Source organism: Oryctolagus cuniculus, chromosome 4, assembly GCF_964237555.1.
Source record: "Oryctolagus cuniculus chromosome 4, mOryCun1.1, whole genome shotgun sequence".
Classification (NCBI taxonomy): domain Eukaryota; kingdom Metazoa; phylum Chordata; class Mammalia; order Lagomorpha; family Leporidae; genus Oryctolagus; species Oryctolagus cuniculus.
Window position 1 is genome coordinate 84,932,886 of NC_091435.1, and position 284,220 is coordinate 85,217,105.

Below are 284,220 nucleotides of genomic sequence, written 5' to 3' on the forward strand. Positions count from 1 at the left end.
ATCTTTTCTGCTGCTGCCATTTGCCCCGAACACCAGCATCTTATATGGGCGCAGTTCAAGTTCTAGCTTCTCCACTTCTGATCCAGCTGCCTGCTAATGTGCCCAGGAAAGCAAAGGAAGATGGCTCAAGTACTTGGGCCCCTGCCACCATGTGGAAGACCCGGACGGAGTTCCTGGCTCCTGGTTTCCACCTGGCCCTTGTGGCTATTTGGGGAGTGAATCAGTGGATAGAAGATCTCTCTCTCTTTACCCCTGTTCCTCTCTTTCTTATTTTTTAAAGATTTACTTTATTTATTTATAACTCAGAATTACAGAGAGAGGAGAGAGAGATCCTCCATTTGCTGGTTCATCCCCCCAGTTGGCCACAACAGCTGGGGGGGCCAGGCAGAAGTCAGAAGCCAGGATCTTCTTCCTGGCCTCCCAAATGGGTCCAGGGGCCCAAGGACTTGGACCATCTTCCACTGCTTTCCCAGGCCACAGCAGAGAGCTGGATTGGAGAAGGAGTAGCTAGGACTAGAACTGGCGCCCATATGGGATGTGGGCACCACAGGTGTAGGCTTAGCCTACTATGCCACAGCACCCGCCCCGTGGCTCAACTTCTGATTCCATGGCCCAAATAGTTGGGTCCCTGCCACCCTTGTGGGAGGCCTGGATTGGGTTCCCAACATCTGGCTCCAGCTTTGGCCTGGCCCTGGCTGTTGCGGGCATCTAAGGAGTGAACCAGTGGATGGGAGTGTTCTGTGTCTCTTAAATAAATAAAATAAATTTTAAAAAATTTAAAAAGGCTTTTGGTGGAAACAGGACAATTAGGAAAGGACCTCGTTTTTTTTTTTTGGGTGAGACCGTTCCTGGAGACAGCTGGATCTGAGATTCTTTGCACAAGAATTCCAGAAACGAGACAGTGGCAGTAAGCGTGCTGGTCAAGTTTAATGAAGATAATGGACGTGCAGATCAGGCGGACATCTCAGGAATGAACTGAGGGCTCCCTGCCTTTGGCCTGGCCCAGCCCTCGCCATCGTGGCCGTCTGGGGGTAAACTGGTGGATGGACGATCTCTGTCTCTCCCTCTCTCTATATAACTCTGACTCAAATAAATAAGTAACTCTGAAAACAAACAAAAACAGCTGACAGCCCAGCCTGCTGTAGACCGGAGTGTTTATAGCTATGGGTATGGCTATATGGTTTCTCCTCCCTCTTCCTCTTCTGGGGTAGTGGTGGGTGGAGGGCTTGCTGGGCGTGGAATTCCTGGAATTCCTCCCAGGTCTTTCTCTGCAAGGTGTTATTGGATCTACCTGTCACCCTTTCCCCTGCACAGGGCAAGCTGCCTCCAGGGGAGGGACCCACTTAGCAAGGTCGCCCACCCTGGGCCAGACTTCAGAGGTGCGAATCCTGGTCTGCTTCTGAGGCAACTTCTACCCTTCTGCCTTCATTCAAATGCCCAAAAGTTCCACTTTTGCTCTTTAGCCCCTTTCACACAGAGGCTGGTGTCGACCTTGCTACCTGTCAAGACCACACTTCCGAACAGTGGGTGCAGGCTCAGAGGGCCCAGAAGGCCCTGAGCTCTGTAGCCAGCTGGGCTACCAGCTGCCCGTGTCACCTTGGCAAAATCCTTCTTCCTGTTCTGGGCCTCGGTTTCCCATCAGTCAGATGAAGCTTTTATATCCAAGATCTCTAATTCTCTCCCAACCAGAGTTCGTCCAGCTGCACCTGGCGCACCGATGGCTCCCACGAGGGAGGCAGGTGCTGGCAGCTGGGATCTCGGCAGTAGTTTGAAGACTCAGGGGTGGGTGAGGGGAGGAGGCAGCAGGATAAGAGGAAACCTCCCTTGCTCTGCCTCTAAGCTCCCTTAAAAGCGGTCCCTCGGGCCCTGCCAGAGCCCTCCGTCAGAGGAAGTCAAGAGCAATGGGATTTAGCTTAGCCGCAGTCTCTTCCACTTGGTTGGTTCCTGACTCAGGCTTTGTTTTTCTGCCAGATTAGAGAAGAAAGGGAAGGTTGTTTTGAAAAGTTCACTCTCCTTAGCGCTGGCATCAGAGTTACAACAGCAGTGAAACCGGAACCGTGGCGGAGGCGGCTGCCCAGCAGCGCTCGTGTTTACCCGTGGGTGCACGGGGTTGGGGTGGGGAGCACCACCTGCCCAGGTGTGTGGCCTGGACCTGGCCTCAGGTAGGGGCACAGCACCTCCCACTCAGGACAGCCTGTCAGAGAACAGACAGGCACTCTTCTGAGAAAAGCTGCGTTTTCAAATAAAACAGAACGACAAACCATAATGGACAGGTTGAATGCATTCCAATGAATCCTGATGCACACAAATACATGGGGAGACAGGTTTTTTTTAAAATATATTTATGTATTTGAAAGGCAGAGTTACAGAGAGGCAGAGGCAGAGAGAGAGGTCTTCCATCCCCTGGTTCACTCCCCAAATGGCCGCAACAGCTGGAGCTGAGCCAATCTGAAGCCAGGAGATTCTAACTGGTCTCCCATGTGGGTGCAGGGGCCCAAGGACTTGGGCCTCTTTCACTGATTTCCCAGGCCATAGCAGAGAGCTGGATCAGAAGTGGAGCAACCAGGACTCGGACTGGTACCCATATGGGATGCCTGCACTGTAGGCGGCAGTTTTACCCACTACACCACAGCACTGGCCCCCTTCTTTTTTCTTTTTTTTCCAAATAAAATACCGGTTACACCATGTAATGGAATAGCACCACAGAGGGAGGGTGTCCATTTGCCCTGGTTGTTAGCCAGCATCTGTGCCTCTACCATTCCCTTCAGGTTGCAAAAACACTTAGGAATTTAAAAATCAATTGTAACATAGAGTGATTGATAGACATTTTATGGTTTTTTTTTTTTAAATATTTATTTATTTATTTGAATGTCAGAGTTACACACAGAGAGAAGAAGAGGCAGAGAGAGAGAGGTCTTCCATCCACTGGTTTACTCCCCAATTGGCCGCAACGGCGGAGCTGTGCCAATCCGAAGCCAGGAGCCAGGAGCTTCTTCCGGGTCTCCCACGAGGATGCAGGGGCCCTAGGACTTGGGCCATCTTCTATTGCTTTCCCAGGCCACAGCAGAGAGCTGGATTGGAAGTGGAGCAGCTGGGTCTCGAACTGGTGTCCATATGGGATGCTGGTGCTGCAGGCGGCAGCTTTACCCACTACACCACAGCGCCGGCCCCTGATAGGTATTTTAAAAGTCTTTATTGGCTCTCAGATTTTCTTTATTTTAGATATTTATTTACTTATTTGTTTGTTTTCATTTTATTTGAAAGCATAGAGTATAAGGACAGAGAGAGACAGAGATCTTCCAACTGCTGGCTCACTCCCCAAATGACCGCAACAATCAAGACTAGGCCAGGCAGAAGCCAGAAGCCTGGAACACTATCTGGGTCTCCCATGTGGGTAGCAGGGGCCCAAGCACTTGGGCCGTCTTCCGCTGTTTTCCCAGGAGCATTCTCAGGGAGCTGGATGGACAGTCAGGCGGTAGAGACGTGAGCCAGCGCTCATATGCAATGTGGGCATCGCAGGAGGCAGCTTAAGCCACTTTCCACAACGCTGGTCCCCTGGGCTTCTCTGGAAGAGCCTGCCCTGGTGCCTCCGCGGGTGAACTGGTGGCCCAGGAGCTCGAATGTTCCAAGCAAGTCGGGACGGCCGAGGCAAAACCCAAAAGAGAAGATGGTCCAGAGGTGAGTAGAGACAGAAGTGTGTTCCTGGCTCCCTGGACGCGGAGTGGACCGCAGAAGACTGGCAGTGACTGAGACCCCATCTCAAGGTGCAGCCCCCCGTGCAGGGGGCATCGGAGGAAGCCGAGGCGCCAGGGTGTCTGATTTCCCGAAGGACTGCAGCCATGTGCAAGGGCGCCCGGGGCACAGCGCCACTCACGCTCTCAGTCACTCCCACACCTACCAAAGCCTCACGCACAGGATCCTGGCACAGAGAGCAGAAGGTGGCCACGGCGGCGGGTGTCAGCATGGGGGACAATGAGGACGAGTGGACAGCAGGGGATGGGCAGAACCAGGAGACGCATCTGCACCTCGTGAGTGAGTTATTCATGCAAACATCTGAGCACCATCTTCTAGGTGTCAGAAAGAGTTTTAGGCATGAGGGAGAGAGTGGTGGACCAAATGCCCTTATAGATATATAGAGGGAAAACAGACAATAAGGAATCTGTTTTTAATATGGCAGATGGCAGTTAACGCTTTGAGAAAAACAAATTGGGACGAGGGGTGAGTAGTGCCAGAAGGAGGGGAGCGCAGCTCTGGGTGCTCAGCTGGGCCTCCGTGAGATGTGGTCCTGGTCAAAGAGCTGGAAAAGGTGAGGTCACACCACGGTGTGGAGGCAAGGGGTACGGCAAGTGGAAAGGCCCCTGGCCGGGAAGGAGCCTGGTGCGTTAGGAAGAGCAAGGCAGCCAGCGTGGCTGGGGCTGAGCAGGGCATGGGGATGGGGAGAGGCGGTTGGAAGCTACAGTCCCCTGAGTGGGCCACTGGCGTCTCTGAGTGAGATGTCAGGGAGAGGTCGTAGGAGGCCATGTCCAGGGGCGGCCAAGTGTCTCTGTCAATGCCTGCTCAAGGACACTGGGGAAGTGACTCAGCCTAATCAAGCTGACCGGGAGCAATCTGAGTAAAACCTAAACAGGGTTCTCATTCTCCTGGAAGGAATGGACAAATCCTGCCCTTAAAAGGCAATGGCTTTGAAGTCTAGAGTGTGAACCCTCAGGGCACGGCGCCTGGGGAAGGCACCTACCTCCCTAAACCCAAAAGCAATGGAAGAAATCTCAGAGAAAGATCAACAGACTTGACAGTGCGCAAATGAGATATTTCTTTTATTTACTTATTATTTTTTAAAAGATTTATTTTAGGGGCTTGTGCAGTGGCGTAGCGGGTAAAGCCCATATGGGCTCCAGTTCAAGTCCTGGCTCTTCCACTTCTGATCCAGCTCTCTGCTATGGCCCAGGAAAGCAGTGGAAGATGGCCCAAGTCCTTGAGCCCCTGCACCTGTGTGGGAGACCTGGAAGAGGCTCTTGACTCCTGGCTTCAGATCAGCCCAGCTCCCCCTGTTGCGACCATTTGGGGACTAAACCAGTGGACAGAAGACTTCTCTCTCTCTCTCTGCCTCTGCCTCTCTGTAGCAATAGAGAATGGAAGAGATTGAGAGAGATCCTTCATCTCTCCATTGCTTTCCCAGACCCATCCTCCACTGCTTTCCCAGACAGATTAGCAAGGATCTGGATTGGAAGTGGAGCAGCTGGGACTTGAACTGGTGCCTTTATGGAATGACAGCATTGTAGGTGGCAGCTTAACCCATTATGTCACAGTGCCACCCCCATTATTTATTTATTTATTTGAAAGAGCTAGAGAGAGAGAGGGAGAGACAGATAGAGAGAGCTTCCAACTGCCAGTTCACCCTCAAGATAGCCACAATGGCCAGAGCTGGGCCAGGCCAAAGCTAGGAGCCAGGTACCCTATTTGGGCCTACCACATGGGTGGCAGTGACCCAAACACTTAGGCTATCTTCGGCTGCTTTCCCAGGCCACCAACAGGGAGCTGGATCAGAAGCAGAGCAGCCGGGACAAAAACCAGCACCAATATGGGATGCCAACATCACAGTCTGTGGCCCTACCCATTAATATCACAGAGCCAGCCCCACAAATGAGATATTATTTCTGCAAATTCAAAGAGTTAAACATGAGATTAAAAGGCAAACAACAGACTGGGCAGAGTATTTTCAGCAAGGCTAAATTTGAAAGTTCACATCTAAACAATGTATGTAAGTCAGTCAGAAAAACACAACACTCTCACAGGATAGGTAATTCACAAGAGGAAGTACAAATAACCAACAAATATTTACTAAAAATGCTTAAATGTATTGACATTTATATAAATGAATATTAAATGAGATGCTGTTTCTGCCTTTAAATTTGCAAAGTGTCTTCTGAGATGAGAAGACTCATGTAATCTCGAGCATGGTAGGAGGTAAGAGTGTCACCTGGGAAATCTTTCTAGAAAGCACACAGTACTGAAGCCATTCCTTTCTCCTTGATCCCTGGATATCCAGCCTGCAGAACTCTGGGAAACCCTTGTCTCCACCGTGGGGTCTGTGGTGCTTTGTCGTGGCTACCCTAGCAAAGCAACACTTTCCCAAGGCCTTCTCTGTGCACCTGCGTTCGTCACATCAGTTACAGATGTGTGCCTCCCAGAGTTGGTATCCTCAAACCCAGTCCAGTGCCTGACTCTTGAAAGGTGAAATTCAATAGATGCAGAATGAACTCATTTAATATGGAAATTTAATTGATTAACTCATTTAATAAGGAAAATGATACACAATGTAAGTGACAATGAGAAATGAGATAAGCAAATTCTGGCATAGCCATATGACTAAAATGACACACAATCATTTTCAATAATGTAAAAGAAATGTTAACGGATTTGTTTTTAAAAGATTTATTTTATTTATTTGAAAGGCAGAGTTACAGAGAGAGAGAGAGGTCTTCCATCCTCTGGTTCACTCCCTAGATGGCCACAATGGCCAGCGCTGGGTCAGGCCTAAGTCAGAAACCAGAAACTTCTTCCAAGTCTCCTACGTGGGTGCAATGGCATAAGGACCTGGGCCATCTGTGGCTGCCTTAACAGGCACATTAGCAGGGAGCTGGATTGGAAATGGAGCAGCTGGGACGCGAACCAGTGCCCATGTGGGATGCCAGCATTGCAGGTTGTGGCTTAACCCATTACGCCACAATGCCAGCCCCTGATGTTATCTAAGTGGGAGAAAAAGTAGAGTAACAGGCTCTATCTTCAGGATGAGCCCAGCTTTATTGAAATAAATCCAAAGCATCCGAAAGGAACCATGCAGAAGGTTTCCAGGGGCCTCTCTCGGACAGCGGGTTAAGGATGCCTGTCTTCCCTCTGGCTTGCTATTTCTGAAACGTACGCTTCTGGGGTCTCTTCCCGAAAGCCTTCCTTTCTGTGCCCAGGGAGTCTGCACACAATCAGTGCTTCCCTCCTGGCTGGGTTTCTCTTTCTGTGTTCCAGATTCCTGTTTCCTTGTTTTTCTGTTTTACTGGACCATAAACTCCTTGGAAGAGGAGCAGTGTTTTTATACCATTGTTCCTTCAATGGCGCCTTCTAAAACAATCATTCGTTCAATAATTCTTCAATGAGTGCTGGAAATAATAAGAAAGAAACCTGCTTTTGAAAAGAAAACTTGAAAGAAAGAAAGAGAGAGAGAGAGAGAGAAAGGAAGGAAGGAAGAAAAGGAAACTGTTGTGAAAGCTCGTTTCCTTGTGTTTGTGACCACCCAGCAAAGAATGAAGGGCAATACTGATTCAGATAATAGCCTGGCACTGAACAAGAGACAGGATTGGCCCACAGGGAAGAGAAGGACTTTGTGATCTGGATAAAGTTTCTGAAAGGCCCAGGGTGCAGTATGCTAAGAGTGGGGGAATGCAACCTGACCGCATGCTGTCAGAGCTTTTCAAGATCTCTTGCCAGTGGGTCCACCGGCTCCTGGACAGCTCCGGGCTGTGGCAAGACACCACCCGCACCCTGACAGTGAAAGGTCGCCAGCAAAGCACAGTCTAGTGGCTGTACGCTGCCGCTTGTCCTTTTGCAAGCTCAGCCTCCTCCATGTCTGGGAGAATCAAGCAATGAATACTCACACCCGCACTGAGAGATGAACCTGGACCGGCTCCGGCATTGTAGATCAAGGCCGTCTTTCCCAGCTGAAAAGCTGCAGGGTGCCTGTGAGACCCCCGCAGAGGCCCCCACCACGGACCCACACTCTGGGTTCTCCCTAGCTCCACTCCTGCACTCAGAACAAGATGGAACCCACTGGGCCTGAAGTGAGGGGAGGCGCTTAGCACACAGCTGCCAGCTTTAGCTTGTGCGTGAATATTCCTCCCCGTCAGGTGCTAGCTGGTGTCTGGTTTGCTTGGCTCCGAAAGCTTGGTTTTCAGGCTTTAAAGAAATCCCGACAGACCTGGATGGACGCTTCTTAACGATGGCTGTGATGTAGTAAATCAACACCCTATTAGGGAGTCGTTCAAGTAGTAACTATTTAGGAACTTATTACAAGAGAATTGCAGCACAAAGCCCTCAGGCAGGAAGGGATGCTGCTAATCTGTTTTAACAGAACAGCCCTGGCTGATACTTGGCAAAACAGGGCTGAGCTACTGGTCATATGCCCATTCACACATCTCAACAAACCGAAAGGTTAAGCACTGGCATCTAGGGTAACTTGTCCCCGTCCTTGCACTTTCCTCTTTCATTCTTTTGCCTTTTTGTCATCTCCTTTAACGAAACCTGAATTGAAATGCTATCCTGATTTGCAGAGAGAGAATATTCGCTCATGCACCAATATTGAGTGCCTTCTCTGTGCCAGCACTGCTCCAGGCACTGGGGCTGTGCTAGTGAATAAACTAAGAATCTCTGTCCTTACAGGGCTTAGATTCCAATGGGGGAACTGGGTGATAAACAAAAAGGCATAATAAGATCGCAAGGCTGGTGCTGTGGCATTGCAGTGCCGGCATCCCATATGGGCACCAGTTCGAGTCCCGGCTGCTCCACTTCTGATCCAGCTCTCTGCTATGGCCTGGGAAAGCAGTAGAAGGTGGCCCAAGTCCTTGGGCCCCTGCACCTGCATGGGAGACCCAGAAGAGGCTCCTGACTCCTGGCTTCGGATTGGCCCAGCTCCCGCCATTGTGGCCAATTGGAGAGTGAACCAGTGGATGGAAGAACTCTCTCTCTCTCTCTCTCTCTCTCTCTCTCTCTCTCTCTGTGCCTCTCCTTCTCTCTGTGTGTAACACTGACTTTCAAATAAATAAATCTTAAAAAAAAAAAAAGAAGGTCACATAGGGTAGTAGAAGGGGAGGAGTGACATGGAAACAGTAAGCCATCGGACTGAGGTTGCTGGGGTGGGTGTGGTGGTGGGGACGGTTGTGGTACCAAACAGGGTGGCCAGGGCACCTCCTGAGGAGCTGGGGAGGCCTGAGCAGACTTGAAGAAGGTGGGGCATTTAGCTAGCAAGTGTTGGAGGAAGGGCCCTGCAAGAAGAGTAACCAGCCAGAGCAAAGGCCCTGAGGTGGCAGGTGCTTGCTGTGTCAGAACCCTGAGCAGACAGCGTGGGCAGTGAGGAATGAGCCCAGGAGGACAGCGGGAGGGGGTGTAGAGGGGGCAGCAGGTAGGCAAAGCAGATCGGACAGCCTGAGCCAAGATGCTCATTGGCTTTCTGGTTTACGTAGAAACCGGAAGAGGGCGAGGAAGGGAACAAAGTGGGTTCCTCAAGGATGCAGAAGGGAGACCTGGGGACCGGCAGCCCTGGACTCTGCTGCGTCTTCAGCCCCTGGGCGCCTCACCTTGCACAAGGCCTCTCCCAGAGTTGCTCTCCAGGGCTGAACTAGACCGTTCCCACAGCCCCTTCCAGATGTCAGATCCTGTGATTGCAGGCAGCTACCCAAAGCAGGGGACTCAACGGCCTGCGGTTCAAACATCTCTTGCGTCTGCAGCCACCTGACCGAAACGCTCCACAACAGCTTCCCGGAGCCAGGGGACCTCAGAAATCAACTCCGACAAAAGCCGCAGCACTGCTCCGCACACAAGCGTGGCACCCTATCCGCACATGGCTGCTGCCAGCGGTTGTGGGGGCTCACAGAATCCTGGAAGCCCAACCACGGATGCCTCGCCCACACCCCCAGGTGGTCCATGGCCTGCTCCTTCAGAATCCTTGCATTCAAAGGGGCTTGTTAATTTCCCCTCAACCTTTTTATGAAAAAGTTTTAGAAATTCAAAGGCCAGTACAACAAATTCTTGTGTATCTTACACGTCAAATTGCTTAAATGTTAGAGGACAGTGGTGGTATAGCAGGTAAAGCCACTACCTGTGACACCAACATCCCACATGGGCACCAGTTTGAGTCCTGACTGCTCCACTTCTGACCCAGCTCCTTGCTAAAGCGCCTGGAAAATCAGTGCAAGATGATCCAAATGCTTGGGCCTCTGCCACCCACATGGGAGACCCAGAAGAAGCTCCTCACGTCTAGCTTCAGCCTGTCCCAGCCCTAACTGCTGAGGCCATCTGGGGAGTGAACCAGTGGATGAAAGATCTCTCTCTGTCTCTTCATCTCTCTAACTCTAACTTTCAAATAAATATATCTTTAAAAAGAAATAAATAAAAATAAATGTTAACATTACACTATATTTAACTCATGTATTCTCTTTATTTTGTTGTTGACTCCTTTGAAAGTTAGTGATATCATGACACTTTATCCCCAAATACTCTCAACATGTATCTTTTTTTTGTTTATTAAAGATTTATTTATTTATTTGGAAGTCATAGAGAGAGAGAGAAAGAAAGAGAGAGAGAGAGAGAGGAGAGGATACACATACCGAGAAAGAGAGAGAGAGAGAGACCTTCCATCATCTGCTGGTTCTCTCCCCAGATGGCCACAACGATGAGGGTTGGACCAGGCCAAAGCCAGGAGCCAGGAGCTTCTTTTGGGTCTCCCACATGGGAGAGGGGCACAAGGATTGGGCTACCCTCTGCTGCTTTCCCAGGCACATTAGCTGGGAGCTGGATCAGAAGTTGAGCAGCCGGCATTCAAACTTGTGCCCTTATGGGATGCCAGCACTGCAGACAGTGGCTTAACCCACTGTGCCACAGCGCCAGCCCCCAGCGTGTATCTCTTAAGAATAAGAACAGTTTCCTGTTACACAAGTATGGCCACACCATTGTCATATCTTATTTAAAATTTTTTTTTTATTTTTTTTTTGACAGGCAGAATTAGACAGTGAGAGAGAGAGAAAGTTCTTCCTTTTTTTCGTTGGTTCACCCCCAAAATGGCTGCCATGGCCAGCACGCTATGCTGATCTGAAGCCAGGAGCCAGGTGCTTCCTCCTGGTCTCCCTTGTGGGTGCAGGGCCCAAGCACTTGGGCCATCCTCCACTGCCTTCCCGGGCCACAGCAGAGAGCTAGACTGGAAGAGGAGCAATCGGGGCAGAATCTGGCGCCCGGACCAGGACTAGAACCCGGTGTGCCGGTGCTGCAGGCGGAGGATTAGCCTATTGAACCACGGTGCCAGCCAATGTCATATCTTTTTTTTTTTTTTTTTTAAGATTTATTTATTTGTTTGAAAGGTAGAGTTACAGGGAGAGAGATCTTCCATCTGCTGGTTCACTCCCCAGATGGCCGCAATGGCCAGGGCTGAGCCAGGCCAAAACCAGGAGCCAGGTGCTTAATCTGGGTCTCCCACATGGGTGCAGGGGCCCAAGCATTTGGACCATCTTCTGCTGCTTTCCCAGGTACATTAGCAGAGAGCTGGATCAGAAGTCAAGCAGCCGGGACTTGAACGGGTGCCCATTTGGAGTGCTGGTGCCGCAGTCCAAGGCTTTAATCCACTGAACCACAGGGCCAGCCCCCATTATCAAATCTAAGAAAACCCAAACTGATTCTGTTACTGAAAGTTTGCCTTCCTTCCTTCCTTCCTTCCTTCCTTCCTTCCTTCCTTCCTTCCTTCCTTCCTTCCTTCCTTCCAATTTATTCGAAAGACAGGGTTACAGAGAGAGAGAGGAGAGATCGGGCTCTTCTATGCTGGTTCACTCCCCAGTGGCTGCAGTGATCGGGGCTTGGCCAGACTGAAGCCGGGGGACAGGATTCTCCTCTGGGTCTCCCACATGGGTGCAGGGGTCCAAGCACTTGGCCCGTCTTTTGCTGCATTTCCCAGGCCATTAGCAGGGGCCAGGACTCAAACTGGAATCCATATGGGATGTCAGCTTTGCAGGCTGTGGCTTAACCTGCTGAGCCACAGAGCCAGCCCGTGGTTCGGGTTTTTAAGGAGTTCGGGAGAGGAAGCTGTACTTAAGAAGGCCTGACTAAACATCTGTCAGGAATTACAGGTAGGGGTCAGGAGAGAACAGCCAGTTGCCAAAACTGGTTGCAGATCTGATAACAGATTTGTTTTTTAAAATAAATCTGGATGTCAGTGGAGTTTCTTGAGAAACACCCTGAAGAACTGATGTCTTGACATTAACATGGGTAGAACAAAACAGACTGTTCTGCATGGGTGAGTGGCTACAAAACATTATTTAGCTGGAATCTGAAAGCGTCAATGCATTGTGTTGAGAGAGTCTAGTGTTTCATTAACCATAATGAGGTTTACACACCCAAAAGCCTGCGATTAGTAAGGTTTATTGTGTCTTTAGTTTCCCACACCCCATTACATCTGTTACAATTCCATAATCTTATATCCAATCACATTCTAATTCTCTTCATTCCAAGAATTCCATTTACATAGTATCAGGATTCAACATTATATTTGATTGTTATATTGTGCTGATCTATTTTATTCTAAAATAATCTCTCTGTGGATTTAATTTTTATCCTGCATTTTTGTTTATTGACTTTCTGGAAGAGTTCAGACCAGTTGTCCTATAGAATAACCCCACTTCTGGATTTGATTGTCCCCTACCAGTATCCTTTAACTCAATTTTCTCTTTTATTTGACAGGCAAAGTTAGACAGAGAGAGACAGAGAGAAAGGTCTTCCTTTTTTCCATTAGTTCACCCCCGAAATGGCCGCAATGGCCGGCGCTGCACCAATCCGAAGCCAGGAGCCAGGTGCTTCCTCCTGGTCTCCCATGTGGGTGCAGGGGCAAGCTCTTGGGCCATCCTCCACTGCCCTCGCGGGCCACAGCAGAGAGCTGGACTGGAAGAGGAGCAACCGGGACTAGAACCCGGTGCCCATATGGGATGCCAGCGTCACAGGTGGAGGATTAACCAAGTGAGCCACCGCGCCGGCCCCAACTCAATTTTCAATTTGTGAGTTTTAATTAAGGTTCAATCTAATCTGGAGAGGTAATCCTTTTCCTGGAAATTGGCTGGATTGAGCACCACTGTAGATTTTTGGTGCCTTAGAAGACTGTCTCCAACTGTGTGGTACTCCATCCTGAGGGAGAGACGTAGTTGTACAGAATGGGTGGGGGAGAGATTTGGAGACAGAGATAGAGAAGGAGAAAGAGAGAGATTTTTCCCTGGCCTGTGGGGGGACAATACTGATTTTGGAGTTTAGTCCTAAAATTGATCATTTTAACTCCACAGCTTTGTTTCCTCATCTAAAAATAGGAATAACAATTTGCTTTTTACTGGATTGCTGAGCTCCAATGAGCTAATATATCAGAAAATGCTCTGTCTGTAAATTAAGATGAAAGCAGGGCTGGCGCTGTGGCGCAGCAGTTTAAAGCCCTGGCCTGCAGTGCCGGTGTCCCATGTGGGCACTGGTTCGAGTCCCAGCTGTTCCACTTCCCACTTAGCTCCCTGCTAATGCACCTGGGAAAGCAGTGGACAAGGGCCCAAGTCCTTGGACTCGTGCATCCATGTGGGAGACTGGAAGAACCTCCTGGCTTCTGGCTGCTGGCTCCTGGCTTCCAATAGGCCCAGCTCTGGTTGTTGTGGCCTTTTGAGGAGTGAAGCAGGGGATGGAAGACATCTCTCTTTGTCTCTACCTTTCTCTGTAACTCATTCAAATAAATAAAATAAATCTTAAATAAAATAAAAAGATGAAAGCGGACCTGCTTTGCAGACTGACACTCAGTATAGTCCCACCCTGATACCTCTCAGGTGAGCAAAATGTGACTCTTACTACCTACCTGTCATCTATTAGAACCAATTCTTGCTACTTCTCCAGAGTTACTGGACACGTTGATCAATTGTATGATGGTGATTTAATGCAGTGTTTCTCAGCTCAGGGCAGTTTTGCCCTCCAGTGGCATTCGGCAAAGACTGAATACGTGTTTGATGGTCACAGTCATGGAGTACCTGCTGGTGTCCAGTGTTTAGAAGCCAGAGATGCTGCTAAACAGCCTACAATGCCCAGCATAACCCGTGCTCCCCCAAGAAATAACAGTCTAGCTCAAATTCTCAGTAGTGCTGTGTAGAGAAACTTAATTTAATGGGAGGCACAGTGACATACTGGGTCTTAGGTCAGAATCCCAGCCCAAGATAGAAAACAAACAGAAATACTGGGACTTGAGATGATTTAACCCAAAGTTCCATGCAATAAAATTGCAAATTAGGGATAGAAGTAGAAAAACAGAAGTAAAAAAATAGAGATACAGATATTCAGTCAACATAATTGGAATGGTTCACCTGAGCTTCCTTTAAGGTTAGAAAGAAATTATAGTTAATTGCATAGTTTGATTATCAGAAAAGATAATTTGTAAGGGACATTTTTCCCTAAAATAAATTATTTTTTTACTTTTATTTATTTATTTATTTTTTTTATTTTTGACAGGCAGAGTTAGACAGTGAGAGAGAGAGAGAGACAGAGAGAAAGGTCTTCCTTTTTACGTTAGTTCACCCCCCAAATGGCCGCCACGGCCAGCGCACTGTGCCAATCTGAAGCCAGGAGCCACGTGCTTCCTCCTGGTCTCCCATGCAGGTGCAGGGCCCAAGCACTTAGGCCATAGCAGAGAGCTGGCCTGGAAGAGGGGCAACTGGGACAGAATCCGGCACCCGGACCGGGACTAGAACCGAGGGTGCCGGCACCGCAGGCAGAGGATTAGCCTATTGAGCTATGGCACTGGCCCCCTAAAATAAACAGAATTTTCATAAAATATTTTATAATGCAGGAAATGATATGATGACGCAGGAATAATGTTTTTAATATTTATAAAATACTGAGTTCCATATGGCTGTTTATTATAGAAATTTTGTTAAAAAGCTATGAGGAAAATATTAAGATAAAATGCTGTAGGGGGCCGGCGCCGCAGCTCACTAGGCTAATCCTCCGCCTTGCAGCGCCGGTACACCGGGTTCTAGTCCCGGTCGGGGCGCCGGATTCTGTCCCGGTTGCCCCTCTTCCAGGCCAGCTCTCTGCTGTGGCCCGGGAGTGCAGTGGAGGATGGCCCAAGTGCTTGGGCCCTGCACCCCATGGGAGACCAGGAGAAGCACCTGGCTCCTGCCTTTGGATCATCACGGTGCGCCGGCTGCAGTGCGCCGGCCGTAATGGCCACTTGGGGGGTGAACCAAGGGCAAAGGAAGACCTTTCTCTCTGTCTCTCTCTCTCACTGTCCACTCTGCCTGTCAAAACAAACAAACAAACAAACAAAACAAAGCAAAACAAAACAAAACAAAACAAAACAAAAAAACGCTGTAGGGGCCGGCGCTGTGGTGCAGCCGGTTAACACCCTGACCTGAAGCGCCAGCATCTCATATGCGCACAGGTTCAAGACCTGGCTGCTCTACTTCCAATCCAGCTCTCTGCTATCACCTGGAAAAGCAGTGGAAGATAGCTCAAGTCCATGGGCCCCTGCACCCACGTGGGAGACCCAGAAGAAGCTCCTGACTCCTGGCTTCAGATTGGTGCAGCTCCAGCCATTGGGGCCAGTTGGGGAGTGAACCATCAGATGGAAAACCTCTCTCACTTTCTCTCTCTCTCTCTGCCTCTCCTCTCTCTGTATAACTCTTTCAAATACACAAAATATTTAAAAATAAATAAATAAATAAACTGCTGTTAATTGCTGGCATTGTGGCACAGCTGTTTAAGCTGGTGCCTATGATGTCAACATCCCATATGAGTCCTGGTTCGAGTCTTGGCTGATGTTTCTGATCCAACTCCCTACTACTGCACCTGGGTAATCAGCAGAAGATATACCGATGTGGGAGACCTGGATGGAGTTCTAGGCTCCTGGGTTTAGCCTAATCTAGCCCCACTTGTTGAGGCCATTTGGGGAGTGAACCAGTGGATGAAAGATATTTCTCTTTCTCTCTCCTTTTCCTTTCCCTCTCTCTTCTTTCTCTCCCTCCCACTCCTTCTCTCTATAACTCTGCCTTTCAAATAAAAAACAAATAACATTTTTATAAAAATGCTGTTAAGGCCGGTGCTGTGGCATAGTAAAGCTGACGCCTGCAATGCCAGCATCCCATATGGGGACCAGTTCGAGACCTGGCTGCTCCACTTCCTGTCCAGCTCTCTGCTAATGGCCTAGGAAAACAGTAGAAGATAGCTCAAGTCCTTGGGCCCCTGCATCCACGTGGGAGACCCAGAAGAAGCTCCTGGCTCCTGGATTCGAATAGGCCCAGCTCCGGCTGTTTGAGGCCAATTGGGGAGTGAACCAGTGGATGGAAAATCTCCCCCCCCCGCCCCCCCGTCTGTAGCTCTGCCTTTCAAATAAAGTAAAGGATCAGAGCTGAGCTGATCCAAAGCCAGGAGCCAGGAGCTACTTCTGGGTCTCCCACGTGGGTGCAGGGGCCCAGGCACTTGGGCCATCTTCTACTGCTTTCCCAGGCCATAGCAGAGAGATGGATCGGAAATGGAGCAGCCAGGTCTCGAACCAGGGCCCATATGGGATGCCAGCGCTGCAGGAGGGGCCTTTACCCATTGTGCCACTTCCAATCCAGCTCTTTGCTAATGTGCCTAGGAAGACAATAAAAGCTGGTTCTAGTATCTGGGGTCTTGCTACCCATGTGGGATACCCAGATGGATTTCCAGGTTCCTGGCTTCAGCCCGGCCCACTGCTGTTCATTGCAGCTATTTGGGGAGTGAACAAGCAAGTGTAAGATTTCACTTTCTCCTGTCTCTCCCTCTCTCTGTAACTTTGCTTTTCAGATAAATAACCTTAAAAATTGTTTACAGTCCATGACTTTTGATGGCTTGATTTATAATATTTATTTTATTTATTTGAAAGGTAGAGAGACAGAGACAGAGAGATCTTCTGTCCTCTGGCTCACTCCCCAAAGACCTGAAACCAGGAGCGTGGAACTCAATCCAGGCCTCCCACATGGATGGCAGGAATCCAGGTACTTGGGCTGTAACCTGTTGCCTCCCAAGGTACACATTAGTGAGAAGAGCTGCATCTGGAACCTGGGCACTCCAATATGGGAGCGGGCTTCTCAAGCAGGGTTTTAATTGCTGCATCAAACACCTACCCCTGCCTTATGATTTTTGGACTTTATAATGGTTTGAAAGTTATATGCATTCACTAAAAAGCCACAGTTCCAAGTCAGCCACGTGATCCTGAGGGAAAGCAGGAACACACTGCAGTGTGCAGGGGTAGTCCATGTACTTCTGACTTGCAATATTTTCAACACGGAGTGAGTGCTGGGAAGTAAGTTAATCCCATTGTAAGTGGAAGAGCATCTATATTTAAACATAAAACTAAGGTCATGAGTTTATTTTAGGGTACCCTAAAGAAATCACATTAGCTTCAGTTATAAAAGGAACCTGCATCCTCCACTGCTTTCCTAGGCCATAGCAGAGAACTGGATCGGAAGTAGAGCAGCCAGGACTCGAACTGGCGCCCATATGAGACGCTGGCATTGCAGGTAGTGGCTTTACCAGCTAGGCCACAGCACCGGCCATTCACTTACATTGTCTTTACAGGTGAAACGCACTAGTGTATTTCTTAAGTGTAATGACTGGGCCAGCGCTGTGGCGTAGCAGGTAAAGTCGCCGCCTGCAGTGCTGGCATCCCATATGGGTGCCGGTTCGAGTCCTGGCTGCTCAACTTCCAATCCAGCTCTCTGCTATGGCCTGGGAAAGCAGTAGAAGATGGCCCAAGTCCTTGGGCCCCTGCACCCGTGTGGGAGACCAGAAGAAGCTCCTGGCTCCTGGCTTCGGATTGGCACAGTTCTGCCGTTGCAACTCTTTCAAATAAATAAATAAATCTTAAAAAAAAGAAGTGTAGTGACGACGGGCAATGTGGAAAGAGCCAGTCATGGCTGGTGCTCACCTCGCAGCCTTGCTGCTTTGCACTGTGTGGCCACTGCTGCCGTGGAATTCACAGAACTATCAGCTGTTCGGACTCTGCTTCCTGGAGTGCGTTAGGTCACAGGTAGGGCCATGGGGGAGGCGTGTTTTGGATTAACTCACTTTTGCAATGTTTATGAAAGAAATTTTTTGTTAAAGGGGCTTCCACGCGGGAGCTGGAAATCTGTATTGCTTTAAGTTACCAATTCTGGCGGGGTATCTTCATTTTGAGGAAAAAAAGAAAAAGTAAGAGTAAATGGGGGCTCTTGAAAATCCCATGGGGACTGGTGGTGTAGTATAGCAGGTTAAGCCTCTGCCTGTGGCACCTGCATCTCCCCACTGGGAGACACCAGGCCGCCCCACTTCCGATCCGGCTCCCTGCTAGTGCATCTGGGAAAGCAGCAGAGGATGGTCCAAGAAGACCTGGAAGAAGCATCTAGCTCCTGGCTTTGGTCTAGTACAGCTCCGGTCGTTGCGGCCATTTGGGGAATGAACCAATGGATGGAAGATTTCTCTCCCTAACTCTGCATTTCAAATAAATATAAATATTTTAAAAAAATTTTAAAAAGGAAATCACTATAAGGAAGCAGCTGTGTTCAGCAAACAGAAGCTAACAGCCTTCGGGAGATCCTAAGATAGCAGCTGGTGGTTTAGAGCACCCGGAAAACCTGCCCACCTGACGCAGGGGAGCACTCAGGCAGCGATTTGACGTAAGACTCTCCCCCTGGTGCCAGCAGCTCAAAGGGAACTCAGTGGGCCACCCGTCGCTGGGTCTGCTCTGCCTTTGCTCCAGGAGCCCGAATTGGCAGCTCTGAAAATAGGTCACAAGTGCCTGGCCAGCCCCCGCGAGGCTCACAGGAAGTAGCTGTAAAGGTCAGGGGAGGTGTTTAATGACTAGGAGTGACAGGCTTTGAGCAGCCTCTCTGCTTGGCATCTGAAACCAGCGCTTGGAGGAGCTGCCTTGGACAGTGACAGGTGTGGCGCTCCAAGCCTAACGCCCCATCCCATGCTCTGCTGCTGGGCACAAAGCCCCTCTCTGCGTCTGCGTTGGGGAATCATCTTGCAGGGCTCAAAGGGTGAGCAGAAGGAATTTCTAGAGCATGAACTTAGAAACTCCATGCAGTATTTCCAAGAAGAGAGTCAAGGTTGGGATGAACAACCTCTGAGTTAATCCCAGCTCTGAAATACTGGGATCCTATGAGGTCAGAGCCTATGAGGTCAGGTGCCTTTGAATCCAAATCTTGTGGATCACTGGTTAAAGTTTACCCCGTGTGCTTGTGAATGCTAGGTGGCTGACACAATTGCTTTGACACAATTGTTAGAGTGCAGTCAGTCTTGCCTGATTTTCACATCTCACCGGCCCAGCAACACAATGTCTGAAACAGCTTCACAGGGGGAACTATCAGGCTCCGACTAACAACCCGTGTCTCCCCTATAACCAGGCGGGATGCCCCAGAGCTGGGCCAGCACTGTCTAAAGGGCAGGAGAGGGCACATTTTGGGCTTTGATGCCCATATGGTCTTTGTCGCAGCTACTCAGCTCTGCTGTAGGAACACAGATGGGACCATGGATAGTATGTACATGAATGAGCTGGTCTGGGTTCTAGTAAAACTCTATTTAGAAAAACAGGCAGCCAGCTTTGGCTGGGCACCCTACTGGGTAAAAATATGGGTTCTGGAGTCAAGTTCAATTCCCTGCCAGTTATGTGACCTTGGAGAACTTAGTCATCTTCCCATGTTTTGGTGTCTTCATCCTAAATTAAAAATTGTGCCTATCCCCATGCCCCCCCATATTGTTATAAATGAGTTCTATTTGTAAAGTACTTAAACAATGCTCAGCTGATAGGAAGCGTTCGATAAGCCTTTGTTGGCTATTCAAACACCCTGTGAAGTGGGAAATATGATTGCCATTAAAATTGTTTCAAAGAAAGAAACACTTGGCCAATAAAAAGGCTAAGACCTGAACTCAAGTTTCCCCAACGCTGCTACAACTGCTTTTCTTACCATACTTTCTTATGTTGAATCATAACATCTCAACAAGGGGAAATCCCCTGTTACAGCCTGGAGTCCACCTTGGCCCCCTGGAACCATCATTTTGAAGCACATTATAAGTATAAAGTTAATTGAAAATAGATCTTAGTAAAAATAAGAATGGGAATAGGAGGGGGGGAAAGAGGGGTGGGAGTGTGGGTGGGAGGGCCAGTATGGTGGGAAGAATCACTATGATCCTAAAGTTGTACTTACGAAATGCATGGAGTTTGTATTCCTTAAATAAAAGGTTTTGGCGCGGGGGGACACAATTTATCTGCTCTCCCTGTGCATAGAGGAGTTACTATAAGCAGCAGTGTGTTGAAGCAGGTTTGCCTCTGCTCACTAGAACTGCTTGCTAAATTTTCAGGAATTCTGTGACCCAGTTATTAAACGGTTAGGTGTTTGAAACTGGCGGTGGTGGGAGTATTTACACCGTGAAACTGGCAGGTGCTACCAATGAAGGCTTTGATCATTTGGAGGGCCAGGTAAGCAACACAGCACTGGCCATCTGCCAGCACTGAGTGACCCTCCAGTGGGAGCCCTGTCTCTAAACAGCCGGCCGGTAAATAACATGCAGTGGCATGTGACTCACCATATCCAGGGGTGGCGGGGCCGCTAAAGAATGCCAGGCTCATGACTTCTGTCTCATGACAGAGGCCAAAAAAAAAAAAAAAAAAAAAAGATTGCATGTTTTGCTTAGCAACAGACACGAGTCAGTGGTGGCCCTAGCCTTTGATTTCTAGACATCTGATTCATAGCTCTGTTCCCTGTTCCTGTTCCAGTACACACACAGAAAAACATGCACACACATACACACACAGTTATGTTGTTCAAGCTAAATAGGGGCAGAATGGCTTCACAGGCACTAAAAAGAAAGAACATCCCAATCAAGGTAGCTTTAATGACATTTTTCTCAGAAAAGGCAATGAGTGCTATGGAGTTCTTTTCTTTTCTTTTCTTTTCTTTTCTTTTCTTTTCTTTTCTTTTCTTTTCTTTTCTTTTCTTTTCTTTTCTTTTCTTTTCTTTTTTCTTTTCTCTCTTCCTTTCCTTTCCTTTCCTTTCCTTTCCTTTCCTTTCCTTTCCTTTCCTTTCCTTTCCTTTCCTTTCCTTTCCTTTCTTTTCTCTCTCCTTCCTTCCTTCCTTCCTTCCTTCCTTCCTTCCTTCCTCCCTCCCTCCCTCCCTCCCTCCCTCCCTCCCTTCTTTCCTTCCTTAGATTTATTTATTTGAAGGACAGAGTTACAGAGACAGTGGAGAGACACATAGAAAAAAATCTTTCATCTGCTGCTTCACTCTCCAAATGGCCACCACAGCCGGGCTTGAGCCAGGCCAGAAGCCAGAAGCCTGGAACTCCAACTGGGTCTCCCACTTGGGTGGCAGGGGCCTAAGCACTTGGGCCAATTTCTGCTGCTTTCCTGGATGTATTAGCAGGGAGCTGGAGCAGAAGAGGAGCAGCCAGGACTGGAATTGGTGCCCATATGGGACGCCGGCACTGCAGGTGGCGGTGAATGGGCCATACCACAGCGTCAACCCTGTTTGCTTTCTTCTCTCTTGGTTGTGGTTCTCCTCCTTCTCTTCTTCTTTATTTAAATTTCTTTTGCAATTTTTAAAAGATTTATTTTATGTATGTGAGAGGCAGAGCTACAAACAGAGAGAGGGAGAGAGAGAGAGAGGTCCCCATCCTCTGGTTCATTCCCTAAATGGTCACAATGGCCAGGGCTGGGCGAGGCTGAAGCCAGGAGCCAGAAGTTTCTTCTGAATCTCCCACGTGGGTGCAGGGGACCATCATCCACTGCTTTCCCAGGCCATCTTCCGGGAGCTGGGCAGCTGGGACTTGAACCAGTGCCCATATGGGATGCCAGTGCCTCAGGGAGAGGCTTAACTTACTATGCCACAGCGCGCCCCCCCCCTTTTTTTTTTGCCATTTCTTAAGGTGACATCTTCCTGATCTAAACACTTGTCCTCCAACCTTTTGCAGAAGCAGCAGAGGGAAAACAAAAGAGGTCTGGATCAGTGAGAGGGACTCTTGGACAAACAGCTTCTTGTAAGGTTGTGAGCCTCGGTTTTCTTCTCCATGTAATGGTATCATAATTGTTCCATTGCTATTCTGACACAGTGACTGTGAAAATCAACGACAACCTGTTCCTTGGTCGGCATACCTATGACTGAGCACACTGCATGCCTAGTCCTCCATCAGGGACTGAGGATCCAGCGCTGGGCGAGTTAGAACCTTTGTCCAGAGGAAGTCAGAGCCTGGGTGCCTCACAGGCAAGCTGAAGAGTTCGGATGCTACGGGATGGATCAGTATGTCTTCATTTGGTCAAAATGTCAAGAGCTTGGCTCTGGAGCCAAGTTGCCTGGGCTTTAATCCCGGGTTAAATTACTTGACATACCTTTTCCTGTTCTGTAAAACAGGATTTTAAGCTTTCTTTAGTTTCATCTATAAAAAGAGATGATAGGATCTACTTCCTAGGAGTGTGATAAAGATTATATAAATGATGCATTAAAATATATGAATAGGGACTGCACTGTTGCATAGCAGGTAAAACCACCACCTGCAGTGCCAGCATCCCATATGGGCACTGGTTCGAGTCCCAGCTGCTCCACTTCCGGTCCAGCTCTCTGCTGTGGCCTGGGAAGGGAGTAGAAGATGGCTTAAGTGCTTGTGCCTCTGCACCCACGTAGGAGACATGGAAGGAGCTCCTGGATCCTGGCTCCTGGCTTCGGATTGGCACAGCTCCAGCATTGTGGCCATTTGGGGAGTGAGCCAGCGGTTGGAAGACATCTCTCTCTCTCTCTGCCTCTGCCTCTCTCTAACTCTGCCTTTCAAATAAATAAAATAAATCTTTTTTTTAAAGGAAAATACATGAATAACACATGGACTAGTGGAAGGCACAAAGACTAAACAGGTATGTATTCTAGGCTATAAAGTCAGTGATAAAGCCATGAAAGGGAGAGGGATTTTTAAAAAAAATTATTTATTTATGTATTTATTTGAAAGTCAGAGGAGAGAGGGAGAGAAGGAGAGAGGGAGAGACCTGCTGGTTCAGTCCCTAAATGGCCACAACAGCTAAAGCTCGGCAAGGCCGAAGCCAGCTGCCTGGAACTCCATCCAGGGCTCCCACATGGGTGGCAGGGACCCAGGCATCTTCCGCTACTTTCCCAGGCCATTACCAGGGACCTGGATTGGAAGTGGTGCTCTGAATTGGGTGCTGGCATTGCAGGCAGTGGCTTAATCTGCTGTGCCACAGTGCAGCCCTGGAAGAGAGATTCTTAAAGTGGCCTGGGATTCAGGGAAGTCACTTGAAGGAGATGAGCCTGGCGATGGTCAATTCAGTCATCGTTCATTCATTGACTCATTCATTCTGCAGACAATAAACATTTGCATGTCTGCCGTATTCTGTGCTTGATCTCGCGTTGGGTGGTGATAAACCAACTGATTCAGGACCAAGAGAAGGCTTGGGGATGGGGATGCTTCGTGTGCCCCTTCCCTGTAATGCTTAATGCCTTCCTGCATTACAAAACTAGACAAGTTCAATATCACATAAACTGTCATCCAAACACAACCTTGGGGCCAACCCCCACTTTCTCTTCTGAAATGATTGTCACTTGTAAACCCCTTCTAGTAAACTTATGGAGCCACAACTCGTCCTTATCCTCACAGAACTTACAGTGGGAGAGACAGGTGTTAAACAAATTTGTTCATAAAACTCATAGGTAATTAAATTTATGACAGTGGTTACTAAAAAATATGGAGGGCATGAGAACATACAGGGAAAGAGTGAGTGACCAGGGGATATTTAAGACAAGAATACTGCTTGTGAGCTAGCCAGGCAAGTAAAAAAAAGGAAGAGAAAGAATGGATTGTGCAAAGACCCTGGGGCAGGAAAGAGCTCTGTGTGTTTGAGGAACTGAAAGAGGGCCTAGGGTAGTTGGAATCAAGTGGGGGTAGGGAGAGGAAGATGAGGGTGGAGGAGAGCCAGAGAAAGGAGAGTGCTGGGTAGGCCACATCCTAAACTGGGTCCTGTAGGCCAAGGACATTCACATTTTATTCGAAGTGAAACAGGAAGCAATGCAAGCTTTCAGCAGGCACTGTGCCCGAGTCGCACACAGGAATACTCAGGCTGTTCTGTGGGAGGTGGTGGGAGCAAGGGGGAAAGTGGAGCAAGCAGCTGGGGACTAACACAGTGACCCCAGGGGAGAGGTAGGGGTGGCTTGGATTCTTTGAGTGGCAGTGAAGACGGAGCGATGTGGCAGGATTTGAGATGGATTTGGGATTGGACTGGAGAGGTGATGAAGGAGGTGATGAGGGAGGTGCCAACAAAGCCTCCCAGGCTGCAGGCTGGAGCAGGTGGGTGGAGGAGAGTGTCTTTACTAAGGTCAGGAAGCCTGGGAGAGGAGCTAGTTTGGGGAAGAAGGGCAAGAGTTGTTTTGGCTGAGTGAGTTTACGAGTGTCGGGGAAGCACCACGTGAGCGTGGTGGGGAAGGGCGGCCCTGGAGCTCTGGAGAAGGGCTGGACTTCGAGTGCACAGCTGACAGCTGGGAGTGAACACGCGGGTGATAGCTGCAGCCATGACGGAGATCCCTTGTGCGTCAGAGCGCTGGTCCTGTTTCTGGGGCCCAGCCACCTTTGAGAGTCTGAGAAAAACTCCACTTCTCTCTTTAATAGTATTTCCATTCAAGTTTAAGGACTCTATAGACCCTCTGGAGCCCAGCCACAACTCCTGTAAGGTTGGTAGGTGCCAAATCAAAACAAAACTTCAGGGCCAGCACTGTGGTGCAGCAGGCATCCCTTAAGGGTGCTGATTCGAGTCCCAGCTGCTCCTCTTCTGATCCAGCTCTCTGCTATGGCCTGGGAAAGCAGTGGAAGATGGCCCAAATCCTTAGGCCCCTGCACTCATGTGAGAGGCTTAGAAGAAGTTGCTGGCTCCTGACTTCGGACTGGCCCAGCTCTGGTCGTTGCGGCTATTTGGGGAGTGAACCAGCAAATGGAAGACCTCTCTCTCTGTCTCTCCCTTTCTCTGAAACTCTGCCTCTCAAATAAATAAATAAATATTTGAAAAACAAAACCTCAAGTAGCAAGAGAAATAGATCCTGGATTGAGCTGTGGGGACCAGCACACACAGGAAGCTCCCACAAGAGGTGGAGAGAAATTCCAAGAGAGGACCTATCACCAAAGCTAAGAGAAACCCATTTCAAAAACGGGAGATACTTGTTCTGTATCTTATGCAGACACGTCCGGCAGTGACACTGGAATCGGCGACAGGAATGAGCTGTAGAGGCCCAGCACGGGGCTTGCGGCGGATCAGACACTGGGTGTAGTTGTGGGGTGGTGAGAAGGAGAGGGTGCTCCCTCTTGATGCTGCATCTTCTCAGGGAAGCAGGAGGTAAGGTGACAGGGGGGAGGGCAGGGAACGAACGGGGATTTGAGGGTAGAGGAGATGCAAGAAGACTGGCCAAAGCGAAAGCGGAGCTTGCTGGGAGCATTGTCAACTCCTGCGTTTGTGATCATGGGTTGCATCTGCAAGCGTGCGGAGGGGCAGAGGAGGGAAGGTGGGGAAGGGACCAGTGTGCACAGGATCCAGCAGGGTTCCTCATGGCCTGAGACTCTGCAAGCCTTCCAGGACTTCTCAAGACTTGCTCTCCCTCCCCCCACTTCTCTTCTTTCCTGGCTCCTCTCTCAGCATCCCCTTCCCAGTCATTGTCTACATTACCATCTCTCCATACCCCAAACATCTGTAGCAGAGGACTCATGGAAATACTCAGCTGTTCTCTTTCTTTTGAGTTTCCTCACCCAGCTGTGTGCTGCCATACTCTGGGGATTTTTTTTTTAAGATTTTTTTTTTTTTAATTATTTGAAAGTCAGTTACACAGAGAAAGAAGGAGAGGCGGAGAGAGAGAGAGAGAGAGAGAGAGAGAGAGAGAGATCTTCCTTCTGCTGGTTCACTCCCCAAATGGCCACAACAGCCAGAGCTGCGCCAATCTGAAGCCTAGAGCCAGGAGTTTCTTCCGGGTCTCCCACGAAGGTACAGGTAAGGACTTGGGCCATCTTCTACTGCTTTCCCAAGCCACAGCAGAGAGCTGGATTGGAAGTGGAGCAGCTGGGTCTCGAACCGGCGTCCAGATGGGATGCCGGCACTGCAGGTGGCAGCTTTACCCGCTACCCCACAGTGCTGGCCCCTGGGGGTTTGGTCTGAAGTCTGGGTTCTTTGTGACCTTTTTAAAAGCCGGAGTGCACTGACAGGGTCATGAAGCGTCCTTTGGAGGTACACCCTGCATCCAGAAGCCCAGGGGGACTGCTAGGAGTTTAAGCAGGTGTGCTTTGCTAGTTCCCCCTGGAGGCCTAGTGGAGATGAGTTAAGATCATTGAAGGCTGCTGTAGCAGTTCAGGCTAGAAAGGCAGGATGCTGGTGGGAACAAAGGTAGGGATTTGGGGGCGTATTAAGGAGGCAGAATAGACAGAATTTGGTGATTGGGTAAGGCAGAGGGCTGAATCAAGAATGACTCACTGATTCCTAACTGTGTAACTCTGATGACTGTAGACATGGTGGTGCCAACAGCTGTGGGAGGGGCAGCTGGGAGGGCAGCAGAGTTCTGTTTTAGGCATGGTGAGTCCGGGGTGTCCCTGCGGTATACAGACAGCTGCCAGGCAGGCAGTTGGATGTTCGGTTCTAAATTTTGTGGAACAGCTCTGGGCTGGACATTGCTGATTTGAGAAATGAAACCATAAAGGTGGGGGAGTGAGAAAAGCTGTGGTCTTAGCTTGGGATCCTGCATTTAGAGTGTGGATTCACAATGGGTGCCACCTGAGGAGGCAGAGCTGCATAGGCACGGAGATGTGGTAATTAGGAGAGTGCACTCTTCTGGAAACCAAGGTAGCAGAGAGCTATCCAAGACACCAAGCGTAGCAGAGATCCGGGGAGATAAGGCCCAGGAATGCCAGGTTGGGGGAATGAAGGTCACGGGTGATCCTTGCTGGAGCTGGGTGAAGAAGGCTGAATGGAAGTGGGGGTGGTGGCTGCTGGGGGAGTCAGTCTGCCAGGTGCTGGGAAGTGAGGCAGCGGAGGGAGCCAGGGCTACCTCTGTGGCACAGGTCTGCCTTAGAGGGAGCAGAGCAGTTGGGCCTGGTTGGGGAGGGCACGTCGAGGGGAGAGGTGCCTCGGTAGCTACGTATTTACCAGTAGGAGAGAAACTTGAGCCTGTTTAAAGGCTGCGGGGTGGGGTGGGGAAACAGCCAGGAGTCAAATGAACCACAGAGGGTGGGGGTGGGGAGGAGGTTCGCAGAGGCCAACCACACGTTGATCCCTGTGGCGTTTGCCCAACACTTCCACGCCCCGTATCGCATTTACTCATTTCCACACTTCGGGGGCAGGTTGGGGAGAAGCAGGTGTGGGTCTGCTGCTCCGTCCAAGCCACGTGGCCTGAGGAACCGGCACGAAGCTGTCCAGCCCCTGCGTCTCCCGCTGGGGCCTCATCAGAACCCACTGTGCCCGGGCTTGGGTTAGCAGCCCCCAGGAGTGTCCCCAAGTGCGGCAGACCGGGGCTGATACGGGCTACGCCCTCCTAACGCGCCCGTGGGCAGCAAGGTGGGAAAACAATAAGAGATGGCTGTGCTCCGGGGGCGGGACAGCCGACAGCAGGTGGCCCAGCTCGCTCGCCGTTCCCCGCGCGTCGCCCGGGGCACGCCGCCGAAACCAAACCCGCGATTTGGATATCCGGCGGGGCCTGACCGAGATAAGCCTTCCGCGTTGGGCGGCATCCGAAGTGCTTGCACGGCTGCTGGGAGGCGGCGGGTGGTCGCGCGGGGCCGTCTCTGCCCGGTGCCCTGCCCGGGCCGCGCACAACAGCTGTCAGATGCGAATTACAGGCTCGGTTTTTGTTTTTATATTTTTTGGGGGGGGAGGGTAAAGGAATGAAAGAGCTCCATATTGGTATCTGGGATTTGGTTTCCCCCACCATTCTAGCACATGCTTCCTTCGTGACCCTGACCCTAGGCGCACCTAGGTTAGTCATTGAGCCTCAGTTTCCCTTTTCGTAAAACGGGAATTTGGATTATGATCTTGTCTTCACACAGAGAGGCAAATTGCATCTCCTCCCATTAGCAAATCCCTGTCCGACATTCATCTGCCTCAGAGCGCTGTCCCCCGCGGGTCCTTTCCGTCCCGGCCAACGGGGGTCTGAAGGCGGGAAGGTGGGCGGGGCCTACCCATCGCCCCGCCCCTCCCCTGACGTCCCCTCCGCGCCCCTCCGGCCTCGGCGCTGGGATGAGGCAATCACGTGACCTCACATCCGGCGCGGGAGTCCCGAGCTCTCCTCGCGCGCGCTCCCCTGCCTGCCCGCCGGCTCTCCCCGCAGCGTGCTCCGGACGCTGCCGCCTAGGGGAGGGGGGTTCGCTCCGTCGCTGGCGGCGGGAGGCCGTTTCGAGTACAGACCGCCCCCCTCCCCAGCGCCTCCGCTCGCCGTCCTCCCTTGTTCTGCTCTGCCCGGCTGCACGCCGCCGCCGCGGGCGCCGAGGAGAGCGCGGACGCCCCTGCGCCCGGCCCGGGCCCCGCCGCGGCGCCTCCCTCCGCTCACCCCGAGCCGCAGCGCGCGGCGGCGGCGGCGCCTCGAGCTCGAGCGACCCGAGGCCGCCAGCGCCTGCCGAGGGCGATGGGGCTGGGCTGAGGCGAGGCGGCGGCTGCGGCGGCGGCGACAGCGGCGGCCCGGCCCCCCGCGGCCCCTTGGTTGCTCCGCCGGGAGGCCGCCGAGGAGACGGCGCGGCGGCGCGGCGGGTGAGTGGCTCCGGCGAGCGGGCCGTGGGGCGGGTGGGTGGCGGTGATGAGGAGGTTGAAGGAGGCGAAGACCAGGTGAGTTTTCGGTCAGCGGCCTTGGGCCGGAAGGGGGCATCACTTCCCGGCGTGGGGGCGCGCTGGGACCGCAGAGGGTCTGGGGCAGGTGCCGGGGCGAGTAGGAGCCCCACGCCAAGGGCGTGAAGGCCTGGCGCGGAGGCGCTGCGGGCGGGGGCGGGAGGGTGGTCGGCGCCCCTGGAGCGAGTCCCGGGGGCCCGGGGGTCGCAGGTGGGCTGGCCAGCGCCAGGTGGGTTTGCGCGGGTGCTGGAGGAAGGAATCCCAGCTGGTGTTCAGCCGCGGAGTTGACAGCCACGTGCCAGACTCCGCATTTTACAGATGAACTAAGTGAGGCCGGGAGAGAGAAGTCACTTCGGGACTTGCCCTGGGGGGGCCTCTGGCGCGGTCTCTGGCAGCACGAGGAGAACCCGGGGCCTCTCCTCTGGTCCTCTCGTGCTGCTCTCGATGGCCTGTCTCTCCATTCCCTTTGCAAAGTCAGATTGGGGTGGAAGTGTGACCCGTGGGGTGGGGGGAAGGCAGTAACTCAGCTCGGGGCTTCCCGATTTGGAAAGCTTTTGTGACAGGTGCCTATTGCTTCCTCTTCCCGTAGATCTGACAGAAACATCCTAGAATCTTGGTGTCTGGACACACGAGGTATGAATCACTCACATAATTAACTGCTTTTAATCGTCAGTGTCTTAAAGCTATATTTAGTGGTTATATTAGTGCAAAATGAATGGGTATGGAGTCGTAAACCCAGTAACAGAAACCAGGGTTCTTCTGCACATGATTCTGAACTGAGTGGGTATGTAATGGCTATTTTAGATCTGTGAGGCAGGAAGTTAGCATTTTACAAAATCTCAGAGATGCAGGGACTCAGTGGATCATTGCAAAGTGAACACAGCCTCTAGACTTGGTTACCACAATGAAGGCGTTCTGATTTCTTTTTGAAGGAGGAGTGCCTGGTTAAAAGTATTCCACCTTTAGTTCAAACGCCTCTTTCCCAAGGCATATGCATCAGTTTTGTTTTACTGGAATATTTGTGGCAGTTTTCTCTAGAGGGTTATTTGGCTGAATAGGTTACTAGTTGTCAGGATATGGGTGGGCGTCTCATCGTGGTCTAGCAGCCCCTTTGTAAGGCAGGGCAGTTCCTGGAAGTCGTTGAAACTAGTGAAACTGCTAATGACTATTGCCCAAGGTAACTTGCTGCTGGCTGTGTTCTTGCGCAGTCCACCCTGCGATCAGGCTGAGAGTATAATAGTCCCGTGAGATTTTTGAATATTGTTAGTACAGCAGTGACTGTGTTTGGTCGGATTAATTGGGTAGGAAAAGTGACCCTTTGGTTGTTTAATCTGTAAGTAGTACAGGTAATAATGAAATAAAAAATATTAAGTAGTGGTTTCTTTTGAATGCCAAGCAGACAAGCTTCAAGTTGATGTAGTGTTCAGATTGTGTTACAGGAGGGCTGGTTTCTTTGTTAAAGTCACCCAGAGCTTTATATTGGGGAGCTTCTGGTAATTACAACTTTAATTTACAACTAGTTGGAGATAAATATGATAAATTCCTACATAGGTAGCAAACTGGTTTCTTAGTAATCAGAAGAAAACTCTGAATGTCTGAATAGTATCTTATGGTAAGTTTTCTACTTTCAGTTATCACAGGTAAATATTTGTTGATTTAATCATCTCTTGGTTGTTATTTGGGCAACATCAGTTTCCTCTGTGTGTCTTATTTCTTTGAAAATAATTAACTGGGTCTATTGTTTGTTTTATTTTTATTCATGTATTTGAAAGGCAGAGATGCCAGAGAGAGATGTCGCATCCACTGATTCACTCCCCAAATGCCCGCAACAGTCAGGTTTGGGTCAGGGTAAAGCTGGGAGTTGAGAATCCCATCAGGATCATCCATATGGATGGCAAAAACCTGGGCAACCTGCTGCCTTCTGGGGTACTCATTCCAGCCAAAAACTGAAATTGGTATACAGCTGGGACTTGAGTATGGGTTGTGGGTGTCCCAAGCAGTGTCTTAACTGCTGTGCCATAAGGCTGCCGTTTATGTCATATTTCAGGTATGGATTCTTGTGCGGAAGAGTATGTATTGACAGTGACAGCATGTAGTTGTGGCAAGAGCATGGGACTTGGGCATCACACTTGAGTTTGACTTCTAATTTTCTTAGCTGTTTTGATTTGACCCATGCTGACAATTAATACATTTTTTTTTTAAGATTTATTTATTTGAAAGAGTTACACAGAGGGAGGAGAAGCAGAGAGAGAGAGGTCTTCCATCCAATGGTTCACTCCCCAAATGGCCTCAAACAGCCAGAGCTGGGCCTATCCGAAGCCAGGAGCCAGGAACTTCTTCCCCATCTCCCATGTGGGTGCGGGGGTCCAAGGACTTGGGCCATCTTCTACTGCTTTCCCAGGCCATAGCAGAGAGCTGGACAGAAAGTGGAGCAGCTGGGTCTCGAACTGGCACCCAGGTGCCTGTATGGGATGCTGGCGCTTCAGGCCAGGGCATTAACCCACTGCGCCACAGTGCTGGTCCCAACAATTAATACAGTTTTGAGTGAGCTTACTGTACATACAGTATATATGGTTCTATACTGTATATAATTAAACACTTGACATGAATTATCCCACTTGACCCCCATTTTCCAGATGAGGAAACAGGTTCAGAGATGTTAAGTTGCCTGGTCATGTACAGGTAGCCTCATGAACCTAAAACTAGAAACTCCAAGACAGGAACCTAGAAACCTCAGACAGGAACTTGGAGCTAGGTAGGATTCGTGCTGTCTTCAGAGTCTGCAATCCATTGATCGGCTTTGAGAATTTCCTGAGAACGTAGTTAAGCAACGGTGCACTCTTTTGACATAATAAATAGTTCCTTTCTCCTTTCCAATTCATATGCTAAATCAAGATGTACTTGTATAGTTTGGTGGTTTTTCTGACCACTGTGAATATGATGTTTTAATATGCTTTATTAAGATAAATAGTTGGGGCCATTGCTGTGGTGGAGCAGGTAAAGCTGCAGCCTGCAGTGCCAGCATCCTGTATGGGTGCCCATTCAAGTCCTGGCTGCTTCCCTTCCGATCCAGCTCTGCCGTGGCCTGGGAAAGCAGTGGAAGATGGCCCAGGTCCTTGGGCCCCTGCTCCTGCATGGGAGACCGGGAAGAAGCTTCTGGCCCCGGATCACCACAGCTCTGGCTGTTGCAGCCAATTGGGGGAGTGAACCAGCGGATGGAAGACCTCTTCTTCTGCCTTTCCTTCTCTCTGTAACTCTGACTTTAAATAAATAAATAAATAAATAAATCTTTACCAAAAAAAAAAAAAAAAGATAGTGATCTTAGAGGAGATGTGACCTAGAACATATTACTGTAGGTATACTGTTAGAAAAAGAGTTGCAGATTGGTGCCTCCTCACACGGGGCACCAAGATGTTAGGAAAAGAGGCGCAGAATAGAGAGGAGGCAGTGTACAATTTACAGCCAGACCCAATTCAGAGAAAATAAATCCATAGAGGTGGGTGACCAACTGCCCATGTGCACACTGATGGAACACATGGCAGAGGGCCCGGGGTCCGGGCCTTTTTATATTTTAGGAGAGCTGGGGCTGGGGTAGAGGGTAGCAGGCAGAGGGGAATTCCTGGAACTGGTCTTTCAGGTGACTGGGGGGTGTGGGGTATGAGGACAATAGGGTGCTAGACCTAATTGAGATTCAAGGGCAAGGAACACATTCCAAAGTTTATCTCCTTTGGGCAATGAGGGAGAATGGCTGAGGCTTATGTCCTTGTTCCATCATGTACCACCTACTCAGTGGTCAGATTCAGAAGCGATAGCTGGTAATCTGGAAGTTCATTTTCTTTTTTAAAGGTTTATTTATTTGAAAGGGAGAGTTGCAGAGAGAGGGAGAAACCATTCATTGGTTCACTCCACAAATGGCTGCAACATGTGGGGTTGGGCCAGACCAAAACCAGGAACTTCGTCACGGTCAGGGGTGGCATGCGCCCAAGCACGTGGGGCATCTACTGCTGCTTTCCTAGATGCATTAACTGGGAGCTGGATCAGCAGTGGAGCAGCGGGGACTTGAACCGGCACTCATGGGATTCACAGGCAGCTTAACTTGCCTTGCTACAGTGCCAACCCTGAAACTTTTTTTTTTTTTTTTTAAGATTTATTTATTCGAAAGAGTTATAGAGAGTGAGAGGTCTTCCATCCACTGGTTCACCCCCAGATGGCCACAACAGCTGGAGCTGAGCCGATCCGAAGTCAGGAGCTTCTTCCCGGTCTCCCACTCAGTTGCAGGGGACCAAGGACTTGGGCCGTCTTCTGCTGCCTTCCCTGGCTATAGCAGAGGGCTGGATCTGAAGAGAAGCACTGGGACTAGAAGCAGTGCCCATATGGAATGCTGGCGCTTCAGGCCCGGCCTTTAACCCGTTGCGCCACAGTGCCGGCCCTGGAACTTTGTTTTTATTCTGTATTTTTTCTATGTAGGCTGGGTGATGGTGAATGACTTTGTGAATGACAACACAGTGACTGTAATTTCTAGTATCTTAGAAGACAGAAGTAGAATTTCAAAATGATCTGATAACTTTTTTTTTTTTTTTTAGTTTATTTATTTATTTGAAAGGTAGAGTCACAGAAGGAGAGAGAGCATGCGAGCAAGTGTGAGCGAGCGCACACTTTTATCTATTGGTTCACTCCCCAGATGGCTGCAACAGCTGGGGCTGGGCCAGGCTGGAGCCAGGATCCAGGAGCTTTATCCAGGTCTCCCGCATGGGTGCAGGGGCCCAATCAACTTGAGCCAGTTTACACTGCTTTCCCAGACATGTTTGCAGGGAGGTGGATCGAAAGTGGAGCAGCTTAGACTCCATCTGTAGCCCGTATGGGATTCTGGCATTGCGATGCTAGCAGCTTTAGCCCGTTGCACCATGACACCAGCCTGATAACGTGTTTTTATAAAAGTGAGTTATGTTTGCTGGTATACCTGCTGACCTAAACTAACTATACAAGTGCTAAATGAGAGACCTTATATGTGAATGGACTATAAATTGAATAGAAGCTTCTCTCATCATAACACTCTTAAAACAATTCATAGAGGTATGCTAAAAGAAGATAATCTCGTTAAGGTGACATATCGATGCAAAGGAATGTATTCTGTATATAGGAGTACCTCTTTATTTGAGGTTTTACTTTCCATAATACCCATTGCTCACTATAAGCTGTGGTCCAAAAATATTAAATGGAAAATTCCAGAAGAAAGCTTTAAATTACAAGTTGAGTAGAAATCCTCACTCGTTGCTCTGTCCCTCTCAGAGCATGTGAATCATGAATCATCCCTTTGTTTAGTATACCCAGACTGTATATGCTACCCTCCCGTTAGTCATTTGGTAGCCCTTTTGGTTAGCAGGTTAGCAATGATATAACTCAGTGCTTGTGTTCAGGTAACTCTTATTTTACTAAATAATGGCCTCAAAGTGCAAGAGTGATGATGCTGGCCATTGAGCTATGCCAAAGTGAAAATGTGAGGTGTTTCTTTTAAGTCTGCCAAGGGCCAATAAATAAGATGCTTATCCTGTCATTCGAAGGCCATATACACTTACCAACTTAAAAACCTGCTGCTGCAATTGCCTTTGAAGGCAGACCAGATGATTTCCTGGACATTCCATGCACCTGTTTTAAGTGAAAATACAGTAATATACTTTGAGATAGTGAGAGAGACCACATCCAGATAACTTTTATTAATGTATGTTGTTATACTTATCCTATTTTTATAGAAAGTTATTGTGTATAACTAATATGTTAAAGTTTTTCATTATATATGCAGCTATAGGAAAAAAAATTTATCTATTGTTTGTTTTTTTTTTTTAAAGAGTTATTTTTTTGTTTGAACAGCAGTTACAGAGAGAGAGAGAAAGGTGTCTTCCATCTGCTCACTCAATCCCCAGATGGCCACAACCGCCAGACCTGTGCCAATCAGGAGCCAGGAGCTGCTTCTGGGTCTCCCATGTGGGTGCAGGGGCCCAAGGATTTGGGCCTTCTTCTACTGTTTCCCCAGGACATAACAAAGAGCTGGATCTGAAGTAGAGCAGCTGGTACTGGAATTGGCACCCAAATGGGATGCTGGCACTGCAGGCGCCGGCTTTATCCGCTGCACTACAGCACCAGCCCCATGGTATGGTTTTTGACTTTCAATCATCCTTGAAGGTCCTGGAACATAACCGGCTTTGGATGAGGGGGACTCCTGTATGCCTTATGTCATCTGATTAAATTTGGATGATGAGATTTAACCTTGGGTTTTAGAGCTTTGTGTGAAATGAAGCTAACCAGTTTATGGAGAGAGTAAATCTGTAGTCATAAAAACTATTCTGATCAGGGCCGGCGCCATGGCTCAGTTTGTTAATCCTCTGCCTGCCATGCTGGCATCCCATGTGGGCGCCAGTTCTAGTCCCGGTTGCTCCTCTCCCAGTCCAGCTCTCTGCTGTGGCCCGGGAGGGCAGTGGAGGATGGCCCAAGTTCTTGGGCCCCTGCACCCACATGGGAGACCAGAATGAAGCTCCTGGCTTCGGATCAGCGTAGTTCTGGCCGTAGCAGCCATTTGGGAGGTGAACCAATGGAAGGAAGACCTTTCTCTCTGTCTGTCTCTCTCTAACTCTGTCAAATAAAAAAAAAAAAAAAAAAACTATTCTGATAGGTTTACCTACCCTAATTCAGTTAGCATGGAAGGAGCAAGAAATAATTGTTAAATTCTCACATGAGTTTTGTTGCTCTTCATTTTTTGAGACTAGAGATTCAGAATTGGGCACATACTCTTAAGATTTAGGTTAGGGGCTTGCTTTGTGGCGCATTGGGTTAAACATCCTCCTGCAATGCTGGCATCCCATATGGGTGCACTGCTTCAAGTCCCAGCTGCTCCACTTCTGATCCAGCTCCCTGCCAATGTGCCTGGGAAAGCAGCAGAGAATGGCTCAAGTGTTTGGACCCCTGTACCCACATGGGAGACCCAGATGAAGCTCCTGGCTTTTGCCTGGCCCAGTCCTGGTCATTGTGGTCATCTGGAGAAGTGAACCACCAGAAGAAAAAATTCTCTCTCTTTTTCCCTTTGTAACTCAGCCTTTCAAATAAATAAAAGATTTACGTTAAAAATAAGTTCTAAGTTTCTAATAAACAGTTATAAAAGTAATGAATTAAAATAAAAACATTTGTATTTGTAAGGTTAAGAAAAGAACTAAGGTGAAATGGAATGAATAATTGCAGTTGGAAAAAAATGATCACTGTTAGAATAGTTTCAGATGATTTTATGGTAATCAGTGAGAAGGGAACGAAGGCTGAGGAAAGTTGGTGGGGATTGCTGAAGAATTTCCATAGAACAGTTCCCAGAGAGCTTCCCCGGCACCAGATCTGTTAACATCTCAGACCTATAGGCTCATAGGGAGGCCTTTCCTGGAATCTAGAGTTGGCAGTGCCTTAACTCAAATAGCAAACTATAAGATTGCCAAATTAATCTGTTAACCGAAGTAGAATTTTGTCTCTTTTGTCCATACTTTAATTCCTTTGAATTTTGCTTTTTAGTGATCAGCTGATGCTCAGAGGCTTGTTAGGTAAGAAATTCAGTCTCCAGAAAAGTGAATTAACTGTTCAAAGAATTTCCTGATTATTCAGTGTAGGATTTGCTGATGTCTGTAGAAAATACTTTCTTACACAGTAACTGTTGTTGAATGGGTATGGTAAGGCAGTTCTTTATCAATGAAAGCAAGTAAATTGACAATTTAGTTTTTCTTATTTTCTTCACTATTTAGTTTTCTTTTCTGAAATTGGAAAATAATAATGCCAAGAGGTCATATTAGACTAGTCTGTTTTTTTTATTCTTTTATTTTCTTTATTTGTGAAGGACAGAGTGGTCCCATCTGCAGGCTCACTCCCCAAATGCCTGCAACTAGAGTTGAGGACTCAGTCCGGGTCTCCTGTGTGGGTGACAGAGACCTAAGCTGGCACCTACTGTTTCCTAGGTGCACATTATTAGCAGGAAGTCCAATTCATGAGCAGAGCCAAGACTTGAGCCCAGGCACTCCAGGATGTGATGCAGGTGTCTCAAACAGCTTGTTAACCCCTTTTCCGGATTCTCCCCACCACCTCTGCCACCCCCTTTCTTGTTGGAGAGGAAACCGATGTTTGGAGGGTAAGTGACAGCGTTAGTAAAGCATCTGGGTTGGGACCTGTTAGCTTTTTCTTAGTTGAGTAGTGTTTCATCCTAGCCTTTATTTTGTGTTCTGTGGTGATGGCACATCTGAAGCCTCAAAGTTTTTTCCTTCTGAGAACCAACTTGTAAGGGTGCCTTTGATTGCTTGATAGGTTTCATAAAACAAATTTTCACAGAATTGTTCCCACATACACGTTGAGGGTGGCCCCTCCCTCCCTTCCTTCCTTCCTTCCCCTCTCTCTGTTTCTCTTTCTTTTTCTCTCTCTTTTTGATTTTTTAAAAAAGATTTATTTATTTGAAAGAGTTACAGAGAGAGGGGGAGAGATAAAGAGCAAGAGAGCGAATGGTAGATCGAGATCTTCCATCCTCAGGTTCACTCCGGGATGGCTGCTGGTGGCAATGATGAGGGCTGTGCCAGGGTGAAGCTGGGAGCCAAGAACTTCTTCCACGTCTCCCATATGGGTGCAGGAGTCCAAGTACTTGGGCCATATTCTGCTGCTTTCCCAGGCCCATTATCAGGGAGCTGGGTTGGAAGTGGAACAGCCAGGACTTGAATTTGTACTCATATGGGATTCCTGCATTGCAGATTGAGGCCTAACCCACTATGTGATGACACTGGCCCCTTTGTTTTTTTAAGAATTAATGTTTTCGAAATAAAAAACAAACAAAAAAAAGAAATTATGGTGGCTGAAGATTGAGCAGTCTTATTCCCTGGGGTTGGGCAGAGTGTATTAGAGTAAAATGTATGCTTCCCAACCAAAGACAAGTGATTTTGAATTACAGCTATATCACTTCCTAGCTCTGTAGTTTGGGTTTGAAACACTTATTTGAAAGCCTAGCATAACCTAGCAAAGTCTTGGTTAAAATATTTTATGGCTTTTTTTTTATATAAAAATGTACTTCTTTTGTTACCAACACTGTCTTAGAGTTTTAGTTGAATAGTGTTGAGATAATTCATGGTTGTTTGCTATTAAATTTTTGGTGAGGGTAGAATAAGCTGCTTAGTTTAGTCAGATTCAAGAGCGTCTTAATCATTTTTTCCCCTGCAGCCCTTGTCATCTCTCGTGTAGACCATGGTGAATGACCCTTCCTCGTGTTTCCTTGAAAGTTGTAGCAGGTACCAATTACTGTATTTCAAGAGTTGTGATTTTTCTGGGCAGTCAGGAAAGAGGCATTTAGGGCCTCTTGGTTATGCTGGCCTATCTGGCAGTACTGTTTTAGTTCCTGTATGTGCCAAACACAGGGTCAGATGATGGGTGCATGTTGACGAACAACCTGAAAAGTGAACACAGTGCTATGTTCCAGAAGGCACCATTTGGGTGATGTTCTTTGAGAATGGGGCCCTTTGGCTTTGGGTCTTATTCAGCTGAAAAAAGTTCAGAATCTCTGACACCTACAAGATAATCCATGTTCTTTTTCCTGTCTAATGAGGCCTTTCGTTAGAATTGATCCTGTTTCATTGTTTCTTAGCTGCGTTTCTAGCCATTCTTCAGAGGCTGCTCTGCGCTTCAGCCAGTTTAAGTTCACTTGGGGTTCCTGGCATTTTCTAGGATTTCCCCCCCAGTACTTCTGCATAAGCTAAACCTTGAATTACATTCTTAAATTTTTTTCCCTAACATTTCCCTTCTTACTGCTTATTGGCTTTACATCAGATCTTAGATCAAGGGATGGGTTTTCTCTGAAGTTTTTTCTGATTTTAGACCCTCTCCTCTTTTTTTAAAAAAAATTTCTGCCCTCAAGGAGCCAAGGCTATTGGTTTGACAGGTAAGTAAACATACACCAACCAAAATGGTGAGCACTTGGGAGCAGGGAGAAGAATAAGTAAGGCTAATCCTCCGGGTTCTAGTCTCAGTCGGGGCGCTGAATTCTGTCCCGGTTGCTCCTCTTCCAGTCCAGCTCTCTGCTGTGACCCGGGAGTGCAGTGGAGGATGGCCCAAGTCTTTGGGCCCTGCACCCACATGGGAGACCAGGAGAAGCACCTGGCTCCTGGCTTCGGATCAGCGCGGTGCGCCGGCTGCAGTGGCCATTGGGGGATGAACCAATGGAAAAAAGGAAGACCTTTCTCTCTGTCTCTCTCTCTCACTGTCCACTCTGCCTGTCAAAAAAAAAATCTAAAAAAAAATAAAGATTTATTTATTTTTTACTTGAGAGTCAGAGTTACACATAGAGAGAGAGAGAGAGATCTTCCATCCGATGGTTCACTCCCCAATTGGCCACAACGGCCAGAACTGTGCCGATCCGAGCCAGGAGCCAGGAGCTTCTTCTGGGTCTCCCATGCGGGTGCAGGGGCCCAAGGACTTGGGCCGTGCTTCACTGCTTTCCCAGGCCATAGCAGAGAGCTGGATTGGAAGTGGAGCAGCCGGAACTAGAACCGGCGCACATATGGGATGCCAGCCCTTCAGGCCAGGGTGTTAGCTCGTTGTGCCACAGCGCTGGCCCTGAGGGTAGAAATTTAATATTTGTAATCATCAGTAGTTAACCCAATAGGTGACACAGATAACGTTCTAACGACTTTTTAAAAATGAAATCTGATGTGATAGTAAACCATAGTGACTTTTTTTTTAATTTGAGAGCTAGAGTTACAGACAGAGAAAGGGAGAGAGAGAGAAAGGTCTTCCATCCTCTGGTTCACTCCCCAAATGGCCACCTCAGCCAGAACTGGGCTGATCCAAAGCCAGGAGGCAGGATCCTCTTCCAGGTCTCCCACGCAGGTTCAGGGGCCCAAGGACTTGGGCCATTTTCTGCGGCTTTCCCAGGCCATAGCAGAGAGCTGGGTCAGAAGAGGAACAGCCAGGTCTCAAACTGGCACCTTTATAGGATGCTGGTGCTGCAGGCAGAGGCTTAGCCTACAATGTCCCACTGTAGTGACTCTTGGTAGAATGCTAATTAAATATTTGTGTAGATTTATTTTGAAACATTAGGATAGTTGGCCAACATTGCTTTTTCAGTTAATTTGCCTTTTTGCTATTCAAGTAACGGTTTTTGGTTAGATTTCAAGGGGCTACCCGGCTAGAATAAAAACCATAATTGGTCTACAAATAAAGCAGATAAATAGCTCTATTCAACCCAAGAAGAACGGATGATCTGTAGGCTTCTCAGAGAACCAACTCACTCTTTCTGGCAGTGGGGCCCAGGGCAGCTACTGTGCAGGAGCAGATGAAGTGAAGTGGGAGTAGTTGAGGGAAGTTCAGTCAGGCATAGGCTCCCAGACCAGACATGGCCATCCTTTCTGAGTGGTAGAGCTTTAGTGCCCACTGCCCATGTCCTTGCCATACTTCTTTTTAAAATTTGTTACTTAGCGGTTCATCTTGGGTTTGTCAGCATTTACATATTAACTTTTGAACAAAATGAGTCTTGATTAAGAGGAAGAGTATATAGTTAATCAGAACTTAGTGCTATGGTAGGGGTTGTATAGGATAAGGGACTATTAAGGTGCCTGGGAAGAAGGTATTGGGGAAGATAGGAAAGAGGCCTAAGGATGAGGTGTAGGAGCATGCCAAAGACAAAACTTGCTTTACTGGAAGACTTTGCCAAGAAAAGAGGGAGGATTCTATCACTTCCTTATCGGGGTGTTGCCCTGTCTCATTCATCCAGCTGCACTAGTGGATGCTGGCCTAGTCCCCAACCTTAAAGGGAATGTCAGGAGCCAGTGCTGTGTAGCCAGTAAAGCTGTAGCCTGTGACACCAGCATCCCATGTGGTGCCAGTTCTGGGTCATAGCTGCTCCACTTCTAATCCAACTCCCTGCTAATGCGCCTGGGAAAGCAGCAGAAGATGGTCCAAGTACTTGAGCCCTTGCAACCCACTTGGGAGACCGGAAGCTTCTGGCTTTGGTCTGGTCCAGCCCTAGCTGTTGCAGCCATTTGGGGATTGACCCAGCTGATGGAAGATCTTTCTGTTTCTCCGTCCCCCACCCCCAACTCTTTCAAAGAAATAAATCTTGAAAACAAGGAATGTTCAGTATCCTTGGACAAGTGCTAGGACACATGCGGAGGTGCAACAGAGATGGAAAGAGTCCTGTCCTAGGCGATGTGGAAAGGATGGTTGAAGAAAGCTTAGCAGCTTGTGCTGGCTCTGGAAGGCAGAGTGGGAGCTCTTTGGGTAGACTGAATTAGGGAGGGGCATCCTGGCAGAAGGAATAATGTGTATAAAGGAATGGAGTAAGGAAAGAGTAGGGCTTCTTGAGGAACCACAAGGTGTTTTATGTGACTGATGTCAGGTTTTTGAGGGGTGAATGATAACCATTGATGAATGGCAGATCCGGCAGGATCTTAACATGTCTTGTAATTGCTTTTGACTGTCCTTGGAGCCTAGTTGGGTCTCCCTTCTGCCCGGTTCTGCATGGCAGGGAAATACATAATATTGTGTATTTTGAGACTTCAAAATCTAGCTAGTGAGAGGCTTGTCTAGTTTTGTTTAACCTAATATTTCTTCAGGTTATATGAGCAGGGAATGTTGTGTTAAAAACTTTAAAAATTTTACCTAGTACTTTTTGCCAGTTTGGGAAAAGCTGTTGCAGATAGTGGAAAGCTGTTGGAATTTTAAGCAGAGATAGAGAAATGTTCCTACCTGACTTGCATAAAGGCATGAATAAGGGGCATTAAGGGTTAGGACCTGAGTTCTGGCGATGCCAGTGGAGGTAGGGCATGTTAAGTGGATTTGAGAAGGGTAGAAATGATAAGATTTGGTGTCCAGTTGGATATAGGAGATGTGCAATAGGAAGGGAGATAGGATAACCTTCAAATTTCCAAGGCTTTTTAGGCAAATCACACTCTTAAAAACAGGGAAGTAGGAGGGAGGCTGGATTTTTTGGGAGTAGGGGGAAAAATAAAATGAACGGACTGACTTTTAGCTATCTGCAAACCCGTATAGTTGGTAGTTGCATTTGTGGGTCTGGAGTGCCTGGGAGACACTGGTGCTGAAAATAGTGATTAGTTGTTGCCACTGTGGATGGTCCTCTAGTGCCACTCTGTGCTGGTGAGATCTTTCCAGAGAAAAGCCTGGGGCATTTTCATAATTAAGCGGCTGAAGGAAGTGGGGGCTTTATAACCTAGCTTCCTGCCTGGTAACCAAGGCTGGAGTAATGTGACCTGCAGTTCAGCAGAAATGTGTGAGACAGAAAGGGCCATTTGAGAGCCTCACTCTTTCCTTTGTGAAAATAATCATTTCAAGATAGTTGGAGCAACAGCTGCTTTTCAAGTGACTTTTTAGGAAATAGCCTCCTGGATGATGATATGGTCTGCATATCATTCATTAATATGTTCATTTGGCTTTTTAAAAATTATTTTTCATTTACTTGAAAGGGAGAGTGAGAGAGAGATCTTGCATCCACTGGTTCACTTCCCAAATGCTCACAACAGACAGGGCTGGGCCAGGCCAAGGCTAGGAGGATCCAGCTGCATCCAGGTCTTTTATGTGAGTGAGAGGCCCAAACACTTAAACTATTATCTGCTACCTCCCAGGCATATTAGCAGGAAAATGGATGGAAATGGAGGAGCTGGGACTTGAACTGGCACTCCAGTATGATTCGGATGCGAGCCTATCAAGCAGTGGCTTAACCTCTGTGCCACAGCACCCACCCTGCATGGCTTTTTTGATGTAAAATCACCCCCATGCTTGAATTTCTATGGGAACTGAAAAATGCTAATCTTGGTTAAGTTAGGATTATTGTTTCCTATTTTTAAAGGACAACATATGAAAATTGGTAAGTGGATAATTTCTATAAAAGTTTTTTTTAACCATCTGATTTTTTTTCATGTTTATGTGATATCAATATGAAGAGAAGAGATTCAATGTGATTCTTAGATACAATTTCACCACCTCCTTCCCACCTCCCTCTTGTAAAAGTGTTCTTTAAATTAACTGTACCAGTACAGGTGTTGGTCACTATTATTGCAGTTAGTATGGTTCCACCATTTCTTTTCTAATTCCTGGATAATGGATGACCACAAGAAGTTAGTGTAACATTTCTATGAGGCATCATCAGTGGTAATTTATATTGCTCTAGTTTTGAAATGTTTCCAAATGTCAATTAAAAATTTTTTTTGAAAGGCAGTCTTAGAGCAAGAGCATGTGCTTCTATTTGCTGGTTCACTTTCCACTTGGCCACCATGGCTGTGTCTGAGCTAGGCTGAAGCCATGAGCCTGGAACTCCATGTAGGTCTTCCACATGGGTGGCAGGGACCCAAGCACTTGGGTCATCTTCCACTACCTTCCCAGGCTCATTAGCAGAGAGCTGGATCAGAAAAGGAGCAACTGGACACGAACCAGCACTCATGGGATGCCAGCATTGCAGGCAATTAGCTTAACCTGATGCACCAAATGCTGGCCTCTCAAATGTCAGTGTTAACTACTTTGCGTTGCCTTTCTGTACTGAGTTAGCATGGGTAGGTTTCAGGTTGGAAGAGGAGTAAAACAACAAAAGACAAATCTATGAGACTTAACAAAAAACTTGATGCAAGTGCCAGTTTTGGCTGCAAATTTGCAGGGTTGTACTTTCTGCACAGAATAATTTCCTAGTGATTTGGTGCTGCTTTGTATTTGGATCTTCAAATCATAATGTCTGAGTCAAATATGAAGCATACTGTTGTATAGATCTTGAGTAAAGCTGATTTTGCTTTCTTGCAAACATAGTACAGTAATCCTGAAGTGAATCTTGCTGTGGTAATGGAAAAAAATATTTTTAAGTTGGTTTTTAATAAGACAAGTAACCATTTCAGGGTTTATGTCCTCTGGCAAGTTTTCTTTTTTCCTTTTCTTCTAACCTCCCACTCCTCTCTTCTCATCCTGGACCTTCGCGCTGCTGCTGTTTGGTACCTTCTGTGTACACTAACTTTTGGTTGTAATGTGCAACCACAGTGTAATCTTTATGAATAATCAATGCACGTGACTCACCTGAGATGACTGTAGCATCAACAGGGTACCAGCTTTGAGCCTCCTGGGCAGTGGCAGGCACTGCTGGTGGCAGTGCTAAGGTTTCAACTATTATATTGTGATTTCAGCTTTGGTAAATGTGAAAATTACCAGCTTGATAGCTAATGTTTAGGTTTCAAAGACCATCTTTAAAAATTGTTCATTGAAACCTCAAGCAGGTGGGCCAGCGCCGCGGCTCACTAGGCTAATCCTCCGCCTAGCGGCGCCAGCACACCGGGTTCTAGTCCTGGTCGGGGCGCCGGATTCTGTTCCGGTTGCCCCTCTTCCAGGCCAGCTCTCTGCTGTGGCCCGGGAGTGCAGTGGAGGATGGCCCAAGTGCTTGGGCCCTGCACCACATGGGAGACCAGGAGAAGCACCTGGTTCCCGGCTTCGGATCAGCGCGGTGCGCTGGCCGCAGCGCGCCGGCCGCGGCGGCCATTGGAGGGTGAACCAATGGCAAAGGAAGACCTTTTTCTCTGTCTCTCTCTCTCACTGTCTAACTCTGCCTGTCCAAAAAATAAAATAATAATAATAATAAAAAAGATTAAAAATAAATAAATAAAAAGAAATGTCAAGCAGGTTATAAGGATTTTGATTAATATTATTAGTTTAAAAGATACAGTCACTAATTGCATTAAAATGGTACAAAAGACATTTACATGCTATTCAGAAAAAAATCCTTAACTCTGAACTTAAAAATATAGGTTTTTGTTTTGTTTTAAAGATTTATTTATTTATTTATTTATTTGAGAGAGAGGGAGGGAGGGAGGGAGGGAGGGAGGTCTTCCATCCAATGGTTCACTCTCCAATTGGCCGCAATGGCCAGAGCTGCGCTGATCTGGAGCCAGGAGCTTCTTCCAGGTCTTCCCACATGGGTGCAGGGGCCCAAGGACTCGGGCCATCCCAGGCAATAGCAGAGGGCAGGATCGGAAGTGGAGCAGCCGGGTCTTGAGCTGGTGCCCGTATGGGATGCCCGCGCTGCAGGCCAGGGCGTTAACCTGCTGCACCACAGCACCGGCCCCCAAAAATACAGGTTTTAGTTTGGGGGAATGAGGCTTTCTTACAAATTTGTTTTTTTTACATCAGATGTTAACTGGAGGGGCTGGTGCTATGGCATAGCCGGTAGACATGCCATCTGTAGTGTGTGCACCTGATATGGGTGCCAGTTCGAGTCCCAGCTGCTCCTCTTTCAATCTGACTCCCTGGTAATGTGCCTGGCAAAGCAGTAGAAGATGGCCCAAATGCCTAGGGTCCTTGTAACCATGTGGGAGACCTGGAGCAAGCTCCTGGCTCCTGGCTTTGGATAGGACCGGCTCTGGCCGTTGTGGCCATTTGGGGAGTGAACCTGTGGATGGAAGACCTCTCTGCCTCTCCCTCTTTGTCTGTAACTCTGCCTTTCAAATAAATAAATGTATTGTGAAAAAAAGGATGTTACTGTTTTGTCAATCCCTACTGTATTAAATACTCATGCCCAGTTTCCTTTTTGCTATTTTAAAATGTTTTTATTCCATCTAAATGTGTTTTGTCTAAGTACCCATGCTCACCTCCAAAGGAAAAAAAAATGGAAGATGTTCATTTCTTAAGTCCAACAACGTGGAGAAATTTGACAGAGCTGTTAGTGGTGACCTTTGACCATCTTAAGATGATATTAAGTTTGCTCTATATCTTATACCTTTTTTGTTCTTTTTAAAAATACTGTCTTTTTTGGTTGTTAAAATAGGTAGTATCTTTCTTTCTTGTCTTTATATATTATATGGAACTATTCTTGCTGTCAACATAGATTTATCTCATTCTCTTTAATTCCATAAGTTATTTATGTGGTTTTCTATTGATATTCAGATGCAATACCGAATTTTTTTCCTGCTATCAATACTGTAGCTGTATACATGTTTTGTACATACATACTTACAAATAGATAAACTGTGGATTTTTTTTGTAATCTTTTTTTTTTTTAAACTTAGAAGTTATTTGGTAGAAAGGGTTCTCCCAATAGAAGGAAGACCTTTCTCTCTCTCTCTCTCTCTCTGTCTATAACTCTACCTGTCAAATTAAAAAAAAAAAAAAGAAAAAGAAAGGGTTCTCATCTATTGGTTCATTCCCTAAATGCCCAAGATAGTCAGGGCTGGGTCAAGGCTAAAGCCAGGAGCTAGGAACTCAATGCAGGTTTTCCAAGGGGGAGACAGGAACCCAAGTACTTACTGGAGCCATCACTCCTGCCTCCCTGGGTATGCATTAGCAGGAAGTTGGAGTTAGGAGCTCAAGGCAGGTATAGAACTCAGGTATTCTGATGCGGCATGCAGGTGTCCTAACTGCGAGGCCAAATACTCACCTCTTGTGGATTCTTGAAGTTGGGATTGTTGGATCAAACTATATGTAGGTTTTTAAAATTTAGATACTATCAGTTGATTTTTTTTCAAAAGATATTTTAGAATCACTCTTAGCAGCAATATATTAAGGTGCTCCTTGTTGGTGTGTACCAGTTTAATGGGCAAGGAAATGTTTTTTTCTTAATTTTATTCTTGAAATATACCGTTTTGTTAACTGCTAGGTTCATGTGCTCTTTAACTGCATTGTCCTTGCCTCCCTTGTTCCCTAACATTGTAAGATCCTTGAATGGGAGTTTCAGACAATTGGGAATTTGGAGTAATCTATATAAAGGGAACAGTAATATACCTGCCTTCCCCTTCCATGTTAGCATTTGTTTTGAGTTCACTGCATATTTTAGTTTTCTACTAAGACACATGATACAAGGCTGTTTTAAAAAGATAGCTTTTGAGGTAGACAGTGTGGTATAGTGGGTTAAGCCATTGCTTGGGAGCCCTTGTCCCGTATCAAAGTGCCTGAGATCAAGTCCATTCTCTGCTTCAGATCCAGATTCCTGTTTATACATTTCCTTGAGAGACAGCAGGTGATTGGTCAGGTTCTTGGGTTTCTACCACCCACCCTCATGGGAAACCTGGATCAAGTTTCTGGCTTCTGGCTTTGACCTAGCCCAATACTTCCCAAATACCTAACTAGGTATTCCAGCAGATGGAGAATCTATCACTGTGCCTTTCAAAGAAATAAGAACAAATAAACAAAAAGGGCAACTTTTTTCTATATCAGTATGTCCAGTGTTACTAAAAATCTTATATATAATTTTTCATCTTTAATCATTCTTGGATTACTTCGTGTAACTGCAGCTGCTGCATTTATAAGGCCTATTTAAATTGTTAGTCTTTTCCCTTACCGGTGTTGGAACGTCACCTGGTGGTGAGAGAGTGCAGCAGCAAGCTGTATTACAAAGGCAATGTTGGGTAGGTCACTTCGATGGTTGAAGTCTGTTGGAGGAATTATTCCATCTGTTTCATAGTGGAGAGGAAGTTGAGACTGAGATAGCTGAAGCAACTTGCATAATAGTTCATGTTGAAATAATTGTCATTTAAGGAAAAGATAAAGCTGAACCTTCAGTTCTGTGCTTTCTTTGTTTCGAGGGTGGAGGAGAGGAAAGTTGTGTATCCTACTGTACTTAATCAGGTAGTGAACCTGGCATATATGATTACTTAAAACGTCTAGATATGAGTTTGATAAAATAATTTAAAACTTGTTACTGCTTAGGCTGTTTTATGGGCTGATACCTTTCAACTGGGCCAAAATGTGGGGAGTGGGGGGAGGGGCTATAAATAAATCTAACCAACTGTAGGTGGGCAGAAGTGTACTTATTTAAAGAGCTTTCAAAATGACTACTTTTTCTTGCCTGGGGCAAAATAATTTAAGAGAGAGATCCAGTCAAATAGTCTGATAAAAGACCATGAAGTATTTTCAAAGTAACTTCAAGTTCAGACCCAAGGCTGGCCATGCATTGTAAAATGAGGAGTTTGTAACACTTTTGAAACTATTTTTTAAGCTTGAATATGGAGTTTTGAAAAATAACATACGGGAGAAAGATTTAAGGGGAAGTATAAAAGCTTTAAGATCAAAATAACTTGGATATTTGAAACAGCAAATCTCCATTCACAGAAGTAAATGTTCCAAGGGTGGGGAACTTCTGGCCCCAAAGGCTGTGGAAGGCCTGCAGCATCTTTGGGTCTGGCCTTGGCAAAGCAATTGCAGGTGGAACCTGAAATTCAATAAATCTAAAACAGGCTAGTTTTTAAGTTGATAATTGTGTATGGCCTGCAAATGATGTTATAAATATCCAAATGGCCCTTGGTAGAAAATAAAGTTCCCCGACCATAAGTGATACAAAATTTGGAGCATTTAGTGTTGTGGTTAAGGCACCTGCATCCCATATCAGAGTTCCTGGGATTGATTCCCAGCTCTGGCTCTTGAGGCAACCTTCCCACCAATATAGAGGCAACATGGTAATGGTGCAAATATAATTAGGTTCCTGCTACCCATGTGAGAGACCTGGATTGAGTTTCTGGCAGCTAGCTTGGGCCCTGGCCCAGCCATGGTCATTCTGAGTGTTTGGGGAGTGAGCTAATAGATAGGATCTCTCTTTCTGTTTCTCAAATAGATAACAATTAAGACATGCAAACTTCTATCATGCAGTATATACATGATAGTTATACATTTAAGTTTTTGAAAGATTTATTCATTTTAAACTCAGAGTTAACAGAGAGGAAGAGAGAGAGCAAGATCTTCCATCTGCTGTTTCCCTCCCCAAATGGCTGCAGTGGCTGGGGCTGGGCCAGGCTGAAGCCAGAAGCCTGGAGTTTTTTCTGGGTCTCCCCATGGGTGGCAGGGGCCCAAGCACTTGGGCCATCTAAAAGTGCTTTCCCAGGCTATTAGCAGGGATTTGTTGTCCAAATGTAGTCCCCCACTTTTTTTTTTTTTTAAACTAAGTACTGTACAGTTAGACAAAGAACCCCTTTTGTCTAATGATAAGTCTTACCGCTTAGATTGTCTCAGAATAAAAGGTTGATCTCCTTTTTTAAATGATACATAAAATAAAAGTGACAAAAATTATGCAAGAATGGCATAATATCCTTGTTCTTCGTATTAGTTCTAATACAGGTAATTGTATCATCTTTTCTAATTATAACTTATTTTGTTATAGCTACTACATTGTTTTGTAACATACAAAAAAGTATAATTGTACAAAGACTCCACTTTACAAATGTAAATACAGTCTTGGTTTGGTGTATATTGGATACAATGGTCTTCCTTAAGCCTAAACACAGAAACAAAAGCATGTATTATAAGAGAAAGTCCAAGATGGGAAGTGATAAAATGGGTATTGAGTAGAGCTTTGTTAAAATTTAGCTGGTATCCTCAGAAAATTTCCATGTATTCATTAAATTATATTATGTCATTCTTATTGTTAGGAGTGGACTTGAAGTTTTAAGTTTTGCCCTTGTAAAGAGGTGTCACAATTTGATTATTGTACTTGGAAAATGCAGATTTATTTTAATTATTTTAATATAAATAGTTGTATAGGTGTTAAAATGAGGTTATTCAATAAGCAGAGTTTGGAATTTGTATTTGGAAATATTTTTATTTCAGTTGTAAATGTAGACCTGTTTGATGGCTGGTTATCTTGGTTGCTCAGATGCTGATTTGAAAATAAAATAAAATACTGAGAATGCCAGCTACACTGATTATATTTTAGGATCTTTAAAGCACCCTTTGCTTGTATGGTCCTTCTAGATGGGTTTATCAAACCCTTAGTATTGATGGATATGATTAATTTTCAGAAAAAAAGTCTAGAACTACAAAAGAAAGTGGGGTGGGGTGGTTCCTTTTCACTCAGCAATGGAAGGTGTCCCCAGAGTCTTTGTGCATTGTTTTAATTTTTAAAACTCTAAGGTAGAAGCTGGCACTGTGGCGCAGTGGGTTAAGCCACTGTCTGCATATCAGCGCTGGTTTGAGTCCTGGCTGCTCCACTTCCTATCCAGCTCTCTGCTAATGTGCCTGGGAAAGCAGTGGAGAATGGCCCAAATCCCTGGACTCCTTTCTGCATCTGTGTGGGAGACCTGGATGAAGCTCCAGGCTCCTGCCTTTAGCCTGGCCATTGCTGCCATTTGGGGAATGAACCAGGAGATGGAAAGATCTCTCTCTCTCCTCTGTAACTCTGCCTTGCAAATAAATATATCTTAAGAAAAAAAAAACTTCAAAATATATGTGTGTTATACTTTTTTTTTTTTTTTTTTTGGGACAGGCAGAGTTAGACAGTGAGAGAGAGAGAAAAGCCTTCCGTTAGTTAACCCCCCAGATGGCTGCTACGGCCGGCGTGCTGTGCTAATCCGAAGCCAGGAGCCAGGTGCTTCCTGCTAGTCTCCCATGCAGGAGCAGGGCCCAGGCACTTGGGCCATCCTCCACTGCCTTCCCGGGCCACAGCAGAGAGCTGGACTGGAAGAGGAGCAACCAGGACAGAATCTGGTGCTCCATCCTAGACTAGAACCCTGGGTGCTGGTGCTGCAGGAGGGAGATTAGCCTAGTGAGCTGTGGTGCCTGTCTATGCATTTATTTTTAAAAACCATTAGAAAATTCAATTACTTAAATTTCTTTTTATTTAGTTCTGTTAATTTTTGAATAATACATTTTAAATTTTGGTTTACTTGTCCTGCTGAAGATGGCAAATATTGACTGAAGTAAAAAATTAAAATATAATTCTCAGGGCCGACACTGTGGCATGGTGGGTAAAGCTGCTGCCTGCAGTGGCGGCATCCCATATGGATGCCAGTTTGTATCCTGGCTGCTGCACTTCTGATCCAGCTCTCTGCAGTGGCCTGGGAAAGCAGTGAAAGATGGCTCAAGTCCTTGGGCTCCTGCACCTGCATGGGAGACCTGGAGGAAGCTCCTGGAGGAGCTTCCTGGCTTTGGATAGGCACAGCTCCAACCATTTTGGCCATCTAGAGAGTGAAGCAGAGGATGGAAGACCTCTCTCTCTTTCTCTCTCCCTCTCTCTCTGCCCCTCTGTGACTCTGCCTTTCAAATAAATAAATAAATCTTCAAAAAATATATATTACTCAAAATTGCTTTGCTCGAAGTTTTACTTGAGTTATAGATCACTCTGTAACTCACCCAGTGAAACTACCTACCTTTGGAATTCCAAGCATGTACTTTAAGCCATGCACACTTAGTTTGTTATAGCTCATGAGAAACTGGGTTTGAAGCAAAGATGGTTAAGAAACTTGGGGGGTTTTTCTATGCTTGTTAGAGCCAGTTTATTTTATTTTGGGAAATAGCCTATGCTAAACATTATAATTAGTAATTATATAATGTGGGAAAAAGGATATTTCAAAAATTAGCCTTAATTTAGTGAAATTTATTCCTGATGGCTTCACATTGTTCTGTATTTGCTTTTTCTCACTTAAACAGCAAGTCAAGTTCATTATAAATTAAAGGAAGGGTTTGGTTAGCACAATAGCCTATAAGCTCCTTGCTAGTTAGATAACATCATGTCCTCTGGAAATAGAACTTCAGGGAGCTAGCTGGATTTGATTTATTCAAATAATAGGAGTTCTGCAGTGATATTCAGATGGTAGAAGGATCTTCCTTCTGAAAATCCGTTTAAAATTGATGCATTTAAAAATCCTAAATTTTGATGTCTTAATCATTTTGAAAGTTCAGACAGACCAAGACAAAAATCTTTGGCATAAAATTCTCATTTGCCTGGATTTTTATGCTTAGTTTTATTTGTTATTATTAAGAGCCAGCTTTTGAAAGCCCTGGTAATATCAGCAGTTGGGAAGAATGATGATATATTGCTACTGGTAAGACCATTTTTTAAAATTTATTTTCTGTGATGTAGAATTTGATAAAAAATCACATGTACTGCTGCAGACCACCAAAGTTAAACTTCTGTAAGTTCAGTATATTTTAAGTTTGTTATTTATGCTTCAAATGTAAATATTTGATTGAGTAGCATTTAATATGTATCTTTATAAGCAGTATATTTAAAAATATATAGTTTTTTATCCTTATGAGTCATCAAAATAATGAAAGGCTTTCTATTTATGTACATGTTTTAAAATTTAAATGCATTTATAATATGTATATATTTTAATCTAAGATCTGTTGGGTTGTTTCATTGTAGTTTTCTAAAAGCTTATGTGAAGTGTAGATTCTTAGTAATTTCCTGTGAGGTATATCTGTTTTAAGAGAATAGTAGAGCAACTTGTAACTTAAATTATTTTTAGTGTTTTAACTTTAGTAAACTTTGGTAAGACATTCTTTGCTTTAAAGTAACTAAATTCTTGAGAACACTTGCAGAAATCATGACATGATCAATAATTATATTTAGAACAGTATGAAAATAGATTGTAAAAATAAATAGTGAATTAAGCTATAATACCTCATTTTAGAATAACTAATTGGAGTACTTGCTATGGTCAGTTTTTAATTGTGGAAGATGAGAATATAGTTAACACTGCAATAAGGTGAACTTGTTTAAAAAATTTTTGGGGAAAAGATGAACAATTTCAAGTACATGAGCTTAATTATGGAACATTGACCTTTAAGGGGAATATCTTTTTTAAAATTATGATACACCTGGTATTTATCTACTAATAGTCTACTTTGTAACACTAGAATTTACAGAAGTGGGAAACATATCCCTATTAGGCAGTGAGTAGAAGATGAGTGTAGAATAAAATTCAGAAACAACAAAAGTTAGGTGAATTACAAGTTTATGGATAATGCTTGGTGCAGAGTAAGTAGATGGAGTCCATGGATTTGGGACTCTTAGAGCAGAATTCTCAAGATTTGGGACCCTTTGTGCCAGGATGAATGTCTTCTCAAAATTTTTTCTTCTTTCTAAAATTTTCAGATAGGTGGTTTTTTTTTTTTTAAAAACCCTTTCTATTATGGACAATTTTTACATGTTAAGAATAGAAATACTAGTGTGATGGGCTTTTGTGTATTTATTCACTCAACTTTTAGTTCAGCTAGTTAACAGTTGTTACTCATAGCCATCCCCTGAACAATGAAGATGGATTTTTAAATAAATTATTTATTTTGAAGCAGAGAGAGGCAGACAGACATATCTCTCACGTGCTGGTTCACTCCTGAATGTAACTGTAAGGACTGGTCCAGGCTTAATCCAGAAGCCGGGTCTCTCACATGGGTAGCAAGGACCCAGCCACTGAGCCATCACCTGTCTCCTGGGATGTATATTTGCATGAAGGTGGAAATCAGAAGCGGAGTTGAGGCTCTTCATATGGGATGCAGGCTTTCCAAGCACTGTGTTAACTTCTTGGTCAAACACCCACTCCAAAGATGAATTTTTTAATCTAAAATTTTTTATTTGAAAGTAACTTCAAACCTATTGAAGTTGAAATTTTATTGATCTCAAAGAACTAGCTCTTGGTTTCATTGTTTTTTCCCTGTTGTCTGTCTGTCTGTCTTTCTGTCTTTCTTTGTCTTTCTGTCTTTCTGTCTGTCTGTCTGTCTGTCTGTCTTTCTGTCTTTCTTCATTTGATTTCTTCTCTGATATTCCTTTTAGTGGTTACTGTGTTTCCCTTTAGTTGTTCACTCCTGGAGTAATTTTCTGTGCTTTTTCTACTTTAAGGTGGAAGCTGGGGTCATGGCCTTTATTTTCTTCAGGTGTTTGAAGTTGTTGCTTTAAATTGTCTTCTAAATACTGTTAGACTGGCATCCCACCAGTTTTGATGTTCTTTAGATTTTCATTTTTATTAAGTTCAGAATATTTTGCATCTCTAATTTTGACTGCATAACCCATGGGTTTTTTTTGAAGAGGTATGTATTAATTTTTTCTAATATTTGGAAATTTTCTTCTTATCTGTACTGATCTCTAATTCCATTATGTTAAGAACATATGTTGTGTGACTTGAATCCTTTAGTTCTTTTTTTTTTCTTTCTTTCTTTTCTGTGTGTGTGTGTGTGTGTGTGTGTGTCCCAGACTGGAGTCTTTTTTTGGTCAGTATTTGATAAATATTAGTTAGGTTCACTTGATTGGTAGTGTTGCGCAGATTTCCGGTGTCCGTTCTTTGTAATCTGCTTGTCTGTCAGTTGTTGAGAAAGGAGTATTGACATGAATTCTTAAGTAATTCTGAATTTCTATTTCCTTTTACGTTGTTGCCTCATATACTTGGAAGGTTTAATTGCATAGTTTTATTTTTAATATAAAGGTTTATTTATTTGAAAGGCAGTTAAAGGCAGAGAGAGAGAGAGAGGTCTTCCATCTGCTGGTTCACTCCCCAAATGGCTGCAATGGATGGAGCTGTGCTGATCTGAAGCCAGGAACCTAGAGCTTCTTCTGGGTCTCCTACGAGGGTGCAGGGGCCCATGGACTTGGGCCATCTTCCATTGCTTTCCCAGGCCATAGCAGAGTTGGATTGGAAGTGGAGCAGCCAGGACTCGAACTGGCACAGCAGACCGGGCTTTAACCTGCTGGGCTACAGCGTCGGCCCCCTGCATACAGGTTTAGGATTGTTACTTTATGAATTGACCCTTCTGTCGTTGTGAAATGGCTTATAGTTGCTCCAGCTTTATTTATTTATTTCTAAAGATTTATTTATTTATTTGAAAGGCAGAGCTAGAAGGGGAGAGAGAGATCCTTCATTCTCTGATTAACTCCCTAAGTGGCTGCCAGCGGCCGGAGCTGGTCCAATCCAAAGCTAAGAACCAGGAGCTGCTTCTGGGTCTCCCATATGGGTGCAGAGGCCCAAGTACTTGGGCAGTCTTCCACTGCTTTCCCAGGATGCGTTAACAGGAAGCTGGATTGGAAGCAGAAGAGCTAGGACTGGAACTAATACTCTGATCCAGGATGTGGCCATCCCAAGCAGTGACTTTAACCTCCTGTGCCTCATTGCCAGTCCCTAGTTTATGCTTCTTAAAATGTCAATCACAATTTGGCAGTTGCTGGCTTTTTTTGCTTTGTTTAGGTCATTTATAGTTAATGTGATGATTGACATTGTCAGGTTTAAATCAGCTGTTTTACTGTTTGTTTTCTGTTCGTCTCATCTGCCTCATCTCTTCTTTATTTGCCTTTTTCTTATTTTACCTGTTAGGTCAGTTGTGTGTTTTTTTTTATGGTCCCATTTGATCACTTTTTTTTCTTTTTAGCAATGAGTCTTTGATTTTAGAGTTAATAGTTTTTAACTTTCTGTCTTGAATTACTATTCAGCTGCCTTGTTGTAGCATTAAAACCTTGTAACAGAAAAGGGGGTAGTTTTTAAAAAGACAGTTTGTAAAAAATGGAATTAAAAATTTTTGTTTACAGAAGTTTGAAATCTGCACATAGTTTTTTGTGCATTCTTGAAGATCTCTTTATGCTTGCATTTTCCTCTGTTCTCTGTGCTGTTGTTGTGATGTATATTAATCAACAGTTAATTGATTTCTAGTGTTTTGTATTGCTTTGTAGAGATCCATATTTCCATTGGCTGTCATTTTTTTCCCTCCTGAAGAACTTCTTTAACACTTTCTTGATGTGTAAGCCTGCTGATGATGAGTTTTTCAGCTTTACTGCCTGAAAAAGTCTCCTTTCACCTTCAATTCTGAAAAATATTGTTGTGGGTATAGAATTCCTTCAATAGTTTTTTTTTTTTCCCTGCTTAGTTCAAAGATACTGTCCACTGTCTTTTCATGTGCATTGTCTGGCAAGCACTCTTTTTATCTATGTTCCTTTGTCACTACCTTAAAGTTTTGCTTTTTTTTTTTCCTTTTAAATCACCTTCCTTGAGCATGCTCTGGGAGAGTTTGTTAAATTTTTGTTTGTTTGGTACTATTACCAGAGATGAGCTGCTAGGGGATTCTTGTCTTCATGCAATAAAGAGTTCAGACTTGAGTCAGTAGTGGTGAGTGAGATAGCAAAGTTTAATGAAGGGAGAAAGGCCAGGCAGAAGGGCTGGGTGCTGTCTGCGTTTAGACTGAAGTTTTTATGGACATGAGTGTGGGTCCCCTGCTTGTTCTCCCTCTTCTGGGAAGTTGTCGGTAGGGGATTTCTGAATGTAGACTTCCCAAAAATCCTCTCAGGATCTTTTTTTTTTTTTTTTTAAGATTTATTTATTTATTTGAAAGTCCGAGTTACACAGGAAGAGAAGGAGAAGCAGGAAGAGAGAGGTCTTCATCCGCTGGTTCACTCCCCAACTGGCCACAACTGCGCCGATCAGAAGCCTGGAGCCTCCTCCAGATCTTCCCACATGAGTGCAGGGGCCCAAAAACCTGGGCCATCTTTTACTGCTTTCCCAGACCGTAGCAGAGAGCTGGATCAGAAGTGGAGCAGCTGGGATTCAAACCAGCGGCCATTTGGGATGCCGGCACTGCAGGCAGCAGTGCCACTTGCTCCGCCACAAGGATGGCCCCCTCAGGATCTTATTAATAAGCACAATGTTACCAGACCTAGTAGTCTAGTTGGTGCAGGGCAGGGGGAGTGCCCTTGATCTGCCCCCAGGGAGAGGGCTGAACTCCATCTAGCAGGGTTCTAGAACAAGAGCAATCACTTTAATTGCTGGTATGCTTTCTGGCCTTGTTGCCTTGTTTTCTTTAAAAATTCTCATTTTCTTTTCCCCTGTCTTACACACACAGGCTAATATCTGTCCAGCTTCCTTAACAATGCTAGTTGAACTTCTTAAATCTGTGGACTTACAGTTCCCATCTAAAGTGGAGAGTTCAGACAGTTATTCCATAACACCCCACCCTCCCCCACACCCTGTATATTAGAATTTTTAATGTTCCACAGCTGTTGGTGGTGGTGGGCGTGTTCCCTTCCATCTTTCTTTTCTTTTTTTAAAGGTTTATTAATTTATTTGAAAGAGTTACAGCAACCGGGGGGGGGGGGGGGGTACTGTCCATCTGCTAGTTCACTCCCCAAGTGGCTGAAACAGCCAAGTCTGGGCCTGGCTGAAGTCTGGAACCAGGAGCTTCATCAAGGTCTCCATGTAAGTGGGTGGCAGGGACCCAAACACATGTCCATCTTCTGCTGTTTTCCCAGGTCATTAATGGGGAGCTGGATTGGTGGTAGAGCAGCCAGAACATGAACTGGTGGCACCCATGTGGGATGCTGGCATTGCAGGTGGCATCTTTATCTGCCATGTCACAACATTGGTCTCCTAAGTTCATTGATATTTCTTTGACAGTATCTTATCTGCTGTTAATTCTATTTGGTTTGGTTTTTTTCTTTTAAGTCAATTTGGTTCTTTGCTGTCTTTCTTGTCTCCACTTGTGTTTTATCTTCTTGCTTTTGGAGCACAGGAAATACAATAGCTGTTTTATTTATTGTAAAAATTAATTTGAGAAGTAGACAGGACAGACACCTCCCAAATGCTGGTACACATTTCAGATGCTTTGGAACTCAGGATTCAACTAGAACTAACACTGCTGCCTCTCAGGGTATGTGCTAGCAGGAAGCTGGCATTGGGAGTGGAGCAGAACTTGAACCCAGGCATTCTGATAGGAAATGCAGACATCTCATGTAGCATCAAACTGCTGCACCAAATGATCTGTGTGTTAGTTCTGGGTCTTTTTTTTTTTTTTTTTTTTTGAGTCTGTGAATTAATTTATTTTAAAGGCAGGAAGGCATGCATATGGAGATCTGAATTCATTGATTCCTTCCCCAAAAGCCCCCACAGCTGGGGCTGGTTCAGGACAAAGCCAGGACCCAGGGTGTCAGTCAGTCCAGATCTCCCATGTTGGGGGGAGGGATTCAGCTACTTGAGCCATTACTTACTGCCTCAAAGAGTGTGTGCTACCAGGAAGCTTGAATCTGGAGTGGAGCCAGGACCTGAACCCAAGCACTCTAAAATGAGCTGTGGGTTTCCAAGTAACCTCTTTACCACTGGGTCAAAGGCCTTCCCTCGAGTCCTTTTCTTTTGATTGAACTTGTGGGTTATATTTTCTTATTTGCATGTCTGTTCAGTTTTAATCGGATGTCAGATATTGTGACTTACTGGGTACTGGATATTTTGTATTATAGCAGATATTCTGAATTGTTTTGCTAAGCGGTTAAGTTACTTGGGAAAATTTTTATTCTTTTGGGTGTTATTTTTCCTTGTTGGATACAGCTAGAGAAGTTTTTGTTTGGGGTAATTTTACCCCCAAAAGGCTACTGAATATCCCCCTCATTCCTTATGTTGAATAAGGCTTTTCCCCGTGGTTGTCGAGAACAGACGCTATTCCTGTGTAAGTTCTGGAGGTTTCTAGGTCTTATTCCTTTTGGGTGGTTCTTTCCTGGCCTCTGGCAGTTTCCTTGAACTCCAGTGCTAATGGGTACCCAGCTGAAGGCTTGAAGTGGGGAGGGGACCATCTTACAGATCTCTGCTGTTTCTCAGTACAGAGCTCTGGTGATCTGGCCTGCAAGCCTTGCTGCTCAGTGCATTCCCAGATTCCCAGCTTTGTCTCTCCAACGCAGGGAAATGGCTGGACTGGCCCTGGGTTCCCTGTCCTCTCCTTTTTCTGGCCTGTAAACTGTGTTGGGTAAGTAACCTGGGACAGTTAGAGAGCTCCCCTCGTTTGTGTCCCATCATTGCATGATGTACAGTTCCTTGAAACTGTTAGCTGTTTTGTCAGTTTATTCATTGCTTTAGGCAGGAGGACAAATCTGGTTCCTCTTACCCCATCTGTATGGAAAGCAAGTGTTGCTTCATATAGGAATTTGAAATAGTTCCTCCCCCAAGGAAACATGTTTTAGGTGGTGGTAATGCAAAACGAAGGTCAGAGTTAGTTATCAACAATGATATGACATGAATGAATGAGTCTTTGCCGATGAACCTGAGATTCATTCCAGAGCCTAAGGAAGAATCACAGACTAAAGATAATCAAACTGGTACTTTCAGTGAGGAAGTGTCAGGGTAGGGGGCTTTTGCCTTACCTCTTGAAGGTGTGCTTATGTAGGATTGGACTGTACCTTAGAAACTCGGACAGTGACAGGAGACCTTTTCTGTTGAGAAAAAGCTTGGGCTTGTTCTCTTTACAGCTACAAGTTTAGTCATTGAGATTCCCTGTTCCTAAAAGTCACATTGACTTGATGCATCTTCATAATGGTAAAATGACCTGAGATAGTATGAGCTAGGGCATAATACTGCCCTAGATCAAAAAGAAATTTTGTTCTGTTGCCTGGAGAGTTATGTGGTGATCCAGTTTGTTGTGGACAGTTTGGACTAGATAGTTTTGAGCCTTCTCCTTTTCACAATGGCACTGAGTCAGGTATTTTTATAGGTAGTTTTGTTGACATAATGTTGAGAGGTTTCAGCAGTCTTATGCATGAGATTAATTTAAAATTTGCATTTGTTTTTTATTTGACTAGTTTATATCGTGTGAAAAATAGGTACTGCTGTCTTAGCCCAAATTCTCCATCAGGTTAGTTACTCCATGAATGTTGTCGATTTCCCACCAAGCATCAAATCTGCTGTGGGCTGGATAGATGATCAGAAGTGTGTAATCTGAAATGAGGAGGTTGCAGGCCCATTGTTCTGCAGGGCTCAGCCACATCTAAAGCAGTTGCTCTCAAACGTTTTGGGCTCAGACTCTTAGGCTCTTGAAAATTACTGTAAACACTGAAGAGCTTTTGTTTGTGTGACCTGTTGAATCATTCTAAATAACATTTCCAAAAAACACAAAAACTTAAAAAGAAACCTGGCATTATCTTTCATTTTACAGATCTCTGTAATGTATAGATTAATGTCTGATTAGAAGTACAAGAAAAAAAGATTGTGGTGGACTCTGAATTTTCTCCCTAGACAAACTTCAAGGGTAGTAGGAACTGTCCCAAGTTTTCTTAGTGGAATTGGGATCAGAATGGGAGAGTCTGTCTGTTAAGTGCTCAGTAGGGAGTATGTCTGCCATAGAGGTTGACTCTTGGCCAGGGATTGCTGTTCCTGAAAGAGGTGCTCAGTAAATATTTGATGCAAAATTAATCATCTTTGAGAGGCTTTTGGGTTGTTCTCGCTACTGGTATTTTACCTCTTTCCTACACTTCAAGGAGTAAATTAGTTGTGGGAAGTACTTTCAGCTGAAGAACTCGCTGCTTCCTTGACTCTGGGGAATGGAAAAGGAAGTTTCTGAAGTCATTTCTCTCATAATTTACATTATTCTCTGTCAAGACTGAAGCTAAATATAGATTAATTGAAATATGCCAAGGTTTGTGGTACTAAGTTATATGAATTCAAGAACTGGCGTAACTTTGAAAATGTTATTCACAGCAGCTAGCACTGTAATGAATGCTTAAGTATCAGTTGAATTTAGCTGCATGGATCAAAAAAAAATCTCCCATCAGCAAGTGTTTACCCCTGTTTGGGAAGAATTCAAATTGAATCAAAATATTTAAAAAGGACAATTTGATGGTATAATGAACGGTTAATATCATGAAGCTATGAGGCATAGTAAGATGTAAACTAAATCACTAATATTTGTTCCTTTTTTGCCCCTAGTTGTCACTTGATTTGAAGCGCAAGACTTTTCCAACCATTATAGATATGGACAAAGAAGAAAGGAAGACTATCAATCAGGGTCAAGAAGATGAAATGGTAACCAGCTTTCATAATTTACTTGTGAAATACGAAGAATTTATCTCTGCAGTTTATTCTAGGCAGTAAAAGAAATACAATAAATCAACACCACCACCTCCACCAACTAAATAAGTATACTCTTTTCTTCATCCTGCTTTTGAATTGGGATTATGTAATATCTATTTGTTGACTTTAGTATAATTAACTCTTTTCTCACTTGTAAATTGTTAAGACTTGAGAAAAAAGTATTTTTGCATTTGGTCATTTAAGACATTACCTTAACTAATGCTTAAATATAATCTCAAAGATTTGGAGGGGGCATACATACATAGATATGTCAGGTAAAATATAAGATATCCTGTTAAATATGAGTTTCAGATAAACAAGGAAAATGTTTTTAGTGTATGTTCCAAATGTTACATGGACAAGCAAAAGAATGATTGTTTATTTGAAATTTAAATTTAAGCAGCTTCCTGCATTTTTGCTTGCTAAATCTGACAAACTTTGTTGGGTGGGGGAGGGGGATACAATTGAAACATTTGAGGGGCTGGTACCTGGTGGGTAAAGCGGCTGCCTGCAGTTCTGGCATCCCATATGGCCACTGGCTTGAGTTCTGGCAGCGGTACTTCCAATCCAGTTCTCTGCTATGGCCTGGGAAAGCAGTAGAAGATGGCCCAAGTGCTTGGGACCCTGCATGCACATGGGAGACCTGGAAGAAGCTCCTGGCTTCAGATCGGCTCAGCTCTGTCTGTTGAGGCCATTTGGGGAATGAACCAGCAGATGGAAGACTCCCTCCCTCCCTCCTTCCCTCCTTCCCTCCTTCCCTCTCTCTGTAAGTCCACCTTTCAAATAAATAAATAAATTTTTAAAAATAATTATTAAAAAAAGAAACAAAACATTTTTAAATACTTTGGGTCAGAGATCAAACTGATCAGTCATAGTGGTATTAGAACAGTGAGCAAGCCCTTGGCAGAAATAAAGTTAAAAATCGGGGCCGGCGCCGCGGCTCAATAGGCTAATCCTCCACCTAGCGGCGCTGGCACACCGGGTTCTAGTCCCGGTCGGGGTGCCGGATTCTGTCCCGGTTGCCCCTCTTCCAGGCCAGCTCTCTGCTATGGCCCGGGAGTGCAGTGGAGGATGGCCCAAGTGCTTGGGCCCTGCACCCCATGGGAGGCCAGGATAAGTACCTGGCTCCTGCCTTCGGATCAGCGTGGTACGCTGGCCGCGGTGGCCATTGGAGGGTGAACCAACGGCAAAAGGAAGACCTTTCTCTGTGTGTCTCTCTCTCACTGTCCACTCTGCCTGTCAAAAAAATAAAAAGAAAAGAAAAAAAGAAAGTTAAAAATCTATCTCATCCAAATTCAGTGTGATATTCTGGATTATATCTTGGAATAGAAATAACATACTAGTGGAAAAACAGATGAAATTCCAAGACTGAGTTTATTTAATAAAAATGCACCAGTGTTAATATTTTGATTTTTGACAAATATACCGAGAAGGTATTAACACTGGGGGAAATCGGAAAACAGGTATAAAGGAATTCTGATACTTTTGCAAATTTTCTAGAAATATAAAATTATTCAAAAATAAAGTTATTTTTAAAATGACGTACCTTTTAAGGTAAAGTCCGAAAGAATGAAAAAGGCATGTGAAAATTATAAAAATTCTGGGAGGGAACGGGCATTTGACATAAGTGCTTAAGATGCTGCTTGGGACACCCATATCCTATATCGCAGTGCCTATATCCAGGCTCTGCTCTGGAGTCTAGCATCCTGCTAATGCATACCTTGAGCGGCAGCAGATGATGTCTTAAGTAGTTGGATTCCTGCCATCCACTTAGACCCAGATTGAGTTCCTGGCTCCTGGCTTTGGTCTGGCCAAGCCTTGGCTGTTGCAGGCATTTGGGGAGTAAACCAAAAAGAATGGGAGATCTCTTGTCTCTGTCTTTTTTGCTGTCTCTGCCTAACAAAATGAAAATAAATTTAAAAACTTATTTTTAGTTCTAGGAAAATATACTAAATATGAATATACTATGTCGGTGGAAAACAATTTATTAAACATAATATCAAATCTAAAGCCATAAAGTATAATGTCAACAAATTTAAATTGTCAGAAACAAAATTTAAATGTAATTTATTGATTGAGAAAATACAGTTTATATGAGAAGACTATAAAAGCCATTTGGAAAATAAGACTTTAGAGTTTATCTAAAGCCTTTTTTGACAGTTAATCATGTGCTCACTGTGTCTTTGCAGGAAGTTTATGGTTATAATTTGAGTCGTTGGAAGCTTGCTGTGGTTTCTTTAGGAGTGATTTGCACTGGTGGGTTTCTCCTTCTGCTTCTCTATTGGATGCCCGAGTGGCGGGTGAAAGCAACCTGTATTCGAGCTGCAGTTAAAGACTGTGAAGTGGTGCTGCTGAGGACTACTGTGAGTCCACATGTGTACTTGTCACTGATTGCTGAAGGAGTGATGTCTGTGTGTATGCAGTGTTCAGTACACAGCGCCAGTGCATAATGAAGAATGCTGATTCCAGGATTTCTGAATTGTGTTTGAAGTATTATTACAGGGATTAGGGTTTAAAGAAATCTCCAAGATGAGCTTATCCATCCCCTTTATTTTATAGCTATTGATGCCTTGAAAGATTTGATGTTTGTTACCAAACTGGAGCATTAGCACTGTTTTTCAGCTCTCGTTCACTAGACCAGCTGTCTGCAGTGTGAAGCTGCTGCACCTCAGGCATTAAAAAATAAAACAAAAACCCTAACTGAAGGCATTTTAAAAGAGGTTTTAATACCTAGTGTGAGTATATAAATTAATAAATTAAGAAATCACTCATATTTTATGGAATAGTAATGTTTGTATCAGTGAAGTTTTTGTATCATATTTTAGTTTATGCATCTTCATGCGGTGGTTGAACATGGAATGAGTGAGAAATGATGCTTTCTCAGAGATAAATAATATGTAAAGGATGGAAATTCAGTAAAAAAGTAGGCGGTTGTACAATGTATGTAACTATCTCCCTTTCTCCCTTTCTTTTTCCTAAGGATGAATTCCAAATCTGGTTTTGTGCAAAAATTCGCTTTCTTTCCCTGGAAACACTCCCATTTTCAGGCCCAAAATCGATAGCTAATAAGGTTTCAAATGGCCATGCCGTTCATTTAACTGAGAATCTGGCTGAAGAGAGCAGGCAGGAGATGAATAAACATTCACAGACTCCGTCACAACAGGTATCACGACTTAGTGTCAGGTTTCCTTAAAAGCTGGAATCGCAGTTTGTGTTATCATGTGTGGCCTGTAACTGCGTTTTTGCCGTTATTAGTGCTTGAAATAAATGTCAGCATTTAAAGTACCTATCACTGTTTATAATAACAGATTACAGCACAACAGCTGATGATGCTTTTTGACGTAACATTTATGTATATTCTGCAGATTCGTTATTTCACCCACCATAGTGTAAAATATTTCTGGAATGATGCCATTCACAATTTTGATTTCTTGAAGTAAGTATCTTTCTTGGCTTGGATTATATTATGAATATCCTGATAAAAACGATATCTGTAGAAAAGAATCCATTCTAGTATTACATAAAAGTGAAGACGTTTTGTTGCATAACTTTTATTCATTAACAACTCCCTTGTGTTATTTGAACACTCATTAACCATTTTGAAAAATGGCAAAATTTATGTAATAATTAGAAGCTTGGTATGTTAGTAGCTTTGGGATGAAAGCACACCTACTGGGTCTGACTTTTCATTGTCACCTCACAGTAAATTTTGAGTGTACCTCATAGCCTGTATGTTAACTTAGGATAGTTAGCCCTTGGTGTGCTTGCAGAGTCTTGTAGTTGTACTTGAGGAATGAGGTAACAGACAGAAACTTAATTTTAATGTGTGGACAAAGAATGGGACATGGTCAAATGTGTCAAGACTTTGAGTCGGAGAAATTGGAGTAATTCTGTAATTCATTTTTTATGGAGAGTTCTAGTTAAATTAATTAAGTTCCTATTTTTTTATTGTCTGTATTCGAGTGCTTATTATAAACATATATCCTTGCTTCAGAGTGCCAAAGGAATTCTTGACTTGAGCAGTAAAAACAAGAATCATGTTAACATTAAATACTCATGCGTGGATTTTTCCTTAGATGAACTAAAGAATTGGAGTACTCTGGAAGGGTCCAGGGCATTTCCTCATGACTTGTTCTAAAGGACATTTCTGATTGAGAACCATTGCCTTGAACAAAGCTACCAGCGAGCTGCCATTTTGTTAAAATAGAAAAGAACATTTTAACTTAGTGCTGGTCCCTGCTATCTTCTGGAGATGTCGTCAACCTCAGTGGGAAGAAATGTCAAACGTATTTGCTGTGTGGCCTTTGCCAGCCATAGGAACATATAAACATCCCAGTGATGGTAGTGCATTATGGAGCTTAGATTTCCTATCTGAAAAAAGTGGGAAAATATTGGAATTATGTATAAGATTCTCTTTGCTTTAGACCGCAGGGGTAAGGAACCTTTTTACTGCCAAGGGTCATTTGGATATTTGTATCAACATTCATGGGCCATACAAAATTATCAACTTAAAACTTAGTTGCTATAGATGTATTGAGTTTCAAGTCCCGCCTGCGGTTACCTTGGTAGGACCAGACGAAATGATTTCTCAGGCTCGTGGACCAGACGTTCCCCACCCTTGCTTTAGAGTTTATGGCTGATACTTCAGTTAGAAAAAGCACAGTTGAGACATTTTTCTGGAAAACTAAATATGTTGGTTCAGGATCAGTTAGTGTTTACAGATTTGGTATACTGTCTGTGATTCATAAATCCTGTACTGTACTGTACTGTACTAGTCTAGGGGTGAGTTAGCTTAGGGAAGGCTTTAGGCTGGTGCATTTGTGGAGATGGAGGAAAACGAGTAAGATTTTTTAGTTTGAAGATATAGACAAAAGTACATTTTTCATCTTTAGTTTGGAATTGTATAGTTGGTTCTGCTATACTTTAACTTCTGTTAGCTATTACAGTTTGGCACAGTCTTAAGCTATAGTGATATTATTATAGAAATTCAAGTATTTAGAGTCATCTTGTCATGTGGTAAATACATTGGATAACTTAAAAGTTGTCATATTTGAGACCTTTCATTGTTTATATTTGGAATTTGAGATTTTTAAATTTTCATTTGTTATCTAAATTTTTGTTAAGAGATCCTGAAAATTTGTAAGGAAGTCACACTTTTAAAACCTGGAATTTAGAAAAAAAAATGAGGCGTTAAGAAATTTGGATATTTTAAACTTTGTTTAAAGTAAAAACTTTGGATTTATTTAGGGGACTGGATGAAGGTGTTTCTTGTACGTCAATTTATGAAAAGCATAGTGCAGGACTGACAAAGGGGATGCATGCCTACAGGTAATTTTTATCCAACTACAGTCAGATCTATTCTGAAAATCCCTGAATTCAGTAGTATATATGTAGTCTACCCGTTAACACATAGTTGTACATATTAAGAGATATTTAAGTATATTAGATATAGTAGTTGAACACATTTGATATTTGAATAAGACTGTCTCAGTGTAGGAATCATAAAAATGTTAAAACTGATATTTTAAAGTTGCTATTCCTGAAGTTATACCATATGCCATTAATTCCAAGGTACATGTTTTCTTACATTTCAACATCTATGAAATTGGGCTGTATCATATAGTTTGTAGTGTCATCCTTTACTTGACAGATTTTGTATTTTTCTTGATTATATGTGAAGTAATGGTACATCTTAACAATTGATAACATTTAGATTTTCTGAAATGTATTATTGGGAATTGTAAGCATGAACTCATTCGCCACAATGGAAATTTGTCAACTGGTAGATAAAATCCTTTTCACAAAGTTATTCTTTATTAAAGCATAAAAATAGGCCAGTGTATTGCTTATTTTAAAAACAAATGGCCATTTTCAAATTAGAAATTTTCTTCTATAGCATGTTCTTTCAAAAGGTTATAGCATAAAACAGGTTTACTCGTTCAAGACTTAACACTTCATAAAATGAAAGAATTACTGTATCCTATAGAAAAGTACTTTTATGACATAAGGAATTAAGTGGAAGGATTTAAGCAACTTCTTGAGTGTTTTTCTAAAATTCTTATGTACAATGTTTTGATTATACATTTGATTACATTTGATTAGTATCATCTTACTAGAAAAATTATACAGGGCTCCTCAGATTTAGTCTGTTGTGAAAATTAATTGTAATTCAAAATTGTGAAGACCTCTTCTGATAAGGGGAGAAGAGAGCCTTTGACTCACATGGTCAGTACAGACTGGTGGAAAGATAGTTATTACATGTGAGGATGTGAGACAGAACAATACACCACAGTGTAATTGCTCGTTTCTGACTCCTTTGATTTAAATGCTGTAGGTAGACTATTTAAATTGTAGAAGACAAGTTTTTAGAAATACTAACTGAAAAACATGCTCTAGTTTGAACCTTACCTAATGTGAAGCTTTTCCTAAATTAAACTAATACAGAAAAATATTATACCATTATTTTATTTTCCTGTTACAGAAAATTGCTTTATGGAGTAAATGAAATTACTGTGAAAGTGCCTTCTGTTTTTAAGCTTCTAATAAAAGAGGTGAGGCTATCGTATATAACTCAGTGTTTGTGATTGAGAGTTGTCAGTTGGGAAGCAGTCATTTTAAGTAATAAGATACTCCTGGTTTTTGTTTCCTAGCTTGTCTGGCTTGTTTCACTTGAAAGAAGAGGTAAAGGTAGAGAAAGAATTTTGGGCATAGATTATCTTCTGATTTTTGTCTAAATATACTCTTATCTGTTGATTTTTTTAATTCAAAAAGTTGTACATCTGAATCTTCTCCTATCTCAACAGAGAAAGAAAGATATCTCTTCTATCCATGGTTCACTCTGTAAATGGCTGCAACAGCCAGGTCTGGGCCAGGCAGGAGCCAGGAGCCAGGAGCTCCATCCTGGTCTCCCGTATGGATGGCAGACACCACTATCTTGTGCCTTCCCAGGTGCATTATGGGGAAGCTGGCTCACAAGCAGAGTAGCTGGGACTGGGACTATAACTAGCACTCCAGTCTGGGATGTCGGCACTGCAGTGAGCGGCTGAATCTGCTGTGCCATAACACTGGCTCCTGAATTTTTCCCTATCTTACAAATGCGTATACCTGTCCTTTTTTTTTTTCTTTTTAAATGATTTATCATGTTTTATTTGACACACAGAGTTTGTGGGTCATCTTTGAAATCTAGGCATTGTACCAAAAGTTTAGAATACAAAACATGAGATTTATTGACCTAAAGGAGTTTGCACTGTAGGCTGAGAAGAAATATTAGTAGTTACACCATAGCGACTGTTCAGTTGTAAAAAGTGTACACAGTGTTGTGAGTGTAAAGGATTATGGGCTTGTAAAGGAGGGGAATAAGTGACTTTGCGTAGCAGACGTAAGCTCACCAATCTGCATTCAAGTTTTTGGCTAAAGATCAGTTGTAAATGAGATTGTTTCCAATCTGTTCCTGAGAGTAGCCACGTAATGTTGCTTAGAAACATAGCATAGTAAAATGATTAGAAATGGGAGAGCCTGATTTGTAATGTGGTCCCATTAGTAACTAGCTTTGATCTTTAAAAAACCTTTCTTTTTGCTACCCATTTATCTATTAAAACTGGAATAAGTCCTTTAGCAGTACATCATTTTTTTTTTTTTTCAAGATTTATTTTTATTATTTGAAAGGCAGAGTTAGAGAAGGAGAGAGATCCTCCATCTACTGGTTCACTCCCCAAATGGCTGCAACAGCTGGGGCTGGGCAAGGCTGGAGCCAGGAGCCAGGAGCTTCTTTGAATTCTCCCACGTGGGTGCAGGGGCCCAAGCACTTGGGCCAATCATCTGCTGCTTTTCCCAGGCCATTAGCAGGGAGCTGGATTGGAAGTGGAGCAGCCAGGATTCGAACTGGCATCTATATAGGATGCCAACATCACTGATGGAGGCTTAACCTACTGTGCCACAATGCCAGCCCCTGTCCTTTGGTTTTGAGGTATAATGGGACCAAATATTTAAAGTGTTTTGAGGGCCGGCACCACGGCTCAACAGGCTAATCCTCCGCCTGCGGCGCCGGCACACTGGGTTCTAGTCCTGGTTGGGGTGCCGGATTCTGTCCCGGTTGCCCCTCTTCCAGGCCAGCTCTCTGCTGTGGCCAGGGAGTGCAGTGGAGGATGGCCCAAGTGCTTGGGCCTTGCACCCGCATGGGAGATAGGAGAAGCACCTGGCTCCTGGCTTTGGATCAGCGTGGTGCGGCGGCCATTGGAGGGTGAACCAACGGCCAAGGAAGACCTTTCTCTCTCTAACTGTCCACTCTGCCTGTCAAAAAATAAATAAATAAATAAATAAAGTATTTTGAGAAGTATAGAAGCCATCAGTTTTATGACATTAAGGTTGTTAATTAAATCGAAAAAATACCATGAAATTTGTGAAAACAAAGTCCATCAGGACTCTTACACTTTTCTTCATTCATGTTTAATTATTTCCTTACAGAAAGCAAAGTAGTCTAACCCATTATCTAGTCTGTGTCTTCTCTCTGACACCAGTAAACTTTAACATACAAGTAAATTTGTGTTTTAAGTTCATAATAAATATTTGTTCCATTTGATTTAAGAGTTTTTTTTTATTAGTCCACAACACAGGAATTATTGGAGGTAAATCTACTTTATTACTAAAGAATGCAGAACAGCTAAATTCATGCACAGTGATATATGCGTACTTACAGACACCTTAGCTTTTCCTGCTGAATCTGTACTTGTGTTAGGTTTGAATCTAAATGGGTATAAATAATTTAAGCTTATGTAAGCTAAATAGTTTAATGGTAAACCAGAATAAGCTAATAATCTACTCTGTTCTTCAGGGTAGTACATGCTATCCTTGGGTAATAGGAAACTTACCTTCTAAGTTACTTGGAAACTTATCTTAAAACTTATCTTAGAAACTCAGTTACTAAGAAACGTACCTTGTGGGTTACTTCTCATATGAAAGATGCATGGTCATAACTGTTTGATTCAATTTGATTTAAAAAATTTTGTTTTTTAGGTTCTTAACCCATTTTACATTTTCCAACTATTCAGTGTTATACTGTGGAGCACTGATGAATACTATTACTATGCTCTAGCCATTGTGATTATGTCCATAGTCTCAATTGTAAGCTCACTATATTCCATTAGAAAGGTAAGTCCAAATTTATTACAGGTTTCATAGCTTGTGTTTTGTAATAACATAAGGTGTTTAGAATAATGCTTGGTAGGATGTAAGTAGTCCACGGAGTTATTATTTGGATGCGTGAGCATAGACTCCCACTGTCTTTTCCTGTTGGGGTTGGGGATGGCAGGTGGGGTTTAGACCGCCTCACTATGTAGAGGCCACACAGGTGTGCAGTTGCTTGCCACACACTGCATACTGCATGTCTCCATGATCTCTGAATCTCTAGCTCTTAAATGTTTTATAAAGGCAGAGTAGTAACCTTGTATTAACTTACCCAATTTTCACCATCTAAAAAGTACTTGCTTTTTCACTGTCTTGAGGAGCGGTTTCACCGGCTAGTTTTCAATTTCTGTTTCCTCTTTCAGCAATATGTGATGTTGCACGACATGGTGGCAGCTCATAGTACTGTGAGAGTTTCGGTTTGTAGAGTAAATGAAGGTAAGTACTTGGGGTGACTGTTGGAAAAATAAACCAACAAAGGTACCTATTAGGCACTCAAGTGTGAAGTAACCCAGGATGTTATACACTCATATTTTTGAGAACTAAAAATACATGCTTGGATTCCTGAGTTTTTATCAGATTCTTTCAAATATATAAAGTTGTGTTTTTCTACAGGTATGCTAGGCTCTCGTGACTCAGTCTTGTTGCAAGGACAGGTGAGACAATAACAGGGTGGCAGATGACATGATAAGGAAAGATCAGATGTCTTACATATTAGAACTCATTCACTGTAGGGCTGACTTCTGTTTTGTTGTCAAAAATCTCTTTTTTAAAATGCAGAGAGAGAGATCTTTGATTCACTGGTTCACTCCCTAAATGGCTGCAACAGTCAAGTGTAGGTCAGGCTGAAGCAAGGAACCAGGAATTTCATCCACATCTCCCACTTGGGTGGCAGGGACCCAAGTACTTGGGCCATTTTCTGTTGCCTTCCCAGGTGCATTTGTAGGAAGCTGGATCAGTAGTGGAGTAGGTGGGACTTGAAGTAGCACTCTAGTAAGGGGTGTGCTTGTCCCAAGTGGCAGCTTAGCCTGCTGTACCACTGTGCTAACCCCCCAGGGGTGGCTTATTTGATGACTTTATTTTTCTTTCTTTTTTTTTTTTTTTTCAGATTTATTTATCTATTTGAAAGGCAGAGTTATAGAGAGGGCAATCAGTCATCCATCTGCTGGTTCATCTTCTTCCATCTGCTTCCCCAGATGGCTTCAGTGGCCAGGATGGGCCAGGCCACAGCCAGGAGCCTGGAACTCCATCTGGGTCTCTCACTTGGGTGACAGTGGCCCAAGTTCTTAGGCTATCTGCCACTTTCCTGAACACATTAGCAGAGAGCTAGATCGGAAGTGGAGCAGCCAGTTCTTGAACCATCGCTCATTATGGGATGCTGGCATCACAGGCAGTGGCTTAGCCCACAGTGGTACTGCACTGTCTCCAGATAAATTTTTTTTTTAAGATTTATTTATTTATTTGAAAGAGTTACACAGAGAGAGAGAGAGAGGTCTTCCATCTGGTGGTTCACTTCCCAATTGGCTGTAACGGCTGGAGCTGCGCCAATCCGAAGCCAGGAGCTTCTTCTGGGCCTCCTACATGGATGCCGGGGCCCAAGGACTTGGGCCATCTTCTACTGCTTTCCCAGGCCATAGCAGAGAGATGGCTTGGAAGAGGAGCAGCCGGGACTAGAACTGGCTCCCATATGGGATCCCAGCGCTTCAGGCCAGGGCATTAACCCACTGTGCCACAGCCCCTCCAGATAATTTTTTTTTTTAAAAAGTATTTATTTATTTGAAAGAGTTAGAGCTCCTATCCGCTGGTTCACTCCCCAAATGGCCACAACAGCTGGGGCCAAGACCAGCCTGAAGCCAGGAGCTTCCACCAGGTCTCACACAAAATCCTCTGCTGTTTTTCCCAGGCCATTAGTAGCAAGTTGGATTAGAAGTGGAGCAACTGGGACATGAACCGGTGCCTATATGGGATGCCAGCATTGCAGGCGGTGGCTCTACCCTCTACACCACAATACCGGCCCCTTGAAATATTTTTAAGTGGGGACTGTTTGAATTAGCCAGATAAAAGATAGGTGAGGGTAAGCCGGCGCCGCGGCTCACTAGGCTAATCCTCCGCCTAGCGGCGCCGGCACACCGGGTTCTAGTCCCGGTCGGGGCGCCGGATTCTGTCCCGGTTGCCCCTCTTCCAGGCCAGCCCTCTGCTGTGGCCAGGGAGTGCAGTGGAGGATGGCCCAAGTGCTTGGGCCCTGCACCCCATGGGAGACCAGGAAAAGCACCTGGCTCCTGGCTCCTGCCATCGGATCAGCGCGGTGCGCCGGCCGCAGCGCGCCGGCCGCGGCGGCCATTGGAGGGTGAACCAATGGCAAAGGAAGACCTTTCTCTCTGTCTCTCTCACTGTCCACTCTGCCTGTCAAAAATAAAAAAAATAAAAAAAAAATAAAAAAAAAGATAGGTGAGGGTAAGCATTTGGAACGGTGGTTAAAACAATACTTACACGACACACAGATCTCATATCAGAATGCCTGTGTTCCATTCCCATCTCTTTATCTAGTTCCAGCATCTTGCTAACGTGTACCTTGGGATGCTACAGGTGATGGTTCAAGTAGGTGTGTCTCTGCCACCTATGTAAGAGGTCTGGATTGAGTTCCTGGTTCCTGGCTTTAGTGTGGCCCAACCCTAAATGTAACTTTTTAAGGAATGCTGGGGAAGTTGGGCTGAATCCAAAAGACAGTGGGATGCCTTGAAAGATTTTAAACAGGGAAGTTGTATGTATGATAATGTTTACTTTTTAGAAAAAAAAAATCATCCTAGTTTCCATGTTCAGACTGATTTAGGGGAGAGTTGTGGAGATGAAGAGAGATGAGGTGGGTTTGAAAGATACTTAACTGTGGGTAATGAACAGGTTTTGGTAATAACTAACTTGCTTTGGATGGATCATTTGCTCTATTTTTATTCCAAGTTAGAGAACGTTCTTTTTATATTATTTTCTTTTCTTTAATTTTAGAAATAGAAGAGATCTTTTCCACAGACCTTGTGCCAGGAGATGTCATGATCATTCCGTTGAATGGGACAGTCATGCCTTGTGATGCAGTACTCATCAGTGGTACTTGCATTGTAAATGAGAGCATGTTAACAGGTAAATGAAGCTGAATGAATAATGTTGTGCAAGTTTTTTACTGTGATGTTAGGATTAAGTAGGATTAGAAAATCATGAATATGATGAAGACTAAAAGTTTTTTTTTTTATTTTGAGTAAATCAAATTATGCTTTATATTTAGCTATGGTACTAAATCACCATGCTATTGCTGGATGCATCTCTTGGCCTGCCTCTGGCCACTCCTTTGACACAAAGACATGGTTTATAGTTAAAAAAAAAAAAAAAAAAAAAAAAAAAGTGTGTGTGGGGGAATCTTTTGCCTGTAGAGGCTATAACTTTTTTGCTAACTTATTTGTGTAAAAGGCAGGATTTATAGATTTTAGATTTCAAAGATATTCCCTTTGGAAATTCACAATCTGATTGGAGAGTTTTATCTCTCCTCTCTTTTTAAAGATTTATTTATTTGTCCGAAAGGCAGAGTTGGAGAGGCAGAGAGAGAGAGAGAGTTCTCCCATCTGCTCATTCACTCCCCAAATAGCCGCAATGGCCAGAGCTTGGCCGATCCAAAGCCAGGAGCCTGGAGCTTTTTCCAGGTCTCCCATGTAGTGCAGGGGCCAAAGTGTTCAGGACATCGTCTACTGCTTTCTCAGATCATACCAGAGAGCTGGATCGGAAGTGGAGCAGCAGGGACACAAGCCATCGCCCATGTGGGATGCTGGCACTGCAGGCTGTGGCTTTACCTGCTACACAATGGTGGCGTTGGCCCCTTTATCTCTTCTTAAATTGTGTGAAGTGTTACCACGGTCAGTCTGGCAAGAAACAGATTCCTACATAATACATTTTGAAACTGTTAAGAGTCTTATCTTAAATTACATGCTATTCCTGTACACTTGCCTCTCAAGCAATAAATATTAAATGCTACAGAGAATTTTAAATTTTTTAAAGGTTTTATTTATTTACTTAAAAGAGTTACAGAGAGGCAGGGGGGAGGGGAGAGGAGTCTCACATTGCTGGTTCACTCCCCAGATGGCTGCAACAGCCGGAACTGAGCTGATCTGAAGCCAGGAGCCAGGAGCTTCTTTCCTGTCTCCTATGAGGATATAGGGGCCCAAGGAGATGGGCCATTTTCCACTGCTTTCCCAGGCCATGGCAGAGAACTGGATCGGAAGTGGAGCAGCCAGGACTCTGCAAGTGGCGGCTTTACCTGCTACGCCATAGCACCGGCCCCAATTTTAAATCTTTTTAAAAAGATTTTTTTGAGAGAGACACATACACACAATAAATCTTCCATCTACTGGTTCACCAGAAAATGACCCCATGACTGAGTCTGGACCAGGCTGAAGTAAGGCCCAGAACACCAACCAGGACTCCCTGTGAGTGGCAGGCCCCCAAGTATGTTGGCTGTCATTTACTGCTTCCACAGGTGCATTAGCAGGAAGCTGGATTGGAAGTGGAGTAGCTGGGATTTGAACTGGCAGTTTGATCTGGGATGGATGCCTGTCCTAAGTGGCTTTCTTACTTAATCCATTGTGCCACAGTGCCCACCTCGAATATTAAACTTTAAAAAGCATTTTGCTGCTTATGATTGAGAGAAATCCCACACTACTCTTCTTCCTTGCCTGAATACCTTTTATCTTCCATGAGAGAGGATGCAAACGTTTACATGGTGTGTGTGTATGTGCGTGTGTGTGTATGTGTATGTGTGTAAGTGTACGTCTTCACATTTCTTCTGTGTTTGATTAACTTTTCCATTCTACTTACTGGGGATTAGAGACCAAGTACTGGAGATAGGGCAACTATCTGTCCTTCTTTGACAACATAATCATTTTGAAATAGTTTAAGCAAGTATTAAATCTTTGAGTCATAAACTGCATTTTGGAATTACTGTGGGAGATACCATGTGCAATGTTAGGTGACGAAATTGGCAGACACAAAGCTAACTGATTAAGTTATGTAAATCCTTTCTAGAGCTCTTTATAAGTATAGTAAACCGCATGGTACCGTTTGGGGTATTTAACAGTGAAGATACTTGGGGAGTGGTGTTTGACATTGATTGTGCTTTCTTACTTTGGTTTATGAATGGATTTTCCCTTCCTTTTCAGGAGAAAGTGTTCCAGTGACAAAGACTAATTTGCCAAATCCGTCAGTGGACATTAAAGGGATGGCAGATGAATTCTATAGCCCAGAAACACACAAACGACACACTTTGTTTTGTGGGACCACGGTTATTCAGACTCGCTTCTATACTGGAGAACTTGTCAAAGCCATAGTAGTTAGAACAGGTAGAAAATATGTAATCTTTCCTTACATGTTTTTGCATATTGATACCTACTGATTATTTAATAAAAGAATGTTGTGTGAGAGGTAGTTTTCATTTCCTTGTAAAAATATAACACCTTTTGTGCTCTAATTTTTTGAAAGGATTTAGTACTTCCAAAGGACAGCTTGTCCGTTCCATATTGTATCCCAAACCAACTGATTTCAAACTCTACAGAGATGCGTACTTGTTTCTTCTGTGTCTTGTGGCAGTGGCCGGCATTGGATTCATCTATACCATTATCAATAGCATTTTAAATGAGGTATGTATCCAGGATTCCCAGTACATTTTGATTCTTAATTATTTATCACATGTGGCTTTTAAGAATTTGCAATGTGGCTAGTGAGACTGGGGAGCTAGATTGGCTAAGCTAATTTAATTAATTTAACTTTTAAAAAGCCCTATGAAACTAGTAGCTATGGTATTAGAAAGCCATTGGTAAAGAGCATTCCAGGGGCCAGCATTGTGGTACACAGTGGGTAAACCCACTGCCTGTGATGCTGGCATTGCATATGGCGGTTGGTTCATGTCCCAGCTGCTCTACTTCTGATGTAAATCCCTGCTAATGGCCTGGGAAACGAAGTGGAAGATGGTCCAAATGTTTGGGTCCCTACCACTCACATGGGGAACCCAGATGACGCTCCTGGCTCAAGTCTAGCCCAGCTGTGCAGCCATTTGTGGAGTAAACCAGCAGATGGAAAATCTCCATCTCTCTATAATTCCGATTTGAAAATAAATTTATTTTTTTTTTGAAAGAAGAACCTTGCATTACAATGGACAGTTCTGGGATGATTTCGTTTAGTTGGTCTTTTTTTTTTTTTTAAGATTTATTAATTTATTTGTAAGGCAGAGTTACAGAAAGGGAGAGAGAGAGAGAGAGGTAACTTCTATCCTCTGGTTCACTCCTGAGATGGCTGTAATGGCCAGAACTGAGCTGATCCGAAGCCAGGAGCTTTTTCCTGTCTCCCACATGGGTGCAGGGGCCCAAGCACTTGGGCCATCTTCTACTGCTTTCCCAGGCCATAGCAGAGAGCTGGATCAGAAGTGGAGCAGCTGGGACTTGAACTGGTACCCATATGGGATGACAGCACTGCAGGCGGTGGCTTTACCTGCTACACCACAGCACTGGCCCCAAGTTGGTCTTTTACTTTCTTTTTTGTGACTTCCATGAAAAAAAAAAGGAAAAAGTCACACAAATTCACCAAAAGCTTTATTCCCTCTTTTATCTCTGGGATGAATATAGAGCATTAAATTTTTTTTTTTTTTAAGATTTATTTATTTATTTGAAAGTCAGAGTTACAGAGAGAGGAGAGGCAGAGAGAGAGAGGTCTTCCATCACTCCCCAGTTGGCCGCAATGGCCGGAGATATGCCGATCCAAAGCCAGGAGCCATGAGCTTCGTCTGGCTCTCCCACAAGGGTGCAAGGGCCCAAGGACTTAGGCCATCTTCCACTGCCTTCCCAGGCCATAGTAGAGAGCTGGATTGGAAGTGGAGCAGCCAGGTCTCAAACTGGCGCCCATATGGGATGCCGGCACTTCAGGCCAGGGCGTTCACCCACTGCACCACAGCACTGGCCCCTAAAATGGTTTTTGATTACTTAATTTAAAAAGTGCCTCTAAAAGACCTTGGTAACTTTTCTCTGTGCCCTGTAGACTGTCACAGTGTGGTGCTTTAAAGATGAGCTGGTTTTTGACAGTGCTTGTAGAACCCGATTAACTGTGTCATGTGTGAAGGATGTAGGGCTTTTGAAATGAGAAAAGTTCCTTTTTACAGTCGCTGTTACTCTGTGATTCACTGGCAATTCATTGAACTAATTTGCAGAATCTCTGAAGGGGAAACCTATTATGGATGGACAATAGATGTGTATGCCTATACACTGATACTTGAACTTGAAAATTTTATTGAAGAAAATATTCAAGTTAATAATCATAATATTGTGGGTTTGACATTTATTTTTGTGTTAATTTTAGGTAGAAGTTGGGGTAATAATTATTGAGTCTCTTGATATCATTACAATCACTGTGCCGCCTGCACTTCCTGCTGCAATGACTGCTGGTATTGTGTATGCTCAGAGAAGGCTGAAAAAAATTGGTATTTTCTGTATCAGCCCCCAAAGGATAAATATCTGTGGACAGCTGAATCTTGTTTGCTTTGACAAGGTTGGTTCCTTTTCACCATCATTCTCAAAAGTTACCTTGTATCTTGAAAATACTTAGCATGTTTTCCATTTTCTTTGTCAAATAATTTGTGTATTTTAATGTTCCTCCAATGTTTCCACTTCTCCTGTTTTTATGTGTCATTTTTATATATTATTTCCTCAATTCCTAATATTTTGGAATACACATAATCTACAGTTGACCAGTTCATATCCAGAATTATACCTTACAGTAGTAGTAAGGATTATGTGATCTGGCCTGTTTCTAGGTAATTCTTATATAACAGAATAGGCTCCATATATGAACACTTTGATTTTATTGTGTGTGTTTGTGTTTGCTCATTGATGTTAAGTATAGTTTAAAAATTATCGACGTCACTGATTTTATGGTTTTACTTGACAAATTATGTACTTGTATGAAGTATATCTTCTTAAAAAGGTTGTTTCCTGAGCAAAAATGAGTTTTTTCTGAGAGTTTTAGTTTCAGAATTAAACCTTGACCCATTAAAACATACACAAAATAGAGAAAAGATTAAAGTATACTACATACTCATTTAGTCATTACCTTCCTTGAAGTTATCAACATTTTGTTGGTCTTTTATGGCCCTGTTTTGAGAAGTACAGCATAAAATGTTATTTTATGTTTAACTATGTCAGCCTTTAGAAGGTAAGGTGTTTTAAAGAGGGGGGTTCAGAAAGTTCATGAAAAATTCATTTAATTATATTTTCCTGTGAACTTTATGAGACCCCCTTATACATATGTAATACTACCATGAAACTTACCAAAATTAGCTTATATCCAGCTTATATTTAGATTTTCCTGCTTGTCTCAAATGTCTCAAACGTTTACAGTTTATTTTTCCACAGAATCCAGATAGGGATTACATTGGTGACAATCTGTAACACTTGGTTTTCCTTCACCCTCTTCCCCAGTCATATTGTTGAAGAAACCAGGTCATTTGCTGTTTTTTTTTTTTTTATTTATTTTTTTTAATTTTTTTGACAGGCAGAGTGGACAGTGAGAGAGACAGAGAGAAAGGTCTTCCTTTGCCGTTGGTTCACCCTCCAATGGCCGCCACGGCCGGCGCGCTGCGGCCGGTGCACCGCGCCTATCTGATGGCAGGAGCCAGGTACTTCTCCTGGTCTCCCATGGGGTGCAGGGCCCAAGCACTTGGGCCATCCTCCACTGCACTCCCTGGCCACAGCAGAGAGCTGGCCTGGAAGAGGGGCAACCGGGACAGAATCCGGCGCCCCGACTGGGACTAGAACCCGGTGTGCCAGCGCCGCAAGGCGGAGGATTAGCCTAGTGAGCCGCGGCGCCGGCCCATTTGCTGTTTTCCTTCTGATGTCATTTAACTTGTTCCTGCTGGCTCCTTATACTTTTTTTTTTTTTTAAGAAAACTTTTATTTAATAAATACAAATTTCAAAAGTACAACTTTTGGATTATGGCGGTTTTGCCTCCCATAACCACCTTCCCCCCCACAAACCATCCCATCTCCTACTCCCTCTCCCATCCCATTCTTCATTAAGATTCATTTTTAATTTATATACAGAAGATCAGTTTAATAAATACTGAGTAAAGATTTCAGCAGTTTGCATCCACAGACACACAAAGTATAAAGTAGTATTTGAAGACTAGTTTTATTGTTAATTCTCATAGTACAACACATTAAGGACAGAGATCCTACATGGGGAGTAGGTGCACAGAGACTCCCATTGTTGATTTAACAACTGACACTCTTATTTGTGGCGTCAGTAATCACCTGAGGGTCTTGTCATGAGCTGCCAAGGCTATGGAAGCCCCCTGAGTTCACCGACTCTGATAATATATATAGACAAGGCCATGGTCAAAGTAGAAGTTCTCTCCTCCCTTCAGAGAAAGGTACCTCCTTCTTTGATGGCCTGTTCTTCCTGCTGTGATCTCACTCACGGAGATCTTTCATATAGGCTATATAGGCTTTTTTTTTTTTGCCACAGTGTCTAGGCTTTCCATGCCTGAAATGCTATCATGGGTTTTTTTGGCTCCTTATACTTTACAACCTCCCTTCTTTATAGACTGGTAGATTGATTGGTATATCTCTATTTTTCCTTAACTCTTATATCCATTGTATGCATGTAGTGTAGTTTTAATGATTTTTGTTTGGTTTTAGGCATAATCTCTATTCTGTATGTATGCTTTTTTTTTAGACGGGAACTCTTACTGAAGATGGTTTAGATCTTTGGGGGATTCAGCGAGTGGAAAATGCACGGTAATTATGTACTATGTGATAGTTTTTTTTTTTTTGTTTTGTTTTTGTTTGTTTTTTTGTTTTTTAAGATTATTTAGTTTAATTTTACTGAAAGGCAGAGAGAGAAGGACATCTTCTGTCTGCTGGTTCAAATGCCTGCAAAAACTGGGACTGGGACTGGGCCAGGCAGAAGCCAGGAGCTTGGAATTCCATCAGGTCTCCCTCATGGGCAGGAGGGGCCCAAGCACCTGAGCCATTCTGTGTTGCCTCCCATCATGGGCATTGGCAGGAAGCTGGAAGGGGGGTAGCTGGGAATCAAACTGGCACTCTTAATATGTAATATTGCATGTGGGCAGCCCTAGTATTGACTTAAGGTACTATACCAATGCCTGCCCAGTTACTTGATTTTTTTTTTTTTATTTTTTTTTTTTTTATTTTTTTTTTTTTTTTTTTTTTTTGACAGGCAGAGTTAGTGAGAGAGACAGAGAGAAAGGTCTTCCTTTGCCATTGGTTCACCCCCTAAATGGCTGCTACAGCTGGCGCGCTGCGCCGATCCAAAGCCAGGAGCCAGGTGCTTCCCCTGGTCTCCCATGCGGGTGCAGGGCCCAAGCACTTGGGCCATCCTCCACTGCACTCCTGGGCCACAGCAGAGAGCTGGCCTGGAAGAGGGGCAACCGGGACTAGAACCTGGGGTGCCGGCACCGCAGATGGAGGATTAGCCTAGTGAGCTGTGGCGCCGGCCAGGTTACTTGATTTTTAATAAATATTTTACATATGCAAAATTCAAGCACATAGAAATTAATATAACAATTGTGCAACTATTACCAAGATTAAACAGTTGACATTTTGCCGTGTTCATATTTGTTTCAGATGTCTTTTAAAAAATTAAAATATTATAGAAATTGCTACTTCCCTCTCCCTACAACCAGTCTAAGTTGTTTTGTTTTTTAGTATTTTTTCATTATTTATATATAATTTTTTAAGATTTATTTATTTATTTGAGAGGCGGAGTTACAGACAGAAGGAGAGACAGAGAAAGAGGTCTTCCATCCACTGGTTCACTCCCCAAATGGCCGCAATGGCCGGAGCAGGACCCATCTGGAGCCAGAAGCTTCTTTTAAGTCTCCCACGTGGGTGCAGGGGCCCAAGGACTTGGCCATCTTCCACTGCTTTCCCAGGCCATAGCAGAGAGCTGGTTTGGAAGTAGGGCAGCCGGAATTTGAACCGGCGCCCATATGGGATGCCGATACAACAGGCTAAGGCTTTAACAAGCTGTGGTGCAGGCTGGCCCCATCCTTGGATCTATTTCTTGGCCAGTCTTCCTCACTTCATAAAATAGTATACTAAGCAGAGAGTGGATCAGAAGAGCACACAGAACATGAATTGGCACCCATACAGGATGCCTGAGTTTCAGGCTTTACCTGCTATGCCACAGGGCCGGCACCCTGCATATATAATTTATAAAAAAGAAATATGAGGGTACCTCAAAAAGCTTGTGGAAAATGAAATTAAAAGATAAGATAAATTCTGGTGCAAAATTTGAACTCCATGCATAGTTTATTATTAGAGACTCATTTTATTTATTTGAAAAGCATACTGACAGAGAGGTAGGGAGGGAGAGGGAGAGTATACAGTATCTTCCATTTGCTCTTTCACTCCCCAGATTTCTACAACAGTTGGTCTCACATATGGGTAATAGGAGTCCAAGAACTTGGGCCATTATCTGCTGTCTTCCCAAGTGTGTTAGGAGGAAGCTGTATCAAAAGCCGAGTTGCCAGGACTAGGACCAGTCCTCAGATATGAGATACCAACATAGCAAGTGGAAACTTGAACTGCTGTGCACAGTGCTGGCCCCACATGTTTGTCACATGATACACGTTTTCTATAAACTGTTCGAAGACTCCTTCATGTATGAATAATAACCCACACATCTGTGCTGTCTTCTCTGTAACACTGCTTTCAGGATTTATCTGTGTTGATAATGTACAGATTGATTTATTAATTGTGACTGTCTTGTAGTATTTCATTATATGATTAAAACATAATAGGTGTCCTCTAAGGGACAGTTTTGTTTTTTTCTACTTTTGCCCCTGAACTTTCACAAATAATGCTGCAGTTAAAATTCTTAGACACACCTCTTTATGAGCATGTGGTTGAATCTTGGTAAGGTAGATCCTTGTGAGTGGTACAAGTACATACAAAACTTCAGCTTAGCAAGGTTTTGTTTCATTGCTCTCTAAGTGATGGTGTTTGCTTTCTTTCTCAGGATGGTAGCATTTCATTGTGGAGAAGTTGACTGAAGATTAATTCACTTCACATCCTTGTCAGACTTAGTATTGTCAGTCCTGCAGTTTATGCCAAGTGAATAGGTCTCAAATGATATTTCATTGTGGCTTTATTGACATCCTCCTCACTTATTTTATTTTATTATATTATTTTTAAAGATTTATTTATTTGAAAGAGTTACACAGAGAGGAGGAGAAGCAGAGAGAGAGAGAGGTCTTCCATCTGTGGGTTCATCCCCAGTTGGCTGCAATGGCCAGAGCTGCACCAATCTGGAGCCAGGAGCTTCTTCCTGGTCTCCCACATGGGTGCAGGGGCCCAAGGACTTGGGCCATCTTCTACTGCTTTCCCAGGCCACAGCAGAGAGCTGGATTGGAAGTGGAGCAGCCAGGTCTTGAACCGGTGCCCATATGGGATGCTAGCACTGCAGGCGGCAGCCTTACCCACTGCACCAAAGTGCCAGCCCCTTATTTATTTTTTTAAGATTTATTTATTCATTTGAGAGGAAGAGTTACAGACAGAGGGAAGGAGAAACAGAGAGAGAGGTCTTCCGACCACTGGTTCAGTCTCCAGTTTGTGGCAGGTGCAGGGGCCAAAGCACCTGGGCCATCCTCCACTGCTTTCCCAGGCCATCAGCAGGGAGTTGAATTGGAAGTGGAGCAGCTGGAACTCAAACCGGCAACCATATGGGATGCCGGTGTCGCAGGTTAATGCTTAACTTACTGTGCCACAGAGCCAGCCCTGTATCACTTCTTTCTGTGTTTTTGTGGGGGGGGGGGGGTCATTCAGCATCCTTTTGGGTATTTTGTTGTATCCGGATTTTTCTATTGTGTTATTAATTTTTAGCTTATCCTTTTTTACTACTACTTTGTGTTTTCTGGTAGTAGTTTTTTTTTCAGTACTATGTATTGCAGATATATTCTAGTCTCAGGCTTGTTTTTACTTTTTGTTATCTTTTGGAATTTAGAAGCTTCACTGCTATAGTTCTGTTTATGTTATTTATTTATTTTTTTTTTATTTTTTATTTTTTGACAGGCAGAGTGGACAGTGAGAGAGAGAGTCACACAGAGAAAGGTCTTCCTTTGCCGTTGGTTCACCCTCCAGTGGCCGCTGCAGCTGGCGTGCTGCAGCCGGTGCACCGCGCTGATCCGATGGCAGGAGCCAGGTGCTTCTCCTGGTCTCCCATGGGGTGCAGGGCCCAAGCACTTGGGCCATCCTCCACTGCCTTCCCTGGCCACAGCAGAGACCTGGCCTGGAAGAGGGGCAACCGGGACAGAATCCGGCACCCCGACCGGGACTAGAACCCGGTATGCCGGCTCCGCAAGGCGGAGGATTAGCCTAGTGAGCCGCGGCGCCGGCCTTATGTTATTCTTTCCTCTTCTTTGGAAGACTTTTAGATATTGGGTTTGAGAGATTGTTCTTTGGTTAACATGGTTTCAAGAATTGTTGTGTCTTTTTGCTAAATAGTACGTCACGTTAATCTCAGTACTGCATGCTGTCTTACATTCTTAGCTGCATACTGGCCTTCTTTTCCCTAGTGTTTGCCTTGTGTATCTTTTTTACCTATTTACTTTTTTTTTTTTTTTTTTTTTTTTTTTAATTGAAAGGCAGTGTTGGAGGGAGAGAGACAGAGAGACAGAGAGATCTTCCATCTGCTGGTTCACTTCCCCGGTTAGCTACAAAGGCCGGTACTGGGCCAAGCTGAAGCCAGGAGATTCATCTGGGTCTCCCACACGGATGGCAGGGGCCCATTCAACCAGGCCATCTCTGCTGCTTTTCCCAGTCCATTAGCAGGGAGCTGGATCGAAAGTTTAACAGCCAGTGTACATATGGGATGCTATTAGCACAGGCAATAATATCTCTACCTGCTATGCACAGTGCTGGCACCTACTTAATTACTTTTTAAGTTTTTGTGCCATTGTGTTCCCTTTTATTCAGATATATGAAATTACTTGTCATCCCTCACTCTAATTTATATACACACTTTTCTTTCTCTTTTTATTTTATTTATTTGAAAGAGTTAGGGAGAGAGATTTTCCACCCACTGAATCACTCCCCAAATGTCCACAGTGGCCCAGACTGTGCCAGACTGAAGCCAGGATCCTGGTATCCCACATGGGTAGCAGGATCTCAAGGACTTGGTCCATCTCCTGCATTAGCAGGGAGTTGGATCAGAAGTGGAACAGCCAGGACTTGAACCAGTGCTCACATGGGATGCTGGCATGCAGGTGGTGGCTTAACCTGCTAGGCCACAGTGCTGGCCCCTCAACTGCCTTAATGTGTATTCTTGCATAGATTTGCCTGTGTTTATACATAGTGTGTCCCCCCCCCCCGCCCCCCCGGACAGGCAGAGTTAGAGAGTTATACAGTGAGAGAGAGAGAGACAGAGAGTTGTTGTTTGTTTGTTTGTTTTTAAGATTTATTTATTTGGAAGTCAGAGTTTTACAGAAAAAGGAGAGGCAGAGAGAGAAGTCTTCCAACCGCTGGTTCACTGTCCAGATGGCCGCAATGCCCAGAGCCGCACTGATCTGAAGCCAGGAGCTTCCTCCGGGTCTCCCACAGTGTGAAGGGACTCAGGACTTGGGCCATCTTCTACTGCTTTGCCAGGCCACAGAAGAGAGCTGGATCAGAAGTGGAGCAGCCAGGACTCAAACTGACACCCATATGGGCTGCTGGCACTGCAGGCGGTGGCTTTACCTGCTACGCCTCAGTGCCAGCTCCACCATTTCTTGTAGTAGCCCATTGCTCTGAATTAAATTGCTGCCTTCTATTTTTTTTTTTAATTTTTAATTTTTTTATTTTTATTATTTTTTTGACAGGCAGAGTGGACAGTGAGAGAGAGAGTCACACAGAGAAAGGTCTTCCTTTGCCGTTGGTTCACCCTCCAATGGCTGCTGTGGCCGGCGCGCTGCGGCCAACGCACTGCGCTGATCCGATGGCAGGAGCCAGGTGCTTCTCCTGGTCTCCCATGGGGTGCAGGGCCCAAGCACTTGAGCCATCCTCCACTGCCTTCCCTGGCCACAGCAGAGAGCTGGCCTGGAAGAGGGGCAACTGGGACAGAATCCGGCGCCCTGACCAGGACTAGAACCCGGTGTGCCGGCGCCGCAAGGCGGAGGATCGGCGCCGCAAGGCGGAGGATTAGCCTAGTGAGCCGCAGCGCCGGCCAGTTGCCTTCTTCTGTAACTGTATTCATTAGTTTTGTTTCACTGTCACTCTTGAATAACATTGAACTGATTTGTAGGCTGATGATTGTGATCTCCCAGCATTTTGATTGTTTCGTTATTACTACCATGTTCTCTTCCTTGCTTTGCTGATCTGTTTTCTTGCTGGTTGCTCTAAAAATGCTTCTTTATCCTTGATTTATGCATTTCAACTTGGTCTTTTTATTTATGTGTGTGTGAGATTCATTTTTCTTGATTCCTAGGATTTATGTTTTCATAAATTCTGTGAAAATTTCAACCTCTCTATTCCATTACGGTCTTTCCCTCATGTTGTTTTCTCTTCATCTAGGAATCCAAACTATATGTTGGGCATGAAAATTCATTTGGTTGTTTCCAGTTCTGACCCCTTTCTCCTATTTTGTTCTTTTTCTATGTCTGCTTTCTAAAATGCCCCTTTGCTTTCTTTCAGATTGCTCTTCTGTTATCAGATTTATTGGATTCTATTTCTGTCTTCATTATGTTTGTTGATTCTCATGGTACATTGTTTCCTAGTATGTCTTTAAGTTACCCATAACAGAATTTTTCTGTGAGATTGTATTTTGGTTATGCTGTGGGAGGTTCTCTGTGGAGAACTTTTGAATTTACTCACTACTAGTCCCTGTGGTGCTATGGTGCCAGACAAAGTTTAAAATTTCTCATGTAGTTTTGGGATTTCTGGACCAATAGTATACATTCAGACCCAGAACCTTTCCTTAATAGGATCATAGTTCAAAGGTTTGGCCTTAAAACCATACTTCCTGTGTTTCAGGCCTTTATCTGTATTTCTGTGTTGTAATCTTGGATGAGTTACTTAACCATTTGCTTCAGTTTGGTTAACTATAATGGGGGTAATAAAACACCTTCCCATGATGGTAGGAGAAATATAATCTCCAATATACATGGAGCCAGGAGCATAATAAATATGATATAGATGCTAGCTAGTTTTCTGAACTTGGCGTTTATTTATTCGAGAGAGAGAGAGATCGATCGATCTAGCTACCATCTGTTAATTTGCTTCCCAAATGCCCACAATAGCCAGAGCTGAGCCAGGCTGAAGCCAGAATCTGTGAGCTATATCTGGGTCTCCTGTGTGGAACTCAAGTACTTGGGATGTCATCTGCTCCCTTCCAGACATTAGTGGGCAACTGGATTGGAAGTGAGGAGTAGGCAAGACTCAAACTTGCACACTGATTTGGTGCATGGGCATCCCAAACAGCAGTTCAGAGGCCACTATTGTGGCAAAGCTGATTGATTATGCTGCTGTTCATGACAACTGTATCCCGTGTCAGTGTGGGTTCAAGTCCCAGCTGCTCCATTCTGAGCTAGGTCCCTGCTAATGCACCTGGGAAAGCAGTGGGAGATGGCCCAAGTGCTTGGGCCCCTGCTATTCATGTGGGAGACCTGGATGGAATTCTACATTCCTCACTTTGGCCTTACCCAGCCCTGGCCTTTGTGGCCATTTGAGAAGTGAACCAGCAGATGGAAGATTGATCTCTCTCTCACTTGCCTTCTCTGACTCTCCCTTTCGTACTGTAACTCAACTAAATCTTAAAAATAAAAAATCCCTGCTCCAAGCTTGCTTCTTATGCCTTTGGGTTTATGGGTAAAGTTTTCCTAGTTTACTCATTCCAAGGGTGTGTAGCTCTTCACAAGCAGTTGCCTTCTTGGGGGAGGGTGATTCTGTCAATGCTGATTCTCTCCACATGTGGGGCCAGGACTTTATCCCATGTTACTGTGTGAGTATCGAAACTCAAGTCCCTAGGGGGCTGAGATGACCACTGCCTTCCTCTCCCCCGGCAGCCACACAGCAGCTCAAGTTCAGACCCCTCTCTTCTTTGTTTTTCCTGTATTCCTGGCACTTGAAAATTTCTCTCCATTACAAGCTTAGTTTTGAATTTTAAAAAATTATTTTTAAGTACAAAACCTGAAAAGGCCCCTTTAGAATACTGTCATGTGTCTTGGAATTTATGCATCTAATTCACAGGATTTTCTTTTTAGATTTCTTTTACCAGAAGAAAATGTTTGCAACGAGATGTTGGTAAAATCTCAGTTTGTGGCTTGTATGGCTACGTGTCATTCACTTACAAAAATTGAAGGAGTGCTTTCTGGAGATCCACTTGATTTGAAAATGTTTGAAGCCATTGGATGGGTGAGTTCAAGTTTTTTATTATTATTATTTGACAGGTAGAATTACAGACAGAGAGAGAGAGACGAGAAAGGTCTTCCTTCCATTGGTTCACTCCCCAAATGGCCACTATGGCTGGCACTGCGCTGATCCGAAGTCAGGAGCCAGGTTCTTCTTCCTGGTCTCCCATGCGGGTGCAGGGGCCCAAGCACTTCGGCCATCCTCCACTGCCTTCCTGGGCCACAGCAGAGAGCTGGACTGGAAGTGGAGCAGCCGGGATGCCTGTGCCACAGGAGGAGGATCAACCAAGTGAGCCACGGCGCTGGCCCCTGAGTTCAAGATTTTAAAGTAAAGTGACTTTAGGAGAGCATAATGGAAAATTGCCTTGTTGAAAGTTTATTTCTGCTAGTTGTTTGTGATGACAATCTTATCTGTGCCATAAGTAAAACTATACAACTATATAGTTTCTAAAAATTTATCACTGGAGAAATATTTATAATTGTGTAAAAAATACCTGTGTTAGTTTGACTAATTTAAACACCCTTAAGAGCAGTTGACCAGCTCCATTCCCTGTTTTATGATTATAAGATTAAACCAGCTATTAGTTCCTTAGCAATAGGCTAGAAACCAGTGAGATGGATCTTTTTTTCTTTTAAAGATTTATTTATTTGAAAATCAGAGTTACACACAGTGAGAAGGAGAGGTAGAGAGAGGGAGGGAGGGAGAGAGGGAGGATGGGAGGATGAAGAGAGAAAGAAAGAGTCAGTCTTGCATCCATTGGTTCACTCCCCAGTGACCACAATGGCCAGGGATGAGCTGATCAGGAGCCAGGAGCCTACTTCAGGTCTCCCATGTGGGTGCAAGGACCCAAGGAATTGGGCTATCCTCCACTCTTTCCCACGCCATAGCAGAGAGCCAGATAGGAAGTGGAGCAGCCGAGTCTCAAACGAGCGCCCATATGTGATTCCAGGACTGCAGTCAATGGCTTAACCTGCTATGCCACAGCGCCGGCCCCCTGAGATGTATCTTAAGTAACACAATTTGTTGGCCACAGGCCATAAGTGTAAAGTAGTCATATGTCCTCAATATTCTTTTGTACCCATCTTACACTTGCTCTATATGCAAACATACAAACTTCTGGTTGTTTATGTACAATTTCCTTCCATTTTTGCCATTGATAATTTTAGTTTCTAAGTGTTTGCATATATTCTGTGGTTGTTACCATTTTTTATAGCATTCCTTTTTTTTTTTTTTTTAAAGATTTTATTTATTTATTTGAGAGGTGCAGACGAAGAGGTCTTCCATCTGCTGGTTCACTTCCCAAATGGTTGTAATGGCCAGAGCTGGGCCGATCTGAAGCTAGGAACTGGGATCTTCTTTCTAGTCTCCCATGTGGATGCAGGGGCCTAAGCACTTGGACCATCTTCCCTTGCTTTCCCATGCTGTAGCAGAGAGCTGGTTTGGAAGAGGAGCAGCTGGGACACAAACCAGTGCCCATATGGGATGCCAGTGCCACTGGCAGAGACAGCCCACTATGCCACAGAGGCATAGTAATAATTTTTTAAAAATTATAATTTTTAAAAAATAATTTTTAAAAAATTTAGTTGATGTAGTTGTAGATAATTGCGGGGTATAGTATGATGTTTCAATCCATGTACATAGTGTATGTAGCAATCAGATTAGAGTAGTTGGCATATCTGTTACCCCAGACATTTATCATTTCTTTTGTGTTGAGAGCATTCAAAATCCTCTTATACTGGCTATTTTGACATATTCAGTTAATTATTGTCAAGCCTAGTTACCTTTGTGCTGTTGAACACTGAAGTTACTCTCTTGTCCACCTGAACTCCCTACCCTTTAACCACCCTTCCTGCACCCCACTCCCAGCTTCTTGTAGCCACTGTTCTGTCCTTTGCTTCTGTGAGATCAACTTTTTTAGCTCTCACCTTTAATGGAATGATGACATTGGTTTTCAGTTTCCTTCAGGAAACAGACATTTGGCCTAGTGGTGAAAATGCCCCTGGGATGCCCACACCCTGTATTGAAGTGCTTGGGTTTGAAACCTGGCTCCACCTCTGATTTTAGCTTCCTGCTAATGTGCTGCAGGTCATGGTTCAAGTCGTTGAGTCCCTGTCACGCACATGGGAAATCTGGATTAGATTTCTAGCTCCTCGCTTCAGCCTGGTCCATCCTCGTGTGGTTGTGGGCATTGGGATTGTAACAGCAGATGGGAGGTCTGTCCTTTCTGTCTCTCTTTGCCTTTCAGATAAATTGAAAAATGAAAAGTCTTTAAAGTTTTCTTTTGGCTTCTGAATTATCTATTTTCTCTGGCATCCATTTTTCCCTATATACGTTTCTTCCTAAGTTTGCTCTCCTTACTGTTTTGTTTTGTTTTGTTTTGTTTTTAAGGCTTATTTATTTGAAAGGCAGAGTTACAGAGAAAGAGAGAGGTAGAGACGGAGAGAACTTCCACCTGCTGGTTCACTCCTGGTCGCAGTGACCAGAGCTTGGCCAGTCTGAAGCCAGGAGTTTCTTCTGGGTTTCCCATGTAGGTGCAAGGGCCCAAGTACTTGGACCATCTTCTGCTTTCCCAGGTGCATTAGAAAGAGCTGGATCTGAAGTGGGGTAGCGGGGACTAGAACTGGCTGCCCATATGGGGTGCTGGCACTGCAGGCGGTGGCTAAACCCACCACACCACAACGTTGGCCCTTGCTTTTGGTATTCATCATGCATCCGGATGCTACTTTTCTGTTCAAAACAGAGGTCTGATTGGGTAATTCCGGGTAGCAGAGTGAGATTTGTTTTTCCTTGCCGGTGTAGTGTTGGTCTATTTCCTGAGGAGCGGCTCCCACATTTAGAAGGCAGAAGGAGCTTGCTGTGTGTGGAGGGTGGGGTCTCATGAACATTCTTGAGTGTCAGCCCAGCAGTTGCACCCTTTCCAGCAGTGCTCTTTACTCTGGAATGTCAGCTCTCCTAAGAGCAGTCCTTGCTCCTCTCAGATGTATAGTTTACGTCTTTAGAAAAGGGTACTCTGTTTTTGTTTTTATTTCAGCTATTCTGGCCAGTAAGAAATGCACCTACCTTCTGACTCTCTTGTGTGTATTCCTATTCCTACTGCTGTTTCCTGCACAGTTACAGCAATCAGCTTGTTGCCCTTTGCCCGTTGTCCCCATATTTGAAATCCACCCCCACCTTGTTTTGTGCTGTTTACCTTTTTTCTTTTTTTGTATCTCATTAACATTTTGAGAGGGAGGGGGGTAGATGACTGGGTGGAGTGCTCCATCTGCCATCTTCTGAAAGTCCACAGTAAATGCTGTTGACATTTAATTCCCCAAAGGAGATCCTACTTCTTGGATAGAGAGAAAAGCAGAAGTGGGGTGGTTGATCTTTCAGGTCTTCTAAAACTTTTTTCCAGCTGAATATATTTTCAGAAGATTTAGAGTTCGGTGTTTGTAGATCTTTTAAAAATTGGTTAAATAAATAACTGTATAGTCATATTTTGTTGGCTCTGAGATGCTTTGATGCTTGTTCTTTCTAGATCTGAAATGTCAATGGCATGGTTTTCCACAAGCAGGTCCAAAGCCCACTTGATGTTTCTGATATAATGTGAGATGTGTCCGATTCAGAGATGTTAAAATAAGAAAAAAAAAATGTGAACGTGATATACAGTTGTCTAATTGGTCACAGTTCCCCTCAACATTCTCATCAATTGATTACTTACAAAGTCAAATTATTTTCTTTTATATGTGTGTTTAATATAGGTTTTTGTTTGAATTTTTTTTATCAAAACACTTGAAAGGCAAATTTCAAAGACTTTGAATGGTAGTAGTTTAATTGAAAGTGTTCAGACTGCACCTAAACTCTGGTCTTTTTATCTTTCATTATCTGCCAAGCAGTTCTGCTCCCAGTGTCTGAGCTCCATATAGTTTTGAAGCCTTCACTGTTAGCCGAAAGGAGTTTCCCCATGATAGGCTGAAAATTTTTGGAACTACAATGACTGTGTGTAATGTTTTGTCTTACAGAGCTAGTATGTAAATTGAATAGGTTATGGGAACAAAGTGAGAAGTTCGTCTGTAAAGATATCTTTATTCTGTTTTTAACCTCTGTCTCCCCTCCCCTGTGGGTTGCTAGTTAAACACCTATTTGTATTTTGTCTTACTTATATTAGTTTTCTAGTAGGGCTCAGGCTCAGTTAGTTTGGGGGCAGTAATTTTTTGTAAATTCACATAAAGTATCCATAGTACCACATTTAAAAATGGAAACCGCAAATTGAACTTCATGAAGCAAGGTGTTGTATATTTTCCTTTCAGATTCTGGAGGAAGCAACTGAAGAAGAAACAGCACTGCATAATCGAATTATGCCCACTGTAGTCCGTCCTCCCAAACAACTGCTTCCTGAGTATACACCTGCCGCAGGAAACCAAGAGATGGTATGGAACCATGAATGCTGGCGAGTGCTGACGGCTGTTACTTAGATTCTTCCTCACTTTGAAATATGACTAGAAGAGGACGTCACATGCCCTGTTAACTCTCAGATAGGAGTATTTTAACTGCAGTTACCAAAAAGTACACACTTCTCTGTGTTGCTGCCATTCTTCCTAAAATGTTGAATAAAATTCTCACTATCATTACTTTCCTTCATTAAACATCTTAGTGCTTTACCATTTATGATAGTTGTTAATCTTTTAAAATTGCATCTGTACTCCTAGAATTTAATAGAATATATGAAAGAAGCCTTTAATATGAAAGGGTTTATTTTTGGTAAATTTTAAAATATGTTACCCTTCACTTAATTTAGTATTTCATGTTTTGAGGTATCATAACATTTGGAAATAGTCAAGAACATACTTTTTTGGTGGAGGGGAAGGATCTGAAGACTACTTTTTTAGTTGAATTGCTTTCTCTTCCCGTGAAGTTTAAAATGAATTATCAGAAAACAAAGTTGTCTTCCCAAATTCTGTCCTTTCAGCATCTCTTCTGTTGGTCTATGGATTTGATTTTATTTTCAAAGTAAACAAATTTCATGTATTTCATATATACAGATTTAGGAACACAGTGATACTTCTCACTCAACCCTCCCTCTTGCCAAGCTCTGACCCTTCCTCCTCCTTTCTCTCTTCTGCCCTCTCTGAATTTTTACAGTGATCTACTTTCAGTTTACTTTATACTTATACTCAAGAACATACTTTTTAAAAGTGGAAGGTAGTAGAGAAAGAAACTTGAAAACTAATTGAAAATAATCATAGTTCCTTGCTATTTTCCAAATAGGATTTTATGAATACTTATTAAGATTTTTGTAACTTGTGTATGTTATTGGGCTTTATTGTACTATTTCTTTATTCTTGTTTTTGCTTTGTTTTGTTTTTAGGAGCTGTTTGAACTTCCAGTAAGTAAAGAAAATTTACTTGTTACCCAAATGTTTTTTTTATTAAAAATAATCAGTGCTTTGTACAACTTTTGAAATTCTGTAGGCTATTTATGAGATAGGAATTGTTCGCCAGTTCCCATTCTCTTCCGCTCTGCAACGTATGAGTGTGGTTGCACGGGTGCTAGGGGATAAGAAAATGGATGCCTACATGAAAGGAGCACCTGAGGTCATTGCCAGTCTTTGTAAAGCTGAAACAGGTAAGGAAATAGCTGGGCTTTAGATCAAATCTTGGTGTTTGTAGAGCTTTCTTATTAACAGTTCTAACAGTGAAATTTACTTTTTCTTTTAAAAAGTTCCTGTTGATTTCGAAAAAGTTTTAGAAGAGTACACTAAACAGGGCTTCCGTGTTATTGCTCTTGCACACAGAAAATTGGAGTCGAAACTGACGTGGCATAAAGTACAGAATATTAACAGGTAAGATTGAATGGCTTTCCTGTAGTCTTTCCAATAATGTGTCCTTTTTGTTTATGTAAGTAATGCACAGCAATTTGTACATAGTTGATCACTTACTAAGTATTTTTGGAATGTTTGCAAATATGTATTATAATTCAATATTAGGTGACTGGGATAAAAGTACGTTTTTTCATTATCTAATTTTGCTTCATTCTATATTGACTGTTTGCCTATGTTTGCTAATATTACCATATCAATGTGTGTTTTTCCTTACAACTCTTCAGAACTGTTTCCACTTCATTTTGTTAAGTAGATATTGAGTGTCTATGATGTGTCAGGCCTGCTCTAGGAACAGTAAACGTGATTCCACAGTTTATTTTCCCCACATGATCTGACCATGAGTCACAGAAACAATAGCCTTCTCGTGCACCACCTCTGTGCACCTCTGCCCCAAGTCAGTTGGTTTTACTGATTGCACATTTCCTTCCCTGTATAGATAATAGATTTTGAAAACATTTAGGGCTTGTCACTTTTACTGCAACTGGTAAACTGGTATAGACTGACCTGACCTGTCCTTTTTTTTTTTTTTTTTAAAGATTTATTTATTTGAAAGGCAGAATTAGAGAGAGCAAGCGATCTCCCATCTGCTGGTTCACTCCCCAGATGGCCCCAATGGCCAGAGCTGGGCCAATCTGAAGTTAGGAGCCAGGAATTTCCTCCAGATCCCCCATTGGGATACATGGGCGCAAGGACTTGGGCCATCTTCTGCTGCTTTCCCAGGTGCATTAGCAGGGAACTGTATTGGAACTAGAACAGCTGGGACTTGAACCGATGCCCACAAGGGATGCTGATGCCATAGGCTTTGGCTTTACCCACTTCACCGTGGTGCTGGCCCTGTGACCTGTCCTTTGGGAATAGATTTTTTGTTTTGGGGATTTGGTGGTGTGCCTAGCATTTTGTAAGCAAAGGGACTGTCTACTGATTGACCTAATTTTGTCCATGTTGGGGAAGCATTCTTCTTCTTCTTTTTTTTTTTTTTTTTACAAAAATACATCTAGCTATGTGCTCTCATGCATGGGCATGGTTGTGAACCACAGATGTATTCTAATTCCTACAAAAGATACGTTAGTTTCTTCTCTTCATAGTTTCACTTTTTGCCAGTTTCCTTATTAAAGACCAACTATTGGGTTGCCAGTAGTTCTTGAGCCTGTCATGTTCAGACAGACATCCTTGCATGCTTTTGGGTAGGCTGAGCCTTCCCCAGAATACCTTATTCCTTTCTGTCAACTTTCCTCCCCAACCAACTCCTAGCCCTTCCCCTTTCTAATACTTCCACCGAGACCTTTTCTGTCTTCATTCTGCCTTGTAGGAATAGGTGTTAGCGTTTTTCTTACAGCTTAAAACTTTTTATATCTCAAATATGTTACTGTTCATTAATTTCAAGTAAGGCTTCCATGACCTAAATCATTCATGGGAGAGGTAGAAAACTAGCTGAAGCCAGAGACTGGTGCCTTCTAGGAAGATGGCTCAGTACTTTTGACCTAGTAGTTTCATGAGGGTGTAATACAATTTCAGGTTTCAAGGAATTTTCTTTCTTGGAAAATTTACCTTTACCAGCCATATCATTTATATTGTTACATAAGTATTCTTTAATATCTTTTTTTAAACCATAGAGGTATCATTTTTTTCTCTTTTTTTAAAGATTTATTTATTTATTTGAAAGAGTTACACAGAGAGAGAAGGAGAGGCAGAGAGAGAGGTATTCCATCCGCTGGTTTACCTCCCAGATGGCCGCAATGGCCAGAGTTGCGCTGATCTGAAGCCAGGAACCAGGAGCTTATTCTGGGTCTCTCACATTGGGGCAAGGGCCCAAGGACTTGGGCCATTGTCTACTGCTTTCCCAGGCCATAGCAGAGGGCTGGATCAAAGTAGGGCAGCTAGGGCTTGAACCCGCATCCATATGGGATGCCGGCGCTGCAAGCGGCAGCTTTACTTGCTATGTCACAGCGCCAGCCCCTCTTTAATATCTTTTATCCATTGTTAAATATTTTTAAAGATGTATACTTCAGGTGCCCTTATTACTGAATTTTCTTATAGAAAAATCATTTTTTTTTTGTCTGAAAGTCTAGTCCCTAACCTCAAGCCCTCATTCCTTATTGAAAAAACACTCCTGTAACATAATTTCGGTAGCTTGAGTTTTCTGGAGAATGTGACTGCCGTAAAACGAACTTTATCTCCATTGTTGTCCTGAGTTTCGTGCTATTCTTGTAAGCATCTCTTTGGTTGCATGTGTGTTACCCGGTGAAAGTGCCTTGAGAATAGAGATCATACCTTTTCCTCATTGACCTCCTGGTGGTTACCACAGTACTTGGTGCATAGTGGGTGCTCTACTATTTAAACAATAGCATCTTCGTAACTGTGTTGATTGTTTAATATTCTAAAGGACCTGTCGCTGGGGTCCTGAATAAGATCTGTTTGGACTGACCACATTTCCAAGGTCAAGAGTTATTTTATAGAATTGTTCGAACACTTGATAATGAGTCACTGCTAACTGTGTTAATGTGCTTACAGTACATTGTATTTTTTTCCTTTTCTCTTGACATTTTGGATTAGAATATTTTGTTTGAAGACAGTAAAACATAGATCTGTGCTTTTTCAGTATCTGGAGAGGATGCAAGATGAATGAATATTCCTCAGTACCAGCACAGTGTAGTGTTTTCAAAGCTACACATTGCCAAATGACCCTTAAATTTAATGTTTCAAAGACTAAAATTTAATTTCAAAAATACATCTCTTGAGAATTGTTTTTCCAGATTTAAATTTTTGAGATATTGAACTCATAGAACACACACATGGTTTACTCAGCATATGAAGCATTTTAATTTAAAATTTATAGATATTTTCAATTGCTTTCTCAGCATAAAGAGAACAATACCTGTTCTCATGACTAAACCATTATGTGTTAAAACTTCTTTTTCTGCAGAGATGCCATTGAAAACAACATGGATTTTATGGGATTAATTATAATGCAGAACAAATTAAAGCAAGAAACCCCTGCAGTACTTGAAGATTTGCATAAAGCCAACATTCGCACTGTCATGGTCACAGGTTAGACTTTATAAAAGAACACAAAACAAAATCAGTGTGACTCTTAGAGATGAAGTTATTTAATGCGGAGGAATGATCAGTTAGTTATTATAAAAGTGTATCAATTAGTGGTTCCATCCTGTGTTGTCCTGTTTTAGCTCTGAATATTTTCCCATGATGTGAGATTGCATTATTCTTTTTGAGATCTAGCAAATTCTGTTTATAGAAAGTATAATAAGAATAGTGAGGGTACACTATAAAATTTAAGCTCTGCTCCTTTTTATCTCTTTGTAATCATATTGTAGATGTGTGTAGATTTGTGCTCTTTGCTGGAATATGGGATTCTTAAGGATTAGGAATATGCTGTATTTATTCATTCATTTTGGGTGCTTTATTTCTAGAACTGCCAGGTCCACAGAAAGTGATGAACAGATATTTATAACACACACACACACACACACACACACACGAGAGAGAGAGAGACTGGACTTGAATTAATAATAATGAAACTAGTCCATTTTTTATTTCTCCTGGTATTTTTCTTTATTTATTTTTTAAGATTTATTTAGGGGCTGGAATTGTGGCATAACAGGTAAAGCTGTTGGTTGCAATGCCAGTTTCCTATTTGGGCACCAGTTTGTCTCAGCTGTTCCACTTTTTTTTTTTTTTTTTTTTTTTTGACAGAGTGGACAGAGAGAGAAAGGTCTTCCTTTTCCGTTGGTTCATTCCCCAATGGCCGCTGCTGCAGCCGGCGCACTGCGCTGATCCGAAGCCAGGAGCCAGGTGCTTCTCCTGGTCTCCCACACGGGTGCAGGGCCCAAGGACTTGGGCCATTCTCCACTGCACTCCCAGGCCATAGCAGAGAGCTGGACTGGAAGAGGAGCAACCGGGACTAGAACCCGGGATGCCGGTGCCGCAGGCGGAGGATTAGCTATTGAGCCGTGGCGCCGTCCTCAGCTGTTCCACTTCTGATCCAACTCCCTGTTAGTGACCTGGGAAAAACAACAGAAGATGACACACGTGGGCCCTGCCACTCACATGGGAGACCCATTGAAGCTCCTAGCTTTGGTATGGCTCACCCTTGGCCATTCCAGCCATCTGAGTGTTGAATCAGTGCATGGAAGATCTCTTTCTCTCTGTCAAATAAATCTTCTAACGAGAGATTCCATCCTCATCTCCCATATGGGTGACAGAAGACCAAGGCCCTGCTTTCCTAGGCACATTAGCAGGAAGCTGGATCATAAATAGAATAGCTGGAACTTGAACAGGTGCCTCTATTTGGAATACTGGTATTGCAAGCTGTGGCTTAACGGGCTGTGTGACAACACTGGCCTCTCTCCTGCTATTACATTACTATCTATAATGTAAGAACATTCCTAGTTTGTAGCTATATGAAATTGTGAAAGCTCAGTTTTGTTTTTTTTTTTCCTTTAGCAAGTAATCAGATTTAAGATACTGACTTCATGACAAAAGAGTTGTGTACATTTTTATGTTTTAGACTCAAATCCATCTAATAGCACACTTCTTACAGTATAACTAAACATTACTAACTTTGTTGGCATCCCAGCAACTCTTAGTTCTGAATAGAAGTGCCCTTTGTCATGGCATCCCCCTTCCATCTGCATCTCCTCTTCTTTGCGTGCCATGACAGAATATGGCTTTGTGAAAGACCACAGGAAGATGCTTTGAGTGGTGTGTGGGAATCAGAGGAAAAGATACCTCACCCTTCAGTTGTAGCAGTGGGATCCCCGATTCATGTGTTTTCCTTTATGATCTTTTCCTTGCTTCTCATGAGTTCTTTCCTTCTCATGACTGAGAAGTAGTCTCTCTTGCTTCTCATAACAATTGTTAATGACTGTTTTTAACTTTTTGTTCTGTTAACTCTGGGTGTTGTAGTTCATCCTGTTGTGCCATATTGCAGTGGTGCTGTTGCACAGAATACCACTTGCTCACCCCACGGTTATCTCAACATCTGCTCTGAGTGTAGCTCTTTTCCAGGTGTTGTATGCATAACAGAAACAGATTGAGATGGGAGTTGTTGTCTATCTGTGTGTGTATTGTTTGAGACTTCTGTTGATAAATATTCCCTGATTTTGCTACTTATAAACTTCAAGGATAAGTACTGTGTGTGATCCTAATTCTTTGCAGTCCATTCACTGGGACTATAATAGATACTCAGTAAGTAAGTGCTTGTTTGATATGTTCATATTGCCATTGTGATTCTAACGCATTTAAAATATTTTGAAACTAGGTGACAACATGTTGACTGCCGTTTCTGTGGCTAGAGACTGTGGAATGATTCTACCTCAGGATAAAGTTATTATTGCCGAAGCATTACCTCCAAAGGATGGGAAAGTTGCCAAGATAAATTGGCATTGTGCAGACTCCCTAACACAGTGCAGTAACTCACCAGCAGCTGACTCAGAGGTAAAACCAAGAGTAATTTTCCCTTTGGAAGCTTACTTGTTTGAAGTGAGTCTGCAGAAATTAAAAATAAGGTATTAAAATATGGTAAAACAGAAGCAACTTAAATGCAAGCAGAAGCCTCTGGGGATAGTGCCAGAAATCTCAGTGTTTAAAAAATTGAGACCCATGTTTTATTATTTTTTTTAAGATTTATTTATTTATTTGAAAGTCAGAGTTACACACACACACACACACAGAGTTCTTCCATCCACTGGTTCACTTCCCACATGGCTGCAACAGCTGGAGCTGCACCGGTCTGAAACCAATTGCCAGGAGCCTCTTCCAGATTTCTACGTGGGTGCAGGGGCCCAAGGATTTGGGCCATCCTCTGCTGCTTTCCCAGGCCATAGCAGAGAGCTGGATTGGAAGTGGAGCAGCCAGGACTCGAACTGGCACCCATATGGGATGCTGGCATGGCAGGAGGCAGCTTTACATGCGGCGCCACAAAGCTGGCCCCGAGACCCATAGTTTTAAAGTATAAGAATCCCAAATATTTATCCTATTTTAGGAGTAATTAGTACTAGATAAAGCAGATAGTTTATTAATACTCAGTTCATGGATCCTTTCAAATTGAAGTTGATATTTAATCTTTTTTTTTTTTAAGATTATTTATTTATTTGAGAGGTAGAGTTACAGACAGTGAGAGGTAGAGACAGAGAGAGGTCTTCCATCTGCTGATTGACTCCACAGATGGCTGGAACAGCTGGAGCTGCACTTATCCGAAGGCAGGATCCAGGAGCTTCTTCCAGGTCTCCCATGCAGGTGCAGGGGCCCAAGCACTTGAGCCATCTTCTACTGCTTTCCCAGGCCACAGCAGAGAGCTGGATTGGAAGAGGAGCAGCCGGAACTTGAACCAGCGCCCATATGGGATGCTGGCGCTTCAGGCGGAGGACTGTGCCATGGCACCAGCCCCACTTAATCTGTCTTAAATTCTCCCCCAACCCAGTGAACTTTATAGATAACTTAACAATTGAATTTCCTTTTACTTTGAATACATCTTAAGTGTTTAGTGTCTGGTGTAAAGCATCAAAATTGAAATTACTCAGTTGTAAAACAGGATTGTTGCCTGGTTGGGCTGCCTAAGTGTTGTTCCGCATCTGTCATCCACAGGCGATTCCAATTAAGTTGGTTCATGATAGCTTGGAGGACCTTCAGTTGACGCGTTACCATTTTGCAATGAATGGAAAATCATTTTCAGTGATACTGGAGCATTTTCAAGACCTTGTTCCTAAGGTGAGTGATTTGGCATATATTTGTTTTCACATCAGTACACAGTGAACTGTATTTTTAAGAAATCCCTACTTTTTTTCAGTTGATGTTGCATGGCACTGTGTTTGCTCGTATGGCACCTGATCAGAAAACACAGTTGGTAGAAGCACTGCAAAATGTCGAGTAAGTATTGGTGGGTTTTGTTTTGTTTTGATGATTTACAGTTTTGTTTTCAAACTCAGGATAGTAATTCATAGTTCATGTGCAGTACATGCATGTATATACACATGTGTGCATGTAGCAAGAGAGAGAGGCATCACCTATAAGAGGTGCCTTTTAAAAAGAAGCTGTTGGGGACAGCGCTGTAGCATAGCGGGTAAAGCTGCTATTTACAGCACTGACATCCCATATTGGCGCTGGTTCAAGTCCTGGCTGTTACACTTCTGATCCAGCTACCTACTCATGTGCCTGGGAAGGCATGGAAGATGATTCAAGTGCATGGGCCCCTGCATGTGGGAGAGCCGGATGAAGGTTCTGGCTCTTGGCTTCAGACTGGCCCAGCTCTGGCCGTTGAGGCCATCTGGGGAGTGAACTAGAAGATGGAAGACCTCTCTCTTCCCTTTCTGCCTCTCCCTCTCTGTGGCTCTTTCAAATAAATAAATAAATCTTTTACAAAAAATAAAAAGAGGCTATTATGCTCTTTTATTAAAGTATGGTAGCCACAATTCCTTCTCCGGGTAATGCCTCTAAAGTAGAGTTCATTCAGGTGTTGCATCTCAAGAAAAGTAACTTTCTAGTTTTATTAAATAGTTATGTTTCAATATTTTAAAGGAGAATCTTTACTAATAACCCAAAAAAGACTATGTAGGCACAGCCCTTTGCTCTGAAGATGAGGAAATTGAGATACAAAAATGATTTGCCTGCTGGGTCAGTAATAGGATAACCCCCAGTCATTCACTAGCAGGCTGTTCTTTGCATAGCAGTAAGTGGTGGTCCCTGTGTTGGAAAGATTGATTCTGTCCAATGGGGGACTCCTGATGTTAGCTCTTCATAGCGTTGTGTTAGAGAAATCTTAATCATTGGGTGTTTTTAAGAAATAAAATCTTAAAATCATTTGTTTTTTAGTTACTTTGTTGGGATGTGCGGTGATGGTGCAAATGATTGTGGTGTAAGTATAGTTTCTGTGACTTCGACTTTGGTAGTTCTTACTTAGTCTGTTTCACATTCATTGTACTTAAAGCCAGTTTTCTTGAAACCCACAGGCTTTGAAGAGAGCACATGGAGGCATTTCATTATCAGAGCTCGAGGCTTCGGTGGCATCTCCTTTTACCTCCAAAACGCCTAGTATTTCCTGTGTGCCAAACCTTATCAGGTAGTACAAATGAAATATGTTCTTTATTCCTTTGTTTCTTGCTCTAATAATACAGTAGAAAAGGTTATCCTAGAAAGAAATGTGGATGTGTTTTAATGGCATATTAGTGCCTCCCTGCTGTATCTCATTAGGAACAAATTGCTGCTGCTCATTTCTTCTGGTTCTGTTTGGCTTCATTCCTTGTAGGCAAGTGCTTTGTTGTAGCTGTTGAGTGTTGCTGTACATCCGTCAGGATGCAGTTGTGATTTGGAGGAGGAGTTTGAAATGCTTTCATTCACATGCCCACCTTTTTTTTTTTTTTTTTTTTTTACAGGGAAGGCCGTGCTGCTTTAATGACTTCCTTCTGTGTGTTTAAATTTATGGCATTGTACAGCATTATCCAGTACTTCAGTGTTACTCTGTTGTACTCCGTGAGTATCAATAAAATGCACTTAGACGGTGCTGTGAAAACGCTTGACACATTGAGCAGATATGTTTGATTTTGAATGCATCCATTCCATTAGTAATGGAATTTATGGCAGCAGTATCTGTAAATTTACCTTCATTTACTGTAGTTTGAGTAGCACATTGATACATCTCGTTAATCAGAAATAGCATTTTATTTAAAGTTAGTAACCGTGGTTCAAGACTCATGAATAAAAGAGGATTGTATTCTTTTCTGCCGTTAGTACAGATTGGCATCTTCCTTTAGAATTCTTTCAAAATTGCATTCAGCCTAATAGGACAAGGCTAGAATGAGAAAAGTTGTTTCTGCCATAGTTTATAGGACTTTATGCATTTGGAGAAAAAGCATACACAGAGGTGTTCCTAGGTACTGCGTTGGATTTTATAGTGAAAGTAATTTCTGTAGATTTTTCTCTTAAGTGAACATTAGTGATATCCCTAAGAGTTTTTGTGAAATCTATCCCTTTTTACCATTTGTAGAAAATATCAGAAGGGATGGTGTTAAGTATTAAGGAAGCTTCAAGATACTAATTTTGGACAGTATTGAATATTGTGAGTAAAAGTTTGTGTTTGCTTTTTGCCCAAAAACTCTTTCAAGGTTTTATTGAATAAATTTTAAGGAGATGCCTTCTTCATACTAATATATTAAATTAAATAAAATGTTTGTTATATTTAACTCATTTCAAGTGCAAATGTATTTCAGTTTTGAAGCAGATCCAAGTGACATTTTGAAGTTATCATTAGTGGGGAAAAAGAAGCTAAAACATGGGGATGGTGCTACAGAAAAAGTTCGTGAAAATTCACTGTATTTTTAAAATTATTTTTGTAGATCCTAAGTAACCTAGGAGATTTCCAGTTTCTTTTCATTGATCTGGCAATCATTTTGGTAGTAGTATTTACAAGTAAGTATTTTGCTTTGTTGATTTCAAAGCACATGAAATTCTGATATTATTTATTAAACTTTGGTAAATTTACTTCAGTAATTGAAATGTCACGTAACCCATTCCACATTCTTTGTAAATATGTTCCTTTAGTAATCCTTGTTTATATTTTGTCCATTTTTTTATTCTCTTTTTCTGAAATAATTTGAAAATAAGTTTTGCGTGCTCATGCCCCTTTGCCTCTGAATATTTTAGTGTATATTTTCTAAAGCAAAACCATTCTCTTAACTAACTATAGTTATAGAAATCAGGAAATTTAACATTGATATAGTATTATGTAGTTTAAAGCCCATATTCAAGTTTTGATATTTGTCATAATAATGTCCTTCATGCCCATTTGTCTCCTCCAGACCCGTATATTAGAACAAGGGTTTGGTTCACACCCATGTCTCTTCATCCTTCAGCCTTTTTGTGGGTGTCTTGGTGACATTTACAAAACAGTATAGGCCAGTGAATTTGGGTTTGCCTGATTTCGTCTCATTGCAGAACTGATGCTGTGTCTTAAGACACATCATATAAAGAGGGACATGATGTTGATTTGTTCCAGTATTAGTGGTACTAACATCAAACAAAGAATGATATTGACAAATAAAAGCATAATAGAAATAAATAATTTGGAGAGAAAGGAAAGCTCTTTACAGTAAAATGCTAACCAATAGAAGGAATTTGGGGCTTAGACTACAGAGAGACTCTGGTCTTACTGACCCTTTAGGCAAATAAGTCTGTGGGGAGCTGCTCTGTGCATTGTAGGATGCTTGGCAGCATGTCTGTGTGGTCCCTGAGTAGATGCCAGTAATACTTTGCAAGTTGTGACAACAGAGAATATTGCAAGGTATTCTCTGGGGATACAAAGTGATCTCTGATGGACAGCCTCCAAGTTAGACAGTCCTTAGTAGATAATAAACTAGTGCTTGGATGGTTGATGAGGAGCAGAATTTTAACACAGTCTCATAGTATCTTTTCACAAGCTATTAATTGGGAAAAATATAAACTTTCCATTGGAAGACTCTGTGGACACCACCTTAGTAAGTCAACACAGCTTGTTTCTTCGGTTGCTATTAGGTTTATATTGCTCCAAATCTTTGCTGATGTCTTTTTAGGAGAAAAAAAATAAGTGTTCTTACTGTAGCTTTATAATTCAGGATTCAGAAAAATTATGGCCTCTTAGTTAAATATATGAATGCTGATTAATTTTACAATTATTGTGCTTATATTTAGTATTTTCATTTGTACTAGTATTTTCTCTGAATTTCCATAGAAATGTAAATACTGCTGAGGCATTTTTGAAAATGTCTTGCTTGTTTACTTTTACAGATTATTTATGTATATGTGACATGGCGTAGCCTTTGGAAACATTTGAAAGAATTGTTAGACAAAGGCAAAATTTTAAAGTTTTTAAGGGAGTCTGATAGTACCTTGTATAACAAATTAACTTAGATACAAACCTTTCCTTTCTTTTCGGTATAGTGAGTTTAAATCCTGCTTGGAAGGAACTTGTGGCACAGCGACCACCGTCAGGTCTTATATCTGGGGCCCTTCTCTTCTCCGTTTTGTCTCAGATTATCATTTGCATTGGATTTCAGTCCTTGGGATTTTTTTGGGTCAAACAGCAACCTTGGTATGAAGTGTGGCATCCACATTCAGAGTAAGTTGGTCAATCCATGTTAAAATCTTTGTATGTGTATATGTGTGTGTGTCCAGAAATTTGTATTTAAAGTTAGCATGCAACTTGATTTAAACACTAAATAATTTGACCTATGTTTGCCTTTATATCACAGTAACTCCTATTTGTAGTCTATTTGCTGTTGCTAATAACACAATACCACATATTGTGTAATTTACAAATAAGAGATTTTTTTGGACCCACAGGAGTAGTCCACAGTTTAGGGGCACACCTGATAGTGGGCTTCTTGCTGGCTGAGTCCCAAGGTGGCACAGGCTGTCCAGTGATCAGGGACAGGGATCCCACAAGAGGCTTCTCCAAATCGACTTCTGTAGCAAACTGAGCTCAGGCCAGTTTCATTTCCTGCTGAACCTTGATTTTCTTGCCTATAAAAGGAGAAAGGTGCAATTAATCACTAGAGTTTCTTCAAAATCCAGAATGTTTGTACTACTTCCTTTTCTACCGCATGTTTAGGAAATGGCATTTAAGACTTAATATTCTTTTCAAAGTTCTTATAATGGTTTATCTATATGTAGTGCTTTACAGTTTACAAATTATGATAACATTTTAATTGATAAATGTAAATAATTTTGCTGAAGGAAATTTTAAGATGTTAACTTTAGTTTGAGAGATCAAGTGTCTTTATTGTCATTACATTTTTAGAAAATTCAAAGACATTTAACAGGACTGTTGTCTTATGTGTACATGCAGACAGGGCAGGTGAAAGGGAATAGGCAGAATTGTCTTGAGAGTCCAGAATTCATTTGTAGCAGACTAGTATTTGTTCTCCTTGTTACCATGTGTTGATAGTGGTTTATGTTTTAGTAATGGGTAGTGGAAACTTGTCATACTCAGTTTCATATATGCCCAGCAGTGCTGCCTACTTGGAATTGAAATGAGGGAGAGTTAACACTAGAGAAGATGGAGGGCCATCTCAGTCTCAAGTGCTCAGCCTCCTCAAGCCCCCCAGTAGCCCTGAGATAGAGCAGGTGTACGCACAATAGCAGGTGAGGAGAGAGACTCAGAGCGTGTAAATTATCAATCCCTCCTCAGTCAGGAGGAAGGCGGTGGAGCTGAGGGGAGAGCTGTGGCTCGTTCATTTTCACTGTGCTGAAGTTACTCCCGAAATGCAGATTGTTAGATACCTTAGTAAAGATGGAAGGTCTGACTAGAGGGAGAAACCTTTAGACTCTTCTGCCTGTTCTCTGTTTCTTGTACTGATATTGTTAGACCTTCTGCTGAGAATGGCACATTAGTTCTCTTTGTTATGTGATTTGGGGCATTTAGGGTGAAAGTGATCTCATCTGAGAAGTACATGGTACATGTTGTGTTTACTAATGCAGAAACTTTCTTTGTGTGTTCTAGTGCTTGTAATACAACAAGAAGCCTATATTGGAATTCTTCACACTTAGACAATGAAACTGAACTTGATACACGTAATATACAAAATTATGAAAATACCACAGTGTTTTTTATCTCCAGTTTTCAGTACCTCATCGTGGCAATTGCCTTTTCAAAAGGAAAACCCTTTAGGCAGCCTTGCTACAAGAATTGTAAGTTTGGTATTTATTATAATTTCTAGTGTCCTACCTACCTTTAATAATACTAAAGAAGAGAAGAATTGTAACTGTCCTTCCAAAGAAAAATAGATCTTCACAGATAGAATTAACCCACCTAGTGATTTAAGTCTACCCTAAATTAGAAATTCAAGCCACTAGCACTAAACTTTCCTGCTTTCCATATCCTGTTGCTACTTCTGGCTCCAACGTTGTTTCTGCAACACATTGCAAAGGATGCAAACAGTGGCTGTTATGCTTTCCTTCCCACTGGTCTGTGCTGTGTCTGACAGCTGCTGTAACTGTGTTCACCTCTGTAGTCCTCCATATCTCCTGCCTTTGCATGCTGCTGCAGATGAGGCCTGTGGAGCAGAGGCCTGTGTCCATGTGGACCTATTTTTGCTTGTGGCAATAAAGTACAGCATTTTGATTGATTGAAGGTAACAAAAGGAGTTACCATTTAAATACTGAGAATGTAGGATTAATTACAGGGGAAACTTGTAGTCTCTTGGAGTGAATAGCAGTCATTTTTTGGCTGCAGTTATGAATAGATGTCAGTATTCTGGGTGGCAGATTGCCAGGTCATGTTATAACAGCTACCAATATCTCTGTCTTGTATTGGCGCTCATAAAACATTTTCGTATATGTGATATTACTTCTTTTTATCTCTACCATGTGTGAATTATAGCATAAGTTTTATATTTTGGACAAACTTAAAATCTGCTTTTTGTTTGTTTTTTTAAAGATTTATTTTATTTATTTGAAAGATAGAGTTACACAGAGAGGTAGAGACAGAGAGGTCTTCCATCTGCTGGTTCACTCCCCAGATGGCCACAACGGCTGGAGCTGTGCCGATCCAAAGCCAGGGGCCAGGAGCTTTTTCCGGGTCTCCCACATGGTTGCAGGGGCCAAGGACTTGGGCCATCTTCCACTGCTTTCCCAGGCCATAGTAGGGAGCTAGATCGGAATTGGAGCAGCTGGGACTAGAACCAGTGCCCATATGGGATGCCGGTGCTTCAGGCCTGGGTTTTAATCCGCTGCGCCACAGCGCCAGCCCCTAAAATCTGTTTTTACTGGTAATTTTTTTCTTTTATAACTGATGTTTCTTATTTAAAAAATAACTATATAGCTATATTTGTGTTATTTAGTTATATATTCCCAAATAACTATACTAATAACTATATTACTAAGAACCATATTAAAACTGTACTGCGGGACAAAAAGCCTTCTATAGTAGGCCATCAATGTACTACTACTATTTTTTTTTTTTTTAAGTTCTATGTATTTATTGAAAGGTAAAGAGACAAAGAGATCTTCCATCTGCTGGTTCACTCCACTAATGTGCACAGCAGCCAGGGCTGGGCCAGGCCAAAGCCAGGAACCTGAAACTCCATGTGTGTCTCCGATGCGTGTGGCAGGGCCTCAGGTACCTGAGCCATCATCTGCTCCCTCCCAGGTGCATTAGCGGGAAGCTGTATCAGAATCAGAGTAACCAGGATTGGATCTCGGGCACTCTGTTATGGGGTGCAGGTGTCTCAAGTGGCAGTTTAACCCACCGCACTGTAACACCTGCCCCATCACTGTACTTCTAAGAGGATTTCATAACTGAAGTTAACTTACTGTAAGATGAACTTAACAATTCAAGATGGTGAGTGTTGTGAGTAGTGATTTAGATGCCGCGTTCTATGTCTGAGAGCCGGTTCAAGCCCTACCTGGCTCTGCTCCCTGTTTGTTCCAGGATTCCTGCCATTACAAATCCTGGGAAGCAGCAATGATGGCTTAAGCAGTTGAGTGCCTACCACCTAAGTGGGCGACTAGATTGTTTCAGCCTGTCTTCCTAGCTTCAGCCTGGCCTAGCCCAGGATGTTGCAAGCATTTAGAGTGTGAACCTGCCAATGGAAGATTTCTCTTTGTATACCCACCTTTCAAAAAAAATAAAGACAGTAAATAAATTCTAAAAATTTTAGGGGCTGGTGTTGTGGCACAGCAGGTTAAGCCACAGCCTATGATGCTGGAATCCCATACTAGAGTGCTGGTTCAAGTGCAGCTGCTACGCTTCAGGTCCAGTTCCCTGCTATGGTGCCTAGGAGGGCAGTGGGGGATGGCCTAACTGCCTGGGCCCCTATCACAAACAAGGGAGACCTGGATGGAGTTCTTGGCTGCTACCTTCTGCCTGGTTCAGCCCCAGCCATTGTAGCCATTTGAAGAGTGAACCAGTAGTTGCAAGATCTCTATCTGGATCTCTCTGTCTCTCTTTCTCTGACAAATAAATTAATTAATAACTTCAACAAGTATAAAGGAAATTTAAAATCTTAAAATCTTTAGGCATGTTTTATTTTTAGTTCAATTTTTTAAAAAATTATTGATTTATTTGAGAGGTGGAGGTAGAGAGAGATGGACAGTTTCCACCCACAGGTTCACTACCCAATGCCTGTGACAGTAGAGACTGTGCAAGCCAGGATTTGGGAACTCAGGTCCAAGTCTCCCACTTGGTGATAGGAACCTAATGATTTGAGATATCACTGGTGCCTCGCAGGGTCTGCATTAGCAGGAGATTGGAGTCAGGAGGCATAGCTGGCAATTGAGCTCCAGGTATTCTGATAATGGGACTCAGGCATCTGTTTACCTGCATCTTAACCACTAAACAAAATGCTTGCTCCACAGCTACTTTGAAGTTTGTAGTTAGAGGTCAGACAATCCCAGTTATCTTGAGGGGAAGGAACAAGAGAGATATATTAGAGACGAATATTGTATGTAAGGTGGGTTTTATTTGTGAGTCACCTCCCTGGTCGGGGGTGGGGTGGGGTGGAATCGAAGGTAGCTAGTTCCAAAGGGTGCATTGTTTTGGTGCCATATGCTGTCCAGAAGATCTGGTGTCGTTAACAAGTCTATGTTACCATAAGCTGCGATGTATTTGATAACTCAAGTTTACCTATTGCTTTACCTTTTGAGGACTTGAAAATCTCTTTCCTTTGGGATCTGCTATTGCTGTTAATGGATAAAATAATTTGACTCTGAAGACTTTACTCATGTTATTATAGTTTTGTGTGTTACCTGAAAACAGAACCTAAATTTTTAGCTTAAGGAACATTCTCCCCTGGCCCAAAATCACCAACACAGAATCTATGTTGATAACAGCCTTCTGGCTTAATATTTGCACTGTATAGGATTACCCAATGATCGCTCGCAGTCTCTGGAGCTGAGAGCCATCTGGTGGACTTTCATACCTCTCTAATGTGAATACCTGACTTCCATTCTTGGCTAGATTGCTACTGATCTTCAAGTTGTGTGCAGTTATATAAATCTACCAGCCATCTACCTCTCAATTGTTAGATTCTGTTTTCTGAGTCTGCCCGCCTATACTGCAACCTGTTTGTCACATAATGCCTTTTTTGAATAATACCTCTTTTACTCTCCAGGTTAAACAGATGTATTTTTAATTATTTCCCTCTTCACATAGAAATCTTTTTATTTCCATTTTAGATTTTTAGAAAAAAGATCAAGGGCTAGCCTTGGGAAAGAAACATGAGATTTGAGAAACATGTTTAGGTAGATGGACGAAGTTTGTTTCTGAATCTGATAAATTTTTTCTTTTCCTCACAATATATGTGAGCCAGGAACCAGATCACAAATCTCATTTTGTTATAGTTATAAAAATACAATGATATTTGAAAATATTCTGAGAGAGTTATTTATTGAAATATGCTGTGTTTTTTTAAAGGTTTATTTTATTTATTTGAAAGAGTTACAGAGAGAGGTCTTCCATCTGTTGATTCACTCCCCAAATGGCCGCAACGGCCGGAGCTGTGCCAATCCAAAGCCAGGAGCCAGGAGCTTCTTCCAGGTCTCCCACGCAGGTGCAGGGGCCCAAGAACTTGGGCCATCCTCCACCGCTATCCCAGGCCATAGCAGAGAGCTGGATTGGAAGAGAAGCAGCCCGGACTATAACCAGTACCCATTAGGACTCCGGTGCCACAGGCAGAGGATTAACCCACTGTGCCACGGCACTGGCCCCAGAAATAAGCTGTTTTTCCATGCCTCTTTCTCTCTCTGGCATTTGTATTCGGATAATTTCTTTTTCACTTTTTCTGACTTCTTGTGTTCTTTTTTTAAAAAAAAAATTTATTCATTTTTTTGAAAGAGTTACAGAGAGAGAGGTGGAGAAGTCTTCCATTCACTGGTTCACTCCCCAGTTGGCTGCAGTGGCCAGGAGCTGCACCGATCTGAAACCAGGAGCCAGGAGTTTATTCCGGGTCTCCCATGCAGGGCCAGGGGCCCAAGGACTTGGGCCATCATCTACTGCTTTCCCAGGCCATAGCAGAGAGCTGTATCAGAAGAGGAGTGGCCGGGTCTCAAACCAGTGCCCATATGGGATGCTGGCACTGCAGGCAGCGGCTTTACCTGCTGTGCCACAGTACCAGCCCCCTGTTTGTGTTCTTGTAACTAGCATGATTTAGCCATAACTTAAATGATTAGCTTATTTATTATTTTAGTTGCTGCATTTATGGAGTAGATTGTTTCATTTTCTGCTTGCTCTATAGTAGGATTTTTAAAAAAGTCTAGAAACAAATGCTTCTTCTCCTACATATGCTCCCCAGTTTTTTCCTATTTGTCAGTGGCACAAAATAAAATTGTTTCCACACTTTTGGCATTAATATTAGTATAACTAACCTAAGATTACACACACACATACTTTCTCACACATGGGCATTTGTGTGCATGTGTGTATATAGGTATGTATAGCATGGTTGCTATAGCACTATAAATATATTTACATCTGGCTCTCAGATTTAAAGACAGCATTGAGATCCTTCATTTACAGTCAGTAAAAAGGACATTAAATTCTTTACCCTGTGTGAAGGTGTCCGTGACCAGGTTTTGGTTATATAGTGGTCTTAAGCTGACTTCAAATAGGAACTTCTAAGTAAATAACAAGATCAAATGGGGAAAAAAAGTTTTTATGTATGTTTGTGTACATGCTTAACAAAACTTGAAAACACTATGAGCAGGGAGTCTTTGTTTTTTGCAAGGAATGTCAAAATACTGCTGGATGGATTTGCCATTCCCAGCTACCATAGTATGTTTTAGGTTAGTGTACTTTTTTTTTTTTTTTTTTTTTTTAAGATTTATTTATTTGAAGGCAGAGAGAGATCTATCTCCCTCCCTTCTGCTGGTTCACTTCCCAGATGTCTGTGATGCCTGGAGCTGTGCCAATCCAAATGGCTACAGTGGCTGGAACTGGGTGGATTTGAAGCCATCAGCCAGGAACTTCTTCCAGATCCCCCACATGGGTCCTGGAGCCCAAGTATTTGAGCCATCCTTCTCTGCTTTCCCAGGCACACTAGCAAGAAGCTGGATCGGAAGTAGAGCAGCCGTTACTCGAACCTGTGCCCATATGAGATGTTGGTACTGCGGGTGGCAGCTTTACCTGTTACGCCACTGTGCTGGCCCCAAGCTAACATTTAACATGGTCAATCCACTCAGTCTCTTGCCTTTTGGTTAACATTTTCTATGGAAGATTCTCAGAGTAAAATTGCTGAAAAAATGGGATTCACTTGCCAGAGTACACTTTAAAAAAAAAAAGAGAGATTTATTTATTTGAAAGCGTTAGAGAGAGGAGAGGCGGGGGTGGGGGGGAGTGTGTGTCTTCCATCCGCTGATTCACTCCCCAGTTGGCCGCAATGGCTAGAGCTGCACCAATCCAAAGCCAGAAGCCAGGAGCTTCCTCCAGGTCTTCCCACGCAGGTGCAGGGGCCCAAGGACTTGGGCCATCTTCTACTGCTTTCCTGACTGTAGCAGAGAGCTGGATTTGAAATAGAGTTCCAGGACTTGAACTGGCACACACATGGGATGCCGGTGCTGCAGGCGGCGGCTTTACCTGGTATGCCACAGCTCCGGCCCCTGCCAGAGTACACTTTTTTTTTTTTTTTTTTTGACAGGCAGAGTGGACAGTGAGAGAGAGAGACAGAAAGAAAGGTCTTCCTTTTGCCGTTGGTTCACCCTCCAGTGGCCGCCGCGGCTGGCGCATTGCACTGATCCGAAGCCAGGAGCCAGGTGCTTTTTCCTGGTCTCCCATGCAGGTGCAGGGCCCAAGGACTTGGGCCATCCTCCACTGCACTCCTGGGCCACAGCAGAGAGCTGGACTGGAAGAGGAGCAACCGGGACAAAATCCGGCGCCCCGACCGTGACTAGAACCCGGTGTGCCGGCGCTGCAAGGCGGAGGATTAGCTTATTGAGCCACGGCACTGGCCCAACCAGAGTACACTTTTAAAATCAACTTTGAATGCCTTTATTTAGAATTGTGACATACCTAATACAGAAAACAAATGTCATTCAATATCTTTACAATCCAACGGTAATCTTCATTAACACATGCTTTGGATTATAATCTGATTTTGCCATATAAAGTTTAATCTTACCTGTAAATTATATATTGGCTTGATTATAAAGTAGTTATCTGGACAGCAAGCACATCAGTGTCAGTAAAAGTCTGTATCTCCTTTTTAAAGTGTTTGTTTTCTAATACACAAAGCTTAGTGGGCTTTAAATATTTAATCACATAACATGTATACATGAATCTTTTGAGAGTCCTGAACTATGCTTTTATTCCAGAAAATAATAGCACATGCTTTCTATTTCAGTTGTAATTGGATACTTGCTTATTTAAAGGAACTTCCTAATTTAATTTTTATTTTCTTTTCCAGATTTTTTTGTTGTATCTGTGATCATGTTGTATGTTTTCATATTATTCATCATGTTGCACCCCGTGGCCTCTATTGACCAGGTTCTTCAGGTAAGGTCTCACGTTGCTCGTTACCAATTGTCTGGTGGCTGACAGTAATTTTAGTGTTACATGAGGTTTAAACAGCAGCCAAATGAGAATCCTGACTGTTTGATGCAAGTGCTAAAGATCTATCCCCTTCTTGTGCTGCTGTGTTACTGGAGAAAGAGACCAAACTAGATTTCTTTCTTCCAGCATCCCTTCTTTCCAGTTTTCTAAAATTCAGGCACTCTAATAAGAAGAATAAAGAATGTAATTAAAATAGCCTCTTTTATTGGTATCCCTGTTTTTCTCCTTCTGGTTCCATTTGCCTTTGTCTACAAAGAAATGTCCCTGGGTCTTTGGGAAACATAAAAAGCTTTGATCCTGGTATCTGCCTACTCTTCTACTAGCATACTTCCTGAATGGGTCACACTCGCTGGCTGTGAGTTCTGCATTCTCCTCATGAAAAATTTTATGAATGCTGCAATACTTGGTTTTTATACAAAAGGACATCCACACAAATATGTTGTTAAGGATAGTAATCAAAAAATAGTAATAACTTCTTGGATCCTGAAGCCCCTAGAAAGTAACATCACCAATCGGGCCTTGTGATGACTCTTTCTCCAAACACTCTGAAGATCCCCTGTCTGAATTTTTTTTCCCCATACGAGGTACTTCAAAACGTTTATGGAAAATAAAATTAGTAGATAATATACATTTTCCATGTACTGTTTTGAAGACCCCCTCCATGGGTACCGTGTATGTTTGAAGTCATAAAGACTGTTTTGCTTTTGAAGTTTATGAAAACGGTACCTTGTTCTGTATGTTTCTGTGACTTGCTTGTATTTAATGTTCACTGCTGAAAGTATTCTCTTATAGGATACACACACCACCCCACTATAATTTTTTTTAATTATTCTGTGTTGGTAAATAACTGTCATTGTATCTTCCCATGATTAACCATGCTGCTATGAACATTCTTTTACATGTCACTTAGTTTGTCAAGATAATGAGGTACCATGGAGCTGGGGTAGAGGCAGTTCACTGTAGGTGAACTGTGCTGTAGAGAATTTAAAAGCAGTGATAAAACCAGCAGAGTCTATCAGCTTTTAGATAATGCCATGTGCTAGCAAATTGTAAGGCATGTTAGTGATAATAAACTTTTCATTGTGACCAACTCTATCCATTAGGAGAAAGGGCTCCTCTGATTTTCTGTAGTATAATTTTTATTTTATTTGAAAGGTAGGCACAGAGAGATGGAGGTAGGGAGGTGAATGGATGGATGGATGTCCCATTTGCAGGTTCATTCCCAGTGCCCTGCACAGCTGGGGCTGGACTGAGCTAAAGCAGCAACCCAAATACTTGAGCCATTGTACCTGCTGCCTCCCGGGGGTGCATCTGCAGAAAGCTGGAATCCAGAGCAGAGTCATTACTTGAACCCAGGTGCTCTGATGTGGGTGCCTCAAAGGTGTATTAACTGTGCCAAATGCTCGTCCCTTTATTATGATTGTGAGCATTTGTTCTTCAGCTTTCTTAAATGTGATAGGTGGTTTTCCAAAGTGATTGTATTGATTTATACTTGTATTGGTATGTGGGATCCTATTGGATTCCATGTTTTTGCAATACCTGGACTCATCTGCTAGATGTAAAATGCTATCATGATTTTTAATTTGCTACTTATGTAAATTTTAAACTGCTACAGGGTTCTGCAGTTTTTCCTGTTCATTGGCCATTTCTTTGCCTCTGTGAACCATCTGTTCATGCCTTTTGCCCATTGTTTTTTGTACTAGGGTGTTGGCTTTTCCTTATTTTGGGGAGTGTAATGTATTTGGCTATATATATATTTGAGATGTTCTCCTGGTTTGTGGCTTTCTACTTTGTTTTATAATAATCATTTAAGAAGCAAATTGATAATTTTTCAGTAGTCAAATTTAATAATTTTTTTCCTTATGTCAGTTTTCCTTGTATATTGGTTCAGCAGATCTGTCTGTTTCCAGGCTTCATGTTTAGTAGAACTGATTTTAGATAAAACATTTGAGATAATAAGTAATTTTTCCCCTTCTTCCCCCACTTGTGAATACCTGTTTGCTTCAGCATTATTTGTTCAGTAGTCCATCTTTTTCTTTATACAGCATACCTCTTTCTTGTATTACTTTTCCATACACTGTATATGGCGGTCAGCCTGCAGGGCTCCATATTTTGTCCTGTAGCACTCTTCATCTTTCTCTGTGCTAGTACTTCATTGTCCAGTTACTTTGACTTGCTGTGAGCTTTTGATGTGTAATTGGGCAGGCCCCTGCCCCACCTCACACTGTTGCTCATCCCCGTCTTCTTAGCTGTTCTTAAGCTTTTCCACTTCAGCTTCGAGCCTACCTTGTCAGATAACAGAAAAAACCCTCTTGAATTCAGAGTTATACCATTTATCGATAAATTTGGATGAACAATCGATTAAAGTCCCTTTCCATGAAAAGTAACTCTATTTGCTTGGATCTTCTTGAATACCTTTAAATAAGTCTGATAATTTTTTCCTTAAAGATTTTTGCACATTTTTTGTTGTACTTACTCCTAGACAAAGTTTTTGTTCTCTCTGGTAACTGCTGTTCTAATTCTTTTCATGCTGGTGTAATCAACACAGTTGTCTTGGATATTCATCTTGTATCCAGAAGTTTTGTCACTTTATTCTGCCATTTTTTTAGGTTATCTAGGATTTTCTGTTTAGACAGTCACCGTATATAAATAACTTCAAACTGTTTCTGACATTTCATGGTGCTTATACTTTCAGTATTTTCCATGTCTGTATTGGTTGTAGTGATGATAATAATTTTACCTTGTTCCTGACTCCAGGGAGTGCTACTAACATCTCACTATTAAGTTTATCTTACTTTTTCTATGGTTACTGAAATGATCACAAAACCCCCCCCCCCCAAGAATATGGGGAATTATCGTGAATATTTAGATGTTGAATTAGCTGCATTCTTAACATAAATCTAATTTGATCATGCTGCACACTTTTCAAAACCTGTTGGATTGAGCAGACTTTATTTCATTTGGGTTTTCACATAAATGGTCAGACAATTTTTCTTGTATGCTATTGAGTTGGGTGTTAAATGCATTTTATGGAATGAGTATTCCATTGCGTAGACTTTTTTTCTATAATTTAGTCCTATTTTGATGAATATTTAGGTTGTTTCTAGTGTTTTGCTGTTATAAACAATGTTGTATTATAAGTGCTTGCACTTTATCACAGACAATGTATTTTTATAGGCTGAGTATGTAGAAGTGGAATTGTTTGGTCAGAGATGGTCCTAGTCCATTTTCTGTTGCTGTAACAAAATCCCTGAAGCTGGGTACTTCATAAGGAGGATTATTTTGGCTCATAGCTCTGAAGACCCCAGAGCATGCTGCTGGCATTTGCTGGGTTTCTTGTGCTATGACAGGAAAGTGGAAGGGCAAACAGCCATGTGCCAAAGAAATCACATGGTGAGCGAGGAAGCAAGGCAGCCCAGAAACCTGTGATAACCTGATGTCAGAATAACTGACCACTCTCCAGTGACTATGTTAATCCCTGCATGAGAGTGGAGCTCCCGGAACTTAATTACTTCCTAAATGTCCCGCAGATTTCAGCGTGAGTTTTGGTGTGGACAGATCATTTCGAAACCGTGGCAGAGTCATTTTTATAAATACTGCATTATTGAACTTTGAAGGGGTGGCCATCATCTCACTAGTGATGTATATCTGTTTTCTCATGTGCATCATTGATGTATTTAGAGAAGCCCTTGATTTTTTTAGGAAGAGGGCTCTAACATGTTTATTTAGTTCAGTGGGTTTCTTTTCTTTTCTTTTTCTGCTTAATTTGAGAGGCATAATGGGGAGAGAGAGCACACACATGCTTGGAAGTTTGCGCTTCCATCTACTAGTTAACTCCATAAATGACTAAAACAGCCGCGCAGTTGGAGTGGGACTGGGAGTGAGAACTCAACCCGGGTCTCCCACTTGAGTGACAAGAGTCCAGTCACTTGAGCCGTCACTGCTGCCTTCCAGCATCTGTATTAGCAGGAAGCTGGAGACTGGAACTGAGTGTTGAACTGTGGTTCTCTGATATAGGATGTGAATGTCTTAACTGAATTCTTAACCAAAATGCACATGCCTAAACAGTTTAAGCAAAGGAAGAAAAAAACCCATTTGTATTTCTCACCTGCCCACTACTTCTCACAGCCAACATTTTATCTTAAAATAGTGTTACATCAACTCACCTCCCACACACTCATCACCTACTCTGGTTTTTACCCCTGCCAATCTCCTGAAAGTGCCCTTATCCCTGGCACTGACAGCCTTCTGGACCTTGTGGTCTCTAGCAGTATACAACTAGTAGCCATGTTGTCATTTCTGGGACATGCCTAACCCCACTCTGACATTTTTTGATGCTGCCTTCTGGCTTTGTGCTGTATCAGCCTCATTCTCCATTGTGGGTCTCACCTGCTCTGCTGGTTCTTTAGATGTTGGTGTCCCTTGTGTCTCTGTTGTTCCTTTTCACTGCATGCTTTCAGGTGATCTCACCTAGCATGGATTTACCCACAGCTGCCAACAGTATATTAAAGTCACCCTACCTTTGTACCCTTGGCTCAGCCTTCTTTCATGAGCCTTAGCCCTGCATGTCCTCCAACATACTGCATATTATATCTGGCACTTCCCTCTAGTTTAACATTTTAAGAACTAAGCTCACCATGTACTCCTCCACCCTTTTCTTGGTTCCACAGTTTATCTGAGAGAGTTTTGTGTGGTCTGTTTGTCCTTTTTTCCTTCTCTCCACAGCCAGTCAATTGTTGGATTCTGTTTTCTGAAACTCTGTCTTTGCTGAAAGCCTATTTTATTTTTTAGATTTTAGAAATTAATCAGATTTTAAAGTGAATTTATTGAATTGATCTGTATAAGTAAAAAAACTTTTGAAGATGGGGAGAGGGGTGAATCCTTATCTGCTGTTTACTCCCCAAATGCTAACAGTGGCTGGGACTGGGCCAGGCTGAAGCTGAGGGAGAGAAGTTCAATCCAGGTGTCCCCTGTGGGTGACAGGAATCTAGTCACTTATTCCATCAGCACTGCTGCCCAGGGTCTGCATTAGCAGGAAGCTGGATTAAGGAACCAGAACCAACTATTAAACTCAGGTGCTCCCATATGGGACATGTGTATCTTAGCATATATGAAGCTATAGGCTAAACTCCTGCCCCATCTGTATAGTTCTTTTATGAATTTGTGTTTATAATTATGTGAGTTTAACCAGTACTTCATTATTAGATTGATGTCTGCTTCATTGTTTAAAAACAAGTAGTTTTTATTTTAAAAATGGGGGCCGATTGGAAGTTTATGATCTGGTAGAGAGCATGGACTTTTGGGTATGAGTGAATAGAATTTGACCCTAACTTGAGTCACCCTTAAAGCTTGGGTTACTTAAACTTTGCGTTTGTCTTTTAGAGAAGGTGTGTATCCTATAGCACTGTGAGGGTTAAGTGGATAATGTGTGAAGGTATGTGGTACATAATAGGAATCCAGTAAATTTGGAAATTATAATGCTGTGGTGTCTTTAAGTACAACAATTTTAACTTTGGAATTGCTTATCTTGCAGATAGTGTGTGTCCCATATCAGTGGCGTATAACCATGCTCATCATTGTTGTTGTCAATGCCCTCGTCTCTATCATGGTGGAGGTAAGCGCTTCAGATAGGTTCCTGGCTACCTCATTGTTTGGGGGATTCTTGATTTCATGGTAGATGAGGGAGAGGACAGATAACATTATGGATGCCTACAGAGTTAGATTTCATTCTAGGCAAGTTCATTTAGCCTGCTCTTATGACCTTTTTCATGAACGGACAGTAGTCATATTAAGGGATGTGACTTAGCTGCATGCATGCTGGTAGGAGAAAGTGAATAGGTAGGACTGCAAAGATTAGTGATGAGTAGATGGGGAGAAGTTTGCTGCCCAGGTAGCCTATGCAGGAACTGATTACCAGTGGCTGGGAAATCAGAGTAGGCATGTCCCATCTGCATTGGACGGGGCTTTCTTCAGGAACTAAAGTAAATATTAATAGTGAGCTTACTGAAAATATGAAGTTATAACCATGATGGACTTACCTAATTTCGCTACTGACTACTGGGTCTTTCTCTTTGGTATTTACTTTTGGGTGACCTCTAGAGGTCTTCCATATGCTGTGTTTCATTGTATATCGTGCAGTTACCCTCCTGTTAGGATTGCCTTTAGGTCAGCATCTGTAAACGGAGCTAGCAGTTCTCACTAGCTGCGTATTAATCAACTTTTTGTCTGCTCTTAGAAGTACTGTTACAGTTCACTCCCGCTGTAACAATGTAAGAAATGGAAGAGGGAGATAACCGTTGGAATTTTTAAATTAACAGTTTCATAATGTAGGCTTTTGAGTTAAGATTGAGTCATTTGTAATCACTCTAGAGTGAGAAATGATACTTAATTTCATTTGTCCCCATAAAAAATGATTTGGTATTTAAATTTGAGATGTGGTAGACAACATGGGTGTTGTGGAATTGAACTTTTTAAGTTGCCCAGTGCAATCTTTTTGTTTTTTCTGTATTAATGCTAGAAAATCATCTAAGGTATTATAAAAATCTTCTGTCTCTAAAGTGTAAGTTCATCTTTTCACTCAAATATAATCTGGTTTTACTGTCTAAGGAATTATTTGTATTAGATGCTGGGGAAATCATACATATTTATACATAATTATATAGCTATATAATTAATAGATACTGAGTAAAAATAACTCATTGTTAAGAAAAAGGCTTCAGATGATAAGGATTGCTTATTAAGGGAAAGTCCTGCAAATTCATCTAAAAGTCATATTTTTTGGAAAATTTAGGAATCCCATTTTATCAAAAATTTTATGATGACTTATATTTGTTACAAAAATCCTTTACTCTTTATCCTTTTGTAGTGTTAACTGAAATTCTCTGTATGAAAACCAAATCGTGTTTTTCACTAATGATACAACATGTGTGAGTGTTTTGAAATGTGCAGATTAATAAAGGATGGCTTAGTCATTTTTAATTCTTAACTCACTGGAATGTCTCTCAGAGCTTCTTCCTTGACATGGTCCTTTGGAAAGTTGTGTTCAGTCGAGACAGACAAGGAGAACCCCGCCTCACCACCACACAGCCTCCACAGGTCGGAAATCTGCGCTCGCTGCCAATTCTTCACGTGTTGTGGCTCTTTGAGTTGTGTGCTCTGCTTTCTCCAGAGTCTTCTGTTGTGTGTTGCTTCAACCTCTTTCCTTAACGCCTGGCATTTTGTTTCCTGTGAGGAGCCCTAGAAAACTCATGGCAAGCATTTGTTACAGGCTTTTCGGGGCTCCAGAAATTTCATAATTTTCTTTTCCATTCCAATCCTGATCTGTGTGTTGTGTCAAGAACTTATTCTCAAAGATGAGTGTTAACCCTTCCACTTCTGTCTGCTTTTAAGTTTTTTGTTTTTTGATTTCCCTGAGCCCCATTAGAAGCTAAATGAGATTCATGTAAAAGTTTAAATGGAAATTGTTCTTCTTGGATCATAGTCTAAAGGCCAAAATTATGAGGAATTATTTCTGATTTGTTGTCAGTTACTGTGCTTTAATTCTGAGTGGCTTTTTGGCTTTTTCCACAGTAGGTCTGTCATTCAGAAATTGGTATGTGCCACATTAAGACTTTTAAATAGTCTGTTTGAAAGGTATGGCCAGCTTTGTGGTAACAAAAAGAAGAAAAACAGACAAGTAACCATATTTCTTAGTGTTAAGATGTTAACATGTGGCTCTTGATAGGAAACGCAGATTTGACTTAATTTTGAAACTGGTACCATTGAGTCAGAGCTCTGGGAGTCTAGAGAATGTGTGTAAGATCTTGCCCCTCACTGTCTTCCCCATTGGTGCTTGCGGTGGTAGTGTGCTTCACAGTGTGGGTTCAAAACCTTCTACTCAGGCTGGAGCCCCAGAGAAGCTGACAGTGGTCAGGATGGCACCTGGCATCTCTGAGTTGGGTCACTCTCTTATTGTTAGCCTCCTTTTACCTCCGTGGCAACTTCCTGAGCTTCATTTTGGTAACTCAGCAAGTTGGATGTAGTACCACAGGGTTGCTTGATAAGAGGCCTGCAGGAGGCTGTTCTTTCTGATGCTGTGTGATGCAGTGATTGTATAATGATGGGATGAGTCTGGAATCAACTTCAGTTGCTTACTCACAAGGCCATGTAATACCCAGTTGGCCTTCTTATTGAGTATGACCAAAACTGTACTGGGGGCTCAAATCCCTTAGCTAAATCCCCCGAGTCTGTGTTTTTCCCCTTTGGGTTATCTCACTCTGTTACCTAAAACAGTTAACTTTAGCTCATATCATCAGGCCTGTGTGAAATGTTTGTGTTGGCAAGGCCCAGACCTAGGAAAACATTTAAGCTGAGTTTTTAGGCTCTCAAGCAAGATCTCTGTTAATCCAAAAAAGAAAATAACATGTTCTGGAAAGGAACTATATTCAGATTCAGTCAAAAATGAGTATTAAAAGGTTTTCTAAAATATTTGAATTGGAAATCCCTCCTCACTTTTCAACCAAAAATAAATAGAAAATCCTGTCATTTTGCTAGTTCTTTGTTTTCTGAAAGTTTAAGTATTTGCCCTCCTTATTTTTAAGAGCACGTGTCTCTCATGTGCAGTCCATGGTCTAAAGTGTGCAGGAAAGAAAGCAAGAGTAGAGTGATCCAGAGTAAGTAGGCTTTAGAAAAGAGAGATCCTAATTAGAACGTGTTAGCACAGAACAGTATACTTTCATCTTATGATACTTTTTAAACAAATTATTTGAAGGGCAGAGTGGCAGAGAGAGGGAGAGAAACAAAGAGACAGAGATCTTCTATCTGCTGGTTCACTTCCCAAATGGCCGTAGCAGCCAGGGCTAGACAAGGCCAAAGCCAGAAGCCTGGAACTCCATCTGGGTCTCCTTTGTGGTAGCAGGGGCCTGAGTACTTCAATCATTAGCAAGGAGCTGGCTCTGAAGTAGAGCAGCTGGCACGCCAATGTGGGATGCTGACGTTGCAAGTAGCAGCTTAACCCACTGTGCCACAACACCACCCCCATTCTTCTGACACTTCTGTGTGCAGTGTGGTTTCACTGTTTGATGTTTGTGACCCATCCAGAGCCAATCATTAGCATAAGGCTGTGTTGCCTAGGCAGGGCAGTCTCATCCCCCTAGAGATGTTTGGCGTTGTCTAGACACAGGGTTGGTTAAGAGAACAGGTTGCTGTTGGCTATTCTAGGACATGGAGGCCAGGGATGCTGCTAAGTAAGTACCCTTTAGTCCACAGCCAGTCCCTCACAACAAAGGGTAGTCTCTCCCAGGCCCTCGGCAGTGGCACTGGTGAAGGTGGAGAGGGATTTGTGCTCTTAGGGCTTCCCTGGCTGGCTGCTGCACTTCCGCCTACCCTGCACCCGTGTTCCATACCTGCCTGTCCTATGCTCTTCTTTTCTTCCAGGAAGCCTTCGAGGTCTCCTCAGATTGCAGCTTTCAACCAGCCATATTAATGTCGAGGAACTTCACCCCTTTCCTTTCCTGTAGGTAGGGACCAGTGAGTTGGGTTGAAAGTTTGAAAGCTAAAAACCTGGAATTAGGCTCTGGGCTTTCAACAGTTGAATTGGGAAGTCAGCAACCTCACCTGGAAATCTTTAGTAATCATGGCCCAAATCTTTGACTTACAAGGTACTACATAACACTTCTGATATCCTGCTAATTAACTCCATTTTATACACGAGGAAACAACACTGAAGAGTGGGCATTTGGGGCTGTTCCTGTGGCATGGTGGGTAAAGCCACTCGCCTGCAATACTGGCATTCCATGTGGGTGCTGGTTTGAGTCCCAGCTGCTCTGCTTCCAATCTAGCTCCCTGCTAATGTGCCTGGGAGAGCAGCAGAAGATGGCCCAAGTGCTTGGGCCCCTGTCACCCATGTGGGAGACCCAGAAGAAGCTCCTGGCTCTGACCAGCCCAGCCCCAGCTGTTATGGCCATTTGGGGAGTAAACCGGTGGATGGAAGACCTCGGTCCTGTTTCCCTATACTGCCTCCTCCACGGCCCATTTAAGAATACTAATTTAAATGCCAGACTCCAGCATCCTCCTCATGAGATCCTGGGAGGTGGTGTGATGGCCCAAGTGCTGGGTCCCTGCTACCAACTTGGGAGACCTGGATTGAAGTCTCAGCTCCTGACTTTCTCCCAGTCCTGGTGCAGCCCCAGTTCTTGAGACATTCATAGAGTGAACTAGCATATGGGAGTGCTCTCTTTGCCTGCCTGTCAAATAATTTTTTCTAAAAAGGCATTCAGTCAACTTGCCAATGGTAAGTGCCAATGCTTATCTAAGGAACCAAGGTTTCTGATTTTTTTTTTAAAGATTTATTTATTTATTTGAAAGTCAGAGTTACACAAGAGAGAGGTCTTCCATCCGATGGTTCACTCCCCAGATGGCCGCAATGGCTGGAGCTTCCTCCTGATCTCCCACGAGGGTAAAGATCAAATGACAAAATGAAGGCAAACGAGCTACTGGTCGTGGCGCCTGCTTTAGGATGAATGCTGTGGAGGCATTTGTATGCCTTCTCTCTTGTCACCACAACCTTAACAGATAGGAATATCTTGAGGCTCTCTACCTCCTCTTTCACAGATGAGGAACAGTATAGAATTAGAAGCTGAGTTCAGGTTGATCTGGACCCAGGGCCACAGTATTTCTGTAATACAGGCTTTTGCTATTCATTTAAGACCAAAGAAATTTAAAGATAATGTTTTATTAAGGACTTCAGATCTTATGTTCTCTGAACATTTATTCAACTAACCTATTTAATTACAGGAAGTGGGATTTTTACAGAGTAGTATTTATTTCCTTAGTGGTTCTTACTGATGCCCAGTTGCTCCAGTAAATGTCTGTTGAATAAAATTGAAAAGCAGGTAAAGGAAACCATTCGTCAATAATCAAAGCTGAAACTCCTGCATAGCTGCATAGTTTTTCCTGTCATGTTCTTTAGCAGCCCCAGGTGTTAAAACACAAGATTCTTTTGGTATCAGTGATTTTCAAGTGTGAGTATTCATGAAAAATGCTGTGAACTCGACCTGCTGAGGGCTGTGTCTAGTGGCGGCTGCCACCCACTGTGGCTTTCTGTGAAGCTGTCTCCTGTCTCAGGAGGTGTGCCGCATGCTGTGTGGCAAGCGTTTGTTCCTTCCCTGAGTCTGATAGACAAGGCTACTATCACTGTCATGTTGCTAGATTCTGCTGTCTTTTGGTGAAAAAGCCAAGGGTTAGTAGTCTTTATACCACCTAAGATATTATTATTATTTGAGTTTGTTTAGATAGAATAGTAATTCTGATTATATTTGGTTTCTGTTCAGGATTGGTATGGAAGAAGACAGTTATGAGAACCACAGTACCATTATAACATGTTTTCTTCAAGCATGGCTCTGCATTTTACATGCTCTACCCCATTTCCTGAAAGGCACCATAAGAGTCATATGGCATTTGGGTTCTAGAATGAACAACTTGGAGTGGTCTGAGAAGCAGGAGAATCTCAACTGTACACCTCTGTGGAAGTTCTTTATGGCCGCTTGCCCGAGGGTGGCACCCTCTCATTCTTCGAACAGATGTCAGGACTTAATCATTCCTTTCAGAAGCAAGCCACAAACCCAGCTCCTGTAGCTCACGTGTTCTCCTGCTTCAAGGACTTAGGCCCTCCTTGTTTCTGGGGGCCCCGAGTGCTCATTCTAAGCCCCTGTGCCTTCGTGTTGCCTGCCGCTTGCCTTTGTCTGCTCGGCACCCTCCGCACCCTCAGTGCTCCGTGCATGCCTGCAGCGCCTTTTTCTTTCCCTTCCAGTGAATTACACCATGTATGGGGCCGGGTGTGGTGTGTTTGTGTTTGTGTTTGAGGGTACAGGAACAGATGGTCCCTAATTACCATAGGGGAAGGGCTCTCGCGCTTCTTCTGACCTAAGATTATCAAAGCCACAGCAAACATATGTTGTGTGTAATTCAGGGTGTGGGTGTGTTTTTTTTTTTTTTTTTTTTTTTTTAAGTGCATCCTATAAGAAGAGTATTCTTCATTGTGATTCTGTTTGCAGATAAATTAAGTTTCAATTTCATTGTTTGCCTCACTTTCTACAGGTAGGACACAGTGGACTTAGTTACATATGCTCATTTATGTGTCTTAAATTTGAATACACTTGGCCTTGACTTTCGGTAACTCTGCCTGCTGTGTGTTTCCCCTCAACCCAACTGACTTATGTGGACAGACAAGGCCTATTATGTTTCTACTGGTTGTGGGTTTTTTTTTTTTTTTAAAGATTTATTTATTATTTGAAGGCCAGAGTTAGAAACAGCGAGAGACAAACACAGAGAAAGATCTCCCATCCATTGATTCACTCTCCAAATGGCTGTGATGGCCAAGGCTGGGCAAAGCCAAAGACAGGAGCCTGGAATTCCATCGGCTTTCCTGTGTGGATCCCAGGGACCCAAGCATCTGGGCCATCTGTGCTGCCTTCCCAGGTGCATTAGCAGAGAGCTGGATCAGAAGTGGAGCAACTAGGACTTGAACTGGTGTTCATAGGGATGCTAGCGTTGTAGGTGGCAGTTTAACCCTCCCTGTGCCACAACACCAGCCCCATGTTTCTGCTGTTTCTTAAAATTGGCAATCAACATTAGCCTTTCTCAGTGCTACTTGCCCTTGCCCTAAAATAAAAAGTGACCAACTTTCAGATTGATTTACGAACAATGATCTGTTCCACAATAGACTGACAAATTTAAACATCATGGGGAAAAAGTAAGATCCAACTAGTGAAATACCAGATTATTTCATACTGACTGTTAAGTTTTTTGTGTCTGTGCCTGTATTGGAAAGAAATTACTTGGATCACTTGAAGAATCCTGTACGTACTGACCTCTGTATCCGAGTGCTGCATATTCTCTGTAGACTTCTTTTCAGGTGATGGTCATGGAGTAGCTCTCTCTTTAGTTACAATATAGAGGTCTTCAGATCTTTTTGCCTTCTGGATTGTCAAATAGCTTACTTGTGACCACAGTTTTTACCTTTTTAAGCCCTTGGTAGCTGTGTAGCTTACTGTGTGTGTTGAGAATCTGAACTAGAATAACTTTCAGCTTGAAAGCACTGGGCTGGATTTATACTGGTCTCAGTGGTGCCACTGAGCAGAGGGCAAGAGAAATAGGTTCCTGCTGATGATTTCATAGGAGGGAGACCTAGAAAGTGAATGTATGAAAAAGTATTTTAAAGTATTTCTCTGTTCTCCATTAGCCAGTTCAGAAACACATTCAAAATATGTTATAGTAAACTTGCCTTTCTTTTTTCTTCTAAAGATTCATTTATTTATTTGAAAGGCAAAGTTACAGAGAGGAAGAGGCAGAGAGAGATCTTCCATCCACTGGTTCACTCCCCAGATGGGCTTAGTGGCCAGAACTGGGCTGATCTGAACAAGGAGCCAGGAGTGTCTAATGGGTCTCCCATGCGGATACAGGGGCCCAAGGATTTGGGCCAACTTCCACGGCTTTCCCAGGCCATAGCAGAGAGCTGGATCAGAAGTGGAGCAGCTGGGAATCAAACCAGCGTCCACATGGGATGCCGGCACTGCAAGCAGCAGTTTTACCTGCTATGCCACCCCACCAGCCCCTTGCCTTTCTTGATTGTAGGGTATTTTGAGTGTTAACATTAGAGAACATGTCTCAGTTGTATTGTGTATATTCTGTTCTGTGGAATCATTGAGGTTGGGAGTAGAGCTCGTTGTAGGCTGGGTTATATGTTGATTGCCAAAACAAAGTAACCTTGGATTTAAATTTTACTTTTGAAAAGCAACAGCCAAAATAATCAAGAATTGACTTTTCTTGAGAAGTGAATATAAGTACTACAGGCCTCAGTGTAGTAACTTAGTTTTATTTCATTAATTTCAAATTTCACTTGAGATAAATTCTGAGGGTACATTTAGGCTGTCTGTTGAATTTACTCTTCTGTACATTAATCAGATTCTGCTTGCTTCTCCAAGGATCATCTGTGTGAGGTCCAGTTCATTAAAAATAACATGATTGATCAGAAGGATTTGAGTGTCAGCAGGGCTTTTTATAATGAATAACACTACTGCTGAGCTTGCGTTGTGCGTTCCTGTGTGTGCCCGTTTCATTGTGGAGCTCCCCAGCAAGCCCTCATTATCAAGTGAAAGGATTTTTAATATTTGCAGGTGTGATTTGAAAGATGTGGTTGTGGTATTAACCATGACCTGAGTCCCTGGAACTACACGTATTTACTTCATGCTTCATGATACTTCATGCTTCCTGTTTTGAAAGGTTATATTAACTATAACAGTGATATTTTTCACTGTTTTCTTCTAGAAATGATCAAGTGGCTGAGTTGTTAGGAACAGTAGTACCAAAAGATACTTTGGGTTAAAATATGAGAATTTCCAGATTAAACATAAAAAAGGTTTTCTCTTCCTTAAAAGTTATTCTTAATAGATTGGATATTTTCTGTTATGGAACTCAAACCAAGTTATTTTAGAAACGTAACAGTAGGAAGAAGATAGGTACATGAAACTTAAATATGAGTGAAGATTACATTGCTATCCAAATATCTGGTCTAAAATTTTGTTCCCAAATAATTGAAAGATGACCCTTTTTTCCCCCCCACATGAAATTTGTTCATTCGTTTGTTGTGCTTAAAAGTCATCTCCAATCTCTTTGCCAATATGTGATCATCAGGCCTGGTAAGAACAGCAAGCCCTCAATCACATAGTCTTTTCTCCCTTTTCTTAGGAGTCAGTGGATCGATGGGGAAAGTGCTGCTTGTCCTGGGCCATGGGCTGTAGGAAGAAGATGCCCAAGGCCAAGTACATGTGTCTGGCGCAGGAGCTCTTGGTTGATCCCGAGTGGCCACCAAAACCCCAGACGACAACTGAGGCTAAAGCTCTGGTTAAAGAGAATGGATCGTGTCAGATCATCACTATAGCTTAGCAGTGAGTCGGTCTCCTTGGTGTGTTAATAGCAGTATTCAGGAGAATGTGATGTTGGGATTTTCTGATTCTGTGAGCCAGGATGGCACTATTGAAATTTATGTCCCTTCTGATACAGTGGCTGATTTGAGAGCTTTGCTTAAAAAATAAATAAATAAATAGCAGAAAGAAGGTATTGGCCTGACAGTTGACATTAACAGCCTGTAAAGTTCTGTGTGAATTTTCAGTAATCTAAATACAATATACATTTTCAGATTTTTGATTGTTACCCTCAATGATAGTCCTTATATCGGGTACAGGAGAAAGTTGATGTTTAGTAGGTTTCTAGACATTAGCATTTGAGACCAGTTTATCCCTTTAAATTTACTTTCACACCCTCTTATTAGACAGTTTCCTATGGGCCCTAATTTTATGATTGATGAAAATAAAATGAAATGGGTGTTAAGTAGTTTCCAGGGAAAATGAGTTAAAGGCCTCTTTCATTTGGTTTCACTGTTTCTTTCAAAGCACTCTGGGTAAGCATTACCCCAGTTCCCTTGGGTCACCTGCAGTTAGGAGTGAGTTTGCATGGTCTTGCTTATTGAACAACTCAGGTAATTTCCATTTCTGGTTTTATATTTTCTGTACAAACTGCCTGGGTTTTATTTTTCTAATCGGCAAGGTGCTTCACTGCCTTCTTGAAACGTCCCTCAAAGCTATCAGATGGGTCTTGTGCTGTGTCTGTTGTCAGTGGTCTAATCTGCTTCAGTTAAGTGTAGAGCTCTTTTCACTAGGAGAAAAGAATGTTTCTTTCAGGGCAGCATTGTAGATCTGATACTTCTTCATACCTGTATTCCCCCCTCAGGCTTTGTATTATTTTAAATATTTTACAATTTTCTTGTCAGCTTTTAATTACCTAAAGGATAGGCTAATAGTTTTGTTTTTTGAATCAGAAAAAGATTGGCTAAAGTTCTGTGTAGGTCTCCTATCAGTAATGAGGCATAACAAATAATGAGTATCAGATTTGATACTGTGTTTTCATTCAAAGCCACAGAAACTTGCTGAGAGTTTGATTTAGACCATGAGATGGCGCCAGAGGTCAGCGCATACTTACTTTGGATTGGAGTAGTTAAAACTAGGAGCCTATTTGATGTAGACGGTTCTGGAAGGAAGAAGATAGAGGAAATTAAGAAGATATATTCACTTAGCCAAAAGAATTGTGGAAAATGTTTTTTAACTTTCTGTTTTGCCTGAGTAATGTTTCAGTTATAAAAATCTTAAAAGTAACTTAAAGAAAATGCCTTTCTAGGTAGAATTCAGCAGCTTGCCAGTGCCCACAGTTAAAGTACACACAGGAAATGAATTGCTGTAATGGACCCTACACTCTTAAAACAGGGCGGCATTATCCTCTGTTCTTGCTTGTCTAACTCATCATTATTTTCCTGATAATATTTAGAAGTTTATCATATGTTACCCAGAACTGCAGAACCAGAAGGTTCTCCCTTTTTATGCTGCAAAGACCTGAATGATATTTGGTAACTATACAAAAGTGTCAGTTACACTCAGGATCACTGCTGTTGCCACTGATGATTTCTTACAAAAAAGATAATCGCAGTTTTCCATTAAAATGTCTATGATATTAATACATGCCAGATGATAACAATTCCATGAATGATTCTATGAAGCTATGCATCTTAGACCTCTTGGGCTGTGAATTAGCACTTCTTTCTCTAGTTACTTATTCTCTTGATTGTTTTATAATTTCCATGTTCATTTTCAGTATGCTCAAGTGTTAAGCCTTTAGTGATTTCCAGAACTGTAAATTTTATTCTTTGGTTTAAATACTGAATCATACAACTAAAGTAATTGCTAAGTACCAGCTTAAAATCTAATTATCAGATTGCATCTGACATCTTTAAGAGCATGATCATAAAGAGCTATTTTTGACAAATCTCCCCATCCCCTTTTAATATTTAGAGCTACTAAAGGTTTTGTGTCTCATCTGTCCATATTATGTTCAAGGGAATGAGGCTTTTAGGTAGGTGGGAGAGCATTCGTAAGAAGTTAGATTTGACTGTAGATAGGGTGGATTGTTGAAGTTGCCAATGTTATTTGAAGGGTATCTGTGACTCCGGATGTGGGCCCTACTCAGTGCCATAGTTAGACTGAGTCTTCTCTCTGTAGGTCACCAGTACATAGTAATTTTGATTCTGAATTTTATGTTAAATTATTTGAGTGTATACAGACCTAAATTTTTAAATCTGTACATATATTATTTTGATGTATTAAGATTAATTAATATTGCTGATTTAAATTTTATTTATGCACATACTTAAAGGACAGAAATGTCTGGGAAAGTAATTGTTAAATAATGATATGTAACTTTTTAACTTTTTAAATAAATAACAAGATTTTTAATGTGTGTCTCCCTCAGGGTTGTTGAAAGTTTTTTTTTTTCCTCCCTGAAATACAGATCGTGGGAAAAATATGTTTTTTATCTTCTAGCACCAACTGCTGTACAGCAATGCTGCAAATAATGCTTGAATAAAAGTGGCTAAGCCAACAACAAAGTACTTTTTGTAGTAGTTTTATAATCTTTCAATTTGAAAAGCTTCCCAAATTGCACTTGCATTTAAACAAAACTGTTGCAGCTTTTACTCTATTTATGTTGTGTCCCGTGTTTGTGAAAGTGCTGCGCAGTTTCAAATGCACGGTAAATAAATAATGTTTAGTGTCTGTAGTTTGTTCCAGAACAATATCTAAGGAAGAGCAGACCCAAACTTTAGGCAACATGCTAATACTTCATGCATGCAGCTTTGACATAGGTGAAAATAGTTTTTTGTATATTTATGATGGGAAGTGGTTGGGAACTTTTAACAAAAGTGGGGTGTTGATTTTTGTACAGTGTGTGGGCATTTACACATATTTTTAATGTATTAAAATTTGGTAATTATGTGCACATGAAATTAATAAAATCATTACTTCCTGTTATGATTTGTGAATTCCCTTAAAACCTTGGATTTTTAAGTAAATTTATATTAGAAATGATACTGCATCTTTATATTTTTTAAATTGTATTGCTGCTCAAGAATGGTACCCTATTGTCCAAAAGGCATACATTCATAATTGTACATTTAGCATTGTAAATATCCTTATGAAATCTTTTTTGATTGAAGCTATTCAAAATAAAAATTTAAATGAATGAAGTAGCATGCCTGTCTGCTGTCTATATGTTTATTTGCTTTTGGTTGCATGAACACTGCCTTCTCTAAATTTACTTTCCTGCCTAATACTTCCTCATTTAACTAGATGTTTGAAGGAAGCAGGGACAACATTTCATGTATCACATCATATCTTTGACTGTAGAGCCACATGTTAAGTGTCGGGAAGTCTAAATGGTGGAATGGAAGAGTAGTCGAGAGGATCAGACCAGAGCTATTGGCACACACAACAGACAGGGAAGGTTTGAATAGCATCCGTGCCGCAGAGCACTCTGGAGGGAGGAAAACTGGAGTGAGCTGATCATTGCAGAAATCCTGGAGAAGGCAGGGCTTTTGCTGAGCGAGGCAGATTCATTGATTTGAAAGGCAGCGTTACACACAGGGAGAGACAGAGTAAAGAGCAGTCTTCCATCCACTGGTTCACTCCCCAAAGGGCCACAACAACCAGCACTGTGCCTGGCCGAAGCCAGAAGCCAGAAATTTATTCTAGGTCTCCCTTGTGGGTGCAGGGACCCAAGCACTTGCAGTATCCTCCGCTTCTTTCTCAAGTGCGTTAGCAGGGAGGTAAATCGAAAGTGGAGCAGGGCCTGGCACTGTGGCGTAGTGAGTAAGGCCACCCCGTGCAGAGCCGGCATCCCATACGGGCTCCAGTTCGAGTCCCAGCTGCTCCACTTCTGATCCAGCTCTCTGCTATGACCTGGGAAAGCAGTAGAAGATGGCCCAAGTGCTTGGGCCGCTGCACCCACATGGGAGACTCGGAAGAAGTTCCTGGCTTCTGATTGGCACAGCTCTGGCTGTTGCAGCCTCTGCCTTTCTGTAACTCTGCCTTTCAAATAAATAAATCTTTTAAAAAATGGAGCAGCTGGGACTCAAAATGGTGCTTATACAGGATGCCAGTATTGCAGAAGGCAGCTTTACCTGCTGTGCCACAACACTGGCACCCTATGTAAAGATTTATTTTATTTATTTGAAAGAGTTACACAGAGAGAGGAGAGGCAGAGAGAGACAGTGGTTTTCATCTGCTGGTTCACTCCCCAACTGTCCGCAACAGCTGGAGTTGCACCGATCTGAAGCCAGGAGCTTCTTCCGGGTCTCCCATGCGGGAGCAGGGGCCCAAAGACTTGGGCCATCTTCTGCTTTCCCAGGCCATAGCAGAGAGCTGGATTGGAAATGGAGCATCCAGGACTTGAACTGGCACCCATATGGGATGCCGGCACTGCAGGCAGTAGCTTTACCAACTGGCCCCTGCACCCAATATATATAATTTACTAACATTTTGACCCTTAACTCGCCGTGCCACAGCACTAGCCCTGAGAGAGAGAGCTTCCATCCCTTGGTTCACTCCCCGAATGGTCGCATCTGCCGGCACTGGGCCAGGCTGATGCCTGGAGCTGTTTCTAGGTCTCCCATGGTACAGGGGCCCAAGCACTTGAGCCATCTTCTTGCTTTTCCCAGGCCATTAGCAGGGAGCTGAATCAGAAGTGGAGCAGCTGGGACTCGAACTGGCCCCCACGTGGCATGCTGACTCTATAGGCCATGTTTAACCCACTCTGCCGCAGCATGAGCCTTGGGAATATTCTTCTGGGGAGAAGAGGAAGATCTATTCTAACAGGCAAAAAGTGCAATTCATGAAAGACAGATGGGTAACATTGCCTGTATTAAGACTTCTTGACCAAAAGACACCCAAAAAAGTGAAGACAAACAACAGATTTTTTTTTTTCTTTTTTACAGAGTGGACAGTGAGAGAGAGACAGAGAGAAAGGTCTTCCTTTGCCGTTGGTTCACCCTCCAGTGGCCACCACGGCTGGCGCGCTGCGGCTGGCGCACCGCGCTGATCCGAAGCCAGGAGCCAGGTGCTTCTGGTCTCCCATGGGGTGCAGGGCCCAAGCACTTGGGCCATCCTCCACTGCCTTCCCTGGCCACAGCAGAGAGCTGGCCTGGAAGAGGTGCAACCGGGACAGAATCTGGTGCCCTGACCGGGACTAGAACCCGGTGTGCCAGCGCTGCTAGGTGGAGGATTAGCCTAGTGAGCCGCGGCACCGGCCAACAGATGTATTCATAACCCCTCTATTACCAAGGAGTCAGTATCCAGAATGTATAATGTCTTTAGTAGTTTGTTTTAAAGGTGTACATGGACATTTTACAACGATTGTAGAAAATGAAGTGAAACATGCTTATTTTGGTACAGAAAATGTAATCTGCGTATGTGGGCTCTTCAAAAAGTTCATTGAAAATGTTTATTAGGAGTAGGCATTTAGCCTAGCAGTTCTGGCTTCCCACTAATGCAGACCCTAGGAGACCCTAGGTCCACATAGTTGGTTGCTGCCACCCACACCAGAGACCTGGCTCAAGTTCCCACCCCCTAGCTTTGCCCCCAGCCCAGCCCTGGCCATTGCCAGCAGTGAACCAGTGGATGGCAGCCCTCTGTCTACCTTTCAGATAAATAAATCATAAAAATTGTAAAAAAAAATGGATTTCAGTTTTTTTGCACCAAAATAGATCTCTTCATCCCATTTCCGACAAACCTTTGGAAAGCTTGTGCGTGTTTTGCATATGGAAAATGGCAAAAGGAAACCCAGGTTTCTCAGATGATGCACAGGTGGTCTTCAGTGCTGTGAAAAGATGGAGTAGTCCTTAAACACGGGAATGAAAGACTAAAACCAGGCTCGGGTAGTTGTTTTGTGTGAATGACTAAAGTGCTCAGTCGGTCCAAGTGTGGGCAGGGCAGGTGGCATTGTGGGTGGGCACAGCCGTGTTGGAAAACAGTGTGACAGCCAGATGAGAACACGCATAGAAACCCCTTCAACTCGGCAGTGTCAACATGTTTGAGAGCGTCCTGGCCTTATTCCGAAAAAGAAAAATCAGTGGAGCAACTCACTCTCCTGGGCCTTGTTCCTAGAAGGAGAAAGGAGACGGTGGTGGGGATGGAGTGGACATTTGGGTGCAGTGTGTCATGAGAAGTGGCCGAGGGGGCTGCAGCAATGGTGTCGCTCGACTTTTCCAGCATGGCGGGGGTGGTCAGGTTGTGCGGTTTCTGGACAACTCCCCCTCTGCCTGTCAGCTTCCACAGCACGATGCAGGGTAAATACAGCCTGTCTTTCAGTTTGGAGATAACTGTCATCAAAACCCCGACTATGCCTTTCGAGATAGGGGCCGCCCCTGGCATGCGTCCTGGTCGCGGCTCTATCTTCAGGATGCAGGGGTGCCTCCCTCTTCCTGTGGGAAGCGCTGGGTCACAGGGAAGCCTTACAGCTTCTCAGTTGCATTGGGGTGCAGAACCATGTCAGGTAAGGCCAAATATTTTTTAAAGATTTTATTTATTTATTTGAGAGGGAGAGACGGAGAGGTCTTCTGTCCACTGGTTCACTCCCCAAATGGTCCCAACGGCCGGAGCTGGGTGCATCCGAAGCCAGGAGCTTTTAGGTCTCCCTAGCCGGTGCAGCAGCCCAAGCGCTGGGGCCATCCTCTGCTGCTTTCCCAGGCTGTAGCAGAGATGCTGGGTCGGAAAAGGGGCAGCCTGGACACGAACCAGCGCCTATATGGGATGCTGGCGCCACCGGAGGAGGCTTAGCCTACAATGCACAGCGCTGGCCCCGTCAAATATTTTTTTTAATTGGTATGGGAAATGAGAAGGCTGCGTCTGTGTGCCTAAGAAGGAACATTGGGTACTAGAAACAAGTGTCAGACTTCACTTGGGAAACAGTGCTTCGGCAGATAAGTTTTATTGTGCGTATTTCATAGACAATTCGATGCCTCGTGTGTTGATGTTTCTTACACATTTTGGAAATGGCAGCTCCTTATTTATGGCGAAGGCAGAATGACCACCCTCAAATCCTAACCACAGGACCCTAATTAAAGGACGTTCTGGGCCTGAGCGTCTTCATCCCAGGGCTGAGGAGGATGGTGGCAATGCCTGCCGAGGTTGCTGTCAGCGCTAAATGATGCACACATAAAGCAATGAGACCACGCAGGGCAGAGAGCATCGGCTTGGCGGCTTTTCCTCGCTCGGAGGTGTACATTATGTCAGTAGGGTAACTCGACCCTGCAGAATGGCGAGGCTGTGAGAACCGGGCTGCAGACGGCCGGTCCCTTCGTGCTGCTGGCTGCGGCCAGCCCTGGCGAGTTAGAAAGCTTCCACAGGAGGCCCAGCTCCGAGGACGACGCTGTCGCCGGAGAGGTTTCCCAGGACTGGCTGTCTGTGGCTTGCACACGAGTTTTTGTGGCTGCTTTACAGAGGGAGTTAGCCCATTAGGAAAAGGAAAGAGTGGGAGCGGCGTGTAGAATGGCTGTCCTGGCACCAGGCAGGGAGAGGTGCACCGCGGAGGAGCAGGGGGTGGGCGCCCAGGTCGGGAGTCCCGCCTGGAGGCTGCCGAGTGGTAGGGTGTGAGCGGAGAGCACCAGTGCCCTCGCGTGCTGACCGCAGCCCCCACTGTTGCCTTTCCAGTGCTGCTCCGGCCCACGCTGCTGTGGGCAGCGCTGGGGCTCCTGCACGCGCAGTCCCTGCCCTGCCCCCGGACCTGCCAGTGCTACTTCCGCGACGCGGCGCGCTGCGTCGGGGGCGAGGTGTCACGCATCGCCGCCTTGGGACTGCCCTCCAACCTCACGCACCTCCTGTTCTACCACATGGGCGCCGGCGCCTTGCAGAACGACAGCTTCCGAGGCATGACGGTCCTGCAGCGCCTGATGCTCTCCGACAGCCACATTTCCGCCGTGGCCCCCGGCACCTTCAGCGACCTGGGCCGACTGAAAACCCTGCGGCTGTCGAGCAACGCGATCCCTCAGCTGCCCGCCGCGCTCCTGGACTCACTGCTGCTCCTGGAACAGCTGTTCCTGGACCACAACGAGCTGCAGAGCATTGACCAGAACACGTTCCGGACCCTGGGCAGCCTGCAGGAGCTCTTCCTGAACCACAACCAGCTCGCCTCCCTCCCCGAGGGCCTCTTCAGAAACCTGAGCAACCTGGAGGTGTTGGACCTGTCGGCCAACAACTTGACCCAGGTGCCCGCCGGCCTGCTCGTGGCGCAGGCGAAGCTCCAGAAACTCATGCTGCACTCGAACCGGCTCGTGTGTCTGGACCCGGGGCTCCTGGACGGCCTGGGCGCCCTGCGGGAGCTGCACCTCCACAACAACCGCATCCTCTCCGTCCCCCCCGGGGCCTTCGACAGCCTGCAGAACCTGAGCTCCCTCACGCTGGCGAGAAACCGCCTGGAGTTTCTGCCCTCCTCGCTGTTTCTCCGCGTGCACCGCTTGACGCTGCTCACCCTCTTCGAGAACCCGCTGGCCGAGCTGCCCGGGACGCTCTTCGGAGAGATGGCTGGCCTGCGGGAGCTCTGGCTGAACCGCACGCGGCTGCGCACCCTGCCGCAAGCCGCCTTCCGCAACCTGAGCGGCCTGCAGGTGCTGGGCGTGACGCACAGCCAGCTGCTGAGCTCGCTGCCCGACGGCTTGCTGCGCGGCCTCGGCCACCTGCGCCACCTGTCGCTCCGCCGCAACCGGCTGCGGGCCCTGCCGCGCGCGCTCTTCCGCAACCTCAGCAGCCTGCAGGAGGTGCAGCTCCACCACAACGAGCTGCAGACCCTGCCTGGCGACGTGTTTGAGGGCCTGCCGCGGCTGACGGAGGTCCTACTAGGGCGCAACCCCTGGCGCTGCGACTGCGGCCTGCGACCCTTCCTGCGGTGGCTGCGGCAGCACCGGGGCCTGGCGGACCTGGCGGGCCAGGCCGAGCCGCCGCGGTGCCACGGCTCCGGGCAGTACGCGGACCTGGTGCTCTGGGAACTGCCTGAGGGCGACCCGCCGTGCACCGGCGAGCTGGCTCTCACTGACAACTTCTCCGAAGCCCCCGCGACCCCTGCTCTGCAGCCCAACAGCTCGGAGGCCGGGCCGTGGGCCCAGCCGGTAGTCGTCGACGGACGTCCAGACCACAAGCTGTTCTGGGGTCTTTATGTTCTGCTTCTGACCACTCAGGCAGTAATAACCGGCATCATTGTGTTTGCTATGATTAAAATCGGCAGGCTCTTTCGAAAGTTAATCAGAGAGAGCGCGCTTGAGTCCGTGGGCGCACCTTAGTGAGACACTGCTCTCCTCCTCGCCTTCCTCCTCCCCTGCGTTTCTTCTTCTCCCTTCCCCCTTCCCCTCCTTTTTTTTTCCATCTCCTCCTCCTCTTCTTCCTCCTCGATCGCTCATATTCACCTGCCTCCCCTGTCCTGCACACTCCTGGGCGTGGATTGCGTGTTGCGTGTCGGGTCTGATGTCTGTGGGAGAGGGGCCTCTCCCGTTTGTGGACACGGCCACAGCAGGTGTCCGGGAAACCCCTGTGTCAGCGGGGACCGGATACAAGGAATCCCTGGGATCCTACTGCTGTGGCTGTTCCTGGGGGGAGGGGCATGCTTGGGGCTCCTTACCTGCCTGTGTGGGAGGAGAACTCTTCCAGCTCTTGCCCTTGCCACAGCTTCCTCACATGGCGGCTGTCTTTGCTAGGGGCTCCATCTTTTTAGGGAGTATTTCCACCAGAGACTTCCTCTGTCACAGGCCTGGGGGTGAGGAGGGGGCAGGTGAGGAGAGCGCCCCCCTGAGCTCAGCCCCAGCGGGGAGGCCCTGCCAGCCCAGGGTGAGGGTGAGGAGAGGGGTGGAGGGAGGAGAGGACAGGCAGGGTGGGGCTGGCCGGCCCCTGCAGCTGCGCAGTGTGCCCCCCCACCCCCCCGAGACCCCACTTGGACCCTGGTTCTGGTTGCCTGGAGTTCCGTGCACCTCATTCACACGCACGTATGAAGCACCTGACGTGTGGCAGGTGCTCCTGGATGTGGCGGGAAGCCTGGTCTCTGGTTGATTAGGCTCGTAGCCCGTTCTCATTTACTCTTGCCATTGAGAGCAGTAAACCTTGTCGCTTCAGTTGGGTGTGTGTGCTGGTGAGCGCAGGGCAATGGCAACCACGGGTGCCAGCCCCAGCACCTAAGTGATCGCATAGGACTTTGGGCGAGACCCTGTCACCCGTTCTCTCGCTCTCTAAGCCTTGGCTTCCTCACCCCTGAGAAGCAGTAAGCCTCACAGAGTGGTTGTAAGAAGTCAAGGCAGTACAGCCAATAATGTCTTAGCCTGGTGACCTGCATACAGTAAATGCTCAATAAATGTTAGCTCCTATTACTACAGGGTGAGCAATTGTTACTGGCATCTTGTTTACTAAAAAGAGCTTAGAGTTGATTTTTCTTCTCAGCGTATAAAGGTCAGAGCAAACTCAACGTTGAGATGGCAGCCCCATCAGTCTGTCTTCACCTGTGGGCGGTCCTAGCTCTGTGTGGGCAGGCTCTGTCCTCGCTGGCCAGCACAGTAGACCCTCCCAGCAACACCACCTGCATGTGGAGCAGAGAGAGCCGGAGCCTGGCATTTGTGGCTGCACTTCCCCTTCACAGCCAGGTTCGAACGTTGCCTCCTGGGGAAGCCCTCCCTGATTGCCCAGCAGACTAAAGCTTTCCCTGCCATGAGCGCCTCCATTTGGTCCTGGTCACCCTCCGTTCTGGAGTGTTACTTTAAGGTGTCTGTGTATGTGCTGCCTCCACTGTCCGCTCTTGTCTTTATTCCCAATGCTCCCAGTTTTCAAACTTCCTATAGCACAAATCTGGCTTTTTTCTCTTTTTTGAAAGAGGCAGAGAACCAGAGTTCTCCATCTGCTGGTTCACCCTCAAATGCCCGGCATGGCTGGGACTGGGCAGATCTGAAATTGGGATCTGGGAAACCAGTTACTTGAGCCAGCATGACTGCTCCCAGGGGTCTGCACTAGCAGGAAGTTAGAATTGGAGCCAGAACCAAGACTTGCAGCCAGACACTCGGCCCCAGAACCCGGGCATCCTAATTGGCCATCTTCACTGATAGCCTAAACACCCAGTCGAAAATCCAGGCTCTTTGGATGGGCTGCAGACTCCAGCTGTAACCAGCGCTCTCAGGCCAGCCACCTGCCCCCTCACCTGTAGAGTGGGGGTGACAGTGGTTCTTACCCTGGTCGCCAGGATGGAATTAGATAATCCATGTCAAGTAGTTAGGTAGTGGCTGGCCCCCGTGGGGCTCCAGAGCTATTGGGACAGATCTTCCGGGACACACTGTGCTGGCACATTGCTGGGCGCCTGTGCACGTGGGCCTCCTGCAGCGACCAAGTGGTCAGCAGCCCGACAAGCAGTGACTACGACATACACACTCCTGTGGCACCCGACGGTGACATCTCTGCCGAGCTCGGGCCCTCTTCAAACTTTCAGAACCTTGTGGAGGACAAATCCATACGCCTCAGCCAGCTTTATAAACTCCTCCTCTGCTGGTGTGCGTCAGGTTTTTTGTTTTAACAGTATAATATACAGCGGATAAAGTTGAAGGCTTTAAGCTTGAATAGCTTTTCCCTGAGTCTATGCCCCTCCTCTCCTTAGAGGTTAATGACGATCGATTTGGTGTTTTGCATCCCTATGCACGATTTTATACCCCTACTGCATGTGTCCACAGCCCCGAACAAGCTCAAGTAGTGCTTTGCAGGCTTCCAGATTTGATATAAGCCGTACTGTTCTGCACATGGCCTTCTCTGTTTTTCTGAGCTAAGAACCTTTTGAGATTTATCCACCTGATGCATTTGGCTCTAGTTCACTTATTTTATATACAATATTCTAGACAGAATATTCTGTATAATATTCTATTGACTGCCTATGCCATCATTTATTTGTTCTTTTGTTTATGGACACTTATCCCCAGTAATTTTTTTCTTTTTAGTCCCCATTTTCTGCATCCTCCCTACCTTTTAAATCTTTTTTTAAACTTGACTCTCATTTTGTTTGAAAGGCAGAGAGATAGAAAGATCTTCCATTCATGCCCCAAATGCAAGCTGCAGCCAGAGCCAGGAGTCTGGAACTCCATCTGGGTCTCCCATATTAGTGGCAGGGGCTCAAGCACTTGAGCCATTGTCTGCTGTCTCCCAGGGTGCATTAACAGGAAGCCAGACTGGAAGTGGAGCCAGGACTTGAACCCAGGTACACTAACACCAAATACAGGTGTCCTAAGCAGTGGGACTGCTGCACCAACCCTCACCCCTTAACTCTTGATAATGTCAATCTGTTAGGGATGCCATGGTACCTCATTGCTGCTTTATATGTCCTTGGTAAGTGTTGAAGTCGATCCTGTTTTTAAATGTTTAATGAAATTTAGACTTTTTTCTTGAAAATTATGTGTATACATTGACCAATTTATAAGGGAACAACTTTGTCTTCTTGTTGGCTTTGAGAAAGTGTTTGTATATTCGAGGTATTCTTTGCATATTCTAGACACTGATCTTCTATAAGCAAGCGATACAGCTGGCAACTATCCTGTCCAGTCTGATTTTACTCGGTCTATGCAGCCTTTTGTTGAAAACAGGAGTTTTCTTTTTAATCTAGTCAAATTCAGCAACATAACTTTACAGTTTGTACTGTAGACTTTTGTGTTTTCTTCTGTAAGTTTTGCTTTTCACAGTTGGGTCTAAAACCTGCATGGGGGCCCAGCACTGTGGCCTAGTGGGTAAAGCTACCGCCTGCAGTGCTCGCGTGGGTTTTAGTCCTGGCTGCTCCACTTCCGATCCAGCTCTCTGCTATGGCCTGGGAAAGCAGTAGAAGATGGCCCAAGTCCTTGGGCCCCTGCACCCGTGTGGGAGACCTGGAGGGAGCTCCTGGCTCCTGGCTTCAGATCAGGGCAGCTCCAATGGTTGTGGCCATCTGCAGTGAACCAGTGGATGGAAGACCTCTCTCTCTCTTTGTCTCTCCTCTCTCTGTGTAACTCTGACTTTCAAATAAAAAGTAAAAATGAAAACCTGCATGGACCGTGTTTTTGTGTAAGGTAGAGAGCCAGCTGTATTTTTTTCCAGCTGTGTATCCTGTTGTCCCAGATCCTGGATCAGACATTGTCTTTCCCTGCTGTCATTTATCAAGTTCCTGTATGTGTGCGGTTTGGTCTCTGAGTGCTGCAGCCTAGATCACTAGTCTCTTGGCCTAACCACTGATCTCTACACTCATAATCTTCCTTGCTGCAGCTTTTAGAATTTTTGGTGTAGGACCAGCTTGTTCTTTTTTCTATTTTTAGCCTTTGCAATTCTATTCACATTTTATGGTCAGCAGGGCAAACTCCACTGGGAAACCCTGCTGGGATTTTGACAGGATTTGCCATGAGTTTATTAGCTGATTTGGGGAAGAATTTGCATTTTTTTATGATACTTAATGTTCTTGCCATTGAACATGTCCACCTTTACTGTTATTTAGGTCTTTTCAAATCTCTTCATGTTGCAGAATTGTTGTCATATAAATCTTGCACAGGGTTTGCTAGATTGGTTCCTGGGTGTCTTCACCCTTATTTGTTACTATGATAGATGATATTTATTTGAAGAATCACAATTTCTAATTATTATTACCCATATATAGGAATATGATTTGCTTTTTATAAATATATTTGGCAATATTTGTAATAGTTTACTTTTTCCTATTAAAATCTTATAAGCATTATTTTTATTTTCTTACTATGTTAAAGCCTCCAATATGACATTGAATAGAAAGGGTGATGGTAAGCAAACTTAAAACCACCCTGTCTCTCGGTCTCTGCCTTTCAAATAAAATTTGAGCCGGCACCGCAGCACCAGAACACCGGGTTCTAGTCCTGGTCAGGGTGCCGGATTCTGTCCTGGTTGCCCCTCTTCCAGGCCAGCTCTCTGCTGTGGCCCGGGAGTGCAGTGGAGAATGGCCCAAGTGCTTGGGCCCTGCACCCCATGGGAGACCAGGGGAAGCACCTGGCTCCTGCCATCGGATCAGCGCGGTGCGCCGGCTGCAGCGGCCATTGGAGGGTGAACCAACGGCAAAGGAAGACCTTTCTCTCTGTCTCTCTCTCTCACTGTCCACTCTGCCTGTCAAAATAAATAAATAAATCAAATAAAATTTGAAAATCAATAAATAAAAAAGAAAAGGGGCAGCTTTTGGTGGGACAGCTTGAATCGCAACCTGGGATACCCGGATCCCAGATGCCCCGTTTCTGAGCCAGCTTCCTGGCAAGACACATCCTGCATGGCAGCAGGTGGAGCCAGGAACTTCAGCCTGGCCCAGCTCCGGCTGTTGCAGCCATCGGGGAGTGAATCAGCGGATGGCCGATCTCTGTCTTTCTCTCTTTCTGTGTCTGCTTTTCAACTTAAGAAAATGAAAATAAATGAAATGATCCATCTGATTGCAAATGGAATTCCTCTAACGTTTTGTCAACAAATGTGACTTTTCTAGTCCTAATTTTTAAAGTATGTCTTCAAATCATGAGTAGATGTTAAATTTTATCAACTTGTGTCTTATTTATTGAGATGCTTACATGTTTTTTCCTTCAATATGTTAAAATGATGAATACATACACAAATTTTGAGAAGTTAAGTTTATTTTTGTCTTCTTTCAGTAAACAAGTCTGGCCATGCATTTAAAATGTATATTGCTGATTTAATTTGCTAATATCTTATTTATGACATTTAACATCTGTCCACTAGTGAGATGTGTTTGTAAATTTTTAAAAATTACTATCCTCAACTGGTTTTGTTATCCAAATTATACAGCTTCACTGTGTGGGTGGGGATGTGCTCTCTGGAGTGGTTTATTAAAGTTAAGATGATCTTCCCTCAACTGTGTTGTAGAACTCCTCAGAAAACCCATCGTGGCCTGTTGGGTTGCCTATGTGCGTGTCTTGGTGTATTAGGCTCCATCGGTGCCTAGCAGTTGCCCTGAATCAGAGTTTCCGAGTCAGTGGTCTGGGAGCTCAGCTGGGGGGTCTGCCCAGGCCTCCCAGGAGGATTCATGAGACTGTTGGTTGAGGTTGGAGGATCTGCTCCCAAACACCCCGCTCCTGGCACTGGCCGGACCAAGAACGCAGACCCCTGCTGGCTGCGCCCCTTCGTCCACTTGCTGTGGCGGTAACGAGATCCCCAAGGCTGGGAACTTGGTAAAGAGAGGTTATTTAGCTCACAGTGCTGGAAGACAGCGCATGGTGCTGGCATCCTGGCCAGGGACTCCAGCTGCAGGAGAAGCAGGAAAGGAAACAACCTCCTGCAGAAGAGATCAAGAGTGAGTGGTGGCCGGTGCGATGCGTCAGTCCCCTATGGGGGTGGGGCCCAGGTCTAATCCTGGGCACCTGCCCCTCCCACCCCGGGGTCCCAGCGCACACACCTCTAGGAGGAGCCCATCCAGCCCAGCTCCCCCCTCACCCCTCAGCTGCTGGCCCCCCAGGCAGGAGCTGGTCTGCATTTGAATTTGAGTGTGTTTTTTTTATTCCAGCTGTGTTCATTTGTTTTACCTTTCTGTCACTGATTTCCAAATCAATTGTGATATCTTATCCCAGTTCTTTGAACATTTTTAAGACTTGTTTTATAGCCTAGTACATGGTCAATTTTTGTAAATATCCTCTTGAGAAAACAGTGTGTGTGTGTGTGTGTGTGTGTGTGTGTGTTTATGCTCTTCCTAATTGCACTCAGGATATTATCTGTCCTGTGGGTAAATCCTGAGGCTGCTAAGTCTTCTGTAAATTTTAATTTTTGGTCTGTTTTTCAGTTAATTACTGAGAAAAAAAATTGTGAATTTGTCAATTTCCTATTATAATTGTATATTTATGTAGCATAAATATATATATACATATATGCACAAACATAAAATAATATCAGAAGGTACTTCCCAAAGTTCATGGGAAATGAAATTTAAAAGCAAGTTTTGGGGCTGGCATCCCATATGGGCATCGGTTCGAGTCCTGGCTGCTCCACTTCCAATCCAGCTCTCTGCTGTATCCTGGGAAAGCAGTAGAAGATGGCCCAGGGGCTAGTGTTCTGGCACAGCAGATTAAACTATCACCTGCAACACTGGCATCTCATATGAGCCCCAGTTTGAGTCCCGCTCCCTCTCTGATCCAGCAACAGAGGAGGGCCCAAGTACTTGGGCCCGACCACCCACATGGGAGACCTGGGTGGAGTTCCAGGCTCCTGGCTCTGACCTGGCCCAGCCCTGGCCATTGCATCCATTTGGAGGGTGAACCTGCAGATGGAAGATATTGCTGTCTCTGTCTCTCCCTTTCTCTGTAATTGTCCCTTTCAAATAAATAGATGAATCTTTTTAAAAAAATTCAAGTTTTTAAAAATAAAGAAAACAAAAGATAAATGTGTTTGGGTACAGAAATATTTTCAAATCCACACATAGTTTTTCATAATACATGTTTCATTGACTTTTTTTTAAAGATTTATTTATTTATTTGAAAGGCAGAGTTACATAGAGGCAGAGGCAGAGAGAGAGAGAGACAGAGAGAAAGGTCTTCCAACCACTGGTTCACTCCCGAGATGGCCGCAAAGGTTGGAGCTGCACCAGTCCTAAGCCAGGAGCCAGAAACTCCTCCAAGTCTCCCTTGCGGGTGCAGGGGCCCAAGCACTTGGGCCATCTTCTGCTGCTTTCCCAGGCCACAGCAGAGAGCCGGAGTGGAAGAGGAGCAGCCCGGACTAGAACCCGGTGCCCATATGGGATGCCGGAGCAGCAGGCGGAGGATTAACCAAGTGAGCCATGGCACCGGCTCCTGAGAAGTTTAAATCATCATATTTTCCAGGTGATTTTTTTTTACCTTTTACAATTGTATTGGCTTTTATGCTTTTCTTAAAATCTGCTTTATGCAATTTTTTTTAACTGTATTCGTTTTCTTCTGGTTAATATCTCTGTAGGATTTATTTTCCAATTCTTTATTTTTACCTTTTATCTTTAGTTTTACTTTAGGTGTATCTTTTGTAACCAGCATGCACCTGGATTTTTCTAAATTTTGTTCAGATAAGGTATTTTTAAAAAGCATTTATTTTATTTATTTGAAAGTCAGAGGATCTAGGGACACGGAGAGATAGAAAGAGATCTTCCATCCTCTGGTTCACTCCCCCAGTGGCTGCAAATAGCCAGGGCTGGGCCGGACTGAAGCCAGGAGCCAGGAACTCCACCGGGATCTCCTATGTGGTTGGCAAGGGCCCACGTACTTGGCCGTCTTCCACTGCCTTCTCAGGAACAGAAGCAGCGAGCTGGACTGGAAGCGAAGCAGCTGGAACACAACTGGCACTCGGGTATGGGATCCCTGAGTTGCAGGTGCTGGCTTAACCCACAGTGCCACAGTTCTGGCTTCTAGGATAACGTGTTTCTATTCGGAGATGAAACTGATCTATTCGGGTTTATTTTAGGTGGTTACTGACTGGTCCTTACCATAAAGCTATTTTGTGTTTTCTGTTTCCCATTTTCTTTCTTTGCTGCTCACCCCCTCCTTGCCTGCCCTCTGGCAGAATTTTGAAGTCTGTGTTGACCCTGACATTCCATAGTGGAGTGCCTGGGATTCAGTTCTGCCTCTACTTCAGATCCAGCTTTCTGCTGATGTGCACCTTGGGGGGTGGCAGTGAGGGCTCAAATACCCGGATCGCTGCCACCCATGTGGGAGACCCGGATAGAGTTCCAGGCTCCTGGCTTCAGCCTAGCCAAGCCCCAGGCATATGGGGACTGAACCAGTGGATGGAAGATTCTCTCTCTCTTTCTCTTCCTTTAAAATAAATAAATAAACTTTTTTTTTTTAAAGTGAGGCAATTTAAGAATCAACTCTGGGAACTTTGTGCACATAGACAAGAGCCATTGCTCAGGAGCTCCGTCTAGGCTCCTGGGCTGGCAAGCCGGGTGCTGCCCTGGGAACCCCCACAAGCCAGCATGTTTGTGGAGGGTGGTTTCTCCAGGACCTTATAATCTCATTAAATGATCTGTTTGTTTTACTAGGGGTGGAAGCAGAGGCAACCGCCTTATACGAGCTTTCGAATGACTCGCTGGCTTCTGTTCCTCATCTCACAGCTGCCCGGCATCACGCCCGCGGCACCTCTCTTCACGCCTCCCTGGGGTTCTTAGCAGAAGCCGGGGTGTCTGTGCTCCGAATGGAGGTGGCTTCCTCCTCGCCTCCCTCTCCTCCAACGGTTCCTTTCCACAGGCTGCAGAGGCCTCCCACCGTCCATCTCCGGTTCCCTGGCACATCGTGGCTTTGTGCCATTGCAACTCCTTCCCAACATCGAGGCGGGGTCCTTGGAGGGGGGAGCAGATGACTGGCTTTGATCTGTTTGCTTGTTTCACTCAAAGTCCACCAGTGTCTGTTCTCCACGGTTCCAGCTCTGCAAGTTTCTTTGACTCGTGTTGGGCAGAACTGGGTCTTCCTTGGCCTGGGTCTCCTGCACTCTGCCCCCTCCCCACACCCACCTTCTAGCCCTGTGTGCTGTAACCAGCATCTCTCTCTGCAGCCACTGCACATGGGGCTCTGACCCCCTGCTGACAGTGGAACTGGCCTGGTCTGTTTCGGGAGAAGTCAGCTCTGCAAAGCCATGAGCGTGAGGGCGTGTGCAAGGCAGGGAAGTTCCAGGACTCACTGCCCCGTAGCTGCCCACACCCTCATTAGGCACCTGCAATGTTACAAGATGATTCCATCAACATCGTAAAGAGACAAACATTAATTGGTCAGTGTCTGGTCCAGGATACCGGAGGCCGAGCTGCCCAGGTCCTAAAACCAGCCACCAGCCTTTGTCCAGCACCGCCCCCATCCCACCCCCTCTTCCCCCCACCCCCACCCCCCGTCATAGCTTCCAGGTGCAGCCTGGCTTTTACGATCCCCCCACAGACTCAGATGTTGCCAAATCCAACCCTTGGGAGGGTCCTGTGTTTCACTGCTGTCACATCAGTGAGCCTTTATTAAACACCTAATATATACCTGGCACCATGAGGCCAATTTTCCGAGCCCTCGCAGCCACCCTGGGAGGTAGCTATTACGATCCCGCTTTGCAGATGACAGCGTGAGGTGCAGAGTGGGGTAGTAACGTACCTCGAGTTGTGACTGAGGGAGCTGTCACATGAGCTTGAGTGTCTTGGCTTCTGGCCTAAAGCTATTCTCAGCACGCCCACCCCACCCCCAAGCTTTTCCTGCTGGGATCTGGGTCAGCTGCCTGGCCCTGGGCCTGCTGATCGGGGGACGCCAGTGTCAGCAGGACAATGCCACTTTGTGGTGGTGGACATCCGGATCCGGGACTTGCAGTCCTCCAAGCTCAGTGGTGGCTCCTGAGAGCTGGGCTGAGCCGACGGCTGGTCCGAGAAGGAGCAAAGACGCTGGTGTCAGGAGCCGGGACTACAGAGGAAGAGCGGGTGGGGGAGGCCGGGGAGTGAGAGCGAGGAGGCAGGAGTCCCGGTACAGGCTGTGGCTGCCGCCTGCCATCAGCCCCGCCACTGCCCCAGCAGAAGCCATCCAGGGCCCACGGGAGGCATTCTCGTGTGGTGGCAGTGGCAGGGGTCAGCCTCACTCTGCTGCTGACTGTCTCCCATCTAAAGCCAAGTGTTTGTTAGGAGAGCCCAAGGAGGCGCTGGGTGTGACAGTGCATCGTGAACGGAACCTCTGTTCAGTGGAGAGGGACTGCTTGCCCCTGGCACTCAGGAGGGCAGGCAGGTGTCTGCTCCACTGCCGCTGGCAGAGGACAGCCAGCAACAAGGGCGTGCTCAGAGAGGCAGAGAGGAAACCCGCAGCGGGTGCTGGGGCCAGCCCCGCCCAGCCCCCTCCTTGGGCCCCCAGCCCAGAGCTTGTGCCCTTCCCTTCTGCCCTGCCCTATGGGGCCCACCTGACCCAGCTTCCCAACCTTAGGGCAAGGGCCCCTCCTTGGCTCCAAACCCCTGGAAGTTTATTCCCAGTGATGCCAAAAAAGAAGTGGAGAACATCAGTATTTCCGGGTTTTTGTTTGGGATCTCAAGTTCAAATTCATCCTCGGCTCCAGTTCTCATCAGCGGGATCGAAGGTTGGGCATGGCGGTGCTGGGGCCCCTGGAATCCTGCAGGCTGCCCAGCTTTGGGAATGGCGTCGCTCTGCTGAGTTTCCAGCCTCGAAAGCTGTCTGAGTGAGAGTGAGCCTCGGAGGACGCCCTCGATGCCCCAGACCTCCTGTGTGCACAGCACCCCTCGCTCAGCTCCCCTGTGTGGCCCAGTGGAAGGAAGCCCTGACCCCTATGAGATGATAAAAGCATCAGAGCGCAATTTAAGGCTGATGCTTCTCTGCCCGGCGCTGTCGTGGGGACAGGGACAGCAGGGCGGGCACTTGTAGCAATTTTCCACCTTTCTGCAGCTATGTGAGTGTAGGGAGGGACATGCGCAGGGCAAGCCATGCGGGTGCAGCCCAGAGGTGTTGGGGGGACAGGGGACCGGCATGTGTCTTTGAAAGGACAGAGGTTGGGAGCGGTGTTGTGGCGTAATGGGGAAAGCTGCTGCCTGTGACACAGGCATATGGGCGCTGGTTCGAGTCCTGGCTACTTCACTTCTGATCCCGCTCTCTGCTGTGGCCTGGGAAAGCAGTAGAGGATGGCCCAAGTGCTTCGGCCCCTGCACCCGCGTGGGAGACTGGGACAGACGCTGGCTTCCAGACACAGAGCCGCCAACCACTAAAGGCTGTCAGGAGGAGGCTGGCTTTTTTTTGGTCAAAGAAAATAAGGAAAAACAAGTGATCAGGGGAATTAAAAAAGGAGTCATGCTTTTGTTCTAGAGCTCCCCAAAACTGATTGGAGGAAGTGAAGAACCCCAAAGCAGGGTCTGCTCAGCGGTGACTGGCACTAGGTGGAGGAAGAGAAGAGTTTGGCAGATCGAGGGGTGGGTCCAGGATGGGGGAAGGGCAGTGACTCTTATCAAGGGGCAGATGAGCAGCGCGTGGCCGTCCCTGGACCCGACGGCGACAGAAGGCCACGTGTTCTTTCGAAGTTGCTCTGATGGCAAAGTGGGCTCCTGCAGGTCTGGGCTGCAGGTGGGCAGGTGTCACATTGTCATGTTGTCTGGACAGCGTTTGAGTTCCTGCAGAACAGCTCAGCATAGAGCCTAGGGGCAGGACACCAGGCATGGAGGTGACAGCCCAGACCGGCCCAGTTCTGGACCTTGCAGTGCGAAGCCTCCGGGATCAGCCTCACCCTCGTTCCTCTCCCTTCATGTAGTAAGGAGTTGACTTGTGATCACCACAGTGAAGACAGAGGCACTGCAAGGAGAGAGAGAGAGAGAGAGAGAGAGAGAGAGAGAGAGAAGAGAGGTCTCCATAGGAGGCCTCACGTTCCTGTCTCCAGGCTTTGTCACTGCATTCTTCTCCGTAGGTCTCTTTTCCCATTTGTGCCTGGGGGCTTCTGCACAGAACTGCAAAACCACAAAGGATTCTTTCAAGTGCACCCTTTCCCACGGGGATGACCCCAGAGCCTGCAGCGGCTGGAGGGTCCTGTCACTGTGGAGGGGAAGAGAGACCTCCCGAAGCGCTTCGCGTGCAGGGGCCTTGAGATGGGAGGTCTTTCGGGGGCCTCCAGCCGAGCCCAGTGCCATCGCCAGGGGCCCCCAACTGAGAGATTCGAAGATGGGATGCTGCTGGCTTTGGAACTGGAGAGAGGGAGCCAAGGAAGGCAGACGGCCCCTGGAGGCTGGGAGAGGCCCCCAGCCCCCGGGAGGGAGGAGCGCAGCCCGCCGCCTGGCTCTGAGCCCCGCGGGACCTGCTTCGCGTCATCCATCATCCGTCATCCATCATCCGGGTGATTTGTTCCAGCGGCGATGGCAGGCAGAGTTTTCCACTCAGTCAGCTGCAACAGCCTGCGCATTTTAGCAAAGCTGGTATGGGCTTCCCGTAACTGAGCTCCTCTGGGAAAATGCTCTGTTAGCTTTTCTCCCACGGGGCTAGCGCAGGGCTTGGTAGTAAGTGCTGAATGGGAGCGTAGGTCCCACGTGAGTCGCTTCTGGGATCAGAGCTGACAGAGGCCAGCCTCTACATGTGCTGTGCTGTTGGGGGATTTACCCTTTGACCCCATTGTCCTTAAGAGAGGTAGCTAGTCCTGGAGCTGGCACTGTGGCACAGCAGGTTAAGCTAACGCCTGTGGCATCAGCATCCTGTTCAAGTGCCTGTTCAAGTCCCGGCTGCTCCACTTCTGGTTCCATTCCCTGCTAATGTGCCTAGGAAAGCAGCAGAGGATGGCTCAAGTGCTTGGGCCCTTGCACCCACCCAGATGCAGTTCCAGGCTCCTGGCTTCTGTCTGGCCCAGTCCCAGCCGTTGCAGCCCTGTGGGGAGTGAACTGGCAGATAGAAGATCTTTTGATCTTTCTTTCTCTCTGTTTCTCCCTCTCTCTGTAACTACCTTTTAAATAAATAAATAAATAAATAGGGGCTAGTGTTGTGGGTAAAGCTGCCGCCTATAACACCAGTATTCCATATGGGTGACGAATATGGGGAGTGAATCAGTGGATGAAAGATTCTCTCTCTCTCTGCCTCTGTTTCTCTGTAACTCTGCCTTTCAAATAAATAAATAAATTTTATTTAAAAAAAAGAAATATTGGCTTTCACCTTGAATGTTCTGTTCGATCCTGATAGCTATACTCAAGTGGAGAGTTTAGTAGGGAATGGCTGGGCTGCATACATGGATTGAAATGTCATATTGTACCCCACAAATATGCTCAATTTTTAAATGTCTGTTAAAAGTCTTTCAATTAAAAAGAAACAATGAGGGGCCGGTGCTATGGTGTAGTAGGCTAAGCCTCCACCTGTAGCACCAGCATCCATATGGGTGCCTGTTCATGTCCCAGCTGCTCCTCTTCCGATCCAGCTCTCTGCTAATGCACCTGGGAAAGCAGCAGAGGATGGCCCAAGTCCTTGGGTGCCTGCACACCACATGAGAGACCCAGAAGAAGCTCCTGGCTCCTGGCTTTGGATCAGCCCAGCACCAGCTGCTGTGGCTATTTGGGGAGTGAACCAGTGGACGGAAGACCTTTCTCTCTGTATCTTCCTCTGTCTGTAACTCTGTCTCTCAAATAAATAAATAAATAAATCTTAAAAAAAAAAAAAAAGAGCAGGGTATGCTGGAACACAAGCAGCTCCCTCTTTAAATAAATAAATAAATAAATAAATAAATAAATGGAACAATGGCCAGGATGGAGGGTGGGGAGGAGGAACTGGAGTGAGACTGGTCCCCAACATACGGACGGACGGACTCTGGTGGAAAGAGCCAAGGTGCCCAGCTGCGAGAGGGCTCAGGAAGCAGTTACGGGGCTGACAGGAGGGAGAGGTGGGGACTGGCTCCACGTGGCTTTAAGGGGCTGAACCAGGACGGAGGGGAGGTTCGGGCTGAGACCGAGGAGGAGCTCGGTCCAAGCCGTCCAGGTATGCAGTGTAAGACCAGGCACCCACAGGGCAGGTGGAATCCCGGTGTCGGGGAGGGGGTGTGGGGCAGGGGGTGGGGAACTGCTCTTTCACAGCCCTTCCACCTCTCGAAGCCCATGAGTAACCACCGGCCCTGGCCGAACTGGGTGGGAATGGGTGTAACCTGCGCCTGGGCCTGGTTACTACACGCACTGGCCAGGCCTTTTGGAACTGACCTGTGCTGAGTGGAAGGACGATTTGCTGGCATTGCGTTGTTGGCTCGGGCGCTGCCTGCCCTGGGGCCTGTCCACATCCTCAGACAAACATGTAAAACCAGCCAGCCCAGGAACAGGCCGTCGGCACCCTGCTGTTTGCGGGGGCCGCAGACGTGGGCTCGGGTTTGGAGAAGCTCAACTTCAGCTTCATACACAGTCACTGCGGGGCCTGGCCTGCTCCCTGCTCCCCCGCATGGCTTCCTCTAGGCGCCCAGAGCCCTCCCAGGGCGTCTGGCCAGGCCTCACGCTTCCGCCTTGCCTCCATCAGCCCAGCTCAGCTCTGCCGGTCCCACTCCTTTCCCTTCGGGTGGCCCGCTGCAAGTCCGCAGGGAGAACCTCCCAAGAGGTGACGGTGGACACCCTCCCAAGGCCGTGACAGCGCTGCTGGTCCTCCCTCAGTGTGGAAAATGGAGACCCCCAGATCTCACAGCCATGGTCAGACTTCTCTTATGGGATGGGGCGGGTCGCAAATGTAGGCAGCGTCTCTCTATGCAAGTCCTGTTGCATTTGCAGGCAGAGTTCAAAACACTGCTCTGCGTGAATTTGAAACCTTCCCCTTCTCTGGGCCTCAGTGTCCCCATCTGTAAAATGGGGGGTCGGGAGCAGAGGAGCCTTCCAACCCCGATGCTCCAGAAACCGGAGTCTGGCTCTGAATCCAGACGCTCTTTCTCGCCCTCTCTGTGCTGTTCTTGCTCACCCACTCTGTCTCTCTCCTCCCTCTCTCCCTCCATCCCTTCTTTCCTTAGTTCATCCCTTCCTTTTTTAGATTTATTTATTTTATTCTGAAAGTCAGAATTGCAGAAAGGGAGAGAAAGAGAAAAATCTTCCATCTGCTGTTTCATTCCCCAAATGGCCACAGTGGCCAGGGCTGGGCCAGGCTGAAGCCAGGAGCCAGGAGCTTCTTCCAGGTCTCCCATGTGGGTGCAGGGGCCCAAGCACTTGGACAATTTTCTGCTGCTCTCTCAGGTCATTAGCAGGGAGCCAGATCAGATGTGGAGCAGCTGGGACAAGAACTGGTGCCTAAATGCTGGTGTCTCAGGCAGCAGTTTTACACACTATGCCACAACACCACTCCCAACTCCTGTCCTTTCAAACACACATGCCAGTCCCCTGTCCCTCCCCCACCTCTGGGCTGGACCCAGATGGCTTGCCCTGCTCACACCCTTCCCTACACTCAAGCTACAAGTGCCTGCCCTGTTGTCCCTGTCCCCACGGACAGCCCTGCAACCCTCATCACACTTGGCAGGAATGCATCTGGGCTGGGTGTCCCTGTGGCTCCTGGGTGGAGGCGGCCTGGTGAGGTCCTGCGGGAGTCCCTGCTTCAGTGTGTGCTGTGGCTGGGATCCTCCCTCGTGCTCCGTGCCTGCCCACAAGCATTGGCCCCTTGCACGGAACCTCACTCTCCCCGGCACATCAGCAGGAGGTCCCCTGGGTTCCTGGGGCTCTCCTGCTACACTGCCGATGGCTGGGAATAGGCATTCCTGAACAGTCACGGTGAGAAAGGGCTGTGGCTGGCACCGCTCCTGGGAGGAATGGCCACGTTCAGAAGGCCCACTGAACATCCCTGGGGGAGTGAGGCAGGCTCTCGCTGGGAGCATTTGGGGGTGGCACATCAGGTCAGCAAGTGCTGCTGTATCTGGGAGCAGGTGCTTCCCGGAGGGAGGGGTTGGAGCAATTGTTGGTGGACACCGGCCATGCCTGGCTGCCTGACCCCGGGCTGCTTTTCTGTCTGTCTGGACTCAGCGCCCAGGACCCCTGGGCTACTCAGCCCTTGGGTTGCCCCTGGGGCCGAAGCAGCTGGATACCTGGAGAGGAGTAGAAGGTCAGTGATTGGAGAGGGGACCAGGCTGCTCCTCTGACCTCCCTTGCAGATGAGGGGCCCGGGCAGATTCACAGGGACCCTTCCCAAGCACAGCCTGCTCCCGACAGTCTGCAGGGCCATCTCTTACACAGAGCCCAGCCCCATGGCCTTGGTTACAGACTCAGTTACGGGATGACACCCAAATGCCCACCTTCAGATCAGTTCCTGTACCCTTTTTTTTTTTTTTTTAAGATGTACTTATTTGAAAGGCAAAGCTACAGAGAGAGAGAGAGAGAATCTTCCATCCACTGGTTCACTCCCCAGATGGCCACAACGGCTAGAGCTGGGCTGATGGGAAGCCAGGAGCCAGGAGCTTCTTCCGAGTCTCCCATGCAGGCTCAGGGGTCCAAGCACTTGGGCCACCTTCTGCTGCTTTCCCAGGCACATTAGCAGGGAGCTAGGCTGGAAGTAGAGCAGCTAGGACTTGAATCAGCTCCCATATGGGATACAGGCACTGTAGGCGGTGGCTTTACCTACTACGCCACAGAGCCGGCCCCAGAGTTCTTGTATCTTTATTTCTAACAGAAGAATTCCTGCCTTGCTCAGATTAGTCACGTGGTCCTTTGTGGGACGTTCATGACCCTCTCTTTCTGGGTAACTGGACTTCCTCGGCAGTCACGTGCAGGCTGTGGGTCTGCGTTTCCTGGAGGGGGAGCCCTGCGCGTCAGCACCTGGCCACGCGCTGCTGTCCCGAAGCTCAGAGGCGAGGATTAACCCTGACGGAGAGTTGCTGGAAAGAGGCCCGTGCTTCGTCTACTCCTCCCTGTGCTCGACAAGGAGTCCTTGAACAAGCAGGGGTACAGAGAGCCGAATGTAGGCCACACGTGCCGTCCCTCGGCTCAGGTGGCACTCACGGCTCTGTCTGCGGCCCAGGGGCTTGTTGGTGGGGATAAGGGACTAAGGGACAAAGCGTCCACGGGGTGAAGCCCCTCAGGAGCCATGGCCTCCTCCTCAGCCACTCACCGTCACAGCTGGCTGGATAAAAAGCCTTGATTTCCAGTCCCTTGTAGCCTGCTAGAAAGCTTGGAGGTAAACGTATGGCCAGACCAGAAGCCTGCCTGTCTCTGCGGCTGCCCCTGCAGGCTCCGCCTCCTCTCCCAAGCCCCCCAGCATCTGCTGCTGACCCCGCTCTTCTCAGCCTGTTTCCTCCGAGTAACTTTCACAGAGTCCTGGGTTTCGGTTGCCTCTGTGTCAGTGGTGCCTCGCCATCCCCAGGGGGCGGCTCTGCTCCTGCACCTGCCAGTGACAGAGAGCGGCATCTAGGGTGTTGTTGCCCCCACCATCTGTGGCCTGTGACATTTGTCCCCATGGCCACGGCCCTTCCAGTCTCAAGTCTGCGTTCCAGGGGCGGAGAAGAGGGACGAGGAGGACAAAGCCATGTGCCAGCCAGGTCTGCCCCTTGCTTAAAAGCACGTGGACATTTTTTTATTGCCTAACATCCACACAGAAAAGTGCAACAGTGCGTGCGCTGCCGGCTGACCGAGCGCGGGACGCACCTGCAGGTGCTCGCTTTGAGCCTCACTCCCAGCCCCGCCCCGCCCTTTGCTTCGTCTTCTTTTCTTCCCATGTTGAACTTCTGCTGCCTCGTCACCTTGACGCGGGGGCTTTGCAGCTGCTTCCCTCTGGAGGAAGAGCCTTCTCTGAAGCCTTGCTCCTCCTGCCATTGGCTGGCAGGGGACAGCGGAGCGGCCAGCACACAAGGCTTACAGCATCCTGGGCACTTCATCCCCAGGCGTTTCTTCTCCCCTCCTGGAGAGGCATGGAGGAGGTCCTTGTGGGAAGCACGTTCCCATGTGCTTTCCCGTTGGAAAGGTCCTTGTCACATTGTATCTGAGCTACCTAGAGTCCTTTTTGGAGCCAGGATGGATGAGAATAGACACAGAAGACAGGTGTCTAGGCCGGCGCCGCGGCTCACTAGGCTAATCCTCCTCCTAGCGGCGCCGGTACACCGGGTTCTAGTCCTGGTCGGGGCGCCGGATTCTGTCCCGGTTGCCCCTCTTCCAGGCCAGCTCTCTGCTGTGGCCAGGGAGTGCAGTGGAGGATGGCCCAAGTGCTTGGGCCCTGCACCCGCAAGGGAGACCAGGAGAAGCACCTGGCTCCTGGCTTCAGATCAGCGCGGTGCACTGGCCGTAGCGCGCCGGCTGCGGCGGCCATTGGAGGGTGAACCAACGGCAAAGGAAGACCTTTCTCTTTGTCTCTCTCTCTCACTGTCCACTCTGCCTTTAACAAAAAAAAAAAAAGAAGAAGAAGACAAGTGTCTGGCACAGTGCATCCCACGTTGGACGACCTGGGCTCCACGCCCGGCTCCAGCTTCCTGCTAAGGCAGACCCTGGAGGCAGCATGATGGCCCGAGTAATTGGGGCCTTGTCATCCAGGAGAGACCTGGGTTGAGTTCCTGGTTCCTGGTTTCCGCCCCAGCTGTGGGCTATTGCAAGCATTTAGGGAATGAACCAGTAGATAGGATCTGTGTGTGTGTGTCAAATAAATAAAAATTATCAAAAGAAAATACTCAGACAGATGGAAGGGTGGATAAGGGAGACCACAGTTCTCTGAGATGACCAGGAAGCTATTCCCAGCTGAGCCACCCGTCTTGAGGACCCACGGCTCTGTCCCAGAAGAGAGCAAATGCCTCCAGGTGAGGGAGGTGGGGGTGCGGAGCAGGGCAGAGCCCAGGCGTCACCCTCGGCTGGCCCCGTCGCCAGCTCTCCCCTCCTGCATCCGCGCCATCTGGCTTCCATCCCGCCTGCTAGCCACGAGACCTTGCCAGCTGTCATGAGCACAGCGGTGACGTCCCAGAGCCTTCTGCTGTGCGGAGCAGGGCCAGGCCTTTCCCTCAGTCTGCGAGAAGGCACCCCCCACGGCTGGGACTCCTAGGATCCCGGTGTTGGCTCTGACCATGGACAAGTTCATCACTGTCACTTAGCAATTGTCCAACAGCGAGCTGGGCTGGGAAAACCTGGGGCTGTACTGACACACGTGTGGTAACAATGCAGAGTCAAGAGGGGCAGAATTCGGGCAAGGGGATGCAAATATGAGCTGGGAGGACTTTTGCCTGCTCCTCCCTAACTCCCTCTCCCTCTGCCCCCGCCTCTTTTCTCCTCCCTGCTGAAGATGTGTGTCGTGGACGGACTATGGCTGTGCCCCCAAAACCCAGGATGAAGCTGCATTCCCAATGGAGCCATGTTGAGAGGAGCAGGGCCTTTCCGGGGCATTTGGGTCACTGACGCCGCTCTGAAGGGCCTGGGTTAATTTGCTCCAGCGGGGCAAATTAGCTCTAGAAGTCCTCCTGCTCCAGGTACCGGGAGAGCAGGTTGGAATAAAGCGAGCCCACCCTTTTGCCCGCACTCCCTGGACCCTCTGCTTTCTGCCGTGAGTTGCAGCAGCACGAGGCCCTCACAAAAAGCCCAGCAGAGTGGCCGGCGTCGTGGCTCAGTGGCAACCTGCAGCTTGCCACACTGACGCCGGCGTCCCATATGAGTCTTGGTTCCAGTCCTGGCTGCTCCACTTCCCATCCAGCTCCCTGCTAATGTGCCTGGGAAAGTAGCAGAGGATGGCCCAAGTGCTCGGGCCCCTGCACCCACGTGGGAGACCCAGATGAAGTTCCTGGCTTCTGCCTGGCCCAGCCCTGGCTGTGGTGGCCTCTCTCTCTCTCTCTCTGGTACTCCACCTTTCAAATAAATAAATACATCTTAAAGAAAACAAACAACCAAAAGGAAGCGAAGCAGATGCCGGCATCATGTTCTCCAGAACTGCGAGCCGACGCAAACCTGCGTCTTCATCAGTGCTCCTGTCTCAGGTGTTCTGTTACAGCAGCAGACGGTGGACTAGGAGAGTGGGGTCCAAAGGTTTGAATTTTCATAAACTATGGGAAAAAGGCCATAAGCGGCTGGGCTGTGTGATTCTCCACTCTATAGAGAGATGCCCAAATAGGGCCGAGGCCCATGTTTTGGGCATGGCCTGCCGTGGCTTTCGTGGACCTGTTTTTCTGGCTCATAGCCTTTTCTTGGTCCCTCTGGGTTGCTCACAGAGGAATGTGGGGTGGGTGGGAGGCCCGTTTCTCTCCCGGGGAACCGGGAGGAGTGGGGATCCCTGCGGAGCCCACGTGCCCTGGTGTCTGCACCACCTCCCATGCAGGGCATTCCAAACAGACCTGTCCATTCATGTGCTAATTGCCGAGGCCCGCAGCCTCACAGCTGCCTTCTCACCTGTAATTAGGTGCAGGGACGCGCTGTGAGGCGCTCCCCTGAGGGGGGCGGGGCTGGGGGGGGGACCATGACCGCCCCGGTTCAGTCATTTCAAAGGCTGCGCTGTTTTATGGGGGCATAAAAGTGGAGGCCTCCTATTAAAATGTGTGAAGAAGTGTTACTTGAATAAATTGCTTAAGGCGAGAGAACCTTTCTCCTCTCCCGGAAACCAGCCCGGTCCCTTCCCACCCTTTCTGGTAACTGTTTCAAACTTTCCCAACTCCTTCAAGGGGAGTTTTTTCCTCTGGGAAAGCTTAACCAGGGGGCAGCTGGGTCACAAGCCAGCCTCCCAGGTCTGGGGCTGCAGGGGACCTGGTCTCTCTCCCCACCCCCAACCCCCTACCTCCACTTTGGCTGATTCTGGTCACCTGTGATCAAAGTTGCAGTTGCCCCGCCCAGCACACAAGGCCTCACGGTGGGGAGCTGCCTGCGCAGGTGCACCGGCTCAACACCGCTTCTGCCACGGCCCTGCTCTCCTGTACCCCTCCCCCAACCCTCCCAGACTCCCCGCCCCGCAGGCCTCCCTGGGCCTCCCTGGGCCTCCCTGGGCTGGACGAGCCTCTCCCTTTTCTGTGCGCTCAGCCCCCATCTCAAGCACCCTGAGGCCAGCCCTGGTGTCTGAGCAGAGCTCTTTCTGTCCATCCTTTCCGGGCTGGGGGCTGATGCTCCTTCTGCCTGGTCCCTGCCCGGTGCCCGAAGCCCTGCAGAGCCCTCCAACTTTGCCGGGCCTCTTGTTCTCGAAGCCCGCGAGGCTGGCCCATCCCTGAGAAGACTCCAGCGTGACTCAGCTGGGCGGCCAGCACGCGGCCTGGGCCGGCTCCAGGCGGTGGACGCCTGTCTTAAGCAACACTGCATGCCGGGGTCGGTGGAGGAGGGGGTGTTGGGGCAGAACTTAAGGGCTGTGCTGTCCCTTATGAATGAGAGCGCCATCAACTCACCTAGGGGAAGACCAAAGGGGCGGTACAGACAGCTCCCGCTCCTGTCCCCTTGGGCCAGGCCAGCCCCTCAGAGACTCGGAGCCCAGCCAGTTCACTGCAGATGGATTGGGGGCTACGGCTGCCCATGCCCACCCCAGGCCAGGCAACAGCTCACTTAGACTGGGATTCTGTGGTCTTTGCTTCTTTAATGTTTTCTAAAGGTTAGCTTTTCATTTTATGGGTTAACATCTCACTTCAAATTTCTCCAGCAGAATTTTTTTTAAAGATTTATTTATTTATTTGAAAGTCAGAGTTACACAGAGAGAGGAGAGGGAGAGAGAGAGAGAGAGAGAGAGAGAGAGAGAGGACTTCCATCCGCTGGTTCACTCCCCAGATGGCTGCAACAGCTGGAGCTGCGCTGATCTGAAGCCAGGAGCCAGGAGCTTCTTCCAGGTCTTCCATGGGGGTACAGGGGCCCAAGGACTTGGGCCATCTTCTACTGCTTTCCCAGGCCATAGCAGAGAGCTGGATCAGAAGTGGAGCAGCAGTGGACTCCAACTGGCACCTATCGGGACGCTGGCACTGCAGGTGATGACTTTACCTGCTACGCCACAGTGCCGGTCCCTCTCCAGCAGAATTTCATTAGGATTGCTTTGTGTGTGTGTGTAGAATATACTTAACATAAAATTTATTTATTTGAAAGGCAGTGTTAGAGAAAGAGAAACAAAGAGAGAGATCTTCCATCCTCAGGCTCGCTCCCCAAATGGCCACAATAGCCAGGGTAGATCCAGGCTAAAGCCAGGAACGAGGAACTCCATCGGGATCTCCCACACGAGTGAAGTGGCCCAACCACTTGGGCCATCTTCCTCTGCTTCCTCAGGGGCATTAGCAGGGGACTGACCGGAAGCAGAGCAGCCAGGACTCAACCAGAGCTTCTATATGGGATGATGGCGTCACACACGTCAGCTTCACCCACCGTGCCTCCATGCTGTCCCCACACTTTTTGTTTTGCAGAGCAGAAACTCTGTGCCCATTAAACATTAAGCTCCCACGTGCCCTTCCCCTGCCCCCAGCAGCCACCACGCTACTCTCGGTCTCTACGAATTTGAATGCTCCGTGCCCTTCGTGTGAGTGAAAGCATGCGTGATTTTTCCTTGGGCACCGGCTTATTGCATTTATAGGAGGACTTCCAGAATCTCCTCTTTTCAAGGCCGAGTGGTATCCCATTCCATGTTCCCACCACACTGACTTGATCCATTAATCCTCAGTGGACTGGGCCTGCTCAGTGGACTTTGGGGCTCCTGCTGAGGACAGGAGGGGATGGGTGTCCATTCGCACTCCTGCTTTCAGCCCTTTTGAGCCCGTACTAAGACGTGGGATTGCTGCACCGTGTTGGAACTCTGTTGCATTTTGCAATGAACCATCTGCCTCCGAGGGGGCTGTACCATGTGACACTAGGGTCCCCATCTTCCACTTCCTTGGTTGCATGTGGTATTTTTTGGTGGTGGCGTTTTTTCTTTTTTTCTATAGCAGCCACCCTGGTGGATACGAGGTGGTATTTCATTGCGATTTGGGTTTGCATTTCCCTAACAACAGTGATGTTGAGCATGTTTTCACGTGCTCATTGACGATTTGTACAATTTCTTTATTTTATTTTATTTTTTTATTTTTGACAGGCAGAGTGGACAGGAGAGAGAGAGACAGAGAGAAAGGTCTTCCTTTTCCGTTGGTTCACCCTCCAATGGCCGCCGCGGCTGGCGCATCGCGCTGATCCGAAGCCAGGAGCCAGGTACTTCTCCTGGTCTCCCACGGGGTGCAGGGCCCAAGCACTTGGGCCATGCTCCACTGCAATCCTGGGCCATAGCAGAGAGCTGGCCTGGAAGAGGGACAACCGGGACAGAATCTGGCGGCCTGACTAGGACTAGAACCCGGTGTGCCAGCGCTGCAAGGCGGAGGATTAGCCTAGTGAGCCACGACGCCGGCCTGATTTATACAATTTCTAAGGAGCAATGCCTATTCAGGTCCTTTGCCCGTGTTTTAAGTGAGTTGTTTGAGGATTGTTTTCTCACCTGGGAACATCCCCCCCACCGCCCCGCCTACTGCTTGCAGACCTGACACACTCTGACCAAGCAGAGAACTCGCTGGAAAGCTCATGACGGTACGCGAGGAGCAGGACGGAAGCCAGGGGCCAAGGGCATGCTCATGAAATCGCCTCTGGAGAAGCAGCCCTAATGAGCAGGTGTGAACGGAGATGAGTCTGGGAGTTGTCGCCGGGGAGTTAGGAAGGTGACTATCTCTGTGTGTGTCCCATTGTTATGATTCTATATATTCTCAGTGCTTCTGGCTTCATTCTTCCTGCATGACGGCGCTGCCTTGTCCAGGCACGTGCCGCAGAACAACATCTTGGTCACCGAGGGACAGTGTACACGATGGCGGTCCCATAGGACTCATCGCCAGGGACAGCTTCGCCATCCTGGGCTGTGTCAGTGGCCTCTGTGGCCGCATGACGCTTTGCTCACAAGGTGGAGCACGCAGGACTGTACTTAATGGTCACCAGACTCTGCCCCTTGGGGACAAGTAGGAGGATAAAGCCATCTTCTCAAACACTAGCTTTCCCCTGCTTGCTAATGAGCTTCAATCCCTGGAAAGGCAGGGTGGGGAGGTGGGAGGCCCCCTCTTAGGGCGCACCTGCTGTGGGCTGGGGCAGGTTCCCTGGGGAGGACAGGAAGGCTGAGCATGGCTGCTCAGGGCCTGGCAGGGCTGTGATCTGGAAACACCGGGCAGCCGGGGATCCTGCCGTGACAGAGAGCACCCCTGCTCTGGGCTGCGGGGAGCGCACCCTGCTGATCTGGGAGTTGCTTCAGGAAGGAGATGCCGCTCACTCTGCCTCTTCCCAATCCCTTCCTCTGCCAATCTGCAGACACGTTTAATTCTCTGCAATTAAACAAAGCACCCAAGTGCCTGTATCTGGTGCAGCGGTTAATACGTAGCTTGGGACACCCACCTCCCATCCTGGAGGGCCTGGGTTCGAGTCCTGGATCTGCTTCCAAGTCCAGCTTCCTGCTAATGTGCATTCTGGGAGGCAGCGGGCGATGGCTCAAGCAAGTACTGGGTCCCTGCCACTTACCTAGGAGAACTGGATTGAGTTCCTGGCTCCTGGCCCAGGCCTGGCTCTTGCGGGCCTCTGGGGAGTGACCCAGCAGATGGAAAATCTCTCTTCATGCTTCTCTCTCAGTCTCTTTGCCTTTTAAATAAACAAAAATAATAAAGATATGCAGATGGTTTAAAAACCCGTGTGCTGTGAGAACTCTCCAGGGAGACTAGCAAGGCAGACACATGTCACACACGACGTCCAGCCCTGGGGACGCCGGGCATGCAGGGTATGTGAGGGTGGGGCTGTGGGGGCAATAAAGATGCCACTGGTGGGGGGGGCAGGGAATCGTGGTCGATGGGGGGCAGATGGGGAATCCCAGCACTTTCCACTCAATTTGCTGTGAACCCAAAACTGCTCCAAGAAATCAAGTCTATTCCAGAAGAGACATGTCCCTACTGCCCTTCCAAGGGCGCGCTGACACCCTACGGCCCCTCCAGGGGGCTCCGGGAGCTCGGAATCGTTTGCCCACTGGAGCACCACATTCGGCTTCAGCCCTGCCCCCTGCCCCCACCCCAGAACACTGAGCCCGGTGCTTGGGCGGCCCCGCTCACTGCTGCCGGCTTCTTCAGTGGGCTCCTCTTCCTCTGTCTGCCTAACGCACCCCTGGCCCCAAGGCGGCCTCTTCCTGTTTCTTACTCTGCACCCAGGTCCCTTGAGAGCCTGCTAGCCCGCGCAGAGGGCTGCCTCCCCAGAAGGGGGCACTGTAGCACCCTCTCATGAGCCAGGCCGAGCCTGGCTGGGGGATGCCAGGGCTGGCCCGCCCTGGACCATCTGGTGTGGAGGCTGCTCTGTGTGTTGTGATGTTGGCGGGCCCCTGGGGTAGCGCCATTGCTGAGCAGTCTCCCTCTTACCTGGTCTCGGTCTCCAGCCCAGACCCTTCGCCTGAGCTGAGACCTGGGTTTCACACCGAGCTGGCCCGTCCCCCATGAGCCTGCCCTCCTGCCCCACACCTGCCCCTCCCCCATCCTCTATCCCACTTAATGCCACCCACCAGCCACTTGGTCACCCGTGGGGAAACCTGGCTCTTGACCTGCAGGATTTTCTTTCACGGCCTGTGGCATGGCTGATCCTCCTCGAAGGCTCACTCCTACTTCTGCAGTTGAGTGTTCATTTTAGGGGCCAGCATGTGGTGTAGCGGGTAAAGCCACCGCCTGCAATGCCAGCATCCCATATAGACAACAGTTTGTGTCCCAGTTGCTCCACTTCCGACCCAGCTTCCTGCTAATGGTCTGGGAAAAGCACAGGAAGATGGCCCAGGTTCTTGGGCTCCTGCCACCCACATGAGAGACCTGGAAGAAGCTCCTGGCTCCTGGCTTTGGTCTGACCCAGCTCTGGCTGTGTGGCCATCTGGGGGATGAATCAGTGGATGGAAGATTCTCTCTCTCTCTCTCTCTCTCTCTCTCTCTTTCTGTCTCTGTCTCCCCCTCTCTCTGTAACCCTGACTTTCAAATAAATAAATATTTTTAATAAAAAGTGTTAATTTTCTACATGTTGTTCACTCAAGCCTACACTTTTCTTGCAGGTAGGGGAAACCACATGACTAATTCTGGCCAATGGAATATGAGCAGAATGTTCATGGAGCTTCTATACCTTCCCTTTGAGGGAAAGACTGAATCCTTTGCTCCCCTCTTTCTTGCCTTTCCTTTGGCTGGGATATGAATGTGAAGTCAGGATCTGGGGCAGCCCCTTTGGACTCTGAGATGCCAACCATGGGTTAAGGACGACAGAGCAACTGGACAGAAGGGTCTTGGTCCCCAGTACAGTCAAGCTACCATTCCAGCTACAGACAGGAAATAAACATCTACCTTGTTGAGCCTCTTGCCATCTCTGCACATTTGATCCCGGTGGGCTAACCCACATCCCAACAGCCCCACGGCAAGGCTCCACCTAACCACAATAACCAGTCCAGCACCCAGTGTTACAGTCTACTCCCTGGATTACCTGCCGATGCTGGCTCCTCTGTCCGTTCTCACCGTCCTGCCCAGCTCAGGCCTGCGTAGCCTCCCCTGGAGCTATTGCTGTGACTGTAGTCGTGTCTCGCTGTACCTCTCTCCCCAGCCGTCCATCCTCTGTCCTGTGACCAAAGCCCTGCACCCCCTTCACGGGCCATTCTCAACGATGGCGTCACCTACACCTCGGGCCAGGTTGTTGTTCCCGCAGGTAGCTGTCCTGTGCACGGTAGGCTGCTGGCCACCTCCTCCAGCTGGTCAGTGCCAGTGGTATCCTCCAAGCTGTCACAACCAAACATTGCCAAATGTCCCCTGGGGTGGGGACAACTTCACCCACCCAACTCTACACGGCATCCCTCCCCTGCGTTAGCCTTCTGTGGCTCTCTGCGACCCTGCCAGGCCTTCCGAGTGGGGCCCAGCCACGGAGACCTGCACACGCTGGCTCTTCCCCCACCGATGGCGTTTCTGCTTCCTCTGCACACGCAGCCTGCTCGGTGTATCTGGTACAGCTTCTCACATGCCGACCGCGCCACGCTTCTCCAGGCCCGAGTGCTTCTGCAGAGGTTACTTGTTCTTCCTGGAGTGCCCACATGCCTCCGCAGCCACGGCCCAGGGCTCTCCTCCTCGGGGAAGTCTCTTCCACAGCCCAGGCAGACTCCATGGCTCCCTGCCGTGGCGCCCTCTCAGATGTCCTTACACTTGAACATGGCTGTTTACCTGTCCCTGTCCCCCGTACAGGCCCCTCGGCCAGCTCCCACCGGTTTCTGAATGTCCAGTGTGTTCAGTGCATGCTGGGCCCCATGGTGACCAATCAGGGGAAGGCCCGCATGTGCCATGCGCACAGGTGCAGGAGAGGAGAGGCTGTGGGGAGGCAGAGCCTGGTCTTGGCTCTTGCTGAGAGCAGGTGCTAGGGGGGCCCAAAGCGTGGAAGAGAGCCCAGCAGTGGGGGCTCCAGGGAGGCGGGCTTCAGTGTGTCAGAAAGAAAGATTTTTTTTAAGAAACAGAACTTTAGGGGCTGGTGTGGTAGGCTAAGCTTCTGCCTGTGGCACTGGCATCCCATATGAGCGCCGGTTCGAGATCCAGCTGTTCCACTTCCGATCCAGCTCTCTACGATGGCCTGGGAAAGCAGTAGAAGATGGCCCAAGTGCTTGGGCCCCTGCACCCGCGTGGGAGACCTGGAAGAAGCTCCTGGTCCTGGCTTCGGATCTGCGCAGCTCCAGCCATTGCGGCCAGCTGGGGAGTGGACCAGCAGATGGAAGACTCTTTCTCTCTGTCTCTCCTCTCTCTGTGTAACTCTGACTTTCAAATGAATAAATAAATTTGAAAAAAAAATAGAACTTTACTTTTATACTTGTAACTAGGAATTCTAATTACCTATTAGATGCAATTCAGAAATGCATGTGTATTTGCGGGAAACGTAAAACAATGCTTAGTCGTCAAAACTTCTTGTTCTTCACTGGTTCTTCCCCCGACTGCGCTGCTGCAGCAATTTTGTGTGTGCGCTCCTGGAAGTTCTTCTAGGCTTTGAGAGAGAGAGAGAGAGAGAGAGAGAGAGAGAGAGAGAAGTGATCAGACTTGTACATGAGGAGTCTGCAAAGAGTTCATGTAAAATGCTTATTATGGCCGGCACCGCGGCTCACTAGGCTAATCCTCCGCCTTGCGGCACCGGCACACCGGGTTCTAGTCCCGGTCGGGGCGCCGGATTCTGTCCCGGTTGCTCCTCTTCCAGGCCAGCTCTCTGCTATGGCCAGGGAGGGCAGTGGAGGATGGCCCAGGTGCTTGGGCCCTGCACCCCATGGGAGACCAGGAGAAGTACCAGGCTCCTGCCATCGGATCAGCGCGGTGCGCCGGCCGCAGCGCGCCGGCCGCGGCTGCCATTGGAGGGTGAACCAATGGCAAAGGAAGACCTCTCTGTCTCTCTCTCTCACTGTCCACTCTGCCTGTCAAAAAAAATAAAATAAAATAAAAATAAAAAATGCTTATTATGAAATAATGACACATAGATTTCAACTTTTTGCACCAAAATAAATGTAGCTTTTAATTCCATTTTTCTGTGACCATTGAAGTTTTTTTTAATTTAGATTATTTATTTGAAAGTCAGAGAGAGGAGACAGCGAGAGAGAGAGCATTCTCCCATCTGCTGTTTTACTCCTCAAATGCCTGAAATAGCCATGATTGGGTCAGGTTGAAGCCAGCAGCCAGAAATGCAATCCAAATCTCCCTTGTGGGTTGAAGGGACCAAGTATTTGAGCCGACACCACTGCCGCCCAGGGTGCACATTGGCAGGAAACCGGCACTGGAAGCAGAGCTGGGACTTGAACCCAGGCACTCTGAGGGGCCTGTGGACATCCCAAGCACATCTTTCCCACTGCACCAAATGCCTTCCCCTTGAAGTAGAATTTCACAGTGTACGGAATCACTGTCTAATGAGGGGACATCGCCACTGTCCCAGTGACCTGCCACAGTGCTGCACTGAGCATTCTTTAGCGTATGGCTCTTGTCTGTCTAGAGAGCTGACCGCAAGGAATGGATTCACACAACTGGGATCTGGATAGCTATGGCTTTACCAAGAACATCCCCTCCAGCAGGGTGGGGGAGCAACTGCCTCCTGGCCTGTCCTTTGGGTTCCCGGTCATTTTTTTTTCTTTTAAAAATAATTTGTTTTTATTTATTTGAAAGCGAGAGAGGGACAGAGAGGCACAAAGGGATGTGCCAGCTGCTAGTTCACTCACCGGATGCTCAGGGACCTGGTACTCAGTCTGGTTCTTCCGTGCTGCTGGCAGGGACTCAAGTACTTGGGCCATCACCTGCTGCCTCCCAGGGCGCACATTAGCAAGAAGCTGAATCAGAAGCTGAGCCAGGACTTGGACCTAGGTAGTCCAATATGACATATGGGCATCTCAAGCTTCAGCTTACTTGCTACACAAACTCCCCCCACCACATCTTTCTGCTTTGCCACTCTCCAGGGGCCTTCGTGGTGAGGTCGTAGCATCCCCACCCATCAGTGGACCAAACGTGGGCTCTAACTCCCTCTGTTGTGCTGTAGAGAGATTTCCTCCACAGGGGGGAGCTGGATCCCGTGACTGCCAGTGCCCTGGGTTCCAGGAAAGAGGCACTTGCCTGGGTGGGAGGCATCAGAGTTCCTGGGAGCCCTGGGCAGCCCTGGCTCTTCTGGTTCTCCCAGGGGGCTTGCAGGAGGGGAATCTGGCTTCCACTTTCACCTGTAACGTCTCAGTTCCGGGGGCAGCCTGGGGGCCCTTTCGCTTTCTCAGTAGTGCGGAGCGTATGCTGGTGAGGGGTCTCTGTGGGAGCCTTCAGAGGTCCTGGCTGGGATCTATGGCATCCCTGTAGGGAATCTGGTCCCTCCTGCCTGGCCTGGTTACTGCCCTGACTCCATCTCCTGTCATAAGCCCACAGAGGACGACCCGAGCGTTCGAGAGTCCCCCAGGCACCTGGGAACCCTGCTCTCTGCAGTTCTCCCAGTGAGCGTGGCTCTCACTGTGCCCGCCCCTCCTCCAACACCTCCGGTGGCTCCCTACTGCCTGCAGAGGGACAGGGAGGCATCCATCCTCCTGCACACCTGGGCCTGGGCAACCCTGGGTGGCCTCCCCTCTCTCCTTGCTCTGACTTGAGGTCTTGCTCAGTTCCCCTCCCCTGTGTCCAGACCCTGCTCATCTTATAAGACCATCTGTGAACCAGGACACAAGCTCCACCCTTATAATGCAGCCACATTTTACCCTTACCCTGAAGAAGGCTCTGCCAGTGACCCAGTCTCTCTCAGTCCCCACCCTGCTCAAGCCCCGGCACACGGCCACACTGTCATCTGGAGTAGTGATGTACGTCCACGCACACAACAGAAACAACCCCTGGACAGGGTTTGAATCCTGCCCCTGCCACTCAGCTGTGACCTCAGGGAGATGTGGTAGCTGGTCCCAGCTTCCTCTCCCTTATCTGTCAAATGGGGTGATTGCTCCCGCTCGCTGTATTATGTAGGGGCTCAGTAGTCTTCCACCGTGTGCACGCACGTGCGCATGTGTGTGTGCTTGTGTGTGCGTGTGTGCATGTGTGTGTGTGAGTGTGCATTGACCTCCTCCTTCCTTCAAGGGACACTGGGCAATGCAACTTGGGGCGGGCGCTGCTCTTGGACCTAGCGGTGGAGGCCAGGGATGCTGCTCAGTGTCCTACCATGCATGGGACATCCCGCAGAGGCTGGTGAGGCCGAGAGAGCGGATATAGGTGAAAGAAGGCATGCATGCTGCAGAGCAGTTGCAGGGGCCCTGCTGCCCAGCAGGTGTCTCCTGGATGCCATCTGTCAATGTACCTGATTCTCTTTCTTATAAAGATTTGTTTATTTATATATTTGAGAGGCAGAGTTACAAAGAGAGGGAAAGACAGAGAGAACCACATCCGGTGGTTCACGCCCTAAATGGCTACAATGATGGAGCTGTGCCCTTCCGAAGCCAGGAGCCAGGAGCTTCTTCTGGGTCTCCCATACAGATGCAGGGTCCCAAGCACTTGGGCCATCTTCTGCTGCCTTCCCAGGCCATCGGCAGGGAGCTGGATTAGAAGTGGAGCCGCCAGGACTCGAACCGGCGCCCATAAAGGATGCTGGTGCCACAGGCGGAGGCTTAACCTACTACACCACAGCACCAATGTGGCTGCTTCATCCCTGTGTGTGCACAACGTCTAGCTTGGAGCCTGGTGCACAGTTGTGAATATCAGGATTATGGAGGAAGGCAGATGCGAGGAGGGCACCTTCCTATTCTTGCAGTTCCGTGGGAAGGAAGCAGAAGAGCCTGGTTTGGGCTGCAGAGAGCCGGGGGGGAGCAGAGGGAGGCTATTCTCGCCGCCATGGAACAGTACCTGCACGGGAGGCGGGGCAGGGGGGACTGTGTGGCTCCTGCGGCCTGGTGGTCGGGGCCGTTTACCGGGGGCAGGGGGGGGACTGTGTGGCTCCTGCGGCCTGGTGGTCGGGGCCGTTTACCGGGGGCGGGGCGGGGGGGGGCTGTGTGGCTCCTGCGGCCTGGTGGTCGGGGCCCTTTCCTTTCTGGCTCTGAATCCGGTGCCAGGGTGAGGAGGAATTCGGAGTGATTCAGGCTACAGTGTTGGCCACTGGCAAGCCACCCAGGTGACTATTTCGGTAATAACAATACGCACTTTTATATCTTCCTTTCATCACAGATCTCAAAGCACAATGCAAACATTCATTAAGGCCTGGGCATTCCACGAGGCACTGTGTGTAAATATCACTCTCCCCTCTTGGCTGAGAGGGTAAGCCAGAGAGGGGCAGGATGGCTTCAGTTCAAAGCCGCTCACGCCTTGTGGAGGTTGGGTCTTCCAGGCATGTTGGGGTTAGGCAGCTCCCTGCCCCTCCAGCTACGACTTCTGAGTGGGATCCCCCGGCCCTGTTGAATGGAGATGGTTTCCTGGTCCCCACTGGGGTCGGGACAATGGAAAGGGCAAGGACAGCAGGGCCTGGGCGGAATGCTGAAGTCAGGTGTACAGAGGAGCCCGGGTTGGGACACGCCCCTGACTGCCAGCCCCACGCAGGGACAGTATGCACCCACCTCAGCTCCTGGGAGGGCAGTGGGTGCCCCCAGGCAGCTGCCTGAAGGAAGTCCAGAACGTTGTTCTTGGGGTGATTTTTCTTTGCCTTGCAATCTAAAATAAACTTTCCCCAAAATGTGGACAACGGGGGGGAACGGGATGAAGCATCCTTGTACTGTGCTCCTTGCGTTCCTCCTGCAAAGTTTCCGTAAACTTGATGCTCTTTTCAAATAAAAAGAGTGAGAAAGAGGCGAGCATGAACGCGCGGCTGGTCCCTCCCCAGGCAGGTGCACGGTCCGCTGTCCCTTGCAGGATGGACCTCCCTCTCGAGAGCCACCGTGGCCGTAAGAAACAGGAGGGAAAGGAGAAAAGAGGGAAGCCGGTTCCTGTTTCTCCCCGCGGGCTGTGATCCCCTTGGTGGCGCCCTCCCGCCCCCTCCCCCGGCCCCCGCCCCCGCGCCGACACTGCCCCCTGCGGTGACTCACGCCCACAATCGTTTAAATACCGGGAGGCTCTGGCCAGCGGCACTCATGCTGCAGCCTTGAGCCGCCCCGCGTGCTCGTCTGGGGCTCCCTCTGGTCGACTGAGGGGGTGCGGGAGGCGCCAAGCTGCGGGTAAGTGCCAATCGGTCCTCTCCCCGCCCCCGGCCCTCCACCCCTTGCTGGGGACCCCGCTGCCCGCCCGCCGCGGGAGAGAGCCGGACGGGGCAGGGCTGGCGTGGTGCCTGGGATGCTCACCGAAAAGCCGGTGGAGCTGCTCTGGCGGAGACGGGGTCGGCCCCTGAGGTCAGCTGGGGCTTGAGGGCGACTCCAAGACCGCGCCCGCTGACTGCTCCGGACACCAGACCCTGGGGTCAGGTGGGCTGCTCTGCCTTTGGGTCTGGCCGGTACCAGGGAGACCCTCTGCTTGCGAGTGTCCTGGGAGGGAGGTCCGTCCTGTTCACAGACTCGGAGTTGCTGCCAACGCAGCTTTGCCCAGGTGCCTGGTCGCAGCTCCAGTGTGGATTCGGCTGCTGGCCCAGAGTGGGGCCGGTTCTGTGTGGGGCTTGGGTGACCCGGCTCTGGAAGCGTCTCCCCCGGCCTGGGCGGGACTGAGGGCTTTGAGGGGGAGCTGTGCTGAGATGCATTTGTCATGGGGTGGTGGTGGTGGTGTGGATTTAGCATTGCCTTTCTTGAGCCTTGCTCAAATGTAGAAGCCGAACCCAGAGCCAAGGAATCCAGCGTGGAAAACCAGAACTTTCTGGACCTTCCCAATTGAGCCGAAGCATGAGAGCACTATGCCACCTTGGGGGCCAAGCGTGTGCCCTCCAGCAGGTCCCGGCCCCGGCCCGGATCCACTTTGGGGTCACCTGGGGCTCTGGGTGCTGTCTCTGGCCCCAGTGACTGAGACACTCCCTGACAGCTGGCTCTGCCCTTTGGCAGCAGTTGAACATCTGGGCTGAATTCAGGACCAGACAATCCAATTTGTCTGTGGCCTTGAGTCAGGCGGTGGGTGGCTCAGCCCGCGGGAGGGGGCGGGGCCAGCAGAGGGTGTGAGCAGACCCCCAGAGAGTCAGGGCTGGGGTGCAGCCTTGCCTTGCTTACTCAGTGGCCGGGCTGGAAGTCAATCCAGACGCGGAGAAAGGAGGGCCGTCCTGACTTGGTCCCGCGGAGGCCGGGTTTCACATGGCAATTTGCTGCTCTGGAGCCCAGCCACCAGAGCGTGGCTGCAGCTTTGGGTTTTCATGGCTTCCCTTGCTTTTGGGACACAGAATTGAGAAGCCAAGAGGCTTTGATCAGGGATGGACCCGGCTCTGTGTCGTGGGGCTGCCCTGGGTGCTACTCTGAGAAGGGGAGAGAGTGGCTTCTTCCATAGAAGCCCCGTGGGGAGGGTCCCGTTCTCCTGGGCACTGTCAGTGGCTCCTGCTCCCTTGCCAACCTAATTACAGCCCTGCTGTGGCTTCTGCAGGAAGCTGAGCCTGACCTCCCCACCCTGGGAGGAGCCCCTCAGAGGGGCTGGAGAGGAATCCATTTTCCTTACTCGTTTTCTTTTTTGGAACAGTGGGCAATATTTCAGGAAAGATGAGGGTGAACAATTGAGCAAGGTGGAGAGGGGGAGAGGAGGGCGTGGCCAGTCTTGCCTTGGGGTTCAGGGGTGCTCAGTGTTTGGGGTACAGCGTGCCTAAATCAGGAACCGAAGGGTGGGGCTATGTGTGTTGGGATTACTGGGGTCAGCCTTTTCCATCCCTTCCCTCCACCCTCCGGGCTACTCCGGTGAATTCAAGGGACACTGGTGTCACAGCAGCCTGAAAGAAGATCCCGGGAACCATGCAGCCTGGCAGCTGGGAGAGGCACTAGACCGGGGCCAATAATGTGGGGCAGGTGGAGGGTGGACTACACGTGAACCTCAGCTTCTGTGCGGTGAGGACAGCAAGGCCACCTCTTCCCCACTCTCAGGCACTGCCCCATGTGGCTGGCAAGACCTTGAAGCCTCGTGGCAAGGTTCAGGAGTCCCGACTGGCTGTCAGGAGTGGTCAACTAGCTGTGTGTCCTTGGGCAAGTCCCCTTCCCCCTAGGGACCTCCCCCACCCCGTTTTCCCATCTACACAATGACCAGATGGGTTGACCAGATGCTCCCAAGAAGCTCTTGCTCCAAGTACCACTTCTGGAAGTACCTTCTACTGCTGGGTACAACTGGGCGTGAGCCGCGGATTCCTGGTGGGGTTGCGGCAAGGGCCACTGAAGGAAATACGCGCTTGGTGAGCTGGGCTGGGCCTCCCCTGGCTGAGCCTTCTGTCTCTGTTCTGGGTGCTAAGTGACAGAGTTCCCAGTTGGTCTGAGAATTCCTGCATCAGAGTTGCATGGGGATGGGGGGGGGGGGGGGTTCTGCTAAACAAGCAAAGTCCTGGGCCCCACCCACCCCTAGGGGTCGGGTCTCCGTGGGTGGAGCCTCCAGAGATGAAGAGTTTACTCAGCTCCGAAAATAACAGTGGTTGTCCCTGCCATTGATGGGGACTCACCTCGTGCCGGGAGCTTGCTTAAGTGTTTGCACGTGTTAGCTCGCTGGAGGTGCCAGCAGCATCGCCGTGAGGTCGGTCCCATTAACCCAGCTTCCTGGGTGTTGCTCACGTGCTGCTCTGGGGGCATGAGTGGTGAGTAGTGAGATTTGAACTGAGATCTTGGCCCCTGGCTTTGGCCCAGCCCCAGTCATTGTGGCTCTGGGGGCATGGAGGCCTGAGCCTCTCAGCCCTGCAGTGGCTTCAGCCCCGTGGGCCTGGCATGAACGGGCAGCGTGACCGGGCCCGGCAATGGCTCCAGGCCTCAGCTGCTCTGTACCCGTCCCCTCTCTCGGGAGCCCTTAGCCTGGTGGGGTGCCCTCTTGCTGGTGATTAGGAGCCCTGTGTCGGGGCGGGCATGAGAGGACGAGAGAGTCCCTTTGTGGGCCTTGGTTCCCCTTGGTGTGCTGGGAGAGGCCTGGGTCCCAGGAAGCGGCTGCTGGCTCTGTGCGGAACGGTGGGCTGGCTCTGCCTGGCAGCTTTGGAAACAATGTGGACATGAGCAGAGGGTACCAGCTCCGGATGCCGCAGCATGCAGGCGGGGCCCAGCCCCGTGTCGGTCCAGTGTGACCTCCAGTGAAGAGAGAGAAGGAAGAGAAAGGCTGGGCTCCAGGTCCAGCCTCCCGTCTGTGAGGGAGCTTTTGCCCGAGAGTCTTTCCAGATGGGGAAACTGAGGCCAGCAGAGCTTACAGACTCCCACTCCGAATTACGTGGAGGCCAGAGTAGGAGGGTGGTAGGCCGCATCCTCCGAACGTCTTACTTGGGAGGGGTTTGAAGCACAAAGGGGTCTCCCTCCAAGGAACCCTGAGTAGATGAGCATTGGAGGCCGGGGAAGTCCCAACTTGTCCAGCAGCAGGGCCCCCGGCTCTGAGGCTAATTGTGTGTTTGCCGCTGAGTCACAGGGCGCTTCCACTCCTGGGGAGGGGCTGCGTCGCTGTCCAGGTGAGCTGGCTGTCCTGTCTGCCTGACTTTGTCGACTTCACTGGCCAGTGGCAGACGCCAGGCTGTGCCCCCTCCCCAGGGGCTGGACCGAGTTGTCACTGTGATTGAGGACGCGCCAGCTGCCTGGGGGAGGGAGGTGTAATTAGGCCAGCTTTGTGGGCCTTTAACTGCCATGGGTCACGGCTGCCAAGCAGCACAGTGCAGCGTGGGCTATTAGGCTGCTGTGTGCGGGGCTCCCGGAGGCCACGGGCTGTGCACGCGCCTGCAGCCCTCTCTGGGAATCCAGGGGACCCGCCCCCGGGGCCTTACGACTGGGTTTGGGGTGAGCTCCGCGGAGGTCCTCCTGGCAGTCGTTGGCAGCTGCATCATAGACAGGAGGGGACAGCATGTGGTACTGGGGCGGGAGCTGCGGGCTGAGGACTTACAGAAAGGACCAGCTGCAAATTCTTGCCATGTCTGTCGCACTGAGTGTGGCCCTGTCCCCGCCCCGGCATTGTCTCTCCTCTCCTCCACCCTCCCTGCCACACGCCCTTCCCAGAAGGGTCCTTGGGGGTACCCCATCCTATGCTTGAAGGTGCTTGTAGGTCTCTTGTAGGTGCAGCACACAGCAGAGACTGCCCTGGGCTTGCCAGGTGATGGCCACTTCATTTAGTCTCGGATACTCGTGCTCTGACCCCGCGGAGAAGCGTTGTGGGCACAGGAATCTACATTTAAAAGAATTCCGCAGCCGATGTTTGGCCTAGTGGTTAAGACACCTGCATCCTGTATCAGAGTGTTGGCTTCATTCAGGTCCTGCCTACACTTCCAATCCAGCTTCCTGCTGGTGTGCACTCCAGGAGGCAGCAGGCAACAGTAGTTGCACACCTGCCACCCACATGGGAGACTTGGATTGAGTTCCTGGCTCCTGGCTTTGGCGCTGGCCCAGCCCCGGTCACTGTAGGCATCTGGGGAGTGAACCAGTGGGAGGGAGCTCTCTCTTTTTGGCTCTCAAATTTATTTTTAAAAGTGCTAGCCAGCCCATCAGAAGGCACAACTAGAGCTTTACGTTTTGTAAGGCCATCCCGGGAAATCTTTCACACATGTGCACCCACGGGCGGCCAGCCCTCTGCACCTGTCCACACAGACCCCTGGCAGCAGAGGTGCAATTATCCTGGTAGGTGGGTCTCCTATACACGGAGCCTCAGGATCCTGAAATTTGGGCAGTGGACAGGGAATCGGCTGTCTTGAGTCCACCCCTACAAGATGCAGGACTCTTCCCTCCAGCTTCCTCACCGAAAGGCTGCGCACGCTTCCAGCGACGCGAGCGTACTGCTTGCCTGGAGTCGTCCATTCCGACTCTGGACAAGCTGTCTTTGAGCTGAAATTGCTACTGCACAACTTCTGCACACTAGAGTGGAGGCCCACGCAGGGCAGCCCTGCATGCGGAGGAAGGGGTGCTCATGGTATCCTCAGATCTTCTCTGCTGCTGCTGCCTGTTCCTCCACGGTGCCTCTCTGGGTGCCCTCACCGCCCTCTTGAAGTGCTTCAAAGGCCCACCTGGTGTGTCATTGGCTTTCTTGAAGCTCGGAGTGGAACCGGACACAGCACTACAGGTGTGCGAGACCGTCACCTCCTTTGTTTCACACTTGATGCTTCTATTCATTTGACCTCAGATCACAGTAGCTTTGGGGGGCAGCTTCCTTTCTTTGTTATTGTCTACAAAAAGCACCGTCTTTCTCCTGGGGTGGATGTTGAGCCACTTTTTCTGTGCTTCCTTGTTAGACAATTCACTTTGTGCCCTCAAGTTCTGGACCTAACATTTGTCTGTACAAGTTCATGCACTTTTTAAAGGTGAGTGTACAGAGGCCGGTGCTGTGGCGTGGCAGGTAAAGCTGCTGCCTCCAATGCCAGCATCCCATATGGGCGCTGGTTCGAGTCCAAGCTGCTCCACTTATGATCCAGCTCTCTGCTGTGGCCTGGGAAAGCAGTAGAGGATGGCCCAAGTGCTTGGGCCCCTGAACCCATGTGGGAGACCCGGAAGAAGCTTCTGGCTCCTGGCTTTGGATCAGCACAGCTTTGGGCATTGCAGCTATCTGGGGAGTGAACCAGCGGATGGGAGATCTCGCTCTCTCTCTGCTTCTGCCTTTCTGTAACTTTGCCTTTCAAATAAATAGATCGATCTTAAAAAGCAAAAACAAAAACAAAAACAAAAGTAGGTAAAGATGAGTGCACAGCCGAGCCTGGCGCTGTTCCTTTGCACCTAGATTCTGTTGGCCAGAGTCCTCTTTTTCCTTTCTTTTTTTTTCACAGTTCTGCATACTCAGTCAAGTCCCCAATGCAGAAGTACAGGAGGTCAGGGGTTGGGTATATAAGCAAAACAAAAATCAAGGTCTGTGTGGGTGGGAGGTGAGTTTGGGTTTACCCAACAAGAGTGAGCCTGCTGGGGGTAAGGGCAGGTGCATGGGGCTGCGGCCATCGGAAAGCCTGGATTATTCTGAACTCCAGAGCCCACAAGTTCAGGGTCACAGGGAGAGGTCAGAGAGAAGCCTTCCACACCCTGCTGGTGTCTGCCCTCCACGCCTTCATCTGAGACTCCTGCCTGTGAGTCAGGACTTGTGCTCATCAAAGGAGAGACATCCCATTAACGCTCGGAGGACTCGCTAAGGATCTAGAGGCCAGGGCTTCATGCTTTGAGCCTCAGTGTCCCTGCTTCCAGCATCCCCATAAAATGATGGGAGGGCAGGGCCAGCAGCAAGCCCTTAGCCCTCCAGGAGGTGCAGGCGCCTTTGAACCTGGACATAAGTTGCAGACACTCTCATGTACAAACAGAAGCATTGGTCCCTTGACTAAGCTTGCTGGGTTAGAAGCACCCCAAGGCCTCCTGCCTCCTCTTGGCACAGCCACTCACGTTTGCGCGTCCCTGTTCCTTAGCACAGCACTGTTCAGGATGCCCCGCACCCGTTCCCTGTCTGCACCTCACGACAGCCCCACCAAGGGGAGGTCGAGCTTATCATCCTTAATTCACGGGTGAGGAAGCTACAGCTCACAGGCCTCAAGCTTCATTCAAGGTCAAACAGATAGTGGTCCTTAAGTATGAGCGTGGTAGCCACATCCCATATCTCTACATTACACACACACACACGCAAGTGCACAAACCATGCACACTAATGGATGCTTATCATGGTCATAGTGACTTCCAACACTCAAACTGCAGTGAATTTGGCTCCATCCCCAGGTCAGCTCTGTGCCGCAGGGAGCATCTGGACCTACCCCCCTCCCCGTTAGCTCAAAGTGCTTCCTGAGTTTTCTGGGACTTATTAAAGGCCACCCAGTCTTTTCTTTGTGGAAACAGGGACTCACACCCAGAAGGCAGGCAGCAGCTGAGACAGAGTGGCCTCCTCCAGCCAGACAGGCTGTGGCCTCGGTAGAGCATTTCTTTGTACTGGGAAGGTGGTTTGCATGAAACCTGGGTGGAGCGCCTGTGAAAGGGTTAACAAAGGGACAGTTGTTGGTTGTGGTGAGGGTGCAGAGGAGTCAGCGTCTCTGTCCATCCAGCAGATCAGCAGCATGGTCCTCACTCTGCCGGCTGCACAGTCCCTCCTGGGAGCCGCCATGTTGGTGGCCTTAACGTGTCCCCTCCCCCAGGTTCGGGTCACATTTATTCTCATTTCCTTTTTTTTTTTTTTTAAGACTTATTTTATTTATTTGAAAGACAGAGTTACAGAGAGAGGTAGAGACAGAGAGAGAGGTCTTCCGTCTGCTGGTTTACTCCCCAGATGGCCACAACGGCCGGAGCTGCGCCGAACCGAAGCCAGGAGCTTCTTCCAGGTGTCCCATGCGGGGGCAGGGGCCCAAGCACTTGCGCCATCTTCTACTGCTTTCCCAGGCCATAGCAGAGAGCTGGATTGGAAGAGGAGCAGCCGGGACTAGAACCTGCGCCCATATGGGATGCTGGTGCTTTAGGCCAGGGCTTTAACCCGCTGCACCACAGCGCCAGCTCTCTCATTTCCTCTCTGTTCCACCTGCCAAGGCCAGGTTCCACCAGCATCTTCAGGTGCTGTGAAGGACACAGAGATGGGTAAGACACAGGCCCTGCCTTGTGGAAGAACCTTCAGGATACAAGATGAACTCCTTGTCCTCACAAAGCTTATTGACTAAGGAAGGAGACAGACAGGCACATGACCCATGCCCTGTCATTGCATGGGCAGTGATGGGGGCTGGAAAGACCACCTGCACGGTGGAGTAACTAACACCAAGCTGTGGCCTCGGGGAGTTCTGTATGGGCTGTTGCACTTGAGCTAGACTTGGAAGTATGGGAAAGCTTTGGATGAGGATGGAGAGCTCTCAAGGTGGGGGAAATCACTCCAGTAAAGGTGTGGGCGTGGGAAGGCCTGGGGGAAGGCAAAGAGGCTTGCAGGCCACAGCACAGGGAGTGTGAGTTGGGCACGCGATGACAGGGCTTGAAGCTAGTCGGTGCTGTCCGTGCCCTGACCCTGGCTAACGTGCGCTTATCTCCCCTTGCAGAGGCCATGACGCCGAGACATTATCTCCTTTTGCTGGTGGGCTGCCAGGCCTGGGCTGCAGGGCTGGCCTACTATGGCTGCCCTAGTGAGTGCACCTGCTCCAGGGCCTCCCAGGTGGAGTGCACGGGGGCGCGCATCGTGGCGGTGCCCACCCCTCTACCCTGGAACGCCATGAGCCTGCAGATCCTCAACACGCACATCACGGAGCTCAACGAGTCCCCGTTCCTCAACATCTCCGCCCTCATCGCCCTGAGGATCGAGAAGAACGAGCTGTCACACATCATGCCGGGGGCCTTCCGCAACCTGGGCTCGCTGCGCTACCTCAGCCTCGCCAACAACAAGCTTCAGGTTCTGCCCGTCGGCCTCTTCCAGGGCCTCGACAACCTCGAGTCGCTCCTCTTGTCCAGTAACCAGCTGGTGCAGATTCAGCCGGCCCACTTCTCCCAGTTCAGCAACCTGAAGGAGTTGCAGCTGCATGGCAACCACCTGGAATACGTCCCCGACGGCGTCTTTGACCACCTGGTGGGGCTCACCAAGCTCAACCTGGGCAAGAACAGCCTCACCCACCTGTCGCCCAGGGTCTTCCAGCACCTGGGCAACCTGCAGGTGCTCCGGCTGTATGAGAACAGGCTCTCGGACATCCCCATGGGCACTTTCGACGGCCTGGGCAACCTGCAGGAGCTGGCCCTCCAGCAGAACCAGATCGGGACGCTGTCCCCCGGCCTCTTCCACAACAACCGCAACCTGCAGAGGCTCTACCTGTCCAACAACCACATCTCGCAGCTGCCCCCCGGCATCTTCATGCAGCTGCCCCAGCTCAACCGCCTCACCCTCTTCGGGAATTCCCTGAAGGAGCTGTCTCCGGGCATCTTCGGGCCCATGCACAACCTGCGGGAGCTCTGGCTGTACGACAACCACATCACTTCTCTCCCCGACAACGTCTTCAGCAACCTCGGCTCCTTGCAGGTCCTCATCCTTAGCCGCAACCAAATCAGCTTCATCTCGCCGGGCGCCTTCAACGGGCTCTCGGAGCTGCGAGAGCTGTCCCTGCACACCAACGCGCTGCAGGACCTGGACAGCAATGTCTTCCGCATGTTGGCCAACCTGCAGAACATTTCCCTGCAGAACAACCGCCTCCGACAGCTCCCGGGCAACATCTTCGCCAACGTCAACGGCCTCATGACCATCCAGCTGCAGAACAACCAGCTGGAGAACCTGCCCCTGGGCGTCTTCGACCACCTGGGGAACCTGTGTGAGCTGCGACTCTACGACAACCCCTGGAGATGCGACCCAGGCATCCTGCCTCTCCGCAACTGGCTCCTGCTCAACAAGCCCAGGTTAGGGACCGACACCCTCCCGGTGTGTTTCAGCCCTGCCAATGTCCGGGGCCAGTCCATCGTCATCGTCAACATCAATGCCGCGGCCCCCAGTGTCCAGGCCCCAGCCGTCCCTGAGGTTCCCAGCTACCCAGAAACCCCACGGTACCCTGACACACCCGTCTATACTGACACAACGTTCATCTCCTCCACCACTGATTTCACCAGCCCCATGGAAGACTACACGGATCTGACCACCATCGGAGCCACCGACGAACGCGGCACATGGGGCATGACCCGGGCCCAGAGCGGACTGGCCATTGCCGCCATCGTGATCGGCGTCATTGCCCTGGCCTGCTCCCTAGCGGCCTGCATCTGCTGTTGCTGCTGTAAGAAGAGGAGCCAGGCGGTCCTGATGCAGATGAAGGCACCCAACGAGTGTTAGGGAGGCTGGAGGCGGGGCTGGGGACTGGGGCCTCAGAGGGGCTGCAGATTTCATCCATCTGCCTCCCCTGCTTGGTCCATAGAGCTGTCTCCCCGGTGGCTCTGTCTGGGCCCTGGAGAAAGGTGCCTCCACCTTTTCCTGGTCTTCCTGGAGAGAAGCAGGTGTGGGAGAACCTTCTTTCCAGCAGGGAGCTCCACCTGGCCACAGCAAGAGCCTGGGGGATTCCCAGCTCCCACCCTTGGGTTTCCTTCAAGAGGGCACCTCCCTCGAATCCTCACACCTGTCTTCCAAGGACAGCCTGCCCCATGCCCACGGCCCTCCTGGCTTCTGTAGACTCAGTTATTTCCAAGCCTGCTGCTCACTTGCTGGGCGTAGTTCTCTCCCGGGCCAGCCCCGCTGCTGGGTCCTGTGTAAGTCGATCACCCCTTCTTTCACTCTTCTCCTCTGGGCCCTGGGCCAGGGCTTGACCCCGCCTTCTCGGGCGGAAGCTCCTCCCTGGGTTTTCTGCAGCTCGAGGCAGAGCCAGTTCTGTCCTCAGTAAGCCTCCACCCGCGTAGCTGGTTTCCCAGGAGCTGCCGAGCACCCTGGCTTTGAGGATGCCGTGACGAGAGGAGCATCCTGCTCTTAGGTCCTGGGGACAGGGCTGTCGCCAGCACCTTTCTCGTCATCATCACCTGGAAAGGCAGGGAGGGCACTGGTGCTGCAAGTTCAGCCCTTTAGAGAATGCTGTCTACAAACTGTGACATCTTGGCCCTGTAAGGAATAAAAGCATGTAGAATTTCTGACTTCCACAAGCACTTGACATCAGCTTATTGGTACTGGATGGAGAAAGGAGCCTGGTGCCCTGGGCGGGGGGGAGGGGGTCCTCATATTCATCCCTGGGGTTTTCTTGTTTGCCTTCTCATTGACATGGAACAAACATGGCGGCAAGCACGTGGCCTGGAGAATGTTCACAAACCAAATGCCCATGTAGTCAGCATCCTGGAACAGTTTTGTCAGTGTCCCCGCCCCCAGCTTTTCCTGGAGAACACGGGCTTCCGGCAATGGCACTGATCTGCCTGAGACCTGGTCCCCTGGAGCTGGATGGGCCCCTCCCTACTCCTGGCCCAGGCCAGCCCTTGCAAAGGCCCAGCTGCCAGGGATGGAGGAGGAGATGTGGCGTGGACAGGATAGGAGACTCTGGCCTGGGCAACAGATTTTATTAAATCCTAAGACCCCAAGGCAGCCACACTGGCTGTGTGACCACGCCCTCCTCCCTGCCAACAAGCTGGAGGCCCTTTTATGGGCATGATGGGCCTGTTTCTGTTTTTAATTTTCATTCTCCATTTGGGGGAAGTGAAATAGCTCAGAGATGAGATCCTTTAATTGAACAACCACATGTAGCAGCATAGAGCGATCTGTCTAATGTCGTGGAAAATTCTCCATGCACAGTAGTCAGCCAGCAGCCACCAGTCAGCACGCTCACGTATAGCAGGGGTCAGACACGCTGCTGGCTGGGCACCCGGGGACTGCGGGCTCCTGGGAGCTCCTCCTTCCCGTGTTCCGGTTCTAAGAGTTGGGTTGTTTGGTCCAGGGTTATTTTCTTCCTTGCATGGAAATCACACCAGCACCTTTGCTATGCTTTCTACTATACCTGTGTTTACTCACCATTGAAAACAATTATGCTCATGGCAACATAGGCCTTTCTCTGGACAACTGGTCTACCAGGTGAAGAGCAAAAACAGTGAAAAGGAGAATTTCAGGGCTTTCTGTCTGCCCAGGGAAGATCTTTAGCTGACCCTCACTCATTCCCTTTGCCCCACAGAACATGTAAGAAGTCTCCCCGAGGGTCGGAGAGGGGGTCTTTGCAGCACAAGGCTGATTTCCTCTCCCATCCGCCAACAGAAAGGGTCCTGGAAGGGATGTTTGTGAAAATGGATGCACCTGTAGCGTTCTACTCTCTATCCCAGGGAATCTGGAATAGGCGGGGCTGTGTCACAAAGCACCATCTGGCCAAGGCCATTCCTGCATCTTCGGTGCGTTTTCGAAATGTCCGTAGCCACCAATGGATGTGCGCCACAGCTTTCTGGTACCCGGGAAGAAGTGAGCCTGGGGAGGAGGCGGGAACATCATGGTGCTGCCGGCCGCTGCTCCGGTGGTCCTGGGGCCGGAGGGGAAGCCGGGCCTGCTCTCCTCCAGGCGTGAGGCACGGTTTGCCACCACGTCCCTCTACTCAGAACCGTCATGTGCTGTTGTGCGCTGGCTCCAGCCTGGGGACAAGTGGCCAGGGCTGGGGGGCCGGGGGAGGGGCGGTGAATCCTCTTCATTCCAGGTACACAAACAAGAGCTCAGAACCCCTGAGTGTTTCTCACACTGGCCATGACATTGGAGTCTGTTTCTCTCTGGCCCAAAGGCTGGCCTGAGGACAGCTGTCTTCAAGTGACCGGGCCTGGGAGCGCCTGAGGTGGCGCTCCCTTTTAATCAGGGGTGGGGAACTTCTGGCCTGAGGGCCATATAAGACCTGCAGAATCACCTGGTGTGGCCCAAACAAGGCTTCTGCAGGTGGAACTCGGAATTCAATAAGTCTGGAGCAGGCTCATTTTTCAAAGTTGATAACTTCTTACAGCCTGTGGGTAATGTTGGAAATACCCAGATGGCCTTCATCAGTAGAAAGCTTCCACAGACTGCTTTATGTGAACCTTCTAGGCCGCCTGGCCAGTCACCCAGCAGCCTTCACAGCAGCGAGAGGGGCAGTCCGTGTGGGAGGAAAGAGAATAAACATCAATGAGAGCCACTAAAGTGCCTACTGTGCACAGACACCCACTAACACGCGGGGCACATGGTCCCTCTTCAGCCCTCAGAACAATCCTGTGATATGAGCACTCCCCTTGTGCCACGTAGAAAACTGCTCGCTCTGCTCCTGATTCCACAGGCTCTGGGCTCTGCTTCTCTTTCAAACATTATGCAAGGCCTCCTGGCCTGTGCCAGCTTTTGTCATTAGCCCCAAGGAAATGGGAGCCACCCTCCTGCTGTTCCCCTCAGCCTCCGTCATTGGAACTCACCTGGTGCTGTGTACATCAAGAGCTTTGTAAATCCAGGGAGAGACTGAACTCGCCCACGCATTACAGAGAATCTGCCTGCTCTCACGGGGCCTGTTGGGTTGTGGGTCCACTGCTCCTCTCTCGGATTTAGAGACACAGCAGGGTTCTTCCAACTTTCCGTGGGCAACCCCACAGCTTCCGCAACCTTTCAAATGTCGCTGTTCTAGGAATTGACGTCCAAACCCAGGAAGCTTATGGGGAGTGGAAAGCTGGCGTGGGTAAACGGATGTGGGATGCGTCCTCGCTTTTTGTTATAAACCACTGCAAGATTCAGCCCGTGGATCCCGCAGTCAGAGCCATGTCTGGGTTTTGGGCAGGCAATGGTGGTCTGGACAGGTGGGCAGCCACAGCCCAGTGAAACACCTCCTGGTTCCAGGTCCCTTCTCCAAAGAGGAGGTTGCTGCCACCAGCCCCTCTCCTTCCAATGCAGATCATGTTCAGCTTGCTTAGAGAATCATTGCAAATACACCCAAGTGCTTGGTGATGCATTTAGAGATTTCTAGGCTGCTGGGGTTTGCTAGAGTGTGAGCCCTGGTGGGCAGGGTGGGCGGGTCTGTCTTTTGCTAGGTGCTGCTTGTAATACATTTGGTGTACAGAATCAGCAATAAACAATATGCACAGGACACGGGCTGTCTCTGGATGCCTTGGCTGGAGGACCGCACGCTGGCGGTGCTCTTGCCACACGTGTGCCAGGCTGACCTGGACAGCGCCTCACCGAGAGTAGATTCTGGGCTGAGAACAGGCTGTGAAAGTGAGTGGGGACCAACAAGGAAACCATAAACGGTAACCATAGGCCTCTGTGGCCGAAGGGACCTTAAGGATAGGTTCAACAAAGCTCATTAACTAAAGGAGTGAGCTCAAGACAGCATGTGAACTGGTAGCTGAATCAGCCCTTCGGCCCAGGCCTGAGGACTCCCAGGCAGGAGTTTCTTCTGTGCCATCAGGAAGACAACGACATGCACTCAGCACTTGCTCCAGCCATGCACGCTCACACGCATGCACACAGGCACACACGCGAGCCTGCACACACTGGGGCGGGAGGACCATGTGGCACACGTCTGGCTCTGGACTCCTGCCATTGCTTGGCCCCGGGCCCAGTGAGCCTGAGGCTGAGAAGATACTCTCCGAATAACAGGATCCCCCCTGCCCGACACCAAGAGCCTGGGTGTCCTCCCTGCTGGAGCAGGCCCAGCCGTTCAGAGACGGGAGCTCTGCTGTTCCCTTATTTCACTGTTATGCCTGGGAAAGGCGCCCCAAGCCACATCCTCGTAGCCCTTCCCATGCCTTCTGTCGGCTGTAAGGCTGTGTGTAAGGAAGTGGTGCCGGGCCTGAGGCCATAATGTTCACCTTATTGCGGGACCAGAGTGTTTCCATGGCGAGGGGCGGGGTCTTCTTGCCCTTCCTGCCCTTCCCTAACCACTGAACCTGACCCACATGGGCTTCTCGGATTTCCAGCCATGGGGAAGACGGAGTGGAGTCCTCCTCATTCTCTCCTGGAAGAACCTGGGGCCCCTAATGCAAAGCCCCCGCCACTCACACGCACACATGCCCAGCGTCTTTCCTGCAGGCTGCCTCTGCAGTTTGATCACACGCACCTCACCAGGCCCTCTGCCATCCTCACCCCACACACGTGAAGGCAGACTCGCAGCAATTAAATGACTTGTCGAAGGACTGGCTGGTGGATTGGAGCCATAATTCAGACTTGGGGCTGTGGAATGCAGCATGCTGACGGGCGGACCAGCTGTGTGTGTGGAGGTGAACACCCGTGCCTTGAGGGCCTGCCTGGCTGGGTGTCTCCCCAGAGGCATGAGCCCACAATCACTTCCTCCATGGGTGGCTAGCCTGAGGGTGAAAGTGTTCCTCTCCATCTCGGGCCCAAAGTCGCTGTCCTATAACTTTTCCCCTTTTAACTCAGAAAGGATTTAGGAAGTTGACTCATAAACAAACAAAGCCAAAAAACACAGCACCCCTCCTGGCTCTGTTAGGGCCTCTCGCCAGGCTGGGAGCCAAGCAGGTGCCTGTGGCCAGCGGCCGGCTGAGGCACAGCTCCCAGAGCCCTGGCCAGGCTCTCGAGAGGGCGCCAGTGTGGACGGCTCTGAGAACTCTGCAAGCAGACTTCTGGAGCCTTCTAGGGCTGCTGGGTGACCTTGGAGTCCTAAAGGCCCCAAGCCCGCGACCTCTGTGGGGCTTTGGCTTCGCCAGGTGTTCGTCCGAGGGAGCAGTTCAGGGTCATTGTGTAATCTTCCGAGGCCCTGTGACCCTGTTGACATTCCAGGAACACTGGGGCCACGTGAAGGGAGGAACCACTGCCCGGAACTTTGATCAGCGCTGGGGCTGGATTCAGCTGGCCACAGACCACACAGACACCCCCTGCTCCCAAGGAAAAGCCAGGGTGCTGTCGCTGGACACAGAGCCACTCACGGTAGGCGGCCTGGGGTGGCTCCCAGCTCCGTGGAGGGTGTGGGGTGGGGAGTGTCTGGCCTGGGGGCTCCGCGGGGGCAGCACGGGGGCTTTCAGCTCTTCCCGGTGCAGAGTACTCCCCAGCTCCTGGTGGGCTGCAGGGTCTGCCCACCCCCTCCCCCCGGGGCCTGGGGGAAGCTCCTGAGGGCTCAGCTGGGGTGGGCAGGGGGATTTGAGAGGAATGCCAGTCTGTCCTCAGGGCCTTGCAGGAGATGGGGAGTGCGGGTGGCTGTGTTGCCTGGATCCCAGCTGGTCTGTTCCCACACCCTGGCAGCACGGTGGCTACTCCCTCCTGCCATTCCCGGAAGTGACGCGGCTTATGAGATCCAGCCCACGGTCGCTCTAGGAGTACAGTCTGCACCAAGCTACCTTTTACTGAGTGCTCACTGATTGCCAGGTCCTGTGCTGGGTGCTTTATATTGACTGCTCCTGCATGTTTGGCACCCAACCCGATCCCTGCTAGCCCCAAGGGATGAGTTTGAATTATGGGGTGGGGAGGGACTGGGCCAAGCCCACACAGGTAGTAGGCATCACACTGGAACCCAGGTGGCAGCTTGGCAGAGCCAAGAAAGTGCTTTCCCCATTCCCCTAAGCGGGATGAGGAGCCGGGCCTCAGGTTCAAGGTCGCAGAACGCTGGGACACATCCTGTTCAGTAGCACACGGGCTTGGGCTCCTCCTCTGTGCCCAGACCCAAGCCAGGTGCCTGGTGCAGAGCTGGATAGAGATACAGCAGCATGACCCCGGCTCCTAGGGGTGCTGGCTGGGTGGGTGCCACTGGCTGGAAGGTGGCGCCGAGGGCCCCGCAGATGTGGCAGAGGATGGAAGTGACCTGTGGATCCAAAGGAGAAGCAGCAAGGACGTGCAGGCCTGGGAGGGCGGGCAGAATCCGGGTGCAGCAACAGGAAAGGCAGGCCCAGGTGTAGCAAGGGACGGAGGCAGCGAGGGCGTGCGGGTGGAGCCAGGGTGCTGGCCCGTGGCAGGGCCTGGTTCGCAGTTCCGTCTTGCTTCAGACAGCTGTCTCCTCTGTGGACAAGCTCCCTCTCTCAGCCTTTGCTCAGCCCCTGGCTGGAAGGAAGGAACTCGTGACCTGCGCTGCGGGAGCTGCCACCTCGCACAGCCACCAGCTCCTTCCAGAGGGGTCCGCAGCTGGGTGCTCGCGACCGCGCCTCGTGTGTTCCACGATTATCTCAGTTTTTGAAATAAAATGTCTTCCCACCTTATTACAAACAGGATACGTGTTTACTCTTTTTTTATTTTTTATTTTTTATTTTTATTTTTTTGACAGGCAGAGTGGACAGTGAGAGAGAAAGACAGAGAGAAAGGTCTTCCTTTGCCGTTGGTTCACCCTCCAATGGCCACCGCGGCTGGCGTGCTGCGGCCAGCGCACCGCGCTGATCCGAAGGCAGGAGCCAGGTACTTCTCCTGGTCTCCCATGGGGTGCAGGGCCCAAGCACTTGGGCCATCCTCCACTGCACTCCTGGGCCATAGCAGAGAGCCGGACTGGAAGAGGGGCAACCAGGACAGTATCCGGCGCCCCAACCGGGACTAGAACCCGGTGTGCCAGCGCCGCTAGGCGGAGGATTAGCCTGTTGAGCCATGGCGCCGGCCAACCTGTTTACTCTTTAGCATTGTAGACTACACATCCAAATATTTAGTGTGCAATTTATTTATTTATTATGTTGTCCGGGCACAAGTGCATCTGCAAGTGGAAACTCAGTATTCTGGGCCTGAATATACTTGATTTAAGATGGTGCAAGCCTCTTGTCCATTAATACTGACTGGTAATACAATGGTGCAGACAGCACAGGAGGCCGCCACCACACCTGTGCAGCGTCATTCACCCAGGAACCCCTCATGTGAGGTATTCAGGCTATTTCTGGCGTCATCCAATGCCTCTTCTCTCATGTGAGAGCCACAGTGGCCCTAATGGTGCTGTAGGTTGGGTGTTAGGATGGTGACCCGCAGATGCAGGAGCCGGGACTCAGGGCACTTCTGTCCTGGGGACACTCGTGGGCAGCAGGTGGGGGCGGGCTGCCAGGGAGGAGGCTCAGGCTGGAAGCCAGCCCAGGCGTCAGACCTTGACCTGCTCCGTGGTGTCTGCTCCGTGGTCTGGGGAGCAGCAGGTCCTCCCTGGGGCTCCAGCCGAGCCTCAGAGGCTGCTCTTGTTGTTCTGGCAGAGCTGGCGTCCAAGCGGCAGAATCCGGCCCTGTTGGCGAAGCAGATTCCAGGGCAGTGAGCACTGAGTGTGTCCCCTGGGGCTCTGGGCTCCTGCCTCCCTCTGGAACGGGTGAGGTTTAGCTCTGTGGTGGATGACAGACTGGCTCGAGGCACACGCAGAAATGCACCCGCCCAAGAGCAACTGCAGAGGAGCAAGGAGTCCACTTGCTCCCAGACAACCAAAAACAGTTCTACAAAACATTACAAAAAAGCTAAAAAAAAAAAAAAAGCCAGACTCCCCTCTGCTTGTGGAACATTTTTGTGGGTATCTGCTGGTCTGGCTCCCAGATGGAAAACAGGAGTCTCCTGGCCCCTGTCCCACCGTGGCCCTCTAGTGCCAGTCTCTGCTGTCCCCAGGCTAGGGGATGGCCCATTTCCAGAGTGCCCCAGTGACCTGCTCTCTGGATGGAGGGTGAGTCGGGGACCTGTCCATAGGCCTCAGGATCTGTGCTCCCCTAAACCAAAGGCAAAACCACTACACTTTGCCTTGGCAGGAAGGGACCCGAAAGTGCACAGACAGGCCCCGGAGGAGCAGTGGGATGATCTCATCGGGTTTCCGTGGCTAGCCCCTGTGACTGCTTGAGAACCGAGCTGGGGCTGGCTGAGCTCGGAAGGCCCGAGGTCCCTGGTGTTGCTGCACGTTCACCGTGTGCCAGGCTCAGGGCTTGCAGCTCTGCACCCTCCTCACTCAGTTGTCACAGCAGCCCCTCCGGGCAGGCAGCATTGTGCCACTGTTGTTGTTTTTTGACAGGCAGAGTTAGACAGTGAGAGAGAGAGACAGAGAGAAAGGTCTTCCTTTTTCTGTTGGTTCACCCCCACAAAATGGCCGCTATGGCCGGCGCGCTGCCCTGATCCGAAGGCAGGAGTCAGGTACTTCTCCTGGTCTCCCATGCGGGTGCAGGGCCCAAGCACTTGGGCCATCCTCCACTGCACTCCTGGGCCACAGCAGAGAGCTGGACTGGAAGAGGAGCAACCTGGACAGAATCCAGCGCCCCAACTGGGACTAGAACCTGGGGTGCCAGTGCCGCTGGTGGAGGATTGGCTGAGTGAGCTGTGCCGCTGGCCTGTGCCACTGTTTTGAAGATGAGCAGAGTGAAGCACAAAGAGGTCCAGGGGTCTGGTCAAAGCCACACAGACCGTCAAGGGTGGAGATGGGACTGGAGCCCTGACTGACCCTCAGCCACTACAGAATGATGCGGGGGCCCAGAGTGACGCGGGGTTGAGCTCGGGCCGGGAGTGGGTCGTTGGGCACTTATCAGTGTTTGCACTCTTGCAGTTTGCACCATCCCCTGCCTCCTTTGCCCCGTAGCCCAGGGCCAGAGGGGCCTTGACCTAGCCTTTAGCAGGCCATTCCCCAGTGACATCCTAGAAGGTGAGAGGCTGCCAAAGCCAAGGGCACAGGCTCACCTGGAGGCTGTGCCCTTATGTTAAATTGTGCTTCAGGGACCCAGGACCCCAGCCTGTTGGGGGCCATCCATGGTTTGTCTTCCCTAGGTGGACCATGCCAAGCCTGTGGGCGTCCTAGGGCAGCCATGAGTGGGGTCCCTGGGCCCTGCAAATGTGGGGAGTGGAAGGACCATTCCCCCTGCCCGCCTCGGAAGGAAGTGTCATGGTGTGGTGGCAAGTACCCTGCATGTGGCTCATGTACGCCCACGGGCTGCTCACTGTGGCTGTGGGAAGCCCAATTTCCCTGTCCTGGGCACTTTTAGGCTTGCTCTGGGATCAAGGTGTGTGTGGGAGAGTGTTAAGATCTAGCAGGTGGGCATAGCACCCTCTGCTCAGCCCCCGTGTTGGTGACGGGCACCTACACGGATTTGCCTACCCTGACTTCCTGAGCCATCAATGCCATGGTTAGGATGCAGGACCCGACTTCTGGAGCTGCTTCCTCTGTGGGATGCTCCCACAGTGCATTGCTCCAAGTGACAGTGGAGCAAATGGGAGAGGCCCTGGGGAAGATAGCAGCACGCAGGCTCTGGGTGTCTAAGCAGGGGAGGCGCAGTCTCCCCAGGAGCACGGGCTGTCTTTTCTCAGGCCCCGCCCACCTTGGCCACCGCTGACCGGCTGAAACAACTAGGAAAACCGGGAGGCGGGCTCTCCATCCAGCTCTGCAAGGGCACCCTGGGGCCCTGCCTTGCTCTCTTAGATGCATGTGGGGAGGCTGGCCACATGGGCTCCAGGGTCCTCCTATCCCAGTGCTGTAAGGCCCGGCATTCCGGTGGGACTTTTTTCTGGAAACTTCCTTGTGGAACCAGCAGCCAAAGAAGTCAGTAAGGTAGACTGAGTGGTACATAACTAACATCAGGGCATGTTAAAAAAGGAGATGGGGCCAGAGCTCTGGCATAGGGGGTAAAGCTGCTGCCTGCGATGCTGGCATCCCATATGGGTGCCGGTTCAAGTCCCAGCTACTCCACTTCCGATCCAGCTCCCTGCTAATGCATCTGGAAAAAAGCAGCAGAAGATGGCCCAAGTATTTGGGCCCTTGTCACCCATGTGGGAGACCCAGATGAAACTCCTGGCTCCTGGTTTCAATCTGGCCCAGCCCTGGCCATTGTGCCCATCTGGGGATAGCTCTCTCTCCCTTTGTCTCTGTAACTCTTTCAAATAAATAACTAAAAATCTCTCTCTCTCTCACTATAGATATCTATATCTATATATCTATCATATCATATATACCTCTATATATCATATATGATATCTCTCTCTTGAGAGCTATAGATATCTATCTATCTCTATATCATATATCTGTATCTCTCTCCATCTCTATCTCTGTCATCTATATCTATACCTATACCTATGTCTATGTCTATCTATATCTATCTTTATTTATATCTATATCTATATATCTATACCCCCCTCTCTCTCTCTCTCTCTCTCTCTCTGTCTGTCTATCTCTATCTCATCTGTATCTATAGGAACTGCTCCCCTTTTCCTCCCAGGTGGAATTGAGGTCTGATTGGGGCTCATTAGCCCTGGCTCCAACTATTCTGGGGCCCAGCAGCTCTGCCCCCAGGCTGCTCATCCCATCCTTGGAGGGCTGCACTCAGCACCGCTGTCACTGGGCCCACAGAGGCCAACACCATGCTGAAGCTGGGCAGAGGGATGAGAACCCCTGACTTTTCATAAAAACAAACACATGAAACGGGAGCTGTGAGGCGTCCTCCTCTACCCGAGATCACGCCGAGGGTTAGGAGGGAGAAGCATCTGCAGGGCCTCCTTCCCGGGGCCAGAGAAGGAGGCTCCTTTCAGGGCCCCTGGGGTCTTGTGTAGTTGCTGCAGGGGCAACGAGGTGCTGCAGGTGCGGGCGGGACGATGGTTACCCCATCCCGCTTCATCCAGAGCCTGGTGCTTACCGTCTGTCCTCTGTCCGGGTGCAGTCCTAGGAGAGCGAACAGGCTCGAGCTAACGTTCACCTCTGTGACTGCTGGACTGGGGAGCACACACAGGCATCTTAAGCAACAAGGATGTTTTCTTTCCCTGGAAGTGATGACAGCGGGGAGGTAGCTAGCAAGGAGCAGCTGAGGTCCCCAGCCCTTCCCTGTAGTCTCACCTGTGATGCAGTCCCACCTGTACCACCCCCTCCCCACCTTCCATGCAGCGTCTGCCATTTGGTAGCTTAAACCCAGAGCCGGCTAATAACCAAGGTGGGTGTCGGCTGCACCTTCGTGATGAACTTTAGCTAATTATAATGTCATTATAATAAAATTACCATGGCTGACACTTCTACTCCCATCATGCACTGACACCATGACACTTCTGCAATTTCAATAAAAGGGCAAGGAAAGGGGAAGTCCTCAAGCCCACTCCTTATGAATATTCAATTAAAGCCCACCCCAGACACCACCCCCTCTGCCTCCAGATCATGAAAAGGGATGGCCCAGAGCCTCACTGAGTGCCGCTGTCTCTTGAGGGTGTCCGCACTTCTTCAGTGTGTACTTTCACTTTGCAGGAGAATCATTCTTTTTTTTTTTTTTTTTTTTTTTTTTTTTTTTTTGACAGAGTGGATAGTGAGAGAGACAGACAGAGAGAAAGGTCTTCCTTTTGCCATTAGTTCACCCTCCAATGGCCGCCACGGCTGGTGCACTGTGGCCTGCGCACTGCGCTGATCCGTAGGCAGGAGCCAGGTGCTTCTCCTGGTCTCCCATGGGGTGCAGGGCCCAAGCACTTGGGCCATCCTCCACTGCACTCCAGGGCCACAGCAGAGAGCTGGCCTGGAAGAGGGGCAACCGGGACAGAATCCGGCGCCCCGACCGGGACTAGAACCCGGTGTGCCGGCGCCGCTAGGTGGAGGATTAGCCTATTGAGCCGCGGCACCGGCCTCTTTTTTTTTTTTTTTTTAAAGATTTATTTATTTGTTTGAAAGTCAGAGTTACACACAGAGAGAAGGAGAGGCAGAAAGAGAGAGAGGTCTTCCATCCACTGGTTCACTCCCCAATTGGCTGCAACTGCCAGAGCTGCGCCAATCCGAAGCCAGGAGCCAGGAGCTTCTTCCAGGTTTCCCACGTGGGTGCAGGGGCTCAAGCATAGGGTCATCTTCTACTGCTTTCCCAGGCCATAGCAGAGAGCTGGATGGGAAGTGGTGCAGCCGGGTCTTGAACTGGCATCCATATGGGATGCTGGCAGTGCAGGCAGCAGCTTTACCCACTATGCTACAGTGCTGGCCTGGCAAATCATTCTTGCTTCTCTGCTGACCGTTAGCTACATCTTGTCCTCAAATTCCTTCTTGGGTCAGAGACAAGAACCTGGAGCGAGACACCCCAGGAGAGAAGGAGCCATTGCAGCGTTCAGATTCGAATCCCAGTCCCGTGGGTATTATTGTGAGCCAGTGCTGCCTTCTAGCAGCCAGGCGCACGTAGGAGGAGCTGCGGGAGGTGTGCGCTTTCTTGAGGAGACATTACTCCTTCCCTCTTGATGAGACAGAAATCCTGGGGAGGCTGTGAGCCATGAGTGTCTCCAGGGGACGGGGGGAAGGGGGCTTTTGGAGCACAGAAGCTCTCCCTTCTCTGGCATTTCCTTCTCCATGTTTCACTTCCAGGAAGCCATCGATTACTATCTGATGATACTAACTGGAATATTCCAGAAGCAAACAACTTACGGGTTTTAAATTGCACACTATTCTGAGTGGCATGCCCAGCGTGTCCGTGCTGTATGCACTATTCACCTGTTAGTCACTTAGTCACCAGCCTCAGCTACAGACCAACCTCTCAGTATCTCAGTGCTTGTGTGCAAGTAATCCTTATTTCGCTTGATAGTAGCCCCAATGTGCTTGAGTAATGATGCTGGAAATATGCATGTCAAAAAGAAATTGTGGAGTGCTTCCTTTTAATGAAAAGGTGGAAATTCAGCATAGGTGTGTATGTATAGGGAAAAACACATGGTGTACATAAGGTCCATCACTGTCTGTGGTTTCAGGCAGCCACTGGGGCCTCAGAACAAAGCCCTGGGGGATGAGGGGTGACTGCTGCACCGTTTCGTGGCTTGGACAGCAGGAAGCTGATTGATGGAGAAGGCAGCCAGCAGAGGGCAGCAGAGAGAGGGTCAACGCTGAGTCAGGAGCCTGGATCCCCACCATGAATGAACTCTGACCAGGAAGAGGTAAACTGAGAACAGTTAGGATCCTGTTCACTAGAGAGAGCCAGGGATCTTTCTTTGTCAATCTGGGTAAGTTCAAATGTATTCTATCTAAAGGGCATTTTGTTCTCCCTACTTTTTTGTGAAATAAAACCTCTTCTGTCACAACAGAGGCTTGCAACCTTGAACATTAGTGAATAAAGTCTATCACTTGCTCACTCTATGCCAGAACCTGACCTAAAAGGTCAGCCACACTTACAAACTTAATCCTCACCATCGCCCTAGCACGCTGGGAACTATTACCTCCCCATTTGACAGATAAGCAAATGGAAGTCACATGCCCAAGATCTTAGGACTAGAAAGTCGTAGGCTTAGGATTCAAATTTATGGATTTCAAGCCACTCCCTATCATGTACACGAATCACACTTGATTTGTGATCTATAGATGCTGGAAACTGCTTACAAAATAATATTTGGGGGCTGGTGCCGTGGATCGGTAGGTGAAGATGCTGCCTGTGATGTCAGTGTCCTATTTGGGTGCTAGTTTGAGTCCTGGATGCTCCACTTCCAATCCAGCTCCCTGCTAAAGCACCTGGGAAAACAGTGGAAGATGGGCCAAGTGCTTCAGTCCCATGCACCTGTCACTGGAGAAAAGGGCGTGGAAGCCGTGGGGTCCTTGTCTTCATGCAAGAAAGACTTCAGGTGGGAGAAAGAGAGCAGAGTGATAAGGCTTTATTGGGGACAGGGCATCCATCAGAACGGAGGGACAGAGAGAGCGCTCAGTTGCTCGGACTGGCGGAGAGCGTGGTTACGTGGTTGAATGGAGAGAACACACCTGGGCAGGCCAAGTGGGTGGCTCAGCAGAGAGGCAGAGGGCTGAGCGCACAGTCTGTTTGAACACCCCAGGTTTTTAAGAGAGTCTGTTTACCCACCTCCCACTCTCCTCCAGGACAAAGGATGGGGAGTCCTAGGGGAAGGGTTTGTTGGATGAAAATGAGCAAATTCCTCCCCAGATTTGTTTGGGCCTCGGCAGACTAGAGGGAGGAATTTGCTCATTTTCACACAACAAACCCTTCCAATGGGACTCCCAACCCTTTGTCCTGGAGGAGAGGAGGAGGTGCGTAAACAGACTTTCTTAAAAACCTAGGGAGTCCAGACTGTGCGCTCAGCCCTCTGCTCTCTGCTCAGCCACCCCCGCCTGGCCTGCCCAAGTGTATTCTCTCCATTCAACCACATAACCTTGCTCTCCCCCAGTCCGAGTGACTGGGCGCTCTCTCTGTCCTTTCCAATCTGACGGATACCCTGTCCCCAGTAAAGCCTTTTTCTGACTTCCTACCTAACAGGAAGATGGCAGAGGATGGTCCATGTGCTTGGGCCCCTGTACCCACATGGGAGACCCAGAGGAAGCTCCTGGCTTCAGATCAACCCAGCCCTGGCCATTGCAGCCATCTGAGGAGCAAACCAGCAGGTGGAAGATCTCTCTCTCTCTCTCTCTCTCTGTCTTTCAAATAAATAAATAAATAAATATTTGATTTGAAAGAGTTATACAGAACAAGTGAGCAATAAATCAATATTGATTTACTTATTAGAAAGGCAGAGTTACAAAGAGAGATTTTTTCCATCTCCTGGTTCACATCCCAAATGGCTGCAATGGCCGGGGCTGGGCTGATTCAAAGCCAGGAGCCTCCTCTGGGTCTCCCACATGGGTGCAGGGGCCCAAGGACCTGGGCCAGCTTCTGTGGCCTTCCCAGGCACATCATCAGGGAGCTGGATCAGAAGTGGAGTAGCCGCAACTTGAACTGCCACCCATATGAGATGCCAGCTTCGCAGGTGGAGGTTTAACCTACTACAGCCCCTAAAAAAAAATCTTAAAAAAAAAAAAAAAAAAAAACTATGGGGCAGTGGAATCTCCAAGTCTTGGAACTGAGAGTGGACACAATGGCCTGTTGCTTGTTATGTCCTCAAAAGAAAGCTTTTACTTACCTGTGATGATGTTGCGGGGTGGCCGTGTCTGGGTAGCAAGCAAGAGTTCCAGGACAAGATGTGAGTAAAAGTCAGCAGAGAAGCAAGATTTATTTGCCTGCAAAGCAGAAGGAGTGCAAGCATGCTCAACAGAGAGGTGTGGGGCCGGCGCTGTGGCGCAGTGGGTAAAGCCGCCGCCTGCAGTGTCAGCATTCCAAATGGGCAACGGTTCGAGTCCCAGCTGCTCCACTTCTGATCCAGTTCTCTGCTATGGGCCTAGTAAAGCAGTAGAAAAGTGCTTGGGCCCCTGCACCCGCGTGGGAGACCCGGAAGAAGCTCCCGGCTCCTGGCTTCAGATCGGCGCAGCTTTGGCCGTTGCAGCCATTTGAGGAATGAACCAGCAGATAGAAGACCTCTCTCTCTCTCTTTGCCTCTCTGTAACTCTACCTTTCAAATAAATAAAAATAAATCTTAAAAAACAAACAAACAAAGAAGAGGATTCCACTCAGTGAGGTTCAGATCCATTCCTTTATATGATGTGGAGGCATAGGGGGTGGTGTCTGGGGTGGGACTGAATTGAATATTCACAAAAAGGGATTTGGGGCAGGGCTTGAGCACCACTTATTTGGCTTCTTTTTGAAAACTTGGGAGTGTCATGGCATCACATGCATGATGGGAGTAGGAATGTCAGCCATGGTGATTTTATTATAATGACATTATAATTACCTAAAGGTCATTATGGGGGCATAGTCAGCAGCCATGTAGGATGTTTTTGGCTACTGCTAGTTCTGAGTGGTGTTGTCACAGAAACTTGTGGTTTTTCTACTGCATGGAAAGTAGATGTGCCCTTAGCTTTTGTTCACATTGATTTCAGTTTACATTGATTTCAGATTACAGTGAGTCATGGAAAAAGGGACATGCACACTAATTGTCCCAGTATCTTTGTTAGCCACCTCTCTCAGCAAACAAAACTTACCTCTACTGTAAGTGATTCCAGCTGGGCTGCCTCTGGGCACAGGTGGGGTTGCAAGGTGCAGGTGCTGGGCTAGTAGGGGATGAAAGAGAATCAGGGCTTGATTCAGCACCCCTAGGGAGGGTTCTAGCAATGGGGCAAGCTGAGCCTGAGGGGCTGGACCTTGCCCACTTGACCCATCTGTCAGCTGCCTTGTGAAGCTGGTGTCTCTAGGAGGGCGTGGGTGGACCGAGCCTGCAGCTCCCCCTATGGGTGGGCTGTGGTAGAGCGCCGGGAGGGCCTGGCCACAGGGAGCATTGAGCATTTCTTCTCTCTCACAGAAGAGGTCGTTTGAAGGACAGGATTAGGTTGAGGGGCCCATGTGGTGGCCAGCTTTCCCCCTTCTCTAGCCTAGATTGTGGCCAGTGTTGCAAGAGGAAAGAAGCTTTTTCTTGTTTGTAACATCTAGTGTAAAGGCTTCCCAGTTTTTAAGGAGGTAGCCCGGGGTGAGTCCACGGGGATGCATGGGAAGTTACCCGTGGTTGAAAAGGCCTCTACGAGAACTAGGGGACAGAAAAAGCAAGGTAGGGAAGGAGTGGGTCACTGCTGGCTGAGAGCCCAGTGGGCGGGCTAGGTTGGATCTGGTGTCCCTGGATCTTGACCATGTCCTCTAGTGTCCCGGGGGTCCCTGGGGATCCCCTGTGGACTGTGACTGGATCCCAAGTATGATCCTTGGTACCTAAGCATCCTCAGCTCCCTTCATTTTGCCCAGGCAACCATAATCCCTGGGGCTTCCTGTGAGTAGGAAATATGGGGTTGGCCACAAATGAGCTTAGGCCTCATCTTTAACATTTTAGCAAGGTGGTGACCTTCACGGTACTTCAGGTGCAGCCAGTAGCAGCTCAATATGACTGTTAAAATAATCCTGAATGTTGGGGCTGGCATTGTGACATAGCAGAGCAAGCCATCACACGTGACACAAGCATCCCATATGGGCATCTGTTTGAATCTCAGCTATTCCATTTCTGATCCAGCTCTCTCATAATGGCCTGGAAAATCAGCAGAAGATGGCCTGAGTGCTTGGGTGCTTGGGCCCCTGCACCCAAGTGGAAGACCTGGAGGAAGCTCCTGGCTCCTGGCTTTGATCTGGTCCAGTTGTAGCCATTTGGCACATGGACCAGCAGATGGAGGATCTCTCTCTCTCTCTCTCTGTCTCCTTCTCTAACTCTGCCTTTCAACTAAATATATAAATCTTTAAAAGAAAATCAGGATACATTTGTTAAAAATGATCCTGAAAGTTATCATTTGATAACTCAGAGGAACTTTTGAATGGAGCATTCTTTAAAACACTTGTCAGTCATGCCCCAGGACCACACAGTTGGGAAGCTTGGGATGAGTTATGGTTTCAAAATTTCCAATTCAGGAATAATCTACCCACAGTTTGCATATGACATTGAAAAATTGTACCGTACCTGTAGCCTACTTTCCACATCTGTCTTTTATGCCTCATTGGTCTCTTTTCTACTTTTTCCTCTAATTTGGAAAGGACACAGGAAGTCCAAAAGACCTGGGTGTTGGTCTTGCCGGGGCTGTTACCTTTCGGGTGACAGTGGACAGCCCACGTGGCACCTTCATGCTCAGGAGGTGAGAACCCTGGTCCCACCTATCCTGCAAGGTTGCTGTGAGGTGGTGTGCAACAGCTATTAAATATACCAGCTGTGGGCGGGCGTTTGACCTTGAGGGTAAGCTGTTACTTGAGATGCCCTCATCCCATCTGAGAGTGCCTGAGTTCGAGTCCTGGCTCCACTCCTGACACCAGCTTCCTGCTAAAGCACACCCTGGGAGACAGCAGGAACTGGCTCAAGTATTTGCAACCCTGTCACTCACATGGGAGACCCAAATGTAAGTCTCAGCTCCGGCCTTTAGCATAGCCCAGCCCTGGCCACTGTGGACATTTGGGGAGGAACCAGCGGATGGAAGAGTCCTTTCTCTCTCTCTCTCTCTCTCTCTCTCTCCTAAACAGTGGCCTCCTTGATGAGGCTAGCTCTCGCTCACAGCCTGACCCCTCTATGTGCTCTGTGTCCAGTGCTCTGGCCACTGTGCCTCGCTGCCCTTGGTAAAGGTGCCCGTTCTGTTCTCTCTCCCTCCGGGGATCTAGGAGATGCTCCCCGGAGCCTGGCTGCTCTGGGCCTCGCTCCTGCTGCTCGCCGGGCCTGCCCAGGCCTGCCCCGTGGGCTGTGACTGCTTCGTCCAGGAGGTGTTCTGCTCAGATGAGGAGCTGGCTGCCATCCCCCCGGACATCCCGCCGCACGCCACCAACATCATCTTTGTGGAGACCTCGTTCACAACGCTGGGGACCAGGGCCTTCAGCGGCAGCCCCAACCTGACCAAGCTGGTCTTCCTCAACACGCAGCTGTGCCACTTTGGGCCGGAAGCCTTCGGGGGGCTGCCCGGCCTGGAGGACCTGGAGATCACGGGCAGCGCCTTCTCCAACCTCAGCGCCGACATCTTCTCCGGCCTGGGCTCGCTGGGCAAGTTCACCCTGAACTTCAACAAGCTGGAGGCCCTGCCCGAGGACCTCTTCACGCACCTGAGTGCCCTGGAGTCCCTGCAGCTGCAGGGCAACAGGCTCCAGACCCTGCCCGAGAGGCTCTTCCGGCCGCTGACCCAATTGAAGAGCCTCGACCTCGCCCAGAACCGCCTGGCGCAGCTGCCCGAGGGTCTCTTCCACCCACTCACCAGCCTGCAGAGCCTGAAGCTGAGCAACAACGCCCTCTCGGGCCTGCCCCAGGCTGTGTTTGGTCGCCTGGGCAGCCTGCGGGAGCTCTTTCTGGACAGCAACGCCCTCTCTGAGCTGCCCCCGGCCGTGTTTTCACGGCTCTTGAGCCTGGAGACACTGTGGCTGCAGCGCAACGCCCTGGGGCACCTGCCACCCACCGTCTTCTCCGCCCTGGGCAACCTGACCTTCCTGAACCTGCAGGGCAACACGTTGCGGACGCTGCCCGCCGGCCTCTTTGCCCTCATGCCGCACCTGGCCGGCCTGTCCCTGTCCCACAACCAGCTGGACACGGTCCCGGAGGACGCCTTTGCCAACCTATCCAGCCTCACATCCCTCACGCTGTCCCACAACGCCATCACCCACCTCCCCGCCAGCATCTTCAGGGACCTTGGGGAGTTGGTCAAGCTCTACCTGGGCAGCAACAACCTGACGGCCTTGCATCCGGCCCTCTTCCAGAACCTGTCCAAGCTGGAGCTGCTCAGCCTGTCCAGGAACCAGCTGACCACCCTCCCGCAGGGCATCTTCGACACCAATGACAACCTGTTCAATGTGGCCCTGCACGGCAACCCCTGGCAGTGCGACTGCCACCTGGCCTACCTCTTCAGCTGGCTGCGACAGTACAGCGACCGGTTCTTCAACATCCAGACCTACTGCGCAGGCCCCGCCTACCTCAAGGGCCAGGTGGTGCCTGCTCTGCAGGAGGAGCAGCTGGTGTGCCCCGTCGCCCGGGACCGCTTTGGCTTCCTGGCCCCGGGGCTGGACAACAGGGAGCCAGGGGCCAGCTGGGATCTGGCCGTGGAGGGAGAAGTGACCCCGAGCCGATGCACCTATAGCAACCCTGAGGGCACGGTAATGCTGGCCTGCGACGAGGCCCGGTGTCGCTGGCTGCACCTGCAGCTGTCTCCCAGACAAGGCTCCCCGGGGCTGGCGTACAATGCCAGTGCGGAGTGGGACTTGAGGTCCAGCTGTGGCTCCGTGCGGGTCACTGTGTCTATCCAGGCGCTGGGACCCTAGGTTCAAGGTGTGCTGAGCCAGGAACCTGGCAGGTTGGGCTTGGGGTGGGACCAGGTGACAGGTGCAGGGCGGGTTGGGAGCTGGGGCTCGAAGCTTTGCCTTTTCCAAAGCAAAGGGACAGGTCGCATGTCCTAGGTGGGGGATGGGGGTGTCAGGCCTGCTCTACCTTCATCACCTCCTCCCTGAGTCTGAGACCTCACAAGACCACCCTCATGGGGAAGCTGCTCATGTGGGCAGAATAAAGAGCCCGGGCCTTGCTGCGGTGTTTCCTGTCGGTTACTACCCAGCCTGCTCCTTCTGCACCCTGGGGCTCCAGCCCCTGAGGTCCAGTCCCCGCTGCTCCAGCGACTTGGAGTGGGCGCCACCTCCTGGTGAAAACCCAGCTCGAAAGGCAAGTGCCTGCTCCCATTCCTCTCCCCGCGACTTTATTTTTAACAGGTACAGAGAACAAAGTGGGTGATGGAGGCTGAGGCAGCCAGAACGTGCAGGGGCAGGAACTGGTGGGGGCTTGTGGGAAACAGGGGCGCCGTGCCAATCCCCCGCTCCCAGGCTGTGTCCAGGGGAAACTGCCATCAGGAAGGTAGACCCACCCTCCACTCTGACAGTACCAAGCCCCGAAGGGCCAATGCAGCTTCATCCGTTCGCCCGCAAGGTGCAAGGCGGCTGACCCCGAGAAGGAAGGCAGAGCTGGCCGGGTAGGAGGGGCAGACCCTTTGGGGGGTCTCATGTGCTGCTGTTGTGCTCCCTTGGTTTTTCTGGTGCTCCCCAGTCTGCTGCTTCCTCACATCCCCAGCGTGGGTCCTGCTCCACCCGGCTCCACACCAGCCCCCGCCTGCCTGGCAGCCACCGTGTCCTCCCGTCTACCACATGCAGGTCCAATCCAAATGGTCCCACTGCGGGGTTCCACTTCTGTAGACTGGCAGGCCCACCGCCCCTCACCTGAATCCTCATGGCCAACATCAGGCCTGGCTGTAGATGAAGGTCAAGAGGGTCTGGGATGCTGAGGCAATGGAATCAAATGGGGTCAGCAACCCGACAGCCGGGGCGAGGGGACTACAAAAAGCTCCAGGAAATGTGCACTGGGCAAAGACTGCATGGATGTTAAAAACAGCTGGCGCTACAATAAAATCACCTCTGATCCCCTTCCCCAACATGCTGGAGCACCCTGTATTCAGATGGATGGAAAGACCCAGGGGCGAGCTGCACCCCGCTGCGGTGAGGGTGTGGCCCGGGCCAGGTGCAGCTGCTCTGAGTCAGAGAAGCGGTCTGATGAGGGTGGGCTTGGGAGACGCAGGGAGAGGGCAGGCTGGGCGGCTGGGTCAGGGAGGCCATGGGGCAAGGGCTCCACATGACACAGAAAGCATGAGTTCTCCCTCATCTCCCGTGGGAATGTTCTGGAACACATTTCCCCAGAGAGTTCAGCAGGTGTGCCGAGGCGACAATCCCGACATTTACTTGGTTGGTCCATTCCCCAAACCGCCTGGCTCATGACTCATCCTGACCAGTTCTGGCCAAGGCTTCCTCAGAAGGGCAGGGGCAGCTGGGCCTCTCCGGCTTCCGGCTGGGTATTGGGTCTGCTCTCACGGGGTGGGTGAAGCTTCCCTGTCTCCATCACATGCACGCCTCTGTGAGCCTTAGACATGGTCCAGCCATTGGTGCGCGGGCAGGGACGAAGGGATAAGAGCATCAGGCAGACATTTCTCTCATTATACCCCCCCCAATAACTATGAAATTAAGAGATAGTCATTTCTCTCTATGTTGCAAGGCGATGGGAAAAGTGCACTGGCCGACAGCCAGCTGAGACCAAGGTCACTTGGGGAGAGGCGGCTCTGAGTGTGCTGTGCACCCCAGGAGTCCCCACATCCTATCTCCTTGTGGGCAGCCAGGTCTGGTCCAAGAGCAGAGTCTCTGAGGGGCTCTGGACTAGAGATCAGCACCTTTTCTACCCTTTGCCCCTTCCTTAACACCCGGCACTCGGCGAGTCACAGCTCCCTGTGGGGGCTTACTTCCTCAACTGTTTCACAAAGAGGTCTGTTCTTAACCAGAATCATCTCAGAAGGACTTCTGAAAACCAGGTGTCAAGGGCTGCCGTTGTGGTGCAGGGGGTTCAAGTTCTGGCTGCTCCACTTCCAGTCCAGCTCCCTGCTAATGTGCCTGGGAAAGTGGCAGAGTGTGGCCCAAGTGCTTGGGCCCCTGCCCCCCACATGGGAGACGCAGATGGAGCTCCAGGCTTCTGACTTCGGCCTGGCACAGTCCCCATCACTGCAGCTATTTAAGCAGTGAAACAGTGGATGGAAGAGCTCTCTCTCCTCTCTCTCCCCGCTCCTTCTCTCTCTCTGTAACTCTGCCATTCAAAAAAAAGACAGGTACCTGGGCCCCACTTTTCATGAGATTCTGATTCAATCTCCCTGAGGGGAGGTGTCCTGATATCAGCTTTATTTATGTATTTATTTATGTGGCAGAGTGACAGAGAAAGAGGGAGAAAGGGTGAAAGAGAGCAAAAGAGAGATGGGGGGAGAGAGAGAGAGAGAGATCATCCAACTGCTGGTTCACTCCTCGAATGGCTGCAACAGCTAGAGCAGGGCCAGGCTGTGACTAGGAGCCAGGAACCCATCCAGCTCTCCCAGTTGTTGGCGGGGACCTAAGTAGTTGGGCCATGATCTGCTGTCTTCCCAGGTGCATTAGTGTGAAGCTGCATTGGAAGTGGACTGGACTCCGGCGTGGCACGTGGGCATCCCAGGTGGGGACTTAGCCTGCTATAGCACAATGCTTGCCACAGCCTTTTAAAAATAGCTCCTCCAGCGAGGCCGGCACGGCCCGGCAGCTTAAGCTGCCACTTGAGACACCTGCATTGCGTGTCAGAGTGCCACTTCCATCCCCTGCTCCTCCGATTCTGATCTTGCTCCTTGCTGATGGGCCTGGGAAGCAGCAGGTGATGGCCCAAGAACCTGGGGCCCTGTCACCCATGTGGAGACCTGGATGAGTCTCCTAGCTCCTGGCTTTGGCATGGCCCAAGCCTGGCTGTTGTGGCCATGTGGAGAGTGAACCAGTGGATGGAAGAGTTCCATCTTCCCGCCTTTCTCTGTCACTCTGCCTTTCATATAAATAAATAAATAAATCGTAAAAAAAAAAAAAAGTCCACAGAACATCCCCCAGTGACTCCAACACACAGCCAGGGCTGGATTTGTCTCAGGCGCTGGACCCAGGGCAGAGGGGCCCCTGCCCTCCACTCAGACCCACTGGTGTCACGCTCTGTAGGCTGAGGAATGCCCTGGGCCACAGACATCGCATGCTGCCTTGTCTTCTTCCAGCACAGGGCGGTTGCTTCTGGCTAGGGAGTGCTCCTCAGTGATTCCCTGCTGCTGGCCAGCCCTGTGGCCTCGGGCAGGCGACTGACTCAACTCCCTGTGCCTCAGTTTCCTCCCCACGGTGTCCCTGACATAGCAGGATCTGCCTCATTAGCATTATCGGTGAAGGTAGCACTAGTGCATCCACAGGGAGTACACAAAACAAGGACACACGGTACATTCTGAAAAAAGAGAGCTACCATCCATCATGAGTCTATTATTTCTAGACAAGGCTTGTGGGTAGAGACGAGGGCAGGAAAGTAGTGGCTTTGACCACCGCATTTGTCTCTCCTGCTCCCGCTAGTCTGCTTTCAGGAGATTGTTAAAACTGCAGCTTGTGGGGCCGGCCGACATTGTGTGGGAAAAGCCACCACCTGTGATGGGTTGCCGGTGTGAGTCCTGGCTGCTCCACTTCTGATCCAGCTCCCTGCTAATGGTCTGGAAAGGCAGTGGAAGATGGTCCAAGTACTTGGGCCCCTGCACCCACGTGGGAGACTTAGATGGAGTTTCTGGCTCCTGGCTTTGGCCTCACTGGATCCTGGTCGTTGTAGTCATTTGGAAACTGAACCAGCTCTCTACTCTCTCTGTGTAACTCTCTACCTTTTAAGTAACTTAAAAAAAAAAAAAAGTTCGGTGCCAACAGTGACTTGGAAACCTGCACGAAGCTGTCTGAGACCAGACGCTCCAGCGGAACGCAAGCCCAAGGGCGAGCGCCTTGTTCTCTGCTCGTTTCTGCCGCCGGCATCCACACGCATCCCGAGTCCCAAACCTGCCATGGCCGCGATCCTAATCCCGGAGCGCCGCCTCGTGTCGCAGGCGGAGAGCGGCCCGGGGACGCCGGGCGCGGGCTGGGTCCCTGGAGGGCTCGCGGCTCGCTCAGGAGCGCTGGCCGCCCGCCCGGAGCCGCGGGGCGCCGGGCTTCCTTCCGCTCAAGTCCGCAGGGCCGGCGGGCACACGCACTCGGTGGCCTGGGGACGGCTCCTGGCGGGCGGGCAGAGCGGCCGAAGCGCAGGGTCCCCGCCGCGCCGCGGGGCTGGGAAACGCCGCCGGGATGCGGTGCGTCCTGTTCGGTCCCAGCCAGTCCCGCGCCTGCAGCGCCTTCCAGCTCCAGCCAGACGAGGATCCGCGTCCACACGGACGCCAGATTGAGCCTGCACGTTCTCTGCGAAGCCTGCGCCTGTTTTCCCTGGCGTTAATACCAAGGGCCGCTCAGCACTTTGGAGTTTTTCCCCCTTGGCAATGCTTGGCCCTTATTTCCAAGTGCTGAATATGAATAAACAAAGGCCGACTCTTCCACGCATCCTTTACTCATCGTAAGCGGGTCTCCTCCACACGGAAATGGACATCTTATTATAAATTGCCTTTGATTTGTAAGGTGGTACAGCTGAAACATTTTATTTTAAATTCTCTGCAGGTCAGTTTATAACGACCCGTGCTGCAGTGTCGTTCCAGGAGATGGAAGGGGTGTTGCCAGTGATTCCACAGAAACAGCGCTGCTGGGCTGCGGAGCGGAGGCGCGCGCGTCCCTAAGGAAGGGGAGGAGCAGCAGAGCCCGGGTCTCCTTCAGTAGCCCCTGGCGGTGACCTCCGGGCGCTTTCCCCCCTGCTGTGATTGGACTTGGCGCCTGCCACCAGGAGACAGAGAGGTCCTGGGTCCCGCCTGTGGAGAGATCCCGAGGTGTCCGTGCAAGCGCGGCCTCCTGGCAGCAGTGAGCTGTCTTGGTGTGGAGACAGAAGAGGTGTCCTGTCCCAGCTCAGGAGGGCTGGGGAAAAAGCAACCAACCCGTGCTTATTATTATTATTATTTAATTTATTTGAAAGGCAGAGAGAGAGAGAGAGAGAGAGAGAGAGAGAGAGAGATCTTCCATCCGCTGGTTCGCTCCCCAAATGGCCACTGGGCCAGGTTGAAGCCAGAGCTAGGAGCATCTTTCAGGTCTCCCAAGTGGGTGCAGGGGTCCTATCACTAGGGCCATCTTCTGCTGCTTTTCGGGGCCATAGCAGGCAGCTGGATCCAAAGTGGAGCAGCTGGGACCCGAACTGGCGCCCACATGGGATGCTGCCACTGCAGGAGGTAGCTTTACCCGCTATGACACAGCAGTGGCCTGAAACCCTCCTCTCTCCGCCCTTTGTTCATCCCCACCCTCTCTGGGCAGAATGAGACCCGGCACATGACCGGGGAAGGTGATGTGCCTCGCTGAGCCCACCGCTTCCAATACAAGTCTCATCCGGGGACCTTGCAGCTACACCCGGACCCACTCGCTTCACACCAGCCCCACAACAACATACAGAACTGTTCTACCTCAGAAACCCGATGAGTTGCACCACTTCGGCTTCAGTCTTATTGCGACTATGAGCAACTCATCTCTCTCCGGGCCTCAGAATCGCCACCTGGTAGCCAGGGGCTGAAAGCTGGGAGCGCTGACATCCTGTTCAGGTGGACGACTGGAGGGTGCGCCTCCGGCTCCCACCTTCCATGGGATGGGTCATCTCGGGCAGGCACCCCACATCTCATTTGACGTGGGGGAGGTGCTGCGCCTGCCCTGGAGGACCCAGGCAGAATCGAAACTCTCAGAGCTCCTGGGGCCGCTCTTGTCCTCAGCCACAGCTCCTGTGCAAAGAGCACCACCACACATCTGGCCCCGCCCCTAAAGATCCCTCTCTGTAACCTCTCTCCTCTGCTCGTGCCCAGTGACTGTCGGCTCGCGCGCTCCTCAGGCGGCCCAGCCTTCTCGGGGCAGCGGATTGGCCAAGCGATCCGTGACATTACGATATTCCTGCTGTCCCTGTGGTTCAGAGTAGACGCAGCCTTCACAGTCCTCCACGTCATCCCCTCCCGGAGGCTGGCTCTCCAAGCACTTGCTTCTCACAAGTAGTGGTCTTCAGCTCTTCTGTGTCCCTATCAGAGAAGCTACAATGGCGGGCCTCCTAGAACAGTGTGTTTCTTTGCAGGCTGGGGCTCAGCGACCCCATGGCAGGTTCCATCTATTGGGTGATTTTTTGTTTCCTGGAGCTGTAAGGCTGGCCTGCTTGGGCCCTTTGTTTCCAATCCTGTAGAATGGATTATCCCAATAACAGCCTTTCCAGGCATTCTCTGCCAAGTTCAATGTCATAAGGATTCTAGGGACACTGGGGTCAGCCTTCATAAGCAAGTGCCACATGGTCATGGGTGTGAATGTTCCCGCAAGGTTGCAAAAGTGGAGTGTGGGCAGGGTCTTCTCGAGGCCTTGGGAGCAGGTGCTCCAGTTGGTGGACCTGGGTGCTCAGACACCACTTTGCCAGGCACAGAAAGAGATGCGCAGTATTCGGGACGAATCTCTAGAAGAGACTGCTAGATGGCCTTGGGGGCTGGAGGAACCAGTACTGAGGAATCCTGACGTTTCTTTCCCGCCCAGGGGCACAGGGAGCTGGCTGGCCTTTGTGCACTTGGTTGAGAGAGACCTGTGCCCTCCCCGAGAAAGGCTTCCAGAGACTGTCCCGGCTGGAAGCGCTTCCATGAGCAGAGGCCAGAGTCAGATGCCGTCCCTCAGGCTTCAGGGCGACCCAGTGGGCCTGGCTGAACAGAGCATTCGGGACAAGGGGTGGGGAATTTTCCAGGGATTCCTTTAGCTGGAGGTGATGACTCGGGAAGCAGGAGAAGCTCAGCTCAGGTCCCCAGGGGCGCGCCCGGGCGGCAGTGAGGCTGCTCTCCTGGGAGCTGGACCCTCCCGGTTAGAACAGCTCCCGCTGCTGAATTCCGCAGATCCAGGTTTTGAGCTCAGCATGGGGACGCGTGCAGATTCCAGCCTGGAGGCCGATTACATCACCCCCTTAGAGGGTGGCATGGGTTCTTCTCTTGCGAAATTTGGGGAGTTTCTGCCTGGAGTCCCCGAGGCGGTGAGCTTGTCTCAAGCACCTGTCACACCCCACCCAAGCTCTCATCCACGAGCGTCCTCCTTAGGCGGCCCCAGACGATCCCCATGTGGGTGAAATCAGCTTCTCACTGCTCCCCCCCTCCCCCCCGCTTAGGGCCCTGCTTTTCTCACAGTGTCACCAAGGCTGCACCACCCTCAGGGGCAGCAGGGCTGTCAGCCCCGTGACCGTGCTGGCACCCACCGAGCCCAACCTCCCTGCGGCAATGACCACATCCTCATTGGCAGCTCCTGCACTGCCTCCAGCTTCCATCCATGCATCAGAGGCTAACCCTGCATTGCTCCATCCTGACAGCCTGTTAGACAACCATGGCCCTCCCACTCTAGCCCCACTGCTCCCTGCAGCCAGGCTCAGAATGCTGGTCTTTGGGTCTTCATGGCCATGGCACTGGACTGGGGCCCTGGGACTCCAGGTGAATATTGTCTAGACTTGTCTAGACTTCATGTTCCTCTTCATTAGGAAGCTCGTGGCCACCACGTGCAGCTCAGCCCATCCAGGGGGAAACTCCCATGGCCTGCCTGTCCTAGGGCAGTACCTGCGTCGGGCCCCTCCTATCTTCTGTCTAAGCCTTCCTACAGCGAGTCCCCACATGCTTGTGCTCACCCCTATCGTCATCAGCCCAGAAAACACCTGGGAGACAGCCTCACTGGCCCTGCCGCCCTCACTCGCCTCCTCCTGGGACTCAGGTGTGGGCTAGGAGTGGTAGGTCTGCTGGAGTTTGTTCTTGCACATGAACCTGGAGCTTGCTGTTTGTGGACCTCACTTCACTGCGCCCTGTGCTCCTGAGCATGAGAAAGTTGGAGGGGAGGGAGGCAGGCCCCCAGAGCAGGATTCCACCAACATGAGGAATACTCTCGAGCCCCTACAAAGCCAGCCAGGGTGGACACACCCCTCCTCCAGCCCACAAGAGGGGACGTTGGACTTCTTGGGAGAGGAGGGGGACCTCTGGGTTAGACTTAGAGGCTGTGGGGTGGGGTAGGGGGTAGGGGTTTCAATCCCTGCACTGATTTTGTTTTTCTCTGAGGTCTGTAGGAAAGCACTGCTTTTAGTGTGTGACATTATCTTGACATCTGTGAATGTGGCAAACTTGTGAAGACTCTTGGAGTCTTTAAAACCTAGATCTGTGACACTGGTGCACCTTAACGCATAGTCTTGCTTTGTGATAAGCGGGATCAGACACCACGAGGTTCACCTGCAAACACAAGGCCATGTTTAAATTGAGCTGTAAGAACTCACATGAAATGTCACTCTCCAAACTACAGCTTTAACCCTGGGGTATAAAGTCTCCTGGGCAGCCCACCCAAGCAACAAGGACCATGCACGGAAGCTCAGTGCGGGCTCAAAGGAAAGTCCCTCCGCTTGGACTCTGTCCCCTTCACCTTGGCCACATGCCTTCTAGTTTGGTCAAGTGAATCCCAGCCCATGACAAAGAGTGATCAGTTTGGGAGGAGGGTGGCAGTCCTGTTGGACGAAGCTGGCCCACAACACAGAAAGAAAAATTGCAGAATCAGCCCAGGCTCCCAAAGAAGAGCAATCCGGGCCATCGCGTGGGGGCTGTGTGCAGCTCCTGTGGGCAGCACAGTTCCAGCCCAGGGCAGGAGCCGAGGGGAATGGCGGGGCCCTGAGCTCCCTGGGAGAGGCGACATTGTTGATGACACCATCTTTATTTGCATTTCCCTGAAAGCAGAGTGTGAACAAGGTCTCGGAGGTGGGTGGAAGGGGGTAGCTTAACTGGGAGGTGACCCCAGGGAGCTGGGGCATGGACAGGGAAGGGGAAAACAAGGGGAGTCTGTGTGACGGTGACATCCGCTCGCTTATTCCAGACATCCCCTGTGTCTCAGGTCTGGCTCCTCTGCACACCCTGAGCTCAGAGTGCCGATGAGGTGAGTTCCTGAGAACAAGGGGTCCCAGGAGAGATGGGGAAGGGAGGGGGGGCCACAGGCCAGGGATGAGCTGAGCCGGGTGTGTCTCGGAGAGGATCCAGCCCCAGCTGGACCCTGTGCAGGGCAGTTCCCGAGTGTGAATGCTTTCTCAGAGTTTGCCCCACCCCTGTCAGGGGAGCCGGGCTTTTAGAGTTTGCCTGGCTAAAAAAGGCTGCACCTGCTGCAGCCCATGGGGTGGGGGTGGGGGGCACAGATGTTTCTTCCTATTGCGTGGCAGGTGCCTAGGTTGATATGAAAGAACACAGAGGTGGGGAAGGACCTTGGAAGCAGGAGGGGACCTTGGGTGGGCCACTGTGTGCCCTCTGCCTCTTGGGGCAAGACTGGTCTTGGACACTACTGCTTCTGGTACACTGCACCTTGGGTGACCTGGGTCCTCCATATGACCCTGGGACCCAAGGGAAGTCACTGCCTGTCTTTATATATATATATATGTATATGTATATGTTTATGTATATATCTATATAAAAGATTTATTTATTTATTTGAAAGTCAGAGTTACACAGAGAGAGGAGAGGCAGAGAGAGGTCTTCCATTCACTGGTTCACTCCCCATCTGGCTGCAACAGCCAGAGCTGTGCTGATCTGAAGCCAGGAGCCAGGAGCTTCTTCCAGGTCTTCTATTCAGGTGCAGGGACCCAAGCACTTGGGTCATCTTCCACTGCTTTCCCAGGCTATAGCAGAGAGCTGGATCAGAAGTGGAGCAGCCAGGTCTCGACCCGGCACCCATATGGGATGCCAGCACTTCAGGCCAGGGTGTTAACCTGCTGTGCCACAGTGCCAGCCCCAACTGCCTGTTTTTTTTTTTTAATTTTAAGACTTAATTATTAATTTTGAAAGTCAGAGCTACAAAGAGAGAGAGGGAGAGAGAGAGAGAGAAAGAGAGAATCTTCCATCTGCTTGTTCACTCAGCCACAATAGTCAGTGCTGGGCCAGGATGAAGCCAGGAGCCAGAAGCTTCCTCTTGGTCTCCCACATGGGTGGCAGGGACCCAAGCACTTGGGCCATCTTCTACTGCTTTCCCAGGTGCAATAGCAGAGAGCTGAACTGGAAGTGGAGCAGCTGGGACTCGAACTGGTGCCCATATGGGATGCTGGCGGTGTCGCGGATAGCAGCTTTATCTACTACGTCATAATGCCAGCTCTCTCTCACTCTCTCTTTAAAAAAAAAAATTTACAATTTTTATTTGAAAGGCAGAGAGAGAGAGAGAGAGAGAGAGTCTGTCTCTTTGTACTTCTGTTTTCTGTAAGCGGGGGCTTGGCTCTGTAAGACCCCTCCCCCCTTCTACCTACAGAAGCTCAGTGCTGCATGGGGGGCGGGGGGAGTTACTGATAGGAGTAGCCATGTTGTCTCCTTTATTTGTCATCTAGAGATAGATGACTGACGTTCTATTATAAGCCTGTGGATGATGAGATGGCCAAATAGTGTGAGGCGCTAGATCGAAGTCGTTAGAGCGTTTGATGGGAATGCAGTCACAAGAGCTCAGGAGAGTTTGAGAGGCAGAGGAAGTGCCTTTTGGGGGCACGATTTTCAGCGGGTGCTTTTTGGGCAGTTGAAGCAAATAAGGCTTAAGAGCAAAGGGGAGAAAGCCAAGGTCACTGCCACTGGGACCAGGACAGGGGAATGTAAGCGGCGGAGTTACCGCCCGAATGACCTTTTGCCCACCCACCTTGCCGGGACGCAAAGAGCTGGTTTCCTAGGAGCTGCAGAGGGAGACCCCTGCCATGTGGGGTCCACGGTGACCAGACCCAGCGCCTGGATGGATGCTGCTCCCTGGAGGGCCCCTAGAAGGGGACAGGATGTTGAGTGATGAGCGCTGCGTGCCTGTCTCTGGCATCCATAAAGTATCCGGGCAGGACGCGGGGACTGTGCAGAGCCGTGTGCTCCCAGCTGACTCATTCTGGGCCTGGCCAGGGACTCTGTGTCCCCAAGATTGCTTGGGGCCCAGGCCGGTCACAGCGGAAGCCTGCACGCCGGGCAGTGATTAGGGGAGATGGATGGGAGGGGCGTGGTTCCGGGAGGCCGGGGTCTGTTGCCTTGCACTGCTGTTATTTATGGCCTGCTGGGGCCGCTGTCACTGGGCTGACAGCTCCCTGTAAGCTGACCTGCCTGTCCACAGCCTGCAGCTTCTGCCTGCCCATCCCTCGGCGTGTGGAATGTCAGCCTCCGAGACAGTGGTGTGCAGGAAGGATTCCAGAACACGTCCCAGCCGGAGACCTCTGGACCCAGAGAGCGGTGTGTGCGGACACTCGCTTGTTTCCCTAGGTACTGAGGGAAGCGCACGCTTGTGAAATACACACAGCACAGCTAAGTTGGCTCTTGTCTTTGGGACACAAGAAAAGGGCACAGATCATCCTAAATACTAAGTGGTCCAAAGCAGTTCTTTGTAACTGGCTTGGGGAACACACAGGGAAGGGGTTGGTTTGTGTGTGTGCTTTGGGCTGGCTTGTTTTTGCTGTGTGTGTGTTTCTATGACGACAGAAGTACCTGTCTGAGCCTGCCGAACCTGCCTGGGCTTAAACAGCCTCGTGGAAAAGGAGTCCAGAGGTGTCCTGGGTGCGTGCTGCTGAGAGGTGATCAAGGTCTGGGCGATCTAGGCCTCCCCACATGCACACAGAGGACACACCCTGGGGTGCATCTGGGGGTGGAAGTGCGGGGCGCAGTGGTGTGGAGCCAGAAGTCCCAGTGGGAATCCTGGTACCACCACATCCTTGATCCATAACATGGGCCTCATTCCTTCAGCGTGGCTTGCCTTGGGGGACAGCATGGAGCTTCAGCGAAATGATGGAGGGGGCAGTGTTTGGTGCTCCCGGGAGGTCTGTGTGGCTGTAAAATCCCCTGCCTGGGGGACCTTCCGAGACAGCAGGACAGGTTGTGTTTGGGGCCCCTGGGGTGGCTCCCTGGGATGCAGCCTTGAAGGGTGGGGGGAGGGGATGCGTGCCACCTGTTATCTGACGTCACAGCCGAGAAATACAAACACAGGGACACGGGGATGGGCTGACTTCCAACACTCTCCAGGCTGCCAGGCTGCGTCACCGCTTGCTCGGCAGACCCCTGAGAGCCCCCCGGGAAACCCCAGGCTGATGCGGCCCCTTCCTAAAGCCCCAAAGCACGGGACAAATTTCATTTTTGCCAACATTTCATGCATTTAGGAAAATTCTCTCAGACGTGTTAAGGCTTATGGAACAACTACTTCCATTACCGGGGAGGTTTTTTTTTTTTTTTTTTTCAAAAAAAATTGATTTATTTATTTGAAATTCAGAGGTACAGAGAGAGAAGGAGAAGCAGAGAGAGAGAGAGAGAGAGAGAGAGATCTTTCAACCAGTTAACTCCCCAAATGGCCAGGGTGGGCACGGCAGAATCCAGGAGCCAGGAACTTCTTCTGGGTCTCCCACGTGGGTACCATCTTCCGCTGCTTTCCCAGGGAGCTGGAGCAGAAGTGGAGCAGCCAGGACTCGAACTGGCACCCTTATAAGATGCTGGTGTCACAGGTGGCAGCTTTACCACTACAACACAGGGCTGGCCCCAGGAGTTAGTTTCTGGTACATCACATAGTCTCTCTGATTTCCCAGGTCTCGGTGGATGAACCTCCATCCAGAGTCCCTCTGGCTCCCTGAGTACTGCTGCCCCGGCCCATGGCTGTGCAGATGACACAGTGGCCCTGGCCCCCAGGTGCTCACTCTGCCAACTGTTGCCCTCCTGAGAAAATGCTGTGACACAGAGATGCACAGGTGACCTGGAATTCCACAGCAGCATTTTTGTCGATGGCTGCAAGACAAAGCCCCTTCCTCCTGGTGGTTTAAAACAACAATAATCATTGGTGATCTCTTGGGGTCTCTGCAGAGTGGGCAGACAGGCTGGCCCCGTGCCATCACCTGTGGCCTCGGCTGGAGACGCGGGCAGCAGCCGGAATGGCCCGCCGGTCCCGCACTCACTTGTCTGCCGGTTGATGCTCTCCCTGTGCCTGGGGCTCCTCGCATCATGGTGGCTGGGCTCTCACAGCAGAGGAAGAAAGACTTAGAGTCGCATGGCATCATTTCCATGGCATCCCCTCCATTCGCAAGTCCCAGCTAGGTGCCAGGGGAGGGAATGCAGACCCCTCTCCTCGGGGACGGGAATGTCACCCTGCGAGAAGTGAGGCTGGTGCAGGATGGCACCAGCGTTGGGAAATGCAGCTGTCACTTGGGTCTGGGACAGGAGACCACACTGTCAGGGAGGCGCTCCAGGGGAAGTGATGCTTGGACGGGGTCTGAAGTCTGCAGGAAGTAAGATCTGAGGAGGGGGCGGTGCAGGTGGCAGGAGCAGCATCCACTTCGGGCTGTGGTGTTGGGGCAACCGCAAGCTGCACCCTAACACTGGAGCCGTGAGAGGCAGGGTGTGGAGGGGACAAGGCTGCAGGGTGGAGAAGTCATGACCCCTGCCCACACCCCAGGTTTACCAGCCCCTCTGAGACCCAGGGGAAAGAAACCCCCAGCTGTCAGGGGCCTGCGTCGAGCTCCCTGACCCAAGGTGATTACAAAGATCCTGCCCTGCGCCTTCGGTCCCATAAATTGCCTGATTCTGTGAATGAGACTCTAAGGGAGGGAGTGACAAATTCCAGTCTCCACCGTGCCAGGTCTAAGAGTCCGGGCCTTCTGTGAGGGAAGTGTCCCTGAGCCAAAGCCAGCAGCTGACAAGCCCCAGATGTGAGTCCCTGCTGCACCCTTGGCGGCAGGCACCCTGGGTACACAGAGCGTCACCTGTGCATGGCCCGGAGCTCGGGGGCAGGCCTTCAGCAGGTGCCAGCACATGTGCTGCGTGACTCAGCCCTGGACCATCAGTATGATGGAGTAAGAAGGTGGATGCACATCTGAGGTCAGCGTTTCAACACTTAGACTCATGGACTAGCAAAGCACATGGGTGCAAACAGGCAGGTGTGTCTTGTACCGATTAAGCATTTGGTCACGGTCATGGTCATGGGCGTGGGTATGGTCATGAGTGTGGTCCGCTGGGAGCCTTATTTCACCAAAGGACACCAGAGACCACACAGAAGGATGGACCCCGCCTCAGGATACAGTGCTGTCTTCCTCAGGGCGAGCCCTGGCTGGCATGCACGGACGCGTTGCCATGTCCTGCAGGCTCTTCCCGGGGCCTTCCCCTTCTCCTGTGCCATGGGCTGCCCCAGGCTCTCTCAGGCCAGTGCCTGTGCAGACCCCATTGGGGGTTACTCTCAGCTCGGTTGCACCCCTGCCTGGAAAGGAGGAGGCTGATGGGTCTTGCTGGGGTCCCACCTGCTGCTGAGCCTTCTCAGTCAATTCAGTTAGAGATGGGACTGTGCAGCTAAAACCCACCAAAAAGGAGACCCACACTCACCCCGGCCCCGGCCTGGGGCCTCGCCCAGCCAGCAGCATCACCAAGCCCTGGCCGGACTTGGCATCCATGCTCTCCCTTGCTCCCTGTACACAAGGTGTTTCTTTATGATTTGATCTGCACAGTTGTGAGGGTTGCTGTGAGCACTGGGGCGGTGCTGCAGGTCCCACGCAGCTTCTCTGGGCCAGCCCTGCTTGCATTGCACCTGCCAACCGGCCCATCACCGCCACCCAACACTGCTTTGCCCCTGCTCCACTCAGAGGCTCTGCTCCCCCAGCGCTGGGTGACTCAGGCCGGAGGCGGCTTTGGTCTCAGCTGGAAGAACCTAAAACAGAGAGGCACTGCCAAGCCTGCCACGCCTGCGTCCCCACACCGCAAACCAGACGCTCCTTCCTGGAAGGTGCCACACACTTCCTCCTTCCCTCCTTCCACTGAGCTCGGCATCAGTGCTCCAGGTAGCCAGGGATTTTGGTGCTGTGTCTGGGCTGGGATGGCAGGTGCTCAGGGTACCAGCTGCCTGCCCAGTGCCTTGGAGAGGGGCCTCCCAACCCCAAGCCCTCCCTGTTGGAGCAGTCGCCTCACCTGGAGTTAGGACCCGTCCTCTCCAAGCACCAGGGTGGTCTATGCCAGCGACACTCTCAGGGGTGCTGGCTCAGGTTACAATTCTGTCTGTGTTTTCTGCAGTGCCCATAGCTGAGTAGGGTAGCTGGGCATGTCAGAGAGTGGAACCCGACAGAGGGGAACCCACACTACCCACCTCGTTTGTACTTAGCAGTTAAAAAGCAGCCCTCCTGGAGCCTTTTGGGAACGGGTAGAATGGAGCCCTCCCAAATGACTTGCTTGTGAAAGACCCCCAGTCATGCCTTCCTCACAGCCTCAGAGTGGAGCTTTGCCCCACAACAGTGCGCTGCTGGCCTCTGGACAGCTTCACTCTTCCAGAAACTTCCATCAGCGTCACTCCCCTGCATCACAACTCAGTTGGCTTGCCCTGGGACCTGGATAAAGCCTCAGCTTGTCAACTTGAAATCCCAGGCACTTCCTCCCCGCTCCACCCTCCCTCCTCAGACTTGGCTGTCATGGTGGGAACCCTCTTTTAATCCAGACCCCCTGATTACAGATTCCAGGCAGACCACCAGCTAGGCCTCCCCACCATGTCCCTCAAGTGTAGGTTCCACCAATGCCCTGCTGGTGATAGCTACACCCCCTCCAAGAAGCCTGCTCTGATTTCCCATGCCCACCTGCTCCAAATGCTACCCCACTGCTCCCCATGGACAATGAAACCTCTGCAGCATTGTTATAGCAATGTCATTGTCATTATCTCATGTATTTGTCTAGTCTCATCACCTGGATTCTAACTCTGTGGTCTCTGTGTGCCCCTTGAGACTGCCTGCATGAATAAAGACCCCAGAAACAGAACTTACATGTGACAGCAGCGTAGCTCAGAGTCCGATTTCTCATCATGCACCTGTGGTTCAACACCAGCCAAAGGACTGGTGCAGCTCGCCTGCAGCCCAGAGCTGCCCTGGCAGCCTCTTTGGGGTCAGGACACAGGTTTGCTCCTGGTGCCGAGCAGGCCTCTCACCTGCCTCTGCCCTGAGAATTCAGAATCATCATGAAAATGGACATGAGTCTCAACACTTAGGGTCAATTGCTGACACTCCACTTTAAAAAAAATTTTTATTGGGATTGTTGTGGTGTAGCAGGTAAAGCCACTGCCTGTGATACTGGCATCCTACTTGGGCTCAGGTTCAAGCCCGGCTGCTCCACCTCCAATCCAGCTCCCTGCTAATGTGCCTGGGAAAGCAGTGGAAGATGGCTCAAGCGCTTGGGCCCCTGCACCCATGAGGGGGATCTGGAAGAAGCTCCGGGCTCCTGGTTTCATCTTGGCACAGCGCTTGCTGTTGGGGCCATTTGGGAAGTGAGCCTGCAGGTGGAAGACCTCTCTCTCTGTGTCTCTCTCTTTCTGTAACTCTGCCTTTCAAATAAATAAAAGCAAATCTTTAAAAAAACATTCATTTTATTTGAAAGACACACACACAGAGGGAGAGAAGGAGAGAGGTCTCTAGAGCCAGGAACCCAGACTCAATGCAGGTCTCCACGTGGGTGGCAGGGACCCACGCACTTGAGCCTTCACTGCTGCCTTCCAGGGTGTGCACTGGCAGGAGTGGAGCTGGGACTCAAACCCCAGACACAGCAATGTGGGATGCAGGCGTCCCAAGCAGCGTCTTAGCCACTGTGCCAAGGGCCCACCACTCAACATCTAAACCGGGGTCACCCTGTACAGGTCACTTCCTGCCAAGTCCTCCGCCATGGATTTCCCGTGTCTCTGTCCCTGACCCCCAGAGCAGCCTGGTTGCAGCCTGGGCCGCAACAGCTGAATCCAGGGCTGCTGCCCGGGATGGAGATCAGAGGCGGTGTGGTGCCCCACGGAGGAGGATGTAGGAGGAGGGGTGGTCAGTGTGTGCCAGGTTTGAGACGCCCAGGAGGCTGAGCCGTCCTGGAACCCAGGGCAGGTCCCTCTTTTCTCTGTGCCTCAGTTTCCCCCATCTGTCATGCCAGATAACTTCCCAGATAATCTGGAAAGATCTGTCCAGCTATCATCCAAAACTGCTGCAGAGGTTGGGGGAGGAGGGACGGGGTCCTCCACGCAGCCTGGTCGTGGGAAGCCTGACCAAAGCGCGCCCGGAGCAGCGCCCCCAGCCGTGAACGCCCTGTGTGTCACCTGCTCGGGAATGCACGGCAGACCCCGGAGGGTTTAACAAGGCTGGCAGCTGCGTCCCTGACCCCAAGGGTTCCGCCTTAACTGCCTCGGGTGCCTCCAGCACATTTTCACAGCCACCCCCCCACCCCCCCACCCTCAGGAGACTGTACGGTGAGCTCCAGGACCCTTGGAGCGCACAGAGCACGCCGGCCGGCCGCTTCCCCGCCCCGAGCGGTCGGAAGCCGCTCCGGGCCGCGGCCCCTAGGGCGCGCTGTTGCGTCGCTGCTGCGGCGGGTAGAGCTCCGTGCTGGGGCTCCGGGAGCGGCTTCCGACCAGGGCCCGCAGTCCCCCGTGCATCTGCACCCAATTAATGCTGCCCGCGGCCTTGCCGCGCTTGACGTCAGCAATGCGTGCTGCAACCGCTCCGCACAGGTCATTTGACTCCGGCCAACTCTGCTGCCGTCTCCTCCAGGCAGGACTCCAGCCCACCCCCAGGACTGAGCCGCTGTTCAGGCTGCTCCTGTGACAAGGAGCCCTTCCTCACCTCCACTCTTGTCCATTTTCCCCCTGGCAGTTCCCTGCCCCTCCTCTGCCTCAACAGTACCCACAGGATCCCAGGAAACCCCCCAGGCCAGGGCATGGCCAGGTGCAGCAGGAGTCCCCTCATCCTCCTCCCTCCTCGCTCTCACCCAGGGTTCTGAGCGCTGGGTCAGCTGTTCCCAGCGCATGGGTGTTCATGGGTGTTCAGAGGGAAGAGGGGGGCTTACTGTGACAGGCGCAGCAGTGCGGTTTGTAAGGGACACTGCCTACGCAGAGTTGTGGGAAACGCCCCTTACCTTTGCCATTTTTCCATCACCCGCGTATGTTGGGGAAAAGTGATGTCCTGGTGTTGATGCTCATCTAAAATTAAAAAATAGCCACTCCCTTTAAGTCGGCTGTCCCCCGCTGGGGCGCCAGGGCTGCCTCCTCGCACTTCACCCCTGCTTACACCCCTCCCCCAGTCTGCTGTCCTGGGCTTCCAAAGGGCGGGGCTTGAACTCCCTTGGTCTGGGTGGTACCCGAGGACCCCCTGCCTTCCAGCGCTCCTGATTCTAGGAGGAGGGGGAGCAGGCGCCAGCTTCCTTCCTGACTCCTGCTGGCCCTGACTTCCGGTGCCCCTTCAGTATCTCCCATTCACAACCAGCCCAGCCCCAGCCAGTGGGCCTTCCCGGTAGCCCCCGGGGGAGGGCACTGACGTTGGAGAGGGACACAGAGGTCAATGCTGGGCCAGCTCAGGTGGGGAAACTGAGGCCCAATCACACCACGGCTCCCTGACAGACCCCTTCCCCCTTGTTCCTCAGAATTCCTGTGCCCCTCCCCCCCCCAACCTTGGGCCCCAGGGGACCAGGCTCTTGGATTGGAGGAATGCCATCCTCTCCTGGAGTCCAGGTGACTGACCCCTTGTGGCAGGGACTAGGTGGAATCTGCCTCCTGGGGCCCCAGAGGGGACGGAGCCTTCCAGGCTCTGGGTTTGCCAGGGGGCACAGGAAGAGGTGTGGGGAGTGGGTAGGGACCTGCTGCTTCTAACGCAGATCTCAAAGTCGAGAGCAGGCCTTGAATTGGATCTCAAATGGGGCTGGGGGCTGGCCAAGGAGACTTAGGCAGCCACACGTTTGGGCAAGCTTCCCTCCGCCTCCACAATGTGGCTGGCCAGCGCCCAGCTGGAAAGCAGACGCTCGCCAAACATCAGCGCCCGCGGGATCAAAGCGCCTCCTGCTGCTGCTTTGAGGGCAGGAGACCCGAGGGCAGGCCGAGTTCGGGGCTGGCCCAGGGTCACGGGACAGCGGGCAGCAGAGCCTGAGCCGCAGGGTCTGGGTCAGGCGTCCCCACCATGTGGACAGACACCCTGACCCCGCTTTGCAGGGTGCCCTGTCTCTGGGCGCGTGTCAGGGGTCCATGTGTGGAGTGTGGACATTTCATGTTTTGTCTCAGCTTCCAAACCATATCTGCCCCATAAAACATGGAGACAAGAATTCTGTAGCTGCAGCCGCCTCTCCCTGGCCTGGTGGGTGTTAGGAAATCCTTGTTCCTGGCTCATCCAGATCCCCCAGGTGCTACCCTAAGTCCCTCCAGGTGGGGCTTGCTCCAGGGGCTCCAAACAAGCAGATGGGACTGGGGAGAGAAGAAGGGAGGCCCCCCGGCCAGGGCTGTACTCTGCTGATGGGGCTGCCTCGGGCCCAGGTGCAGGCCCCGGCCAGCTCGCTGTCTGCCTAAAGTCTCGAAGGATGCTGCTCTTTGCAGGGAGGTGGGGGGTTGCTGACTCCAGCCGCTGATTTATCGTCTGTTTACCCAGAGACACTGCTTGCTGAGTTCTGGGTGGGAGGGCAGTGAGGGGAACGGGTGTCCCTGAGCCGCAGAGGGAGCCGGCCGGGATGGCTTCCACACTCCCCTGACGGGTGACCTCCAGGAACTCTTCCTCCCTGTCTCCCGTGCCCTGATGAGAAACAGGCCCGTACCACTGGCCGCCTGGAAGGCTTCTCCTGCATCCTTGCCTCGGCAGAATTCTGCCCCCCCCCACCCCCCCGCAGCGGAGAGGAGGAGGAGGGAGGGGAGAACGCTGTGCCGACTCCTCCCACCGAGTCCCTGTGTCTCGATCCCAAGACATCAGCCTCGCCTCCATTCCCCTGGTGGGAATTTATTTTGGCACAAAAAGAGATTGAAATCCACACATGGTTTTTTTGTTCACAATATGCATTTTTTAAAATTATTATTTGAAAGGTAGAGTTACAAAGAGAGAGAGGCAGAGGGAAAGAGCGATCTTCCATTTGTTGGTTTATTCCCCAAATGCCCACAACAGCCAGGACTGGGCCAAGCCCAAGCCAGGAGCCTGGAACTCAATCCAGGTCCCCGGTGTATGTGACAGGGACCCAAGTACTTGGGTCATCACTTGCTGCGTCCCAGGGTGTGTGTTAGCAGGAAGCTGGGTCAGAAGCAGAGCGCTGGGTATGGATGCAGGCAGCCCAGGTGGTGACTGAATGACCATGCCTCATGCCTACCTCTGCATAAACTTTTTAAGGTACCACATACACATCAGTACTTAGAAATCCTGCCTCTTAGTCTGGTGTTTCTTGTCCATGCAGAAGACTTTTACTTGACAGGTCAGGAAATATCTTCTCAAATCCAAGCGTGACTTTAGGGATTCAGGGGTGAAGTGGGGGGTGGAGCAGGGGCAGGCACTGCGGTGCTGGGAGTGAAACCATTGCTCGGGATGCCTGCACCCCATATCCAAGCACCTAGGATGCGGCCCTGCCTCTTGTGCTGGTCCAGCCCCCTGATAATGCACCGGGAAGGCAGTGGACGTTAGCCCAAGTACATGGGCTCCTGCCACCCATGTGGGAGAGCTGGCTCCTGTCTGTCACCTGGCCCAGTCCTGGCTGTTGCAGGCATTTGGGGAATAAACCAGATGATGGAAGATTCTCTCTCTCTCTCTCTCTCTCTCTCTCTCTCTCTCGGTTGCTCTTTCAAATAAGTAAATAAAAGAATGAAACTGGAATCCAGACTTAGTGGTGATTCCTTTTATGACTTGATAATTGACCAATAATAACGAGAATGGGCACAGTGTTCCTGTGACCATGGCTGAATCTGGACAGTTCTGTGTTGGTACAGGGCAGGATGCTGACGTCGTGTGCAACCAAGGTAACTGAAGCAAGAGGTTGGTGTCTGGGATGCTCACGACTTGGAAGACTTGGATTCTAGATCAAGCCCGACTGTGGGGAGCTTGGGCAAGTCACTAGCTTTGAGGAGTTTCCCCTTCCAAGTTTTGCGGAACCTTCCTTTATTTCTACCCTGCCACGACCTCCACGACCGGCCAGTCTGTGTGTCTGTCCCACCATCCATCATCTCCAGCACGAACATCATCATCTGTCTTTCGGCACAGCCTATATTCAGATCAGCAAAATTCCAGGCCAATAAACCAATTTGGAACACACCTAGGACTTACTGTGAAGCAGTGTAGCCTGAAAAAAAATAATGAAGAAAAATGCACAGAGGGTAATTAGCTGGGATATTGAAATGTTTACTCTTGGGCGATTTGTTCAGTGAGGTTCAAGGTGGGGTTCGTGTCTGGGGAAGCCAGACAAGTGTCTTGGAACTTCAGCTGCGGTGGAGCAGCTGTGAGAGGCAGCGTCAGATTTCCCGTGATGGCGGGCAGCCTGGCCCCAGTGCCCAGCCCGATTAACTGTTGGCCTCCCAGTGGCTGGGCTGAGCCAGAAACATCGTCCGCCGTTTGAAGTGCTTATTGGAAAAGCAGATTTCTTCTTGGCTCGAGCTCTGAGCAGTTCCTTGTGTGGGGTACTCCCCAGGGCTGTAACTGAACACAAGAAAGCATCGGCCCACTTTTGGCATTCTTGCTTTCATCTCAAAGTCACATTTTAAAATTTATATTTAAAAAAAAAAAAGTCAGGGAAAGGGGCCAGCACAGGCTCACGCGGCCACTGGTGCCAGAACAGCCAACACAGCAGTCCGGGGCCAAGGCGGTGAGGATTAGGAGGAGGAATTAGAACCATACCTTGGAGCAGTGCTGCACGCCAGCCGCCGGGGCTCAGCCGCGTGGCTGGAACCGAAAGGTGCTTTTTTGAGCTGGGCCCTGGTGTGATCTGGGCTCTGCAGAGCCAGAGTTCTGTGGGTGCAGATCAGGGCGCCCTAGTCCGATCCAGGTGCACGAGAAGTTTCTGAAAGCCCTGCAGAGCAGGGGGAGTCCAACGCCTGCTTGCACAGCCACTGCAAGCCTGAGCAGCCAGGCCAGCAGGGTGGAGATGCGTCCTGCGCTGTTGGGGACCCTGGTGATTGCGAGGGGGAGGGAACCCTTGTGGTTCCCGGAGTGTCAGTGCTCTTCCTCCTCCTCTGGCTCCTGTAGAACTCTGAAGACAGCAGGCATCTAATGGGTGCTTGTCATCAAGCCCTGACCCTAGAGCGCGTGAGCACCGCCAAGCCTTCTCCTACAGCTCTTAGTAAGATCTTCTCCAGGGGGCAGAGGTGAGGCTGAAACACCCAGGTTCCTGGAGGACAGAAATGAAATAGCGCCCTGGAGGAGGCAGTGGGCGCAGCCACCCAGGTGCCTCGGCGGAGCTGCCCCCGGCCACGGTTATTGTGGCATCGGCAGCTCGTGCTCCACTGTGCCCTTCTGATCTTTTCCAGGAACATTGTTTATAGGAAGTCATCATTATTGTGCAGTTGGTTTCCTCTCTGAGTCTAGGATCCCGCATGAATGCCTGTTTTACATTAAGATCAACGATACCTTGTGTTTTGAAAAAAGAGGAGGAGAACTAAGTGGCTTCTAACAAAGAAAACACATTCGATGCAATTGTTAACATAGTGATCCTGCCTTCAGGACTGCAGGAAAGCCCTGGAAGTCAGGACACAAAAGCAGAAACCAAGGTGAAATGTAACTCCGGCTCTCACTGGGCTGCGCGGCAAAGGGGCGAAGGGAAGAGCTAAAGTCCGTCTTGCTCCTGACGCCGTTCCTGGGGAGTGGCGCGGCGGCCCCGTGGACAGCAGTGCTGCACCGAGTGCAGAGGCAGTTTCCACACGGGTTTTCTGTGGTGCCCCTTAGTGACTCGTCTGTGAGGTGACAGTGACCTTGGTGGAGGGAATGGAATGTAGGAAATACCGAGGGGGCTTGTACTGCGCGTGTTCCATTCTTCAGGGCACTTGGAGTTGGATCTGGGTCAACTAGGTAGAAAGACAAGCTGTGGGGGTCTGACCCTGTGAGCCAGAGCTGATCTCAGGGGGTCCTCAGCCAACCCCCCCTGCAGGAAATGAATCCTTTCATTACATATTGATTCAGCCGGCGCCCAGGTGCACGTGTGTGTGCCCATGTAGGTGTGTGCATCTATGTGCATACATGTATGTGTGTGTACATGTAGGTGGTGGGGGTGGGGGTGGGTGTGACTACACGGCCCCCTCCCCTCAAAGCAAGACTCTCTGTGGCCTGGAATTGGCTCCTTCTGTGGGTAGTTGATTTTGAGAACTAGCCAAAAACCCAGGATCTTTTTTTTTTAAGATTTATTTTATTTATTTGAAAGACAGAGTTATAGAAAGACATAGATACAGGGAGAAAGAGAGGTCTTCCATCTGCTGGTTCACTCCCCGAATGGCCAAAATGGCCAGAGACCCATACGGGATGCTGGCACCTCAGGCTGGAGCTTTAACCCACTGCACCACAGTGCCAGGTCATTAACTCTTTGGAAGAACAACAGGACAATTTCTGAATGCTTAGGACCAAGAGCCTGTGGGTAAAAGGCTTAATTACTCCAACTGAATATTTGGGAGCAGAGCCTGGCCAGCCAAGAGCACTGCGGGAGGGGATCTGTGCTCTGTTGGCTGCAGAATTCCTTGCTGGGCCACATGAGCTGCCCTGTGCTCAGGGCAAGATTCCCAAGCCCTCCCAGGTCTGCCTCTGATGGTACCTGCCCCCTCCATGGGAGGCAGTGACTTTTGATGACAAATTTCAAAGATTTATTCATTTATTATTAGCCGAGGACCTGGTGCATCCCAGCATTGTACTACACCCTGGAAGTGCTGGCAAGCTTGACCCTGTCCTGGAGGAAGTGGAGAAATGCACACCTGCCCCCAGCGCGGGTATAACTGTGAGATGACGTGGTCTCTTCACTGACAGCAAAGCCACGCCACATCCCAGAGGTCAGCCATGGCAGGGCCAGGGTTGTGGGCAGTGCATTAAGGCGCCACTTATGACAAGTTCAAGTCCCAGCTGCTCCACTTCCGACCCAGCTTCCTGCTAATGTGTCCTGGGAAGCATTGAATCATGGGTCAAGTGCTCGGGCCCCTGCAGCTCACATGGGAAACGTGGATGTTGTTCCAGGTTCCTGACTTCAATCTGGCCCAGCCCCGGCCGTTGTGGCCATTTGGGGAGTGAAGCAGCGGATGGAAGATCTCCCTCCAACCCATGCGCTCTCTCACCCTCCTTCCTTCTGTCACTCTGCCTTTCAAATAAATAAATCTTTATTTTAAATAATAAATATCTCAGGCCACAAGCATGATAGAAAGAAAGTGGGCCTGTGGCCATAGGAAGGGAAGGGCAGAGCCGGGGGATGTCCCCATCACACTGCCATCCTCTTGCTGTGTCTCTGACTTTAATGCACTTGTTTGTTTTGTCTCTAACAGAATCCAGGCTGCCCCGCTCCAGATGGTCTTGAGCAGAGCCTCTGGCCTATCTTGTTGAACGATTTCACCGGCTCTCTGGACAGTGTTTTCCCAGGCCACCTCCATCACCATGGCACAGAGAGAGATTACGCAGAGCCAGCTCTACTCCCATGGGCCAGCTTGCAGGAGCTGCAGAAAACAGGCCTTCACCCGTTCTAGCCCCATATGGGGGCTACTTCTTCTGAGCGGAGAGTGTTAGCCATTAGCCCATGTGTGTGACAGGGGCTGTAGAACAAACTGGGTTACATGCTACAGGTTTGCTTGCCCCTCTGAACCTGAGAATGGGGCTTCCCCTTCCGCTGTAGCCCACAGCTGGTGAGGGCTGAGCCCAGCAGAGAGTGGCTGCTTGGTGGCCCCGGAGATGACGAGTGTCGGCCCCTGCACACCGCTCCTGCCGGGTGACCAGAAGGATCGATCCCTGGGAGGTGGCACACACTGAGGCCACGTGCGGATGGGACGGACACCCTCTCTGCTCACCCAGCCCGAAGAGCAGGTGATGATCCCCAACCTCAGGCCGACGCTGGCTGAGCAGGGCCAGGGAGGCCTGCAGGTGCGGACACAGTGGTACTGGGCTGTGACACCAGTGGAGGTGGCACCTGCCGGTGCTGGTCTCGGAGCCGAGAGTCTCAAGGCCGCCCCCCTGCCCCTGCCAGGGGGTTTCGTTCGCAGCCCCATTGTCAGCATCAAGAAGGGCTCCAGAGGACTTTCAGGCTGGTCGTGGCAATAAACAGAAACTGCTCTTCTCAGCATGCCTGAAGGACCTTTGGGCCTGTCCTGGACCAGAGACACCAGTGGCACCTGAGAACTTGCTAGGGAGACACAGTTGGACGCCACCTGGGCAGCTGAATCAGCGCTCCACGGTGGGACCGAGTGGCTCGTGTTGGACCGAGCCTTGCATGTGCTGCCGCCGCAGAACAGCTCTCTGGGCCAGCGGTCCTGGGCCAGGGGCGTCCCCTAAGCGTGTACCAGAATCTCTGGAATTGGGAGGCTGGGAGTTGTAGCCTGAAAACGCCCCTAAAGTGATTACAATCTCTTCCCCCTCCCCTACTCAAGAAGCATCCATCTAGAAACTAATTTTGCCTTGGAGGAAACACCTCTGGCAACTGTCCCTACATTCTGATGGCTTTGTAAACTTTAGAAATTCTATCATCAGGGTGACATGTGCTTGGCCTGGAAACCTCCTTCCACAGTTGGATACAGTTTATACTCCAGGGAGGACTGTGGCCCCAACAAGTGCTGGGTTGGGCGGCCAGAGCCGGGCAGGAGCGAGGCTGTTTTGCTCACCATCGGGCATGCACGCACGTCTGTGTTATTACTATTTTTTATGGGCCCCTAAAAGACACAGTCATCAGGAGTGTCTTGTTAGTGCCCTAGACGGGGTAAAGGTACACAGGATGTCTAAAACGTTTGCCAACAGTGGCGGCTGTGGGGAGGTCTTTTCCCCTAGAACTGTAACGGTGGAGAAGCCGCTCCAGGTTGGAGGAGCTGGTGGGTGTTGCCTTGACGTTAGCCCAGGCCACCTAGCTGCTCCCTGCAGCTCTTCCCGATGCCTCTGCTGTCCAGGACAACAACGAGAGGAGGAGCCTGGCTTCTAGGAAGCGCCGTCTTGCTGAGGAAGCGGGCAGCCCAGGCCAGCCCAGCCTGCTCACCTGGAGACCAGTTGCGCCTCCTCCAACGTGGTGTTCCCCTTGGGGCTGCAGAGGCAGGAAGCAGGTGGCAGGGAGCTGCTTCCCCCACCCCAGCAGCCCCCAGGGAGCCCCATGCTGTGGCAGGAGTCGAGTGGCTTTGAGTCTGTGAGGTGGAGTTAGCTGACGTGCTCAGTAGCCGGAGAGCTGCAGGCCAGGGCCACAGGTCAGGAGGTCTCTGGGCCCGGTCATGTGAACACAAGGTCTGAAAGAACCCAGTGTTGCCAGCCTGGGCAGATAGAGGACAAATCCAATGGGCCAGCGGGAGCCTGACAGGGGAGGCGGCGGCGGCGGCGGGGGTGGGGGGGTTATGGCTCTGTAAGAGGGGCCCCACCTGCCCTCTGACCTCCCCTCTCTGGAACGCAACTCCTCTCGGCTGTGACCATGCAGGCAGCCCAAGCACCTGGAGCAGTGTCGCACACACAGTAGGTTCCTGAGAAAGTATTTGCTGACTAAATAATTGAATGTCTCTCCCATCCTTCCACCTCCCACTCGCTCTTAAGCACCCTGGGGAAGGCATGCAGGACCCTGTCCCCAGTGCTGTCAACTGTGCTCTGGGGGACACCTTTCTCCAGACATTTTCAAGGGACAAAGGGAGTTTCCAGGACCAGGGGCCCCAGGCCAGCCGGCCCTGGCTCCACCCCTGCCCAACTAGGAACTGGCTCCAGGGGTTCCTCAGGCACACAGGCTTCTCTGGCAGCTCCCCCAGAAGTTGGAGGACCACCCCTCAGGGCTGCAGAGGGGTCCAGCGTTACAGCGGGGCTGGCCTAGGTGTGGACCGCAGCCAGGGGGCGCTGTGGGGTTTGGCTGAGCCCAATGACATTGCCACAGAAGAAACATGTGGCCTGCAAAAGTGAGGGGTCCTGGGTGTGGGTCCCCACCTCCCCCGTGGCCTGGATGTGGCTACAGTAGCCCTGCAGTGCCCTCCCTGGTGGGGCTGCAGCAGTGTGACAACAGGAGGCGATCAGAGAAAAGGAGGAGGAATGCAATTGGGAGATGCTACGCTGATGTTAAATCCCACAGAAATGGTCGTTTTACAAGGAGGCCTAGGCCTAGCCTCTGCTGGGCTCAGCCAGCATGGGAGAGCCAGGGGAAGACCTACCTGAGGCCCTGGGCAGCCCCGGGGTTCCAGGGACCCCATGAGCATGTGGGTCAGGGTGGCCCCAGGCCTCTGAGCAGGGCCCCCTTTAGGACAAGGCTGCACAGCTTCAGGTCCTGCCATGACCTGCCTGATCTGAACATGTACGCAATCATTCGATCATTCATCACCCAGCACGTGCCTTCTGAACACACCAGTACTGCCCAGCACGATGCAGATGCAGGACTCCTCTCGCCCTCTGTCCTTAGCTTGTCTGGCAGGCCTGACACCTGCCAGCCTGCCCTTCCTCCTGGAGAGGGCTCAGCTTCCTGTTTCGCTGAGCAGATAAACGCCGTCAGAAGTGAGTCAAGAGCTCTGGCCCCAGGATGATCCCCCGCCCCCAGCCCCCAGCCCGCTTGCCTCCTATCTATCTCCATATCTCTGCTTCTCTCCTGTGACTGGGCGGGGACACCGCTGCCCTGGCTCTCCCAGGGACCTGGCCCGCCTCGCCCTTCCCTCCGCACCATCCAGCCCTTTCTCCGCACAGGGTCTCTCATTGTAGCCCTCCTCGCTGAGAAAGCTACCTTCCCTCAGCCCCGCTTCTTCCCTGGGGAAAAACGGCCTCCATGTCTCTTTTTTGCAGTTAAACTCTTAACATATGTTTGCCATTTCCAAACACGCTCTTCCCATTCTCTCTCGAATCCACCCATGACAGGCTTCTGGTCAAGGTTCCAGTGTCCTCACATGGCTAAGTCCCATGGGCACATCTTGACCCTCCTCCTGCCACAGCCCCTCCCTGGGTGGTGCACGCAGTCGGTCCACACCCTGACTCTATTTCGCGCTGCTCCGTATCAGTCTTTCTTGCCAATTTTTTTTTCACATTCCTCATGAAGGAAGGACTCAGAAGCACGTCAAGCCCAAGCCCTTGGAATTCTCTTTTATGCATCATCATTCATCCAGTTCTCTGTCTTTGTTTTTATTTTTTTTTTTAATATTTTTATTTATTTGAAAGGCAGAGTTAAAGAGACAGAGAGAGCGATCTTCCATCCATTGGTTCACTTCCTGAAATAACCGTAGTGATTGGGGCTGGGGCAGGCTGAAGCCAGGATCCAGGAGCTTCATCCTTGTCTCCCACATGAGTGCAGGGGCCCAAGTACATGGGTCATCTTTCTGCAGCTTTCCCAGGTGCATTAGTGGGGAGCTGGATGGAAGTGGAGCAGCCGAGACTCGAACTGGTACCCATATGGGATGTTGGTGTTATAGGCAGCAGTTTAACACACTGCATCACAACACCAGCACCCCAACTTTATTATTTAAAAGAATTTAGTTATTTGAGAGACAGACACATAGAACTCCCATTTACTGGTTCACTCCCTAAATGTCCACAATGGCTGGGGCAGAGCCAGGTGAAAAACCAGGAGCCTGGAACTCAATTCAGGTCTCCCAGGTGGGTGGCAGGGTTCAAATTACTTGAGCCATCACCACTGCCTCCCAGGGTGCGCATTTATGGGAAACAGGAGTCGGGCATCCCACCCCTGTATTCCAATATGGGAAGCTGGCGTCTTTGCCAGCGGCTTGACCTCCATGATAACTGCCTGCCCCAGTTTTTAAATGTGACTGGGACGCTGCTTCCAAAGTTACGTCTCCTTGGCAACCATTCCAGACCGAGCTCCTGCTCACCCTCCTCCAAATTCTCCCTTGCCTGCATTTCCCCCTCTCAGCTAATAGCAAGTGCAGAGAACCTGTGTGTCTTGTTTGATTCTTCTCTTAGGCTCATGCCTCGCACTGCCTCTGTCGCGGAACCCTGTGAAGTCTGTTCACAATGGGACACTTTTCATTGCCTTTGTCACCCACCGCCACTGGCGCATGGCTAGAGGATTATAAAACATTCCTAACTGGCTCCCCCCACCCCTTCCATCATTCCCCAGTAATCCCCCCAGCCTGCTGTCTGTTCTTCAGGCAGCATGAAGGAAAGGAAGTCGGATCACGCCGCTTCCTCCACTCTCTCTCGGGGTTAGCCATGTTCATGCCAAACGCCCGGGGGCCCTAGGTGGCCCGACCTCCCCCTCATTACCTGACTGCCTCTCACTACTCTCTCTTTCCTCACTCTCTCTGGCCTCAGGACCTTGGCATGTGCGTTTCTTCTCTTTAGAATTCTTCTCTTCCAAGACCTTCACTCACACGTCACCTTAGCTATGCCTTGCTTAACCATCTTATTTAACACTGCAGTTTATCCCACCTGCCACCCCTGTTCCACGTCCTGCACTGCCCTTGCATTTGGTGGCCTGCCCTGGGTCCAGACCATAAGGGAATGCATCGTCTATAGAGGACATAAAAATAATCACGGAATGGACTTGAGGGTCAGTCTGCTCTTTATCATGCGTGGGCATGGCCATCCCAGGCAGGGGTGCGTGTGGGGCTCCTTCCTGCCAGGCTGGCGACCTCCACTGTTGCAGCTCGCGGGGCGTCTGCGTTCCCCAGTTGATGTCCACATCCCTGCAGAACCTGAGCTCCTCAAGGGCGGGCTGTCGCCCTCTTTGTTCACCACCGTGACCCAGCAACTGCCCTGTGGCAAGTGCTCAGTCAGTACCGCTGAACGAGTGAATGAAGCAGAGGGCACTGTGGGTGCCCACAGCGGGTGGTCCTCAGGAGGGCTTCCTGCCTGAACTGGTGTCTCTGTCGCCCACCCCTAAGCAGGAGAAAGGACCCAGACAGCAGGGGCAGCAGGTGCAGGAGCAGCTTTACTCTGGGGCACATCGGTCAAGGGGAGGAGCCAGGATTCCTGACTTTCCCTGCCTAATGCTAATGTTTAGTAAACCAGTGATCACCATTTGGTCCCTGGTCTAGATGACATTCTGCAGAACGCAGGCTGCTGCTTGTCATCCAAACGGGGCTTCCCCACTCCAGCTGAAGCGCTCCAGGCCCCCGGATGTGAGCTCACTCTCCCAGCACGGTCAAAACCTGTACTTGTCCCCTTGCTTTAAGTGGGGGAGCTGGGACAGCTGTGGTTATGGCTGGAGGTGAGGTGAAGTGAGGTTGGGGTGAGGGGGGCGATGCTTCTCCCTGTTCTGGGCAGAATGTGTACCTTCCTCCTTTAGGTTATCTGTTCATTTCTTTTTTTATTTTTTAAAAAGATGTATTTATATATTTATATGAAAGGCAGAGTGAGAGGAAGGGATGGAAGGAAAGAAGTGGGGGGGGGGAGAGGGAGAGAGGGAGGGAGAGAGAGAGATCTTCCATCTGCTGGTTCACTTTCCTGGTCTGGGCCAGGCTGAAACCAGGAGCCAAGAACTCCATGGGGTCTCCCATGTGGGCCATCCTCCACTGCCTTCCCAGGCACATTAGCAGAGAGCTGCATCAGAAGAGTACCCGGGACTCGAACCGGCACTCAGGTATGGATGGGATGCAGGCATACTAGCTGGTGGCCTAACCCTCTGTGTCACAACACCCCCTCCCCCAGCACGAGTGTTACCCTCTTCCTGTGTGCATCTTCTGCTCAGTGCCACTAAAAGAACAGAAACAGTGCTGACTCATTTCAAATCCGGATCCTTAGCACAGAACAGTGACATCGGAGGAAATCAACAAATATTTGCTTAATGCATAAAACTATGTCAATATCAAATGCTTTTGAATGCCAATCATAAGGATCAGTGTGGCGATCCATAGTGTCTACAATTCACAGAACATGCAAATATATTTTTTCCTATAAAGATGAGGGGTCACTTTGTTCTCTAAAGTTCCCGAAGCCCAGTATCATCTACAAGTATTCAAACACTGTCAACAAGGTGTTTATTTTATTTATTTTTTTGACAGGCAGAGTTAGACAGTGAGAGAGAGAGAGACAGAGAGAAAGGTCTTCCTTCCATTGGTTCACCCCCCAAATGGCTGCTACGGCAGGCGTGCTGCGCTGATCCGAAGGCAGGAGCCAGGTGCTACCTCCTGGTCTCCCATGCAGGTGCAGGGCCCAAGCACTTGGGCCATCCTCCACTGCACTCCCGGGCCACAGCAGAGAGCTGGCCTGGAAGAGGAGCAACCGGGACAGAATCCGGCGCCCCGACTGGGACTAGAACCTGGGGTGCCGGCGCCGCAGGCAGAGGATTAACCTTGAGCCTCGGAGCCAGCTTCTCCCTCCCTCCCTCCCTCCCTCCCTCCCTCCCTTCCTTTCTTCCTTCTTTCCTTCCAAAGATTTATTTATTTATTTGAAAGGCAGAGTTACAGAGGCAGAGGCAACAGAGAGAGGTCTTCCATCCACTGGTTCAACAGCCAGAGCTGGGCCAATCCAAAGCCAGGAGCTTCTTCTGGGTCTCCCATGTGAGTGCAGGGGCCCAAGCACTTGGGCCATCCTCTACTGCTTTCCCAGGCCATAGCAGAGAGCTGGATCAGAAGTGGAGCAACTGGGACTCAAACTGGTGCCCATATGGGATGCCAGGACTGCAGGTGGCTGCTTTACCTGCTATTTCACAGTACCAGCCCCTGTCATTTCTTTCTTAATAAATGATGTTAACTTAAGTGCTGCTATTCTATATGTGGAGAACACGAGCTGCACAACTGGCCCGGATGTCCACAGCTGGCAGTGGGCCGTGCCTGCTGGACAGAAACCCTACAGGCTTCACAAATAAGTCTAGTGCACCCATTCAGTGTCAGAGTTCAAAGACAGCTCAAGTAATATGTAAGTATCAAGTTAAGATAGGATGTTGGACAAAATTAATTTTGAAAAATTCACAGAATTTTTAAAAAGCCAACCTGTAGACTTAAAACTGATGGTTTCATTACATGTGATGCCTCTGAGTATGAAGGCAATGGTCAGTGTTTTCACTGAGCAGATTCCTCCCCAGACTCTGAAAACCACTCTCAAAAAATATCACATCCTCCCCTCCCCAGTATGCACACAGGCACCGCTCATTTTGAGGTCTTGTTGCAGCACAGCCGAGCAAGGTGTCTGACCCTTGGATAATTCCACGCCTCAGTTGACAGAAGAGGCCTGGGAATCCCAGCGTGGCGTCTTCCATTTCCCTCCTGGGGAGGCCCAAGACTTTGTCCTCTTCCCAGGCCTCAGACCATCTAACGTGTTTCTAGAACGTTCCACAGCAGAGCCGTCATTCACTCCACTGCCCCAGGCGGAGAGAGGTGGTGTGGACAGTCATTCTCAGTAAGACTTCGACAGGGCTCCTTGTACTTGCAGGACAGTGTCCCCTCACGAGGGAGCGACTGGGTGTCAGCCCAGATCTGGGAGGCTCTGGGGGGAGGAAGAAGCATGCTGAGGAGAGAAATGATCGTATCTGAGAGGATGGCAGGCGGAGCCACTGTAGAAACCCGGGGCCCAGGGCAAGCAGTGCCAGCCTTCCTACCCAGGCCCGACTGGCACTGCACACAGCAACGCCGGCTGGCAGTCATTAAGCACTTTAGTCTCAGCCAGAACTTTCTAAGTTTTCAGATTGTCCAAACGGTCTTGTTTCTTCTTTAAAAATTGGGGCCAGCGCTGTGACATAGTGGGCTAAGCCTCCACCTATGGCGCTGGCATCCTATCTGGGTGCTGGTTTGAGTCCCAGCTGCTCTGCTTCTGATCCAGCTCTCTGCTATGGCCTGAGAAAGCAGTGGAGGATGGTCTAAGTGCTTGGGCCCCTGCACCTGCATGGGAGACCCGGAAGAAGCTCCTGGCTCCTGGCTTCAAATTGGCCCAACTCTGGCCTTTGCGGCCATTTGGGGAGTGGACCAGTGGATAGAAGACCTCTCTCTCTGTCTCTCACTCTGTCTGTAACTCTACCTCTCAAATAAATAAATAAACAAAATTAAGGAAAAGCACGCTTTCACAATGAACTCATGACCACACAGAAAAAAGCAGGGAGGAAATGTAAACAAAAGAGTAAAACAGATAGACATTTGCCGGAAATCAATCCAGCAAGAAAGACAGGGTATGCTTTGGAAACAACAAATTTCTTACAGTTGTGCCATGATATCCGGGGGGAGATGCACCCCAGGACCCTGTGAGCACCCAGATTATGGATGCTCAAGTCTCCTGTAGAAGACAGTATTACAGCAGCTGGCACTATGACTCAGCGGGGTAACTCTGCCTGCAGCACTGGCATTCCATATCAGAGTTCAAGTCCCGGCTGCTCCACTTCCGATCCAGCTCCCTACTAATGCACCTGGGAAAGCAGCAGAAGATGGTCCAAGCACTTGGGCCCCTGCCACTCATGAAGAAAACCAACAAGGAGTTCTTGGCTCCAGGCTCCTGGATTTGGACTGCCCAGCTTTGGCTGCTGCAACCATCTGGGAGTTTACTTCCAGTGTGTGTGTGTGTGTGTGTGTGTGGTCTCCCTCCCTCCCTCTTTCTGCCACTGTGCTTTTCATTCAAACAAGTAAATCTCTTTAAAATGGATTTGCATATAAAAAAGGTATTGGAATATAACCTATACACACCCTTTCTGTAAACTTAAAGTAAGACATCTCTAGATTACTCAGAATACCTAACACGGTGTAAATGCTACGCAAATAATTGTTGTCCTGTGTTGTTCAGGGAATTGAGACAAGGAAAACCTGTCTGCACACACTTTATGTATTTGAAAGACAGAGATGGGGCCTGTTCTGTGGTGCAGTGGGTTAAAGCCCCGGCCTGCAGTGCCAACATCCCTTATGGACACTGGTTCGAGTCCTAGCTGCTCCACTTCTGATCCAGCTCCCTGCTATGGCCTGGGGAAACAGTGATAGCCCAGGTCCTTGGGCCACTGCACCCATGTGGGAGACCCAGAAGTAGCTCCTGGCTTCGGATCGGCTATGCTCAGGTCATTGAAGCCATCTGGGGAGTGAACCAGCAGATGGAAGACCTCTCTCTCTCTCTCTCTCTCTAATTTTTTTTAAAAATGTCTGGCCAATGTATGTATATATGTATGTATTTTTAAAGATTTATTTTATTTATTTGAAAGAGTTACAGAGAGAGAAGTAGAGCCAGAGAGAGAGAGAGAGGTCTTCCATCTGCTGGTTCACTCCCCAGATGGCCTCAGTGGCCTGAGCGGAGCCGATCCAAAGCCAGGAGCCAGGGGCTTCTTCCTGTCTCTCATGTGGGTGCAGGGGCCCAAGGACTTGGGCCATCTTCCACTGCTTTCCCAGGCCATAGCAGAGAGCTGGATCAGAAGTGGAGCATCTGGGACTCGAACCGGTGCCCATATGGGATGCCGGTGTTGCAGGCTGGGCTTTAACCTGCTGTGCCACAGTGCCGGCCCCAGTGCATCTTTTTAAAAAACATTTCCGCCTGTGGTCGAGTCCACAGGTGCAGAATACACAGGTACAGCAAGCTGACCTCACTCCTTCCCTTTCTTGCCCTGGGGGAGTGGGATACAGCCCTGCAGTCTCGGCCCAGTATGAACCCCACGAAGGTGCAGGCGTGCACTGGGCTGGCTGCTGTCCCAGGGGCTCTCCTTGCTCCCAGCCAGTAGCCCTGATCGGCTGTGCCTGGATTGTGCGGACATTGCCTCGCATATCTGGCTTACCGTGCTCCCTGATCCACTCTGCGGCAGCTCTCCCGCACCAGGAGAGAAGGAGCAAGTGGCCTTCTGCTGGGACAGAGGACAGGAGCTGCAGCTGCCTCCCACCTGCCCTGCCCCAGCCTCCCCCATGTTCTCTCCACCACACCCAGGCTGGCACTGAGAAGCCGCAGTGAGTGCTGGGGTCCTCCGGGAATCCCTGGGAGGCGGTGCTCTTAGTCTACTGGCGCCTGTTCTTTCACCCACAGCCTGCGGGCGCCGACCGGATCCTGCGCGAGGAACGGAGCCTGGCCATGCGTTGGCCCGGAATGGCCTCCCAGCCACCAGGAGAATCTGAGTGTTGCAGGTACCCTCTGGCCCATCTGGCTTGGCTGCCTCTCTTTCTCTCTCTCTCTCTCTCTCTCTCCTGGATTTGGCTCCATTCTCACAGGAGAAGCGCAGTGGGCAGACGGTGGGCAGGGACGCAGGCATTCTCACTGTGCAAGGGCACCCGTACGACGTGCCTGGCCTGCCCCCGCCCCCGGCCCTCGGCTTCCCAGAGCTGCTGTCCAGAAGCGGCTGGCCCGTTCCACATCGGAAGTGTGATGACGCCGTAATTACCACTCAAGAAGCGCCTGTGAGAAAGAGGAGGGTCGTCCTTGGGGTCGCTCACCGTTCAGACTGCCTAGCTCCACCCTGACCAGAGGCCCAGGGAGCTCCGCCGAGTTCACACATGCAGCCACTTTCACCTCCAAAACCAACTCTACATCCCATGTCAGTGCCTGGCTCTGTTACGGGCTTCCCCTGCAAACTGAACTTGACAAGAGGCCAACATCCAGCCTGCGGGCAAGGTTGATGGGGGGTGCCCCCCCCCCCAGAGAGAGGCAGCACTGGCGGGAGTGGTTCCGCCCACTGGCTCATGGCCCCGGGGGCTGGCAGGGGTTTTGCCCTCTCAGCACAGCGGTCCCTCTGCTGCGGCTCGGCGTTCTGAGCAGCTGTGCTTCTTTTCTTGTACAGGACTCGCTCGGGCAGTGGTGGTGTTCGCTACGCCCTAGAGAAAATCACGCAGCAGTCACACTGGGGTCTTCCAAGGTGTTCAGGGCAGGCAAGTCCCTAACAGCCCGACAGGGGGTGCCTTCTGCGGCAGGGCCTGACCCATCATTGCTCCAGAGCCCTTTGGAGTTGGAGATGGATACTCAGCAGGTGTGGGGGACAGGGGCATGGATTTGTGAGTTCTATTTCTGTCTTCCTGTCTGGTTGGAGTCCTCCCTACTTTGCTTCCCAACCAGCTTCCTGCCACTCCTGCCTCAGCTGCCTGGGTACCTGTCACCCAGGTGGGAGATTCAGCTGGGGTTCCAGGTTCCTAGCTTCCTCCTGGCCCAGCCTGGGCTGTTGTAAGCATGTGAGGAAGAAAACCAGCTGACGGACCATCTCACACTTTGCCTTGCCAGCAAACTAAAATAAACTTAGTTTTGCAATGCATGAATAGTCTGAAGACTATTCCCACAAACTGTCTGAAGATCCCCCTGTGTAGACTCAGCTAGGTCTGCTCACTGGCTGGTGAGACTGGAGGGTCAGCGGAGGGCAGGCGGGACCCGGGGGTTTGGCTCAGGCCCCGAGAGCTTCCCCACTGAGGAAGGGACGCGCGGGGAGCTTGGTGCAGCTCCCTCGCGGGTCCAGAGGGGCCTGGAAAGGTGCAAGTGGAAGCATCGGGCAGTTGGACAGAGGCTTACGGGGCAGCACAGACAGTCCAGAAAGCGGAGAGTGGGAGGAGGAGGAGGGAGGCCTGGAGAGTGAAGGGAGAAGGGGCGGAAGGACCGCGCTATGGGCGGGGGCGGGCAGTGGCCGAGCTGGGCCGCGGAGGGGCGAGGGGCGGGCCGCGTGGTGTGGCCAATGAGCCCGTAATGAAGGCCGGCGCCTGGGCCTCCTTTGTTCCCGGGAAACCATTTACAGGGCCTTCCTGAGCCCCCGTGCTTGGTGAGCGCGGACAAAGGCCGAGGTGGGCGGTGGGCAGAGCTGCCCGCCCCCGCCTCGGGGCCTTTCCAGCCTGGAAGCCCTGCTCCGAGGCCCCTGGCGCCAGCTGCACGGCCCGTGGCCGGGCGCGCGCCGCCTTGAGTGGCCAAGAGGCCAGCAGTGACAGAGCGCGCGTGGCGCGGTGCAGGGCGAGTCCCTCGGGCCGCGTGGCCGCCTCCCCGGACCCCGGCTGGCGCGAGTGGTCGCGTGTAGCCCCGGACGCCACCGCTGCCCGCCCGGCCCTGCGGGGGCCCGGGAAGGGGATCAGCCCCCGCCCCCGGCCCCCGGCCTTCCCCGGGGCCTGGAATGATCTACTTTAACAGTTCAAAGGACATTCCATTCCCATGACGAAACCAGAGCCGGTGATGTTGGCATCCCGGAGCCTGCTCTCTTAGAGCGAGCTCGGGCAATAAATCATAATGAATGCAAACTCAAACCCCGTTTATTTCGCGTGTAAATGATCTTCAAAGGGCCACTAAGAGCTCCCTGTGGGTCCTGACGTTTTACCTGGCAATGGTGAATTTTATTCCTTTAATAGATTCCTAAAGAACATGGGGTGAGAGAATTCTTTGGAATGTCCCCTCAGCTCCAAAATTCCTTTTCATCTAGCAGCGCACCAAAACGGACAGAGGATGTTGAAAGAGACTGGAAAAAGCCATGGCCAAGGCAACTTTATCTATCCATCTACTTCTTGCCTTTATTGCTCTTCTTCCCCGGCACATCACACACACCTGTTCCGAAAGCAATGATGCACACAGGGATACACGTGGGCTCACCCAAGGCAGGACACACACACACACACACACACACACACCCCGGTCAGGGTACCAGAGCACCTGCCAGCAGTGCATCAGAAACATTCTCAATGGGAGCCCTTCTTGTGGCCTGCTGGGTTATAACAGTCACCGCCTGCATCCCATTTGTGCACAGGTTGGAGTCCCGGCTGCTCCACCTCTGGTCCAGCTCCCTGCTAATGGGCCTGGAAACAAGCAGAGGAAGATGACCCAAGTCCTTGGGCCCCTGCACCCGTGTGGGAGACCTGGAAGAAGCTCGTGGCTCCTGGCTTTGACCTGGCCCAGCTTTGGGTTGTTCAGCCATTTGGGGAGTGAGAGAAACAGCAGATGGAAGATATCCCTTTCCGTCTGTCTGTCTCTCTCTCTGCCTTTCAAATAAATAAATAAATAAATAAATCTTTAAAAAAAAAAACCCTACTCTTATTAACCTGTGATCTAACAGGAGACTCCAAGGCAGACAGAGAGACAGAGCAGCACAATATTTCCTCCCACAGAACACAGCATTCTAAAAGCCTGAACCCATCTGGAAACAAAACAGCGTCCTCTGTTCATCTGTGACTGCCTGGCAATTTGCAGCCGGGCTGTGCCGGTGAGGAATTGTTTCCAGGGAGGGGCCTTTTTGGCCCCTGGAAACCTGACTCTGGTATGTCACCTCGCGCAGGTATTTTTCACAGGTCGTCAGGCTGCTGGCTGTGAGAGCATTTAAGGCTGCCCTAGAGAGGAGCGCCCCAGGGGCTCCTGCAGGAAGCGCGGTGGAAGGGACAATGGGCCAATTACCCGCAAAGCCTGCGGTCCCCCTGGGAGAGGTTAAGGAGGAGAGCACGGAGCCTTTGAGCTCCCCTGTCATCTGTCCCGGCTTAATCAAGTTATCATATCACCCCGGTGTCTGTCGGCCTCCATCCCTCGATTTGAATGAAGACAAAAATTTGCAGACAAATTTCTAGCAGCAGGAAGTTGGTGCTCTCCTGCGAGGCTGGATGAAAAGCACCTGTAACCTTGCCGGCCTCCCTCCAAGCTCCTGCTGGGAGCGGCTGCAGGCAGCAGCCTGCTGGCTTCAGAGCCTGCTTGTCAGCGGAGCTGGCTGGAGGGGGAGGGGCGCTATTATGTGTTGCCAGAGAACAGGGCAGGGGCCGGGGCCGGGGCAGGCTCAGCTGTGGCAGGGACGGCACAATGTGGCCAGCTACCCATGAATGGGTGAGTGCACACGGTCTCCTGGAGCCGGCTGAGTGAAGACCGGGCTGCCTTGCCATAACCCTCCTGATGCTGGGAAGGCAAGCCTGGCTGGTGCGGTGGTGTCTGCCCTGTACGTGCCTCTGTGCAGGTCGGGGCTGGTGCAGTGTATGGGTGATCTTCAGGGGCAAAGGGGGTGTCCTGGGGCGGCTGGAGCCTGGGTGGGGGTCAGGAGACACGTGTTCCAGGGCTGGCTCTCTGACTTGAGGGGGGGAGCTCCAGGCTGTGGTCTGAGTCATGGGCTGTGAATCCAGGAGGAGACTTTCAGTCCAGCACGCCTCCCAGCAGCCCTACTCCATGTGATTCCTCCCCATGGGCAGGAATAAGAGGGGAAGAAGGCTATTAATTAGCCTTAAAATATGAGCTCGGATGCTGAGAATAAGTTAATTGCAGACTGAATCTCACAGGCATTCGCAGGAGAAGCCAGCGGCTATAGTTTTAACCCTCTGTGGGACATGTCGATCTGATCAAAATCTACTTTTCTGAATCTCCCAGAAACTGGACTTTTTCACCTTTTGATGGAAGGCTCAGGAGGCTAAAAAGCTTGGTAGAGACCCAGTCCATAAGTTCCTCCTTTTGTAGCCCCTGCCCTGCAGACTGCACGTTGTCAAGCCACTCCGTCACAGGGCATCCTGACCTTGAATCTAGTTGGCAGCTCCCTCTGCTTCCTCCCTAGCTCCTGCTAGCATTGATCAAGAGGAGGGGAGATGCTTTCGCACAGTGTAAGGGGTCAGATAGGTTTACATGGGCCACGGCAGGATTGTCCTGTGTTGGCTGGCTCTGAATGCACAGCTATGGGGCGCACTGCCGCTCTCCCGAGGGGGCACACGAATCTTCCTTGGTCTGCCCAGTCACAGTCACACCTGTCCTCCCTCTTCAACCATTCCTAACCTCTGACACCCACTAGCTTGTTTTCCATCAGTATAATTTTGTCATTTCAAGTATTTTTCAATAAATGGAATCACACAGTAGATTTTTTTTTAAGATTTATTTATTTCTTTGAGAGGCAGAGTTATAGCCAGAGAGAGGTCTTCCATCTGCTGGTTCACTCCCTATATGGCTGCAAGGGCTGGAGCTGGGCAGATCTGAAGCCAGGAGCCAGGAGCTTCTTCTGGGTCTCCCACATGGGTGCAGGAGCCCAAGCACTTGGGCCATCTTCCACTGCTTTCCCAGGCCACAGCAGAGAGCTGGATTGGAAAAGGAGCACCAGAGATGGAGGCTTAACCCAACTACGCCACAGCGCTGGCCTCAGTATATAATCTTGAATTTGTTTTCAATCAGAATAATGCTTTTGCAATTGCTCCAAACTGCTGTGTGTATGATAGTCCCTTCCCATGTGTTGCTGAGCAGAGATCACAGACCTCTGTAGCACTCTGCTTATCCACTCACCCACGGGGGAGGGGGGCATGCTGTTTGTTTCCAGTTTTCGGATATGACAAATAAAATGTCCAAGAAGAGTCATGCATAGATTTTTGTGTTGTCATGGGTTGTCATTTCCCTAGGATAAGTACCCAGGAGTGTAATTGTTGCGGACGTATGGTGAAAGTATATATTTAAGTTCTTAAGAAACTGTGGGGCTGTTTTCCAGAGCCACCGTCATTTTATGTTATCACCAGCAAGGAATGAGAGTGCTGGCTTCTCTACGCCCTGGCATGGCTTGGTACTAAGGCTGTTTTTGAGGTCTGTGGTTCTGATGGGTGTGTAGCGAGTTGCGTCATGAACCTGCATGGCCAGTGTGCAGCCAATCCTTTCACGTACTATTCTGACGGCTGTGTCTCCTCATCAGTCAGATGGCTCCATGTCTCTTGCCCATCCCATTTTACGGTTGAGCTTTGAGAGTTTGTGTTTTTTATTTGTTTCTTTAAAGATGTTATTTACTTATTTGAGAGGCAGAGTTACAGACAGTGAGAGGGAGAGACAGAGAGAGAAGTCTTCCATCCACTGGTTCATTCCCCAGTTGGTCACAACGGCTGGAGCTGAGCCAGTCCAAAGCCAGGAGCCAGGAACTTCTTCCAGGTCTCCCACATGGGTGCAGGGGCCCAAGGACTTGGGCCATCTTCCACTGCTTTCCCAGGCCATAGCAGAGAGCTGAACTGGAAGAGGAGTAGCTGGGACTAGAACCAGCACCCCCATATGGGATGCCTGCACCACAGATGGATTAACCTACTGAGCCACAGCACCAGGCCCATGAGTTTGTTTTAAGAATTAATTAATTAGGGGCCGGCGGTGTGGCATAGCGAGTAAAGCCACCACTTGCAGTGACAGCATCTCATATAGGCGCCGGTTCGAGTCCTGGCTACTCGACTTCCGATCCAGCTCTCTGCTATGGCCTGTGAAAGCTGTAAAAGATGGTCCAAGTCCTTGGACTCCTGCACCCGCATGGGAGACTGGGAAGAAGCTCCTGGCTTCGTATCAGCTCAGCTCCGGCTGCTGTGGCCATCTGGGGAGTGAACCATCGATGGAAGACTTCTCTCTCTGTCTCTCTGCCTCTCCTTTCTCTGTGTAACTCTAACTTTCAAATTATTATAAATGAATATTTAAAAAAATAATTAACTAAATTTATTTGAGGGAGAGAATGCTCCCAGCAGAAGGAGCTGCTGGGAGCCGGGGATTCAATGTGGATCTCCCCAGTGGATAGCAGGAGCCCACACATGTGGGCCTCCAAGGAAGCACATTAGCAGGAGGCTGGAATAGGAAGCAGAGCTGGGACTCGAATCCAGGTGCTCCGAGCTGGGACGCGGGTGTCCCAGCGGGCATCTGAAGTACTAGGCTAAGTAGGCCAAGTACCAGCTGTGAAGTTGTTTAATTTTTTTATAAACACAATGATTTTGGAGGGTAAGTTTAATTAATCCATTCATTCATTTGAAAGGCAGAGTGACACCGGAGAGGGAGAGAGAGCTCTTCCACCTGCTGGTTTACTCCCAGGGCTGGGCCTGGCTGAAGCCAGGAACCAGGAACTCCATCTGGGTCTCCTACATGACTGGCAGGAACCCAAGTCCTTAGGCCATAATCTGCTGCCTCCCAGGCACATGAGAAACATTTTGAGATGGGAAGCAGGCATTCCAAATGGAGGTTCAACCTGGTATGCCACAACAGCCCACCCCTTTCAATTTTTTTCAAAGATTTATTTACTTATTTAATTTACTTATTTATTTTTATTTTATTTTATTTTATTTATTTATTTATTTACTTATTTAATTTACTTATATGACACAGAGAGAGGAGAGGCAGAGAGAGAGAGGTCTTCCATCCGATGATTCACTCCCCAATTGGCCCCAACGGCCGGAGCTGTGCCGATCTGAAGCCAGGAGCCAGGAGCTTCTTCCAGGTCTCCCACGTGGGTGCAGGGGCCCAAGGACTTAGACCATCTTCTACTGCTTTCCCAGGCCATAGCAGAAAGCTGGATCTGAAGAGGAGCAGCCGGGACTAGAACCAGCACTCATATGGGATGCCGGTGCTTCAGGCCAAGGTGTTAACCTGCTGTGCCACAGTGCCAGTCCCCACCCCTTTTAATTTGTTATTAAAATATATTTGTTTGAAAGCCAAAGAGAGAGAGAGAGAGAGAGAGAGAGACAGAGAGACAGAGACAGAGACATCTTCATCTGATGGTTTACTCCCCAAATTCCCAAAACAGCCAGGACTAATTAGGCTGAATCGAGAGCTCAGATGGGTGGCAGAGACCCAAGTACTTGAGGCAGAATTTGCTGCCTCCCAGGATGGACATCAGCAGGGAGCTGGATTGGAAGTGGGGTAGCCAGGGAATAGCCAGGCATGTGTGCCCTTCAGCCGCTGTACCAGATGCCCGCCCTGCCCAGGGTTCTGAAGGTTCTTCATGTGTCATCCCTTGTCAGGTATGTGGTTGGCACATATTTTCTCCCAGTCCACAGCTTGCTTTTCCATCATCCTAAGAGACGGTTTTGTAGACCAAGTGCTCTTAACTTGGATGAGTGGCTTTCTTGCACTGTTCCTGATCTTAGGAAGAGAGTAAGCAATGTCTCACCATCAAGGGTGATTGCAGTTTTCCATAATTGTATGGAAACTATGGTATTTATCAATTAAGGAATTTTACCTCTTCCTACTTTGGGGAGAGTTTTTATTTATTTACTTAAAGTTTTTTTTATGTATTTGAAAGTCAGAGTTACAGAAAGCGAGGGAGACACAGAGGGACAAAGATCTTCCATCTGCTGGTTTACTTCCCAGATGCCCACTACAGCCAGGGGCCCAAGCACTTGAGCCTTCCCTGCTGCCTCCCAGGTGCATGTTAACAGGACACTGGAATAAGAAGCGGAGCTGGGGCCTGAACCCAGGCACTTGAATACCTGATGTGGGCATCCCTGGTGGCACCAAATGCTTTCCTCAGGCCTGAAATTTTCTACATGGAAAAGTTTTATTCACAAACTTAATTTCCTTGATATGAGACTATTCGGATTCTGTTTCTTCTAGAGTCGTTTTCGGTAATTTTTGTCTTAGGATGGATTTCCCCTCTATATCTCAGTTGCTGAGTACGTTAGAAGAAAGTTGGCACCATGGCTTACTAGGCTAATCCTCCGCCTGCAGCACCGGCACCCTGGGTTCTAGTCCCGGTCGGGGCGCAGGATTCTGTCCCAGTTGCCCCTCTTCCAGGCCAGCTCTCTGCTGTGGCCCGGGAGTGCAGTGGAGGATGGCCCAAGTCCTTGGGCCCTGCATGCACATGGGAAACCAGAAATAAGCACCTGGCTCCTGTCTTCGGATCGGCACAGTGCGCCGGCCATAGCGGCCATTTGGGGGTGAACCAACAGAAGGAAGACTTTTCTCTCTGTCTTTCTCTCTCACTGTCTAACTCTGCCTGTCGAAGAAGAAGAAGAAGAAGAAGAAGAAGAAGAAGAAAGTTAATAATAAACCCTGGTAGTCTTTTGTGGTCCATAAGATCTGTACTAACATTATCTTTTTATTTCTAATATGGATAATTTGTGTCCTTCGTTTCTTATCTGCTTGTGAAAGTTATTAATTGATCTCTTCAGAAAGCCAGCTTTTGTTTCTTTGATATTTCTCTATTGTCCGTTTTGTATTTTATAGATTTCTGCCTTTTTTTGGTAAGATTTATTTATTTATTTATTTATTTATTTACTGGAAGATTTATTTATTTATTTGAAAGGCAGAATTACAGAGAGGTAGAGGCAGAGAGAGAGAGAGAGTAGACATCTTCCATTCCCTGGTTCACTCCCTAGATGGCCAAAACAGCCGGAGCTGCACCAATCTGAAGCCAGGAGCCAGGAGCTTCTTCCAGGTCTCCCATCCAGGTGTAGGGGCTCAAAGACTTGGGCCATCTTCTACTGCCTTCCCAGGCCATAGCAGAGAGCTGTACTGGAAGTAGAGCAGCTGGGACTCGAACCGGTGCCCATATGGGGTGCTGGCACTGTAGGCTGCAGCTTTACCTGCTACACCACAGCGCCGGCCCAGAGATTTATTTACTTATTTGAAAGGCAGAGTTACAGAGAGGGAGACACACACACACACACATCTTGCATCTGCTGATTCACACCAAATGGCTGCACCGGCTAGGACTGGGCTAGGCCTAAGCCAGGAACCTGGAACTCCATCTGGGTCTCCCGCATGGGTGTAGGGGCCCAAGCACTTGGACCATCTTTTGCTGCTTCTCAGGTGCATTAGCAGGGAGCTGGATCAGAAGTGCAAAAGCCAGGACATGAACTGTGGCTCTGATATTGGATGCTGGGACACAGCGGCGGCTTAATCTCCTGCACTGAACCCAAAGGTCAGAGTAATTTCAGGATTAGAGAGAATTTGGGCCTGACTGAGATCGGTCCCTAAGTGGATGCTGAGGGTCTGAACCTCTCCCCAGCATCCCTCTCTGCTAGTTGTCCCGCAGAGGCACAGCGCTCACGGCTTCTGTGGCAACAAACCCGCGTACAGGGACTATTTTCCTTTGAGATGCCCCAAGCGTTTTCATTCCCGCTTCCACTCGTTTGCCCACTTCCAAGCCCTCCCTCCCCGTGCCCCACAGAACGAGCCCGGTGCCCTTTCCCAGCCAGCCGCCCGGGCTCCTCCAGCTGGTCTTTCTGAGTGTGGGATTTCCAGTCCCCTTAGCTTTCTGGTCACCGTCTTGTAAGCAGGACCCTGCACCTGGGTAGCTTCCTGAAGATGGGTCTTGAAAAGTCCAACACCACGGGCAACCTTCGCAGTTGCCAGACAGGGAAGCAGAAACTGCAATCGGTGGGGGGTTGGGGGGCGCGGCAAAGGGCAGTTACCACCATGGAAACCCCGCCTCTGTTCATTACAAAACACACCTCTCCATGTCTCCAAAGCGTCACACTTCCATTTGCGTTCTCAGCCATCCTCCGGTTAGGAAATTTCTCTCCGGGTGTTTTTCTGTGCAGATGATCTGACCTAGCTTCCCTGCTCTCCCTTAGCCCCTGGCTGCAAAGGGGTGGGAGTGCCTTGTCCCCAGGAACGAGGGGGAGGGGGTCTCCAGTCGCAGACAAAAGCTCAGGTATGGAGGATTGGCCGGCCTGACCTATTGCGTGCGCGGAGGCGAGCGGCTGGGAGGAGGGGACCGCGGCACAAAGGGGTCTGAGGAGCGACCGGGCTGGCCTCAGCTACCTGCTGCTCGCCACAATGGGACCCCGGGAGAAAGGGGCCCTGCACAATGGCGGCTCGGCCACCGCTGCTCTCTTCAGAGAGGAGGGAGGCGGCAAAGCCTCACGGATAATAAAGAAGTAACAAATGAGGCACAAAAGCGTATGGAAGACATCTTAACGCAGGGCTGAACACCCCCGGCAGCATCCGCGAGGCCCCGCGCGCCGGCAGACCCGGGCGCTGGCCGCCCCTCGCAGGAGCACAGGCCACAAGGCTGCGCTTTTCCCGGGGGACGCCCAGGGCTGCGCGAGGCCGCCCCCGCCCCTTGCGGAAGCTGCTGACCTGCGCACGGAGGTTCACCCGCAGCTTTATCAGGGGTTGGGGGCGGGAGCAGAGGGGTGAGGTGGGTGGGTGGCTGGGGCGAGGGGCGGGCTGGGTGTCTGCCCACGGAGCCCCCGGAGAGAAGCCCGAGGAATTAGAGACATGGCTGTTTAACAAGGGTCTCTTTTGACCGGGGCCTTTAGGAAGGATGAGGCTCCCGGGAAAAGTAATCCTCTTAGCGCAGGACTTATGTGTGTGTACAAAACAGGGAAATCGAATCTGAATGTCCTCATTGCATGCGCTAAAATACCTAATGAAAACACAAAGACTCCTCCTTCTGATCCGCACCTTTCATTCAGAAGCTGGAGGGTGGCAGATGTTTGCTTAGAAGGCTGGTTTGGAAAATTGGAACTGCGACAGGGGGGTAGGGGAGGAGCTGACCCCACTCTCTTTGCCAGAGGTGTGGGCTGCAGAACCCGGAGCCTTTGTGTCTTCCCCCAGGGGTTTTCCATACCCTCCTGCCTGGTGGGTTATTTCTGCAGCATGCACTCTGCTCACCGGGCAAAGGCTTCAGAAAGAGGAATGCTGACAAATGCAACTTCTGGGGAAGAGAAACAGCTCCCAGGTTTGTGACTGCTTTGCAGTTGGAAATCGCCCGTGTCTTGGCCAGAGACGCCAACATGGTCCTCATCCCCCCCCCCACAGCCCACTTAGACACACCCTACACCCTACGTGCCCCCACACTTATGCACACACGTACACTTGCCCACCCACCCCACTCACCCTCATGCAGACACACGTCCACCTCCTAGCTATAAATGCAGCCCTGCTTTCCAGCCCCAAAGACACCTGCCACCACCTACAACCATGCGCCCATCCCCAGCAGGACACAATTGTCCGGACCCACTGTTTCCGTTACGCTGTGTCTCTAGAATGAAACAAGACACACACGAGGACCAGGATGAGTGTCTGGGGCATGGTCAAGGAGACTCCACTCCAGCCCAGGCAGGACAGTGCACCCTTATGTCTCCTTCACACGTTGGGGCAGTCTGCAAGTCAATGCCGACGGTGGCTGTGGGGACACTGAAGGAGCAGAGACCTAGTGGGCAGCCGCCAAGAGGCTGATCGTGGCTCCTGCTCCATCGTGGGCTGTGGTCCCAGGCTGCCAGGACACGAGTGAGCTCTCGAAGCAGCAGCCTGAGAACCCTACCAGCTGTCATCCCAAGTGGGAGGGCACTCCCAGGCGGGATGTGTAGGGAACAGGATGCACTCTGATGTCTTCCGTGAGGCTAAGGTTAGTGATGTGAGTGTGAGCACTCTGTGTGCTAGTCACACTTCCAAGGGCTATCTCATTTAACTTTCACAGCTCTGTGACAGATACTTTCACATTGTGTCCACCTTGTAGGCAAAATCAAGTCTGGGGAGCTTAGGGGGCTAGCTGGTAGTGACAGAGTGGGAATTCAAACTCAGCTCCAGCTCACCAAGCTCAGGTCATCAGCCCAGCGCCCACCGCCTCCCCCCGCCCCCCAGGACACCCGGGCTCCCAGAGCTACTCTGTTCCCTTCTTAGTCTGCAGATGAGGATTGATTCTGCCCTTCCTGGGCCATCCTCTAGGTCCCCAGCCTTGCTTCAACCCAGTCTTAGAGGAATGAGGGAACCTGGAACTTTCCTGGCTGGGTGAGCCCCCTGGGGAAGGTGCTACATCCAGCTGCCCTGGGTATGCAGAACTGGTTCAGCTGCTAAGAGAACGGCAGCCCTCCTGGCTTGTGCAGGCCTCTGAGAGGCCCACCTCCCCAACTGCCACCTCCCACCTCCCCAACCACCATCTCCCACCTCCCCAACTTCCACCCACCTTCCCCATCCCCACCCTCACCTCTCCACCTCCCACCTTCTCTACCGCCCCAACCGCCACCTCCACCCCACCTTCCTGGCCTCTACCCTCCAACTCCACTCCATCCCCTTCCTCTCCACCTCCATCCCCCTCACTCCCTCCACCCCTCCCCCGGGACAAGAGAGCACAGCCCACACCACCTCTTATCCTTTTCGGACCTGACGGCAGTGCCTGATGTCCCAGGGTGTGGGGGAGCCTGGAACCTGTAGACATCCCTGATCTAACTCTTGGGTGGCTCTACAGGTGTTCCCACAAACTGCTGCAGCCCTCTGTGCTGGCTGAGGGTGCGCTGCACTCAGTGACCAGTCCTGGCAGCAACAGAATAGGGCAGAAGGGATGAGATTAGCGATAGAAGGAGTAGCTGCTGTCTCAGCTTCTCCATCACTGTGAAACTGCTTGCTCTGGGTGATGGAACAAGGACGTAAGCCTCAGCCATTGTAGGTTCTGGTTCCCCTGCCTTCTTTCAAGAGACCAGCTCAGCCTCTCATCTTGTGTTGCCCCTCACCCCACCCCCTGCATTCTCCCCCAGGTTTGGAAGCCATAAGGCCAAACCTGAAGAACCCGCATGGAGACGCTCACCTCCGCCTACTGCCCTTACCCCCAGCCCACCTTAGATATAAAAGGGCCCAGCCTGCTAGGGTCGGGGCCTCTGCCATGTGTTAAGGTGTGGCGCACACAGTGGGGAGCAGCTATGGGAGTGAACTTGGACGTGGCAGGAGCCACAGCGCAGGTTAGCCGGCGCTGGCTGTGGCCAGGGAAGATAGTCTACAACCTCACCAGAGACCTGGTGCTGGAACTGCTGGACCAAGCCGCTCCCAGGCTCCCAACCCGAAGGTGCTCTGGGAGAATAAGGTTTGCCGCTGGAAGCGGCTGCGTGTGTGGTATTTGCCACACAGCAGCAGAAAACTTAGTCCTCCCCTGTGCAGTGGAGACGCCCGAGGCTCTGCCAGCGTCTCCCCCACCTCCCCGGAGGACTTTGCACAGTGACTCCGAGGCACCCTCTTCTTCTCCAGCGTCTCGCCTCGCTCTGCCCCCCACATCGAACTTCCTCGCACAAATCGGTGGGAATTAGAATGGAACTGGGCAGCCCTCCGCCTGCCTGGGAGCGTGGGTCTGCGTGTGCGGAGAGTGGCGTGGATGGGGCAGGGGTGGCCTTCGAGGACACAGAGGCCACAGGGACAGGAGGGCACAGACAGGGCTGCCGGAGAGCATGACTGTCCCCACGTTTGCCCCTCTTCCCCTGGGCTCGTGTTTTGGCTGTCGTGGGAGGTTCAACCCACGCATACACATTTTGAATTCAATACCGACCTTGCCACCCAGAAATGACTGTGTGAAGAAAGTGTAATTTGCCTGTGTTTATTTATTTCTTTTTATTATGAACTTAAGCAAAGTTTATGGAAACAAGGAACTGGGTGATCCTGAAACGGAGCTATTTACCTCTCTCTCCGGATCCTCTTGGCATAGCTGGAGCAGCCTGTGCAGGCAGCCTGGGCTTTTGCCTTCCTCACTCAGCAAGTGTCCGTTGCGCCCCAGGCCCTGTGTGCTTGGGAACTCAGCACCCGCTGTGTCTGGCACTCTCCCGGCGCTCTGAGCCCTTGGCTGCGGGCCCGGCTCGCCGCTGGAACACAGCTGTGCACTGGGGCCTGGCGTCCTGCAGGCCTGCTGCCCATTCCTTGCCTGTCCTGGCTCCTCACGCCTCAGGGGCAGTGAGCGGCTCAGGCTGCCCCTGCCCTCCCATCCTGCCGGCTGTGCAGGATGTCACCTGGGTGTCCTGTGACATCTTAATTTCCCAGGCATCTCAATGCGTCATACTCCAGGACCCTTCCACCGTGTCTGAGTCATGGGAGCTGGGCCCTCACCCTGTCCTCCTGAGCCCGGAAAGGCTGTTTGGGAACCTGCGTCTTTTGCAGGCTCTGCCAGGAAAATGCGAGAACAGGGGCTCTGCTGCCCCTCCTCGTTCATCGTGACTTTGAAAAGCTGCAGGGTGGACCTGGGCTTCGGTACATTTTGAAGACTAGCTAAGGCAACCCTCGATCCTCTGAGGCCGAGCTTCAGCTCACGGGGTCCTCCTTCCACCCGTCTGTGCTGGCTTCTGTCTACCGCCTTTCCCCTGCCCGTGATTGCTTTTTCTGACAGCGACAGCGGGTCAGAAAAAGCCCACATGTCATCCTCATTGGTCCATCCAGGAAGCAAGGCCGGGACTGGCAATCATGGGCCAAGATGAAGGCTAAGAATTTCCCACTGATGTCTACGAGCTGGTTTCATAGGGATGGGTCTATGGCAAGGACCGTGGCTGGACTCAGGGCAGGTGCCTCATGGCTGAGCCCCTCCCCTGCGTCCTCTCTTTGCAGCCTCCGTGCTATCTATGGGGTTGAGTCCCCAGGGCTTCCATATATCCCCTCACCCCCACACTGAGAGAGGAAACCGCTCCTGGGTTGCCAAGAATGGCTGGCATCCCTGTGTAAGGTGGGCAGGTCCCCGCCCTGGGCCTGGGTGACCCCAGCTTAGGATGAGGGGTTCCGAGTACACAGCCTGGGAAGTCCCCTGTGTTTCTGAGGTTCTGTGACATTTGCTGCAGGTACAAGTCTCTCAGGACCATCCCCCTCCTCCCATGATGGCCTGGTCCCCAGTGTTGGTGGCTTGCTCCCTTCCTCTGTAAGTAGAGATCAAAACAAGGGCTCCCTCCAGGCGAGCCTTGTGAAATCCAAGCAGGCTGCAGGCTCAGCGGGTCCGGTCCGCAGTGGGAGGCCAGCGGGAGTGGCTTCGGGAGAGCTGTGGTTGCGAGCGTGTTTACTTTCACACGTGCCCTACCAGTGCGGCTGGGCCGGCGCTGAGCAGCAGCCGCCAGCTCCTGGCTTTTGCAGATTTGCTCCAAGACCTGGGATGCCTGAGTTCTCCCCGAGGCATTTCCCCTAACTGCCTGTCTCTTGAGAAAGGCCCCAGCAGCTGGGGGAGCTGTAATCCGAATCTAAACAAAGCCTCCACGGAGAGACAAAGCCTCCACGGAGAGACGCCAAGTGTGACACAGGGGCGCTGGCGGCAGCCCCCAGCACCCCACGCAGGCACCCGAGGATGGAGGCCACCTTGGGAACAGGCTCCGAGACTCGTTCCTTTACCTCTCTCCCTCTGAGTGAGACAAGCTAAAGACACTTCAGATTCGGGGGCCTTTAGCCCAGGGGTTGGAGCTGTTCATTAACAGGCTTTTGACGGCCCCAGCTGGAGATGATCCCGTAAATCCTGACTCAGACACATGGCCAATGGGGTAGATGATGCCAGGAGCTGCCATGAACAGGCCTGGCGTGGCTCCGAGGGCCAGAATGTGGTAGGGGGCAGCAGAAAAAGACGACGCAAAGACGTGCTCACCAGGGTGTGATTGGGATGGGCCGCAGCTTCCAGGACTGGCTCTGCCACTCACTCCCTGGCTGGCCCCAGGCAAGCCAGGCCTCCATTTCCCTGGTGGTAAATGCCAGGCAATGATTGACAGGAAGGACTGCCCCTCCTTACTGCTTCCTGTTGGGTTTCTCTTCTGCAAGTTTCCAGTTTCCGAAAGTACCTGTTTGGGGGAGCAGACAGGAAGTGGGGTCTGGACGGTGCGCGTGTGAGTAGAGTGTACCCAGAAAGCTAGTTCTCAGGATCCCAGAATTACCTTCTCCCTTCCAGGAGTGAGGAAAAGAACTTCAGAGGGCTAAGCGAGCCCGCCCACAGGAGTGGGTCTGAGCCGGGGCTCGGATCGTGCGTCTTCTTGCTCTGCTGTCCATGGCCTCTTCACTGGTCAAGATCCCAGCACCTCCAGACTCCTCGGTGTCACCTCCGTGTGGCACTCCCTGCGGCCCCCAGGCAGGCTCAACTGAAGCCCCTGACGTGGGATCCCCATGGAGCTGAGCTGGAGAGACCTGCAAGCCACAAGCCCCACCCTTTCCACCTGTCAATCAAAATCCCCCTTTTCTCTGGACCCATCTGCTTCATCCAGGACCTGGGACGATGCCATGCACACATGGAGGTTAAGATCCATCTGGAGTTTTCTGGAGGTCCCAGAATACTCCTGCACTCCCAGGTTGCTTTACGCCTGTACACACACACACCTCTGACCTCATAAAAGCGGGCAACCACTAGGGAGGTGGGGGTTCTCTCTTGCACCAGAGACCATGACTGGAGGAGGTACTGGGTGCTCTCCTTCCCTTCCCCCATCCCCTTCTCCTTCTGGGCCCACTGCCCACTCGTGACAGGTACCTCGGGGACAACTATGCTCGTGTGTGTGTGTGTGTGTGTGTGCGTGCGCTTTCTCACCTTTGGAATAAAATTTACCTTATTTATGTCAGCACTTAGAAGTCTTGTGCATGACAAGGGCCTGGACTGAAAACTTGCGCACTGCACCCCCCACCACACCCCGCCCCTGGCCCCTCTGGCACCGTGTGTACCCTGCTCCTGCCCCTTAACTTTTCCATAGACCTGAGACTGTCTGGGTGGGGGGCCAGGGGCCCCAGCAAGGCTGCGACTTCTGCTGGTTCTGCCCGTTCCTGCCGTGAGGAGTGGCACACAGGAGGCGCTCTGGGAATGGGTGGGAGGTTGAAGCTACTCAGAACCTACTGCCTCGGCAGGGAGTGCCCCACGCCTGTCACCTCCCCGTCCCTGTACTCCCATCTGCCTGGTGTGTTAAGTCAACATGCCCCACCAGTGTGGACAAGGCTGATAGGGAACCATCTTGGTGGTTGAAGAGGACTTCCCTGAGGGACCGTGACCAGGCAGGAGAACGAGAGCTTGAGTCAGCTTTTTGTTACTGTAAAGAAATATCACGGGGCCGGCGCTGTGGCGCAGTAGGTTAATCCTCTGCCTGCAGTGCCGGCATCTTATATGGACTCCGGTTCTAGTCCCGGATGTTCCTCTTCTGATCCAGCTCTCTGCTGTGGCCTGGGAAAGCAGTAGAAGATGGCCCAAGGCCTAGGGCCCCTGTACCCATGTGGGAGACCTGGAAGAAATTTTTGGCTCCTGGCTTTGGATAGGCTCAGCTCCGGCTGTTGCAGCCATCTGGGGAGTGAACCAGCAGATGGAAGACCTTTCTCTTTCTCTCTCTCCACCTCTTACTGTCTGTAACTCTGCCTCTCAAGTAAATAAATAAAATCTTAAAAAAAAAAAAATCAGAGGGAGCTCACTTCTCATGAGGAACCCTTATCAACTCAAGGTTCTGGAGAGTCACAGTCCAAGACTGGGCAGACCCTACTGGCGGGGTGTCCGGCCATGTGTGCTTCCTGCAGCATTCCCAGCAGGCCATCTCACGGCTGATGTGGCTATGTGGCTGCCAAGACTCAGGGGTGGGGCTCCAGCTGGTGACCTTGTCTAGTCCCAATCACACCCCAAGGCCCCACCCGCGAGCGCCATCAGCGGATTGAGTCTCTACCCGCTTAGAACCATGGACACAAGTCTCTGACGATCTGATTCTAGGGTTCAGGGGGCAATTATTCAAGCCACAGCAATGGAGTTCTGGGAGCTCCTGCCCTGCCTGTAGAAAGGAGGTAGCCGGGGCCAGTGCAGTGGCGTAGCGGGTAAAGCCCCCGGCTGCCGTGCCGACATCCCATATGGGCTGCTGCACTGAAATCAATGCACCTGGGAAAGCAGTAGAGGATGGCCCAAGTGCTTGGGCACCTGCACCCACATGGGAGACCTGGAAGAAGCTCCTAGATCCTAGGTTTGGTGTGGCTTAGCCCTGGCTGTTGTGGCCATTTGCGGAGTGAACCAGCAGATGGAAGACCTCCCTCTCTCTCTCTCTCTCTCTCTCTCTTCCTTTCAAATAAATACATATACATATACATATACATGCATATATATATATATATATATATATATATATATATAAAGGAGTTAACTGAGTGCACCAGCCCCAGTCCCCTTGGATTGTCACAACTACAGCCTCTCCCTCGTTCTGTTTTCACAAAGAGGTTGGGAAAAGCCAGGATGTCATTCTCATGGTCCATCCTCTTCCTCCACAGGAGCCCAAAGGTACCACCAACCCAGGCTGGTTTCCACTTCTTCTGGTCCCTGATTCTGTGTGAGGCGTGTGGCAGGGACTCAGGAAAGAGTTCTAGAGTCGAATGGAATGCATTATACCTTTCTGTTAAGATGAATTTATTTGCCAGGCAGAGCAACAGAGAGAACCACTCTCCAAATGTTCGCACCACGCAAGACTGGGCCAGAGCAAAGAACTCCATCCAGATCTCCCACACATTTGGCAGGGCCCCAGGACCTTGGGCCATCATGCTCTGCCTTTCCAGCAGGGAGCCGGAGCAGAAGCGGAGCAGCTGGGACTCGAATCAGCACTGCAATACGGGATACTGCAGTGGCTTAGAGGCTGTGCCCAACACTGGTCCCTGGAATGTGTTATTCTTACCCGCCACAGGACAGTTAGGCTGAAAGAAGGGATAAAGTGCTCAGGCAGCGAGTCCAGCTCCACTAGGGGCACGGGGCCATTGGAAAGTCAAGGACGAGATCTTCTGAGGACCCTGCTGAGCCCCAGGCCTCACTCACTCTGTGGCTTCTGCCCATGGGACACCTGCACAGGGCCCATGTGGCACCAGGAACAGCGTGGGCTTTGCAGTCCAGAGAGCTGAGTTTGAGGCCTGGCCCGGTATCTCCCTGGCAGTGACTTCCTCTTTATGAACTTCACTTTCCCTGTTTTATAAAAGGAGGATAGTACGCACTTTGAAGGGTGCTGTCCTGTTTAAGAGTGCTTCAGCACACAGCCCTGCTCAGGAGCCCCAGGCGCTCCCCATCCCTGCAGGCGGGGAGAGGAGGAGGCATTTTTGGCCCTGGGGGACGGGTGTGTGTGTGTGTGTGTGTGGCAAGTTCCTCAACTCTGAGTCCTTCCAGGCGCCCTCCAGTTTGCCCTTGCGGAGGTGCCCAGGCGTTTTTCTTCTCTTCTGTGCTGCTGCCCTGAGGGCTTCTTTGACAGACTCTGGGTCCCTGGGTCCTCACCCACAGAATCAGTGGTGTGACCCAGGCCAAGCTCCTTTGCTTGTCTGGGCTGCAGAGTGCCTTGGGATCCTGCGGGGTGACACCTGCTTATCTGCAGCTGGGGGTCATTGCAAAGACCCCGGGTGAGCATTTGATACAAGCAGAAGCGCTATGCAAACCCTGGGAGGACTCGCAATCTGTGAGCACCATTATTTTCTTAAGGAAACTTTCATAAAAAATGAACGAGCCTTGCACCATACCGTATAAACATGACTTTTTTTCTTTTAGCGGTTGGAAAGCAATGGAGAAGGAGAGGTTAAAAAGAAAAACAGGATCCCAGCCAGCGGCGCTGACTCTGTTGTCAGCCAAGCGAAAGGAGAAGTGAGTAGCAGAGATTCGTTTCCAAGGGAGTTTGTCTGCGCCAAGTAGCAGGGCTGCCAGCTCAGCTGGGGCCAAGGCCTCCCCCGGGGGTCAGCCATTCCTGCCCGCCCCCCAGGCTCCCTGGCTCCCACCATGCGCAGGTCAGGGCTCCTCTGGTGCTGAGGGCAGGGTGTGGGAGGCCGCCCAGGGCTGTTCCTCCCTGGAAGAGTGTCAAGAGAGGGCGGATGGATGGAGGGAAAGCTTCACCAGGGACCACGGAGGGGAGAGGGGTGGGGCTGGGATGGGCAGGGGCAGTGGGAAGGCTTCGCAGGCTCAGGGAGCCTGTGGGGAGAACCTGGAAGTCAGGGTGGGGCAGGAGGTGCCCCTTCTCTCGCCTTTCCAGCAGGATGCAGAGCTGGTGCCCTTGTCAGTCCTCAGCGTTAGCCACCTCCCTTCCCTGTCCTGGCCTCCTACCTTTCCCAGAGGCCCTGCAGGCCAGGCTCCCCAGCGTCCCTGGAGGCAGCCTCCCTGGCCCTCCTCCTGCTCCCTGGGCGGGGCTGCCTGTGGGTGGTGAGGGAGCACCACCTGGCCTGCCTTCCTTAGCTGCTATGAGCAGTCCTGACAGCTCTCTAGGGCCCAGCTAGGGAGGAACGAGGCGGGAGGACTGGCCTTCCAGTCTGTGGCTACTGAAACCACCCCGGGCCCAGCGGCCCACACCGATGCATGAGGAGCCTGCGGGAGGGGCTCCTTTGCCCCTGGTGGGGGTGCTAGAAGGGCCTGGCCGGAGGGCAGAGGGTGAAGCAGAGGAGGTACCTGGGGTGCCAGGCTAGGACACGCCCTGAGAGGAGACGTCAGAAACAGGTGGTCCCTTAGAGTCAGCCACTCTGACCCCTTACTTCACAGATTGGGAAACTGAGGCCCAGAGTGGGGAGGAGCCTCACCCAGTGACAGAGCCTGGATCAGGAAGACCCAGTGTGTGGATCTGAGCTCAAGGCTCCTTCTGTCACCCCTGCTGCCTCTCACCCAACCAAGTACCCATGGATGGAAGCCGCGCAACGCAGGGCCAGAGCAGTGTGTGTGTGTGTGTGTGTGTGTGTCTCCAAGAAGCGAGATAGCTCATGAGCACGGACGCCTCTCAGGGCCCAGGGGTTCCCTCCACTCTTCTGAGGCATGAGTCAAGGTGGACATCTCCTGGAAGGGAGCTTGTTTCTTCAGTGGAATTGCAGATGCTAGAATATTCCAGGTGAGCTACTAAGGGGCAATTCTGGGTGGTGAGAGACTGCGCCTGGGTGACGACTGCACCTGCTCAGACCAGGGCACCTGGTGGTGGTGGGGTGTCGGGGAGGGTGAAGTCACTCTGGGGTGGGTGGGCTGTTCCTGCATCTCAGCCCCTTCCCTTCTCACGGAGGAGGGTGGGGTCTGCGAGGGAATTTGAAACGGAGGCTTCCTGTTATCACTGTGGCTGCCAGCACCACCCCGCCCCTGAGCCTGCTATGGTTTTGGCCCTTAACACTTACCCTGACAGCAGGTGAGCCCAGCACCCTATCAGAGACCCGGGAGACAGAGCCTGTGCCTCAGCGGCCAGGACTGCTGCTTGCTGGTTTCCCTCACCCCACCAGCTGGTCCACAGCTGGCCCTTGTCTGTTGCTCGGCTCCGGGTTGAGGCGGGGTTGGGGCGGGGTTGGGGGAGTGGGGGGCTGGACAGACGGGAAGCTCTGTGCAGCCGTGGGGGTTCCAGCCCCAGGAATCCCCGGCAGCCGCCTTGGAAAGGGGCTTCCACCCAGCACCTCCCTCCCCCTGCAGACTCGGGGTGACGGGAGTGTGGATTTTGGCCGGCGGATGCCACGCACCAAACTCGTGTGTGGCAACCAAGGGACCACCCAGCCCTGAAACGCTGGCCTGCCACATCCAGGGGTGGGATCTTTCCATGCGTCAACCTGTTTTTCCTGGCACTTCGAGGGCCACGTGCTCCGGGGCAGTAACTGTGAGGCGCCTCCGTGGGCCCTGTAGACACGGCATGGGGAGAGGGATACGCATACGTGTGTGTGTGTGTGTGTGTGTGGACACAAGGTTACGTGGGAACAAAACCATTTCTAACCCATTAAGCTGCCTGTCCCGATAGCCACATGGGCCCCTCCTACATGTGGGTAATGCGGACAAGATGTGAAGCGCTTTGGGCGGTACCAGCAACACGCCCTGGCCGGGCCCGTCTGTTCTGAATAACTCTCCTTGGCAGCGCTTGCTAATTAATCCCAGGGATGGCCTCGTGTGCAGGGAACGGAGAGCTCTGGGATGCGGGATCCCCAGCCTTCACTCACTCAAGAGCCCCTGGAGGCAATCTCCTCCCCCCACCCCTGTGTCCAGTCTGGCACGAACACCTCTTGTGCCCAGGAGTGCACTGCCCACAGACACAGCCTGTTGGAAAGCTCAGCTTCTAGAGAGTTCTTTCTCAGTGTGGTCAAACACTGCCTCCCCCCGCCCCGGGAATCAGCTGAAGTGCAATCCAGCTTTACCTGGGAAGACGTCCCCCGGGCTGAACGGCCGAGACCTTTCACCTGCTTCTGCCACCTGGGGCTGGCCCTTCAGTGTCTATCCAAGCCACCTAGACATGCGGCTCGCCAGGTGGACACGGAGGCGGCCTTGAGAGGCAGGCCCAGGATGTAAGTTCTGGGACCCTGCCATTAACCAGGGCTACCTCTAGTCCCCCTTCTGAGTGGGCGAAAGTCTGATCTGACAGCCACAAGGGGCCCGAGGAGAGAGCACAGAGCTGCTGGATCTCTGGAACAAACCAACTAGCAGGATTTTCTAACAGGCTTACTTAACAGCAGCCTGATGCCCTCAGGGGCAGGGTTCATTCAGCCTGCTCTGCTGATCCCAGCATCCCATATCAGCATGCCTGGAGAGCCAATCCCATCTTGTCCAGCTCCCTATGCTTGTGCCTGGGAGACAGCAGATGATGGCCCAAATTGGGCTCCTGCCACTCACATAGGAGATCCAAATGGAGATCCTGGCTCCTGGGTTTGGCTTGGCGCAGCCCTAGCTGCTGCGGCCATTTGGAAATGAAGAAGCAGATGGAAGATATCTCTCTCTGTCACTCCACCTTGCAGATAACTAAGTCCTAAAAGAACAAGCAGCCATCCTCAGGGAAGTACTGGCCCCTGCTGCTTCTCTTTCTCAAAGTTCCAAGGCGCCAGCATCCACGGAGGTGGGCACGGCAAAGTGACAGCCCCCAAGGGTCAGCTGGGGAAGCCGAGGCCCAGCGGGCTGAGAGGACTGACGGGCGGTGCTCCACGGATGGCAACACTACCCAGCAACTCGTGTCTATGTGATTGGGTGTGCCCGCCCAGCCCGGCAGGTGGGGGGCCCTGCTTGGCGGGCTCCTCAGCGGCTGGAAAGCCTAGGCACGAGGACTGGCTGCCTTCCCGGACAACACAGAGCACCGCCCGCCTGCTCTGCCCGGCAGCTCCAGGCGGCCGCCTTCCGCCCCCGCGGGCCGCCGGGGGGCCTCTGCGGCGACGCCTGCAGCCGTGTTCAGGGCAGGAGGCGGTCTCCGTAGAGCTCATAGGAGCGACTTTGTTTTCCTGAGAAGACAGGGCAAGGGTCGCCTCCCCGCCTGGATGAGTGAGTGGCCCCCAAATGGCCTCCCGCCGTGGGTCTCTGCCAGGGCGCGGGTGTCAGGGGTCCGCTCCCCCGCGGGCGCAGCAGCGCGCCCTACGCTGCCGGAGGGTTTGCGCCGCCCGGGGAGACTTTGTGAGCCCTCGATCCGGCCACGATGGACAGAAAGGCCTCTCTCCCGCAGGGCGGTGGGGTCAGGCCTGCTGCCCGGAGGGAGGCTGACCCTGAGATGGGGGCAGGGTTGAAAGGGCAGGATGCGGTGTCAGTCAATCGCTTCTGACAGGCGCGCGCGTAGGTTCCCGCCAATGGGTGCGCAACAAGAGCCGTCCCCCGGCCGCCCTGCGCCGTATTGTTGGCCTCAGGGCCGAGGAGTGGGCCACCGGCCAGCAGCGGCCCTTTTGCCCCTCTCCTTGCCAAGTGTGTGTGCCACGTGCTGAGAAATAGCTCGGGGAAGCAGAATGCAAAGACCAGGTTTCTGGTTCCAGCTCTGCCACGGACTGCTTGCCGGAGACGGGCTCAAAGTTCTCATCTGTGAAATGGGTGTTGAAAGCGTGTCCCCTGAAAAATCCTCAAGTCGTCGTGGGCGTTGGTGTGAGACGCCTTTGAACAGCTGCGTGCTGCCTGAGGAGCCTGGCCCAAGTGCCGGGAGCCTGGCAGCCGCTTGGGACCCGCCTGGATCCGTCCCCGCTAGGTGGAGCGCGTGGCACTTCCAGAGGCGCGCTCCGCCGGCCGGAGCCTGCTCCCCGCCTCCCGCCCTCCCCGACCCGGCGGGGCCTTGCTGCTGCTCTCCCTCCCGGGGCGCTGGCAGACTCTCAGAGGCCGAGGAGGAGGCCTGGCTGCCAGGAAGGGTGGAGCTGCCAGACGCGGCCAGCCGCAGTGTGACCCGGCCAGTCCCGGAAGCTCTCCAAGCCCCCGGGGCCGGGGCCGCACATCCGCCGGGGGCTGTCCAGGCACCGAGGCCACCGAGGCCGTGTGGGATACCTTTGAGGTCAGGTGGCTGGAGATTTCCAGTGGGAACGGCTGTGGGGTCCGAGGCTTTGGGACGGACTCCCGCGTGGACTAAAGGAGTGGACAACTTTCAGAACTGCTCCCGACCCACAGCGTGCCTGCAGGGAGCCTTGGGTTTTCGATTTTAAAAAGTTCGCAGGTGTCCAAGACTCTTCTCCAAGGCCGAGCACCGTGTGCTAGGCTTGTTCCCTGCAGGGATTCTTCAACAGCTCAAGGAGACGAGAGGCTTCTTACTCTGCCCATTTCACAGAGGAGGCTGCTGCGGCGGGGGCGTTGGCGGGGGGGTGGGGGTGGGGGGCAGGATCACATAAATACTCCCTTGTTGAAGTCTGGATTCAAACCCTGGCAGATCTGGCGGCTGCTGCTGCCCTGTTAAGCTTCTCCCTTTCCTGGGAGGCGGGGACCAATGCTCGCTCACCTCTGCAGCTGGCCCGGCGCCTGGCAGCTCTCCAACAAGGAGCTGCTGAGTGGGGCCTGCTGCATTTTTGGGCTTTCTCTCCCATTACAGATGGATGAAATCCGTGACAGTGCTGAGCTCTGTAGAGAGCACGTAGTGGGGCCGCATGAGCCGGACAGCTGAGGCGTGTCTCGGCTCTCTCCCACGTGCTGTTCCTGTGCTTGTGAGTCAGGTTCACAGACGAGACGGACTGCCTCGTTGGTCCCCGCAGTGGTGCGGGAGTCAGGACAGAGTCTGCAACCCTCCCCCTCCACACATCGCAGCTGCACCAGGTTTGGGCGCGGGATGAAAGGCATCTGCTTCCCTCACTGACGTCACCGAGGGAGCCCTCCTCTTCTGTCCTGCTCAGAGCCCTGAGAGGCTGAGTCACAGGGTCTGACCCGTGGACGTGGGAAGCACTGATTCCGAATCAGCCTGGAAGCGTGCCCGAGCTGGCAGGGCCTGCACAGCTGAGTGGGGGCAGGGAAGACAGCCGGGGCTGGTCTGGGTCCCTTGGCTCCCACAGAGAGCCACGGGTTTTCTCCTTGTTTCCAAACACAGACCCTGTCCTCCCTTCTGCAGCCCCCTGGCCTGGCCTGCCTCCTCGTCCCTCCTTAAGGTGGTTGAGACAGAGCTGTTCATATATGCATCAGGTTACCCTCTCCGGGCTGGGTCTCAGCAAGCTCACACAGCCACAGGAATAGTGGGAGGCCCCCCAGGAAACAACCCATTCCAGAAGCCTCAGTGGCGGGGTGGGTGGGTGGGGGACAGTGCTGGTAAAGCCGGGAGAGGTGGATGCGCCACCAGCGGGGGAGTCACCCAGATTGTGCCAGTGCAGGGAGGTGCCTCCATTCCTAGGCTGCAGGTCAAAGGCAGGGGGTGCCGTTTCCAGCCCCTCCCCCACTCCCACCCCGTGAGACCTCGAGCCACAGGGAAGGTCTGGGCAGGAGTTGCAACCTGCAGAGATGCCACCAAATCAGGGGAGAGGTAGGGGATGGAGGTGCTGGTTTCTCCCCTCCTCCTTCCTACGGCTCCTGGCAGTGGGGGACTGGGACACTGGCATGTGCAGCTTGCGGGAGTAGCTCCCCGATGATAAGGAGAGAGCAGAGGAAGGGTGGAGCACTGATCCCAGGGCAAACAAGCAAATGCCGGGCTAATCTCCAGCCAGTCAGCCCTTGGGGGAAGACTGGCCTCCCTCCAGTGGGGCCATCTAGGGGCCCAGCCCTCGGAGAGTAAACTTGGCTCCAGAAATAGTTGCAAATCTCTTGCTGGTTGCTGCAATTCCTGGTGATGCCCCAACTCTGTCCCTGCCTGGAAGCCAGCGGCATGCAATTGTGTCTTTCCTGTACCTTTGTCAGAAGCTAGAGGAACCCAGGGCCAGGTTCTAGGTTAGACTACAGTATCAGGGCTCCAGACCTGCAGACTCGCAGGCACGCGTCTCCCGAGGAGGCCTGGAGGGTCATCTCAGCTCCCACTCTGAACTGATCTTGGAGATTGAGGCTCCTTATCTTTCGAAAAGGGACTCTGCATTTTGTGGGTAGGTTCTGTAAAGGGGACAAAGGGATGTCAGGGAGGCTGTCCCTGCAGATGCTCAGGGAGAAGGCGTGGGCCTGGAAACCTGTAGCGAGTTGCTCCTCCACTATCATAGCTCCCCTTGGGCTGGACACCTGTGACTCAGCGCATAACCACAGAAGCAGACAGCTGTTGGAGTCGGGAGCCGCCTGGTCCACACTCTCCCAGGAGCAGGAGTTCCTTTGCAAGGTGTTCAGACTGCCTCCCTCTTTACCGTCCCTTCCCTCCCCCTCTCTCTTCCTTCCACAAATGTGGGTGTTTCGGAGCACTTACTCTGTGCCAGGCCCTGGGCTGCCTGCTGGTCCTGCAGTAGTGATGGAGAGAGACACGGGCCTCACCCCCACGCAGGTTACAGTCCAGTACGAGAAAGTCTTTGCCAACAATCCCTGTTGAATGCCTCTATTGACAGGGTGCTCACTTCCTTCTGGGTGGTCCGTTTCGTGGGTCAGGTTTTTCTTATTGAAACCGCCTCCTGCCCCCGATCCTGCCTGTTCTGACCCCTAGAGCTCCGTAGAATAAGTCTAACCCCATTTCCTGTGTCTCCACCCGTGAAACATGGGAAAATAAACATGTTCTGCCCAGCCAATTGCTCTCCCTCTCCAGTTTCTACTTGCGAAAGGGAAGCTGGTTCTCAGAGAGGTCAGAGCCGGGGTGGGCTATAATCTGGGTGCCTGGGCTCTGTTCCAGGTGCACCTGGCGCAGAGGGGAGCTGTGCGCCGGAGCCTCATACAGGACACAGGCAAAGCGTTGCAGGTGGCCAGGGAGGTGGGCTTCGTGCAGCACAGGCCCTGCTGTCTGGGTGTGGGGTGGATGTGAGGCACGCTCTGGCCGCCTGCCCAGGACAAGCCTGAGCTCCGGGGTTTCTGGTCTGATTCACAGCTTCCTCTCTTCCCAAAGGAATCCCCTTTATAGCTCTTGCAAGCTGCCCCCAGCCTCCCCGTGAACGCCGACTGACAGCTGCGTGAAGTGCTGCCGCTGTGGCAGTGCTGCCGGGTGCCAGCTGGCCGTGCTCGGCGGCCCGGGCCTGGGAGCCACCTCGCGGGGCTGTCAGAGCAGAGCTGCAGGCCGCCCTTCCGTCAGCAGGAAGCCCAGCCGCAAACACTTGGACAGGAAGCCGGCGTGCTGGCCAGCTGAGCCAGCTCTGGTTTCTCCTGCGTCTGAGGGTTTGGCCCAGGGTAGAGGAAGGCGAGCCAGGTGCTGTGGACTGCACTGACAGGGCCGCCGCCTCCCCCTGGGGCTGAGGCTGTGGGATCACGGGTGTGAGCGGAAAAGCATCATCCAGGCTGGGGCGGAAGGAGGTGCTTCCTGAGGGAGGGGCGGGCAGCAGGGAGCACAGCACAGGGCTGGGCCCACAGGCGAGGGCAGGCCAGGACCCCTCCAGAGGATGCGTTTCTGGGTCCGGTCCTCCAGCACACACCCCGATTTCCCGACTCCGAGGCTGCCTCCACGGTGGGGAACACACTGCGGTCTCCTGGGGCGGCATGTCTGCAATGGTCCCCCCGCCTTGGGGGGGGGGAGGACTCTCACACGGCAGTGTGAGTGAATTCATACAGAATTGAGTGTGCTTGGCTATTTGACATCCAGGGCTGACATTGGCATTCGGCTGCTAAGTTCTATGCGCGATTATCTTCAAGGCACATGCATGTGCAATTGCAGTCAGCACCCTCTGGGATTATGAAGCACTTGAACTTTGCAGGAGAGTTTTCTTCTCTTGCCGTTGCTTTTCACAGTCTGATAGGCCAGCCAGAGGTGCCTGGTGGCAGGGGATCGGGAGATGAGTGGATTGCTCAAGGTCAAGATCAACACTGGTAGATCCCAGGCCTCCATGAGGACCTGTGCTGCTCTGGAGAGCGAGCTCAGTGGCTGCTTTCCCAGCATCTGGGCGTCTTCTAACTGACCGTGGACTGTGCTGCAGGCCCACCCGGGACCTAGGTGCTGGGCTGCAGTCAGTTGCTTAATGTTCCGTTTATTTGCCAAAGTCCGTGTTGTAAACCTCCACCTGGTGAGTCCTGCCTGTGCCCTCAGCCACTCCCCGTGGCATCCTCACATCTCTCGTCCTTCTAATAATCCGGGTATTGTTGTCGTTGCTGGCCTCTGTGGTTCTGACTGCAGATCAGCCGTCAGTGGTGGCTCCTTCCCATAGCGGGCTAGGCAGTCACTATGCTAAACTGTGTGGGACACATGGGCCACCCAGCTCTGCCATTGTGGTGCCAAAGCGGCCAGGAACAGTCAGTCAACAAGTAGACTTGGCTGTGTTCCAATAAAATTTTATTCATAGAAACAGCCAGGGGGCCCGAATCAGCACCAGGGCTATCGTTTGCTGACTGCTGCTTTAGAAATCTGATTTTTACTCAACTGCAAGTACTCTCCCTACCCCAGCACCGGGGTTTGGTTGGCTGTGTCTGTGTTTTGTGCTTAGTAGGAATTCAATGTTCATTCAAAGAATGAACAGAAGAATGTATGAGTTTGCAAGCGAGACCATTCTAGAACTCCTAGGTGTCTTTTTTTCTTTTTTTTTTAAGATTTATTTATTTATTTGGAAGGCAGAGTTACAGAGAGACAGAGGCAGAGAGAGAGAAAGAGAGAGGTCTTCCATCCGCTGGTTCACTCCCCAAATGGCTACAGTGGCCAGAGCTGCGTTGATCCGAAGCCAGGAGCCAGGAGCTTCTTGTGGATTTCCCACACGTGCAGGGGCCCAAGGACTTGGGTCATCTCCTACTGCTTTCCCAGGCCATAGCAGAGAGCTGGGTTGGAAGTTGAGTGGCCAGGACTCAAACTAGCACCCATATAGGATGCCGGCACTGCAGGTGGAAGCTTTACCCACTATGCCACAGCGCCGGCCCCTCCTAGGTGTCTTTTAAAAAGATTTATTTGATTTATTTGAAAGGTAGAGTGATAGAGAGAGATAGAGATCAGATCTTCCATCTGTTGGTTCATTGCCTAAATGGCCACAACAGCTGTGCTAGGTTGGGCAAAGCTGGGAGTCAAGAACTCCATCCAGATCTGCCATGTGGGGTGCAGGGGCTCAAGTACTTGGGTCACAATCTGCTGCTTTCCCAGGTGCATTAGGAGGGAGTTGGATCAGAAGTGGAGCAGCAGCCTGGATTCAAACTGGGTGCTCTGATCTTGGATACCAGCATTGCAAGTGGAGGCTTACCCTGCTGAGCCACCATGCGGCCCCAATGCTTTTTTTTTTTTTTTTTTTTTTGACAGGCAGAGTGGACAGTGAGAGAGAGACAGAGAGAAAGGTCTTCCTTTTGCCGTTGGTTCACCCTCCAATGGCCGCTGCGGCCGGCGTACCACGCTGATCCGATGGCAGGAGCCAGGTGCTTCTCCTGGTCTCCCATGGGGTGCAGGGCCCAAGCACTTGGGCCATCCTCCACTGCACTCCTGGGCCATAGCAGAGAGCTGGCCTGGAAGAGGGGCAACCGGGACAGAATCCGGCGCCCTGACTGGGACTAGAACCCGGTGTGCCGGCGCCGCAAGGCAGAGGATTAGCCTATTGAGCAGCGGCGCCGGCGGCCCCAATGTTTCAATTCTGTTGTCCATCTGGGCACGATGGAATGTGGTTCAGCATAGTCCCGCTGAAGAAGAATGCATAGGCCTGGCTTAAACCCATTCTATTATGGGTCTCCAGTAGTTACAGAAAATGTAAAGCGTGAAAAAATTATGCAAAATGTGTCTTTTAATTCCATTTTCACAGACTTTCTGAAGGCCCTTTTGTACGACATTGGAGTGGTGAAAACTTCAGCCTGTAACTGACTCTTACCCTCCTCTGTCCTAGTGCTCAGTCTGCCCATTTGAGAGGTGGGGTGATGTCTTGATGAAAGGCTGTTGTGGGACAAGCAGAGGAGGTATGGAAATTTGGGGGCCGGTGCTGTGCCCAGGAGGTGCTGAAGGTGCTGCCTACCTGGGAGGAAGCCGTGATGCGCAGGAGGGTCTCTGCGGCTGCAGTCGGGCGCTGGCATGGCCTCCTGCGACACGGGAGGGGAGACAGCCCCTGGCCTGGGAAGCCTGGCTCCTGAGATGCAATGAAGTCTTGCAGGAATCACCCCCGATGGCTTTCCGGGAAGGCATCCCAAGCTTAGTCTGCCTGTGACAAGCACCTCATCTCAGCCCTCCAGCCCCACACTGCTTTTCCTTCTCCATCCCCCAGGATCCTAAGCCAGAGACCTGAAGGCCTTCTGCCCCAGGCTTGCTCCCTGTGCCCCAGGGCCCGCTGCCACCCTCATAGCCACCATCCTCTCCTCTCCACGCCCTCGCCTGGCCAGGGGCTGCTTCCAGTGCCTGGCTTCACTACCAACTTCTCTGCTTTGCCGTGAGATTTCTGTTTCAAGATAGAAATCTGCTCCTCTCCTGCCCAGCCTCCGGGCTCATCAGTGGCACCTAATTCCTAATGGGCCGATGTCTGCTTCCTTAGCCAGAGCCTACCCACCAGGCTCCACTGGCCTTTCTAGTTCTATCCCTTAGCACCAACAAGGGAACCCACTACAGACATTCTCCTCTCTTGCATTTGTATGCTATCACCTTCCTCCCCCTCCCAGGATTTCCATTCTCTTCAAGGTATCACAGATCGGTTGTTAAATAATGTAGCACCAGAGCCATTAAATAGTTTTTTTTTTTTTTTTAAGATTTATTTTGAAAGTCGGAGTTAGAGAGAGAGAAAGAGAGAGGGACACACACACACATGCACGCACACACATTCCATACACTGGTTCACTCCCCAAATGGCTGCAACAGCCAGGACTGGGCTGTACAGAGCCAGGAGCCAGGAGCTTCTTTTGGGTCTCCCACGTGGATCGCGGGTCACCTGCTGCTGCTTTCCCAGGCACATTAGCAGAGAGCTGGATTGGAAGTGCAGCAGCCAGGATTGGAATCAGCGCCCACATGGGATGTGAGTCTAGGCCATAATGCTGGTCCCTAAATCGTTTTTAAAGGTGTAGCACTCAGTTCTGGTTTCAAATTTAGCACAGATAAAATCTATACCAATATACACTAAAAACATTTCTTTTCACAACTAAAAGGGAAGTTGGTATCAGACATGATATGGGACACCTGCATCCCATCTCAGAGTACCTGACATCAGGTCCCACTGCTCCACTTTTGATTGAGTTTTCTGCTAGCATAGATGACGACTTATGTACTTGAGTACCTGGTACCTGCGTGGGAGACCTGGATGGAATTCTGGGCTCCTGGCTTCGGCCTGGTCTGGCCCTGTGTGTTGCAGGCATTTGGAGAGTGAACCAGCAGACGAAAGATCTCTCTTCCTGTCTCTCCCATCCTCTTCATGTTACTCTGCCTTTCAAATAAATAATCAATCTTTAAGAAGCTACCGAAGCCCCGTGGTGTGTCACAGCCAGACAGCCACGCTTAGTGCTGGTGGGTGAGCACTATCCAAGCACGCATGGGGCCCCAGTCCAGAAGGGTACTGTGTGATGATGTCGCTCCTCCAGATGTCCCCTGGTGTCCAAGAACGGAGGGCTCCGAGGGGCAGCAGGACCTCCAGGAGAGCCTGACAGCAGCTGGCAAGTCAGGCTGTGGCCGCCTGGGAAACCACCGGGCTCCACACCCGATTCTCCGCCCCCTCTAACAGTGCAAGCCCCAGCCAGGGGGTCTGGAAGGGAGCACAGGGCTCTGGGCTTCAGGAACTGGAAGGCTAAGAAATCAGGGTGGTGCCTCCCGCTGACAGGCAAAGGTAGCTCTCAGGGTCCTCAGAAAGGGGCCCCAGTGCCAACGGCCCGGGCTGGCCCTCTGTGGTCCACCCTCTGCCTCTGTCCACCCCGCCCCCGCCCCTTGCAGTCTCTCTTGGTCCCCAGCACAAGGTGCAGCCCGCAGTGTGGCTGGGCTCTCACCTCACCTGTTTGCTCACCTGAGCTAACTAGTTGCTGTCCCTTCTTCTCTCCTGTTCACACTATGCAGTGTCTTTTTGCTCTCAGGGAGCAGTGTGTAAAGGTATCCTTCTTCACAGGGATCTGTGGGACTAAAAACTTGGGCGAATGCAATGAAATGGTTTTCTTTGCTTTTCTTTTCTTTTTTTTTCTTTTTTTGACAGGCAGAGTGGACAGTGAGAGAGAGAGAGACAGAGAGAAAGGTCTTCCTTTTGCCGTTAGTTCACCCTCCAATGGCCGCCGCGGCTGGCGCGCTGCCGCCGGCGCACCGCGCTGATCCGAAGCCAGGAGCCAGGTGCTTTTCCTGGTCTCCCATGGGGTGCAGGGCCCAAGCACTTGGGCCATCCTCCACTGCACTCCCGGGCCACAGCAGAGAGCTGGCCTGGAAGAGGGACAACCGGGACAGAATCCAGCGCCCCGACCGGGACTAGAACCCGGTGTGCCGGTGCCGCAAGGTGGAGGATTAGCCTATTGAGCCGCAGCGCCGGCCTGAAATGGTTTTCTTAAAAATAAGAAAAAGACATTTGTTTTTGCTTAAAATCTGCTGTTTCCAACCTCTCTGAGATAAACTTGCTGTTCAGTCCAGGAGCCATGAAATGTTACGGACAGAGAATGAAATGGAAAATTTCTCCTCAGTTAAGAAGGGAAGTTAGCTTCTCTCTTTCTTGTGGAATGCTACTTTGGATTCTCTGAGGCTGTTAGGAAAACATTGCAGGGTTGAATTTCAAAAAAAAGATACCAAAATATCAATTTTTCAAGCACGAGATGAGTGTGTTCGGGCATGGTAAAAATCACCCCCAACGTTAAAAAAGGAACAGCACGATGCCTTCAAATGCAGTGAGATTTGCTGAGGTTTAGGTTCACATTTTCAGTAAAGTTTTTGTGGCACAAAGCAGGCATAGGACTTGTCAATACTGTATTGATTAGGATTAGGTTCGGGTTTAGACAGAGTAGTTTATTTCTCTCTCATGGAGAAGACCAGGTGAGTGTCAGAGGCCCAGGCTTGTCTGTTCATTCTTTCACTTAGTCAGCAAGTATTTATTTAGCGCCAACTGGGCACTGGGGCTTCCAGGAGTGGGGGCTGGGAACAGGCAAATATCCCTGCGTCATGGTCATGCATTTACATTTGTTGATCTGCTGTGCACGCCCTTGCCTTCATGGTCCAAGACGGCAATGTCTCTGCGTTCTAGATAGTAGAGAAAGGAATGAAGAGGAGGCAAATGCAGCACCTATGTAATTTCTTTTTTAAAAATCAAGATTTATTTATTTGAAAGTCAGAGTTACAGAGAGAGAGAGGGAAAGAGAGAGAATCTTCCATCTGTTGGTTCACTTCCTAGATGGCGGTAATGGCCAGCACTGGGCCAGGCCAAAGCCAGAAGCCAAGAGCTTTATCTGGGTCTCCCACATGAGTGGCAGGGGCCCAAGCAGTTGGGCCATCCTCTGATGCTTTCCCAGGCCATTAGCAGGGAGCTGGATTGGAAGCAGAGCAGCCAGGACTCCAACCAGCACCGATATGAGATGATGGCCTTGCAGATGGAGGCTTGGCTACCGCGCCACAGCACCAGCCCTCCTGTGTAATTTCTTAAGAAAAGTTCTTAGAAGCTGTGTGACTTCTTTCACATGTTCCACACAGTGAGTTATCACATGGCCTCCCATACCTTCAAAGGGGGCTGGGGAATGTAGATTTTATTTCAGACGTCCACCACATGCCCTGCTGGAAGACAGTTACTAAGGATGAAGGGGACATGCATGGGATTGGAGGGAAACTCCCAGTATCTAGCCCAAATAAAACATGTAATGAAAAATTCTATCAAATCCAGTATGTCCAAAATGTTAGTATTCTAACATGCAACAAAGTATGATTTCATGTTTGTTTTTGTCTTGTCACTGTAATCTAGCATACAGTCCAAATTGACATCACTTACACTCTCTCGCTCATTCAGTTACCTTGCATCTCAGCCCAGACCAGCTGCATTGCAAGTGTTCAGTGGGCACAATGAACGCTGCAGCTCTTGGAGACTGTGGTCCCTAGGCCAGCTGCATTGGCAACTCTGGGGAGCTTGCAAAAAACAAAAACAAAAACAAAAAACCACTCAGACTCTGATGCCTACCCCAGCCCTACTGAATCAGAGTCTGCATTTTTACAAGATCCTCCGTTTATTCAGGTGAACTCTTCCATAATTCTTCAGATGAGGATTTCCATTAGAGCCGAATAAAAAGTCTACAAGAGAGAGAAGCTACTTCCAGTGAATGCTGGGATCAAGGCTAGACCTCACCTTTGCTTTTTCTGATTCCATTAGACTACTAATCAGAGAAGGGACAATTTTAAAGAAGTTGAAACAAATCAATGAATTTTGGTTCATTGACCAAGGGAGAGACTTAAAAAAAAAACAAACAACACAGAACTGCTGGGTTATGTGCAGATTTGATTTTCAAGGCTTTCCTCCAGTGCCATGAGCACAGCTCTACAATATACTAGATTTCTCTTAAACTTGTTGCCTTTTTAGCAGTGTTATCGAGATGGCTTTAATCTACCACATGATTTGCAAACTTCAATTTGGACTATTCAAGAGTTTTTCAGGGGCTGGTGCTATGGCGCAGTAGGTTAAAGCCCCAGCCTGCAGTGTCAGCATACCTTATGGGCGCCAGTTCAAGTCCCAGCTGCTCTACTTCCCATCTAGCTCTCTGCTGTGACCTGGGAAAGCAGTGGAATATGGCCCAAGTCCTTGGGCCCCTACACCCATGTGGGAGACCTGGAGGAATCTCCTGGCTTCGGACCGGCGCAGCTCTGGCTGTTGTGGCCAATTGGGGAGTGAACCAGCAGATGGAAGACCTCTCTCTCTCTCTCTGTCTCTGTTTCTGTCTCTGTCTCTCTTTCTTTGCCTCTCCTTGTCTCTGTGTGTAACTCTGGCTTTCAAATAAAATAAAATAATTCTTTTTTAAAAGCAGTTTTTCATATAGTCACAGAATCGTGCAGCCCTCATCACAACCCATTTTAAAGCATTTTCCTCATCCTTCCCCATCACCAGTGAAATCCTGTAACCCCTGCAGGCTCTCCTCATTTCTTCCTGGCCCAGGGCAACCTGCAGTCCACTTCCTGTCACTGCGGGTCTGCCTGTTCTGAGCATTTCATACCAATAGATTCAAACCGTATGTGGTCCTTGGTGACTGCTCCTTCTGCTGAACCTGTTTTCAAAGTTCATCTATGGGGCCGGTGCTGTGGCACAGTGAGTTAAAGCCCTGGCCTGAAGCGCCGGCATCCCATATGATAAGAGGAGCTTCCAAAGGCTGCTCTTCTTCCCATCTAGCTCTCTGCTATAGCCTGGGAAAGCAGAAGAAGATGGCCCAAGGCCTTGGGCCCCTGCACCCACGGGGGAGACCTGGAAGAAGCTCCTGGCTCCTGGCTCCTGGCTTTGGATCAGCACAGCTCCAGCCATTGTGACCATCTGGGGAGTGAACCAGCAGATGGAAGATCTCTCTCTCTGTCTCCACCTCTCTCTGTAACTCTGTCTTTCAAATAAATCTTAAAAAAAAAAAAAAAAGTTCATCTAGGTTGTACCAGTACTTCATTACTTTTCAGGGTTGAATAATATTCCACATACTCAATATACCACATTTTGTTTATCCATTTGTAAGTTTCTGAGTTTTAACCCAGAAGTCATAAAAGAAAGGAAAAGATTCAAAACAGTAAGGAAGATCCCAAGGAAAGAACTGCAGAATTCAGAGCAGTAGGGAATCAGAACTGAAAGGAACCTTAAAATCACTCTGACACTTGTGCACACAGAGAACCAAGATCCAGAACAGGAAAATGACTCGCTGGGCATCCGTCAACATCGAGGGGTTGGCCTACCATCAGGACCCAGCGGCACTGACTGCAGGTGCTATGCTGTTTCCCGCTACCACATACACTCAGGGCCTCGAGACGCTGCTTTGAGGTTGCCATGGAAACAGTAGTTCCTGGCAACACCTGGGAGAGGCACAGCTCTTTTCAGCTTTTCCCGGCCTCAGAGTTTAGAACCTGCAGGTCCATCTGGAATTCTTTCTGGAGAACTGTTGAGGCCTGGCGGTGATGTTTGATGTTCTGAACCTCTTCCAACCTCACTTTCAACCACTCTGGAGTGTGTAAAAAACTCAGGAATCCTGCATGTCATAGTTGGGACGGCCTTCTCACCAGCCTCCCACGGAGGGCAGATGACTTGTCCCGGGAGTGATCTCTGGCACGTGGCAGTCCGTGTTCTCAGGGCTTGGTCTCTTCCCAGGGTGGGTCTTGCTTGCAAACCACAGAGGCTGCTTCCCATGCACGGCGTCACCACCCCAGGATGCTCGCTGCCTCTGATTCTGCTGTCGCCATCACACATGGGCTCTGACAAGCTCCACGTCTCCGCTCCACTCTACGGGGTTCAACATGGCAGGCATGCACATGTGCCCGGTGAGCACCTTGCAGGGTGTGGGGGCGGGCGCCAGCTCTCCTCTTGTCTAGGTGATGGAGACAGAGCCCGGGCTCTCACATATTTTTAGGATCCTTCTAACTTAGGAAGATTGTTTGGATGCTAGTAGTCAAAAAAAAAAAAAAAAGAAGAAGAAGAAGAAGAAGAAGAAGCAGAAGGAGAAGAAGAAGTGAGTGTCCTTGGCAGGTATAGTATCCTCGAATGAGCAAAACACCCAAGCTTTGTCTCACCAAACAGCACCAGCTATGGGAGGGAGCGGCCAGGAAAGACAGGAGATGGGGATTTTAAAGAGACTGAGGTCCTCTCTCCTGGGGGGTGTGTTCCATTCTGGCTGGGAACTGGGGGCTACCGGAGGATGAGACGTTCCCAGCACTCAGGAATGCGCACCACGTGAACAGAAGGAGACACAGGCAGGGAGTGCTGCACGCCGGGAGCTGCATGCTGGGCTGCTGCCCAGGGGAGCGGAGCCTCCCGGCCAGAAAGCTGGGCGTGAGCCTCGGAGGCTGTGCTGCCCACTGCAGAAGCCACATGTGACACCCGAGCACGCGTTGGGATGATAACCACAGCCAAAAGTTATGCGTTGAAATAAGCAAAGTACTTTAATTCATTTTACCTGTTTCTTTGTACGTTCTAGTGTGGCTACTATAGAATTAGAAAAAAAAATCATTTATTTATTTGAAAGAGTTGCATACAGCTGAGCACAGGCTGAGCACAGCACGCAGACCAGCTGCTGCCCGTCAGCTGTGGCGGGCGCGCTCGGGGTGTGCTCCACCGCAGCACAGGGAGCAGAGCGCACGCAGTGAGAGGCTGGGGCTTCGCTGCTCTCACGTTTGAGTTTCGGACTTGTGGGCTATCAGAGCTGTTAGGGATGCAGAACCCATGGCGTCCCGTTGCAGATCAGGGGCCGGACGGCGGCCATGTGTGACACCTGTAGCTACTGCACTCTCGCGCCCACCCCGCCGCTGCTTCCCAGCCCTTGAAGTTCAGGGAGGCAGGAAGCCGGCCCTGGTCACGAGCACCCGCGGGTGGAAGGGGCTTCAGTGTCAGGCCTTTGTGCGCGGCTCTGATGCCCTCTCTGCTCCTTTCACTTCCAGCCATGGCCTGGGCCTGTTCTAATTCGCTTGTTTTCCTCCTATTTTCTGTCACTGTGATAGCCTTAGGTCACCTCAGGTTCCATGGGGCTGTCCCAGACCCAGCCTCTGGGAAGAGATGAGACAGTTGGTGATATTTTTTCCTTACTTTTTCCCATTTACTTTATTGATTTATTTTTAAATTAAAAAATTATTTATTTTCATTTATTTGAAAGGCAAACACACACACACACACACACAGATCTTGCATCTGCTGGTTCACTCCTCCTCAGATGCCTGCAACAGCCGGGACAGGGGTGACGCAGGCCAACGTCTGGAGAATTCTTCCACTCCATCTTTGGTTGGCTGTCTTCATTTATCCATGCTTTAAATTTCAGCCTGATTTGTGATGTCTGGGTATTTATTTTAAGCAGTCAGCCTGGACTTCATCAAAATGGCAGTATTTTACCGAAACCAATTGTAGGCAAGTTTCAAAGAGCCTAAGCTCAAGTCTTTGACCTCAGGTCCGGAGGGTGAAAGTTGGCCCTGGAAGCTGCCATCCTTTTGGGGTGGGGGGGCTATATTAAGCACATAGCCCTAGCCCCCTCTTATCCATGGGTGGATACATTTCAAGACCCCCAGTGGCTGCCTGAAGCTGTGAATGTTGCCAAACTCTATCGACTGTATTTTTCCCATATATACCTATATAAAGCTTAACTTGCAAATTAGGCACAGTAAGAGGTTAGCAAGAATAATTATTAATAAAATAGAGCAGTTGTCACAGTATACTGTAATGAGAGGTGAGTGTGGTCTCTCTCTCTGTGAGCATCTCTTACTGCCCTGTACTCAGCCACCTTGTGATGAAGGAGAAAGGACTTCAAGGAAACACTCCACAGCTTCTGTCTGACGCATCTGAATTGCCAGCACCGCCCTCCTTGCACTTCGGGGCCACTATTTACGTACAATAAGGGTTATTTGAACACAAGCACTGTGATGCTGCCAGAGTCCTTCCCATAACCGAGCCGAATACAAAGTGTATCGTGCACGGGTATGCGGTTTGGCTGGGATGGCATGTGATTTCATCAGGCTACTTGGAGCTCTGTGCAGTTTAAACTTTACGAGCTGTTTACTTTGGGAATTTTCCGTTTCATATTTTCAAACCATGGCTGACTGCAGGTAACTGCACCTGCAAAAAAGTGAACCGGAGCCGGGCCCAGTGGCAGCAGGCTGTGGGGAGGGGCACTACCATGCCCATGACTTTCTCCTAGGAGAAAGGAGGCCAGCTGCATTGCGATCCAAAAAGAACTTGGAGAGGGCCCAGTCGGGGCCAGAGCTGCCTTCATGACTGGGGTCTTCCACCTTAGGAGAGCGTGCACTGAGCACTTACCGTCGGATCAGCTCGGTGCTAGGTGCTAGGTGCTAGGAGGGACACGCACAACACACTGAACATGTTCCATGTCAATGCCATTGGCTCTTCCAGCTGTGCAGGTTTCATCCAGAAGCTTCCTGCAGCCAGGAAGGGGCTGGCATTGGTCTTGCTGGCACGAGCCCAGTGTCTGCAGTGCCTGGAATGAGCTGAATTCCTTGTGGTGCCCTGGAACTCTGTCCTGCACCCTGACTGAGGCCGGGCAGCTGCCTGCTGCCTTGGCCCTTCTAGAAAGCACTCTGTGTCTTCATCTGCGGTTCTGCTCCAGCCTGGGTGGCCACCGACCTCCCCTTACGCTGTGCCATTGGCCGTGCAGACCAAGACAGGCTCCTCCTCAGCCTGCTCCTGTTTCTGTCTCACTACTTCGGGAAAGGTGCCTCCTCCACCCAGGCACAAAGCCGGAAACCACAGAATCGCCTTAGGTCCCTCTCAGGTCTGCCAGGTCGACCAGCGCAGTGTCAGCACCAGCGCAGGACCCAGCCACGTGTTGCCCGTGCCTTTGAGACACTGAAGAATAAGAGTGTGTGAGCCGGGGAGACTCCATCCATCTGACCCGTGCTCACTCCTCAGCCCTGCCTCTCCCTCCCCTCCCACTTCTTTACCCAACAACCACCCGGAGCTCCTAGCAGCTCCCTGTCTGTCCTGGGTTCTTACCCGCCTCTTCTGGAAGCTTCCTCTTCTCCTGTGTGCACTCCATGGCTCCTCTGTCCCCAAGCTTGTGCCCAGACCATTCCTAGGGAGCATATGACCCACGGGATTGGCATGGCCCATCTGCGTGTCATCTGTTCTCCCGGACACTAAGCCCATGGAGAAAGGTCTGTGAACCGTTGCCTTCCCAGCACTTAGCATGCAGTAGGTGCTCCTTAGATGTCTGTTGATTAAGAAGGATCAGGAAGCTTCTGCTTCTGTGCCTAGCCCTTCCCTCCCCTGTGTCACTGCCCCTTGATCCCTGGATTCTGTCTCTGGTTGCTGTGAGGAGCGCTGCTGTCCACAGGCTTCCGGATCTGCTCCTTGGGGCAGTTTGCTCCTGGGCACAGGTGTCACTGTTCTGTGCTGGCCTGCTCAAGGCCCCCTGGCACACAGCATCGCGGCACGCACAGCAGGGCACAGCTTCTTGTCCCCGGAACTTCCGGGGTCTAGTCCTTGCTCTTGCCCTCGCCTGGCAGGCTGAGACTGGTGTCCAGTGGTGGCCCATGGGGATGCCCTTACTGGCCAGTGAAGCCCCCTGGGGCGAGGGCAGCATCCAAATTGTGTCTGATCCTTCTGCTCCCATCCCCCACAGTGCCCAGGTCTTGTCTGCGCAGAGTAGGTTCCCGGCAGTGGGCACTGGGGCTGGGGTTGTGTTGGGTGATCTGGAGGCTGGGGTATTCCACAGAGTTCTGGGTACCTGGCTTTGGCCTAACCCAACCCTGGCTGCTGTGGGCATTTGGAGAGTGAACCAGCAGGTGGAAGAACTCTATCTATCTATCTATCTATCTATCTATCTATCTCTGCATTTTGAATTAAAAAAAGACATTGCAGTTTGCCCAATATTCACCTTTATTATCTCATTTTGACCACACAGCTGCCGGCATTTATACTCTACAGCTAAGACTCAGAGGTTCAGGGAGGTCAAAGGGTGACCCAAGGTCACAGACGCCCGTGTGTGCGTCCGTGTAAGCCTGACTGTCCTGGCTCTGGTGCTCCTGAGTCTGTGCTCTGGGTGTGGAACCGTGAGGGAGGGAGAGACCCAGCGCCAAGCAGTGTGCACATGCGGCCTGGGCGGGCACACGCGCGTGCACACAGCGCTCCACCTCCTTCTCAGATGTCTTGGCTGTGGCTTTGACAACTGAAGCCCAGCTGCGCTCTGGCCGGGAAGCATCCGCTGTGGAAACCTAGGAGGAGCTGACGGTCCCTAAAGAGGGGTTATGCTTGCTGCCAGCGAGCGCTCCTGGCCCACGGCCTAATTCCCTGCAAATGCTCTTTAAATCTGTTTCTAATTTGGACTCGGCCTCCCCCTGCCCCCACCCATCCCTTCCCTCTCTCTCAGCTTGCCTCGAGCCAGTCAAATTATGCTGAATAACGGCTGTGGAGGGACAAGCGTGCTAAAGGTCGCCAGTGGGCTCTTGCGGGGTGTAATAATGTCACATTTTAATTTACGCCAGGAACGACGCAGGAATCAAAAGCAATAAATAATTCGGCCTGCACTGGCGGCCCCCGCCGGCGGCAGCTCCTGCGCGTTGTGCCACTTGCAGGGGGAGAAAGCATAACTGTCGCGGCCCGGGGTGCACAGTGCTTGAGGAAATCCACGTGCGTTTGTCCAGATGCCGAAGGCCCCGCGTGCTCGCTGCAGGAGGGTGCGGAGTGGAGGGTGCAGCGTCAGCAAGAATCGCTCTCGTGGTCTACGGCTCACCCAGATGTTCTGGGCGGGACGCTCCTAAAGCAAAACATGTCTTCTCTGCTGTTTGCAGTGCTGTGACATCTGCAAGGCCAGGATGACCCCTGTCCGTGGGAAAGTGTATACAAAGACGAGCGCGAGGGGCTGGAGGCGGAACTGCGTGCATGGACTGCTGGCGGTGCTGCACAGCTTCTTTACATGGGGGAAAGTCGGGGAGGGGCTTCCTGGAGATTTGCTGGGGCTTACTCCTGTGGGGGACCTGGGGCTGTGACTTACGACACAATGTTGGGCCTGGTCCAGGGGCAAAGTAGGCTAAGCCTCTGCCCGAGGCATTGGCATCCCATGTGGATGCTGGTTCGAGTCCCAGCTGCTCCACTTTCGATCCAGCTCCCTGCTAATGACCTGGGAAAAAGCAATGGAAGATGGCTCAAGTCCCTGGGCCCCTGCCACCCATGTGGGAGACCCAGAAGAAGCTTCTGGCCCCTGACTTCAGACTGGCCCAGCTCCAGCCATTTCAGCCATTTGGGGAGTGAACCAGCAGATGGAAGACCTCTCTTTATGTCTCTCCCCCTCTCTCTCTAACTTTGCCTCTCAAATACATAAGTAAATCTTAAAGGAAAATAAAAAAATAACACAATGCTGATAATTAATGTGGACTATAAAACAGTGCGCTCATTTTCTGAAGGCAGAGTCTTGCTCCGTCTGGCTCCTTGTTCCTCGTGGATGAATGAGTCTGGGTGAGGGAGCCCCAGGGTCAGAGGTCTTGAGATGGGTCTCCTGTGTTTGTGGCTGGTGGCTGCGGGAGCCTGGAGGGCAAAGCTGCAGCTTTGCACAGTGCCTGGGGACTGGGCAGGGAGGCCAGGGTTCCCATGCTCTCTCCCCCCCACTCCCCGCCACCGTCCCAGCATCTGGAGCCTCTGCAACTGGTGTGTGCTCCAGCGGCTGCTGAGGGGCTGGCGCGCTGCCCACCCTCAGCTGCTCTGTGCCTGCAGGAAGGAGGGGCTGCTGCAGCCCTGGGGGCCGCCCTGGGAGGCCGTCAAGACGCTGGAGCTGACACTTCCCCAGCAGGCTGCAAAGGCAGCCCAGACGAAGCTGCTCTGGGTTGACCCACGCCTGAGGACTCGGCTCCCCCTTGCCTACCTCGGCACAGCACAGCTGGGAAGAAGGCGGTGCAGGGGGTGCCTGGGGCCTGCCTCCTGTTTCTGGCCCAGGGCATTTCCTGAGTTGCCGTCCTTGAAGGTGGATGTGATGCTGATGGCCCTGTGCAAGTTGAAATCTCCTTTAATCCCCCAGCACACTTGCAAGGTGTGTGTGGCAGAGAAGACTGGCTCTCACTGCCCGGTCTTTAGGGCTGACTTTCTGCTTGTCTAGAGACCGTGTTTCTAAGCCCCTGTTTGCCATTTGCTCCAGCCCTAGGATGGCTTCTGCTCGACTTTGGAAGCCATAGATTTAAGTCACCAAGGGTGTCTGAATGCCCCTGGGGAGAAGGCTGCTCAGACAGTGTGTTCTCTGCCCAAGAGATGGACATAAGTGCCAAGCTGGGTGTTGTGGCAAAGTGGGTTAAGCCCATATCCCGTGTCAGGGTGCCACTTTGAACCCTGGCCACTGTGCTTCCAATCCAGCTTCCTGCTGAGGCAGTGGATGAAGGCTGCAGTGCTTAGGCCCCTCATCCCCATGTGGGAGACCTGGACTGAGCTCTGGACTACTGGCTTTGGCCTGGCCCAGCTCTGGCTACTGTAGGCATTTGGTAAGTGAACCAATGGATGGGAGCTCTCTCTCTCTTTCTCTTTCTGTCTTTCAAGTAGATGAAAATCAATAAACTTTTTAAAAAATAAAAAGAAATGAACTGCCCTTGTCCAGACTGCTGAACAGTTTTTTTTTTATTTCATGCAAATTGTTGAACTCTTTACTTAGTATTATGTTGGTCTTCTGCGTATAAAGTAATTGAAAATGGATCTCAGTGGAGAATGGGACTGGGAATGGGAGAGGGAGGAGGAGAAGGAATGGGAGTGTCGGGGGGGGGGGGAGGGCGGGTATTGTGAGAAGAATCACTGTGTTCCTAAAGTTGTACTTATGAAATGCATGAAGTTTGTATTCCTTAAATAAAAGGTTTCTTTTGGAAAAAAAAAAGAAATGACCGTATATCCTGTTGTTTCTAAGCCGTTATGCTTTCTGGGAGTTCATTTGTTATAAGAGAGTTTACCAGGAGCCGGTACTGTGGCGCGGAAGGTCAAGTTGCCCTCTGCAGTGCTGGCATCCCATGTGGGCGCTGGTTCAAGTCCCGGCTGCTCCACTTCTGATACAACTCCCTGCTAATGTGCCTGGGAAAGCAGTGGAAGATGGCCCAAGTGCTTGGGCCCCTGCACCCACGTGGGAAGACCCAGAAGAAACCTCTGGCTCCTGGCTGTGGCCTGGCTCAGCTCTTGATGTTGCGGCTATTTGGGGAGTGAGTCGGCAAATGGAATATCTCCCTGTCTTCTTCTGTCTCTCTCTACCTCTGTAACTCTGCCTTTCAAATAATACTAATACATAAGTAATAATATATAAATATATAATAAATATAGTAATATTATTTGGAAGGCAGAGTTACAGAGAGGCAGAGGCAGAAAGAGCGGTCTTCCATCTGCTGGTTCACTCCCCAGATGGCGCAACAGCCGGAGCTGCGCCAATCCGAAGCCAGGAGCCAGGAGCTTCTTCAGGTCTCCCACATGGGTACAGGGGCCCACGGACTTGGGCCATCTTCTACTTCTTTCCCAGGCCATAGTAGAGAGCTGGATCTGAAGTGGAGCAGCTGGGACTCGAATCAGTACTCAAATGGGATGCCGGCAGTGCCGGTGGCAGCTTTACCTGCTTTGCCACAGTGCCGGTCCCCTTGGACAATATCCTTTTTTTTTTTTTTCAAAGATTTATTTTATTTATTTGAAAGACATAGTTACAGAGAGAGGTAGAGCCAAAGAGAGAGAGGGGACCCAAGGACTTGGGCCATCTTCCACTGTTTTCCTAGGGCCATAGCGGAGAGTAGATCGGAAGAGGAGCAGCCAGGACTAGAACTGGTGCCAATATGGGATGCCGGCGCTTCAAGCCAGGGCTTTAATCTGCTGCGCCACAGCACCAACCATGGACAATATCTTAAAATTTATAATTTATTTCAAGGTTCACATCTATTTCCAATTTTAAAACATCTTTAAAAATAGAGAAGGATAGTGCCGGCCCCAGTAAATAAATCTTTAAAAAAATAAAAAAGAGAGTTTACCCCAAGGAATTAACTAGGAATTTTCACTCCCATTTGACAGACGAGGACACTGAGACTCGGGAAGATAAATTACCCAAGGCCGCAGTAAATAGCAGGGTCAGACTCCCGATTCCATGGCTGTGCTCCAGCCCTGTGAGTTTCCTGAAGTGTCCCACAGAACACTACTAAACCAACCCCCAGACCTCTTCCACCCATGGTCCCCTACACTTGGGAAACCCAGATCTCTCTGCTCCGCTCTTTCAGAATGCCAGAAAATGCGTGATCGTCGTGGGCCATCCAGCACGAAGGCGTCTTTCTGCTTTCCTCCCTCATGAGACTGGTGTGCGTGGATCCTACTTTGGTAGAGGGTGAACTGCCACACCCTGCCTTCTGTGGGCGGAATTGTGTCCCCGAACTCCTTCTCAAAAAGAGACGTCGAGATCCTAACCCACCGTATCTCAGGATGTGGCTGTGTGCAGAAAGGGGGTCTTTGCCACGTGAAGATGAAGTTACTACCGCTCCTAATTCAGTGTAATCGGTGTCCTTATAAAAGGGGAACTTTGCATACACACAGACAGGCACAGAGGGCCGAAACACAGCGGAAGTGCCGTGTGAAGACGGCGGGTTGGAGCCGAGCCCATACAAGCTAAGGAATGCCGGAGCCTGCCAGCAGACAGCAGAGGCTGGGAAAGGCAAGGAGGGGTCCCCACCCTGCTGCTGCAGCCCCCAGCGGGCAGAGGGGGAGCACGGCCCCAGCGATGCCCTGATCTTGGTCTTGCAGCCTCCAGTACTGGGAGAGGATGGATCTCCGTTGTGAAGGCATGCAGTCTGCAATGCTTTGTTATGGCAGCCATGGAGAATTCGAGAACACAGTGTCTTGGCAACGGTATCTCACTGAGGATCCCTAAGTGAAGGTGGTAGCTTCAGCGTACTGAGAAATGGAGGCAGGAGGAGAGAGCCCCGAGGGACTGCATGAGAGCAGCTGAGAGCTCTGTTTCTGGCCCCGGGGTGCCGGCCTTGCCTCCCGGTTTCACAGCTGCACTATGGGGATGCCAACCTAACACTCACTTCCTAGATGGAGGCGAGGCCTACGTGGATTGACACAGCCCAGCTGCCCACTGCACCGCCTGGCAGACAGCGGGCGCCTGGGCCTTTGGAGTCACACCAGCGGGATTGCACACTAACCTGAGGCTGCCTGTGAATCCACACTCCTCTCTTCACCAGTACTGCTGCCAGGGGTGACTTGCTCGGTCTTTTGAAGTCTAATTTCCTGCTGCCTGCTGTTAAAAGGCAATTATATAAAAAAAAAGGTGCAATCATATTTCTGAAATGTATGAAAAATATATGCATGTTTTCATGACTAATGAGCAAAGCAGAGGGATGCTGTAACTGAGTCACAGGACAAGGCAGAGAACAGACGGATTAACAGATAGGAACACTGCCTTTCAGCCGGACCTATGCTCCCCATGGAACTGACTTCTGCACACCGTAGGAGGGTCCATGGTGCTCTAGTGCATGTGCAGTGGACAGCTTCTGTGTGTGCAGAGCTGCAAAATTAGCTCAAAACCTAGAATCAGATAACCCGGAAGGGTGTGCTCCAAATAATACATAGCTGTCGCCAGCAGACGCCTGGTCATGCTTTTGGCTCGTTCCAGACTTCCTCTTGGTCTCCCGCATATTTATATGTATGGGATTGGGGAAAAAAAAATAAATGAAAACGTGAAAAAAAGCAAGCTGCCGAGTAGGTGAGGATCCTATTTTCATAAAAACAAACGAGCTGTGTTTGTGTACACAGGCACACACACGTGCAGGCGCGCACACCCGTGGGTATGTAGACAGTGTTGATTAAATACAAACGGCAGGAAGAGCACTCGAGGACTGTCAACAGTGGCCGCCCTGGAGGGCAGGACTGGCCATGGTGATGGTGGAAGGAGCGGTCCACGCTGCTTTTCTAAGCTGCTGTGTTGTCTGATTTAACAAGAAGCACCAGCTCACGGCGTAAGGGAATGAGGAGCACCCGCGTGAGAAAACGCTCGTGGTGCTTGGCACGACGTGTAGCGTTCAGTAAGCATCCACAGCTGCGATTCACGTTCCCGCCAAGGGCTCGGCCCCCTCTGTCTTCAGGAAGGAAATCCCGAGCACGGACCACCCTGTGGCAGCCTGGGACCTGGTCCTCCGCGAGACGCTGGCTTTGACATCCTGAATGTACATTTTGGCTCCTGGGAGACTGGGGGAGAACTTCTTCCTGAGTCACAGCCTGGGGTGGGGGTGGGGGGCTCCTGTCTGCTGTACTTCCTCAGCCCCGCGAGCAGCCCCCACACTCAGGCCCACCCGTTGATAGCTGGGATGAGCTCTTCGACTTCAGAAAGGGAGCCTGACTGGGGCCAGACTCCAGGCTCAGCAGCTGCGTGTGCCCGGAGCTGTCCTCCTGCCCTGCCTGGGGCTGTGAGACACTCTGAACTCTGCAGGAGCCTGGTAGCATCCCCTCTCAATGAGGGTGTGCTGGTCCCAACAGGCCACGGGCCATCCAGCTGTTGATCCCATGAGGTGGGGCATCTGATTCTTGTCTCTGAATCACAGGCTACATGTCGCCCTGGTGCATGGGAGAGGACGTGGGGTGCGGTCAGGAACCCAACGCCATGGCAGGTTTGGTACCTCGGCTTCCCCATCTACCCGATGGGAATCGGAGTGCTGTGTGTGTGTCCACGGGCTCCTGTGGGGCTGGGTCGGGGCGCAGTCTGCGAAGGTACTCTGCGAGCTGCAGGGTTCTGCAGAGACTTCACTTCGGTGGATGTGAAGAGATGCTGCCGTTTGCACGTGGCCTGTGAGGGCCCTGCGCTCCTGCCAGAACCTGCTGCTTGCATTTTACACGTTTAGTCCCTCAGTGTGCACAGCAGCCTGTGAGGAATGTGCAGCCCTGCAGCCTCCATTCCACAGATGGGAAAACAGGCGAATCCTGGTAGCTTTGCCCAAAGCTCTCCATAGCAACAACAGTCCCCCCACAGAGTGCTTCCCCAGGGACCTGGTCACCCGGCACACCCTCAGCACCTGGCCCACAGATGCACCTGTGCTTGCTTTTCCTTTTCCTGGTCATTTTCTTGTAGAACATGTCAACACATATAAAAGCAAAAGGAATGTTTTAATCAATCCCCATGGGTTCTCATTACCCAGCCTCATTGATAAACAAATCATGGCTAATTCTGTTTCATCTTTACCCTTGCCTCCCTCCCGGATCATTCTGAAGCAAACAGCAGACATCCAGTGTCCGAATGTTTCATTTTGTATTTCTGTAAAATAGATACTCTGCAAAAGACTATGGGGGTGGGTGTTGCGGCAGCAGGTTAAGCTGCCTCCTGGGACATCATGTACCATATCAGAGCACCTGGTTCAAATCCTGGCTACCGGGTCTACTAAGGTGTCTGGGAGGCAGCAGATGCTGGTCCAGGTATTGGGTTCTTGCTACCCACATGGGAAACCCAAATTCCAGGCTCCTGGCCCAGCCTTGGCTGTTGTGGGCGTCTAGGGAGCTCTTGGAAGATCTGTGTCTGTGTCTGTCTCTGCCTTTGTCTCTGTCACTCTCTTTCAAATAAATTAAAAAATAGAGTAAACATAAATTCTAGCACTATATCAACAATCCTTTAATATCACTGACTACAGTCAGTGTTCACATTTCCCAGATCATCTTACATGCTTTAAAAAATTGGCTTATTTATTTGAATTGGGACCCAAGTAAGGGTCACGTATTGTAAATTCTTATGATGTCTCTTAGGATTATTTTTTTAGAGATTTATTTATTTATTTGAAAGTCAAAGTCACACAGAGAGAGGAGAGGCAGAGAGAGAGATAGAGAGAGGTCTTCCATCCAATGGTTCACTCCTCAATTGGCCGCAATGGACAGAGCTGTGTCGATGCGAAGCCAGGAGCTTCTTCCAAGTCTCCCACCGGGGTGCAGGGGCCCAAGCACTTGGGTCAGAGAGCTGGATCAGAAGAGGAGCAGCTGGGACTAGAACTGGCGCCCATATGGGATGCTGGCGCCACAAGTGGCGGATTAACCGTCCCCTGTACGTTACTGTTTTGAAGAAACTGGATCACTTGTCCTAGAGTTAACCACAGCATGGATTTAGCTGGATATACTCCATAGCTTGCTTATGGTCACAATTCTTCTGCCCTTGGATTTTCTGTAAAATGGCAGCTATGTCTGGAGGGCTGTCCAGATTTAGGATTTTTAAGATAGATTTTATTTTTTAGGGCATTTGTTGGTTTACAGCAACATTGAATGAAAGGCATCGAGATTTCCCATTTACCACCGGCCCCACGAAGGCATAGCCCTGCCCACTATCAGCTTCCCCCAGCAGAGGGGAACATTTGTTAGAACTGATGAGCACACACTGACGCACGCTGCCATCCAGAGTCTGTCTTACGTCAGGGTTCACTCGTGGTCTGTCCATTCAATGGGTTAGGGCACACGTGTAGACGCAAACCCGCCATGCCTGTGTCATTCAGAGTAGTTTCACTGCCCAAAAAGTGCTGTCTCCCTCCTCCAGGCTCCTGGCCACCGCTGATCTTCCTACTGACCCCCTAGCCTTACTTTTTTCAGAATGTCATCCATTTGGAACCACACGGTGTGCAGCCTTTTCAGACTAGTTTCCTCGACATAGTAGTATGCGTCTGTTTCCTCTACGTGGGTTTTTTTTTTTTTTTTTTTTTTTTTTGTGGCTTTTGGTGGTTCACTTCTTTGTAGCACAGAGAAACATTCGATTGGACATATCACAGTTTATTTAACTGTTCACCTACTGAAGTGTATCTGATTACTTCCAGGTTTTCAGAAATTAGTAGTAAACATCCACGTGGATATAAGTTTTCAGCTCCTCTGGATACAGCGCCAAGATAGCGATTGCTGGACCATGTGGTAAAAATATATTTAGCTTTGTGTCAGACTGCCAGGCTGTCTCCCAAGGGGCTGTACCAGTCTGCGTTTATGGTTGTGTTTTCCCCACACCCTCGCAGGTATGGTGTTGCTAGCATTCTGGACTTTGGCCATCCCGCTAGGCGTGTAGCGGGATCTCATTGACTGATCTTGTATGATGTGCAGATTCTCTTCCCCAAAGATCTGTGTATCTTTGCTGAAGTTTCTGTTAAGGTCTTTGCCCTGCATTTTTTTTTAAAGAGAAAAGCGAGATTTATTTAAGTCAGAGACCTCCTGCCAAAGTGGCCAGAGAGCCAGAACCTGAAGGGGCTGGGGATAGGGGGTTTAAGCACAAGTTTGGGAAAAACTGACAATCAGCTAACAGTTACAAGGCAGGGACAAAAGATCTGACTTCACATCTTATTTGCCCTGTGTTTGCCCCACTTTTAAACCAGGTTGTTTTCTTATTGTTGAGTCTTTATGAATTCTTTGTAAATTTTGGATAATAACTCCTCGTTGGTTACATCCTTTGAGTATGTCAACCCAGTCTGTGGTTTATCTTTTCATTTTCTTTAGTAGAATGTCTTTCACAGAGCAGAACATTTTAATTCTAATAAAGTCCAGCTTATCAATTCTTTTTTAAAAAATATTTATTTATTTATCTAACAGGTAGAGTGATAAAGAGAGGGGAAGAAGAAGAGTCAGGCAGTCAGGCAGGCAGGATGCTCTCCCAGGCGCGTTAGCAGGCCGCTGGGTTGGAAGCAGAGCAGTCGAGACTGAAGCCTGCACTCAGACATGGGAGGCTGGTGT

The 284,220-nt window shown here is 49.6% G+C and overlaps 4 protein-coding genes across 9 annotated transcripts; all 4 read left to right on the top strand.

Moving 5' to 3' along the window:
* The first annotated feature begins 28,042 nt into the window (after positions 1 to 28,042).
* On the top strand, positions 28,043 to 130,238 carry ATP13A3 (ATPase 13A3). 6 transcript variants are annotated; one of them, XM_008266683.4, is made up of 34 exons: positions 28,043 to 28,522; positions 29,187 to 29,230; positions 59,995 to 60,090; positions 62,328 to 62,501; positions 63,119 to 63,301; positions 63,504 to 63,574; positions 65,386 to 65,466; positions 66,620 to 66,689; positions 69,151 to 69,285; positions 69,684 to 69,756; positions 72,319 to 72,450; positions 74,514 to 74,693; positions 74,833 to 74,990; positions 76,699 to 76,887; positions 79,072 to 79,133; positions 86,594 to 86,744; positions 91,031 to 91,150; positions 92,089 to 92,106; positions 92,192 to 92,345; positions 92,442 to 92,562; positions 95,525 to 95,649; positions 97,880 to 98,055; positions 99,205 to 99,327; positions 99,407 to 99,486; positions 100,429 to 100,471; positions 100,566 to 100,675; positions 100,989 to 101,085; positions 101,949 to 102,021; positions 103,528 to 103,705; positions 105,089 to 105,276; positions 111,984 to 112,072; positions 117,663 to 117,743; positions 119,135 to 119,224; positions 126,854 to 130,238. In XM_008266683.4, the coding sequence occupies exons 3-34, from the start codon at positions 60,040 to 60,042 to the stop codon at positions 127,049 to 127,051; spliced, it is 3,774 nt and encodes a 1,257-aa protein (XP_008264905.1). In that variant the 5' UTR covers positions 28,043 to 28,522; positions 29,187 to 29,230; positions 59,995 to 60,039; the 3' UTR covers positions 127,052 to 130,238. The 6 variants fall into 6 exon arrangements, with proteins under 6 accessions (XP_008264905.1, XP_008264911.1, XP_008264910.1 ...); XM_008266684.4 differs by having other exon boundaries at positions 28,491 to 28,597; XM_008266689.4 differs by lacking the exon at positions 119,135 to 119,224.
* A 2,993-nt stretch (positions 130,239 to 133,231) lies between these two features.
* Positions 133,232 to 136,451, top strand: GP5 (glycoprotein V platelet). The gene is made up of 3 exons (XM_008266817.4): positions 133,232 to 133,267; positions 134,299 to 134,427; positions 134,631 to 136,451. The coding sequence occupies exons 1-3, from the start codon at positions 133,232 to 133,234 to the stop codon at positions 136,314 to 136,316; spliced, it is 1,851 nt and encodes a 616-aa protein (XP_008265039.1). The 3' UTR covers positions 136,317 to 136,451.
* Positions 136,452 to 168,873: 32,422 nt separating this feature from the next.
* LRRC15 (leucine rich repeat containing 15) lies at positions 168,874 to 179,399 on the top strand. Its single transcript, XM_008266682.4, has 2 exons — positions 168,874 to 168,980; positions 176,846 to 179,399. Exon 2 carries the CDS (start codon positions 176,851 to 176,853, stop codon positions 178,603 to 178,605), a length of 1,755 nt encoding a protein of 584 aa, XP_008264904.2. The 5' UTR covers positions 168,874 to 168,980; positions 176,846 to 176,850; the 3' UTR covers positions 178,606 to 179,399.
* A 4,414-nt stretch (positions 179,400 to 183,813) lies between these two features.
* Positions 183,814 to 198,897, top strand: CPN2 (carboxypeptidase N subunit 2). Its single transcript, XM_008266681.4, has 2 exons — positions 183,814 to 184,107; positions 197,004 to 198,897. The coding sequence occupies exon 2, from the start codon at positions 197,007 to 197,009 to the stop codon at positions 198,636 to 198,638; it is 1,632 nt and encodes a 543-aa protein (XP_008264903.3). The 5' UTR covers positions 183,814 to 184,107; positions 197,004 to 197,006; the 3' UTR covers positions 198,639 to 198,897.
* Positions 198,898 to 284,220: the final 85,323 nt, after the last annotated feature.

Excerpts from the sequence above, each read along its gene's own strand:
- ATP13A3 (XM_008266683.4), top strand. The coding sequence starts at position 60,040 with ATGGACAAAGAAGAAAGGAAGACTATCAATCAGGGTCAAGAAGATGAA. Across the intron at positions 95,650-97,879 it reads TCGCACTGTCATGGTCACAG|GTGACAACATGTTGACTGCC; the intron begins GTTAGACTTTAT and ends TTTTGAAACTAG. Across the intron at positions 101,086-101,948 it reads GTGTTACTCTGTTGTACTCC|ATCCTAAGTAACCTAGGAGA; the intron begins GTGAGTATCAAT and ends TTATTTTTGTAG.
- GP5 (XM_008266817.4), top strand. The coding sequence starts at position 133,232 with ATGGTGTCGCTCGACTTTTCCAGCATGGCGGGGGTG. Across the intron at positions 133,268-134,298 it reads TTTCCAGCATGGCGGGGGTG|AATGGCGAGGCTGTGAGAAC; the intron begins GTCAGGTTGTGC and ends TCGACCCTGCAG. Across the intron at positions 134,428-134,630 it reads ACGACGCTGTCGCCGGAGAG|GGTGTGAGCGGAGAGCACCA; the intron begins GTTTCCCAGGAC and ends GCCGAGTGGTAG.
- LRRC15 (XM_008266682.4), top strand. The coding sequence starts at position 176,851 with ATGACGCCGAGACATTATCTCCTTTTGCTGGTGGGCTGCCAGGCCTGG.
- CPN2 (XM_008266681.4), top strand. The coding sequence starts at position 197,007 with ATGCTCCCCGGAGCCTGGCTGCTCTGGGCCTCGCTCCTGCTGCTCGCC.